The sequence below is a fragment of the Xiphias gladius genome, chromosome 18, assembly GCF_016859285.1.
Source record: "Xiphias gladius isolate SHS-SW01 ecotype Sanya breed wild chromosome 18, ASM1685928v1, whole genome shotgun sequence".
Lineage (NCBI taxonomy): Eukaryota > Metazoa > Chordata > Actinopteri > Istiophoriformes > Xiphiidae > Xiphias > Xiphias gladius.
The window spans coordinates 2,487,213-2,724,712 of record NC_053417.1 but is presented as its reverse complement, the minus strand read 5'-3'; the positions used below and the strand labels follow the sequence as shown (position 1 = coordinate 2,724,712).

At 40.1% G+C, this 237,500-nt stretch overlaps 13 protein-coding genes, 2 non-coding genes and 1 pseudogene across 25 annotated transcripts in view; 9 read left to right on the top strand and 7 right to left on the bottom strand.

Moving 5' to 3' along the window:
* Nucleotides 1–14,521, top strand: part of ap4b1 (adaptor related protein complex 4 subunit beta 1) — a 28,806-nt gene extending 14,285 nt beyond the window's left edge. Inside the window, exons 9-15 of one of the 2 annotated variants that reach the window (XM_040152354.1) lie at nucleotides 368–451; nucleotides 655–758; nucleotides 7,182–7,389; nucleotides 7,472–7,786; nucleotides 11,804–11,956; nucleotides 13,861–14,372; nucleotides 14,413–14,521. In XM_040152354.1, coding sequence (XP_040008288.1) covers nucleotides 368–451; nucleotides 655–758; nucleotides 7,182–7,389; nucleotides 7,472–7,786; nucleotides 11,804–11,956; nucleotides 13,861–14,363 — 1,367 coding nt within the window. In that variant the 3' untranslated portion in view covers nucleotides 14,364–14,372; nucleotides 14,413–14,521. The other variant, XM_040152353.1, reaches the window with a different exon arrangement.
* Nucleotides 14,522–15,354: 833 nt separating this feature from the next.
* Nucleotides 15,355–21,061, top strand: LOC120803652 (alpha-1,3-mannosyl-glycoprotein 4-beta-N-acetylglucosaminyltransferase C-like). The gene is made up of 5 exons (XM_040152355.1): nucleotides 15,355–15,459; nucleotides 17,062–17,157; nucleotides 17,616–17,769; nucleotides 18,929–19,183; nucleotides 19,291–21,061. The coding sequence occupies exons 2-5, from the start codon at nucleotides 17,065–17,067 to the stop codon at nucleotides 20,193–20,195; spliced, it is 1,407 nt and encodes a 468-aa protein (XP_040008289.1). The 5' UTR covers nucleotides 15,355–15,459; nucleotides 17,062–17,064; the 3' UTR covers nucleotides 20,196–21,061.
* A 359-nt stretch (nucleotides 21,062–21,420) lies between these two features.
* On the bottom strand, nucleotides 21,421–25,584 carry cfap126 (cilia and flagella associated protein 126). 4 transcript variants are annotated; one of them, XM_040152860.1, is made up of 5 exons: nucleotides 25,483–25,584; nucleotides 24,489–24,551; nucleotides 24,220–24,294; nucleotides 23,923–24,135; nucleotides 21,421–21,878 (listed from the first exon to the last, which is right to left on the bottom strand). In XM_040152860.1, exons 1-5 carry the CDS (start codon nucleotides 25,546–25,548, stop codon nucleotides 21,498–21,500), a joined length of 798 nt encoding a protein of 265 aa, XP_040008794.1. In that variant the 5' UTR covers nucleotides 25,549–25,584; the 3' UTR covers nucleotides 21,421–21,497. The 4 variants fall into 4 exon arrangements, with proteins under 4 accessions (XP_040008794.1, XP_040008793.1, XP_040008792.1 ...); XM_040152859.1 differs by lacking the exon at nucleotides 25,483–25,584 and adding an exon at nucleotides 24,664–24,962 and having other exon boundaries at nucleotides 23,935–24,135; XM_040152858.1 differs by lacking the exon at nucleotides 25,483–25,584 and adding an exon at nucleotides 24,664–24,960.
* ccnq (cyclin Q) lies at nucleotides 25,094–36,027 on the top strand. 3 transcript variants are annotated; one of them, XM_040152862.1, is made up of 5 exons: nucleotides 25,094–25,313; nucleotides 26,623–26,806; nucleotides 28,995–29,127; nucleotides 29,575–29,793; nucleotides 33,897–36,027. In XM_040152862.1, exons 1-5 carry the CDS (start codon nucleotides 25,145–25,147, stop codon nucleotides 33,984–33,986), a joined length of 795 nt encoding a protein of 264 aa, XP_040008796.1. In that variant the 5' UTR covers nucleotides 25,094–25,144; the 3' UTR covers nucleotides 33,987–36,027. The 3 variants fall into 3 exon arrangements, with proteins under 3 accessions (XP_040008796.1, XP_040008798.1, XP_040008799.1); XM_040152864.1 differs by lacking the exon at nucleotides 25,094–25,313 and adding an exon at nucleotides 25,541–25,713; XM_040152865.1 differs by lacking the exon at nucleotides 25,094–25,313 and adding an exon at nucleotides 25,724–25,827.
* A 15,374-nt stretch (nucleotides 36,028–51,401) lies between these two features.
* On the top strand, nucleotides 51,402–95,115 carry atp2b3b (ATPase plasma membrane Ca2+ transporting 3b). Its single transcript, XM_040152513.1, has 25 exons — nucleotides 51,402–51,759; nucleotides 56,686–56,883; nucleotides 58,473–58,730; nucleotides 59,487–59,612; nucleotides 61,454–61,579; nucleotides 63,649–63,690; nucleotides 63,790–63,954; nucleotides 64,427–64,498; nucleotides 64,672–64,814; nucleotides 67,441–67,573; nucleotides 69,783–69,892; nucleotides 70,072–70,206; nucleotides 71,685–71,791; nucleotides 71,907–71,982; nucleotides 74,181–74,339; nucleotides 74,479–74,658; nucleotides 76,908–76,995; nucleotides 77,087–77,193; nucleotides 77,669–77,860; nucleotides 80,422–80,635; nucleotides 80,984–81,195; nucleotides 85,805–85,912; nucleotides 86,196–86,378; nucleotides 87,620–87,779; nucleotides 95,090–95,115. Exons 1-25 carry the CDS (start codon nucleotides 51,510–51,512, stop codon nucleotides 95,113–95,115), a joined length of 3,570 nt encoding a protein of 1,189 aa, XP_040008447.1. The 5' UTR covers nucleotides 51,402–51,509.
* A 7,518-nt stretch (nucleotides 95,116–102,633) lies between these two features.
* Nucleotides 102,634–108,407, bottom strand: crebzf (CREB/ATF bZIP transcription factor). Of its 3 annotated transcripts, XR_005709448.1 has the most exons (5): nucleotides 108,232–108,407; nucleotides 105,308–106,124; nucleotides 105,050–105,124; nucleotides 104,548–104,617; nucleotides 102,634–104,114 (listed from the first exon to the last, which is right to left on the bottom strand). XR_005709448.1 is itself a non-coding variant. In XM_040153848.1 (3 exons), exons 2-3 carry the CDS (start codon nucleotides 106,081–106,083, stop codon nucleotides 105,115–105,117), a joined length of 786 nt encoding a protein of 261 aa, XP_040009782.1. In that variant the 5' UTR covers nucleotides 106,084–106,124; nucleotides 108,232–108,407; the 3' UTR covers nucleotides 104,133–105,114. The 3 variants fall into 3 exon arrangements, 1 of the variants encoding a protein (XP_040009782.1); XR_005709447.1 differs by lacking the exon at nucleotides 102,634–104,114 and having other exon boundaries at nucleotides 104,137–104,617; XM_040153848.1 differs by lacking the exon at nucleotides 102,634–104,114 and having other exon boundaries at nucleotides 104,133–105,124.
* A 926-nt stretch (nucleotides 108,408–109,333) lies between these two features.
* Nucleotides 109,334–111,794, bottom strand: las1l (LAS1 like ribosome biogenesis factor). The gene has a single exon (XM_040153929.1). The coding sequence runs from the start codon at nucleotides 111,540–111,542 to the stop codon at nucleotides 109,809–109,811; it is 1,734 nt and encodes a 577-aa protein (XP_040009863.1). The 5' UTR covers nucleotides 111,543–111,794; the 3' UTR covers nucleotides 109,334–109,808.
* Nucleotides 111,795–114,118: 2,324 nt separating this feature from the next.
* Nucleotides 114,119–117,796, top strand: haus7 (HAUS augmin-like complex, subunit 7). Its single transcript, XM_040154022.1, has 9 exons — nucleotides 114,119–114,251; nucleotides 115,359–115,474; nucleotides 115,578–115,648; nucleotides 115,851–115,912; nucleotides 116,034–116,224; nucleotides 116,423–116,525; nucleotides 116,675–116,887; nucleotides 117,011–117,122; nucleotides 117,218–117,796. The coding sequence occupies exons 1-9, from the start codon at nucleotides 114,195–114,197 to the stop codon at nucleotides 117,277–117,279; spliced, it is 987 nt and encodes a 328-aa protein (XP_040009956.1). The 5' UTR covers nucleotides 114,119–114,194; the 3' UTR covers nucleotides 117,280–117,796.
* A 433-nt stretch (nucleotides 117,797–118,229) lies between these two features.
* On the bottom strand, nucleotides 118,230–119,092 carry mrpl49 (mitochondrial ribosomal protein L49; the record flags this gene model as incomplete). Its single annotated transcript, XM_040154023.1, has 1 exon — nucleotides 118,230–119,092. A coding segment is annotated over one exon (576 nt), but the record flags the coding sequence as incomplete, so codon positions are not given.
* A 787-nt stretch (nucleotides 119,093–119,879) lies between these two features.
* si:dkey-93l1.9 (uncharacterized protein LOC562339 homolog) lies at nucleotides 119,880–124,279 on the top strand. The gene is made up of 4 exons (XM_040153075.1): nucleotides 119,880–120,240; nucleotides 121,683–121,917; nucleotides 122,879–123,014; nucleotides 123,100–124,279. Exons 1-4 carry the CDS (start codon nucleotides 120,187–120,189, stop codon nucleotides 123,179–123,181), a joined length of 507 nt encoding a protein of 168 aa, XP_040009009.1. The 5' UTR covers nucleotides 119,880–120,186; the 3' UTR covers nucleotides 123,182–124,279.
* A 159-nt stretch (nucleotides 124,280–124,438) lies between these two features.
* emd (emerin (Emery-Dreifuss muscular dystrophy)) lies at nucleotides 124,439–144,783 on the bottom strand. 2 transcript variants are annotated; one of them, XM_040153074.1, is made up of 7 exons: nucleotides 144,320–144,783; nucleotides 143,502–143,580; nucleotides 142,778–142,873; nucleotides 127,392–127,426; nucleotides 127,266–127,291; nucleotides 125,313–125,372; nucleotides 124,439–125,225 (listed from the first exon to the last, which is right to left on the bottom strand). In XM_040153074.1, the coding sequence occupies exons 2-7, from the start codon at nucleotides 143,578–143,580 to the stop codon at nucleotides 125,033–125,035; spliced, it is 489 nt and encodes a 162-aa protein (XP_040009008.1). In that variant the 5' UTR covers nucleotides 144,320–144,783; the 3' UTR covers nucleotides 124,439–125,032. The 2 variants fall into 2 exon arrangements, with proteins under 2 accessions (XP_040009008.1, XP_040009007.1); XM_040153073.1 differs by lacking the exons at nucleotides 124,439–125,225; nucleotides 125,313–125,372; nucleotides 127,266–127,291; nucleotides 127,392–127,426 and adding exons at nucleotides 127,436–128,583; nucleotides 131,201–131,376; nucleotides 133,032–133,298.
* Nucleotides 144,784–146,061: 1,278 nt separating this feature from the next.
* Nucleotides 146,062–199,154, bottom strand: flna (filamin A, alpha (actin binding protein 280)). 2 transcript variants are annotated; one of them, XM_040153354.1, is made up of 48 exons: nucleotides 198,802–199,154; nucleotides 191,070–191,567; nucleotides 177,267–177,518; nucleotides 175,562–175,659; nucleotides 172,645–172,792; nucleotides 172,159–172,277; nucleotides 171,975–172,052; nucleotides 171,374–171,536; nucleotides 171,009–171,209; nucleotides 169,397–169,534; nucleotides 168,131–168,257; nucleotides 167,910–168,046; nucleotides 167,539–167,735; nucleotides 167,259–167,372; nucleotides 166,938–167,081; nucleotides 166,705–166,828; nucleotides 165,779–165,939; nucleotides 165,550–165,640; nucleotides 165,074–165,243; nucleotides 163,842–163,959; nucleotides 163,483–163,595; nucleotides 163,116–163,265; nucleotides 162,642–162,960; nucleotides 161,960–162,133; nucleotides 161,698–161,860; nucleotides 161,430–161,590; nucleotides 160,902–161,069; nucleotides 160,670–160,793; nucleotides 160,382–160,538; nucleotides 160,099–160,288; nucleotides 158,811–158,834; nucleotides 158,022–158,269; nucleotides 155,018–155,117; nucleotides 154,767–154,907; nucleotides 154,494–154,622; nucleotides 154,163–154,336; nucleotides 153,455–153,616; nucleotides 153,133–153,336; nucleotides 152,874–153,026; nucleotides 152,663–152,785; nucleotides 151,838–152,104; nucleotides 151,551–151,688; nucleotides 151,177–151,292; nucleotides 149,709–149,841; nucleotides 149,388–149,564; nucleotides 149,054–149,272; nucleotides 148,753–148,950; nucleotides 146,062–147,828 (listed from the first exon to the last, which is right to left on the bottom strand). In XM_040153354.1, exons 2-48 carry the CDS (start codon nucleotides 191,437–191,439, stop codon nucleotides 147,644–147,646), a joined length of 7,560 nt encoding a protein of 2,519 aa, XP_040009288.1. In that variant the 5' UTR covers nucleotides 191,440–191,567; nucleotides 198,802–199,154; the 3' UTR covers nucleotides 146,062–147,643. The 2 variants fall into 2 exon arrangements, with proteins under 2 accessions (XP_040009288.1, XP_040009287.1); XM_040153353.1 differs by lacking the exon at nucleotides 198,802–199,154 and adding an exon at nucleotides 155,855–155,929 and having other exon boundaries at nucleotides 147,644–147,828; nucleotides 191,070–191,439.
* Nucleotides 199,155–218,371: 19,217 nt separating this feature from the next.
* On the bottom strand, nucleotides 218,372–221,009 carry LOC120804399 (annotated as a pseudogene).
* Nucleotides 221,010–222,091: 1,082 nt separating this feature from the next.
* Nucleotides 222,092–225,962, top strand: rpl10 (ribosomal protein L10). The gene is made up of 7 exons (XM_040153853.1): nucleotides 222,092–222,131; nucleotides 222,255–222,286; nucleotides 223,467–223,525; nucleotides 224,154–224,261; nucleotides 224,710–224,848; nucleotides 225,159–225,321; nucleotides 225,764–225,962. Exons 2-7 carry the CDS (start codon nucleotides 222,264–222,266, stop codon nucleotides 225,917–225,919), a joined length of 648 nt encoding a protein of 215 aa, XP_040009787.1. The 5' UTR covers nucleotides 222,092–222,131; nucleotides 222,255–222,263; the 3' UTR covers nucleotides 225,920–225,962.
* On the top strand, nucleotides 223,751–223,883 carry LOC120804584. Its single transcript, XR_005709461.1, has one exon. It is a non-coding gene; the product is annotated as a small nucleolar RNA SNORA70 (small nucleolar RNA).
* On the top strand, nucleotides 225,479–225,611 carry LOC120804586. Its single transcript, XR_005709462.1, has one exon. It is a non-coding gene; the product is annotated as a small nucleolar RNA SNORA70 (small nucleolar RNA).
* Nucleotides 225,963–237,500: the final 11,538 nt, after the last annotated feature.

The window sequence follows — 237,500 nt, the reverse complement described above, 5'->3', positions numbered from 1 at the left end:
CCTTTCAAACACCATTTCTCTATAATGTAAAGGTCAACTTTGTCCTCACCACACTCGTTGAACAGTAACTAGAGGATGATGAGAAGAACATTCTGCACCCTTAGTTTAGACTCAAAGTCTGGTATTTTCAGTGGAGTCTTTTTTTAAAGGATTCTGAAAACATAGGAGTTTGAAGGCAGGATGTGAATATATATTGCAATTAGAGTGCTGAAGAAAGAAATTCAATTTTTAAAATCTCATCACCCAGTGTTGTGGGCATTAGATTTCCTGTGGTTAAAATCCTACCGGCTATTTTGGTATCTCTGTATTTGATCAGCCTCACTTATATGCTGTGTTATCCTGTGTTATCCTGTCTGCACGGGTGCAGGTCGTATTGGACGGAGCTACAGCGACAGATGTCTAGAGATCCTTACTGAACTGCTCGGGCTCAAACAAGAGCACATCACTTCTGGTAAAACTCATTTCCCCCTGCCCATACATATTGCACACAAACTGTAGTCTGTCAGTATGCAGCTGTGTTTTTTGAGGTGGCTGTCACACAAAAGAGCCACTTTTTCATTCTGTCACAGTTGTGACCCCTATTCTGCCTCCACAACAACTCTCTCTCTCTTCCTCTCTCTTTCTCTCTCTCCCCCTTCCACTACCACTCATCAGCCGTGGTGCAGACAATGCGTGATCTGGTCTGGGTGTGTCCTCAGTGTAGCGACACAGTGTGTTTGGCTGTCGAGGGCTGTGAGGAGACGCTGCAGGATAACCAGGTCAGACACACCCTGCAAACATTCAGACAGATGACACAAACTGTGACTCTGTCTGGGGCAGAATCCGTCACATCTGTGCCTGAAAAATAGGCACAAAGGCAGCAGTTAATCTGGTCCCCGGGTACTTTTGCACCATTGTAGTTTTTGCATCTATAAAACGCTGTGCACTGCATTGTGGGATTGTTGCCAGAAAGCAGCATACATACCAAGGATACTGCTTTTTACATTCCATTGCAGGGATATTTGAGGCTCTACATTATATCGAGCATAAAATTAAATAAATTGATGGACAGAAAATATGGTGCACTATATAGTAAACATGGAGTGTATTCTGACACAGCCTAATAAATAATACTTAAGGATGTTTTTTTTCATACTTTAACTTTGATTGTTGCTTATTTACTAGTCATGAATATTTAATGTTATGAAGAAATACTAAAGATGTGGAACCAATTTTTCAGTGGTTTTAACATGTAAGCAGCTATTAATGTTGCACAACAATGCATCATATTTAAGTTAAACACAAAAGCTTTATCAGGAAGGTAACTAGTAACTATAACTTTCAAATAGATTAAGTAAAATAGATAGTATTTACCTGTGAAATGTAATGGAGTAGAAGTACAGTATAAAGTAGTATAAATTGGAAATTTAAGTACAAGTACTTAAACATTGTACTTACATTGAGTGTACAGTGGTTTAAGAGGGCTTTCTTTCAACAGGACAGTTCAGGGTTAAAAATGCCTGCATCAACAGGCATCCACCCTGCTGAAATGTTCTTTTTCATACTTGATCTGTTGAGCAGAAACAGAAAAATGTGTAAATGAGAGATGCCTTATTGTGAATTTGGCTATATTAAAATACTGTATATGTGAGAACAGAGAAGAGGAGAGAAGCAAACAGATAAAGGGTGGTCCAGCTGCATACTAGGTTTTGACCTAGTCTGGTTGAGAAGGATTTGGACATGTTCCTATCCCATTTCACCTTTTTGTTTTAATATCAGCATTTTTTACTCAGTATGTTTGCATGCATACTATAACATGATTACTGTACATAAACAGTAATCACTTCATTCTAAAGCTTTCTACCACATCAGATCCACAATGATACTCATCTCCACGAATATTATACACTATACTATAGGGTATATTATATAAACCATTAACAATAACAGCAGTGGAAGAAGTACTAAAAATTTTTATTTCAGTAACAGTTGCAGTACCACGATATAGAAATACTCTGTCACAAGTACTCTGTAAAACTTAAATTTTATTCAAGTAAAAATACATAAGTATTAGCATCAATATATGCTTTAAGTAAAAGTAAAAGTACTCATTATGCAGAATGGGCCATTTCAGTGGCCAGTGGATGGGGAGCTGAAGAATGGAGCTGGGGATCTCAGGGGAACACCCCAGGACCAGGACAGAGGCGGAGCAGGAGATCTCAGGCAGACGGCCTGGGTTGCTGAAGAACAGGAGAGCTGAGAATCCCGTTCGGTTGACCTGGATACCGGGCAGGCAGGTGGAGCCGCTCATGTGGGTGGCGTGGACACAGTCAGAGGCTCCGGTGGGCGGAGACAAAGGCAACGACAAAGGCAGGCACACTCTGGAAAGTGTTGGCGAGGGCATGGACGAAGACTGAACAGCTCCGGAGGTTGAGCAGAAGGCCGACGGCGAAGACAGGATCTCTGGAGGCAGAGCAGAATGGTGACTTAGGTGCCTCCAGCCTCATCGCATCTTCCAGAGATGATGCGATGTGGCTGGAGGTCTGGAAATGTGGCTGGCACCTGAAGATTCAGCTGCATGTTAGTGCAGGGCACAGAACAGGCAGACCACTGGAGGGCAAAGCCAGAGGCGGTCAGATGGAGATCTGGCTGGGCGTCGGTAAAATATGGCTGACTGATGATCTGGGAGGTCTGGCACTGTGTCAGCAGGGACTGTTGACTGGAGATCAGGAACTGGTGTGAACCAGGCTGCTGACTGGGAACCACATGAAGGTGTCGGCTGGACTTCCGACTGGGAACCAGAAGCAGGCTTGACCTCAGCTGGCACAGGAACAGGCTTGATGGTAGCTGGCTCAAGAACAAGCCTGGGGAACAGACGAGGTGTTGGCTGGGATGGCTGACTCCCAGGAACAGACTCAGGAGGAGGAGCAGGAACAGACTTGATGTTTTCCCTGTTACAGGAACAGATTGAACATCGGCTTGAACCCTCAACGCAGGCACAGACAAGAAGTCGGCTGGCACCCCAACGCAGGAACAGACAAGACGTTGGCCTAGGCAGTCAAATCAGTAACAGACTCAGTAACACACGAGACACCCTCTGGGACCCTCGACGAAGGAACCGACAGAACGTCGGCAGGGACGGCCACTCAGGTTTCGGCTGGGGGTCCGTCTGGGCATCTATCAAGCTGCTGGGCAGCGGAAGCTCTGGGTCACTGGGCAGCTGAGGCTCGGGGGCACTGGGCAGCTTTGGGGATCAATGTCACCAAGACAAACGCCTTCTTCTAGGGGCTGTAGCAGACAGGAGGCTGGCTTAAAGGAGGCTAGTATGCTAGAGGTTAACTATCTGGGAGACTGGCTGGTGGCTAGCAGACTTAGAATCAGGGGTGTATAGAAAGTTCTGAAGCCAGTCAGTTAGGGAATTCCTTAACCCTGGCTTTTTTCCCTACATTCTAACCTAAGAGTAACTTCTTTGTACACTCTACTGCAGGCTCTCTACCACTCCCCAACCAGAAGGGAATATGACAGTTCATGAAGTTCATCATTAAGGAAAGCATTTACTGGGTCCATAGTGGCCAGATCATACTCTTACGATTAGCAGAGGAAGACCCAAATGCGGACACACAGACAGGTTGATGCAATGAAGTTGCTTTAATAAATGAACAAAAACTGGCTAACAGGTGGACAGGTGAACAAACAGTAAGGCAGGATGACAGGCTAGCAGAATGATACAGGAGACAGGAATCCAAAAACAGGTCATCCAAACAGTGTGAGCAAGAACAAAGTTAAATAAACAGGAAGACTAAGGAACAGGAACAGGAACTAAAGCAGATGGACTATATGTATGTAGTGTGTGGCTGGACCGCCCTTTATCTGTTTGCTTCTCTCCTACTGTCTGTGCTCACATATACAGTATTTTAATACAGCCAAATTCACAATAAAGCTGTTCTCATTTACATGTTTTTCTGTTTCTGTTGTCAGACGACGGAACAAGAATGAAATAGTGACTGAAATGCAGCTGATTAAGACTACACGTTAAACAGAAGTCCCTTCCAAGCCATTTCATTTTATAACCGCGATAATGTCCAACAAAATCACCATATAAATAAATTAAAGACAACAGCTGTGCTGTGTTTCGGCTATATTTACTTGTAAAGTGATCACTCAGAGAAAACGTTGAAAGCTCAATCACGTCTGTGCAGCTGCCCTGCGGTCCATTGAATGAGATGCATAGAGAAGTGTGTCTGCGCAAGGACAGTCCGACCTTGCACTCGCGGGGCAATGCCGGTAACTCTCTTCGACGGAAAGTAGGTAAAGATTGTCCAAAAAGTTGATAGATTTGGCGCTAGGTGCTTTTTTGAAGAAAAGTCGCTAAAAGGGTGTGAGAAGTTGTTGAATCTAGTGACAAAGGGTCTAAGTTGGCAACAGTGCCTGTAAATGCCCTCCTGAAGACACAATTGAAACAGTTTGCGCCAATTCATTTTAAAAGAGCAATGACCAGTAGTGGAATGTCAGCACTTAGTCACATGGCATTTGGCTGACCAGTGGTGTAACTTTATCACTCACTCAGTCAGTTATGGACATTCAGGTTTATAGGGCTGGCCTCATTGTTGCAGTCCAGCCAAAAACACAAAGACAGCAATTAAAACCACAATGGACACATTGCCTTAAGAAAGTAATTTCAAAGTAAAACAGGAAATAATGACGCAGAGTCTGTGCAAGAAGTCTCAAAGAGGCGCAGATTATGACATAGAACTAATTTTAATGACTTTTTATACTGAAGGGTAAGTTTCTCCCCAAGAATCAAAAGTCTTATCTCATGTTAACCTATAGGATGAGATAAGGGCGGTCCAGCCACATCATAATTTATTTTATAACAATATTTTGTATTTATTAATCTGAATATGTAAAGTAACTAAAGTTATCAAATAAATGTACCAGAGTAAAAAGTGCAATATTCCAGTGAACTAAAAATCATATATTCTTTCCACCACCATCAGCCGTCTCTTTGTTTGTATATGAATAAACTATTTTGCATTTGGTTTAACTGCATGACCTCTCTGATGGGCTTTCAAAAACAAAAGGGAAGAGAAGAGAAACCAGACTAAGGTGTGTAAATTTACATATCTAATCCAATCTAATCTTTTAGTCCTGTTATGCTTTCTCTAAATTTGACATAAACTGAGCAAAGGTAACTCAGTTATGATGTTGAGCATTGTCTTAATCTGGTTGTAATGTTATTTTATAATGTTATATCTGTACAAACGAATAGTCTCCACCACTTTCTTGCTTCTCTTTCTCTGTTGTTGTTCTGCCTACCTACAGTACCTCAATATCAGAATACTGTAAAAGTCCTGAATTGAAAATGTTGCTTTAAAAGTATTATCAGCAAAAGGTACTGCATTGTCAAAAGTTAAAGTAGTCATTATACAGCATAATGACTTCTGTCAGTGTTATATTACCATGTGCTATGTTTTATTGGATTATTATTGCTTTATCTAAATGTCGTAGCTAATCAAGGTGGAATTTTCTGGATTTTCTAAGGTTCAGATTCAGGTTTCTTTATTGATTGGAGACCACGGTTGCATGGCATGGAAGAACACATACAATACAATAAATACTAAACAGTGGCACTCAGCAGGAATAAATTTTTAAAAAATTAGTAACTTGGCTTATCCAACTGTAATGACAAAAGTAATTTAAACATAGATGGAAAATTTAAATTATTATTTAAGGTACTTTTCCCCATTATTCATTAGGCTTGCATTCTTACATAGAAGTAACGTGATACTCGACTCCCATATATTATAAACTCATGTTTTGTATGTAAAACTTTAATCTGCAAAGGCGCTAGTAATTATAGCTGTTGCAGAGTAAAAATATTGAAAAGGATCTGAAACCTGCTCTATGGGCTCTAAATAGGATTTTGAGTTTGTAAAACAATGTTCAGAAAAAGTCTTAGTTCAACTTCCCTGCTGATATAATTTATACACACCTTTTATTTGAAAGATTCTCAAAATCTTACTTACTCTTATTAGAGCCCATACCCCTACCCCACACCTTTCTGACATCAGAACTGGTGGGGGCACATCCAATTATTTTCGTAAATTTCTGAAACTGACAATTTAACAGGTACACTTTATGCCGTGATTGGCCAGTTGTGTGGAGCCGAGAAAATAGGCGGAGTTTGAACTTCTCCCTCCAGCTCTCTTTTTTCATTCATCATCATATAACTATTTCGGTCTCTTTTTGTATGTACAACTGAGTGCCATGCCCTTGCGGAAAGACTCTCTGAGAACTTGCACCATTATCCCTACTTACACAATATATATGATGGGTTGATTTTTTTGTCCTGCCTTCAAGAGAGGCCGTTTGGGAAAACTATACCAAAGCTTCGCCTTCAGACAAAGTTAGTTGTAAAAACCCATTCAAATCAAGTATATCCAAGACTTTACTCACTGACTTTATTCTCTGGGTAGAAAGTCACCCGGAAACGACACCTGGAACCACTGACGCCACCCATGATGGACCTCCTGCAGATCAATTGTGCTGTCAGTTCAAATGCAGTTCACTTCCACTGTTTTTGTTCTGTTAAAATAACGGGTTGCAGTTGACAGTAAATATACAACTGATCCCAGGCGTCATTGGTTACTCCTCAGGAGGAATTTGTTGCTTCTAAAAGAGAGTGAATGGTAACTGGTGCCTCTGCGCAGCTCACCATAATCCGTGTGTTTCTGCCCTTATTAGCACATTGAGTTTGTTGGCCTAATGTATCTCATGTATCTCGTGAGTTTACAAGTATTTATGCCTCTGCGCTGGCTTTTCTCATTGATTGTATCCTTGAGGACTAATATGTTAATGTATATGTTATATAATATGTTGAATGCATTTCTTTTGTCATAAAAAGTTATTAGAGCGGGTTTTGGGAAAAATTCTAAACCAACAGAGTTTACATCCATGTTTTCTTTCTAGCAGTCTTCTTTCGATGCCGATCAAAATGATAACAATAATAATGATATTAATATTGAGCATGACTGCATTTCACATCACTTGCATCACAACACTCACTACTAGTGGTCAAAAACTCCACACAGAACCTTTAATCCTTGGCAGAAGTCTGATCAGCCAGATTAACTCACAAAATTTCAGTGGCTGTTCAGGGCTCTTAAATTTAGTCTTATCCTCTGCTCCTCATCCTCCATTAGGGCAGACAGGCCTTGCTGTGGTTGCTGGGTGTGTATGGGGAGCGAGTCTCCAGCGCCCCTTACACATTGGAGGTGTTCATTGATGGAGTGAGGAGCGAGGCCTCTCTGGCAGTCAAGATGGAGTTGCTGACAGCCACCATGAGGCTGTTTTTGTGCCGGCCTGCTGAGACACAGGACATGCTTGGAAGACTGCTGCACTATTGCATAGGTAGGGGTGTGTGTGCATGTGTGTGTAACAGAGAGAGGAAGGGAGAAAGAAATGTCATTGTTAACACTCTCGTGTTTTCCAGAGGAGGAGACTGACATGTGTGTACGTGACCAGGCACTTCTCTACTACCGCCTGTTGCATTGTGGGATAGAAGAGACAAGAAAGGTCCTCCATGGTCGGAGGTCAGACCCTTCCCTAGGTGTTCTGATTGGTCGCCCTGTGGAGTCCATCAGCCAGTGGGCATGCAGCTTTAACACTCTAGAGCCTCTCAGGCAGGGCACCATAGAGACAGAGTCAGCCAGCAGAGGAAGCCCTGAACATATGACCTTTGACCCCAAGCCAAACACTGATCTCTCAGAAACACTGAACTGTAGCCACGAGGAGAGGGTTACTTCAGGTGAGCGAAGACTTTAGTAGTGTATCTAATACAGTGAGAAATGAGAAAATGTTTTTGTAGTATTTCTGTACATTTCTCTCAAACTTTATCTTATTACGGTGAGACTCTCTCAGCCCTACAAACCTTCACCTAGCAAGGACTGTGTCAACGCGGTGACTTACTAATGACTGACTGTGAGAAACATTTTGAAAGATTTTTTCTTTTTCTGTTTCTATGTGCTTATGGAAAGCTAAAGTCCTCTTCCGAGGTCTTCAAAATTTAGACTGAATGCCCCTGCTATTGAAGAGACTGATGATGTGAAATAAGACTGATAGACAACACAGCCAATCAGATTCTGATTTACAGTTAGAGGGAGTATCCTTTTACTTGGTTGGCTCATCACTACACCTTTGCATGGGACATTCAGTCTTTCGAGCATCTTGGTGGAGTTACTGCATTATGAAAACCCAGTTGAAGTTAGCTTGCTGTCTCGCATCCTCCACTTTTCGTTGCTAGCTAGCTAGCGGTAAATATGGCAGATGGCCAGCAGATGTTGTGTTGGATTCATGAACAAGAAGTCATGAACAAGAAAGATGTAGCTAATAAAGCACAGCTCTATTATTTATTACTATAAGGATGAAGCCTGATTTTAGCCCTGAATTGGTCTTTTGCCTAATACACTTCATTGGACAAAAACCACAGAGGGTTCCATGCTAATGCTGAGGATAAATGTCGCAGGTTCTGGCTGTGCTGAAAGGCAGATTAAGATGTGTAATGTGGGTTAGCAGAACGTACAAGATTATTAAAAAAACTCACAGTGTCTGGCCATCTTAATGCTGGTTTCTGTTGCAGTAGATGAATCTACTGATATCATTAACTTAGCACAACTTCCTCATCTTCAGCTATGTTTTGACGAATATGATGATGATTATGTTGCTCAACCGGCCAAATTTGAATTGATTTTTTTTTACTTTCAGCATTTTATGGCATTCTTGCTCATTCAGATGTATGTTAGTGAATTCTGCAAAACAAGGTGTTGGGTATGCAATTCTGTGTGCTAGATTGGGTGAGATAAATCAAAATATTGTGACAGAGAAGGTATAATTTGATGCCATCTGTGGTGCACCAAACAAAAGGAGGGTAAAGGTAAGGAGGGGACACTTGCTCAACCTTGCAAAGACCACACAGCATTATTCTCGATAATATTCTTACACCGATAACGGACAAATTCAAAGACCAGGATAAGCATGTGTTTCTCTCCCTTTGGAACCCATAGCTGAGCCATGGCATCAGCCAGTCATAACAGGCTCTGCTAGTTATCTTAACATTGTTTTTCAAGAAACACCACCAGGCAGACAAGGCTTTCAACACTGGCATTTGTATCCATAAAAAAAAAACATGCTCTTGGATTTAAAAGCCAAGGATCTCTGTATGATCGTGTCATTAATTTCTTTATCAGAAGAATAGAAGATTGGATTTGTTTGCAAGTAAACAACACTAGTGAGTTTATAATATATAATTTGTTAATATCGATGTTGGCTGTTTTAATGAAATTAGTGTGTTATTGTTTAGGCATGTTGGTCCAGCTGTAAGCTGTAATGTTCTGAGTCGTTTTATTGTCTTAGTTGGCTGTCACTGATGGTGTTTTCATTTTACCCTCTGCTATCTGTGTTTTGAGTGTCCTTTGATAGCGTGATGGTTGGTTTTCTAAACATAATGCTTGGCTGTGAATAATATAGCCTATATCTCATAGTTAGTGGCCACATTATTATTTACAGCTGTACAGTTTAATGCAATCCAATACATCTTTTCTGCCATAAAATCTACTTTTATAACGCCAATAATGATCAGGTTTTTTGACACTGTCTTAGAGGTGTTAATTCAATTACTGTATAAGTTTAGGCATTGAGGTCATACAGTAGCTAGTGATGGTTTTGTACTGTACTGCATTATAGTGAGAGGTGTTTCAAATATCACCCTCCCCCCAAGTATGTAAATGGAAAGGACAAAAAAACTGAAACTCCACTAAACCACCATCTTTAAGGATGACCTCAGTAATAAACATGTAATAGAACTTACACATTCCCAATAATGTCAACAAAAACTGAACACTATAAACTTCTTTAAGTAATCCTTGTTAAGGAGTATGTGGGAGAACAATTTAATTCAATAGCAATAGATTAACAGGTACAATGGGGTCCAAAAGACCACTATCCTATTCACTTGAATGGGAAAGCGGTCTCACACTTTTTGACCCTATAGCATTTTTAATAGAGTGGCCACTGAGTGTATATATGTCACAAATAACCTGTAATGTTGCTGTAATATTTATACAGTGGTTTAGTTGCATGATTTTTAGATTTTGAAGGAGATGTTCACTGACAGCCCAAGTCTTAAAACGTACAGTCCACTCCTGATCTTCATAGTGTTTGAACAGTTGTTTGAATAACATTTCTCAGTGTCAGTTGTTGTGCCATGCAGTCTGGTTTTAGTGGCTCACGGAAAAAGAACATGACTAATATACCTGCAGGAGAATATTATAGGTTGTTAAACAGTGAATTCTACAGTTTCACTGCCTTCTTAACAAGCAACTGGTATTTCTGGCTTTCATCATTTGATTTTTTTTGGCCTGCATTTTCTCTGCCACAACGAAAGTCCTCGCCTAATGTCAGTTCTAATGAGTATCCAACCAGCAAGAAAAGGCTTGCGGCTATAGAACCAATAAAGCTTTGTGCTCGAGCCAAAATTATAGTGGCATTTCCATAATTGTAATCATTGAGTATTTTGATTGATGTTATCCTGTTTTGATATGCAGTAGGTACTGACCCTTTGCCAGATATACAGAAAATTGCCTTCAGAAGGTTCTGCACACTTTAATGTTACAGATGTATTTTAAAATGGTTAAATCTTACTTTTTTGGCATTGATTCCTACGCACAATAACCCATAATGACAGAGAAAAAACATGCTTTTAGAGTAAGTACTAAGTAAGTAAGTATTCAGAGCCTATACTATGGAACTCCAAACCAAGCTCAAATGCATCCTGTTTGCTTTGATTATCCTTGAGATATCTGTAGAACCTGATTGGTATTTTCAAGTAGCAAATTCAGTGTAGTGGACATGATTTAGAAAGACCCACATCTGAGTATGTTCCCACAATTCACAGTGCATGTCAGACCAAAGAAAAAAGCCATGAAATTCAAGAAAAGACCTCTGTGATCAAATTGCGTCAATGTATAGATTTGGGAAAGATGTATGATATGGAAAAAATGTATGAATGTGTTTTTTCACACAATTGAGACCGCCCATTGTACAAGGTTTTTGGATATTCTATATTATGTGAGATTGCATGTACGTCCTTATCTGTGTATCCCGGGAGTTTTCCTCTCCTGCTTAGTGTAACCTAGGTAACACAGGTAAGAAAATGATTATCTTTGTTAAATACATATCACACCACTTTTTGAAGTCAGTTAATAGACCATGTCCACAACTCTAGCTTGATGCTATTGTACTCTCTTGCTCTTAGAAAACATAAATTTATGATTAAGGAAAAACACTACCTTTGAGAAAATGTGGAGGTCTTTTAGAGTTTTTAGAGGGGGGGACAAAACTGTAGAAGCCTTATCAGATTATATGAACTATATTTGTGGATGTCATGATTTATGTCTGCTTTCTTATCTGATTGCTTATATTTATATATTTTTTCTTATCTCTCACTTTTTTACCTTTTTTTTTGTACAAGTGAACTTTTTTTGAAAATTCAATAAATACATTAGTTTAAAAAGAACCTAAAACACTACTACTGCAGTTCACTCGTCACCACTGTGGTACTACTGAAAAATGTCACTGAGGGTCACAGATATTTTCAGGCCACTTTAAAGAGGTCCAAATGGATCAAGCTTACATACTAAGTTGTGTTATTTTGGTCAAAGACTGAGAATGTTTTGATTATCCAAGATTAGGGTCCATTTCTGGGAACGCACTGACATTTTTAATCATAAATCTCTTCTTCTTCTGTGTCCTCCCATGTCCTCTCCAGGCTCAGACAGTGCCATTCATCGTGCAGACTCCTCAGCTGATGTCCTGGCTTCCAGTGTCACAGTCCCCCTCAGTTTGTCCTTCTCCCCAGCTCTCAGCCCAGAGGAGTTTGAGTGCCTGTGGCTGCAGCGACAGGCTTTGCATGCTGAGCAAGGTAATTAAACGAAAGCAGTGTATAGTGTAAACAATCACCATGCATCTCAGAGATTCTTTTAAGATGAAAGCTTTCTCATCTTGGGCCAGGATTTGTGGTTGGCTGGAGAAGACAGGCCTCTGTGGAATGTAATTAAGTACATTTATTTAACAACTAAATATAACTACATCCTTAGGTTCTTGTACTTTGCTTGAGTATTTTCTGTTAATGCCACTTTATACTCCTATTTCATTTCAGAGGTAAATATTATAGTTTTTACTCCACTTCAGTGATCTGACAGTTTTTAGTTACTAAAACTTGGGAAAACGAATTCCCAAGTTTATCGAGGTCTGTTACAGGACAATGTCAGGGTGACTGTCCACCAGCCGAAGCTTAGTAGAAGTTGGGTGATGCAGCAGGACAACGACCCTAAACACTGAAGTAATTCTACTACAGAATGACTTCAAACAAAGAAAATCCAGCTTGTGGAGTGGCCCAGTCATTGCCCAGACCTTAACCCAACAGAGATGCTATGGAATGAGCTCAGAGAACCGTTCACACCAGACAGCCTAAGAATATGGCTGAGCTGAAGTAGTTCTCTTAGGCAGAACGGTCCGAACTTCCTCCTGAACATTGCGCAGGTCTGATCTGCAGCTACTGGAAGAACTTGTTTGAGGTTATTGCTGCCAAAAGAGGTTCAACCAGTTATTAAATCCGAGGGTTCACTCAGTTTTTGCACCAGCACTGTGAATGTTTAATGGATGTGTTCACTGAAGACACGAAAGATTATATTTGTTTGTGTGTTATTAGCTACAAAGTACATTGTCTTTGTCTAAACTTGTGAATTAGATCAACATCAGATCACAGCTCATGAACAATTAACACAGAAAACTAGGTAATTCCAAAGGGTCCACTTCCTCTTCCCACTCTAGAACAACACGCATGCCAATGGGATATACACCCAAGAATACTTTAAGTGATTCTCCAGATATTTTCTTAAAATTCTTGGTATTGGTTTGCCTTTACATTTCCAAAGTTTCTCTGGCATGTATGGCTAATCATTATAAATATTATTTTCAATAATGGAGTAATGAAAAAAATGAACAAGATTTTTCTAAAAAAAATTAACAGCAATTTGTAGAACAACAAGTAGAAAAAAACGGTTTCTCACTGTTGACTGGATATTTGAGTTCATTCTTTTTCCCATCTCTCTTTGACAGAGTTTGTGGTAGCTCATCTACCAACCAGTATATTCCTGTACAGTTAATTGTATTATTCAGTTCGGTTCAGTATTTGTGTTATTCTCCACAATTTCTTCCAAGAAATATTAGCATAATTTTACATATCTGAAAAAGTCATGTTCCTCCAAATTGTACTAAGTTAATATCTAAGAGTCCACAAATGTAACTGCTTTATAACATTAAACCAGACAAGTAAGGTAGACAAAAGGGGCCCAATGATCACAAAAAGATAGTGCTTATTTCTGATCACCAGTCATTGTTTGTACATACATTTGCATACTTTCTCCATCTCTTTGCATTTTGCGTCATATCCACTGACACAGTAACTAAACTTCTGTAGCTTTTAAGCTTTAGCTTACCAAGGCTGCTCATGCTCAGACCCAACTAGCTGGGCCATCTTGTGAGCGTATTACTCAGCATCAAAGTGAGGAGTCAGTGTTAGCAGTGTTAGCTAGCTCCTCTTAGCTTGAGCTACCACACAGAAAGTGTCCGTACTCTCCAAGCGCCATACATTTCAAAGGATCAGGGATAAATGTGTCTCATCTAGTGAAAAAGATAAAATTGATATTCCCCATTTTTGTAGGCCCCTCTTTCCTGAAGTAGTGCCCCAGTGGACATTCCCAGTGTTTCTTGACTTTTAAAAGTTTCAGGTAATGTCTTTGCCCTTTGTTTTGTTGTGGCTAGGTCCTGAGAAAATGAAAGAGGAGGAGGATTACGTGTGCATGGAAGAACGTGTCAAATGTCCTGCGATACCTCACTGTTCCCCACAAAGCCTTCAGGCTGCGATGCAGCTGGTCAATATCCAGACACTGGCCTTCACGCCGCCGCACACACTCCCCTGGAGGGTCTACCTGTACACACACACCCACCATGCACGCTCTGCTGACACACCCCACAGCACGCTCATACTGGGGGAGCTGCTGTACACTGGAGAGGCAAATCAGAAAGCGGGAGTAAAGAAAGGCACGGGTGACAGAGAAGCGGTGGTGGAGGGCAGAGAAGACAAGCAAATGACAGAGGAAGCCACAGCTGATGGCCTGAGTGGAGGAGAGATGATGAGAAAAGACAGAGAAGAGGAGGGAGTAAAAGTGACTCTTAAACAGCAACCAAGAGATGAAAAAGTTCTGAAGGGGTTTCTCTCCATCCTTATCACTGTACTGCACACACTCTCCTCAGAGAGAGCTTAAATATACGTTACACAAACACACACACACACACACACACACACACACACACACACACACACACACACACAGACACACACACATCATTGCTCTTGCTTTACATCCTTCCAAAGATGCTCAATGACAACAGTCATTCCTTAATCATAAATGTAAAACAGCGTCCATACACAGTGTATGCATGCAGAAGGCTTGTAGGTGAGCAGTAACACCACTTCCTCTTCTCTTGTCAGCTTGCACATTTTAAGTTGTATCAGCTGAACTGAATTCATGTGAGAGTGGAGTCTTTAAAGGTGTAAAACGTCAGTTAACAAGGGAGAATTTAGTGGAGAGAGAACTTCATCTGAAGGCCATTAATCTCCTTAGTTTGTTGGTTTTTTCACAGTCAAACCATAATAAGTAGATTAAAAAATAGTTCAGGTTAAGTCATGTTTGGCCTGATGGGGGCACTATGGTGGACGAGTCTCACTGCACCAAAATCAGTCTTTCCTTCTGGGACTGAGAGATAATGTTTATCTACAAACACATGATGGAATTAGAAAGGGACCTCTCCTTACTCACTCATTCACAGCTTTCGGAGGAGGACCGGGACCTGAAACTGATATTGTTTCTATACTGGTGGGTACTGGTTTTTCTGTACGTTTGAGGCTATCATGATAATAGTTAGCTGAAAGTAAATGCACACACAAACGCATGAACTGATTTAAAATATTAAAACATCTGCACTGCATTTTTATGGATTTGTCTATTTTAATGAGTAAGTAAGTCTGTGTTGGGCTACTGAGTTTCTTCACTATGAATAAAATGACGCGGTTGGATATCTGCCAAAAGTGACGACACACCTGGTTCATATAAAGCTACAACAGCCACCAGGAGACTTGAACTAACGCCCTGACAGCATGCGGCGTCGGGGGAGAAGCAGCGGGATTGAAACGAAGATGATGTGCTAACGCCGTGTCTTATATGTCGTACTAGAAACGGACTAGTCTTTTCTTTCTCACCGTTGACGTCCTCTTAAATTTTCCTTGCCTTATAAGTGGAAAATTAAGGAGTGTAATCCACTGACAGCCACCGTGCTGCCGCAGCGAACTTGCGGAGGGAGGTGAGTAGACATCCTCGACATGATTTTAATTTTCATTTTATAGATATGACTCGCACCAGCTACCTGTGCACAGTACCTTTAGATAGCTTCTTTGCTTTTTTAAAATTTTGCCGTTCATTTGAGGAAGGCGTGCGCACTATCGGTATTGGTTTATTGTAATTTAAATTAAAGCTACTTTATCACTCCGCTTTGATACTTTTCGCTAGCAAGGCTGCGTATCCGTAGCGTTAGACTTGTATAATAAACGGTTAGTTAGCAGTAGTTAATTTAAACGACGTAAGTGAAGTGTCGGAACCGTGCTCCACAAAATAACTAAGTTTAACGTTAGTGTTACACTCCATAATTCTTTTAATGTTACTTTAAATAGTCTTTTCATATAGGGACTCTAGTTCGCATCAATAGCTAACCAACAGTGAGTTGATAACTTTGTATAACCGTATCTTCCACGACAATAGCTATAGTAACGTCCTTCATATTTACATTCGGTAATCTGTAGACTACGCATTCAAAACGATACCATGGGCCTAGCTACCGTTTTAATGTGGTTTACTATGGATGTATTTCTTTCTTTAAGAAAAACATCTCGCAGTAGCCAACCCCTCCAGAAAACACAAATACACCTGTGCTGTCAATCAGGTTTGGGCAGTGCAATTTAACTGACGTAAATACCCGTATGGTTACGCGCGGTAAACATTCTTTTAATTTCGAAGTTGGAATAGAGGACAATATACTGAGTTAATTTTAAATGATGAGGCCTTATCTGTAATTAGTCCCAGCAATGGAGGCTTAGTATACTTGTTGACTAAACAAAGGCAGTGTACTTTGAAAATGTTATGAAGCCTGTCCAGCCCTTAAACCGAGGAGTAGTAGTCAGACGGGACATTAAACTATCCGGCGCTCATCTTAACACGACTCCTGGACTATATTGAAATCCTTACTTGTCAGTGCATGTAATCAGAGCGGAGGGGAGTACACTGTGTTGGCTAAATATAAATCTAAAGGTGAGCCTCCATTCAGTTCCTTTTTATACAGAATTCACACGGTACTTCTCAGGGTACTCTCCCCTGTCTCTTTCAGTCTAAACTCCTCGTTTGTTGTCTGTTTAAGATTATTCTGGCGAGAGAGCCATAAGAGCAGCTAGACATGAAGAAAGAAAAGTAAAGTGCACAATAGCAATGGAAACGAGTTGAAATATTGGTTAACACAAGTCTGCATAATGGCAGATGTGTACTTTTGTCAGAGATTTACTTTGATGACAGTAATTTCCTAGTTACCCAATTCCGTGTTTTTAAATCAGTAACATAATAATGTGCATATTAAGTTTAGCTATAAGCCTGTAAACCTAGAAAATAATTGTAAATGTATACTTAGACTCTAAGCAGCAGAGAGAGCTGCTTGTTTATGCCAAATTAGGCCTTTCAATACACACAGTCCGTCTAACCTGTCACTGTGTCTTAGCTCTCCGAAACACTCATTAACTATTAGCTGAATTATTTACTGTTGTGCTGACTAAGTTACACAGCAGTATAATGGATGGGGTATCCACTCTGTGTGTGTGCGTGTGCGCGTGCGTGCGTGTGTGCGTGCGTGGGTATATGATAGGAAATGCGACGTCATTCAAGGAAGAAGAATGTTTTGGCAGTGCTCCTTCTCATTGGGGGATTGTACTTCATTAGCCATTCAGACTTCCTCATTGCTGTATGTAAACACACACACACACACACACACACACACACACACACACACACAGAGACTTGTTCCACTATCCCTGTGGTGACACTCATTGATATAATGCATTTCCTATCCTGTTACCATAACATAAACCTAATTCTAATCCTAACCCTAAAACCAAGTCAGGTTAAAATCCCCATAGGGATGTAAGAACAAGTCAAGAGGATGGGCGGCAAGGATAGTATGTCAGGCAAAGAGATGCTACATTTATATTTTTGCTGCTGTCAGGAAACAAAGTGTACATCCAATTCAATCTAAGTTGAAAGTGAGGTTTTACAAGAAAAGATCACTTGAACTGTGTTTGCACTGCTCTTGCTTTAAAAAATGCAAAACATCCAGGGTTGTGGATTGACGGCAAAGCGACACTCATAAAACATTTTTATGTACACATATACTGACAATGAACGTGTGTATTTGTTTTCCAGGGCCTGACAAGGTCACATCAAAGTGTACATCTAAATGAATTATCTTGGCAAGCAGAGAGGTTGGTTAGTAAGGAGTCCTGGGTTGAACAGGGAGATTACCTCCCTCTCAATGTGTCCTATCAGCTGCTTGCTGGAGCACCATCGACTCAACAGAGTGAGTGACACACTGTCTTTTTTGCTATATTAAGGTGAAAGCTGAATTGAAGTGATGGTTAACTTAACACACGACACCATTTATTTCTATGCTGATGTCTCGTCCTTTTTTTTTTAACTGAAAAATTGCATAGCCCACCTACACACTGGGTCATATTTGCGGTACATTACATGTATTTTATTTTTTTTATTTTTTGACTTGTTATCCCTTTTCTTAATCTTTATTGTACACTGGCCTTTAGCACAGCCTCAAGAGTATTTCACCCAGCATTACGCTCCACATAACAAATCAAATCTTAGGTTAGTGAGTCACACTTTAGATTTTGTCTTTGGACAAAAAATAATTTTTAAACTTTACTTTTTTGTCAAAAAGGACCACCTGATGGCATTTTCAGAGAGTTTAATAGGTTGATCACCTTTCACTTGTCTGTGTCCCACTGTCAAGCTTCTGAGCAAGAATTGACAGTATTCCCCTTTTTGCCGCCAACTTTTTCTGAGTCTTCTGCGCTGTTGCTGACGGTGACGTCTGAAGTTGCTGTGGAGTTGGATGTAAAAGGAGAGGATTTCAAACAGTTTAAAAAAAAAAAAAAAAAAAGTTTAGACTCTTTTGTAAAACAAAATCTCAACCTTGCAGTTATATCCATGCTGTGTGATTATCTGTCTGATAAACTTCATCCAAAGGACTAGTCAGTATTGTAAATTACATTTTTGTCCTTGTTAACTGAACTGGCTGGGTGCCCCTGTAGTTTAGGGATTAAGACGCCATCCATGGGCCGTAACGTGTTTTCAGATGGTCATAGGTCAGGTTAGAAATTGGTGTCACCTGTCAGAGAGCCCAGTAGATGTATGATGTCACAACCTTATGGGCCTAAAGATAGGTCAAAACAACATTTAATATTAGGCTTGGCTTCCATAGTAATATTGATAACAGATGCTTTTATTTCAAGGAATTTAAAGTCATTTAATCTTCATAGGAACAGGAGCTAGATGTCACAAAGATTTTAAGTGCATTCTTCCCAAACAAACAAGTGTAATTGGTGCTACAGAAGAAATGCTTAGAATTGCAATTTTTTATACTTTATAATGTTGATACATATTGGAGGCTTTTGAATGATATAAAATCCCCTTACACTTCATGTTTCTGTCCTGACACGTTTCAGGGTATTTATCTGTTGGATTATCATCGGTAAAGAGGAAGAAGGGCAGCTATCTAATTCCCACCCTTCAGTCCCTCTTCTCCCAGTCGTCTCCTGAAGAGAGCTCCTCCATGGTGGTGATAGTGCTGCTAGCAGATTTCGATGTGACCTGGAGGGTCACTACAGTGAGGGAGATCAAAACTGCATTTGCCTCACAGCTGGAACAAGGCCATCTGGTAGTCCTCCATGTTCCTCAGTATTGGTATCCTCCTGTTACAGGTACAGTGCACGTGTTATCTTATTAGTGAACAAATTAATTCACATCCATGTCATGACCGTTTTGTTGACGCTGTGATACTGATGAAGTCTCTCTGATTCTCCTGCAGGTCTAAAGAGGAACTACAATGATGCTCCAGAAAGGGTATCATTTCGCTCCAAGCAGAACTTGGATTACTCCTTCCTCATCCACTACAGTGCTGGTCTTGGCCAGTACTACCTCCAGTTGGAGGATGATATCTCTTCTGCCAAAAACTTCCTTACCACCATCAAGAAACACGTTGAGGAGCAAGAGGCAAAGAAGACTACTTGGGCAATGCTGGAGTTTTCAGCCCTTGGCTACATCGGGAAACTCTACAAATCAGTCCACCTTCCTCTCCTGGCCCGCTTCCTCTTCCTCTTCTACCAGGAAATGCCCTGCGATTGGTTGATGTCTCACTTTCGAGTGCTTCTGACTCAGAAAGAGCCAATCCTATTTAAACCCTCACTGTTCCAGCACATGGGCACTTTTTCCTCATTCCAAGGGACATACAACAAGCTAAAGGACAAGGACTTTGAGGAGGGGTTCTACACTAATCCTGCAGCTGAAGTTTACTCTGATATGTCCACATACCAGAAGCACTTCCCAAAACTGGCCTGGGATGCTGGGGAAGGATTTTTCTGGGGACGCTCCCCAGAAGAACGAAATTACCTGACTGTGGTGTTCACGGACCCTACAGTGATAACAAGTATATTTGTAGAAACAGGTTCAGGGGGTAAAGACCTCCTGCAGGCAGCTCAGGTGGAGATAGGCCACGACATAGTTACCATCGAGAAAGGGGAGAAAAGTTGTAAAGAGTTCCAGTCAGTGGGGACGTTAGAGAATGGGAAGTTCGAGATGCAGGAGATTGACAAAAATTATAGCTCTGCCTCTTCCTGTCTGAGGATACAAGTCACAGCTACGCAGAAAGATTGGGTGATCATTAAGAAAATCAGGATCACAACAAAGCTGAATACACCTACACCCCAAGCATAGGTGTGAATTCTTCCTGTCAGATTAATAATGTATTATTATCTGCTACAGATCTGCTATCTGAACATTTTACTTTCGTGCCTTGTTAAACAGTTTCATTGATGAAACAAGTCAGTGCTTAATGCAACTGTGTAAAGCTACTGTAGGTATGAAAAAAATGTTTGAACAAGCTCTGTGATGTCTCTTCAACTTAATGAAGACATTTGCAATGTTAAAGCTCATATCTGCAAAAAGAAAGCAGTTCCATGTGTTTATATATTTTAATACATTAAAGTAAATACATTATGACTCAGTCTGACTTTGACATGTGCATGTTAAAGCTGCCTATTTTTATTGTCTATTGTTTGTAAATGTTGAGATGGGAGGAGGGAGCAACTCACTGAAATTCATGTGGTTTTATAATGAGTCATGGGGACAGGGACATTGTGTGTTGCAGGCAAATGTGCTGTGGTTTTATTTCTCAAACTATGGAAGACAGGGTGAGATTGTAAGACACATTGGCCTTTTAATCAAAACACAGCAAAGTTTTCGTAGAAGTTGAGAGGATACCTAATCAAACTACTGCCTGACAAAAGCATGTTCTAACGGTCAACTCTTGTTTCCACAGAGGAGAGAACAACATCTCATTCTTATGCAATGTTTAATCACACTGGAACTCTTATTGTTATGCTGGTCAGCTCACAGAGAAGTAAGACATTTTAGAGGGACAACTGATAAAATAGTAACCAGAACAGAAGTATAAGCCACATAGAAAGAGGGAGGGAGGAGATAGGTCGATATAGGCAGTGTCAAAATGGATTTGGGATGGGGGTGAGGTAGTTGCTTCTGTCAGTAATCATAATGAGTCATACATCCATCAAAAAATATTTTAAAAGAAGCTTTATATATATATATGTGTATATATATATAATTTTTATTTATATATATATATATATATAATTTATATATATATATATATAATTTATATGTATATATAAAATTATATATATATATATATATATATATATATATATATATATATATATATATAAAATTATATATATATATATATATATATAATTTTATATATATATATATATATATATATATATATAATTTTATATATATATAAAATTATATATATATATATATATAAATAATTTTATATATATATATATATATAATTTTATATATATATAAATAAAAATTATATATATGTATATATATATATATAATCAGCCGTGCTAAAATAAGTCAAACATGTAGAGTTAAAATACATTTATTTTTGTAGGTATTGTCTTCATCCACCAGAGAATTAAATAAAATTCACTGGTCTTCCTGTACATCTCTGTGTCTCTGCTGGGAGAATGATGGTGCTTCCTGGCTGGCTGCTTTCTCTGATACATTACTCACTGGTCTCCCCTTGCCGGCTTTGGACCTGCTGTTGGTTCCCTCTTCAGCATCAGGCCTCAAAGCTGGCTTCTCTTCAGCCGCAGAGTGCTGGCTCAATGGCCTGTCTTTCCCAGTAGCCTGAGTAGCTTGTTTGTCTTCAGCGGACTGATCCACTGAACCAGCCTCAGCTGCTTGCGAGTCCTGGTTTTGGCTGGCAGTTGACTCGCATCCAGTGATGGGGCAGTTCTGAGATGCTGGTCGGGACTCAGCTGTGGTGAATGAGACAGCACGGTCCTGCTGTACATCCCCACTAATCTGAAAGGAATGAGAACAGAGATAGAACCAATTATAAAGAGAGATTATGTAACTTTTAAAAGAATAAATAAAACATTTTTCCTTTTACAAACGAAAGGCTGAATTCATAAGTTATAACACATACCCTTACTTGTTTTGATACAGTTTTGGTGCTGCAGTCTTTCTTGGTGTTGTATGACTGGTAGCTTTTTGTGGCTAATGTTAGCTAACTTAAGCAAACTTCTTACATTACCTATTATATCTGTTGATTTCATGACTCTTTTCTTCTTGTGCTGCTGTTACAATTTGTTAGCACTTACCATTACACTGTATTTGTCACAGTATAATGCTGTTCAGAAAAAGTTAGGTCTCATTGTAAAGACCCTGAAAAGATAGCTTCAAATCTTATGCATTTCTCTAACATTAAATATTCATGACTCAAGTTTTTCTGCTACAGTCTTACTTGGTTTGGTATAACCAGTTGCTAATGGTGACTAATATATTAGCAAACATCAGGTAGATATTTCTGTGTAACTGATATTACAGAGCTAGGTTTCCTGATTTTATTATTTTCTTTGCTTGTGCTACTGTGACCCTACTTTTTTAGATGAATAATTCAGTAAAGGGCATGTTTACTTCTTTTTTAACTTTTGTGATAAAAGCATTGAAATGTTAAATCTGTTACATATTAAAACATAGCATACAGCACTACTACTAAGATCATAACATCAGCAAACTGACAAAGTAAGTTTCACAGCATCTTAAGTTTGCTAACATTGGCTAACATTAGCCACCAAAAGCTATTGGTCATACCAGTAGCTTGTGAAGCTATAGCCCCTTAGAAATTGCTTAGAAATGCAACTTTTCACAGACAAAAAAGAAAAAGTTATCAGTTGTGTCAAACCTTGATTTGTTTAGACAAAAATTTAATGGCTGGCCGCAACCACAGATTATCAGGACAGGAAGAGTTGGTGGCTGACTGCTCAGACTAGCATCGCCACAATTCAGTTTTTTAATGGGATGCGTGAGCGCTCTCTTTTGTCAAGGTTAAAGGTTTAGGATGCACTGGATGTATTTACTAATTTCTTGGGGACATTCACTGTCAAAGGTCAGTGAGGGCTTTTACTCTTAATCATTTCCCTCCATGCATAAGGAATGCATTTTGTATGAATACAAAAAATACTGAGACAACTCAGGAACAAAAAAGCTGAGACTGATTTAGATCACCTGAAGTTGGTAAATTCTATAGTCTCCTATTTTGTTTTCAGGATTGTAGCATTAGTAGAATCTATAACCAGCATGCAGTAACCTGCAATAATAACCTGCAATAGAAATACAAAAAATCCTTGAGCTTATTTGCGTTTTGCTTCTCCTCCAGTCCTCAAAAAAAAAAAAAAAATTTGGCAAATTAAAAGGTCCACGAACTGTATGTTATAGTCTTATGCAGTAAGGATTGCATTCATTCAGGTCGGAGCTACACAATTGTTTATTTAGAGAAAACACTACATTTGAAATGCTTTTCGATGGGCATCACATACTCAGTAAATCTCTTACATGGGATGTGATGTCTCATCGAATCAAAGGTTTGGCAGTATCCGATCTCCTGTAAAATGTGAAACATCCAAAAATCTATTGTGTTTTTAAAGTTCCATATACAAATCACACTTGCATAAAATGGTATTTATCTTTATCCTACACTCTCCAACTACCCCAACCTCAGATCAGATGTTTGAGTGGTCTCTCTCATTTGAGGGTTGTCACAGCCAAGACTCAGATCAAAGGTCACATGTGTCAAGCTTTACCTGGACACTGAAAAAAATTGAAAAGAAAATCTAGGTCTGCCAAAATATTACACAGCTCAGTTCACTATAATGACCACAACACTGTTGAATGAGCCACTGTGTGAAAAAAGTATGGGCCTTTTAAATAAATCCTATGAAAAGATAAGGCAAGACCAAAGAAGGTTGGAGGACTTCATGGAGAAGCTTTCTGTATATCCTCAAGAAAATACTGGACATGAATCATGCATGCATGTGTTTGTGTTCGTTTCCTCCTGTTAACAGACCTTGGTTCTAACCTGTTTGCCTACATCCTGCAGCTTATCTGAGTTTTTGCTGCAGCTGTGTGGCTGAGACATTCCAGTGCGCTGTGGGTCAAAGCCCCAGGACTTCAGCCTGTTGAGACCCTCCACAGAGCGGCCTGTAGGGTTGATGCGGTAGGCTGGGATTCGAGCAGGTAGATCCCAGGTCCCTTTGAAGTCTGGCCATGCACTGCCACTCTGTAGCATGTGGAGTCACAGATTTACAAGGACAGAAAGGCCATTTTTAATAAATAGAGACATCGAGGTTTGATATGCTCTCACCTTAACCACTCCTGGGAGCAGATGTCCTCTATCATTGGCAATGAAGGTGGTGTGACCCTCCTGTGCAGTGGGTCTCTGCACACACGCGCACGCACACACACACACACACACACACACACACACACACACACACACACACAGTGAGCTTGACTCATGTCACTCGTCAAATTTTCAGATGACAACGCTACTCTTGAAACTACCAGGCAATGTGAAATACAACTAGCATGATACAAGGGATCAGGACTGCTGATGTAACGTTAACCAGCTACCTCTTTGAACTGCTTATTCTCACACCAGTTCTGCAGCCTCTGCGACTTGAAGGCACTGTCATACTAGGGTTGGAAAGTATAAACAAAGTTTTATCAGAGTGTATGAGCAAAACAGAAGAGCAAAAATGTTTGATAATCCCCATTTTATAACCCAGAGCGCAAATATTTATATGACCTGATTTGCTGAGAAATTGGAAGACATTTCTGCAACCTGTAGAGCCTCCGCGTCCGTTTTGGTTGACTCGTTGCATAGCAACACAATCAAACTGACCATTACTTTCCCTCCAGAGAAATAGCAACACTGAGGCAGAGACCTTTTATACACAGTCTATGGTAACGAGTCGCAGGGAAAGTAACCACTGCAAGTTGGGAATAACAGTTTAATAGGCCTGAAATGCCACAACTGATAAATGAGTTTGACGACTGTGTTTGTAGATACATAATGCTCAAATGCCAATTTGAACCGTGTCTTTTTATTGATTATTAACGATCGATAGCTTTTATTACCGTGCATTTGCTCCGTGCCCCGTGTCCTCCTAGTGGCCTCCAAGACTTTTACTTTGGAAGATGTAACCGGACGTTTTTGTGGTAGGTTAATTTGATAAGAAGCGACTTTACTGAGGAAAGCATGTCGTGTTCAAATATCGTGTGTTGGAATGCTTTCATTTTCTTACACACTGCTTCCGTTTAAATGTGCTTTAGACTCTTCTTCAAACGTATTGAAAAACGACATTTATTTTGGAACCGGAAAACCACGGATTTTTCTTCCGGTAACTAACGTCCCTCGCACCCATGGATGTATGCTAGGAACAAAATGGACTGAAGGTAGTTAGGATGTCTAGCTAACTTAAGCATTTCTCCACCTTTGTGTTCCATTTGCTTTTTAAATTAGGAACATACATCAGCTTTGCCGCGGCATAACTTTGCAGTCCCGGGTGGGTGAGTTTACACTGAGTTCCAATTGAACTCTCAGGTTGATAGCTTTATCACTCACTAGTCTTCTTCTTGTCGACCCTCGTAGCCAGTCTTTCTTTGTACTAGACGACGTTTGATACTCCATCTGGTGGTCCGTGAGCCATGGAGGGTCCGTCCTCACTTTTAGCTGCCACCCATGACGGACCGCTGTGGCTGGCGGGCAGGATCGAATCCGGCGCAGTTGCAGAGTCTGACTCGGCCCGTGATATGAAAATACACTTTCGCGTCTGTCGCTTCATTATGGAGACAGGTAACCCACAGGGGTCTGGGTGTGTCAACAGTTCATCTCCACTGGATAAGTAGTGGTCAATGGAAACCCATTTCTGTATTATGCTGTGTTATGCATTATTAAAATATAATCATGGTAAAATTCTATAATAACTAAGTCAAAATGGTAAAGTCCAGTGTCTTATCATAGCTAGACTATAGTTAATCATTTAAAAAATTTGACTTAGTAAGTAAAATTTTTGACTTATTATATCAGTTTTGACTTAACAGGTCAGATGGAATTTGTATCTCATAATTTTGACTTCTTAAGTGTATTTTTATTTTTATCATGTCTTATTTCTTAAAGATTTTTCCATGTCCAGGTGGAAATGGGCTTCTACAGTAGTGAAATACAGGGCATGCTGCTAGAAATTCCAAATGCTAATCAGCCCTTACCCTAAAATGTTCCCCTCTGTGTTGTATAGAGAGAATACAGAATTTGCCACTTTAATTTGTGCTTGCTTTTCTTAATTGTTTAGTTCCGTTGTTAAATTCACCACACATCTGATCCACCACGAGGCACTTATTCAGTTTCTAGCTTTTGTTTCTACACTGCTGATTGGTAACTTCTGTCTGTTTTTAGTGAAAAAAGATTGTGATGATATTGAGGAAGTTAGAAATTTTGATGTTTCATATTAGCCTGGGTCCAGAACTCTGAATTGCTGCCTAGATTTTTTTCACTGATTCAAATGGTGACTGAAATGAATAATGAAGTGAAATGAAATGGCAATTGGGTGTGAATAACAGGCCACAGTCAAACTTACTAGATAAATATATCTACAATATATGCGTATGTGTGAATGAATCTATCAAAGATGTTGAATCACCAAATTGGATTTTGAGTGTACCCTTAATTAAAGAGATGGCTACTGCTCTCTCCTTTCTTGCTCAGGAGTGAAGTTGGGTATGCGCTCAGTGCCTGTGGCCACAGCATGTGTGTTATACCACCGTTTCTTTGAACGTGTCAGCGTGTGTGCTTATGAACCCTACCTGGTGGCCATGAGCTGTATGTACCTGGCCGGCAAAGTGGAGGAGCAACACATCAGGACCCGTGACATCATCAACGTAAGCCACAGGTAATTATGCTTCGTTAACATAGGGTACTGCCTGTTTTGGCAATAGGCAATGGACAAAATTGTCATTTTTGCCCATCACTCTGGACTCACAATGTAAAAGTGAAAACATGATTTTAGAAATATTTGCAAATTTATTAAAAATCATAAACTGAAATTTCTCATTTACATAAGTAATTTGAACCTTAATTCAGTACTTTCTAGAAGCCCCTTTGGCAGCAATTGCAGCTTCGAGTCCTCGGTTAGTCCCTACAAGCTTTGTACACCTGGATTTGGGCCGTTTTTCCCGTTCTCAGTGTGAACTGTGGGGCTTTATATACACAGGTGTGTGCCTTTCTAAACTATGTCCTATCAGTTCAGTCCTCCAGTCAAGTTCTAGACACATTTAAAGGACTATTAAAGTAAACAGGGTACACCTGACCACAGTTTGGCATGCCACAGCAAAGGGTCTGAATACTTTTGTAAATGAGAGATTTCAGTGTTTGATTTTTTAATAAATTTGCAAAAAATTCTAAAAAGGTCAATTTGATACATTTACGATTAAATCAACAACATAATAAAGCGTGCAAAAAGTGAAGGGGCCTGAATACTTTCTTAAGCCACTGTACATTGCATCTCCCCACTAATCATATATTATTCAATTCTCAAGAGTAAAATGGATTTTATGCTTTAGTTACAAATGCACCGTGTGAAGAATGTTTGTCTGTACTGTAGACTGTACTGTATAATACAAAATACATGAACAGATCCATTTACATTGGCAAACAACAATTATTTCCATTATTGATTAATTTAAGATTATTTTCTGAATTGTTCTATTACTTGTTGTTGGTCAGTAAAATGTCAAAATATAATAAAAGACATCCATCACAATTACCCAAGCCCAAATTGACATATTTGATTTCCTTGTGTCAAACAAGCAATCCAAAACAAATATATTCAGTTTGCTACCATAGACTAAGAAAAGCAGCATATATACATATTTGAATTTTTTGCAATTTTGCTTAAAAAAAACAATGTAAACAAAAAATTATTAATATTAATGTCGTGTTACAATTGGAATTTCGTATTAGTTTTCCAAAGGTCAACGATGACATCATTACCAAACCCGGAATATGTCTTTGAACAATGAGGCAGCTTGTTTTGGGATTTGAAAAAGTTAGGGAACAGTCTTACTTACATGGTTTTCATCAGCAGGTGAAGATTGATCAGTTTATACAGAGGTGCAAGTTCAAACTGTTCATTATTCTGAGCGCTTTTAGGATTTCTCGTTCCTGTAGGCTTAAAAGTTGAGCTTGAAAGTTCATTCTTGTCCTTCGAGACAGGAGTTGACCGAACAATCTCCCCTCAAGATCCTCTCAATCACTTGTTCTGTAGCTATTGACTGCACCACACAGTCTTCATCAGCAGAAAGTGTTTGAAAGTTACCAGGAACATAACTTATCTTTACTCTACAGCCGTAATGATTAGTCAATTCTTAGATTGGCAGAACAAAAATCTGCAAAATTTTGATAATCAATTAACTTTTTAAATCATTTCTTGAGCTGGAAAGCAAGACATTTTCTGTCTCCAGCTTCTCCAAAGTGAGACGTTTCTGCTTTTCAGTTTAAATCATTGTGAGTTGAGTATCTTTGGGTTTTGGACTATCGGGTAGACAAAACAAGACATTTAAAGACGTTATCTTTGACTCTGGGAGCTTGCAATAGTGATATTTTTCAAAAATTTCGGCCATTTCATAATCAGCAGAATAATTGGCAGATTAACTGATAATTAAAAAATAATATTAAGTTGCAGTCGTACTGTTCACCTTTTAGTACAACTAGGCAATTTTTGCATGTATTTGATACATAACACATGAAAAGTATCATATCTGTCATCCAGTGTGTCAATAGTTTACAATAGTTTATTTAGCTGGTAATAAGTCAAATTGGGCCAATAAATGGTCGACGGTGTAAGTTTTCAGATATGACCTGAAAATAAAGTAAAATTGAGTTCACTTTAATTGAAGTGGCTCAGAATACTTAGAATTATGAATCAAGTATTTTACTGCAGGACATTTTGAAAGGAACAAAACTTTCTCTTTTTTTTTTTTTGCCCTTCACTCTTTGTTTGCCATGTTACGTCTTTTCGAAGTGGTCACCTTGAATGCTCTCTGACTCCGCCTCTCTCCCAATCCGTTCCTCCCTTGCAGGTACTTCAACAGTGGCAGCGCTCCTCTAGAATGTGACAAGGAGTTCTGGGACCTGAGGGATAGTGTGGTGCAGTGTGAGCTCCTCATCCTCCGACAGCTCAACTTTCACGTCTCCTTTGAACACCCTCACAAGGTAGGTGTGCGCATGTGTTTGTGTACATGTGCGTATTCCTGTCCCCCCTACTTAGTGTTGAGCCTTCTTGTCTGTCCCTGTTACTGTCTGATGTTGTCAAGGTTGTCCCAATGTGTTTGTGTACCGTCGCTGTACAGTCTTGATTGAAGAGGTGTTTTCAAATATTAGTTGAAATTACTGCACCACTCTCCCTGGCTGATCTGATCCCCTTTTGCTTTTCCAATTTGTTTATTTTGCTTGGTCCTTGCATTCAGTGATCCAGAAATTGTAAGTATTTAGTGCAATTGACAGAAAAGTCCATCAAAATGACTTTTTACTCACCCATGATTGGCGGATCACCATTGCATACATTATTACTTTACTACTAAAAGAGACAAATTGAATTGCTGTTTGACTCAAAGTTAGAATGTATAATGTACAGGATTATAGGTTATCTTTTCTTTTCAGTATTTACTCCACTACCTGTTGTCTGTGAAGTCACTGGTGAACCGCCACGCTTGGTGTCGAACCCCTGTTGCCGAGACTTCCTGGGCATTGCTTAGAGATTGTTACCATGGAGCCATGTGCATCTACCACACACCCCAACACATCGCCATAGCAATGCTGTACCTGGCTATAAACAGCTACGGAGTGGAGCTGCCTGTCGGGGAGAAAGAGTGGTGGCAGGTTTGTGATTGCTGCAAGGTGTTCATAATTACTAACTGAAGAGAGAGGACTAATCAAAAACACGTGTGTGCATGTGAGCAAGCAAGAGAAAGAGGCTATATATGTGAGTTTTTAATTTGACTATAAGATAAAGTTAAAAGTTATGGCAAAGATGTTAGCAAACAGTTGCCTGTTTAAACAGCCAACAGACACAAGGCAACATTAGCATTCATTTTGATATTTGTCTATGGCCCCCTGATGAATGTAATTCCAATATTCACTCAGTTGAAATGTCATTTGATGAGTAAACACGGAAAGCAGTTGAACTGTTAGTTGAAGCGTTAGAGATGAAAGCAGTTAGTCAGTCCTTTAAAGAGCATTGAAACAACAGTTACATTGTAAAGAAAAGCAATTTTATATTCATTTGGAGCTGAAGTGCTAGAAATGGTTCAAGAGTGTGCACTGTACAGGAATTAGTCCAACAGTCAGTTAACAGTACAAATGAATTTAAGTGCCAGTTAATTTGTACAGGCTGAAAGTATTCAGACTGAGTAAAAGGTGAAAGCAATTGAATTATCAGTTGAAGTGTAGCACTGAAATGTCAGTTGAACTGTAATCATTAAAAGCCGTTGAACATGCAGGGGAAGTTGAAGTGCCAGAGATAGTAGATAGTGTACATACCATAAATAGTCTAAGTGTCAGTTTGACAAAAGTAGCAACATAGTTAACATTTCAGTTGAAGTAGTTGAATCACTTTACACTGTAGGCTGCTGCCATCCATCTGGTATAATCTCATCATGCAGCTAAACAGAGTGTGTTATAGCTTAAAATACGGGAAATGATTTGCAGTATTAACCACCGTTAACGTAGCAAATTTTGCTCACTAGTCTCATTAATGATGTAATCAAACTTTGAAGCCGATGTTGCTCCAGTATTATTTCTCTTTATTGTTCTATCTGTTTTCTGCTGGTGTAGAGGTATATTAAACAGTGGACTCAGCCATCAGTAAAATCAGATTTTGTATCAATGCCCTTGCTGTGGTGCCTGTGGTTGCCATAGTTACATGGCAAGCCACCGGAGCAAGTTGAAAGAGCTGAACCTTCATTACTCCAAGTGCAGCAGCAAAAAGCTGTGCACTTTCATGAGAGCAGCCTCTGCCCTTTGTCTCCTTGCCGCTGACACCCTAAACAATGGAGGAGGCAGCGGCTCACCGTCTGAAGTCACATTTATGAACAAGGTACTTCACTTTTATTCTACAAAAACATATTTATAATATTTTAACAATAGTTGCAAGAGAAAAAACAAAGTTAATTTTTGATCAAGTCTGTTTTTGTAAGGCCAAATTTTCCTCATTAATGCTGTCATCAAACAGTCTTAATTAGGATGCATCGTAGTTGGCAGAAATTAAACTATATCTCACATGGGTTTGATCATGGCTTTTTAAATGTACTTACATTATTATATACATCGTTTATTTATTTATTTTATTCTTTTACTCCCTCTGATTAAACCAAAACCAAAAAAATTACTTACCCTACTTTCAACATGCCCATCTATTTAATTCACATCAACAGCTGAGGTTGTTTAAAGTCTGTGCTGGTTGGCCAATTGTTGCTTTGTAGCTTCTCTCATTCCTGTGGGCAGAGACGACCAGGCCACAACAACTGACTAGCACCATCAACTCAGTAACAACAGTACTGACTACAGGTTGTTGAAGTCCAAGTGAGTCAGATCAGATATAAATCTTTCCTTTCAATGGGTTAATTAACAAGTAAACATAGCCAGCATAGAAGTTAGGGTTTCTTCTGATACAACAAGTGACTTATAAGTGGGACTACAATGACCATACATTTTCAAGGAGGGGCAGAGGGGAGGGGTTTAATGAACCTTCTCTAATCGATATTTTTATGATATCAATCGATCAGATGGCTTTGTATAATGTTAAAGGTGTTGCTCGTATTGTTGAACCCACAGAGAATTAACGCCTGACTCTACCGTTCCACTCAGATCTGCGCAGATGGTCGGAGTCTTTGAGCTCATTGTTTTGGTTGTAAGGCCCACAACTTTACTTTTTTGGTTCACTGCCACCGCTGTCATCAGTGAGGTTTTTGGCAGGAGCAGGCAGTGGTTTTCAGCAAAGAGCGCTGATAAACCCACTGTACACTAACTGCTCGGCACCACAACAGTAGACAAAGTTAGAGACTAGCTGGTGAATATAGTGGTGCATTTAGCAGCTAAAGGTCCAAGTATTGTGCTCTTTAGCAGAGCTAAGGATGAATATGGGACTTAGATTCTTGAGGTGCAAGGTCTCCAAAGAAATGCTAATGTTGCTCAGTGTCTACTGGACATGTAATTAGGCAACTGTGTGCTAATAAGTTAGCTATGTCAACTTAAAAAAGTGATGATATAGAGAGACAAAGTGAAACCAGAACTCCCAGGTTCTGTTCCAGAAGTAAGAAAACCTCATTCAAAATTCCACTGACATTGGCAATCTATACTAATAACTAAAAATCCAGCCTTGGAACAGAGCTTTTCTCAACAGTATGTTGTATGGCTTGCTTCTCATATGTTTAGATAAGGATGGACGTTTTTTGATTATTGTTCTATATGTAATATTTCAGTTTTTTAGCTGCCTTTAAATGGAAATGGTGTTTAATGAATACGATTTCCCATGAGCCCTAGACTTTCGTGGGCTAATTGTCATGGCTCGACAAAAAAGAGGGAGTTCATGAGCAAGTCGAAGGCTGTAATAACAGCAGGACAGAGAGGACTGAATGCTGTAGAAGCTTTAAGACAGAGAACAGAGTTAAGCACTACAAAATTGGAAAAAAAATTACATTACAAGAGAGCGTTGGTGAGTTTTATGGATAAGTATGAAACCAGGTTATGATGATTTAGGTACCCACATTGCCATGCTTGTAAACTATAATGGGAGTTGTAGGTTTTTCTGTGCTCACAAAGTAATTATAGTTTACCTTTTGTTAAAATCACAAAGGCTTCAATTTGTAATAGAAACTACTGTAGTAGTGGATTGTGATTTGTCTTAGAATATGGAAAGTAAACCCCAGGAACACGCTTAATGTTTTCAAAGAGACGAATAAACGATACTGAATGAAAAGTTGCATAGAGTTATAGAAGCAAGTGGAAAAGAGGCTAGCAAGGACACGATGTTGAAAGTCTGTCTCACTATGTCAGTGTTGTGTTTACAGCTTGTTTGTGTTGCCTGCAGGTGGCCGAAAAGAAATCAGCTAATGCAGATATTAACATTCTCAAAGGCTTCAGGGGTTGACCTTTTTCTTTATGCCTACGTGTGCAGAAGAGTGTCAATATTGAAGCCTAAAGGGTCTGTTGACATATTTTCTCACTTACCCCTACAGGTATCTAGCCACGCAGATAGTTTTGATTTTATTTACCCCAGTTTTTAGGTATGAATTTCAGCCTCTGTAATATTTATAAAAACACATAAGTAGTGTATCTTTCCAGAAACAATGTCTCCGTCACCCTGGATAATCGACAGACATGGCTGTAACAGTTCTCACTCTATGATGAAGAGTGTGCCATTTTTTGAGTACTGTCTCATATATAGTGTAATTTAAAGCATGTGCATGATTCAGTTTGATCCATAAAGGTACTTTTACGGTATGATGGACACAGACAGATGTTGTGGCCTTGCCCAGATGTTCCCTGGTTTTTAGGGTCATGCCAATGGCAACCCTGCAGCTTTGTACCATTGTGCATTTAACCAAAGTGACATCACCACCTGACCATCTAGCTCCAGCTGGTCTTCAAGACAGAAGTGCCGCTTGTAAGTGTTAAGTATTAATTGAAGGGTGGCAGCAATTATAGTTTTCCTCTGTCAAACTATTTGACAAATGAGGTCTCTTTTGTTATAGCTTTGATTTTATAAGTCACTAAATCAAAATGCAAATGGAAAAAAGATGGTATTTGTCATGGTTTTCTGCTTCAGTCCTCAAGGCAATAAAATCTAGGTCGTTTGAAATGGTGCGTGGACATTTGATGTTCAATGTTTATTGAGGCCAGGTGTGGAGCTGAAGTGTGTGTGTGTGTGTGTGTGTGTGTGTGTGTGTGTGTGTGTGTGTGTGTGTGTGTGTGTGTGTGTGTAGGTGCTGCACGAGGATGTGAACAAAGCAGACATTGACGCTGTGATCTCAGACCTTCTTCAACTCTACGACATGGAGGCCAAGTGTATCTAAAGGACAAGCCCACAAGAAATGTACATAAGAGACAAATGAGAGTTGTTGTGTCCCTGTGTGTGTGTGTGTGTGTGTCAGTGTGTCAGTGTGTCTCTGTATGTGTTTACTTAAGTTTCTTCTGTCGCAGCATGAAGATGAGTGCCTGCGCGTGTGTTATTCTGTGCACGTAAGTGTTGGGGTCCAGGTGCGTTTGTGTACATGTACCCCTCTGTCTCTCTGTGTGTGTGTGTGTGTGTGTGTGTGTGTGTCTGTGTCTGTGTCTGTGTCTGTGTCTGAGAGAGAGAGAGAAGAACATTTTGTATTGCCCCAGTTAGTCTGTGAGCTGTGACAAAAACACACCTGCACTACTGATTCCTGCCACCTTGGGGAGACATTTCTTGCTTTCTGGTCTCTGATCTTTCAGCCCTGCAGAATACTAATGTGCTCTGGAATATATCATCAGCACGGGTTTCTCAAAAACATCTCAGCCCTCAGCACCAGTTAGCTCTTCACATTCCACATGTTTTAACTACAAATACCACTGTATGGATTTGATTATCTAAAGTTTATCATCTATTTGGTATAAATAATTCACCAATAATTCCAACAAATCAGTGAAAATTAATGTGAATAGTGACATCAATTAGATATCTTTTATTAAATGGCATTATCGTTATACCTTTGTGCATTCGGATAAAACTAGACAAAAATAAACACGTAGTTGAGGTTAAGTTTTGAATGTCTGATTAGAATTCAGAGCACTTTGCTGCATAAATCTACATACTAACAAGGAAAACTGGATTTTCTGTACGAGATACCAATACATGTCCTTTTAAGATACGTATTGTAACTCATCTTATGTGTAAAAAGTATATTCAAATGTGAATGCATTAATTGGCTTAAGGACCTCTTCATCATAAGTGTCATATATCATGTTGATTATGGTGGGATATTTGGCAACTAAAGTGCCCATTGGTTATTACATCTTTTATTGTGTGTTTTTGCAGTACTGCCATTTCCAGAGATCTTTTAGTGTAAAGACAGCTTGTATTTTTTGGCAGAGTACCAACCAGATGAAAAATATGTGGGCATTTGATTTGCTGTATGTTTTAGACTAATCTTTCTGCTGTTAAAAGTACATAGTTTGAATTTGGACTGTGTATTGTTCAAAATGAACTTTGCAGACCCTGCCCTATTCTGTTTCAAGAATCCTTCTGGTGATAATTTATAGGCCTATGTTATTACTGTCTGTAAATCGCATGAAGTGACCAAAACCAACAGTGACATTACCAAAAACCCCAACCATCGCCTGAGCCTCTGAGAGCAGTGCTCACCAATATCCTTTAATAATTCTTACCCTCTCACTCCTAAGATTTATCACAAAGTACGGTATAAGACTTGCTTGGAGTAATGATATATTATTGAAGAGATAGTAAATGCAGAATGTGAATTATTAATGCCAGGTTTGCATTTTAACAATATAAGTGGTTAATTAGAAAATACATTAAGTCACATAAGACCAATCCAAACATCCCAGACCAGACATAAACTGTAAGGAGGGTAGAGGAGGACTATATGATTTTTCAAGAGAATATCCTGTGCATTGTGTTTTCCGTATTGATGATTATGATCTACCGCTGTGTCTTAAGTTATATTTACTTGGTATATATTTCCTACTGGATGTAAATGAAAGCAATGAGATGAAAAGGAGGGTTTATTTTTGTTAACCCACTAAAACCATTAGCCAGTAGTCTTTCAAGTTGATATAAAAAAAAAATTAACATTCGCATTAAAGGGAAAATCCAAGGACTTTGAAAAGATGTAGGGATTTTTCATGGACGTCCTGAAAAATAATCCCACAGATGATCCTTCAATACAAGAACTTTCTTTGTACATGTGGACAAACTCCATACCATTATTAGATTTTTATTTATAGAGTATATTTTGTTGCTTATGCTGCTTTTTTGCTTATGTAATGTGAAGTATATGTACATATACATTTATGTATATGTTTTTTTCTCGATCAATTTTTATGTCTGCCATAGATACTAAATTGAATAAATAGACTTCTCAAAAAACACATTGTTGGTTGTGGTCTTTTATTTAGATTTATTTACAATAAGAAAAATATAGAATATCTTCAGCCTTATCCTTTCAGACTGAGGTTCACTTATAGATAAACTGTAGATCAAATTAGCCCATCTTTGAATATGCCAGTTTGAAACAGTGTGGCAGCCCAGGGCTGAAAGCTCAGATAGACTACAGTTAGCCGCAACTCTGTAATGTCATTGGCCTAAGTGTAGGGTGACTTGAGGACACCTTGTTCTGATTTTTTTAGTAGTGAGAATGTTTCTGGGGCAATGTAAAGAAACAAAGTTGTAACACTGCCAGCTGTGTGAGCTGTGAAGACTCAGCCATCATTATTGTTTATCATCAAAAAATGTTTGACTCTGTAAGGTCTGTCTGCTAAGATATTGTGAATACTGTAAAAGGTTGCTTTACTTTCCTTCTCTTTGCTATACAAAGCTTCTCACTTGATATTTTCTGAAGAGCAGTGTTTTGGCTTACCGACCTATTTGTATATATATCTTGTAAAATCAGGTCTGCCTGTCTTAAGTGTGTGTGTGTCCAGGATAAAGGAGTCAGTCACATGATAAATACTGACATATCTCTCTGTCTCTATCTGTCTTTTCCTTTCTCCTGTCTTGCTCTCCTCGTGCATGCTGCCTCTTCAAGGGACAACAGATACTGCGTGCATCCCAACAGCATCACATGTTATACAATATTCTTCTTCCTGACACATTCTCCTCCCTTCTCATCTGTCACTCTCCTCCAACTCCAATGTTTTTTTCCTCCCTCGTAGCTGCTGGGGAAAAATCTTTCTCTTAGCTGCTCCTCATTTTCTCCATTCCTGTCATCTTCTCTCCAGCTTTTTTCTTTCTCTCCATCTTTTGCCCTCCATCTTCCTGTCTCCCATTCTCACCCTCTCCCTAATTCCTTGTCCTCCTTCCACTTCTTTCCTCCTCACCCTCTGTCCTCTTCCCTGTGTCTCCCACATCTTTCCTTTCCCCTCCTCTGTGTCTCCTCCCTTCTCCTTCCTCTTTTCCCTTTCTCTCCTCCTCCTTCTATCTCCTTAATGTTATATTAATAATAGAGAGGGGGTGCGTGTTCTGCCAGACTCCATGAATTAACCATCAGATGGGAAGGAGTACTGAGGGAAGGAGTCAGAGAAGTAGGGAAAAAGAGAGTGACATGGATGGATGAGAGATGGAGGAGTTAAGGAGAGGAGAATGTAAGGGGTGGAGGGAGGTGAGGAGGAGAAAGAGGAGGTGGAGAGGGAAAATGGCAAGTGAGAGAGGAGCTTATCTTTGTATCTCATTTCAACACTCTCCAGTCTGTTCTGATCGCCTCTCTACTGCACTGTATGCTTCTGATCTGCTTACGAATCACTTCAGCCTTTACTGTGGGCCTGAGGGGAAGTCAGAAGGTCGTACACATGACCAGCTGTGTGTGTATGTCTCAGTGGACATGTGTGTTTACATCGAAATGACAGTTCTGGATGTTAATGTTGTATCAGGCCTGCAGTCTATGAGCTGAGTGCCCTTGAACTTATAAAAGCTCTGCAGCCTTCAGCCTCAGACCTATTAGACATCAACCAAGCACTCCTAAACACTCTAAATACCTAATGCATAGACAATAGATTTAAGAGAGCAAGTTTGCGTGCGTGTGTGTGTGTGTGTGTGTGTGTGTGCGCGCTCTTAGTCTGAAGGGTGCAGCAAAAAAAGCAGTCTGCATGATTCATCATCCATAATGTAAACAGTGAGATGAAAAGATGGATGGGTCAGCAGACAGACAAAGCCATCAAACGATCAGTCAAAAGTCTATCAAGACCTTTCAAGGTGCATCCTTGCTGACCAGTAACATTAATACAAAGATTGACTGATGGAGTTGATGTTAGAAGTGTTAAAGCCCCTGAAAACTTGGTTTCAAAGTATTTCTTTCTGACAACAGATATTCCATAAGTAAACTCCAAAAGATTCAGACAAAAAAAACTTTAGTTATTATTTATTAAGAGTTTAAGAATCAACAAGACTGAGAGTCCACAGCCATTTTAGCATCTCTGTGAGGCTGTACTTAGGCACAGCAGTGCTTTGAGCTAAATGCTAACGTCAGCATGCTAATAAACTCATGTTTAGCTGGTATAATATTTACCATGTTCAACCAACTTAGTTTAGAGTGTTTGCATGCCAAGATTAGCTAATTAGCAGTAAACACAAGTACAGCTGAGGCTGATTGGAATGTCATTAGTTTTGCAGGAATTTGGTCATAAACCAAAGAATTTGACAGATTAAAATTTTGACCTGATGATGGTGCTAGACTAAAAGAGATCAAAGTGATTACAATTCATCTTGAGGAACATGAACGTCTGTTTCAACTGTAATGATAATCCATCAAATAGTAGAGATATTTCAGTCAAAACTACAAATGTCAACCTTATGGAGGAACCAAAGGAAAAGTCAGGGGATCACTAAGGTCAGTATAATCCACCATCTGGACATCATCACTGTCTTTACAAAACTTCATGGCAATCCATCCAATAGTTGTTGAGATACAGTATTTCAATCTGTACTAAAGTAGTGGACTGACATTACCATCCCTAGAGCCATGCATCTTGCGTGCTTCAAAACGCAGTCCTGATGAAGTAGGGCTGTGTGGGTGTGGTTTGATCAGATTTTATTGACAGTAGCCTGACAACATGAGCAAACGCCCCCACAAATGTCATCACATTTTTATTCAAATCTTGCTAAACTTTGACGGACATATGAGACATCACCTTTTTCTGACTGAGCCCAAACAGAGGAAAAAAAAGCATATTTCAGAAATTTCTAATGTGAAATAAGAAAAATTCTCTTTTTACTTTGCCAAAATTTGGCAAACCCATCACTCACAGGAAGAGGCAATTGAGAAAATATGTTTTTAGGGCCTTTATTGTCCCTAGGAAATATAGATTGCTAACTAAATTTGTGGTATTTAAGGAAAGTGAAAGTAAAAAGTCTGGGTTTTTGCAGCCTGGACATGCTAATTTTGGGTACTAGAAAGTTCTGGGAAAGAAATGTGTTGGCTAATGCAGACCAGCTGGAAGTGTGCATACTTAGTTCAAACAGGTTAATACGCTTGAATCTAACCCCAGCCAACAGTGATGTCATGGTGCACTGACCTGGAGTACATTGCTACATCACTGCAGCAAGGTGAGAAAAAACGAGATTTGCAGCAGCTGTTAAGTTGCACTTTAACTTTAAAGCTGCTGTAAATAACTGAAAGCATGTGGTAGTAGTCTGGAGTCTCGTACAGTAGCACGAGAGACCTGCTGGGTCATTGTATCAAAATCAACTTTTGCCGTCTCTACATCACCCAGCACTGCTCTCCACCGTGAGCACTGCACTGACGGCTGCTTGAGTGAGTTTAATAGTGATGTCATGTAGGGTGTTGGTAGTGGGATTGGCACTGTGAAAAAAGCTTCTCTCTGACCGGCTTCTTCAGACAATATTGTGTACAGTGAGATCCACCTCCTTTTCCAGGTATTTTAAATTGTTTTGGTATGAATGTATCATGGCTGAGATGAAAGTAAAGCAGTGGTTTGGCTGATGTATAAATGAAGTTTGTAAGTTATCTACATTATATCCTGTATGTCCTACACACAACCACCTTGAAAAAAAAAACCCTTGGCCTCAGGGCCAAACAGGTCTCAGTGCAGTTCCGTAGTTCAATGTTTGATAGGCTACATATATCTAATGTGAAAGCCTTTACAATGCAAGAAATCACAGAATGGTGTTTAATTCCAAACAATATCTACTATCTACTACATGTGTCATATACTCATAATAAAGAAAAATGAATCTGCTGAAAACTCTGCAGGCCAATTAAACAAAAGTGATATAATGTTTTTTTTTCTTTTGGGAGAGACGGGTCAGTATAGGCTTACGGGCTCTTGATGGAGGAGGGTGAAGGAGTCTGTTCTTTGGATAGTCTTCAAAATAAGAAAAATCTGCCTTGCTGAGATCTTTAAAGTTTCTTACAATTGAAAAAAATACATTATTAGAAATCCTCCATCTTATCTACTTTTAAATGTATTGAATTGACGTGTAAAATGGCTTCATACAGTATGAACAGGTACATATAGCCTGTCTGGGAAAGAAGATATTTTAATGTAGAATGAGGCCTGTTTCTTTGCTACCTGGAGTTATATTGCTGACAATATCAGATCTGAGGTATATGCACTATATATTGTAGCTGTAGGTGTGCTTACAGTGGTAACGATCATCATTCTCCCTGGAATTTGTATCTGATCTACTGCCTACCTACTACTTTTGGACTTTATCTGATCGCCTTGTTCACCACCTGCATTTAAATGCCATCTCTGAGTAAACTGATGATCCAGAAAGACTCATCTTTAGTTCCTGGTGGACAGTATGGACTATTTATAGGGCAGAAGGTGTTCGTGTTGTATTCAGGGTCTGGTTATTATTTCTACGGATGTCAGGTCTTATCAATATCTAACTACACAATGTTTCTGTGACTTTTTTTCCACTCTAGATGTGTCGCTCCAAGAATGGCCATGTTTGTCTGTTGGTTGATTAGTTAGTCTACCACTTTGGTCGTGAAATATATTCCCAACAACTGTTGGATGGATTGCTACGAGAGTTTGTACAGAAATTCTCAGTGCCCAGAGAATCAGTCCCAAGGACTTTGAATCACCTGACTTTTCCTCTAGTATCACCAGCAGGTCATAGTTTCAACTTATCCCATGAAATATCTCAACAGATGGACCAGCACAAAATTTGGCACAGACATTCATGGTTCCCAGACAATGTACCCTACTAGCATTGGTGATCCTGCGATTGTTTTCGGCTAATACCACCAAAGACCATGATGTTGACATTTTGGCTTTAACTGAAATATCTAAACAACTACTGGATGGATTGACATGACAATGAACCATAGTAACAGTTATAATGATGTGGCATTATCAGGTCAACATTTTAATTTGTTCATATGACCAGCTACCAAAAAAACTAATGACATTCCCCGCCTCAGCTGTTCTTTGTGTTCAGTTTGTTTGAGATTCTGCTCCATGTTGACATCATTGCATCACATTATTTCTGCGGATTTTTCAGATGTACTTTCATGCTGCCAATCTCCCGTTCTACCACATCCCAAAGGTGTTCTACTGGATCCAGATCTGGTGACTGGGGAGGCCACTGAAGTACAATGAACTCATTGTCATGTTCATGAAGCCAGTTTGAGATGACTTGTGCTTTGTGACATGGTGCATTATCATGCTGGAAGTAGCCATTAGAAGATGGTAAACTGTGGTTTTAAGGGATGCACATGGTCAGCAACAATACTCAGACAGGCTGTGGCATTCAAACCACTATTGACTGGGATTAAGGGACCAAAAGTGTGTCATGAAAACATTACACCACCACCAGCAGCCTGGACTGCTGACACAAGGCAGGTTGGGTCCATGGATTCATTCTGTTGACGCCAAATTCCGACCCTACCATCTGCGTACCTCAGCAGAAATCCAGATTCATTGGAACAGGGTACTGTTTTCCAGTCTTCAAGTATCCAGTTTTGGTGAACCTGTGCCCACTGCAGCCTAGATTTCTGTCACTGCTGACAGGAGTGGAACCTGACATGATCTTCTACTGTTTTGGTTCATCCGCCTCAAGGTTTGACGCGTTGTTCATTCTGAGAAGATTTTCTGCTCATCATAGTTGTAAAAAGGGGTCATCTGAGTTACTGTAGCCTTCCTGTTAGCTCCAATCAGTCTGTCCATTCTCCTCTGATCTCTCTCATCAACAAGGTGTTTCCTTCCACCGGATTGCCACTCACTAGATGTTTTTGTTTTTCACACCATTCTGAGTTAACTCTAGAAACTGTTGTGCATGAAAATCCCATGAAATCAGCCGTTTCAGAAATACTCAAACCAGCCCGTCAGACACCAACAATCATGCGACAGTCAATGTCACTGAGATCACATTTTCTCTTCATTCTGATGTTTAATGTGAAAATTAACTGAAGTTCTTGACCTTTATCTACAAGATTTTATGCACTGGACTGCTTCCACAATGATTGGCTGATTGGATAATTGCAAGAATAAGCAGTGTACAGGTGTTCTTAAATGCTCAGTGAGCGCATATAATGTGAAAAAAGGACTAGGGACTAAAACAGCTTTTTTTTTTTTTTTTTGCTAATATTGATTGATTTTAAATTGATGTTTTGCTGTCCTGGGTGATTTTAAGATAGGTGTGTGAAAGCAGTTTGTGTTAGCCCGGTTCAAAATGCCAGTCAAGAGTGTTTTAAGCAGCCCCAATTTCCCTCCATCCAGTACTAATAGTATTTATACAGTATGAATTGGCCACTAATAGGGCAAAACTCCTATTCTTAGAAGATTTCATTTATCTCAAGATGAAGTGTTTGAAAGGAGAAGGAGGACAATTTTGTGTGTATTTGTGGAAATAGTAAAACAGATGTGCTCATCTGCAAAGAAAGTATGTCTAATTTTTTGTATGTGCCTCTTGGAGATTGTGTGGAACAGTTAAAGATAAGAGGAGGGAAAGATAAAATCAGCAACAAAGCTTTTCATCGAGACGTGCGTGCGCACGTGTGTGTGTGTGTGTGTGTGTGTGTGTGTGTGTGTGTGTGTGTGTGTGTGTGTGTGTGTGTGTGTGCCTGCATGGATGGACAAGTCTGTAGTCCATCTCCCTGCAGTGTAGAGGATATCTATTAATAAGTTCATCTGATTCATCTATAAATAAATTTCTCCTCACGCCTTACAATGGCTCACTGCATAACAAGCTTTGACTGTAGCCAGTTGGGTATAGCCATGTGTAAGGATGGCGGGATGGGAGTGTGGAGGGCTGGTGTGTGTATATGTGTGTGTGTGTGTGTTGGCAGGGGGCTGCATTGAACATAGGACTCTTTGCTCTTCAGCACTACGTTGTGCTAGCTTTTAGCACAGAGCAGAAGAAAAAGCTTCTGCAGCTTCTAACCGCATGGGTCAACTCTGGGTTTATACCCCCTTTCCCATGAGCTGTGGACCAACCAAGGGCTTCCCAAAGTGGGGACCCAATCCTCCAGTGCGCTTTCAGAGGGCTCCGCTGTATCCCTAGCTATAGACTAATAATTAAAGTGTTTTTGCACTTCACTTCATAGAATTCACTTGTAAACTAAAGATTGAGTCCAGCAAGTTTGAGGTTCCATCTGTGACAGTCTTTGACTCTTCAGTGGCTATCACCCCTCATACAAAGCAACCATTTCTCATCATGTCAATAGAACTGCTGTTGCTTCTTCCAGAAATGTAAAATGCATCTCCTCCTGCGCCCCAGAACACCTTTCCCATAGCCAGACCGTGAATGTTTAGAACAGGAAATGGAAACGCTTTCATTAACTGGATACAGGTTGAATGGCTAATGTGTTCATTGATCAAGAATAGGAGCAAAACAAACATTGATATAAATCCTGTAGAGACACTTACCAGAAGTGAGTATGAAGGTATAAAGTGGTGGAAACTAGGCTAACTAAGTACATTAAATCATGTACTGTACCAAAGTAAAATTTTGAGGGTACCTCTACCTTACTTGAGTATTTTTCATTTTATGCTGTTTTATATTTATTCTCCACTACATTTCTGAGTTAAATATTGTATGTTTTAATCCACTTCATTTATATGACAGATATAGTTATTATTTAGTTTTAAGATTAACATTTTACATAAAAAAATATATATAATAGTCTTATTAGATAAAGTACATTGCCAAAGATTAAACCAGTGGCTCCAAACCTTTTTGAGTTGTGACCCCTTATTGAAAAAGGGCCTCTTTTCACATTTCAGGTGTCTATGAGTCATTAGCACTTCAACCAAAGAGATACATCCCCTCTAGATGTTTCATTTAAATAACTATACTACCACCAAAGAGGTCAAATTATCCAATATTTTAAAATAAAAAGGTATACAAATTTGTGTAACAGTTTTTTTTTGTTTTTTTTCCCCACGAATTATCTCACACCTCCATAGATTTCTGTTGTGACCCTTTGGAGAGGGCCTTACCTAGCCTAAAAGGTTTGAAACCACTGGACTAAGCTACCAAACTTTATATAAAGTAATTAAAAGCAGCTCCACCTTGACCTTCACCTGCTGCTCACACACTGACAATACAATCATATAATATATAATAATTATATTAGGTACAGGGGCCATTATATTGCATAACCAGTTTTTTAACTTTATGTATATGTTGCTATTAACACATCTGTACTTTTGCTTAAAAAGGATTTTGAATGAGGAACTTTTACTTGTTATGTATTTTTCCATTGTTGTCCATGTATGAAAGTAAATGACCTGAGTTTTTCCACCATTTCCATTAGGATGACTCATTTTAATTAGAGGTCCTCCTTGTAAAGTCTTTTATTACCGACCTACTGAACCCCATATGCATTTGTTTCAAGACTTTCCCCATGCATTTTTCTTTCATTCTATATGTAAATTCCAATATGGGTAGCATTTGTCCAATTTTTTTTAAGCATCATCAAAATGTGAGCTACAGGTTTTCTTCTCTTCACAGTTGTCCCTCGGCGCAGTCAAGAAACTTTAAATCCTGTTTACTGTCCATTTTTTTTGGATACTGTGTAAAACTGTGTTTCCATCGTATCTTCTTTTCATATATTCTTTTATGCTTGACAAAATAATACTGCTCTCTTAGAGGAGGTGTTGCAGTGCTTAACCTATTCAATTTTGAATCGTTCTCCTGCCCACACAGCCCTGTAGGGCTTAGAAGTCAATGTGTCAGTCATTTGAAAATATAACCTTTTCAGGCAAGTTACAGTGTACTTCATGCATTAGTGCCACAAGTGCCAAACAATAGTTTTTTTTCAAGTATTTTTTCCATACGGCATAAAGTTGCATTTTACTGTATGTTGGAATGGGTATGGAAATGGGAAAAAATTGGCTCCATAATGGCCTAGGCCTTTTGAATTGATTTTCTTTAAATGTAAAACAAACGGCACCGTTGAGATTCAAATGTGTATTTGTCATGATTTGGATTTTGTTGTGTGAAATCTGTGTTTCTAACGTTTTTGAGTGTGCCATAACAGTTGATGTTTATGACCTTAATATGACAAAACATGATTTCGCACACTTTGGGCATGTTAACTCTGAAATTAGGGACACCATTAAGGTTGAATAAAATGATTCCATATTGGGGACATGGGCTATACATACTTGGAAATGCCTGCGAAAGGCTAAAAACGAGCTGAATGTTTCACAAGCAAGTCATGTTTGGGATCCTCTGCATGTCGGTGTGAATATTTTTAAAGATGTGGCTCTTAATGTCAACTGATAACAAAAAACAATAAAAAATTCTATGTCTGCGGTGTGTGTGGTGTCGTCATCACGCAGCCGAGAAAGCGGGGGGTGACGTATGGAGCGGCCCTCCACCACCCCTCCCTCGCCTGATTCCTCTCGCGGATGCTGCGACCGACCTCCTGTGCGCGCGGGCTCTCGCAGCGGCTCAACCCCTCCTCCTCCTCCAAAGATGTCGCAGGAGCTTCTCCTCTCTCCTCGGCGTTTCTTTTCTTTCTTCTTTTCTTTTTTTTCCAGTGCCCTTAACAGTTAACCGAATTCGGTCAAATTAGCAGCTCTCACCACCGCGAGCAGCTAGACCTCGTCCAGGCGCACGGTCCGCCCCCCTCCCCACAACTGAGGTGTTTAAACCCTCAACCCGGCGCATCCTCTCTCTCTCTCTCTCTCTCTCTCTCTCTCTCTCTCTCTCTCTCTAGCTCCCGCTCTCTGTCTCTCTCTCTCTCTCTCTCTCTCTCTCTCTCTCTCTCCCCCAACAGCCGCAGAACTCCGCCGACCGACCGTCAGGTGATCGCGCGGAGCGGAATATTCATCAGCACCGTCGTCGTCTTTCATCCCTTCACTCCTGCGGACTCCAGGCAACCGGAGCTGCCGCAGCCCCGCTCCCCGTGGTATCCTCTCATCTGGTTTGGGACATTCTCCGGTTCACGCACACGCAGATTAACGGGGATTCTGCCTCCCCGCCCGCGCGCTGATGCTGATGTCCTTGAGCTCGGCCTGCACGGTGAGTCGGTGAGTCCGTGCGTGCCCGCGTGCGTGACTGTTATTTACCCCGGGCGCTCGAGCGCCGTTTTTACCAGGGAAGATATGTTGCTCGCGCTGAGATTCATTAATCGCATGAAGGGAGGTTTTGAACGGACTTGCAGAATGTAAAACAGGCCTAATGTGGCATTCCTCATCACAGGCCTTACCATGCTGTAATAATAGCCTATACAGCAGGGCATACCATAATACCCTGGCAAACAGCGTTATGACATTATGAGGGAGTATGTGTGTATGCGTGTGCGCGCGTATACACGAGAATGTGCCTGTGCGCGCGTGTGATGATACATATCCATCCGTCCGTCCACCCATCCCTTCGCGTCCTGTGTCAGTGGATGAAGGGCTGCAATCCAACATTTTCACCGAGCAGCATGCGCCTTTCTTCCGCTCGCCCCTTGGTTTTCCCGGGCCCTAGTACGTACCAGGCAACGGGCTATTGTGTATCAATTGCGCTGTTTGTCGCACCTGCAGCGGTGAGCTGGAGATGATCTCTGGCCGGAGGGACCTTCACGAACTCGACCGGCACAGGGTGGGAATGAGTTTGGGCCGGCGGTGGCCAGGCCGGTAACCTTGCGGAGGGACATAGGGTAGGCATGTGGCGCACCACTGGCTACACTGTCTCTCCTTGCATTTTGAGTAGGCCTACAGTGTATTCTCTCAGCTTTGATCAGAACCTACTCTTGTTGCCGTATGTGTGTGTTGCGGACGAGCAGAGGGATGAAGCTTAGGCACGTCTGAAGGTGACCAGGAAAGGTCGTTTTTTTTTTGTAGGAAACACTGTTGCATCGGGCCATTCCTGCACAGAAGTGCAGAGTCCTCCTGGCAACTGCCAGCTGAATTAAGCGTGTTTGCCTGTGTGTGTGTGTGTGTGTGTGTGTGTGTGTGTGTGTAGCTTTGGGTGGAGTTGGGTAGCGGCATATGTGGGAGGGACATGGGACACTATGAGTGTGAGAGAGTGTGTGTCTAGACGTGTGTCAGATGTAAGAGAAATAGATGCACATCAGAGTTGACATTGACCGAGCTTAATTGGGACTCTGTCAAACTTTTCACCATCATCATTCTCCTCATCATCATCCAGTTGCTTTAATGTGCTCTACAGTAATGCAGATGTCTGTGCCCTGTTGGTGGCCCACCTTTAATGGCTCCAGCTACCGACTGTGTCGAATTCTAATTGTGCTATTCCTACTGGGCATTACACAAGGGTGAGACTGGCACTGAGCCAGTAACGGTAGGCAGCAGCCCAGATACAAGGGCCCCGCCAGAGGTGACCCTTCAGTTTGCCTGTCGGAAAGTAGGACTGCAGCTGCACAGGTGGACTGCAGTCTAGCCATTGTAGTCGGGGAGATGAAATACTGTCAAGTGCAGTCACAGACATTTGCAGAGAAACACACGCACACACACACAAACACACACACACACACACACACGCTTAATTCAGCTGAACACATTCTCCTAGCATTACAATTATGAGCACCCTTGAGTGTACATGTTTGTTTTGTCACGTGCTCAGGATTGTGCATATGTAGCCTGGGTTGCCCCATCCAGCGCGCACACACACACACACACACACACACACTTCCATCTTTGTGAGGAACCGTCAAATGCCTAACCCCAACAATTACCCTAACTATAACATGAACCCAATTCTGACCTGAACCCTAAAACCAAGTCTTAACAATCAAACAGCCCTTTGAAGGTGTGAGGACCGGCCAAAATGTCCCCACTTTCCCAAAATGTCCTCTCTCCCGAGGTCTAAAAGTTAAACTGGTCTGCACAAAGATAGAAGAACAAGTAACGAAACACACACATTCATAAAACCATACGCAGCCCTGCTGGCGTGGAATCAAATCCTGTGCAGACATTCTTTCCTGTGTCTTCCCCACTCTGTACCCTTCTCAAAATTGCTCCAACCCTTTGAGGGATGATGTGCAGAGAAGTAGGGCTAACATTTCAGGATAAATGGGCAGGCTGCTGAGAATGGTGGTGACCTTTTGTCTGACTCTTTTCATGTTCAAACACATTTTCAGCCAGGACAGCCCCCTCTGACCCTCTCTTACTCTCTAGTTTTGAAAGTACCATGGTGTATGATACATCTTTGTGTGTGTGATGACAGATAAGTGATGTCTCTGGGCATGAGTGTTAGTGTCTTTGTATGTTTACCTTAAAATTGTGATGCTTGAATCCTATGGCTAAAGCGGATTGTGTATGTGTGTGTGCCTGTGCGTGTATGTAAGAGTTAGATGTGCGTAACAAATTGAGTTACAAAGTGTTTTATTTTCATTGTATGTAATGCAGGCTCATATGTGCACATATATGTACACATGTGTACTGTACACATCAAAGCACTGCAACAAACAGAAAGACATGGTCGGAGTTAGTTGCAATATTTGGAAGGCTGGACAGAAGAGCTTTTTCTTGTGTGAGCATTATAAAATCAGACGGAATCTGTGAGTAAGAGACCGGGCTGGGAAGAAAATGCGCGACTGGCTGAGTAAATAAATGATTGCAGTAGCAGGAAGCAGATAGACAGGGGGAACAACAAAATGAGGGAGTCAGGAGAGGGGGAAAAGAGGAAGGTAAAATAAAAACAAGCAGTGAGATGCTCCAATGCAAGACAAGGCATGCAAAGAAAAAAACAGACAGTAAACCCATATAGATAGATAGACAGATACAGGTACATAGATGGAAGAGCAGGCATATGAGAAAAGATGGAGAGCGAGAGGAAGCTTCAAAGGCAGAGCAGGGTGACTCAGTCATAAACTAACACTCTTAGTCAGGATAGAGGCATGGCAGGGCAGAGAGGAAAAAGGGAGGGAGAAGATGCAAGAGGCAGAGGGAGCTGAGGGAGAGTGAAGAGGAGGGAAGAGAAAAGGAATTAATGATGAGCTCAAGTTCTGTGTATATGCTCATCCTTATGTAAAATACCCTGATAGGGAAATCAGAATATGTTGTGTCATGTGTGATGCTGAGAATATCTAGTTACAGCTGGCGTTAATTGCTCATGTGGGATGAAGCTTCGTCTCAGCCAGTGTTGCTGAAGAGAGCAAGTTGCTGTTTTACAAGGCGGGTACTGAGCACTATCTGTGTCAGATTTATTTTAATTCAATCAGTTCCAGAGATGGGTTGAAATGTTAATTCAGTGATTAGGAAATTGTTTTTCCGTGGATTCAACAAGAGCAGCTTAGTTCAGGAAACTTCTCTCTTTCAGGTCTCACAAGCTTCTTATTAGACTGAACAAATTGAACGTGAACCTTCAAGGCATGTGGATGTGTCCAGGCATGGTGTGGTTTTTGAGTGGATGCACTGGATGTACCTGGTTTGAAGTAACATTGTCTGAGTTAACCTAAAGGAACAGGGTGGTAACAGGCCGTGTGTGTAGCTAAGCCTGATATATCTTTTTCCTCTCTGCCATAGAGTGCCATTGTGGTCCAAAACTATTAAAATCACATCAGTTAGCCACACTGAGGCACTGGGTGACATGTTCCTTCATTGCCATGAAAACACGCACTAGTTTATTTCAATTCAGTCCCTCATTACCTGTGCCGCTGCTCCAAATACTCACTGGAGAACCAAATGTGTATAAGTTCGCAGCTGAAAATAGTCCTCTGCAAAGGCACTATTTATTCCTGTTTCAGTAAAAGTTGTTAAGAACTACAGTGCCCAGCTTTTTAGGAAAATTACTGAGCCTTTTTTAAAAATGAAATTATACATTTGTGAGGTGTATTTATAGATTTATGTCTTCACAAGGAACTAATGGGATGAGGACTGAGAGCCACAGATAGGGTATGGAAGTCTATTGAGAGATGTACCACCACATTGTTGGTTTTGGTCTTCATTGGGCTTCTTGACAAGAACAATATAGAATAACGCCATCACTGCTCTCATCTGTGCTGTTTGCAGATGGAAGAGGCAGCTGTTTTTAGTTAAAATGCTAGAAAAAAAAAAGAAGCCATCTACCCAGACAGACAAAGTTAATGGCCAGTTGGTGATCATAGCCGAGCATTTAGCAGTTAAAGAGCCAGATATTTTTTACAGGAATTGGTAGAGTGAATATTGGACTTACCTTTGTCACGTGGCCAAAAACAAAACTCCAAATGAATGCTAATGTTGCTGAGTGTCAGCTGGATGTGTAAATAAGCTACTGTTTGCTAACATGATAGCTATACCCACTTAAGGTAATGATTTGTGAACATTGTGTTTACAGCTTGGTGTGCTGCCTCCAAGTGGCCAAAAATCACTTAATAAAGGTTGAAACAAAACATGAGGTGAGACAAGGGTGTTTACATAAATAAATATGGCTAAGATGTTTGCTAACATGTTTGGTAATGATTTGTGAATGTTGTGTTTACAGCGTGTTGTGCTGCCTCCAAAGTGGCTAAAAAATCATTTAATACAGGTTTAAACATCACATTACATGAGACAAGGGTGTTTACATAATTAAATATTAGGGAAAATCCAAGCAGAGGTTTAAGTGTGCTAACAGGGCTATGATTATACCAATTATGATATTCCATTTATCAATGTCAAATGTATCATGTGTGTACCAGTTTTCTAACTTATAACTGTACTTCAAGTCATACTTTGGTATTTATTTCGGTAAAGACTGATGAATTAATGGTAGATTTTTAGCCACTGCATCAAATGTACAAGTTTCACACCAGTTTCAGCACACTTTGTCTCTGCCTCTGAAATGATTTGATGTAATGATATTGAGTGAGATCAATAAAACACAGTGGTAATGTGTTATCTCTTCCTTGCACTCTCTTAGGTCCTGGTGGCGCAGAAGTAGCTCCCTCTGAACTGGATCCACTTACTGTGTGTGATTTACGGGCCGCCTCTGCCTCAGTCTCGCTCACCCCTCTCTCCATCCATCCATCATCTCTCTATCCCTGTCTGTAAGTCCATCAACCCTTCTGTCTGTCCATGGACTGGCCGTGACCCTGGAGGGAGGGGGACAGAAACGAAGAAAGAGTGGAGTTGCAGAGGAGACGAAGGAAAAGAAAGCTGGATTCATTCAGACGTCACGCTTCTGAAGTGCCCCTGCTAGCTGTCCTTCATCCCCCTCACCCTCCTCCTCCTCCTGTTATGGAGAATTAAAGGAGCAGTGGGAGGCTGGGCCAAGATAGTGAGGAGACAAAAATAAACAACCAACACCCCGTCATTGCCCTTTAATAAAATTAAAGAAGGGTTTAGGCTTATCATTATAATTACATGTTTTCAAGTAAGATATAAAGGCAGAACTGAGATTCTAACTGTTGAGCACATGAACACCCCTCCACCAACCAAACGAAAGTGGAACTGATTTTTTGGACTGACTACAGGGAGAAAGGAGGACAAAAACAGAAAAAACCCTTACTGACATGTCAACAACAGCGACGATGGGTGAAATGGCAAACAGCGCAGTGGAGTTTTATCCCAAAGGGACTCGAGGCGGGGGTGGAGGAGGAGGGAGGCCAGATGGCAGCCATGCAGGGGGAGACTTTGGGGTCACGGTGAAGGAGCTCAGGGAGCTGATGGAGCTCCGAGGGGCCGATGCCCTGCAGAAGATCCAGGACAGCTACGGAGACACAGAGGGGCTCTGCCAGAGACTACAGTCCAACACCACTGATGGTGAGCAGGCATGGATGGATGAATGGTTGAATGGGTTAAAAAGTAGATGGAAGGATGGATGGAAGGATAGAGCATGAATAATGGAGGAGTAGATGGCTAGATGAATGAATGGGTGAGAGCACAGATGTATAAATAGACTGATGGAGGAATGGATGGTTGGATGAGTAGATACATGAATGGGTGAATAGATATCTGGCTTCCTGGATGGATGGATTTGTAGAGTGGATGAATGGAGATGGGTTAACAGGGAGATGGATTGGTACACTGCAATTAGCTGGATGAAGGAGTGTAGGGATGGATGACATTTTTTTGTCTAGGCTGGAGTGTTGCACCACACATGCACCACACAGTGTTTCACCACACATGCAACACTTCTGCACGTGTCGTGTTTAGGGCTGCCAACTATTTTATCGATAAATCTATCGACTATTTTACCAATTAGTTGATTAATCTAAATGAGTAATTTTCCTTTCAAAAAAACCTTTTTCTGGCAGTTCGTCATCCAGAATAGTGCCTCTGTGCTTTCTGTGGTATGTTGTTGTAACTTTGCACAGTGTACAAACCACCTTTCTGTTTTGTGATAATTTTATGTCATCCCATACTGTTGAAGCCTTTGGTCTTCGTAAACTTTTGGACTGAACTGAGTTTGACTCTGCTGCAGCCGCCATTTTCTAAAACTGTAGTGTTAACTGGTGCGGACCAATGACTGGAGCCAAAAATTGACTGATATCATGATGCAGCAACTATGTAGTGATATTGGAGAAAAACATTAATTATAATGAATTGAATCATACGAAACATTTTTTAAAAAGATGCGTTGGTTTAAGCTATCAATGTCGACGCATTTTCAGGGTTGACGACATCAATTAGGGAGACTAATCGTGGCAGCCCTAGCGGTGTTGCTGCAGACTGTGTCCAAATTGTGATTTCTATGTCATCTGGCTGAAAGAAAAGAAAAGAAATTACATGTCATTCTATAACAAAATCAAATTTTGTTTCAACACTAACACAGTGACAAAATGTTTTGATCACAAAAACTGAGCAAGCCCACAGTAATTTATTTTATGAATGCATTATTGATACACAAGTAGTCTGAATTTTAAAAAAGGAAAGACTTCACTGCAGTGCAACCCAACTCCAACAGAAGGATACAGAATGAAATGGAAGCCTTTCCATCAAACAGTAAAAACACAATTTATCACGGAGTGTAATCCTGAGTATAGAAGGCAGTTTTTGGTGGAGTTGGGGAACATGGGAGGATGAATTGATTAATGATGAGATGAGTAGAATACAGTGGATGAATGGATGGAAAGCTGACAGAGTAAATCAATAAATGGATGAATGTAGTAAAAAATGTGCAAGGATTGACTAGAATCTCCAATGGCACAACTGCAATTGTTACAGATGCAGTGTCTGTAATTGTGTGTTCAGGCATAAGACTGCAACTATTTTCACTCTTATCTCTCTCTATATATTATTTTCACTATAGATCAATCCAGATTATCTATAGTTAATTTAAAATGATGAGAAACAAAGAAAAGCAAAAAATTCTCAAATTATAAAGCTTGAACCAGCAAATGTTTGGCCTTTTTGCCTGAAAAAAGAATGATTAATTATTAATTAATTATCAAGATAGTTGGCGATTTGATAATTGAGTAATTCCTTATTTGATTAATTGTTCCAGCTCCAAATCATTTAGTCTATTTTAATGATAAATAAAGAATAATAACAAGTTGAAATGAAATGATTGACAAAAAATGAATAAGCGAAATTTGATAATAATAATTAATCAATAGTTTAATCCAAAGTGAAACTAATCAGTTGTTGCATTCGTAATAAAAAAACATTTCTGTTAAAACTGACCAGAGCCCAAAGTGTGTCTTGAAATTGCATATTGAATGTTTGGTATTTTTACTTAATACTTAAATGAGAACTTGTTATTTGATCAATTGATTAATGAACTAATTGCTTCCGCAATAGTTTAAAATAAAAATAATAATAACAATAATAAAAAAAATTGAATGAAATTTAATTTCATGAAATTGAACAAATACCTTTCACTTGCAAACATAAGCACTCTCTCTCTCTCTAATTCCTAATTCTGACTGTCACACATAACTTATGCTGGTCCTCAAAAAGATAGAAGTACAAGTACACACACACAAACACACACAAAATAACAAGTTAATATGACTATGCCAGTCAAAGATTTGTAGTTTTTGTTTTTTGTTTTTAGTGTGACTACTAAGGGTAGAATACTCAGGGTTTCTGTGTCCTTATTGTGTGTGCGTGCAATCACACACTTGTTCTAACTGGGGTGTGGTACCAAATTACGCCCACTCCTTCAACTAGTTTGTAACCTAGCAACACAACAGCAGATTCAAGTTGGCCGGGAAAGTCAGCAAGAGCGAGAGGAAGATGACTGAGAACTGTGAAATGGAGATGGTGAGGAACAGAGAGGGGTGAATGGAGAAAAAGGAGTGTGTGTGTTCAAGTGAAAGCAAAGTCTGAGGTGTATTTGTGAAAGAGAGAGAGAAAAAGAACGAAAAATGGAGAAAAAGTGAGAGAGTTGTTGGGTGTTGAGTTACAGTAAGTCTGTGTTGAGTGTTGCTAATTTGATACGGTGTGCTGGTCAGTGCAGCAGGTCCCAACAAACCCAGCAAACGCGCGCGCACACACACACACACACACACACACACACACACACACACACACACACACACACACACACAAACACACACAAAATAACAAGTTAATATGACTATGCCAGTCAAAGATTTGTAGTTTTTGTTTTTTGTTTTTAGTGTGACTACTAAGGGTAGAATACTCAGGGTTTCTGTGTCCTTATTGTGTGTGCGTGCAATCACACACTTGTTCTAACTGGGGTGTGGTACCAAATTACGCCCACTCCTTCAACTAGTTTGTAACCTAGCAACACAACAGCAGATTCAAGTTGGCCGGGAAAGTCAGCAAGAGCGAGAGGAAGATGACTGAGAACTGTGAAATGGAGATGGTGAGGAACAGAGAGGGGTGAATGGAGAAAAAGGAGTGTGTGTGTTCAAGTGAAAGCAAAGTCTGAGGTGTATTTGTGAAAGAGAGAGAGAAAAAGAACGAAAAATGGAGAAAAAGTGAGAGAGTTGTTGGGTGTTGAGTTACAGTAAGTCTGTGTTGAGTGTTGCTAATTTGATACGGTGTGCTGGTCAGTGCAGCAGGTCCCAACAAACCCAGCAAACGCGCGCGCACACACACACACACACACACACACACACACACGCACACATACACACACACAAAGAGAGAGACTCATGTATCAGCAGTTGTCCCTACAAAGCAAAGTTGGCAAACAACACACAAAAACACACCAACAATGCTGTCCTCCACACACTTGGAGAGACTTCTTTTGCACTTTGCTGACTTTCACAAATTACATATGGAGTCTTCTAGCGTGACAAACCAGCCAAAGTGCAAACGCAGAGGAGGAAAGATGTTTCCCACCTTGTAGAACTCCTAATGTCATTAGACAAAACACTGCTCAAACTTGTGACTGATCATTCAGAGCTCACAGCTCAGGATATTTTCTGCTGCAGATATGAGGCGTTTGACAGCACTACAAAAGCTGCTGCCTCTGCTTGGTGTGATTGCAATGAAACTGATCACAGAGGAGGAACAAGAATTGGCAGGTCAGATAGGACAATGTGTATGGGTATATATAGAAATGCATATTTTCCAACAGGTACTACACAAATATAGCATACAACACATACACACACACACACAATGCATATGCATGTACCACATGCATATGCATCATGATGCAGTTGATGTTGAACATCATCTGTAATATGATACAAAGAGCACAGTGGTGGTTAAACCAATACAGAATGGGATCTCTCTCTCTCTGTCTCACACACACATAGACACACAAACACACATATGGATACCCCAGCACTGCAGTATGAGACCATTATATCCACAGTGAAGAGAGAGAAAGGAGGAGGAGGAGAAATGATGAGAAAGAGAAAGAGGGAGCGAGAGAAAGAGTGTGTGTGTGATGATGGGGGGGTTGAGGGGTGAGGAGGGAAAGCAAGAACAGCTTGCCGCATTGTCAAGGACACATCAAGGGGAGATTGAGAGAGGGAGAAAAAGAGAGGAGAGAGGCCTGAGAAGCTGTGGAAGAGGAAGAAGAGGATGGGAAGAAGGGAGGGATAGATGAGTGGATGAGAAAGAATAGGAGGGAGTGAGGGATGGACCAATGAAAGGTGGATACTGCTCACTATGATTACTCAGCTTAAGGTCACCTGTTTTCTCTCTCCCCCTGTCTCTCTCTGCCTTGCCTTGGCCTGAACCCTGTTGAGCGGCATATTGCTACACAACTCTTTGGCAACACTTGGAGCTACATATGACTCCATGCAGCAAGCACATTGGACCAGGATGTCTCACACACACACACACACACACACACACACACACACACACACACACACAAACGGCTAGTCACCAATCTTGGCCGACCCTAGCATACAAATTGCCGTTCCCCCTCCCTGACAGCCAATGAAAAAAAAAAAAAAAAAGGGCTCTGCTTCAAAACTATTACAGTGGAAGAATGACATCACCTGTTGCTGGGCAGACACCTGTTAGAGACAGGAAGCCCTGGACCTGCTGTTCTGGTCACCATGGAAACTGAATCACAAAGGGGTGAGGTTGAAGGGGAGAGGAGGGTGAGGATGGAGATTTTTCAGCAAGGCTGGAGAGGAGAGAAATAAGGTTTTGAGGCAGAAAAGTAAATTAAGTGCTATAATTCATAGATTTGACTTTGTTATATGTGTTATGTTTTTATTTTTTTACATAAAGAAATTTGCTAACATGTCAACCTTTATTGTCACCCCTTTTTTCCTCACCATCTCAACCTTCCTCTCCATCTCTCAGGTCTCAGTGGGGAGCCAGCAGACCTAGAGCGTCGGTGCCAAACGTTCGGCCAAAACTTCATCCCCCCGAAGAAACCCAAGACTTTCCTGGAGCTTGTGTGGGAGGCTTTACAGGACGTCACACTCATCATCTTGGAGGCCGCCGCCATCATCTCACTCGGACTCTCTTTCTACCAGCCTCCCGGAAAGGAAAGTGAAGGTGAGGACGGGGTGGAGGGGAGTGGGGTGGGTGTTTTAGGGGCTAGGCTGGGTGTGAAAAACAGTGGAGATGAGAGAAAAAAGAGGGGAGAGACAGAGAGGTGAGGAAGAATACGAGTGATCATCAGTGTACAGTATCGTCCTATCACCAGTATCCTGGTTAAAGAGGAGAGCAGGAGTGAGACATAGAGGAAGCTAAGGTTTTAGGAAGAAAAACAAGGAAAACATTTAGGAGCTTGAAAAAGAACTTTGGCTCTTCATACAACAGGGTGAGAGCTAAATAAAAAGTAGAATGATGAAACAGAGTATTAAAACGAGCCTACGCAAATTTTGCTCAGCATTGCGGGCCGGAGTGCCACTTACATGATGATGTAGTGTATCAGTAACACAAATTGAGAAGAGTCATAAATTAACAAAAAAATTAGCTCAATGCCCACTTACTGAACTGTTAACCACAAACTATGAAATCTGCCCAAATCCAATCTGCTGATGATTTGCCATTAAAAAAAGCCAGTAAATGGACCTTGAGCTAAGACAATTTGGTCAAACTGTCATTTGCAAGTTAAAAAATCATCATGTGCATGTGATGCAGCTGAGCTGACATTTTGCTCTTATGCTGAATTCGCACTTAAATATCTGCCTCTGGCCAGTATCTGGCTCAGGTGTATTCAAATTATTGACTGTCACAGACTGACTGTTTACAAAGTTACAAATATAAAAGTATTTCCATCAAAGAAATGTATGATTCTCATTTCAGAGAGTAGACGTTTTTGTAGATGGTGTTAATTACTCAAGATACATATACCTTGTTCGTATTCATTGTTTGGGTAAATCAGAAGATCTGCTCTGTAACAATCTAATATTCTCTACTGGTTTCATGGTTAAAAGATGAAAATGCACAAAATAAAAGGATACTAATAGATCAGACAAGAGCTGCTGAGACGAAAAGTGAAAGGGGCTTCCAAATTGTTGCCATTAGCTTTTCTGGCTCTGTTTACCTCAGTGAGAGGTCATGATAGGGAGGAAGTAGGCTCAGCACACTGAAAGAGGAAATAAGGGGCACTGTAGCTCTGTCTGAAACCACATAGTGCACTCTAATGTAATGTAAACTATCCTCACATTAATTTCATTAGGGAGAGTGGCGCAACATAACTATTTGTAATCATGGACGGTATGTCGTGAAGCTTTTTTTAAAAATTGATAACAGTAGTAAATTATATGATGATAAACACAAACTCTAGTCAAAGACAGCCACTGTAAGTAACAGTCACTGCCGTCAACCACATTGTTTTCGGTCATACCTATTTGTATTAGAAAGAATCGGGATGTTTTGATATCTCACCTGTCAATTTTGGTGTTGGATGGCTTTACATTTCGATCACAGTTTGTTTTGTTTTCTTTAATTTTGCTTTCCATCTTACATTTGATAACCTATGGGAGAGATAGTGAGCCTGTCCAACTACCCATACCACCAATCAGCTGGTACTTCAGGCAGATTCAATACTATTTGATTCAGTTGTGATATCATGTCTCTAGCTGTGTACTCCACAAAATATCTAACTAACCTTCCCTCTGTTCCCCTCTCTCCAGCATGTGGGAATGTGTCAGGGGGTGGAGAAGATGAAGGTGAGGGTGACACTGGCTGGATAGAGGGTGCGGCCATCCTGCTGTCTGTTGTGTGTGTCGTCCTTGTGACGGCGTTTAATGACTGGTCCAAAGAAAAGCAGTTCCGGGGTCTACAGAGTCGGATCGAGCAAGAACAGAAGTTCACTGTCGTGCGGAAAGGAAATGTCATCCAGATCCCTGTGGCTGACATGGTGGTGGGGGACATGGCTCAGGTCAAATATGGTAAGGAGACCACTGCAAATGCTTATTATATCAAAGAGGAGCATCTTACAAATATTTTTACTATTGATTAATCCATTTTTTTTTCTAACTGAATGATTAATTGTACACCCTGTAGAAAAAAAAGCAATATAACAATGCCCATCACAAGCATAAATGATGTATTGAAATTCCTTTTTTTCTTACAGTGAAAATCTCAAAGAAACCAAATCTTCACATTTGACTCTACTAACTCTAATACCAATAATCATGAGTAGTAAGTTTGCATAAGTATTTCAACAAATAAAGCTCTAACAACGTGAAGTTTCTTTAAGAGAACTGAGTGTCTTTGAAAGCGCAGTTCATTTGAGTACTCTTTTCAGTATTGACTAAAAATGGGAAAACTTGGGTAAGCATATATGTGTTGGACAAAATGATGGTGTAATTAGTGAAGTTTAGAGGTGTTGATAGGTGAATTTTCTGAAATTTGGACAGAGCCAGGCTAGCTGTTTCCCCCTCCATCCAGCCTTTATGCTAAGCTAAGCTAATCGCCTCCTGGCTGTATGTCACTTCATATTTAGCATACGCTTGAGTTGCATTTATCTTCTTATCTCACACTTGGCTGCTTTTCTCTGGAACACAAAGTGGTATTTATTACCTCAAATGTCCTCAAGATACATAAATCTCCTTGTTAGGCACCCATACATGGACATGTCCCAAACCAAAAGGACATAAACTACAAGGTGAATCAAACACTGATCTGTGCACGTCTGTGTTTAGGGGACCTGCTGCCAGCTGATGGTATCTTGATTCAAGGCAATGATCTGAAGATAGATGAGAGCTCTCTTACAGGAGAGTCTGACCACGTACGCAAGTCTGTGGATAAGGACCCAATGCTGCTCTCAGGTTTGTTTTTCCAAACTTGAATTTTGTCTCTGCCACAAAGCTGGTAATACTTTGAGGATATCATGCAGCTATCGTGGTATTTCTGTCTGTCTGTCCGTGTGTAGACACATTTCTGTGAACACAATAACTCAAGACTAAAATATTCTCAAAACATCACATGTAGACCTCTGGTCAACCCTGTAAATATTATCTGATTAGATGCTGGATCAACTTTCTTTTGGAGGAAAAACAGCAGAAAATCCTGACTAAAAATGACTACTACATAAATACTACTTCTTGAAGTTGAAGTTCTGTTTTTGTTGGGCCAGAGTGGTCTTGGTTCAAATCAATTTTTAGGTTGCATTTTGTCCAATTCCAGTATGTAAAAGGGGTGGATAAAGTAACAGTATATAATGCTTACCTCCAACATCACAAACTACATTACTGTATCTTATATACATTTTATTATTTGGTGTTAATGCTAATACTAACAAATTAATGCAATACATACTGCATTTTAATCCATAACTTTATCAGCATAACAACAGCTTTACAAATATTTGCATATAAGACAACTGTTTTAACACATTAATGCCCTAAGAGTTCATATTAATGCTGGCCATGTGTATAAATGCACATGGGCATGACTGGCACCAAGCCATAACGCATAGAGATAAGATTTACATGCTGATTAAGACAGATTACTCTGTATCCTTCATAACACAACATTTTTGTAATGTAAATTGTACCTTTTGAAATAATCTCTTTTTGAATTTGTAATGTGATGTGTGTCTTGCTCTGTGGTTGAAAGCCTGTATGCGCTGAGCACCATGTGGTGCAGGACACTTGAAGCAATAGAAAAATACAGCCACTTGTCAGTTTATTAGGAACACCTAGCCAAAACCAATACATTCAAATACAACTGTTCTGCAAAAAAATCCTCCTTCATGAAGGTTATAATGATTGGTTTGTGTTAAAACTGTTAAGGAGGTGTTGGGTCAACTCTGTGATCTTTTCTGAGGCTGCAATATGTGGTGTTGTTGAACTATATTGCATTATATAAAGAGGTATGTCTGTTTTTAATATTTCTAAAACCTTTGCCATGGTTCTGTCTTGAGCTGTACTGAATTGTAAAAGAACAAGGGCTGTTTTATCTTGGTTAAGTGAAAAGTTGCTCAGATGTTACTGTTAAATGCCCATAGACTGTGGAAAGATAAGCCCAGTATTGTGTAATAGGTATTCAGATTAAGAACAAACTCTTTATATTAAGAACCAAAAACTAGCTTAAGTAGGTGGTGCCCAAACTAGCAGCATCGTAACCTTGGGTGTTGTATCCCACAATATTTAGTGGGCTAGTGTATTCATTGTTCAAACTATTTAAATTTGAAACGTATTTAAAACTTTAACATGTACTTTTTATTAACAGTGGATCACGTAAAAGTGGATCAACTACTGTATATATAATGTTAAAGCTCCTAGTGACAAATCCACAGATATTTGTCACCAGACTCAGCAGTTGACCATAGCTTTATGGAGTGTTTTAGCGTCTTTCATTATTTTTGTACACTCCAAAGGCAGAGTCAGGCACTATTTTTTTTAGGTTTGTTTACTCGTCTGCCTGTGTGATGATGTTTTTTGTTGAGCTGAGCTCTCCACTTGTTAAGTGACGAGAGTATCTCAGGCCATCTATCATAGGTTGTTCATTAAGAAAACATTGAGAAAGAATCTTATAATGAACCTTACAAAAATGTGCAAGATCATAAGTTGTTGTTTGATATCTGTGACCATTTAGGTGTGCACCTTTGCAAATAATACTTGTTTTCTTATTTGAATCTAAACCAGTATTCTGTTTGGCTGTTAAGGTACCCATGTGATGGAGGGCTCGGGAAGGATGCTGGTGACAGCTGTAGGTGTAAACTCACAGACAGGCATCATCTTCACCTTACTGGGTGCTGGAGAGATGGAGGAAGATGGGAAGGAGAAGAAAGGTAAGTGAAAGAGTGGAACCGGCAGAGAGACTAAATTTACAGAAATGGTGTTTTGGACTATGATGAGTAAAAGATAGCAATATTTCTGGTGAAGATACACCATAGCTTTTTAGTGACTTTAACAGCTCATATAGCAAGATGAATGGACTTATCACTATTATTGATACATCAGAAGCACAAATGGCTTTGTTCTTAAAACATTCAAACCAGTAGAAGAAGTAAACGGATGCTAACAACACCCAGGAAAGAAGACAAGCTCTTTCATACATTGCCACCATCTCCATGGATGAATACTTGAAACTGCTCTCGAGTCAGTTAACATGTACTCACACACATGGATGCATTACTGAAAGGGCACAGGCCCAGTGACTCAAAGGGTCATGGGCCTCCATTTGAAGTTAATATTTCTTTTTGGAAAGGAAAACGAATGCAAAGCGATGCAGGAAGACTACAAAGAGTCTCAAAATGACCATGTTTTGTGTCTCTTTCCGCTTGCTTTTACTGTATGTCGGAGTGTTGGGGGGTTTCACATGTCTGTGCCCAGGGCTCCATTGTCACGTTAACCGCCCCTGCTCACACACTACACCATGCTTGTGTGTATTTGTGTGTATAGTTGGGTGCCTAACTGATTTCAGATAAGAGCTGCAACAGGAAACACACCAGTTTAACCTCATAGATAATTTAGCCCACATCCTCTCCATCCCTCTCTCCACTCCCCGTTTCCCTCTTTCCCCCTCACTGTCACACATTCTCATGACCCCTCTCTCTGCTTATCCATCCATTCCTCTCACTTGGTCCCTTTTTTACCCCACTCCTGTGCCCTCTCTCACTTTCCTGTCTCTGCCATTGCTCTCCCCTGTTTCTCCCTCCCTCCCTCAATCGGAGAGAGAGAGAGGCTGCAGATTGAATCAATTATTGAAAGGGCAGGGGAGCGCGAGGGAGCTGGAGAGATTCAGGGAAGAGTGTTGGTTGGTCAATGCATAAAGCATTAGTCTATGCTCAAATTTGTTTTGGAAGGGCCCTGCAGTCAGACAACAACAGAGGCTACACATGCTTTCAGAAGCACTTAAGGTTGATATCATTACCAGTGCACTCACCCATGCCTCTACCATGGCAGCTCTCACTTCTGCATGGGAATGTCTGTAGTATTGTTGGCATATTAAAAAGAGAAAACATTTGTGGCATCCTGGCAATGCAAAAATGCACAGAGACAAGTTAGCTGATGATGTTTCTTTTATGAAATAAATACTGTTATTGCTCGCTGACCTCATTCTTTTTCCAAATGTTAGTTGAGCACTAGGATATATTGCACTCAGTGCAGCCTCTGTGGGCTGGATCATTCAGACAGTCATTTACTGGAGTTAATACATTATTCATAAGACTTCCACAAATGCCATAACTTGTTAGTTTTTCCTCATGCGACGTGGGTTGGCTATGGGGCTGTTGACTTTTCTCTTTGATCTGTCTTTCATTTTGAAATTGAGTTTATATTTATTTTTTTTATTCTATATCATCATCTACAAACATTCTACTAGTACAATCGTGCGTACAAACCCGTTCGCTACTTGAGTTTTTTATTCTTCCCTTTTTGCTCTCTTTTGTTATCCCCTTTTGCCAAATCCTCTCATGTGCCCCAAAAACCTTCCTTCCTCACACATTCCCCAACCAGAGGACAGTACTCAGTTACTCCTCTCTACAGATGCCAGTTACAGCACAGTCACCAATGGTATGTGAGCATAAAGTTGTCTGCCCTGCTCCTTTCCTCAGCCAATGAATGGACCCCAGTATAAAGTGCAGTAAAGTGACAGTGACCTATGATGGACTATATATAAAATATGTCTCTCGCTGTCTTCACCCACTGAGTGTATGAAGATGTGTGTACCTTTATGATTCTTCCCTTTGGTTTTGTTTCTTTGTGGTTTTCCATTTCTGGAAGTGTCTCTTTGGCTGTCCCAAGATCAGAAATATGAACTGTACATGGACACGTGAACGATACTTTTTCATAACTCTTTGTCTTCCTAATACCTTATCTTCATGTCTACCTCTGTCTAACTTACCTTTCCTTTCAGGAAAACAACCTGATGGGGCTGTGGAGAACAATCAGAACAAAGGTAAAAGCTTATGGCGTGTGTGTTTCCTCATCTTCAGGTGAGGTGCTGAATAGAATGTACAGTATATGTTTTGTGTGTGTGTGTGTGTGTGTGTTTCAGCCAAGAAGCAGGATGGGGGTGTTGCCATGGAGATGCAACCCCTGAAGAGTGCAGAGGGAGGGGAGGTAGAAGACAGGGAGAAGAAGAAGACCAATGTTCCAAAGAAAGAGAAGAGTGTGTTGCAGGGCAAACTCACCAAACTGGCTGTTCAGATTGGTAAAGCAGGTAAAGAAATGTCATACCTAAACAGGGCAGGTTTCACACTCTTTTAGCGTTAGTTTAGGAGCTTTCCACACTCAAAATGAACATATAGAGTAGATTCTGTAGCCTTCAGTCCCACAGAGCTTTTGTGGCAATGACGCGCAGCAAAGTTCTTTCTGAATACAAGAAATTAATTGTGGGAGTTGTGTGAAACTTTGCACATAAGGTGTGACGACTCATCCTTGATTTGTGTTTTATTACTGCTCAATACTAGACAGCCGTGTAGAAGGTGATATTCTCAAGTTCTACAGTATAAACTGTTATCACACAGGTAAAGGAGTGAAATGAATAATGACATAATGAAGTGTTGTTCTTCATTCACTGGGCATGCATTACTGCAGACTTAAAATAAAAACAGAGCTATCCAATGAAGTCAGAACAAGCTGATTAAGTGACACTCAGTGATAAATTGTCCCATCTTTGATTCTCCCCACAGGTTTGGTGATGTCAGCCATCACCGTCATCATTCTGGTGCTGTACTTTGTCATCAACACATTTGTCGTTGAAGGTCTGTGTGTATACTACTTCCCAACAAACACATATAATTTCAATTCCTGGCAAGTTTAACTCATGTCAGTCTTTTCCCGTTGTGTTAAATGTTTACCACTCTACTGAGTATGGCTCCCTCTTTAATGTAGACTGTTTTTTTGGCCCTAATATGTCATGTGGTGTGTGTTGCAGGTCATGCTTGGTTGACAGAATGTACTCCAGTCTACATCCAGTATTTTGTCAAGTTCTTCATAATTGGAGTCACTGTGCTGGTGGTGGCTGTCCCAGAGGGCTTACCTCTCGCTGTCACAATTTCTCTGGCTTACTCTGTTAAGGTAGACCCATTACTCCAGTTGAAGGAATACTTACAAATTGGAAATATAGGAGTTATTGGTTTTTAGTAACCAGTGTAACACTGTGCACAGAGACCACATGTGGAACAGCCAGGTGAAGGAGTGAATACTGGAGAAGGGGGTATTTAATAATCAGACTTGAGTAATATAGACTTTTAAGCACAAAATCAGAAGGATGTGAGAAAATAGCATTCAGACATGGATCTGTTGAACGTATATTCCAGTTGAGGGCGTAATTTCCACTGGGCACTGGGAGGGGAGCATAAAAAGGCCTCCTTATCCTACTCCTTTGCGAGTTTTTCAGGGAAAAAAAGAGTTAGATGAGAAAATTTAAACTATTCATACTCATACCTGTCCGTTAAATATGGCGCTACAACCAGCTTAGCTTAGTATAAAGACTGGAACTGGGGAAACAGCTTGCCTGGTTCTGTCCAAAGGTAAATATATTATACAAAATCAAATAGGAAATACAGGTATAGAAAACAAAATCTATGATAGAAACTGAACTAAATAAATAGGACCAGAATGTCGGAGTGTACCTTCATGATTTTCAATTCACTTAAAAAAGTAGGAAGAAAAAATGACAAAGATGTCATTAAACAAATGATGATGAAGTTTTACTATACTTTGAAAAACTTGTCCCGTTGCCGTATAATAGAAAAAGTTCTTTCCATTTTAAAGAATAAATAAATAATGTCAATTCAATCACCAAACATCAGTCATATTTTTGGTTTTAGCCACTGTCTAGTAATAGCTTTCCTGCCAGTAGCACTTAGTATTCAGAATAGGTATCTGACATTAGAGGCAACATTTACTGAGGGCAGGGCACTCTAAATGTGATTTTAAACAGGGCTAGTGAATTAATAATCCAGCAGTTTTCATAGGATTAAAAGAAAAAATATTTTTGACCAAAATTATGGGAGGTTCAATAGCTAATTTTATCATAGTGTATTTCCTAGATGCATACAAAAAGTATATAAAATTATTATTTATTATATAAATTTTTGTTTAATTTTTATAGGTTTTGAGAACCCCAACTTCGTTGTGTGTCTCCCAGTTATGAAATCAAACCTGTGACCTTGATTTCAGTGTTTTTTCTACAATCGTAAACTGCACCACTGTGTGTGTCATAGGTCACTGGAGGATTTTCTGACTAAGAAATTTAAGTCTGTCGCTGCTAGTATCTTTAAAGGCAACCTAGTATGACCACGCTTGTGGATAGCCACTTTAGTTAATCAGTCTTAAGGTCATTCAGTCAACATCAGAAACTGGAAAGGGATGTATGCATCCTTATTCCAGTTGTTTTTATGGTCAGAACTACAAAGCCTATTTAAATGTAACACAAGCAAAAGCAAGTTTATTTGTAAAGCAAGTTTAGCACACAAAGGCAATTTAGAAGGTTTTATGTAGAAATTGCAGTCCTCTACCTGATTACTTGAGATCAGATCATACACTATGAGAAAGGTGGTCAAGGTTGGAGCAAGTCTAATGTCCTCTGGAAGTTTTTTGCAGTTCTCGACCTGATTACTTGAGAGGCTGAGATGGTTAGGATTTTAAAAGACAAATGTGTTTTGTCCCTAACCCATTGAAAATATACAGACAAGCAGCAGTGCTTTATTTTCTGACACTCTGGAAGCCAGTTCAGGGACCAGAGAACTGGTGTGACATGTTCAGTTGTTTTTTTGTTTTTTTTTGTTTTTTGTTAGCAGCAGCTTCCTGAATAAGTTGGAGTTGTCTGAGAGTCTTTTTGGGGAGACGCGAGGAAATACCATTACAGTAATCTGACCTGCTGGAAATGAATATTTAACACTAATGTTAATTGGTGTTATTGTTTTGTATAATGTGTCCTGATGGAAGCATATATTGTTAAATAACATGTATTATTAAATAGAAGAGGTCCAAGAATTGAGCCTTGGGGAATACCAACTGAGACAAAATACTTCCTATCCCGAAGCTATGACTTGAACCACCTTAGCCCTGTGCCTGAGAGTCCTGCCCAGATTTCCAGTCTATTCAGTAGTATTTTATGGTCAACTGTGTCAAAAGGCAGCACTTAGATCTAATAGAACTAGAACTGAAATCTTGTGTGAATCAGTTTCTAAACAAATATTCAGATTCTTAATCAGAGTGTGCAGCTAATTTCAGCAAAGGTACCATATAAGGTAGTGTATAAATCCATTTTGCAAATCACACAAGTCTTCAATGAAAACAGTAACTAATTAAGGACATTATTTGCATCAGTGTGTTATGTATCACTAAAGAATTTTCCTTATATACAGTATGCACTGTATGTAATGAGCCTGCTGCACCATGCAGCCTACATTACTTACCATTTTTTTCCCCACACCAAGTCTTTAGTTATATGCACTGCAATTTTCCCTTCAAAAATACCCCGAATAAAAAAAAAATATCATATCTGCCTGTGAATTTTCATTTAAGTGAACAGGTACTGAATTTTCCCTTCATCTCTCTCTCCTTCTTTCTTCATTTTTCTGTGCTTCTATCCTTCTATCCCCTCCCCCTCTATCCATCATCATTCACTCCAATCCCCTCCCTTTCTTCCACCCCTTGCACATCCCTCTGCTCTCCTTCACTATCTCATATGTAGAAAATGATGAAGGACAACAACCTTGTACGCCACCTGGATGCATGTGAGACCATGGGCAATGCCACAGCCATCTGCTCTGACAAGACTGGCACCCTCACCACAAACCGCATGACTGTGGTGCAGACTTACATAGGTGAGCGAAAAGCGAAAAAGAAAAAATAAATCAAATAAAATCAAATAAAATCACAAATTATAATACAATAAAATTCCTAAAACATCTTTATTGATCATCCTCAATGCATTGGAAGGGTCATAAGGTGAATCAGCACTCATGTTGCCCTATTTTTAGATCAGTGGTTCCCAAGTGGGTGCCATTGCACCATATTGCTCCTTAAAAATAGGGAAGGGGTGCCGCAAGATTTGTTAATTTCCTTTTTTTATTGTAAATTTTTAATACAATTCACTGCACAAAACAATACAATATACATTAACAACACTACATTTTTATATAAGGTTTTCAAACAAAATGGGAGCGATAAGCAATAAACATCAAAATGCAGCCTTAAGTGTTATCCAGCTGAACAAAGTAGCTGGCCAAAAAAAACAATAATCATATTGTACACTGAAAGCTACTTGGCTTACAAGTTTTGTTGGCGAGGGAAAGCTAGATGTCCCAGACTTGAATGCCTCAATTGCATGTAAACTCTATAAAATGTGGTAGATGCGCCAAGTAAGCTCAAGAGATATTTTGAGACAAACCATCCCTCTTTAGCAAAGATCTGGAATGCCTTAAGGAAATGAGAATAGACAAATTGTCTTACTTAACACTAATGATAGTTCATACAGTTCTGGTTGAAATTATTGTCACCACCGAAGTATAAAATTTAAAATATCTTCAGAAATAAATGCAAATTATCCAATTTTGGATAATCATAATATTTAATAAAATATACAAAGTCACTGAACAACAACAACAAAAAAATGCTTTTATAGTGAAATAAAAACTAAAGACATAAAATGTACACTTGACAAAATTATTGACACCCTTTTGATGAATTTAAATTAGTTCCTCAAACAAAACAAAAAACAAGTAAGACTTACTTGTGCTTAATATTTAGTGCTCACATGACCCAAATTAACCAATGAATGACGGTTTTACTGCATAAAAAGGGGCTGATTACTTCCAGTTTCCTTTCACAATGGCGAAGACAAGAGAGCTGTCTGAGAGCTTCAGAAATGCTACTATCAAAAAACATAACAATTCCAAAGGCTGCAAAGCAATCACCAAAGATTTTGAACACCCTGTTTCAACAATTTATAACATTATCAAGAACTTTCACAGTCATAAAGCTGTTGGGATGCTTCCAGGACATGGTGCTAAGAAGTAACTCAATGAGAAAAGTCTCCAAAGGTTGATGTGGATTGTGGAAAAAACACCACGCAAGACATCTAAAGAGCCTCAGGCCTACGTTGATTTATCTGGAGTGGTGTTTTCAGCCTGTACCATACGCTGCACACTAAACCAAGTTAGGCTCCATGGGCGCAGGCCACGGAGGACACCAATGTTGAAAGAATGGCACCAAAAGGCAAGACTACTGTTTGCAAAAACTTTCATAGATAAGTCACAGTCATTCTGGGATAATGTTCTATGGACGGATGAAACCAAAGTAGAGCTCTTTTGGAATGCAGTGCATCACTTTGTTTATAGGCGATGAAATGAAGCCCAAGGAAAAGAACACCCTACAGTAAAACATGGTGGAGGTTCTGTCATGCTGTGGGGCTGCTTTGCTTCCTCTGATACTGGAGGCATTGAATGTAACAAAGGAATGATGATATCATAAGATTACCGAGGCATTTTAGAGCAAAATATGTTGCCCAGTGTCAGAAAACTAGGTTGAGGCAAAGGCCTTGAGTCTTTCAGGAGGACAACGGTCCAAAGCATCAGCACAAAAGAGTGGTTGAAAAGGAAAAGATGGACTTTTTTAAACTGGCCAGCAATGAGTCCTGACCTAAATCCCATTGAAAACCTTTGGAGTGAGCTGAAATCTGCCATTGCAAAAATGACTCCTGCAAACTTAAGAGAGCTTGAACGCATAGCAATGGAAGAGTAGCAGCAACTACCAGCAGACGGGTGCAAGAAGCTTCTAAATGGCTATGAGAAATGTTTAGAGGCTGTCACTGTTGCCAAAGATTCTGCAACCAAATATTAGTGAAGGGTGCCAATAATTGTGTCTGGGGTACATTTTGTTTTGCCCCAAAATTTATGATTAAATTAATCATTCCCTGTTCATAATATCAGATATACAATGGCTGTAACAGCAGCATATGGAGATAGAATGTACTGTAGGTTGTATGTACAGATTATAACTCATATGTATTAAAGTTAGATTGTTGTTGCCCAGGTGATTTGCAGCACCGTGTGATCCCGGACCCTGGACAGATCAGCCCCCGGACACTGGACCTATTAGTCAATGCTATTGCCATCAACAGCGCCTACACCTCCAAGATCTTAGTGAGTCATGCACAGACAGAGACGGCATTGTTTTGCAAAAAGGCATTTTCTGGCTTTATTTATTTATTTTTCCTCTTACCTCATCCATCTCTTGTCTCCTTTTCCATCTTCCTCCCTGACCCTCTTACTGCCCTCTTTAATCTACTACCCCAACTTGCTTCAATCGTACTCTCCATCAGCCCCCTGATGTGGAGGGGGGTCTGGCCAAGCAGGTGGGCAACAAGACGGAGTGTGGCCTGCTGGGATTTGTATTAGACCTACAGCAGGACTATGCACCTGTAAGAGAGCAGATCCCTGAGGAGAGACTGTACAAGGTAGGGAACCATGCACCGCATCCACCCTCACAAGTTATAGTGTATTTATATTGCTACAAAACTTACCTACTGCAGCCTTAGCAGAGGGCTTTATCAAAGTTTATTTGAACTTTAATTTTCTCCATGATTCTTTTATTTATATACAGTGGGGTCCATGTGTCTGAGACCTGGGGTCAGGACCCCATGTGGGTTCACCTCATATGCAGACATGGTCGCAGGAGGATTCCAAGAATATATGAAAATATATTGATATTTCTTTGATATACATCCTGCATAAGTATTTCCAAACAAATGAATAAATAAAGGCAAAAAGCAATAAAATTGTACAGCAGAACTCTACATATTTTGGCAGTATGCTTTACTATACAGGGACATTTGATATCACAGTTTGAAGCTCAAATTGTAGCTTGGCACACTCGTGGTACCCTGAGGTAGGTCAGAATACACAATTGCAGTCTGTTGATGTAGCAGGTCTAACTCTGCATTGTTTTGTATAGTGGACAAGGTTCACACTTACTAGGATATCTTTCAGCAATGTATTCCAAGGCATCACAGATGGCAGCAGCAAAACTTTCCTGAAATTGTAGAGAAAAAACAGAATTCACAAGGTCTCTCTCTATCATAAATGCTCTCTGTACCCTCCCAGAGAAAGAGACCACTATATGCACAAACATCACTAAAAAGACTGGAGGCTACAGCCGTTCTACAGGTTAAAAATGCATTCTTTCATAAATATAGCCATTCAGAAATTCTGTACCTGCAATTGAAGAAAAAGACGAGATTTACAGAGCATGAATGCTCTCCACCCCTGTGTAATACAATGAACGAAGTCACTGCATGCATTACATCCACAGTAGCCAATTTAAGAAAAACACCTGAAGTGTCAGTTGTACCAGAACAGTCTGCTTAACCCACATAGGATCTAACTGGATTTTATAAGAAGTGTCTGAGCCCCAACCCCTTAAAAAACAAAAAGACAAAAAACACAACAAATGACAGCTACAATAAAATCATAGATTCCTTTGCTGCACTACAGCTTTGTGCTGTATTGTAACAAGTAGATCAGCATCAGCATTCTAAAGGGTCTTTAGTAAAGATTAATGCTTAAACACTTGCAAAACAAAATGTTTCCTTTTGCCTAAAAAAAGTTTTTTACGTTATTATACACAGTGATACATGTTTCAGTCATTATCTGTTTTTAGCAAGGTTGAAGAATGCACCCCATGATCTTAACAGGTCTCAACACACTGAGACTCTAATCACTTATTACTGGCTACAACCACTTTTCAATTTATAAGGGTGTAACTGCTTCACAATGATCCTGTATCCTGACCTGCCAACAACATCGTTTATTACATGGATGCAGGTGTAAACCCTCAGGTACAACATCCAGCTCAGAGCAGTGTTTCTAGTCAGGGATATGTCAGTCTACCTCTAATTTTACTCTTCTGAATCGTACATCTCTCTCCCTCTCTCAGGTGTATACATTCAACTCAGTGCGTAAATCCATGAGTACAGTGATCAAGCTGCCTGACGGTTCCTTCCGCCTCTACAGCAAAGGAGCTTCTGAAATTATGCTAAAGAAGTGAGTGACAGGGGAGGATGAGGGAGGTTGTCCTGATGACATTAGATCATGTGAACAAATAGAGGCAAACATTTTTTTACTGCGTCACTATTTTCTGTCCTTTATCTCTCTCCAGGTGTTCCTACATCCTAGATGCCAGTGGAGAATCGCGCAGTTTCCGACCACGTGACAGAGATGAGATGGTCAAACAGGTGAGAATTGATTATTTAAAGCTCCTATGTGCAGAACAGTATCTTCAGTATTTTATTCTAGAATTAATTTTGTTGATCATCCTGGTGGACCAGAGGTTTAAGAGGCGGACCATTTCATCACAACATTCCCTGAGCCAGGGACCTTTGTTGCATGTCACCCCATATTGCTCTAGTGCTCATTTCCTGTCAGCTGTCTGCAGTAACTGTCTAATAAAAGCAATAAGGACCCTCAAAAAAATACTTAAAGGAGTAGTTTGACATTTTGGAAAATATACTTACTCTTTCTTGCTGAGAGTTAGATGAGATGATTGATACTGTTCAAATGTCTGTGTTATGGTTAGCTTAAACTTGAACTTTGAACCTGCAATAACCAATTTTCTTTTAGAAGAAACAACTTGTAGTAACAAATTGTGAACATGAAACTGACGTATCATCACCTTATTAGTTGATATGGAGAACTTGTTGCTTACTTCCACATCCAGCAGTTACAATGCAACATGATTATTCATTTGTAGTGTTTGTGTCCATGAATGCCCAGTAGTCAATCTTAACTCTGTTTTTGGTCTCTACCAACTCCTGAGAAGAATATCTGGCTCTTCAGTTGCTAAATGCTCCACTATGTCCACCAGCTAGTCTCTGAATGTGTCTGCCGTTTACTGCTGAGCAGGTCATGTACAGTGGCTTTCTAGAGCTTTCTCACTGAAAACATCCACCTGCTGTGGCTGACAACGACACAGAGCAGTGACAGTGGACCAGAATAGTAAAGTTGTGCTACAGACAGATTCAGCTGACATTTCTCTAGGCTCATTGCTACGCGCGACCACTTTCACATTTTCACATTGTTTTCTCATTGTCATTCCATACAATTTTTTAAATTTTTTTTTGGTAGGTGTACCTTTGTACTTTGGACAGAGCCAGGCTAGCTGTTTCCCCCCTGCTTCCAGTCTTTATGTTAAGCTAAGCTGACCTGCTGACAGCTCCAGCTAAATGCAATATTTAGCTTCAGTCCTCTCATCTCATGTTCAGCAAGAGAGAAAATGAGTATATTTCACAAAATAAGAAAAAAAAATCCTTTAAAAAGTGTTTTATACTACTGTTGCAATGGCTGCAGAAAATGAGATCATCTCATTTGGTTAAGTCCGTGTGTTGCTTTCTATTTAGTGCTTTCTTATCTGGGTACAAGTGCCTCCTGTCTCATGTAATAATCCTTCATTGAGACTTATAGATTGATGATTACAATCATATCTGAGATAAGCCAGATTCCTCAAAGATTAATACAAGACAAACTCTGATCTTCTTTTAAGATGGTGTGTAATAAGATGCTGTAGACGAAGTTATTACATCCTGAAACTGTCATGATAACCACAACATTCACCCAGGGTGCTGCCACAAAGATCTTCTGTACAGCTAGGCTCCGCTAAGTTAGCTGTCTCGGTTACCTTCTGAAAGCAGCTGAAACTTTGCAAGACACTTGCTTCACTGACTCGGTCTGCTTATACTATACCTTAAATATCCATCAGCAAAAATATCTTTCACACATTATAGATAAGCAACCACAGTTGCATTCACACTTAACTCCATAATGAATGATGAACAGAATGCGAAAACTATGGCGTAAGCATTGGCAGACTTATATACAGTATATAGTCTGCCAATGCCAATAAACATTCCAAATCTGTTATACTTAAAACTGCTTCGCTAAATCCGTCTAGTTGTAACTAAAATATTTAGCAGTAAAACACATGTATTTGTTCAACATACAGTACATTAGCCTGTGAAGGCTGGGTGAGCATTGTTTCACTGACTGACAGGCTGACTGACCTAAATTTGGCTCATGGTGAACACAGCTTGTGCCGTGAGAAAATTAACTCTCCTCCTTACACAATTTTGTTCCAGCTCAGTTGTTCAGTTTGGTCTGTGGCAGCTTTATGTCACCTCTTCTTTACATCACATTGTCTTCCCTCTGCTGTCTGCAGCAGGCTGGGGGTCTTTTCCCTACATCTGTCTCACTGTATTCCCTCAGAAGTTACTCAGACATAAAATTCAAAATTTATACAGGCAATTCAAGCCAATTTTATGCATCAGGTGTTGTATCAGACATTTGTACAGCATGTTAAACAGTCTGGTGTGATGGAGAAATTGGTGCAATTTCGTGGACCTGTTTTCTGACCACAGCTGTAATAATGACTGATTAATAGGTGATTGAGCCAATGGCATGTGAGGGGTTGAGGACCATCTGCATCGCGTACCGTGACCTTCCATCTAATCCTGAGCCAGACTGGGACAACGAGGCAGAAATAGTGACGGAGTTGACCTGCATCACTGTGGTTGGGATAGAGGACCCTGTGCGGCCTGAGGTAGGGTACTGTGGAGTGTGTCTCTTTAGTTTTAGTTTCATCTAGTATTGTGAGTTTGTGTGATCCATAATATGACTCTAATCTGTATTTAAAGAGTAACTGGCATTATATTTTAAATAAATCCCCCTGTCCCTCTAAGGTGCCTGAGGCCATCCGTAAGTGTCAGCGTGCAGGCATCACGGTGCGAATGGTGACTGGTGATAACATTAACACAGCCAGGGCCATTGCTGCTAAATGTGGCATCATCCACCCTGGGGATGACTTTATCTGTCTAGAGGGCAAAGACTTCAACCGACGAATCAGGAACGAGAAAGGAGAGGTGAGTTGGGGTCTCAAGCAGGTTAAGTTCAGGGTAACCTTACATAGCAATTAAAAAAAAAGTTTTCTATCACTGTACTAAATTAAAATGAACAAAAAATGGATGTTAATACCTACAGTATATGGTGGGTAGAGCCCAACTGATAATCTAACTGATATAACTGCATCGATCTAGCCTCTGATTTCTACTGTCAGATGTTTACAGTTAAATTTAATTAGTGCGTACTGGTAAATGCTGATACGCTAATACTCAAACCTATTTTTTTTTCATACCAATACACGAACACTAACTGGGCTAGAGTTACTCGGTTGTGCTATTTATTGTGTCATACACGTACAAGTGCCTAGCCCATGTAAAGTTATAAGACACCAAAAATCATGTCTGAGAACTGTTTCACCCCTGCGAGAATAAAACTTCTTACACATAAAATTACTTTGCAAACAAAGAACTTTCTCTCCTGTCAGAAGCTCTACAAATAGAATCTGACGAAGGATGATAAAAAACCTTTTGTGGCAGTTTTTGTGTAATCCTCCTCCTTCTTTTAAAAGAACTCATCAGAAATGAAAGACATTCAAAAGTGCAGCCATTAAATCAATATAATGAATAAAACAAATCAGTCACTCCTAAATGGCATTACAGGGAGGCCATTAAACCAGTTTGTTTCTATAGCTTACGGTAGTGTAACTGAACGCAACTGACTTCTGGTTCAATTTTGCTTCACATTAGGCTCTATAATATAGTTGTCACATGTTTTAGAAATGTTATTGATTAGGGTTGCAACTAATGATTATTAACGTCCTTAACCCGTCAATTATTATTATGAATCTATGAAATGTCAAAATATTGGGATGAAATGCCTATTACAATTTCCCAGAGCCCCAGGTGACATCTTAAAATTAAGAAGATATTCAATTTACAAAGATATATGACAAAGAAAAGCTGTAAATCCCTTCATTTTCTCCTCTCATTAAACAATTTTTTAATAATCTAAATAGTTGTAGATTATTTTTCTGTTGATCAACAAATCGATTAAAAGACTAAACATTTCAGCTCTATTCATAATTTATGTTTGTACCAAACATACCATCTCTCCTTATACATCAGAAGCAATATGCACTAAACATCATGAGTACTGCACTGCAGTACTGAAAGTAGTAATCAGATTTGAGTAAAAGTACCAGTTGCTACAATGTAAAGACACTACATTAAGTGTAAAAGTCCTGCTGTCACAGATTGCTGGTATCAGCACAGGCAGGGAGGACCCAAATGCTGACTCACAGGCAGATTCAGCGAAGACACTTTAATAGTGAAAAACAGGCTTGTTGGCAGATGGATGAACAAACAGGCAGATGGGCTGACGAGCAGGCAGGCGAGCAAGCAGGAACAGGCAACAGGTAACAAATGCAGGAGGCAGGTACTCAGGAAAAAACACTGGGACATAAACGGGAACATAAGCAGATGATCCGACAAGGAACAAAGGACAGGAAACTGGAATATGTAGTCCAAGGTTGATTAGTGAATCAACCATGGTGGGGAGAGCTCAAGTGACTGTAGGGGCTGATGATGAGTGGACACAGGGAACCGTGAGCATAGGCTGGAGACAAGGGCCGAGGGGAACGGAGGATCAGACTGTGACCCTGCATTGGAAGTTTTAGTTAAGGAAAAGTACAGATGTACAACTAAATGTATTGAGCAAAGTATTCATTTAGCAAAAAAATGTCCCCAGTGACTGATGTATAATTACATGTCATTACTGTATTAATGTATTAATGAATGAGTAGCATAGATGTAGAATACGTCTGAACTGTAAAGTAAAGTACTCTCAGAGTTATGACTGACATTTGGAGGTTCCCATCCTAGATCCCCTGTAGTTAGTGCACACAATTAAGGCCAACGTATGTGCAGGCATTGCTTTCATCTAACCCATTTAACTTGCTGAATGGGCTGGATAGCTGCTTATTAGTGCTGTGGTTCTGCACTTTTCTGTGAAGTGTGAGTTAAAATTGAAATTTAAATGTTGTGTGTAAATTATCATTATGTGAGAGTGCAGTGTGGTTAAATTAATTGCAAGAGAGCACTATATAAGAGCCAATTTCGAAGTGTGTCTTTGATCCTGTTCCCTCCGTCACACCTGTGTGCTCTGGATCAACAGTGACATCTAGTGAAACAAGGGAATGGGTAATAGGTTCTCTCTTGTTTATTCATCATCACACACTCTTTCTCCCTTTTTCTCTCCATCTGACCGACAGATTGAACAGGAACGCATTGACAAAATCTGGCCCAAACTCCGTGTGTTGGCACGATCCTCGCCGACAGACAAACACACACTGGTTAAAGGTGAGTCTCAGGTTTACTAACTTAAACACACATGCATACACATTCATTCACATGCACCTGGAGCTTATTTTTCGTTCCTATTTTTGCCCAGGCATCATTGACAGCAGCATTGTAGAACAGAGGCAGGTTGTCGCAGTGACAGGAGATGGAACTAATGACGGACCAGCTTTGAAGAAGGCTGATGTGGGCTTTGCGATGGTAACCTGACATATTATTCACCATTAAAGTGTATTTGGTGAAAAAAGCCCTGCTGTAGCTACTCATTCATGTGTTGTAGTCTATAGATTCATTTAGGGGAACAAATGCTCCCTTATGCACAACCTAAAAGATTCTCTCTTATCCCACTATATTTTCAACAAATTTACAAAATGTATTAATAATTTAAGATAACTAATATTTTTAAGTATATTTCAGGAGGAATTTGAATCCTCTTTTAAGTAATAAATGCTTAATAAATATATTAAATATCTATGAATATAATGCATTTGATTTGGAACAAATCTCTTTTTTTATATTGGCCACAGCTCTTACTCACGCCAAGTGGTAGCACTTGGAGGCAGGACAACACAATATTGAGAATGTAGCAATCCAAAATAATTTGGATGCTTGAACGCTTGCATGAATCATGTCAGGAATCTCTGTCTCCTCCTCACTCTGTTTCAATCTCCGTCAGGGTATCGCGGGGACAGACGTGGCTAAAGAGGCGTCTGACATCATCTTGACAGATGACAACTTCAGCAGCATTGTCAAGGCGGTGATGTGGGGACGAAATGTCTACGATAGCATTTCCAAGTTCCTGCAGTTCCAGCTCACGGTCAATGTAGTGGCTGTCATTGTGGCCTTCACTGGGGCGTGCATCACTCAGGTAGACAGATCTATTAATAAACATACATGCCGACACGTGCATTCCTACGCACACACATATAACAGACACACAGACATTATTTCTGTAATCATCATCCACACTTTATTTGCTAAGACAAAGCAACTGCTAAAATCCTTTTTATGCATTTCTACACCAAGCTAATGTTAGCAGAGACATTTTGTTTTGAGTAAACAAGAATTCATCTATTAATTAAGAGAATAATCAGCAGATCAGGTGACAATGAAACTTATTGCCCGTATCAAAGTATTAATATTATTATCACCATCATTATATTACAGTTACTGTATTGTATTACCATATACAATGGTTCCAATCTGAATTTTTTGGTATTGCGAAGATAACTTGAGCTTAAACCAAACTCTGTTACCATGGTAATTTATGCTGCAGAGCAAACCTGTAAGGAGCAGCTTCTGATCAGGCTCTGGGAAAGAACTAAATCCTCTTTGACCAGCTAAGGAAAAAAACCTGTCAGAGTTCCAGCAAACAACAAAAATACTGCACTTACATTAAATTGACAAATGTCACATTCAAGAACAAAAATGCACAAAGTTAAATATTTTTTCTCCATGATTAACTATAATAAAAACATTTACTGTTTGCATCACTGCCACCAAATTTGGTGCTGCCAGCCCACATTAAGGAAATGTTGTGTGGCTCTTAAAAACCTTGAAGGTGGAATTTATTAACACAGATACTTAACACAAAGACCTTCAACAAAATCACTTATAATTGAAAAAAGAAAAAATAACCCAGCAGCTTAAACCTACAGCCTCACAGAAAATTGCCACCTAGTTTCTGTCAGAATTCACTTCCTATTTACTATCTAGTGCACTATATTTACTGTCCCCCATTTTATTTGAGCATCTGAATTCTAAGTTTGAAATTTATTAGGGCCTAAGAACCGACTGATGTAAGAACCCTACTGAAACTGCTTTGTTGCTATGTATTATTATTATTATTAGGATACATTAATCGCATTTTTTAGTGGCTAAAGATGCTCAAAAACTCACGAGACTTTGCACATGCATCAGATGTGGTGAAAATGTATATGTTTTATGGGTCTTGCATAGCAAGTGCTTGATAGTGCCCCCTACAAAATTTCAACGGCGTATGTTCCACCCACATGTACAAAATTTGATAGGCACATGAAATATCCCAAGACTTTAAAAGAAGTCTCTTCAAGCCATATCCTAACCCCAACAGTAAGTAAGCCATTTTGAATTTCCTGTGCAATTTTGTCACAGATTTTGCCATTTACAGGCGTTGTGCTTTAACAAACCCCTCATAGAGGATTAATCAGATCAGAATCAAATTTGGTCAGTCTAATGTAGGGACCTTTGCACAGCTAAATTGCGAAGCCTTTCAGTTTTTATTGATGGGCGTGGCAAATTTCAATGTCTCACCATAAAACAGGAAGTTTTTGTAACTCAAATATACCTTGTCCAACCTGCCCCAAACTTCACGTTTGATTAGAGTCCCAGTCTGAAGACATCTACATGCCAATATTTAGCCATAGTCATGGCGCCATCTACTGGCAACATGAAATGACATGTGTTATACTTTCATGTACTCTTCCTAGCAGGTTGACCAGGTCCTTTTCGCATTAGATCACAAAAGCTTTAAGACTTTGATGATGCTATATTGTGAAGCTTGTCAAGTCTAAGGTCAAAAGACAGGGGCTCAAGCCCCTTTTAGGGTCTATCTTTGCACATCCCTGCCTGATGCGTGATAGAAATGTGCAATTGGTGGACACAGTAAGTTATGTTTAACTCACTGGGTTTGTATCCGACGGTCATGCAAATTCAGAGCCGTGTCATACAACCCGCATTAACAGTGTGTATGCCACTCCCCCCGCGGGCTCAAATTGCGAGGGCCCCTTCAACGCTGCTTGCATCTTGAATTTACTATGTAGTGGCCTACATGCGGTACCACTGTAGAACGAGAAAAGTGGTGTCCATAGGCATGCACATTACTTTCTGCTAACAATCCTGCAGAGCAATGCGTTTCATTTTAAAGATATGAAAGTAACTGTTGTCCTTCATGATACAAATGAAGATTATTGTGCTACATTCCATTCATATTGCTTAAACCATATTTACGAGCAGCTGAGTTGGAAAAGCAGTTGACTTCAGCCTCTGATTTGTAATTCCAAATCTGAGATATGGGAATTTCTGACAGTGATGATACCTCCCACTTTGGAAACTTAAAAATTTTTTTTTATTATTTGTGTTTTCAGGTTGAAAAAAAACTGATCACTTTTAACAGATCATAACCTTGTGGAACTGAATTAAAACTACACAATTCAAACAAACTTATGTTCCATGAATTATATAACCTGACTGATAAATTAACAGATTAACTGGAACACTGGACTCAAATAACTCGTTGAGACACAGAAAAGCTATTTATGTCGGGAATCAGGGTCTTGTGAAATGGGAGGGAAGTAGCCTTTTCACGTCGCCAGTATCGGGGTTAGGGAAGTCAGACTCATCTGAACATGGTTCGTGACACAGGCCCTCCGGCTGCAAATCTCTCTGCAGGACTCTCCTCTGAAGGCAGTGCAGATGCTGTGGGTGAATCTGATCATGGACACGTTTGCTTCTCTGGCCCTGGCCACCGAGCCCCCCACTGAGGCACTGTTGCTACGGAAACCCTACGGCCGGAACAACCCACTCATCTCACTGACCATGATGAAGAACATCCTGGGCCATGGAGTGTACCAGCTGGTTATCATCTTTACCCTACTGTTCATAGGTGCGCGCACACACACACACACACACACACACACACACACACACACACACACATGCAGGGACAACTAGGCATGAAATTTTATCTCATTGAAATAGCCTGAAATAGCTGGCTTTGCTTTATAGATTTATTGTGGAATTAGGATGTTCAGGTCTTATTTCATCATGTTTTTAACCAAAAAACCAAGAAAAGAAAAAAATGGTGCTACAGTTTTAGCCGTCGCAGTTACAGTGTTAAGAAGTTTATTTGTCCTGCAGCAGATCAAACACTCTTCCTAACGATCAACACTTCAGATTGTTTTTCCTTATCTTACATCTGTCACCCTCTCTTCCTCTTTTCCTCACCCTCCAGGTGAGCGCATGTTCAACATTGACAGTGGCCGCAACGCACCACTCCACTCCCCTCCTTCTGAGCACTACACCATCATATTCAACACCTTCGTACTCATGCAGCTGTTCAACGAGATCAACGCTCGCAAGATCCACGGAGAGAGAAATGTCTTTGATGGCATATTTGGCAATCCCATCTTCTGTTCCATTGTTCTGGGGACATTTGCTGTGCAGGTAAGGTTAACCCTTTAATGACAATTAATGGTTTTCTCTACTGCCTGGTGGAGATCATCTTGGGTTGTTGTTGTTTTCCTTTTTTTAGATTAGTTTTTGGCATTTTGCCTTACTTCTATAGTTATAGTAGAGATACAGATAGGAAATGTAGGGAAGGACTGGGAGAAAAGGATGACATATAGCAAAGATCCCTGACTGGAATCAAAGCCTGGACAGTTTGGTTATGTTTTACAGCGTGCCATAACCACTTGAATAAAATAAATAAATGTGTTTTACTTAACTGAAACTGACTGAGCATCTCTAACACTCAGTGGAAGTATGTTAGGCCCAATAACCATTCCAGATTTTTTTCAGGTGATGACTAAATGGCTCTCAGCATATGGTATGTTAATAGTGTTTTTATCTGAATGATGTAAATGCATACCCCTGAAAATGCCGACTTTGTAGTAATTTTTTTTTTTAAATATGCTCTTCCAATCAGTTGAGATATCCATTATTGGTAAGGGTACTGTTATACTGCTTACATTTTTTTTCTTTGACCCAAACTGAATACTGCAATGGTATACAAACTTTTCTAATTTTATGTTGTACGTATGATAAATCTAATTTTTAGATTATTATCAGATTATTACCCCCACCAAGGAGGTTATGTTCTCACCCATGTTTGTTTGTCTGTCAGCAGGACAAAAAGTACTGAACCAATTTGCATCGAATTTGGTAGAGGGAATGGGCCACGGAAAAACCCATTAAATTTTGGTGCAGATCTGGGTGAAGGGGCAGATCCAGGAATTTTTTTATCACTATCACATTGCAGGATAGGACATTTTTCATCAATATTTGGCCTTGGCGGAAGTATGTGCTCTGCTGAGAGCCATTCTAGTTGTTATTTCAATTATTTATTCCACTCTATATTGGCACTTTATTAGGTACAGCTGAAAAACGAATGCAATGCAATACAACAGCTCATCCATAGATTCTATCGTTACAAAGATAAAAATGTTCTGTTTTGATCCACACTCTCAGAAAGGTATTAATTTAACTATATGTTCATTGTTGAGGTTGTAGTTTAACGGTTCAACAAAGTAACATTTAAGCATAACAACAGTTGTGGACATTGACAAACTTCCGTCTGATCACTGTGGGTGCAGCCTCTGCCCAAAGCCCAGGAAATACTAGAATATGTTTTTCAAATATGTTTGAATACAAGTCAGCAATGGTTTGTAGAAAACCACAAAAAGTAGCAGGGGAGAAGTTGTGCTATTGCACCAAAACACAAATAAAAACTAAACTGCATATTACATAACTTTTTGTTATTTTTATATGACAATTAGTTCATTTTTTCCATTTATAGATCTTTAAAAAATGTTTAATGTGTAGGTTATATGTAAAAAGTTTTGGTTCTCACGTTTTTACAAGGGCCCGTGAAGTTCAAATCACAGCGACAAATGGGAAAACAACAATAAATAGGGAATCACAACGGCAAATAGGAAAACATAACTAAACACAACAAATTACAAAACACAACGGTAAAACAATAACCACAAAAAAACAACAACATTAACTTCTACCGGTAAAGGTAGGTGCCTGCTATCATCAAGGATCCTCGCTGATTGGATGGGCGCACTGTCTGTCTTTTTAACAGGAAGGAAAGGGTGCCTTTACATGTAAACATGAGCACTACCGACAATTCAACCTTTGCGATTATCAGAGATTATTTTGATGCAGGGCATACATATGAGATGATACTTGATTTGCTGTCAACCTTTCACAACATCACAATTCATTGTTGTGTTTTGTTATTTGCGCTTTTGTTGTGTGAGTTGTTATGTTTTCCTCTTTGCCATTGTGCTTTTCTGATTTGCTTGTGATTCCCTATTTGTTATTGGGACTTCCTATATGCCTTTGTGTTTTTTGATTTGTTGTTGTGTTTTCCTATTTGTTGTTATTTGCACTTCACTGACACCACGGTTTTACACGTTGCAGTCGTCCATGAAAAGAGACATTCAATTAAAAATATCTTTTATCTATTTTAATAGAGACAAATCTATGCAGATTGTTGAAACTGCAAGGTCAGTTTTCTCCTTGTAAATGCCCAAACAAACTAAAAAATTAAAAACAAAAGCAATTGCACTTTACTAGTTGGGACCATTAGACCATTAAAGGGGTAAGTATTTTAGTTTAAAAACATTAAAAAATGAACTAAGATTATCAACAGAATGTGAAGAAATAACCGTTTTGACGTTATATCAAAGACATCTATGTATTGTTTAACAGAGATATCTACTGTAGTTAGCATGCTAACCAGCTAGCCCGTCCCTTCTCCTAAATACACTTTGTACTTCAAGAGGCAATAGTGAGTCCAGTCTGCCCTCAGTCCAACATGAGAGGATGAAGAATTAGTAGCTGCTAGTTGTTGCGAGAGACTGAAAAGGCTGGTAAAAACTTTAAGTTCCTGACAGCCCACCCGCCCACCGATGCGGCGGGACAATGGGATTGGTCCAGGTATGCCCGATAGCCAGTCTGACTACAGCACAGGGGGAGGGGAGGGGGCAGGACGGACCAAAAAGTACATTTCCCTATTTCTTACATAGGGGTGGACACCCCACATTTCTGGTAATATGCGGCCCCTTATTTGTTTGGAGTATGAATTCGACAGTTGGCCAGTTCTTACACATTGTCCTTTTAAAGGGTTGAAGGTCAAAGGTAGGTTGCAAAGCTGCAGATATCTGAGATGTAAAGGGCTGAAAGAAGACATAGAGAGGAGGAAATTGATTGTGACCTGGTTCTGGTGACTGTATTGTATTTCTAAAGCATTACAAGTTTGAATGTCTTCTACAGATGGGTGCTGTGTTTTGGTGATGTCCTGAGCTGTCGTCTTCACTTTCTTAGTCTGTATAAGTATAAAAAATGAATGTGATCATTTTCAGGGATTGACAGCTGGTTAATTGTCTCATTAACTTTCAATCTGTAACCCTCTCCTGCCTGGTAATGCAAGTCCAGATTTAAGATTCCAAACTTTACCAAGCACAGGAGGGCTGTTTGTTCAACTGACTTAAAGTGAATTCATTTCACTGAGCAGGGAACTATGTGTACCCCAAAACGCAGACAAGCAAACAATGAAAGAGTGAGAGATGGTGAGAGAAGAAGAGGGATATTTTCCAAAGCTCTTCAGCACTCGGTGGTACTCTGGGGAGGAAAAAGAGAAGAAAGAGAGCTGGAGGGGGATGGCAGTGATTTGGAATGTGAGAGAGACAAAGAGCCAGTTCAGAGGAATTTGGAAATGAAGAGATGAGAGAGAGCTGAAGACTGGAGGCAGCTTGAGAGAGGTGAAAGAGAGGGGGAGATTCGTAAGAAACATCGATCCTTCCTCCATGCAGAAAGATATTATTGCTGTATGTGATACACTGTATGGTATTCCCAGTGGGATTTATGACTGTGCAGTTTGGTGACAAGATGATAGTGTCACTTTGATAAGCCTTGTTCCTGGTGTAAATGGTCATGTGGCTTTTTAAAATGCTGTCCCTACATCCACTGAGGCATGTAGACCTATAGGAACATGGTGTTACTGTGGTCCACGTTTAAAGACACAGTTTGGAAATAAACTGCAAGGTTGTGTTTATCATGTTGGAACAATTACTAATGGATGCTAGTTCTATAAATTCCCTTAACTTGTGTTTCACACGGTGACATAAGCTAGAATGGAATGATTGCTATGACTGATGTGGCTGAGGCCATGTGTTCCCAGCTTAGAACATCTCTGAATTCACTTTAAGGCATTACAGTAGCGCCACAGTGTTAAACACAATTTTTGCTGTGTTTCCTGGTAAATAGATTCAATTGGTATGAAAAATGTTCTTGAAACTGATCCTAAGCTTTGACTTGTGTCTAAAAAGTTTCTGTAAAAACATAGGACTTAGAAGCTTTATAAAGAAGCTGAAAGTAATTTTGATCAAACCTAAATGTAATTCTTTGCACTCCTACAAGATTGTTGGGCACACAATAGACAGCTCAGAATCAAAATCAACGCAGCAGAACCAAGGATGTCGTCTTTTTTACTCCCAATTCTTCTTCCTTATCAAAACCTGGTGCCTACATTACCCACAATGTAACATGGCCACTGACAGTTCATTGGAGATTCTAATGTAGCCTGGAGCCTCTGTCCTCAAGCAGCATGTATCTCCCTTTAAAACTGAGTCATTTTTATACTGCATTTTCGTACGTGTGAAATAAATGAGATACACGTTCATTAGTGAGCTTTAGAGGTGCTGGTAGGGGAATTTCGGAAACTAGTCGTTTCCTCCTGTTTCCAGTCTTAATGCTAAGCTACACTAACTGCATCCTCACTCCAGCTTCATTTTTAACGGATAGACATGAGAGTGGTGTCTATCTTCTCATCTTACTCTCAACCTGAAAGTGAATAAGTATATTTCCTACCTTTTAAAGAATTGGGGAGAAGAAACCAAATCTTAACACTTAGGAACGTTTATGAATGACATTTATAGACTGTGGTTGGTGGAGCAGACATAGATGGTGCAGTGCTCTGTTGTCCCTTGACACTGTGTTTGCATGCGTGACAGTAATTACAACCCTGCCTGTTTTTCTGCTGCAGATCGTGATCGTGCAGTGGGGAGGGAAGCCCTTCAGCTGCGCCCCTCTCAACGTGGAGCAGTGGCTCTGGTGTCTTTTCGTGGGGGTTGGAGAGCTTCTCTGGGGGCAGGTAAGCAGCTCTTCAGCCTGCTGAGTCAAACTGAGCAAGTGTAGGCTGGCAGGCCAGGTTTACCCAGAGTTTCCCCTGATGTGAAGCTAAGGAAACATTTTCACGCTGACTTAGATAACACTTGTGCACTATTCTATTCCATGCTAAAAGTTACAGTTGAGACAATCTTTTTTTTATCTGATCCACTGTATGATGGTTAGGAAAGCTCACAGCTGGTCAGTATAACACCATACAAGTGTCTTCTTGTCAAACGACAATGTAACAATGTAACTGTGGCCTCCAGGTGATCGCCACAGTGCCGACAGAGCGGCTTCCATGCCTGAAGGAGGCGGGGCTGGGCCTGGAGCCGGGGGAGGAGGAAGGGGAGGAGCTGGCAGAGGATGAGGAGGAGATTGACTGCGCTGAGAGAGAGCTGCGCCGTGGACAGATCCTCTGGTTCAGAGGCCTCAACCGCATCCAGACCCAGGTACTGTTTGAACGGACCTCCAAAACAAACCTTAACCAACTTTTCCACAGGAATACACAACTAAAGATATCCAGACACATCAACACCTCAACCAGAAGCTCCACGTGGTCATGACAAACAAGCAGTTTGTTTAAGATGAATTACAGAAATGGGGAATATGCAAAATGATTCATGAAAAGAGGATACATGAAAGCCAAAGACAATATTACTGTGTGTATCTCAAAGAACATAGGAACCTGAGTATGAATGCCTAATATATGCATTTTTTCAAACCTAATGCTTTATGATAAAATGCAAATTATTTGGGGGGGGGTATTTTTCCTGACTTGTGTAGTAACATTGCCTAAATAAACTGCCAGTATCATGGCCTTGACAAACTAACATTAAAGGAGAGACTTTTGGAAAGAAAGAAAGAACTCTTTTAACAGATATACTGCATTATTGACTCATTTGACAGATATACAATTTTAGTTAAGTTTAAACACTGTATCTGAATTGTTCTTACTCTTCAAAAGTCAGTCTCTCTCATCTTGTCTGTGCTGTTCTTCTGAATTGTGCCAAACATAATGACTCCAGTTCTTTTCTCTCCCACACAGCTAACTGTTCTGTTCTGTTTTCTCTAACTTGGAAGTGGTATTTTAGATGCTCATAAACATCACCAGACAGGATAAATGCTGTGAGTGTGTGTGTGTTTCGCTGCAGCAGCCCTTGTGTGTATGAGTGTTTACACATTGTGTGCGGGCTATGCAAAGTAGACAGGCTGTTGACTTGCTTGATTACTTAAAGTGATCGATTCTCGCACTGCTTTGTGCGAGAATGGAGAGTAAGGCAGCAAAGCGGCATCAACATGAACAGCAATCTTCACCAAACAGCTTCCTAAGCAGTGTTAGAGAGCCAGTCCAGACTCTCTGCTTAAGTGCCTGTCAGTTTTTCGCCAAGAGCGTTTCGCCTGTGTGCGCCGAGAACAGATACACATGCAAGCACACACACAACCTCATGTGCACATACAGTCATCATTTATAAACTTGTCAGTATTATTCAGAAAGCAGTTGTGATGCGTATCACTGATGCGCATTTGCCATCAAAGGGAATCAAAAGGTGTTTCGGTTATTTCTGCTGTGACAGGAACTACTTTAAAGGAACGACAACACACACACGCGCGCGCGCGCGCGAACACGCACGCACCCAGACCGGCCTTTCCTGCCCTCACTGAGTGCTGCTGTTTTGTCTCTGTCCTGCAGATGGAGGTAGTGAGCACGTTCAAGCGAAGCGGTTCGTTTCAGGGAGCGGTGAGACGGCGCTCCTCTGTGCTCAGTCAGCTCCACGACGTAAACACTATCTCTACCCCCTCTCACGTAGCTCTCTCCACCGCAACAGCCAATACCAGCCCAGCTCCTGGGAGTGAGTCCGCCGAACGCATGTACACACATATACACACACACACACACAAACACTCACACACACACACACACACACACACACACACATTTAGCTGCATACACACTTGCAGTCTCCTTCTCTCTCACACACACCTATTCAAACAAACATACACTCTGCTGCACGGCACGTGGACCGCAGTATTTTACTCTCTATGGTTGTGTCCCCTCCGGCTCGCTCGCTGCTCATGTGTGTGCAATGTCTCCTCTCTTCTTTTCTCTTATTCTCCCCTTTAAACAGCACCCAGTCCTCACCGGCTGTATAGTTCTGGTCTGGTCTGGTCTGGTCCAAATCCAGTCCCGGTCCCAGTCCAGAATCTGTTTTGTTGTTGAGTGTTGGTCAGTGCAGGAGGCGACTTGCTGTTCTCTCTCTGTCTGAGGTGTCCAGACAGAGACAGCATTGTTTATTAAGAAAGAAAGTGACTCAGGTTTAAAGAACACAAAGAAGAAATGTAAGCAGTGAAATAGTTTGATATACTCTGAGAAGTCAAGGACGCATCCTAAAGTTCAGAGAGCAAATGGCAGCTCCTCCTGCACCATGTGTTATTTCCTGTCTGTGAATGAGGTCAAGCGTGGTTACTGTGGTTGACCCCAGCTGTAAACGTCTCTAATCTAGGGGAGTGGTGTCATTTCTTTTGTCTAAAAACCACAAGAATATAGCATTGCTGTAGCAATTCTGTGACTCCTATTATACTGTTGTAGACAATGCTGTGATTATATTTCACTGCCATAGAATTAATACTCATTACTAAATGGCTTTCATATGGCTTCTGCAATTCTCTAAACTGTAAACCTTCGAGTATAAAAGCCCCATAACACACTGCTGTTTCGAAGACTTCAGTCAAAAAAAGCTTCCTTCTTCTATTGCTCTTGCTTTCTTTCTCTTTCTTCTGCTCCTCTCACTTTTGTTCGGTGCTGCAATTGTTGTCAACTGGTTATTTCTGTAACAGTATTTCCAGCTCCGACGTCACAAGTTTGGCCCCCTTGATGTCCCTAAAAAGTCCTGCTTTTTCTCTCTGTGCAGTCTGTTTTTTCCTCTCTCTCCATCACAGTTTTCTCCACTTTCTTCTATATTTACGAGATATTACAGGTTCCCTGTTTGCAGAAATATTCTTGGAAATGTGTTCTAATTGTTCTTCATAAGTAGAGTTGTTGTTTTGTAGAGGTATTTAGATTTACCAGATCTAAATACAGGCTCTTGTGTAGCTTACTGATAAGGTTTCTTTAGTAGGTTTCTCTTCATTTTTTTTCTATTTTTTTTCATTTTTTGTCCTTTACCTCATCCCTTTTTGTCATCCTCCCATCTCCTTACTAGAGTAGTGTCCACCCCTCATGTTTCTCTTGATTTCTTTGTATGTCAGTTCTGCGCGTGCCTGTTTGCAAGTGTGTTTACGTGTGTGTATTTGCTGACATATCCGAGAGCCGTAGTTTGACTTCTGTGTGTTTCTCTGTCAGTGTGTGAGTGTGTACACCTGTGCTTGTGTATGAGTGTGTGCGCGCATGCATGCATGTGGTTGTGCTTGTCTCTTCATTTGATTGTCTTCATCTGTCTTCTCAGTTGCTTCTCCTTACCTTCCTTGCTCCTTTCCGTCCACCCTTCCCTCCTTCCATTCCACGCTGCCTTCCTCTCCACGTTGCGCCATCACCTCTAGGTGTAGATACAGAGACGCCCAAGACGGTGCTGCTGACACCTCACTGTTGTGATCATTTTGTACAGACACTAGGGGTTACCTGGGTGTTATTTAAGTACTCTGGAAACACATCCTTCTCTCCATCACTTTATAATATGTAATAAAATTTATTACATCATTATTCAGAGCTGGACATTGCTGCAAGATTGGCTGCCTTTTGAAAGCACCAGTAACATAACAAAGGTGTGGAAGGAGGATGTATAGTCAAAGCATGAAACTACTGTTCATCTCCCACCACTGCTAGTTCATTGCTTGCTTTTTCAATTCTTTTTCTTTAATTTGAAGAGCTTCTTTGGTCCAAATCTGTTACACAACAGTGGTATGACACATACTTGCATTTTGAAGTCATCTTCTTGTCGTTCAGTTCCCGATGAGGAACCTAATGCATTTGGACAAACAAATGGGACAAGGAGGGAATGTGAAGGAGCAAGTATTAAGTTTGAGTTTAATGTGACCAAGGTTTGCGTCTCTCAATCACTTCCTGTTGTATGGAGGAAGCCCGTGTTCTAATAAAATATACAATTGTTCCTGTTTGCTTTAGCTTTCAGGATGAGGTTTACACAAAAAACAGAATTCAGATATTTCTAGACACTGAAAAGTGTACCAAACTTGATTGGACTTGGATTCTATGGTTTTCTTATAGTCGACAAATCCCATGAACAGACCAGAACCAACACTGGATGCATCTTATTGACAAGTATTGTGTGTATCCAAATCCTGATATATCTTATTCCTGTGTGTCACAGAGCACCCTAGTTGTCCAAAAACTATTAATAAGGCTAGAAGCCTTTAGCCTTGATAGCATTTATGTGAGGCAGAACTTAGACAAAGCAGTGCTTTGAGCTAAATGCTAATTTCAACATGCTAACAAGCTCACAGTGACAGTGCTAAAATGGTGATAGCTAGCAGGTTTAATGTTTACCATGTTCACCATCTTAGTTGTTGACTGTTAGCAAGCAAACATTTGCTAAGTAGCACTAGATGCGAAGTACAGCAGAGGCTGATGGGAATGTCATTAGTTGTGCAGGTATCTAGTCACACTAGAAAAAGATGAAAAGTCACCAAAGTTATTAAAATTCATTCAATGGAGAACATGTATATCTGTAACAAATTTCATGCCAATCCATCCAATAATTGTTGAGATACAGTTTTTCAATTGGTCCAAAGTGGTGGACCAACTGATTGACACTGACATCCACTGAACCATGCCGTAACTCATTAATGCACCAAATCCTGGACTAAACACTGTTCTCAACAACTGCACAATTTCCTCCTGTTTGAATAAAATTTGCAAAATGTACAGTGACCAACTGTTTTAGGAAATTATTAACCCTTTTTTAACATTTATCGCCCATTTTTAAAGGTTTACGTCCTCAGTTGGAACCTAGGAACTTGGGGAAGACTGCTACAGCGAAAGTAGGGAAGTCAGAAAGAATTGAGAGAAGGACTAATGCATCGTTGGTTTTGGTCTTTATATGGGATTTGGTGACCATACTGTAACAAATACAGAATATCTCCAGCCTTAACTTTTAACTACGTTCCTACGATTGCCTAAAGTCTGATGATATTGTCTGATGTGGGAATCCTCTAGCAGCAAAAACACACTACAAATGATTGCCTATGTGTTATAAAGACAGACTTGCCTCTCTCCGTGCACTGCTGCTTGTCCACAGTTAGCTTCAGGGTCATTATTTTACTCCACTACCCAGAGTTCTTTGCAAAGAGAACCCAGCCCTCATATTTGGCTCTGTGCCCTGTTGCAGTATGATGTGCGTAAATTCTGACGTTGACACCATCACCTCCCTGACTTTTATACTTCTACAGCCAAATCTATCATCACTGGGAAAGAAAAGACTCCAGGGATATCTGAAAGAAACATCTAAAATATTAAACAGGAGTATTAAATTGATATAATTAGATTTCTCAGTATCATGCATTCCTCTGCCTGAGCTGTACTGGACCTTAGTGATCCTTCTGGCTCTTTAGAGCTGATCTATGGATCCAGTTTGTTTTCATTTCAGATTGGGCTTGTTTCATCTACCTGCAATTACAGTAAAGTTGAGAAAAGAGATGAATATGAGTTTACTTTGGTCAGGAAAGATAAAGGGCAATAGAACGTGTAGGCCATATCTCCAACCCATCCTCAGCTCCTCAAGTCTTTGCTTAAGTTCCTTCATATTCAAAAAGAAAATTTCAGGCTCTGCCCTCAGTTTTGGCTCCTTAAATGGGATGTGAATAGGGGACATGAAGAGCGTATGCATTGAATTGAGGAAGGGCTGCTGAGTTGTTGCTATGCATTAGAGCTCATTCATCACATATCAAAGGGTGGGTGCTGCTCAGAGTTGGGACACTCGGTGAGAAATGGGAGCCATTAACCAGTCGTCTACCTCAAAGCTTCTCCCTGTATTTACGTTGCAGTTTCTTCTCATCAGCAGTTGTTTTGCTCACAGCAGTCTCTCTACCTTCCAGCGCCTATTTCCTTCTTGTACTTTAACCGTCATCGTTTTTCCATCAAGCACTGCTGAAAGAGCCGACAGGGAAAGAGGGAAAGAGAAAGAAAGTGGGTGAGAGAAATAAGTAACACAGCAGTGCCCTGACCTCCTGGCCTCTCTGGTCACACTGTGGGCGTTATATACTCGAAAGTTTACTTTTTCAATGGAGACAAAATGAAAACAAACCAAGCGCTGACGAAGTGAGAAAGTAACGTTCTGAAACCTTCTCAGTCTGCATGTGGTGTTTTTCTGCTGTCTGACAGGCTCTTTGGAAAAACAGATAAGCACTGAACCTACTGCTTGACTGTCTGTCTGTTTGTATGTCTGTCTGTCTGTCTGTCTGTCAGTCAGTCTATCATATATGCCAGAGTCATATATAGAGACACCTCCTAGTTTGGCCGACTGCAGCACTGATCTCCATTCAGATGCCTGACCATCCACATCTCATAATCGCAGTTTGGACTCCAGTCGGTGTTGCAGTCCACATAAACCTTCTTCTCTGTTGATCTCATCTGGCCAAACTGTCTCTATGTAGGGCTCTGCCTGCCTGTGCCTGTCAGTATATTTGCATTTAACTGTGTCTTTCATTTGAGCTCATGCTGCTTCTTTTCCTCTGTTTGGGCTTGGGGGAAGGGTGCATGGACCAACTGCCATGGCAAAAGAATGTGTTTACGCACACATACACCACACACTGCATAATGCACCTTGAAGTACACTCATAGACCTCATTCTGATGTGTGTGTGTATGAGAGAGAGTGAGACGAAAAGGGAGCGTAAGCTTAAGATCTGATTCAGCATGACCTGGCTGCCTCTCTATGTGTGACAGGGCTGACGCCTGAGGTTTTCGCTCCAGCCTTTGAACCAATCAGCTTCTGTTTCTAGCAATCTAACCAATCACATACTGCTCTAACCTGCTGATTCTCTGTGATGTTACCTTTTATGTTTTGCAAGACTTGTTTTTTTTTTAAATATCCTGCAGCAACTTCATCAGCAGCATCATCGTTTCAATCACTCTGCTCTCCTCTGTCTCTCCCTGTTGCATGGCCGCAGTACATTTTGCACATGTGTGTGTGTCTGTGTGTGCTTGTGTGCCAGTGTGCATTGAAATGCGGACTGACTGACTCACTGTCTGACTGTCAATGTGTTTGCGTGTACGGAGCAGCTCTCTTTAACAAACAGCACCTATGATTGACAACAGTCCAATGCATGCAGACATCAACCTTCAAGCTGCACGATGTGGAAACAATTCAACTGTTGGTTCACTCAATTACACTGCTGCTGCATGCATGTTTGTGTGTGGTTGTGTGTGGGCACTGATATAGGTTCTTGCCAAATTCTTATTTTATTGTACATTAAACTAACACACTCACCATTCCTGCTTCTTATTCATTTGTGCCTAACAACAACGCTCATCTGATTGTATGCATGCATGTGACCCAGTATGCTGAGGTATGAGTGTTTTTCCCACACATAATATATCAACACACACACACACACACACACACACACACACACACACACACACACACACACACACACACACACATGCCACGTGTGTATGATGTGAAGTGTCTGTAGCTTCTGTGGTCTTTGTGATGGTGGCCTCTGAATGCTCCCGTCTTGTGAGGTCCGATTGGTGTGTGAGAACTGACAAAAACGTCATTAGCCAACTCATTTTAAAATTCTTTTTTTTTTTTTTTTTTCACTTTTACAGGGTCAGGTGGACTCTCTGTTGAAACTCAATTAGACAAGAAATTTGTGTTCCCAAATTTACAATAAGATGATTACAAAGTTTGAGAAGTGACTTTGATAACGTGAAATGGAATCATGCACTCTGTACAAAATAAGTGCAGTGGCAAGGTGAGGTTGCCCTTAAATTTGGTGATAGTTCCGAACTCATGCCAAGTGGTTGTCCTGTCTGAAAAAAGTCTTTATGCTTGTATCACATAATTCTTATGCTGAGGAGTACACTATTTATGTTATTTGTGTTTCAGGACTTTCCCTCTTCGGTAGTTAGATTTGGAAGTTACTTAAAGAAATAGTTTGACTTTTTGATTAATACACTTATTTTTATTTTTATTTTTGTTAATTAGCTTAGCTTTAGCGTAAAGACTGGAAGTTGAGGGAAACAGCTAGGAAAATCTTCATAATGTTAGACTCGGTTGTTCACATGAAAAATTACAGAAATATTTGTATAACAAAGGAAACCCTGCTTTCTCTCACTTCCGCACAGCTGGCCAATCATGGTGTAAAGTGGGTGTGAATGTCAGATTGTTGGTTTTGGAAATTTACAGATGTCGCACACAGGCCCCCCCAATCTGATGTTGAATAGTTGTAGAGCGAGGGTGTTTCCATAGCTAATCCACCAATCAACATGCAGTTCTGGTGGAGTATACCGGTGCCTTATAGCTCACTAAGTATCACATTATATCTCTAGCGATACAATGGAAGTTACTCCTAGCCAAGAAATAGTCCATCACATCAACATCTATCAAAGCTAAACTTCTCATTTTTACCCTTCGATTTTTGTACAAATTAGATAAATGAGATAACTTTTTAAGTACTGACCTTTAGAGGTGCTGGTAGGCAGATTTTTTTACTTTCAGACAGAGTCAGGGTAGCTGTTTCCCCGTTTCCAGTCTGTATGCTAAGCTAAGCTAATTGGTTTTTGGCTGTAGCTATATATTTAGCACACTATCATGAGAGTGCTATCAATCTTCTCATCTGACTCAGTAAAAAAAACAAACGTATTTCCAAACTTTCATAATATTCCATTAATTTGTGTTCCAAAAGACTGTTGCACCTTGGCCCCATGCAATTTGGTTAAATCTAGCCAATAAGAACATTTTCAGCTCTCAGAGAAGCTCTCAGTAAAGTAAATTGTTTTTACAAAATAAACTGAAACGCCTTATTCTGTGTAAATTGACTGTAGCCGCCTGGCCCTGAGTGTCCGTCTGTCTGTCACTCTGTTTGTTTGCTGGAGGACTAGAGTCTGTCTTGGGTTTCCCTTGTCTCTTTTTTCCCCTTTCTTATGTCTGACTTGTCCTCTCTCTTTCCTGTGGTCTCTCTCTTGTCTTCCTTCCTTTCGGCAGATGCGAGTGGTGAAAGCATTCCGTAGTTCACTGTATGAGGGCCGGGAGAAGCCAGAATCCCGCAACTCCATCCACAACTTCATGGCCCACCCGGAGTTCCTCATCAACGACCTCATCCATAACATTCCGCTGATCGACGACACTGACGTGGACGACGAATCAGAGCTCAGCAGATACCAGCACCTGCACCCGGCCCTCCGCAAGCCACCACCCCCTCCCACCCAGCCCCAGCCCCCGGCCCGCACCCGCCCGACCCGCCCCTATCGCCAGTATAGCCTCCCAGTGACCCCATGCAACCGAAACAACAACAACAACAGCAGCAGCAGCAGCAGCAGCTCCACGGTCACCCATGGCAACAGCAACAGCACCAGTGCAGTTACTCCCAGCCACCGGAGCCCCTATCACCACCACCACCACCAAGACCACCATAACCATCATGGCAGGGACAGGCTGGTGAAACCCTCCGCCCCTCACCTGGCCCATCTCTACTGCGTGGAGACCTCCTTATAACTGAGCTGAACGTGGGTCAGGGGGGGAGAGGAGAAGGGGAACGGAATCTTGGGTAGGGGGAGGAAAGGGAAGCGGAAGAGAGGGCTGAGGACACACACTACATTTTCATCTGATCTCCCTTACAATAAGCTAATAAGAGGGAGTGAAGGACAAGGGAGGCACAGGAGGGAGTGGACAATGGCTGGAAACTTCTTCTCTCAACTCCCTGAAAACATTGCGACTTTCCCTCCCTTTGCCCTTGCTCCGGCCCTAGTAGTCTGACCCCGTGAAATAACAACTGCCTGCCCCTCTCCATTCTTGAACCTACCGCCCTGTCCGTCACCCTCCCTGAAGAACCCGCCCACCTCACCCTGCCTGACCTCATGCACACTTGTCACACATACGCACAGGTCTGCTCTTGCTGGCATTGTCCTGAGTGATGGTGGGTTGGGGAGAGAGGGGGGGGCGGACATCCAAAAGATTGACATCCCTCAATGCTTCAGCAGAACAGGGCCATGTGGCTATGGGGGCTGACTCACTCTGTTTCTACTGGTGTTCATCATTAGTGTTTTTTTAATGTTATCATAACCCACCTACCTACCTGCCATGGCACCATTGTCACCACCGCCATCATTTACGTGGCTAGAATCTACAGCCACTTTAAAATCACTCGTTTGCTTGCGATATAAGTAAAAAGCTTTGTTAAAGCTTTAACCAGACTGCATTCATTTCCATTCTCTGATTCATTTATTTCTCAGCATAATGGTGCTCATTCATTTCTTTCTTTTATATTGGTTTATTTATTTTCTCCCTCTCTAAAATTTTTACATGGAACTTTTTTTTAAGTTATTTTCTTTCATTCCTCGCTCTCTTTCAGTGTGTGTATGTGTATTGTCTTGTCTCTTCTGAAAAAAACTAACAAAAACATAAAAACAGAAATGGCAAACAAAGATCCTGTTCATTTAAATTTAACATTTAAATGTTCATCTAATAGTAAATAGAATGGCTGCAAAAAACAACAAAAAGAGGGGGGAAATATATATATATATATATATATATATATATATATATTTGTATAGGTATATATGATTTGAATGTTTGGGAAGTGACAACACAGAATTCTTCATTTTCTCCACTGTTCTTTCTCCAGCCCAACTTGCCCAGTCCTTGAATGCCACCCCATGAGTCCACATGACCTGTTATCTGTAATACTGTCCATCCTGCTATGAGATGATACAGTGTATGCGATCTCACATTGATTTTAATGTATACATGTATACATACAGTAGCCCCATACAGCAGTAACTTAATTTACAGCCTCCTACCATGTTGATGAAATGATGAGTAAGTATGGGTAACATCTATGGAGATCATCTGGGGCGAGCCCATGGGTGACGTCCTCTTCCGGTCTCTTCATTTCTTTTTTGTGTTCCATCATCTTCTCTCTTGCTGTTCCTCAGTCCATTTTATTCTTCCTGATGCTCACTTTGTCTTGTCCCTTCTGGTCCTTCGTCGGTGGGTATGTGTGTGTGCATCAGCTTTTCCTGAAAAAAAGCTGAATGCTTGTGAAGCATTAACCCTTTAAATGCCATCAAACACACAATGCACAGGCGATGGCCCTTTAAGACTAACATGCACTCACTTCAAACCCGCTCCTGCTCATGTGCCATTGGGTCGACTTCATCATGTACCAGTGCCCTCTCCATGAGTACTGTGGACAAAGAGATTGTTTGATCTATCTGTCCTTTTTACAGACAAGAAAAAAAAATCACTGTTTGATGCTGGAAAAGCAACCAACCACTCAAGTGATCTGGCCCATGTCTAGTGTCAGTGTTCAGTTTTAGCTTTAGGGCCAAAGCCCACTCAGCTCTATCAGGTATGACCAATGAGAGCTTATGTGTCATGTCTGTGTGTCCAGTACTGTGCATTCCCCATCATCATGATGTACAATAATTTGATTGGGATACCTAAAAACATGTTGGAAAATATGCTTATTCTCTTTTTTGCTGAGAGTTAGATGAAAAGATTGACACAATTCTCAGGTCTTTATGCTAAATATGAGGCTACAGCAAGCAGTAGGTTATTTTAGCGGAGCATAAAGACTGGAAATGGGGAAACAGTTAGCCTGGCTCTCTCAAAAGTAAAATAAAGAAAAAAAAAATCCTTCCTACCAGTACTTTAAGCTCACTCATTAACATATTACAGCTTGTTGGTTTAATCTGTACAACAGTGTATCTGTAGGTGTGAATTCCATTTCCTCAATAAAAGGCCATAGAAGTTATCAAAAAGGTCAGAATTTTTATTTATTTTTTTAATTTACAAAAGTCTTAATTAACTTCTCCTGGCTGTCAGGAGATATTATACACTTCCAAAATAAAAGTAGGATTGTTATGACAGTGCATTGTGCTGCAGGAACCTGTTCAGTCCTGTTGTGGAGTTTCAGTCAGCACCATCAGACCGGTTCCTAACAAGTGTTAATTTTAGAAAAAACTTAAGATAATTAATTTTTTTAATCAGTTAATCCATCCATCCATTTTATACTGTTTTTCCAGGTCCAGGTCACAGTCATTAAATTAATTTCATGATTAGGAATTATTGTTACAAACAGCTGGGAAGTCTGCTGGTCAATAGGACATTGAAACAGGTATTCAGTTGCATTCTATTTGGTATTGAAAAGATCTTAAAAAGTTATAACTAACTTTGTCCATCCTTCAGATACCTTGCAAAAACAAAGTTGAAATGTTTTTCTTTATGGTTATGTGCCAGGCAATTTCTTGGCTCACTAATTTCCTGGAGTCTTTTTATTATAGTCCGGTGTATAACCCCCCTGTAAAACCATGTTTTTACATTTTGGCTTTTTTGTGGATTGAACAAATGAGAAATAACCTGTTAATCAATGAGCCTTAGAGGTGCTGTTGGAATGATTTTGTTACTATTGGACAGAGCCAGGCTAGTTGTTCCCAGTCTTTATGCTAAGCTAAGCTAACTGGCTGCTGGCTTCAGCTTCACACTGGAAAGACAAAAATGAGAGTGGTATTACTCTTCTCATCTAACCCTTGGCAAGAAAGTTGGTAAGCGTATTTCCCAGAATGTTGAGCTAAAGCTTTAAGACATGTGTTGAAGCTGCCCAAAGTAAAAGGGCATAACACACTGCGTGAGCACACCCCAACAAAGAAGAAGAAGAAGAAGAAAATAATCACAGAAAACACTTGGATAGCCACCCATGTGACGACGGGTGCAGCGCTCGTGACATCACATTCCACCAACACCTCGCCGAACTCCACATCAACATTCCATGTAACATACATTCCAGACAACTGCATCACATTCCAGACTGGGTGTGAGAGTGCCCTCCTGTATCCCATGTTGCACTAGGTGTGGGTGAACCGCTGACTTCATGTTGCCTCAGAGCATGACTGCAATGCAATGCAACCCTGGACCCCCCCCCCCCCCAACATACCTGAGTTACCCACTGTTCCCACCACCAGAGAAAGTTGAGGGCAGACAATATGCAACAGACTGCCATTATCAACACCTGCTCCCAGCTGTAGGATTAGAAATACTGTATAACAGGGATGATAACACAGTGAGAGAACATGTCTTTCCTGCTAGTTCTGTTTCAGGATGTGTGCAGGGCTCTCTGGGAACACCCTTTCCTGTACAGAACTCTGTTTTGAATGCTCATCATCATCGTCACCACCCTGGCCTGACCTGTCAGAGCAGGCGGGTGGTGATATTGTATTGGTCTGTCTGTTTTGAAGCATGCATTTGGTATCATTAATGTCACTCTTTATGTGTTGGTAAATCATTTAGGCTACTGTCATTACTGTGTGTTATGATCTCTCCACATCTGCTCTCTCTCTTTCTCACACACACACACACATGCGCTACACATCCCGTTCAAGTCTAACCTATTCTATTTCAGCACCTCTTAGCACAGCTCTCTCAATGCTTTCTACGGTATACAAAAACACACAGACACGCATACATACATCAAATAACAGGGGGATAATCTACAGTGGTGTAAATTTGATTGTCCAGTTCCAGCCATCTCTGTCCATCGTCCAGCAGCGTTACATCATGATATTGTGAGACAGTTACAAAGAAGGCAAAACACAATGTGAAAAAGAATATATTTATCAAAATTATAAATTGTACAACTGCACCACAACTGTACAGATCGCCCAAATGTGCACATGTGCATCATTGATTTACAGGTACTATGTTCCTGTTGCACCTATCTTTTTTTATTTGATGTTTATTTCTTTTAATCCTATTGCTTTTTGTAAAGAGAGGAACAACAAAATGGAAGCGCTTGTATATTATTATTATTATTATTATTGTTACTATTATTGATTTTCTCCACCGGTGCTCCCACTGATGGAAAAAGACAGTTGCACATTCTCCTGAGCATATTCTCAGGGCTGTGTTTTCTGTCCATTGAACAGCCCCTGAAGTGTGCAGAGGTGTGGAGATGCTTATAGTCTCTTAAGACCAGAGACACCACTCTGTAAATAGGGAACAGGAGATACAAATGTACCTCATTATGATCTAAAGGACTGGACAAAGTGGGGACCCAGGGAGGATGGAGAACTGGAGGGTGATGCAGAGCTAGAGACTGCAGAAGTGCAATGCATCCATGCATTGTGTAGGCTGCTCTTTTAGATCTGCTACAAGTATATACTGCCATGTTACAATGGGAAGAAATTAAGGTTTTACATTATTCATTATACATACTGTTGTAAATATTGTGTGTGGAATGGTCCCCTTCTTGCACAATGCAGTGCTGTTCTGCAGACAGAAAATGCAGCCTTAACTGTGCTGAAGTGAAAAAAGACCAAAAAAAAGTTTAAAAAAAACAAAAAACAAACAAACAAACAAACAAACAAAAAAAACAACATAAAGACTATTGAATATATTAAAGAGTTACCTGCCTGTTATTTAAGCGAATAAATATCTATATATGAGAAAGAACACACCTGTATACTGTAGACTAAATCTGTATGGAAATCTAAGAGAATTTAATGGGAATTAAGTCCAACACTTTTTGTCTGTATGAAAGAAAAAATACATCAAAGTATTCTACAATAATAACTTTGACAAAGTCTGTGTGGTCCTGTGTTGTTTGTTCACGATGATGCAAGACTGTACTTAAATTTAAACCTGTGAAAAAGGGGAAACTTTGCCTGTTGTTTTGATAGAGATGTAATTTTTATTCTCACCGAAATGCCTAATGGGTAACAATATTAATATTAATATTAATTTAACCTGACAATATCAAGACCACTGGAGAATGTACAGTATCCGTGCAGATGTGAGTTTGTTCATCCATGAAAATGACATATTCTCTGATGAAAATCACTCTCCCTAAAATAACCCTCTGAAGCCCAAACCAATGCACAAAACATTGTGTGATGAAGGTGCAGGACCAAATGCACAGGTGTAAACTATGAAAACCACTTCCAGGCTGGTTTGAAAATATGGAGCAAAATTCCCACCCACGCTACTTTGCTGCCCAAAAATACCCAGCAAAGTTAACACCTATGTGTTTCCCACATGCATTAAGAGTTGCCATTGGTAAATGCTATTGCTCTTTTGAAAGTCTGAACAGAAACAGATTTTGAAGTGACATAATTTTTTTTCCCCCATTGATTTTTGGATCTGTTTTGAAACAAAATATAAAATTGATTTTTCCAGTATTTATAAAAATGGGAAACACTCTGGGGGATTATTCCACCCAGTCTATTTTTTGTATCTGTAAAAACACATGTTTTTTTTTCTTTAGAATGTAGAAACATTTTTTTGCCTCTTTTTTCTTTTGAGGCATAAAGGCTTTAAATCTAAAAAGAAATGTTTACAAAGCATTTCCCTAGTCACTCCTTCATTTGTTCATTTGAACAACTAGACGTATCATTAACGTATAGTTCCACCAGTGTTTTTCCTGATAGGACAAGTCGAGACATCTGCTGTTAAAACATCTATCACACTTTTGCATCTCAATACAAGTCTTGTCCAGGCTTCTGGTCATTCATCCTCTTACCTCAAACTGTGATGACCAGGCTGTATCGAAACATCTACGAGAGATGATTTCAATACATTTGTGACAGCTGACATGACATATCTTCCTATCTTCCTGTTTCCAATTATCATTAAATGGACTTGGTGTTGGTTAGGGAGGTGTACAGCACCAATTTTAAAAGGTATACATTCATTTTGGTCAATAAACAAGAGTTGGTAACTGGATAAACCTGACATATCAGTTATTTTTCGGTCTAACAGGATCTTTGATGAGATGACCTCTGTCACTTTCACTCAGAGACATCTTCCAGTAGGTGGCCTCTCTGCCCAGATTATGCCAAGGAACTGTGACTTTAACAGTTATCTGAACATTATATCCATTTTTATGGTTAAAGGACACTGGCATTAGGAATCCAGGTATGCCCAGGTAAATTTCCCAGTAAATCATGACAGTTTGACAGTGAGACAGCAGGGACCAACCAGGACCCGGAATTGACCCCCCCCCGAACGCAGACTTGCCATAGCGTAAAGTAGCTATGCTACGCTAGCTACTAGAGGTATACTGAATGTATCCATATGCTGCCTTTGCTTTTTAATGTTTTTAACAGGGAGCCTACCCGGCTTTATAGGAACAGTGTGACTCCTTACTTTCAGTCTTCTGTCTCGATTGCCAGGTGATGTGGTGGTTCATGTTTACTTTGTATACTCTTCTCTCTGAAATTGCTTTTTCGTTTTTTCGAAACTGGACATTTCCTCAGGAAATACAGTTTGGTCGCCATTTTAGCTCCGACTAACGGACCAAAGGGGCGGGGCTTATCTACGGGTCAATTCCAGCCACCGTTCGATTAATGAGTTACACCTGTCCTATGACAGTTTAAAATGTCACCGTACAGAGTCAGGAACTGGCACCACAATGGATTCACTCATTACTTGTGTTTGTCAGGTCAAAAATATCTGTAATGAGAAATGTCTGCTGATTTCTATGTACTTAATCATTTCAAGCAACAAAGTCCAAAAAGTTAGTTTATTAGATCCATACACCGCGGAGCCAGAGTATGACGACCGCAATGGGCACTGAGCGGTCTGCAGCCCCACACGCAGCAGGGTCTCATGTGCTGGGTTGAGACACATTCCTCACACAACCATCATTTCAATTTTCTGCTACTTGTGACACTGGGCCCCCTCTGTTGGTTCCGACAAGAAGGCACATTCGTCCCTCATGGGACCATTCATGAAATATGGTCCCAGGAGTGTGAACTTCAAAGTCCCATCACAGCAAGATTTGCACTGTGCAAATCACTGTAGTACAATTTTGTCAGACATCAAATTCTGCAGTATTGTATTTAAACCATTAAAAATGGGTCAAGAACGCTCGACTCCCACAGCTTAAAATGCACACTGAAACTCAGCATTTATTTCAAAATTGTTGCTGCAATTTGTATGCTAGAGGCTAGTTCTCGTCCGAGGTGTCATACCAATGTAAATGCCAGTGCAGCTAAATTTATAATCTGGACTTATCTGCTGCACACATCAAAACTAAAACTTTCCATGAAAATAAACATCCAGAACAGGATGAATACTGACCCAGCACTTGTGAGGTGGAAGGCAGGTTTTCATGTGAACTGATGTCAGCACAATAGCTACTCAGCAGTTTACTTTATATTCAGTGGTTTTAAGTAACACAATGGAATAACACCTGAATGAGTCTCCATTTTCCAGTTGTACCGTTGTTTAGAGATTTTAGCCCATGTACATCAAGTCAAACACCTATTACAGTGTGGCTGTCAATTCCCCAAAACTGTTTAAAAAACATTTTTCTAGTAACAAGTCATCTTTTATTTGAGTGCTGTATAAAATTCAACTTGCAGAGACTCTAAAACCCACGGAATCTAAGAGACATGAGACAGCCATCTAACAGCACTGCTTCCATAGTTTTTGTGAGGGGAATCTTTCCATGGTGGGATGGTTAGTCACACTAAACCACCCTTCCACGCTTTGCTGTGAATGGCCACAAGCAGTCAAGCTATGCTGACTGTGAATTTTCCTGTTGCACCCCAAAGCAAAGCAAAGCCATCTGCCATAACAGCCAGTCGCCTGCAGCCCTTCATCTGACTGCTTACTGTGGCCGTTTCTGCTTGTACTACTACTCCATGCAATATTTAAAACTGACCAGATTATATCCATATCATGTTGATAAGACCTGTTTTCACTGAAAGTCTGAAGAGTAGGTAGAAATGAAGCCTAATTTTTAGAAACTGAGCTTTCTCTCATTACTGACATAGCAACACAGCTGGAACACACACACAAAAAAAAGTGTGTTTAATACATTGGGTGAAAAATAATTGATTTGAAGTAAATGGGCTAAAACACGGGCAACATGATTAATCTCTGTGGGCCATCTCATATTGTGTGCTTTGTACTTCCATCAAATGAGGTCTTGGTCATTTGTTTTGACAACCTTTACCAGACTTGACCCAAATGTTCAGGAAAAGTAAGACCTTTATCAGCAGAGAGCTTGCTGTTTAGAAAGAGAAAAAGATATGCATTAATATCACCAGTACAGAACAAGACACAGTAGATATTTGTAACTCAAACTTAATGAAAATATTATTTATTTGTCCAACATTTCTCAAAGATCCTTTACTTCACACAATATGTATTCAAAGTTATATACACATTTACATTTTGTTACACTTGATCAAAATGGGCAATTTCATCACTTAAAGCGGATCATTTAGGATGTATTTTTGAATCTATTGCAATATATAACCATATACAAGACATCATTCTGAGACTATTAAGCCTCTGGTAGCATTGCTCCAAGTAATGGAGCAGCTATAGTCAGCCCCGCAAAGATGCTGCATGAGCTACACTGACAAGACCTACAGCTACAAGATGTTGTGGAGTTTTGGTAAAATGTAATCACTTATACCATTTGTTACCGATACTACCTTAAAAAAATTAGCAGGCCACGTTGGCAGCAGCTTGTCCAGCTTCTTCGCCTTCCACCAGCAGAATCCACTTTAGCATAAAGAAAAATAGGTGGCGCTAAATAACAGCATTCGTTTGCACAGTGGTGCAGGTTCACAAAGAGATCAATTCTTACCAAAAAAAGTATAAACATAAACATAATTATCTTTTTTCCATGAATTGTTGTGTTCCAATTTGTGCTCCAATTTGACAGCTGATTCAAAATCACTCTTTGTGGACCTTCACCTTCATCTTAACATCTTAGCATTCAGGATACTTTGATTTAACTCTTAGTTACTTGCTAACTTAAATCCAATAGTTTCCTATAAAGACAAACCATAAAGAAAAGAAATTATAAAAAGTACTCAAAATCCACTAGCTGGGAACAAGAACTGTATAAAAACAGAATTACTAAGGTCGCTGCTGAACGCTTCAAGCCTGTGAAAAACAACAACAAAGAGTCTTTTCTTGTCTGATCCTTACCATGGAGTCAAGCAGGTAAAGGTGTTCAGAAAGCCACTCATCCCGTATGGTGGATCAACCATTACCTAGAAGAAACTGTCAACAAGGTTTAGCAGTAACGTGTACTCAATCCATCATCACACAAAAACACATGCACATTCAGCAGTTTTCATGTCATCTTAACTAACTCAAGTGTTCATCCACCCTCAAGTTCAGTACACTGAGCCATATCAAGTTCAGTCTCAATATCTGAAAACATTGATAAGTACTTGACCCTACATTGTAAGCGATGTGCTTGCACTCTCTGCACACTTAGTGCAAAACTCCACTGAGACGTGATTCTTGTCCACATGCAGACACACGCCACCAGATGTCTCTTTCTCCTCCACTTTCACACGCTTCCTGGGTAAGGCATAGTCGTGGTCATTTGAGTCAGGCCCCTGGAAAAGTGAGGAAGATAATTTCATCCCATTCACACCGCTAAGCCTGGACAAGAGCTGGGCTAACATGCTCTCATTGGCCAGCACAGCTCTCAGGTACCTGGTCTCATCTTCCAATTCTTCAACTCTCTTGGTCAGCTGAGCATTTTCTTGTTTGAGGATGCCGTTTTCTGTTGACAGGATGCCAACTTTCTTCTCCAGGCTGTTGACATATTCTTTCTTCTTGAGACGGTTCAATCTGGCAGCAATAGCATTTTTGTTGATCATCTGGCTTGACTGGTTTTGTCTGTTCTTCATCTTCAAGTCAGATGACATTCTCTCTGGAGATGAGGCTGTTGAAACTTCAATCCCAGAATCTTGATCCTTGGCACAGTGCACACCAAGATCAGCAAACTCCATATCAAAGAATGGGGAGGCAATGTTTCTTTCAAGTGTCCATTTTAAGTCTTCAGTTCTAAACAGGTCATCTATCTCTATTCCACCAATGTCAATATCGTCAGCTGGGAACCCACCAGGAGGACTTGGGAGATCCTCTACTATTTCCACTGCATCCATCACTTCAACCTCAAGAGACTCCGTGTTGTTGATAGTGCGGCCTCTTCTTCTGGTGATCATCGTGGCTTGACAATGGCACCGCAAGATATCTTATTCCTCACCTGTGGAGATCAGAAGAAAATATACCGTTAGCTTGTAATCCTGCAGCAATTAATTGATACATTTATCAAGGAAATGTGTCATTTTAGTAGTAACTTTCATCAGGGTAGGAAAATAATGGCTGAATTGACCCCCCCCCAACATTTAATGGACTAAATGATTGGTATGTTATCAACACTTAAGATTTTTACAATTACGTTGGCTCTGTCAAACGGTTTCATACAGTTAGGTCCATAAGTATTTGGACAGTGACAATTTTCATAATTTTGCCTCTTTACACCAACACAATGGATTTGAAACGAAACCATCAAGAGTTGATTGAAGTGTAGACTTCCAGCTTTAATTCAGTGGGTTTAACAATAATATTACATTAACCGTTTAGGAGTTATAACGATTTTTATACATAGTTCCTCCTTTTAAGAGGCTCAAAAGTAATTGGGCAACTGACGACTGATCAGTTTCATGGCCAGGTGTGACCTGTTCCCTCATTATTTCTTAAAAAAATTTAGTAGATAAAAGGTCTGGAGTTGATTCCAAGTATTGAATTTGCATTTGGTAGCTGTTCATTGGAGCTCTCAATACGTGGTCCTAGGAGGCTTTGATCCAAATGAAAGAGGCCATCATTAGGCTGAAAAAACAAAACAAACCTATCAGACAGATGGTAGAAACATTAGGAGAGGCCAAATCAACAATTCGGTACATTCTCAAAAAAAGAAGGAATGCACTGGCGAGCTCAGCAACACCAAAACGCCTGGAAGACCACGGAAGACAACTAAAGTGAATGATCGCAGAATTCTCTCCTTAGCGTAGAAAAACCATTCACAGCTTCTAGCCAGGTCGAGAACACTCTCGAGGAGGAAGGCATATCATTGTGTAAGTCTTGTCAGAGTATGGAGAAGGAGAAAAACAGTTTATGATCCAAAGGATACCACGTCATCTTCCAAACATGGTGGAGGCAGTGTTATGTCATGGGCATGTATGGCTGCCAATGGAACTGGGTCAACGCTGTTTGACAATGTGACTTCTGATAGAAGCAGCAGGATGAATTCTGCAAAACTGATTGGATGGTGCTGCACAGTACAGATGGATAATGACGAAAAACATACTGAGAAAGCAACCCAAGAGCTTCTCAAGGCAAAGAAATGGAATGTTTTTCAATTGCAAAAATCAGTCACCTGACCTCATCCCAACTGAGTATGCTCTTCACTTCCTGAAAACAAAACTGTGGGCAGAAAGACCCACAAACAAGCAGCAACTGAAGGCAGATGGTATATGCAATTTTGTTGTTAAACCCCTTGACTTAAAGTAAAAGTAAAGAAGTAAAGTCTACAATTCAATCACATCTTGATGGCTAGAGAGGCACAATTACGAAAATTGTGTCACTGTCCAAATATTTATGGACCCAACTATGTAGTTGGGAACTTATTAGTTGGGCACAGCTAAATATTCAGACAAAAGTGTTCTCAGTGCACCAAATGTGCAACACTGAGGAAATACTGGTTCATTTAGACCGTGTCTTCTACTATCTAACATAGTTTGCTCCTGACAGCCTCCATTTTCTAACAGACGCAGAAACAACTGAGGTGTGGGTTGGTGAAACGTATTAACAACGTAACGGACGTATTGCTCATGCTAGGCCAAGCAGCATTAGCACGAGCCCTATACGATGCTTTCTAGCGAATGCGCTATAATTCAGTCTGTCACACATATTCCTTGCTGTTCATGTTTTTTCACTGTTACTATATTTCGCAGTTCATTAGCCGATCGACTGAGAATGAAGAATGATATTTGTAACATTAAGCGTCTCAACATTAGCGTTAGCTTGCTAACAAGGCCTTGATTGTCCTAGCAGCACACTTACTCTTGCACCCAACTAATGTCAACTGAATGTGGCTAACATGAACTTCAATAAAGTTATCCAGCTGGACGTCCTGCTGCATTAAAACAAAACGTCAACATCTACGACTGTGTAACCAGCCATTGTCAATTTTCGTTAGCGGGAGCTAAGCCAGCTAAAGTTAACTACAGCCATGAGGTATTAACGTTAACCAACAGTGCTCATGCATGACGCAGTATCTTTTAACTGCTCCTCTGCAACGAACAACTTACCGTGATATTTGGAATATAAATTCAATAAACTACAGGGATTGAGTCCCTCGATGAAACGTTGCCGGCTACACAACGCTTTCGCAATCGTTCATAGCGTGAAATTAAAAAAGGACATAACGCGGTCTAACGACTCAAGCCGAGACCAACATTGACCTGCGCAGACGCTTCCGAACAAGTTTTTCAAAATAAACGTCCTATTGAACTTCGCTCAGTGTCTAAGAACTCTTTCAGTAGGTGCAGTCATACAACCTCATACCTTAGAAATGCCCAGAAAGCTAAATCAACTCCTCTCTGACAGACTCAAAAGAAATAACAAATAATAAGCTTCAGAAAATTGTCAGGTCACAATATACATGTGCGAACAATCTCTCCTGTTAAATTGTGCTATATGTTCGCATTTTATAATTTGTACTGTCATTTAACTACTTTGTATTAATGCTGCTGTATGTTTGCTGTCACCCATTTAGAGATATACTGATATATTAACAGAAAGGTGGCACTTTTTTTTTTTTTTTTTTACCATTCACAAGAACTCTTTAATTGTGAATCCATTATATTACAGGTTATGTAAGCAGAAACTTGTTTTTTGAATGCAGTGCTGCTTTCAGTCTGAATGCAGACACAGTTTGCCTGCTCATTCTGCAATTAGTCGTTCTCACATTAAACATTATTACCATGTTTTATTGAAAAGGTTTTATTGAACACAAGTTCGCAAAATAAGATGTATTTCACAAAATCACCTTGGGCTTACAACAATATCCCTTTTCCAGGGGTTTCTAATGAAAGATATCTACTCCAAAACCCTTTTTATGGACTGACAACTGTATTAACAGAGCAAGCTAACTTTCATGGCAGGTGTGAGAGAGAAAAAAAAAATCTCACTGTACACAATAGTGAATTAATCATATTCCAATTCTATCTCACATACTTCCCTTACCACGTGCAGTGTACGATCTTCATAGATGTCTTAAATGTCTGCACTAGTTCTACTTTTGTCTTCGCCACATATTGAAAATATTGTCGATACAGTATACGACATGAAGGCTTTCATAAATGCTTTACATTAGGGGTTGCAAATAACAGTTATTTTCAATAGCAATTAATATGCTGATTTTTTTTTTTTTATAAGGTGATGAAACTTTCTTGCCTACAAAAAGTTAGACACTTGGGTTTTGGACTGTTGGTCAGATAGAAAAGTATCTGAATATTTCACCTTGAGTTCTGGGAACTTATAATGGGTATTTTTGCTGTTAATTGAGAAATATTTGCACTAAATTGTAATAATAATCTTTTGTTCCAATCCAAAATTATAGAACAGACAAACGTAGCAAATCCTCACATTTAGGAAGGTCGAACCAGTGAAAGTTTGGCGTTCTTGCCTTACAAATGATTCAAATTAAGGACTTTTGTGTGGATTAAATAAATCACTTAATCAACTGCTTTACTTGTTTGTTTTATGTTTAAGTTTACATAGTTTGACCAATGTTTTTCTTTTTTCCAAGTGTCAAAAACAATAGAAAGCAAAAGTTCATCAACGCAGCTAAAGGCCGGTATTTCACACTGGATTACAACATGACCTAAAAAAGTTGCAGTCCAGATTTCAGCTTGTTGACATCACTGTGGTTCCAAAGAAGTCCATCCGCTGTTCTCAATGGTGCAAAGACTCCTGGGATGCTGTGTGTCGTGTTGCCATCCAACTCCACTGGCTGGTCAAAGACAGTCATTGTTGAGTAGTTTTCCATCATGAGGCATGAAGGGTCATCTGACTGTCCAGGAACTTTTCCAAGAGGATAGTTCTTCCACAACACTTTATCAGCACACACCTGCCACGGAGAACCTCTGAGCAACTTTGCTTTTTCAGCCTGGACATCTGCCCATTTGTACTCCTGGGAGGACTCGCTCCTCTCTGAGTCAGCCCTGGAACGCCAAGGATGGCCGTGGTGCCGTGAATGCTGCAGCTTCTCATGCAAACTCTCCAGTGTGTATATGGGCTGTTGTTTCTGCTCCGGAGAAGGATCAAATTCTGAGTGCGCGGTCTGTGTGTAGATGGAGCAGAGCTGGAACAGCCTCTGTCTGGTTTCCAGAGGGAGAGGATGCTCCATGTCATCCAGGATTAACTGTAGCAAGTGAGGCGTGCTGATACAGGGAGCATCCAGGCATGCTGAGAGCAGCTGCTGCCACCTCAGCTGGATGCGGTTTACAAAAATCCTGTCCTTCATTCTGGCCTTTTTCTGTCCCTTTGTTTCAAAATGGTATTCAAATTTGTTGCAGTTACAGATGATGACTTCCGAAATCCAAGCAGAAAGGTAGAAAGCCCTGTGATTATTCTGCTCTTTGGCGAACAGCTTCAATTCAACAAAGAGCTTCTCCAGGAGGAGATGAACAAAGGCTGGTGAGTTGAGCATCTTCAGGAGGGGCAGCCAAAAACGCAGAAAGGTTTGAGGGAGTCTGGGTTCAGTGGGACTGGGACTAACACTGGCAGAAGTGTCACAGCCTAATGTTTCCAGTTGTTCAACAGTAGGAACCAGAAATCCATCTTCCAACAACACGTCGATCAGCAAACCACTTGAATCCAAAGCAAACTGCTTGATCTCTCCTAGTAACCAGCTCATATCTGCAAAGGGGGCTGGCCACAAGCTCTTCTCTTTGTCTTCAGAATGCCCCCCAAAAGCCTGGTACTGCTCCTTTTCAAAAGAAATCATCAGTTCCCGAGCATTCTTGTAGGCTTCCATTTCCTTTTGCCTTGCAATGAGCTCGTCCTCTTGGCGTTTTAGGTCAATCTCCTCATCCTCTCCATCCGACTGTGATTCCCAGTCCTCATTAGGCCCTCCTCCCAACTGCCTGGACCAGTACTCGTGCTGGAGCCACTCCAGAACCACTTTACATCCTTTCCTACACCATTTCAAGGTAGGGAGCTTCCGGTGTGTGAAATCATGCCTCAGGTCTACAACCCACTCTGGGATGTTCAGGTTCCCAGCCAGCCGCCTCAGTGGTTGGGCTGTTCTGCCCTGCTGTCGCTCAGTGATCAAGTTGACAAACCTCACCAGGGCCGCTCCATAGAGCAAGACCAGATCTTCCCCGTCCAGCTTGCCTGACCGGTCCAGCACCTGGCACCTCACCAGGTCCGCTGTGCACTCCACTGCCACAGGACAGCTGTTGGCATACCTGCATTTCCAAGCCGATATCCTCTGCAGTGCGTGCCTTTGTAAGGCGGAATCCTTGGAGTAAAGATACTCCAGAACCTGATCCCACTCAGCTTTGTTGACCCATGCTACCACATGGCGTTTTTTCTCTGAACTCCTTTTCTTCATGCTAATGGTGAAAGAGGCGCACGGTAGACTTACACCTTAAATTCATAGAAATAGCTGTCTTCTGACAGCCACCCTCTTAAATATCACACAAAAATAGGTTTATATCGCAGAATCAGCAAGAACCGAAAGCTACAATCTATTCAGTTAAAGATAGTATTGCATCCCGGAAATTACGTTTCTTCTTCTTCTTCGCGTTTTAATGCGGTTGGAAAACAACGCAACGGTGCATTACCCCCCACAACTGGAATGGAGTGTGGATCGGGAATGTGAATAGGCCATGGGCTACATGTAAAGTAGTTAATTCTAATAACAAACACAATTTCAAAAATAAAATAAATACAAAAATTTCTTTCTATCACCTTCGTTCTCCTAAGATTGAAACAAGAACAGATGTACTTATCTTCGGAACTTCTTTGTGAAAGCTTGTGTAAATCAAAATTGAACTTGATTTCTCTCAGGTTCAGTATCAGTTCCCTCCTCTCACCATCATATTTCCGACAGTAAACGTGTTCTAACGATTCTTCTCCTTCACAAGATTGGCACCTCCCATTTTAAATAATGTACTGTTTAATCCTGAATGACCAGACCACAGCCTGGATATTACTGTCTCCTCTCCCCTGATCCACCCTGTGCTTCTCATCATACCTACTTTCCTTTAAATTTTGAACCACCATCCTCCTGTTCTCTCTTCTCCCTCCTGCTTTTGTTTTCCTTTCTTTCATCTTATGCTTAATTATGGGATTCATATCTGTTTTACCAAAGTATACTGTCATTTCAATCTGTTTCTTTTTTGTGGCTTCCTTTGCTAATTAATTTCTTTTGATTCACATGTACTCTTGTCATTTGAATTCTGTTAGTGTTTGTTGAATTTCTCTCAAAACATCTGGTCGGCCATCTGAATGGCTATTAAATGACTGTCGAATGAATGAGCTGGCTAATGATGAAGTGGAATCAGAGCATACAAAGGTCTCACATCTTTGACCAGTTGCAACAGTGGTGGTTATTTTCTATATAGGTCTTTCCTGTTATTGGATGTAAAATATACTCATTATCTTTGTTCTTCTTGTCAAGCAATGTGAAGTCTACATCAGGATCAGGAAGTACCCAAGGATGTATTGTTGAGAGCGCTACTGTTGGACTAATGTTTATTAGAGATATTTCTAGGTCTGTTGATGTCTGTGTAACTGTCCATCCAAAGCTTTTTGTTTCCCTCCTCTCCTTTTCCCATCAAGGTTTTTATTGTGTAGGATGATCTTGATTATGTCCTTGTAAATTAACCTAGTAATTCAAAGATGTCTGTATTATCTTTCATTCACTCTGGCATTTCTCCCACCTAAACTTCTAATGCTGATGTTGGCGTTGTACTGATCTAATTAATCCTGTACACACGTTCCTCACTGCAGTTCTTTCTGACCCCCATTCACTTCCAACTGAACATCTCATTACATTCAATACCTTTTTAGAATTGTCAATAACTCTCTGGATATTTACAACCCATGTAATTCTTATTACGTGTTTTATTAAGCATTTCAGTCTCTCCAGATCTTGAATGTAGAATTTTAATGACTGCTATTTTTTTTGGTTATATCTACTGAGAATGGTAAAACAAAAGAAAAATAATTCAATATAAACTTTTCTTATGGCTTTGGTAGGTTTTTTTAGCACATTAAGCTTTAGATAAAATGTATTGTTTGACACAGTCGGATCAAAAGAATTTGGCTTTCTGCTTGTAAATTTTGATTTATGAAAATGCATTTTTAGTAAAGTGACAAAAAAGTTATTGAAGTAAAACTAGGAGCAAAAATTCCTGTCACATTCAGCAAATCCAAACAATACACGTTTTCCATAGCAGGCCTATATGTAAATGTAAATTGAGGATCAGCAGTAAGTCGTGACAATATAGTCCACACCTGTTTCGTATGCGAGCAAGACCAAAATAAATGTAGAATTCCTGTGAGCTCTGCAAAAAGTACAGCATGCATGTCTTTCTTAAGTGTCTGTTTTTTTTTAAGCAACTGCTAGCCACTGTCGGTTAAGAAAACAAGATCATTATTTCAGTCAAAATTTTGATCAGTAAGATAAAACTTATGAAGCATTTTAAAGTATAAAGCTTTGACTTTGTTAGTAAACTTATGGGGCAATAGCCGAACCTTTTCCCGACAAATGACTCCAAAAAACTGGACCGATATGATAAGACAGGAGGTGTAGCCTACTTACTGTATGATGCTTTGCGTTAAAAGTGGACGGATTGCATTATTTTTATTCTCAGTAATTTTAATAACAAGTGTGTTTGTATGGCAATTTTCAAAACAATAGTTACAAAGTACTTTACAGAAGAATGGAACACTGAAAGACAAAAACAAACGTCGGATAAAAACACTGAAAGGGACATAAGATTAAAACACTAAAATGAACATAAAAACACACTAAAGTAAAGGCAGGATAATAATTAGTACCATCAACACAAGACCTTAAAGCAATCTTCACAAACACCCCTAGAAATTCTGTTTTGAAGCATGTCTTCACTTGCTCTGTCTACAGGACAGGACTGATAATAAGAATTACTCCAGCTGGTGGCGCCAGTGCTCCGCCCGGGTGCAATTCGCCCAGAAACGAAGAAGGAGAAGAAGAAGTCGGCGATTTGTTTGGGAAATGGCGGGTGCTATGAAAGAAAAACAACTTGTGCGACTTGTTTATGCGGCATTGCAGGTGAGAGAAGTTAAAGTGACGGCAAAATAATTTTGAATGACATTAAACAGTGCGGCTTTTCGAAAGTTTGGAAATACCGTGGCTTATTCTCATGATTACCGCTACATTTGTTTGGTCTGCTAGCCACAGTCGGCTCATTTAACACTGCATACGTGATTCATTTACAAAGCATTCCCTACGAAAACCTTAGAGGTTATATATTCAACCTGTTATGCAGCAGTGGCCTAACAACGCCAAGGTGTTTTTGAGATCCTATGGGTAGCTACTGTCCGTCCAGCACGATAAAACGCTGAACGTACCTTTAAATCCAACATTTCCACAGACCGTGCCGGTCCTCCTCTCAGGGTAGTGGGCAGCAGAGTCTCTGGGAAAATGTTATGTTTATTTTGTCGGTTTTTTTGTTTTCGCTTTTTGAATCTTGCCTATTATCCCGTAACAGAAAACTGCACCCCTCTTTCAACGAGACACTCTCACCGTAACCATATGAAATCAATTATTGTAGATGATGTATTTCAAGTAGCCAGTGAAAAGAACTTTGGACCGTAACATTAATATACTCGATTACAACAAGACCAGAGATACAGTATCCGTTTCCAACTACCCTGCAATCCCATCCAACATTATTTAAAAAATAAATGAATAAATAAGACAAGACTTTGATAAATATTCTTCATTTTGAGGACGTGGTGGTAAACAGCCCTACACTTTTGTTAGGGTTGGCGTTTTCTCCAGATATGTTTTGTTGTATTATTTTGTGTTTATTTTTGCCGTTTGGGTTTTATGATGTCCAAAAACAATATTGCGATTTAAATATTTCTGTATGATTTTGGCAAAATGTCATTCAGTAAAGCACTTTTCACACACAATTCATAACTTAAATCATCAATACATCTAAAACATTCAGCACTCTACCTTAAAACCTTAATGACTCTTAATACATAAATGGAATAAGGTAATGTCTGAACTGCTGCACCTTTTATTTTTTCACAAGAATCCCTGGGATATTATTGTTCTTACTGTTTGTTACTATATATTTTTGCAATAAAAAGATTGAGGTGGAGTAATGTATACAATTGAATATTCGGTCTCTGCTTTGTCTTTGTTGAGGCTGTGTCTTGTCCCTTGGTGGAAGGTCTGTACCTACAGGAAGCAGACAGCATGCTGCAGCTGCTGTGTGCTCCCTCTCAGCACCGCACCGACATACTGGCATGGATCTGCAGCAGGTAGAATAAACTACATAGAACATCACCCCCGTTCTCATCTAACAAAAATATTTTCCAGGTATAAATAAACAAACACCTCTGCCCTTGACTTTTCACTTTACAGTATCTACCCAAATTTTGCCACTTCCAAGGCGATGTCAATGAGATCCAAAGACCCAGATGTTTTGACTAAAGGTAACTTCGCTGTTTTTCAAAGGGCAATTTTCCTACCCAGTACACAGACTTGCATGTCTTTTGATAGAAACCGTGTGGAAGAAAGGAAAATAATCTGAGTGAGGATCCACGTGCACAGAATAGTTTATATTTATAGTTCTGTTTTTTTCCTTCACACTAAAATAACCTCTTATACTCCTGTGATCTGTTTTTGTTTGAACAGAAATGGCTGTGCTTGGGCAAGAGCTGATGCTGTGCAAAACAGGTGACCTGGACCTGATCAGGGTGAGAGGTTAAATAAAACTAAATTGAATGTAATCCGTTTACAGATATAGATGTTCATTGTCACATAAATACAAAGACAAATGTCTGATTTTGTCTGTCATTTGTCAAACCATTTATCCAGGGTGATGCAAGTCCTCACCGGCAGCTTCAGTTCCTGGAGCAGCTTTTAACTCTAGTCCCCAGCTGCAAGCAGTCTGCCGAGCACAGAGTGGATGAAGAGATGCTACTGAGCGAGCTCTACGCTGCTGAGAATCTGCCTCACCTCACACAAATGCTCAAACCCACATTTGACCCCTGGCCGGCACACATCAAGTATACATGCTGTCTTTGATTATCCTGTTAAACACATTATATCTGCTGCATGTTGTCATTCTCTCTTTTAAATGTACTTCCAATAAGACAGCGATTTGTAGATGTTTCATGGCTCTTCGCGTATTGCATTGTTTCATCCTGTAGTCTTTATACTTGTCTCCTCTCTAAACTCTCTTGCTACTTTTCCCTACCTCACAGGGCTTTACTCAAAGGCACCAAGTCAACTTATAAGCCAAGTAGAGAGGAGTATGCCGCCCTTCTACAATTGACTCAGTCAGCACTGGAGCAGCTACAGTCAGAGGTATGTGTTGATGTGGCCGGTGATGCCTGCAGTATTATAGAGCTTTCAAGAGAAACAGAATGTCCTTGCAAAGTTACCACCACATTATCATCATGGTCATCATTAGTACCTGAATGTCATGGTAGTAACGAGTGCGATGTTCTCCTCAGTGTGAATTCCTGAACAATGAGGCTCAGAGCCCTGGCGTCTTCTCACCAAGCTCACTGCGTGTGGTGGCGTGTGACCTTCAGCAGTTGATGGCTACTTTCAGCCATGTTTACGAAACAGACTTGAGAGCGTACTGCAGCAGAGACCCCCCCAGCTTCAGCACAGGGACCGATGTCTTTAAGAGAGCACACCAACTACTGCTGTCCTGCAACACGGTACTCTCACATTTATAGGAAATGGGTGCAGACATACATGTGCAAAAACCTGTCTTAACACATGCCTGACCTGTGGAAACAAGTCATACTGACACTGTTACTTTTGCGTGTCTTGTTTTTCAGGAGTTGGAAATGCTAAATGAAGTATCAGAAGCTTCTGTGTCCATGAATGAGGAAGTAAACTGGCTACAAACACAGCCCCGCTACTGGAGGAGAGGAGAGAAGCACACGTTACGTAAGTGAATATTCTTTTACGTGCACACTCACAGACAGGTTGTTGCATGTTGTTAATAGATTTGTTTTCTGCATCTCCTGTTCTTTTTCCCCCAGCGGACCAACTGGCAGAACTTACCAGGCGAAGTAGAGAGTTTCTCTCCCTGCTTCATTCTTGATGGCAAAGACTTCAAACTGTCAGGGTGAACGTTGATCGACCGCTGAAGTTAGCAAAGCACACAGAATAATGTGGTAATAATCCGAGGAAAGTCTAATCTGTACTTGGGTTAAAATTTTAAACATCAGACAGAATTGTGACCAAAAATGACTATATTGTTTGATTTCACTAATGTTAACCATTGAGAGCCACCGTTGCTCAGACACACTTTAGCAGAACTCATGTTTCTGTATCTGCATCATAGTGAAAACTAACAGTGTTTGATGTAGTCCCTGTTTATTATTTTAAGTTCAGTATGATAGGGATTTGGGCAGGTTTTGTGTAATCATTCACATAATACTGGCAATACTATGTAATTAGCATGCACTGCTCTTCAGCAGTGAGCAGAAGGGATGGTCTCAGTAGTTGTAAAATCAGAATTTAACATTCATCCTTTTTCACCCTAAAATGTATATTCCTTTGCAGAATTCAATATAAATGTGCATGTTGTATTACTGAATAAATTGAAATACTGTGAACTTCAACTGTCATTCTGACATGCTTGATATTATCTGGTGTCATTTTATAGTTCTTTTTGTGATTATTTTTTAAGGCTCTAAAGATTAGTTGATGGACAGAAAACTGTCACCAATTCTGACAAGTGATCAGTTGTTTTAGTTTAGCCAGAAAAAAGGCTAAACATACACTGGCTCAGGTTTTGCCCATGTAAGAATTTGTTGCTTGTTTGCTGTTTTATATCATTTTAAAATGGATAAAACATGGAATATAATTACATCACAAAATTGATTAACTGAAAAGCCAAACCATCTCAGAGATGAAAAACTCAAAAGGACTGTGCGCTGTTGAAAACAAACAAACATTGAATAAAAAGGTGAAACTAAGTGAGTGTCGTGTACACATCTTTCCCTGCTGCTCTGACTGATTCACTGGAGTAATAACAGGAGAGTGGGCTGCGCTTTGATATTTAATGTTGCATTCATTACAGACAAGTATGTACACAGTTCAACACCATATGATCCCATAGCTTCAACAGCTCTCTGGTGTGAAAGGGTTCATTACAGCGGCAGTAATCAAAAGCTGTCCCTCCACATGGACTGAAACAGGTTTAAAAGTACTGTAGGACAGTGGGTCCAGCGGATGCTGAGTCGTCCTCTCCATCTCCACATGAACAGCTCTCTGGCCCCGGAGCACGATGCTGTGACAGTCCTGGAAAGCCAGCGTCGACTCAGCGCCCCCAGTTAGAAGCCTTTGCTGGCCAACCATTCCTTCAGCTCCTTATCGAAGTGACCTTTGACTTTCAGGGTCATGGTGACCTCATTGACCTGCGTGGGCAGCTCTCTCCCCGTCACCTCCTCCAGATACTGCTTCACGTCCTTCTCCAAAGCCCAAATGTCCCCCTCCACTTTTCGAACGAGCGTTGTCCTGCGGCTACCGTGGGTCAGGTCGGTATAAACCGGGATGTTGTGCATGCGGGAGCGGCGGATCATGTACGGCAGTGGCGGTGGTGAATCCGCCGGAGGGGTCCAGCCAGACGGGGTGGGACCGGCGTGTTTAGGCGGAGCGGGGACTCGCGACGGTGGGATGAGCCGCTCTACGAAATTGTATTCCTCCGTGGACTCTAATATCACCGTCTTCTTCTTTTCTGGAGCAGCGTTACAAACGAACCTGAGCCCGACAGCGGCGACAGGAGGTCCCGGTGTCCGGCCGTCCAGACTGAAGGCCCCACGCAGCGCCCTGCGGAGTACGATAGACCGGAGAGTGAAGCAGGCCGCCATGTTGTGTTGTGTAGTAATGTAAAGCCCGTGGCCCGGAAGTAGTCAAGAACTTCCTGCAGCATTAGGCAATTCCATTTTATTCATTTAAAAAAAAAAAAAAAAAGATTTAAAAATTCTATTTGTTTATTTTTATGTATTTATTTAAAGGTGTAGGGATATATATTTTTTTAAAATATATTATCTTACTATGAGACTAAAAGAAAGCAGCTTATGGTTCTTATTAAACTCAGGTGCTTGTAATGAACAGAGGTGTTATTCCGCAAAGAATGCACCCAAAGATATATGGTTGTCTATATGTGAAAAACGACCCCTTATATGGAAACGGCATGACAATTTGAAAAACCGTCCTTGGGTGCTGTGTAGTCTTGTCTTTTTCTACCTCTTTTTCTACAGATAAGTCGTTAAATAGGGAGAGTCAATCATGTCCAGAGTGAAACGTCCGTACGAGGAGAGTCACCTGAGGAGTGACGGAGGTCTCAGTCAATAAGAAGATGACCAATGACCATTTATCCTAATATCTGCTGGACCAGGGAGAGAATAGTCACTCAGACTTCGTGAACTGATGTGAATGCCGTATGCTTGTCAGGGATGCATAGTCTGGTCCAGAGCTCTGTGAGCAACCTTAATCTTTAAGACACGGCTGTATTTTAATAAATAGACGTGAATTTAACTTTTTGCGTCCTGCATATTTCACTAAACGAATGCGCGAGTCCTGATGTTTTGAAGGATGGACTCAACAACTGTCACAGGGTAGAAATTGAATCAAATAAGAATAAAAAAATATATAAAACAACAATTGTCATTATACTAAACTTAGAAACCTCTTGGCACAATATTTTAGTATAATATCAATGCCAAAATACATGAGGCACAGTCTCAGGATATGCAGAGCAAAAGGAAGGAGTGAAGTGAGAAGTTGTGCTCTAACTAAAGTACTAGAGACACAGAGTGGGAGGGGCATTTACAGTGTCCCTGTAACTGGAGGAGCTGCCTGACTTGTTAGTCCTGTCCACTCCCTCAACTTCTTCCGTGGCTTGTGCAGGAGTGGACTTCACCGACTAAATCTCATTTGTCCCATCGGCAGCAGAAGGACAGTTTCCCGAGAGCTGCGTGGAGTTATCAAAGAGAGGAGAATGGACCGACTGACTGGACTGGACACACCTCTGAATAAACTGGACAACATAGAGGCAAGTAACAGACTAACAAGCCCGCTCCCTTTGTTCTTCTATTCTGTTCTGTTCTTGAATGCAGACAGGTTTATTGTTGTTCACCCAATTGCTTGTCATGTGTTCCTACTGTACATAGCCCTAATTGTTTCACTTGTTCACTTTTAATGGATAGAGACAACTCAAAACTGTATATCACATCATTATCTTAATATTAAGCAGATTGTAAAACTGGCACATACAGGACAAGTCATGTAAAAAAGTGAATGTAAACGTCAGATGCAATTCTGCAGTTTTCCTTGTGGATTACTAAAGTACTCTATCACACCTCTCAAAGTTGGTGGAGACCATTGGTAATAGATGGATGTCGTTTACATCCTTTCCTTTGGCTTGGAGTTATCAAACTTACTGGGCATACAGTACAAAATAAAGGTCTACTTTATAAAAATAATAAATAAAAAATGTAATATATTCAGTATACTGTATAACGCAGTAGGTGAAGATGTGGTTTATGTTTTTTCCTATTATCAAAAGTCGGTGAAAATCACAGGTCAACTTTGGCCCTTGGCACCCACATTGGGTTCCACTGGTGCCTGAAGCATTGTTTGTTTGTTTTTTTGTTGTCGTCTTGTGACACCTTAAAACAAAGCAGTGTCTTCTAATGAGTCTCTAGAGTCTCTAGAACGTCAGCAGTGACAGAACTCCATGTGAAATCCGTATTTTGTTTTTTTTCATAGTTGTCAGCTGTGCACAGTGATGAATAACAGCTTTGTGACTCAGAGGGAGTTGCACCCAGGTGTGACGTCTCATGGGCAAAGCCCGGAGAAAATGCCTTTGCCTGTGATGTTACAAAACAGTGACTTTCTCTCAGTGGTGCAGTGGGAGATAAAGGTAGGGACATTGTGACCAGAATGATCTCTCGACCCAGAACAACAGTTCACCTGTCCTCTGGTTTCAGTGTCTGACACCACCTCAAGTACCTCCTGCTCATGAACAGAGTCAGTTTCAGTTCAGTCTCCCTGCACATGCACTTATAAGTTTGTGTGACATATTGTAAGGTTTCTAGATTGTAGGACTGTAGGAAGAGAACAGCATGTTGTGTCTTGTTGCCTTTCCCTCCAGCCCAGGTGAGTCATCACCTGTCGCTCTGCCACTCCCACTTCTCCTCTTACAGCCACACCTGAGTACATACAGTAGTAACAGAATATATATAATACCTCTCTGTGTTTGTAATAAACCACTGTGACGCATGGACACAGACACATACAGAGACAGTCAGACCTGTGAAAGAGAACAAAAGAATAACACTGTTAGGAGAAACCCAAATCATTTCTATCCTTTACTGCCAGAGCTGGATCTGTATGCACGCCACAGTGGCTGTAATATAGCACCTGTGTGACTTTGTTCTTCAGCAGGACCTGAAACTTGACTTTCTCCCCAACCTGTCCTCTCTACACTCGCAGGCACAGATAGCCCCCACTGGAAAAGGGCATCGCCCCATTAACATAAATCACTATGCCAGTAAGAAGACTGCGGCTCAGAGCATGCTGGACATTGCCTTGCTGATGGCCAACTCATCCCAGCTGAAAACTGTTCTCTATGTGGGGCCTCGGTACCGTTTCTACATCCCCCTCATTGTCCTGCTGTCTCTGTCCATCACGTTACAGGTCATCGTGGGGCTGCTGCTCGTCTTTATTGGCAAGTGACCCAGAATTTTTTCATCCTCATCTTTCTTGCACTTCAAGTACACCCTTTTTATCGTAGAATCTTTAAGTTTGGAAGGTGCAAAGAATCAAAGCAGGCATAAGAGGCTTAGCGATTTTGATGAATGAAGAGAAGATAGCCCAACTTGAAAACAAACTCCAGCCTGCCTGACAAAGGCTGAAGAGAAAATCAGTGCTTTGGTTTTTCTCTGTTTGTTCTCCTAGCGACAACCAGTTTGTACCAGTGCATTCAAAGCTGTCAGATGATATCAGAAGTCCAGATTCCTTGCACTTTGGCTAAAATGTAAATCAGTGAAATAAATAGTTTGGTTCATTGTTAAAGGAATAATTTGACATTCTTGAAAATGTACTTATTTGCTTTTTTTTGCCCAGAGTTAGATGAAAAGATTGATACCACTATAAGGGAGCCAGGTAGCTTAGCTTGGCATTAAGACTGGAAACAGGGAAACAGGTAGCCAGGATTTGTCCAAAATTAACAAAATCCACCTTTAAAGTTCACTAATTAACACATTGTTTTTAATTTGCAAAAAATCAGAGTGTAAAAACAAGAACTTAGGGTTTTATAGGAAGTTGTACCCACTATTAACGTGTTAATAGTTAATGAGCTAATTAGCTCTAGAGATAATTGGAGGTGGATTTTGTTACTCTCAGACAGATCCAGCCTGTTCTTTGTTTCCTGCCTTTATACTAAGTTAAGCTAAGAAGCTGCTAGCTGTAGCTTTATATTTACCGTACAGGCAAGAGAGTGGCATCAATCTTGTCATCTAACTTTGCAAGAAAGCAAGTATATTCCCTAAAATATCAAATTGTTCCTTTAAGGCCTTACTACAGTTTACTTTACCCATACTTCAAATATTGTGAATGTTGCCCCCCCCGCTCATCATCCTCTTACATAACTAATTTTGTTTTTCCGTTGTGCAATTCTGCGCCACTAGTGAAGTACGATCTGAACGACATGAGGAAACATGCCAAGTTGAACAGGATGAACAATGTAGCTACAGTCTTTGTCTTCTTCACAGTCCTCATCAACATCTTCATCACAGCGCTCGGCTTTGAGGGACATTTTGCCACGTAGGTCATTACAGAACACAAACTTACATACAGCAGGCTCTCTTACTATTGTAAACTTGTGTGACTTTGATCTTTCTATTCCCAGGTCATCGGCATCACATTTGTCAATACCAGGGCCTCAGCTCCCTCTTCTGCCCACTGACCTTAATATGACTGGTGGCAATTAGACCAGTCTTTGGACCACATAAGACATCTGGCATAAGACATTGCATTATGTCAAAGCCTTGAAATCTAAAGGGTTGTGGTGGGACTGCGGCCTTTTTGTGACTTCTGTATGAGCTCCCTGGTCAAATCATGACTTGTTTGGGCATAGATTCACCATCAACCACATCCTCAACTCAGGATCACAGCTGTTAAATTCAACTCCACCAAAGACTGACAATGAAGAACCTCAGTTTGAATACATTACCACTGGCTCATCTTCCTTTGAATCAAGATGCCAACAGAGAAATACTGCCCCACACTGCAGTGGGCTGACCCTGACCTTTGCAGTGTTGGGTTAATCTGTTAGCAAATGCAAAAAATCTTCTCATTTATTGCCATACTATTTAAAGCTTCTATCTTGTCAATATAACAGTGCATTATATTGTTTCTGTACAAATGTTAAATTGGTAGAATTAAGCTGGTTTATAGTTTTGTTACTTAATTAATTACATTAGTGGAGAATGTCACAGTGCTGTATGTTTGGAAACATGTCTCTTATTCTGTCAATACTTGACTCTTACTTTTACCTCATGAACATTTTTGCATCCAATAGGGTTTCTCTCATCTCCAGTGTCATGTTTTTACATTTTACAGTTATGTTCTATTATAGTCTCTAAGGAGCTGGACACCTGATTTCATCTATTTATTTTTATTAATACATATAGAAAACTGTCTGGTTCTTGATTGGACATGATGTGAAAGGCAGCTTGGACATATGAAAGACAACCTCAGTTCACAAGTGTGTTGTGCTACATGACATCATAATGTCTATCTTGCAAATAAGAACAAATCACATAGTAGAGAAAAGCTGCATAAAAGAAATCACATTGCAAATACACAATACTCTGCATGGATAGAAAAAAATGGTATATTTTATGCAAGAAAGCAAAACTCAAGGAGAGGAATACCATTATTATTTTTCTTACCATCAACAAATGCCATGAAAAGATCACAACCTTGACCAAACTAAACATTTTAGTCTGTGTCAGTACTTTCTGACTTTCCTCTTCTGTCTATGGCTCTCAGCCCCATGCCCACAGGCTCCTACTGAAGATTGAATTCTTTACTGACTCAAAAATATAGTTTTTTTTAATTTCTGAAAAAGAATCAGTCATTTTAAAAAATACCTGGGCACTGTAGATTGTAGTTTTCAGTAAATATTACCCAGTGCTTTTGTTGGGGACTATTTTCAGTGGCTGATTAAATGACATTTGGTGCAGTTTTTTTTTTTTTTTTTTTAAATGTCTCCACTCTACAGCTGTGGCTGGAGGCATGGATGGATGAATGGATGGGTTGTCCGTCCATCCATCCATCCCATTCAAGTTAAAGGAATTCTCAGGAATTCCTTGAGGGAATTTCTTCAAATTTGGTACAAATTTTCACTTGGGACTCAACAATGAACTGATTACATGTTGGTGGTGAAAGGTCACTGCGACACCACAAAACAAGTTTTTGGCCATAACTCAAGAATTCATAAGCTAAAATGACACAATTTTACTCAAATGTCTAATAGGATAAAATGACATTTTATATCATAAAGGTCACAGAACATCTTCACTGTGACATCAATGAGAATGTGACTGTATTTCCTGCAACTTGGCTGTTTGGCCAAGGCTTATTTTCTTGTGGTCATTTCATGGGATTTGGATACAGTAAGAAATTTAGACTACAGCTAGCCTTTAAAAGTTCATGAAATGTGGTCAAAATGTGTATTGGAATAAGAAAAACAGAAAAAAAGTCCTCTTCACTTAAACATTAATGGAGAAGTAATGCCTAATGAAAAAAAAACCCTGACATCCTAACAACAAATCAGATCATTGACTCCCAAAAGGATTTTCTTCATTAATTATCACACGGCAGTAGGCGTAGTAGAAGAGAGCTGCTAACACAGCTAACAGCAGCAACAACCGAATCATCTTCCACATGCAGCCTCCAGACTTTGTGACCGGCTCATTGGATCGTACTGCACTGTGATTGGTTATTCTGTTAGTCATCTGGATGGGGGGCCTGAAGCACAGGAGGAAAGAGTAGATTTAGACCAGGTGATGAAGTCATTAGATCACACAGACCAATAATTTATGCTACCATACTCACTCTGTATCTTGGTCTGATTCGTCATCCGGGTCTGGCTCAGTGTTGCCTCTTCGTTTCAGCCTGGATGGAGGAACACTGTACTTAAATTTCAATTTAGAAATGTAGTCAAAGATATTTACACAAATTAACCCACACTACTGTCAAGTAATTGAGCAGCTTACTCAAGCACTGTACAATATTAAGGTACTTGTATTTTATTTAAATATTATCATTTTATGCTGATGTATACTTTTTGCGTTGTTACTAGTTTGCAGAAAGTTAAACATTTGCAAGTGCAGTAAGAATATTCTAACCTGTTTTCAAAGCAAATCAACTTGTTCCAATTATTTTCTAAAATCAAGTTTTTCAATCCATTATAGCGGTTTGGCTCTAGGGATGGCGAAGTTAGTTGGCTGGCCCACCAGGTTTGTCCACAGAAATATTTCAACAACTATTGGACAGGGTTTCATGAAAATTAGTTCAGACATTCATAGTCCCCTCAGTCCCATCAAACTCAGCTGTATTTTGTGTTTAGTGCTAAACAGAAAAAGTTAGCATGCTAAATCACTAAACTAAGATGGTAAACATGGTAGGAAATATGTTAAACCTCAGCATGTTACCATTATCATTGTGAGTATGTTAGCATGCTGCTGATGTTAGCATTTAGTGTAAAGCACTGACGTGTTTAAGTACAGCTTCACAGACTGGCAAGCATAGCTGTAGACTCTCACTGGCGTATCTACTAATCTTGTTGCAAATCAACACCATGGATGAATTTTTTTTTTTGCGAGGTATTTACGAAGACTACAGTCGTAAATAAACCCAGCTACAGATAATCTGATTTGCATAAAGTGCAACTAAATAAAACCTGAAGCTGCACTGTTTTGACATGGAAATAATGAAGCACAAAACTGAAGATTTTTGCTGCTGAACTTAAGAGTACTCGTAGAAGAGAAGACACTTGGGAACGAGTGTGTATTATCCAGCACTGGACTGAAGCTGCTGCGAGCCATTAAAAGTGAGGAAAAACGAGGGGGACCAGTAGGAGACAGAAAGGTAACGCAGGTTGTTATATTTCTGCTCTTTTTTCTTGTGTTGTGGTGCTGAAGTGAGAGCTGCTGTAAAGTAACTTTATAATGCATCTTTTAATTTATGTTTCTCTCTCTCTCTCTCACTCACTGTCTGTCTTTCTCTGCTATATACTCTCTGCCTCAGTGTGTTTCTGATAGAAAAGTGCTGCACATTTTACACCTGCTTTTCTCAGATAATACATTTCAGTCAGTTTCCTCTGCTGCAGTGGTCAGTCTGCAGTGATAAATTGGGGGCAGCAGATATTTGTATTAATTTATTAATCTTCATTCTCTCCTTCCATATTTTTACACTTTTAAACAAAAACATCTTAAAATACATATTTCACGACATATTGCATTTACCTGTTTAAGGCCGTCTTGTTTCAGACTACAGACACCTATTTTTTTTTAGAACATTTTTAAATAAGCTGATTTGAATAAAGAACAGCTAGAAATATTCCTCTATTCTATCTGATGATACGTCTGTACTTTTACTTAAGATTTTGAATGCAGGACTTTTACTTGTAATGGAATGTGTTTATACCATGACATTGCTACTTTTACATAACTAAATTATAAGTAAAATGAATTCTTCCACATAATATATATTCCCATATACAGGAAATTAACTATATGACAAACAGAACATCTGGGGCCAGATTGTACTCCACCACAGGAGCACTGGTTGTTTCCTGGGTCTGTGTGTGCACTGCACTGAATTGGAACTTGGAGGTGACAGGGTTCATGCACAAAGCAACTTAGGGTGCGAGATGGATGGGTGGGTTACTAGGAGCCTGATAACAAATCTTTCCCCCCTCACAGTTTCATCAGGGCTTTATCTTGTATCAACACAGTTTAAATGCCTTGTGCTTTTTCCGTGTGTATGTGTTGAAATTGTACTCACATGTCTGCAAAACCCTCATGTCGAACCTGTGAAAATGAAAGGAGAATAGATTGTGAGATTATTTACAGTCACAGAGCACAGGAGTTTGGTTCAAATAGAAAGGAAAAGGAAACAATCAGGATTTACCGGGCTGTGGTATGTGATGTAGGTAATTTCCTCCTCTGTAAAGATAAAAAACAAGACAGAGCACATGTCGGACCTCATTGAAATAAACACGTGTTGACACTTCTGTACATAAGTTTATGATAATTCGATGATAATAGAAATTAAGAGGTCAGAGAGAATGAACACCAGATGGCACGTTTGACAAGGAAAGCTCCTTGTGCTGAAGTTTGCCTGTAATTATAATTTCTTTAATTTACAACATTGTTATGTAAGATCTGTTCTTAAAGTCACATATGATGAGGAAAAAATACTCAAAGTCCGGATGCTTATGATAATATGGTGATTCTGGGCTAAAAATCTTGACTATTTCCTTATTGCTGAATCCAATTGCTAAGTATAATTTGATTAGGTCATCCACTGCAGGCTTAGCAGCGGCGTCTGTAGTGTGATGAGATTGATCCAACCTTGCGAAGTGAAGCAAAAAGACAAATGTTCAGTTTTTTTCTCGTTAATTTATAACTTTATAATCTCAGGGAATATCCGAGTTTCTTCCTTGTGAATGTACGACTTTAATCTTGGAAATTCAGAGTTTTTTCTCTGAGCATGATCCCTCTCCCCTAGCTCTGTAATTTTTTTTTAACCCACAATGGACCTAATACACTACTGTAAAGTATTCAAGTAGACATTACTCATATTTCTTTCCATCGACCACTTCATAGAGCATCAAACTTTGTCACACTCATTTGTCATGTATTAAGAAATACTAATAATCATTCATAGTCATTATTATTGCTGCTTCAAAAATGACCTTTAATTGATTCAGTGTAGCTACAAAGATACAATGCACACATGAAAAGCAAAATTAAGTTGTGCAATAATTTTAGGAGGGCAAAATTAGATCTGTTGGCTCCATGACCTCAGTATTTGCCCCGAAATGCATGTGCTCACCCAAAAGGCCTAGCAATTCATATTATTGAAATCCATGCTCACTGTAACACGGTGCATGCAATATGTCAAGCTGTGAAAATATCTGGCCAAGCTTTAATTTCTTTATAATGTGGCTTCTGTAGTTTCTCCATGATCAACACTCCTGTCCAGGCTAATTGGAGCCCTGCACTTTGGGCAGGCTTCGCTTGTCAGTAGGACTGAAATACATTCCTGGCATCAATGAAGCTTCGGCAGCACAGCACCAGTGGTGGACCTTCCATTTCAGCTGTAATGACATTAACACAACAAAGATGAAAAATTTCTTTCAAACTGACGAAAGATCCTACACTCTACTGTGTACTTCTCCTAAATCCTTTGTGGCTCCACATATCAGTGTTTCATCTGTATTCTTTTAACATTGTGTGCTAAATTTCTTGAACAAAATTTGAGTGTTTTTGCTTTAGCTTGAAGTATTTGAATAAGTACTACATATAATAGTAGAAGGAGTTGAAGTACTTGAGGTAGTGTGAAATGTAGTAGTAGTAGAAAGCGATGAGGTACTTGAAAGTAAATCGATATAGAGTGCAAGTATTTTAAAAAGTATTTGATGTATCTGAAGTAGTAATTGAGGCAGAATTTAAATAAATTGAAGCAGTAGATAAAGTAGCTGAAGCAGAAGTTGAAGTACTTTGGCAGAAACTATAGAAGATAAAGCAGTATTTGTACAAGCTGAATCAGTAATTGAAGTATTTCAGGCAGTAGGTAAAGTCACTGAAGCAGTAACTGTAGACTAGTAATTTGAATATTTAAACTTAAACTTAGCTTAAACCTATTGATGTCTCATAATAATCAACTCAAGTCAAAGTTTTTAACAGCCAAAAATAAAAAAAATATGTCTCAAAGGGCTGTACATCAACTATGAACAACATAGCAAAATACAAAAATATCAAAACTGAGATAAATTACATATAAGACAATATAAACAAAATACCACACACAAAACTCCTGTACATTTACACGTGGAAACAGATGAGAAAGTACATTAACAAAAATGTGCAACATATAGCGCATGTACGCAACCATGAGCACATAAACTAAAAACAAAATGGACAACCATAGTGCAGAACCCAGGGCAGGCTAAATAAGGTTGAAGTGATGATGTGAATAAATGTGCTTTGAGTTTGCTTTTGATCGAGTCAACCAAGATGGCTTCTCTAATTTGGATAGGAAGAAGATTCCAGAGAAGAGGGGCTTGGGAAAAGAAAGCCCTCTCACCTACTGATGTTTATTTATTTTAGAAATATTCAGGAGACCGGCATTTTGTGATCGTAGAGCCCTAATAGGTATATGAGGAATGACTAGAGGTGAAAGTAGGATGGTGCAAATCCGTGTAATATTTTATAAGTTAAAATAAGAATCTTAAAGTCAGATCTAACATGTACAAGATGCCAATGTAATGAAAAAAAGAATGGGGGGTAATATGATAAAATTTTCTACTTGTGGTTAATGTCATAGCAGCAGTGTTTTATACAAGTTGTAATTTGCTTATAGTTGATTTAGGTAAGTCACAGAAAAAGGGTTTTACAATAGTGAAGTCAAAAAGAGAAATGTATGAACAAACGATTTAGCATCAGTGATGGAAAGAGCGGGACGGATCTTGGCAATATTTTGTAAATTGAAATATGCAGTCTTTGTAATATCGCTGAGGTGTTTTTCAAAAAAGAGATTTGGATTGAATAGGGAGGAAGTTCGTTATCCACTGTTTCATTTCTAAGAGGCATTTTTCAACTTTTTTCCCACCTCCTGATGATAGTCATTAGGCTTAATGGAGATGTAAAGCTGAGTATCACCTGCACAGGAGTGGAAACAGTTTGTAATTATTGATAGTTATTGGTACCAAGAGGCAACCTGGAAATAGAGAAAAGAATAGGTCTGAGCACAGATCCTTGTGGCACGCCATAATTGACCTCAGCGTGGTCTGATGCAGTTATTATGTAGAACAAAGCGACTGCCAAGGGAAAATCACTGTGATAATTATAAAAGTGGTTAGATGAGACATAGCTTAGCGTTTTCATAATTTTATCTATATGTATGTTGAAAATTGTGCTATCAGTGACAGTTTAAACATGCAGTAGTAAATGTGTGAAAAAGCTGAAATCAGTGCAGACTGACTGCATATACTTATCTGAAAACAGGTCCTAAACTGAAGCAAAAGAGAGAAACTTACAGATTTTGAGTTGCATTGCTTCAAAAATGGCATGGGCAGATCGAGCAGAAAACTCTCAACCTTTTTATACTAGGTATGTGCACGTCTCTTTGAAATTGTGGGGGTTTTAACAGAAGAGACGACAGTTAAATTGTGTCAAATTGCTGAGCTAATGAGTGTGTATGGGAGAGCTAAACCCATTATAATCTGAACGCTGCATGACACTTAAACTGGGATTTATCAAAAATGATAAAAGATATCAATAAGTTAAACTAAGGGATAAGTTGGAGCTAACCCTTACATCAAAGTAAGTCTATCAAATTGTCTGTTTAGCAATTGATAACCTGTCTCACTAGCTTTCAAAGCCTGAATGATCCTGTAGGCTAAATGCTGAATCGCTCTGATATCAGATAAAGACTGTGTTTTGTGTGTAGATTGCATTTAGTTAATTTACTGTCTTCATATTTTATATTATATTTTGTAGCTGAGCAGGCTGGAGTTGAGGAAGCAGTGTAGTACAAAGGATTCTGGATGTCCAAGTACTTCAAAATAACGTCTGTGAACAGGGAATTCACTATCTCCAAAATAAACTCCTGCAATTAATGTGGTTCTTTCAAGTTGTATTGTAAACTGAAGAAAAAAATGTGCTAAGAGGTTATAAATTCATAGGGCAGAATCAGCTTTAAGTTGTACTTACACTGACATATGAGACACTGGAAAGTGGCCTTCAAGGTCTCCACCTCCTGCCTGGTGAACCTGTCTTGCATTTGCCCGCTTTCCTCATCTCTGCTGCCAAAGTAGGGAGAGCCTCAGCCACCTGGATAAACTCCTCAATGGCCCCTTGGACCCCCCTCAGGTTAGTTTGGCTTGACCCTAAAAAAGGCAAACATGTGTATGGTCAACTGTCCTGTTGTGCTCTGTCTCATTTGTCTTGAGTCCTGCACAGTGGAATGGTGCATGTCAGGGGAATGCAAATAGTGGGAGAATAGGGTTTGTCATTTGGCCTGACGACAGTTCTAGAGGAATGTTAATGAGGTCAAATTGACAGGTTTCATCCTCTGGGGATCAGGAATGTAAATATCAAATTTCATGACAATTGGCCCAGCATATTCTTGCCAGTGGGGCAAAAATTACTCTAGTGAAAGTTATATACCACACTCTCTATAAGCAAAAGGATTAACTTAATTTGGGGTGGGTGGAGGGGATAATATTGCATTAACCATTTAGCAATTACAGCCATTCTTATACATGGTCCTTCATTTTCAGATGCTCAAAAGTAATTGGACAAGCAAACATAATTACAAGGATTATTTTTAATAGAGAAGTCCTTTGCAGTCAATGATGGCCTGGAACCCATGGACATCACCAAATGCTGAGTTTCATCCCTTGAGATGCTTTGCCAGGACTTTACTGCAGCTGCCTTCAGTTGCTGCTTGTTTGTGGGTCTTTCTGCCTTCAGTTTTGTCTTCTGGAAGTGAAAAGCATGCTCTATTGGGTTGAGGTCAGGTGACAGACTTGGCAATTGAAGAATATTTCGTTTAGCTTGGTTTGCTTTTGCAGTATGTTTTGGGTCATTATCCATTTGTACTGTGAAGCAACATCCAATCAGTTTTGCAGCATTTGGTTGCATCTGAGCAGAGAGTATAGAACTATACACTTCAGAATTCATCCTGCTACTTCTATCAGCAGTCACGTCATCAATAAACAGCAGTGACCCAGCTCCTTTGGCAGCCATACATTGCCATTCAATAACACTGGCTCCACCATGTTTAACAGATGATGTTCTACGCTTTGGACCATGACCCATTCCTTTCCTTCTCTAGACTTTTCTCTTCCCATCATTCTGGTACAAGTTAATCATGGTGTCATCTATCCAAAGAATCTTGTTCCACGACTGAGCAGGCTTTTTTAGAGGTTTTCTGGCAAAGTCTAATCTGGCCTTTCTGTTCTTAAGTGTTACCAGTGTTTTGCACCTTGTGGTAAACCCACTATTTACATTCATGAAGATGTCTCTTGATTGTATATTTTGACAATGATATGCCTTCCTCCTCGAGAGTGTTCTTGACCTGGCTAAATGTTGTGAGGGGGTTTTTCTACACCAAGGGGAGAATTCTGGAATCATCCACTTAAGTTGTCTCCTGTGGTTTTCCAGGCCCTTGGTTTTGCTGAGCTCACCAGTGTATTTCTTCTTTTTAAAAATGTACTAAATTGTTGATTTGGCCACTCCTAAAGTTTCTACCATCTGTCTGATAGGTTTGTTTTGTTTTTTCAGCCTGATGATGGCCTCTTTCAATAGCATTGACACCTCTTTGGACCACATATTGAGAGTTCCCATGAACAGCTACAGAATGCAAATCTAACACATGGAAAATACCAAATAATTTTTAGCCACTGAAAATGAGGGACTATGTATAAAAATGGCTGTAATTCCTAAACCGTTAAGGTAATATTTTGAATTAAAGCTAATTCACTGTCCAAATACATATGTACCTAACTGTATATATTACTGTCACCAAATTTTGTTTTACCTTGAGTACTTTCTTGGAGGTGGAGATGGAAGAGGGCGAGACTGTGTGCTCTGAGGGGGAAAACGGAATCTGAAACCACTGCCTGAGTATACAGTATGTATGAACCACCTGCTGTGGGTACTGGCACAGCTGAAACTGGTACCCAGTTTTGACCCTCAACAAGATATGTTACCTCAGTGGTGAGTTCAACATGGAGAAAGTAGTCCTGGGGTGGAAAAACTACACCACCACTTTCTTTCTCCATAAGCCAGATGGTCCGGGGTGGATCTGTTAAATGTAACAATGAAATAAAATATTAAAATACTGTTAACATGAAGTTATATTATAGACTTTGTGCTTTGCATCAAAGCAATGATAAACATGATAAACAATGATAAAGACTACAGTCTACACCTGCTCTACATGAAAAAGTGCCCTGAGATAACCGGTTATCATTTGGCGCTATATAAATAAAATTGAATCGAATTCAAATTGAATGTAAACAAAAAATACCTTTTTAAATTTTAAAAAAGGAGAGAGAGAGGAGTTAAATTCAAAACTGATTCTAAGTTTTGATATAAGCACAAAGTGGTTGATAGATGACTTACTGATGTCTTTAGATAGTTGGACAACGCTTCACCTTAGCTGCATTTTTTTTTTTCTTTTTTGCATAATGTACTGCAGTTTTGAGTTCTGGCTTTCTTTAGTAAATTGATAAGGATTACATACTGTATATTTTGCTATCAAAACCAACTGCTTTTGTTGGCCTAACATTAAAGGTTACAACTACAGGGCCAAAGCTGAACCCAGCCACAGAAAATAAATGTTAGCAGCAAACTGGCCACATACTGGTAGCTATGTTTTTTATGTGTTGTAACAATCAATTAACAGAAACCGAATAAGTATATAAAGAAAATAACTAATACTGTACCTGAAACATCTGCAACATATAGGCCACGGTCATATCAATGACTCAAACTGTGCAAGTCTTCTGCCTCCTTGTCAGGGCACATAGTTTTCTATCCATTGCTGTTTTACAAGCACCAAAAAAGACAAGCATTACCCAAGGCTTATATTGCCTTGGGTGGGATGGTGCACGCCTACACTATCTGCTGGTTGTGTTGAAGTATTGCAGGACATACCTGACATAATTAATGTCATAATAGTAGTTTTTATTTTATTCAGATAACATCCAAATGGTTATAAATATGAATAAATAGTTAAAGTATCTAGCTTTGGCAATTACTCAAGTAGCCTGAGGGTGAAATAAAAATGGACCCAAAAACAATAACAATTAATAGGCATGTATCATAGAATCTACATTTATGTAATTTGATAAATGAGTATATTCTCTTTCACTAAAAATGAAAACCAGATACTAAACAACATTTATTGATACATGGGAAATCAATTCATATCTAAAATCACATTTCTGATTGGCCACATCTTGCCATAATGTATTTTGTGTTGACAATAAAATAAGCTATAAATCACAGTTTCAGGATCTTATAAATAAAATAAATACATTCAAATTTAATCATGTGAATTGGGGGCAGGATGGATGCAAGAATGCATGGATGAATGGAGATGCCTGTTCAGGATCTATGTACAAAGTAGTCAAATGAATTCCGTTTTGCAATGAGACCAGAAAATGGAACAAGACCCGTGCACTGTTCTTTTTTCGCACAGCTCCAGTGGTGTGGAGCACAGAGCTAGAGACTCAGGTCAAGTAGGCTATCGCTGGGAAGCCCTGGGGCAGAGAATTGCAATTACTCTGGCTCCAAGTTGTACAAGTTACTGGTCAGGAGTTTTGAAAATGAAAAAGCCAGATGCCAGACTCCTCATCTCGTTTTTGCACAGCTCTCCAATACCAGGTGTATAGTGCTGGGACTTCACAACAAACAAAGTGAAAGAATTAGAACCAAATATTAAAAAAAGGGGGAAAATAAGGAAAAACCTAACAAAAATTAACATACATATGAACGCACACAAGAGTATTACTTAATCTGGTATAATACTTAAGAGTCTGCATATAAAAGTTTTGGTTATTTTTTCATTACAGGTTTTTAAATGTGACAGTCCTTTAAGATAAATACTGTATGCTCAGATCTGTTTGTTTAAATGCAGTATAAGATTGTAATTTTAGTTTCATTTTATGAATGTAAAATTTGGCTAAAATAATGAGAAAAATTAACGACATATTGTTCATTGCTAGAGAAATTAGGATTGTTGAATAAATACTAAAACAAATCATGTTCTTTAGCTAAAATTTCCTTACCAAAATATATTTTAAGATCCAACTGAAATCAACCCAAAACACTGTCATCTTGTACACACTAGCATTTCTACCATATAATTACAAAAATAGCATTTGGGTTCTATATTAGGAAAAATATTTAGAAAAAAAACAAGCAAGTTACAGGGTATGGGCCTGATATTGGAGAGACCATTTTCTGTTACTACCAGCTGTATGGAGGGGGTGCAAATTCAACAGTTTGGATGCCAATCTTCTAAATATTAAAGGAGAAGAAGAATATCGGAAGTTTGGCGATGTATCTGGTGCAAACACCTGCCCATGATAATGGTAAACTGGCAATTGTTTGTCTTTCTGACAATTTCTATGAAACATGAGTTTCCCTACTTTGGAGCGAAATTATGAAATGGAGTTATGAAGCAAAACGGAAGTTCATATCCAAAATCTCGTTAACTCTGGCATCCATAGGTGTTCAGAAGGGGGTCTCTGTTGCCAACATAAAAAAAAATTGTCAGAGGTATGGACTGGTGAAAAAAAAACGGGGAAGACTACAACCCATCAACTTGGATTTGCTGTGGAAGGTGGCATGCAAGAGGTGATCACTGTTTTTACACCACTTTATAGAATCATTAATTATGGTTGTTCTACCACCCAGATAACAACATCCAGAGGCTCTACTCCTCATATCTGGTGACTTTAACCATACAGCACTAGCTTACACACTACCCACCTTCACCCAGTATGTTAAGTGCCACACCAAGGAAAAACCAGACGGACAACATCACAGCCCTGTACAAAAAAGCACTAGTCGACTATCTACTGAGGAGAATAAGATCCCTTGATGTACAGGGAGCAGCACTGAAGTCCTTTTATGACTCAGTGGTTGCGCCAGCCAACTTTAACACGGTTGTCTGCTGGGGAGGTTGCATTGCTATCACAGACAAAAAATAGACTAATTAAACTGATCAGCTAGTCTGGATCTGTCCTCGGGTGCTCCCTGGACACCTTAGAGATGGTGAGTGAGATGAGGATGCTGGTAAAACTCCAGGCCATCTTGGACAACTCCTCCAACCCCTTGTATGAGTACCTGTGTGCCCTGAGCAGCTCCCTAAGCAACAGGCTGCTCCACCCATGCTGCTCTAAGGCGTAATTCTGCAGATCGTTTGTTCCTGCAGGAATCAGACTCTATAATAGCATCCCAGCCCTGCACATAGTGATCTCAGCCTGATCATTACTATTGGCAGGAGGAGTGGTATTTACTTAATAATCTTGCACTACTGCTTGCGAGTGCCCTTTTAGTTCAGTCTTTTGCATCGCATGTGTCACTTTGTAGCGGTTACATGTCAGGGCCTCTCATTTTAGCCATTTATTTATTTGGCTTTTGTTTGTTTACATTGTCTTATATAGACGTAATTTTATTTATTTCTATATTGATATGGATATTAGCACTGTGTAGGTGGTAATTTTATGCCTTGTATGTTGGTGAATACTGTTTGTGACTTGCTGCTGTAACACCTAAATTTCCCCACATTGGATGAAGGAAGTTTCATCTCATCTCATCTCATCTCCCTCAAATGACCCTGTCCTGATTAGGGGACCAACTGCAGGAGGAGTCAGGCCTTGGCTACATTCACTAACGGCACACCAGAATGCTGTATTCAATAATACTAGGGAACTATTTCCCACCACACCAGCTTCAATTAAATATGCTATAAGTCATGACTTTCAGGTAGCTAATTTTAAATATTGTATTGTGTTTTTTTTTTTTTTTTTTTACAGTTATACACTGGTATATATATATATATATATATCTACTTGCACACAAGTAATAGTACTAATAGATGTCTTGGATAACATGAAGGAATGAATGAATTTAAGTGATGGTTCTTGGGGGGGGGGGGAAATCATAAAGCTGTTCTCAGTGGCAGACAGTAATCTATGGTATTTATAATAATTAGGGTTGTAACCCCAAAGGGGTAGAACTCTTCTGTATTTGTGCCAGTTTATTGTTATTATTATTTGTCTTCTGCCATGGCTCAAATTGCCGTGAGCTGGTATGAGCAAAACCCATGAAACTTGGCTCAATAACTGGAAATTATGTGCAAATGCTTCCCAAGAAATATGACTGCAATCTACAAAAAAGCTCTACAAAAAATACTCTATTAAAGTCCACTATGATTGATTTCCTTTCTAATTTGCATAAATGAAAACAAGTAATATGAATAGAACTTTTTGGATTTTGACTATCAGCGCCATGTTTGGTATAAAGCCTTGGGGGACTGAGATACACATTTATAATAGAAATGAGCAAGATCAATCTAAAACAAAATATCTTCACACAGGGTGTGGCTTAGTGAATATTAGCCATAACTCATTAATGATTTCTCCAACATCAAGAACATCATAAATCTTGGTACATGTCTTCAGTCCATGAATGTGAATAGGTTTACCAAAGTATTTTGAGCCCAACCTATAGGGGGCGCCACAAATAGCATCTGAAAACCTGGGGTACAGAATTTCACCAAAATGGGTGTGCATGCTCTGGGGGCAAGTATTAACCAAAATTGAAAGTGCCATATTAATTGGTGCAAGTGGGCCTGGACTACGACATATTTGCACATAACAAGATGCTTTTGATCCCTCCATATTAAACTCACTGGAGACATCCTGCGCTATCTCCTGAACACACACATGGAGGTTCGTTCTCAACCGATGAAGACAGGACAAATGGTGGAACTTTGAGTGTGCAATTATTGAAATGCTGCATACTCTGTAATGATGAAACAGGTATGTGCTTGGTCTCACTCCTTCTTTAAACAGAAATTAACTAGCTGAAGTGACTTTGCTCAGTTTTGTCAAACCTGACACCAGCTCATTGCTGCTCACAGATTTAATTTTAGGAAATTAAGCTGCTTCCTTCTGTTGAGAGCAAAAAGGGTTAGAACCTGCAAATTGCTGGTCGTCATTGTTGTTAATATTTTTTTTAGGGTGTCCGGAACCTGAGTCCAACCCCATATAGTGGTGACTACTACAGAAAGAAACTTCATGCAGGCCAAAATTAAAAATTTGTTATGTTTGGGGTGACCCATGTTGAGGCCATTGATGGTTAAATGGGAAAATTGGTTGGCCATTCCACCATGCCAATCAAAAATAAACTCACCATCTACGAGGAGGTTTATAGGTGTGTATAAGTAGTGTCTTGTACATATTGTTTTGCTGTGTTATTGAATTATTGATATCAAATCTTGTTATATGAAATGTATTTGTAACAGATTTCTAAGAAATAGCCTGTGGAACAATTTTATCTAGGCTACATCATCCTCCTAATAGGTATTATTCTTTTACGATTTAAGCATCATTGCACCTTAAAGTTTAATCAAGATCAGTGAGAAATATTTCGAAAACCTGCTTAACTTACTGTATAGATGTAAAAGAATGTTGAATGTTTCTACTTGAATCTTCAATTATTAGGACAGTTGGGGTGTGATGAACGAAATCAATGCTTTGTTATTCTTAAAGGCAAGCAGTACTTAATCACTGCTTATGGAATCAACTTTGGATAGACTGTGGGACCGAGTTTCACCTGAGCCTTTTCATGCAGGAGAAACTGGCTGGCTACAGATACAGCACAGCACAGACCAGCCATCATTTATTCAGATGCCATCCACATTGGTAGGTTTTTTTCTTCTTCTTCTTTTATTCTTATATCATAATGTACAATATGCCAGCTCTGATAATTTATTGTTGGGTAGAGTTGGCACGACGCTTTTTCTCCCCTCATGTTAAATATACTCTTAAACAACAGTTGGTTTTGATTAGGTGGTACCTTTAGCCAAAAGCCATGTGTTATTTGCCGCAATTTCACATATACGAGTTGCTTTGCAACCAATACAGAGCTGGCTGACCATGACAACTTGGTGTCTTGAGATAAATTCACAAATGAAAAACTATGGGCAGCAACTGAAAAGAACACAAAGATCCACCTTCTAAAAAACGCCGAGTTCAATTGCTTTTTAAGCACACTGGGTTTGTACACAAGCAGTTGTGTAATAACTAGGATGATTTTCAGTGAGCTTGCCATTATTGCAAAATACCCCCTGAAACATAAGAAAGGGTGGAAAAAACTGATTACAAGATTCTGTACTGTAACTGAGTAATTCATCTATATACTTAAACTTTTTGATTTTATTCAAAACTAGACTGGCACTCAGTAGAGCGCATACCTCTGCCAAGACAAAAAAAATGCCCTCACTCATAAAATTAAGGAAAGTGATTAAAAACTCCTAGATCCACCCCTTTAACTGGATCCACATAAAAATTTAATGGGTTCTTCGCTGGCCCATGCCCCATCCCAAGTTTAGTGCAAAGCGATTCAGTTTTCAGTTCTATAGAGATTCCATAAAAAGAAAGTCAACCTTTCTATTTTGTAAAAAGATGAAAAAGCACAATGTTTTCTTTTTCAAGAAACTCATTCTAATGACATGGATGAAAAATTCTGGTCAATCCAGTGGGGAGACTGCTATACTTTTGAACAATTTCCTTGGGAAAATTTAAACCACTAACAAGGACACTTTTGGTCACTGGATAACTTGTGTCTTTGAAATAAATAACTTTCTGATCCTGGGAAATATATATAAGTATAACAACCTTAACCAAAACAAAACTATGATTACTGATATAACAAATTCTATAAAGGAACTACATCAGTGGTATCCTATGGAAAATTTTATATTTGGAGGTGATATGGAGATTTTAATATGGTGATGGATGAATGTCTTGATAGAACGCCGTCAAAATACCAGGGACACCGTTACAATCCTGTATTGCTTTATTTTTTGTAGTGTTTTTAAACTGAAAGACACATGGTGCACTGAAAATCCTGGTACCCGATTTTTCACATGGTTTAAACCTGATGGTTCAATCAAATCCAGAATAGCTTTTTGGTTAGTGTCTACAATTTCTCTAGCACCTCTAACAGATCACTGTAATGTTAAACTTATTCTTAAACCCACAAACATATGTCTAAGGATAAAAGGGACTTGAAATTTAACTCAAACCTCTTAAATAGCGAACCCTTTTGTCAAGAAATTATAGCAATGATCTATGATATAATAATATAATTGAAGATTCAAATTTTACAATTTATAGAGAGAGAATTTTGGGAGTATTAAAATATGAGGTATGTTTCCATATGTAATAGTAAATTATTAAGCATGGTTAGTTAAAAAAAAAAATTTGGAAATCATTAAAGAAATAAACTGTATTTGTAATAAAACAAACAAAAACTTACTCTCCAATCCTTGCTAGACAACATCTACATTATAAAAGCCAATGGAGCATATATAATATCAAGGGTAAAGTGGATAGAAGAGCGTGAAAGGAGTTCAGCATATTTTTGTAGATTGGAAAAAAAGAGACAAGAGTGGAACACTATAAAGGCACTGCTGATCGACAAACAGGAATGCATGGACCCTGATGAGACCTATCTTAGACCTATAACCCTGCTTAGTAGTGACTATAAAATTTTAACTCATATTTTTGCCAACAGACTGACTGTGTGTATCACACAAATAATCTCAGACACACAGTCAGGTTTTATAAAAGAACGATCAATTCATAACAATATACAACTTAAGATTGATTTACTGGATTACAATCATTTAATTGAAGATGAAGGTTTTATGTTAATATTAATATAATTATAATATATAATATTAATATTATTAATAGCAAAGTCTTATTACCAAAAGCTACATCTCCAAGATTCTCCATTAATAAGGGAATTAAACAAGGTTGTCCCATTTCTCCCTTGCTTTTTAATCGCAGCAGCAGAAATGCTCTCCATTCCCGGAAAAAATGTATTTGAAAAACTGATAGTGTTAGGCAAATATTTGGCAATCAGCCTATTAGCAGATGACACAACCATATTCTGTAACCAAATTCCAAAAATCTTCAAAACATTTGATTGCTTTTCTAGGCTTAAAATTTAGACCTTAAAAAATTCATAATTCCGCTCTGACGACAATTCATAATATCTCTGTTAAATCAACCATTAAACACCTAGGCATACACATCACAAGATGATAAAACACTACATAATCTCAACATTTAGAGTAATCTAAATTACTGTCTAGATCCTGTCTAAATTTTTGGTCTCAAAGAGTCATCGTTACTATTGTAAAGTTGAACTCTACCTGGTGACTTAGTGCTCTCTGATAGGAGCCCTGTAGCTGCCAATAGATATTAATCCGTTATGCATCCAGGGTTAGAACCCAACAGTACTATTAAAAAAAATGGCTAGGATCCTTCTTAAGAAATGAAAAAAGCTTATGGTTACATATTCCAAGCCATTTTGTATGACTAGGAGGCATTAACCTTGTTCTTAGATGTAATTATGACCGATAAAAGCTCCCTGTTAAATTATCCGCATTTCATTTACAGGTGCTACTATATTGGAAAATGATCCACAAGTCCCCATAACACCCCATTGTGGAAATGATGTCTTATAAATCAAAGTAATGTAAACCCGCACCTTCCTAAACTTTTGGTGAATGGACATTATTCTCACTAATCTAAAACTGCCCAACACCACAATCTGATTCCAATTTTGATAAAAATGGATATAATTCCTATGTCAAGCAATTATATCCATTTCATCAAACAGAAACTCAATCTTACAATATTTTTCCAAAGATGAAGTTAGAAATTAAGTAGAAATTTTAAAATTTCCAATTGCACCAAAAGCAAAGAAAGTCCACTTTAAGCTTCTTAATGGAATATATCCCACTGGAGAATTTTTAAGATTTTGTGATGAACACATTGAAACAGCAGAACATTTATTTTATGAATGTAAATTTGCTAGTGCCTTTTTGGAAGATTTGGATTACTGGTTATTTGCTAAATTTGAAAATTTCCCTGAACTAAAGAAAGAAAATGTGATTTTTGGTATGTATGTGAGAGATAGAACGCATGATTTAGCAATTAACAAAATTATTAATCATGGAAAATTCTTTTTACATAAGAATAGTTTCCGGAAAAACACAACCCAATTTTTCCACATATTTCACAGGGAGCTGTGTCATTGCTGGAATTAATGAAGAAGAATGCTTTGATACTCTGTAACTTAGTAGAGGAAAGGTTCTATAATAATAATAATAATAATAATAATAATAATAATAATAATTGTACATGTTGGATAATGGAACAAGCTGCCTCTTTGGCACACTGAATTGCATTGCATGTCTTCATTCATTGTGCCAAAAACACCAGCAAAGCGTTAGCAGCATTTAGGCAGTATCGGCTTTTGAGGAACGAGCTCTTGCATGTCAACATACATTTACATTATCACAAGTAAGACAATGAAAATTAGGCAATACCCCCTAAACTGGCATTTTTCATTTTACAGGGGGAACAACTGCAGATGGTTTATACTTCATGTGAGGACCCACTTAAATAAAGGACATTTATAGACGCACAAATGAACAATCAGCTATCAGACTGAAGAGCATCCTACCTTCCTCTCTGTAGTAGGTCTTATCAGAGGAGGCTTTCACAGGAGCGTTCTCCATGGCCTGTTCAAGCTTCTTCTCATACAGCTTTCGAGTAGAGTCTATGTTCACACAAATACATTAACAGTACTTCAATATCTTATACATAGTAAACAAATAATATGCAAAATATGACTTGTCTGCATCATTTAAGTGTTGGCAGGAATTTGGAGAAATCGATACATTTCACAAAATGGAGTTTCATCATGTGAAATGTTAAAATGAATAACTTAAAATTAATTGTTAATATGAAACTAGGGTTAGGGGTTTTATTGTATTGTATCATCTTATTAAGGTGTAATGCCTTCTAAAACAAAGGATAAAACAGATTTACTCAGAATATTGAATAAAAATACAAGACACTGGAGCAAATGGAAGCCTGAGTAAAGACAAATGACAAGAACTGGCAGAGTAAATTAAAAACATGAAGAACACTACTTAGAAAATATTAACTGCAAGATGGGCTAAATGGCTGTGCACTGAAATCATTGAAGCATATTGATCTATTTATTTCTTTACTTTTTCTTTCTCTCTATTACAACTGTTTTATTTTATGATTACAGTTCTCACTTTTAGACCTACATCTGTTTAAGCATGATCAAGTGGTTAACCACCAATGAGCCCATTTAAGATTGGTAATGACAATGGCAAACTGTCGAAAAAAGCTGTCTGTGTGTGTGCTTTTCTTACCTACTATGGGTCCATGTTTAATGCCGTATTCAGCAAGCAACTTGCTGATCTCCTCAACACTTCTCTCACTCAAAGACATCTGCAGGCAGGCAGGCAGACAGATCGACAGACAGATATTCAGATAGATAGATAGATAGATAGATAGCTATTCAGATAGATAGACATTCAGATAGCTATTCAGATAGATAGACAGACATTCAGATAGCTATTCAGATAGATAGATAGACATTCAGATAGATATTCAGACAGACATTCAGATAGATATTCAGACAGACATTCAGATAGATAGACAGACAGACATTCAGATAGATATTCAGATAGATAGACAGACAGACATTCAGATAGATATTCAGATAGATAGACAGACAGACATTCAGATAGATATTCAGATAGATAGACAGACAGACATTCAGATAGATATTCAGAAAAATAGACAGACAGACATTCAGATAGATATTCAGAAAAATAGACAGACAGACAGACAGACAGACAGACATAACAGGGAGGAAATTCGTGAAGTATAGGCAACTGCCCGCCAAACTAATCCAGCAGGAAAACCTCAAAGAAAAAAGCTCTGCTCAAACTGCAGTGACCAGTGGATAGTAAAGTAAAAGTAATTTGACGCTAAACCCCATATTCAAATGTGACAACACTTTATGGTTTTAGATTCATAATCCCGTGTTAAAACTTGACCCATGGCAGGGAAGAGTAACTAAATAAAACAGATTTCGCGGCTTTTTTTAATCTCGCGCGAGCCATTTAAGAAAGAAAATGGTAGATTTGCCTGTTTAAAGTTGAAAGGAAATGATTTCACTTACCTTTCAAAAGAGATAAAAGAGTTATGTGCTTGAAAATGTGGCTAAACGCAGGGCGAGATTGAGCAGACTGTAGCAGCAAAGTAGGCGTAACTTCTGGACGACGTAGATTGGCACACCTACGGATTATACTGCCGGACAACTTCTGGGTCAAAACGAGGCTTTGCTGTTAGCACAGCTGCCCAACGAAGAGGGTCATTGCTTATTTATACCGAATACATAAGGAAATGTCCGGCCTCAGCAGAAGAATATATACTATAGTGTTCAATGTAACACCGTCAGCCATTTTTCACAGAAGATAATTTGGTAGGTGACAGAGGGAAAAGCAAATCCAGTGAACGATGGCTGAATTCCGTGTAGCCGCTTCAGTTTCTGGGGCCCGGCGTCGTGCGTGTGTGCTCGCGGTCGTCGTTAGTGTTGTCAGTAAACACCTGCGCTGTTCCTGCGCTGACAAGTCAAAGCGTCTGGTGTGAATTCATCTGAGATCGCTCAGGGTTTACGACAGATATTGTGTTACATGATATCAATGCAAAGGATAAACATGAAACGGCAGATACACCGGACATAGCCCCGCAACTCCGTATGGGAATACACAATAGAAACTTTGTAAATAAATATCAATTGGAAATGAATAAGGTTCTTTAATAACATTTTTAAAGTTACAGACGTATATTTTAAAAATTAAACATTTATTCTACAAACCAAAGAACTATAGAAATGACTTTTTTGAATCCTGTGAATCTTGTTATATTGTTACAGAAGCAATTAAACATTTACTTTCTGAATGTATTTATGTGAAACTTTTTTGCTGCGTGGGACTAAGATTAATTTTATTGAAACAAACACACAAACAAACAAAACACCAGTTCAAGTCCTATCCTTTGTCCCGTTTTTAATTGATCTATTTATTTTATATTATTTATAGTTATGTATTCTTGTTTTTTCTCATATTATCCTTTAAAGTTTTGCGTGAGCGTGTTCAAATCAAATAAAGCTTGATAAAGTATGACTCGTCTGCTACTACTTCTAAAATGAATAATGATAAAATTTCCCATCCACTGACAACTTATTTGAAATCTACTCTTCTGAAAAATGTATTTGATACTACATATAGTCTCCTCCTGAGGCTGTTCCAGCAGCATTTAGTCTTGGCACGAGTCTCTTGGCTACATCAAGTTGGTCTTAATTAGGCTGTAATTAAAAACAATGGCTCCAGAAGTGAGGCAGGCCTGATGTTCAAAGCTCTACCTAAACAATGCTATGAAATGATTGTGGCTTTCCATAAGATTCCCTCTCCTGCAGCGGCCTCTGGAGGTAGAAACTGAGTCAGGCCTAATAAGGAGTTGAAATTTTCCAGGAAGGGCGTTGGCTGCAGACTCCAGTAACCTACACATTTTCCACTCACTGGAAACTTCTTCGGACGTACACTAACATCACATTTCCATGCTTACTGTGCTTCATCCAAGTTACTGGTGAGAGCAATAGTCTTCATTTCACAGATAACAGTATTGTGACTGAAAGTCTAGCGATTTAAGAGTTTTTATAAAGCTTACTATAAAGTCAGTACAGAGAAACACAGATACACTGAGTCCCTGTTAGCATATAAAGGAATTTTGATTATATTTATGTTTCACCTGTTTGGTACCTGTCAGGATTTAGGACAGTAGAACCTTAATGTATCCATTCATTCAGTGTGAACAGAACATCATTTTTCTCAAACTTTAAAGACACAAAACACACAGCCATTAGATTGACAGAAAAATACTTAGACAACTTTATTGTGTATCAAAATACTGTCTTACAAACACTTTTAAAGCCTTTTATTTAGGACAAGATCCATTTTTTTGTTCTGAAATATAGATTTTGCACAAAGCGAGCTGGAAGGATGAAGGGAGGGTGTGGGTGGTGGCTGAAAGGGGTGAGATACAAACACTGAGCAGATAAAGCAATATCTGTTCTCTTTTGTTTTTGGTCATCGTGTTTTCAGGACATGACAAACCACATCATCATCTTTAGCCCTTCTGTCCAGCACAACTTTAGAAACTTCCCTTTTTAAACCTTTTAATTTATCTGACAAAAGTTCCATAATCAAAGGTGAACCACCAGAAACACCACATGTCATGTTGATGTTATTCTGAATCAGAGGCTTTCTGTATTTGACGAGTTTTACAACCTAATGAACATGCAGAGCACATGTTGGTATCACACGCATTAAAACACACAGAAAGCGTTGCTTCCCAGCAGTGGTGTTGAGAGAGCATGTGTGAGACAAACCACGAGTAAGCTACTGTGAAATGTGTCTTTCTCCTCTTTGTTCACTTTTGTTGCCCTATCTTTAATTTTTTGAATTATTTCCCTACTCTAATCCGTTTTACAGTTTGAAGAACAGCAGTGTCTAAAACTGGATCACTCTAGCAGCAGGTAAAAAAACTGGGTTAGTCAAAGACCATCATGAATACCACATGCTGGAGTGGAATGGGCCAGTGCTGAGCATTTACTGGGCACCAACACTACAAAGACTACTACTGTATTAGTAACAGACAAGCTGCTCATCTGACTTTTATACGGACAATTAAAGGTCTTAAAACAAAGTGTGTCAGTGTGTAAAAGAGCTCTTTTACACATTCTTACAAATAAACCCACAGGTCAGGAAGGCACATTACTTCTGACACTCTTTGTTCACATAAAAGCTAACATAAAAGTGAATCAATTATTTTTGTATATAAGAGTAGCTCCTCCAGTGTAAACTGTAACCTTCCATCCTGGGCTCCACTGGGCCAAAATCTACTGCTGCTACACTATGCTAAGCTATCCTATCCTCTTACACTAGTTCAGACAAATCTGCTAATGTCCACTTAATGTCCATGATGGAAAATGTAAAATAGCCTAAGGCACAATTGACTTACAATTGACTAGCTTACAGTAATGAAAAAGGTGCATCTTTCTCCTCCCTAAATTTATTGAATGATGTGATTAACAGAAGAATTCAACAAGAAATTGAGTGAATGACCATAAAGAGAGGAATATTCAGTGTCTATGCATTCATCTTTGGGAGATTCTGAACTGGGTTACAGTGAAGTTGTTGGTTTTAAAATAGTCACTTGTGGAAAAACACAGAAATCTGGGTAGTGAGGGTAATCACTGATGTGAGAGTTAGTTTTTTGTTTCTAATTGGTTAAATTGTTTTAAAATAAGAAGCAAAAATCCAGAAATCTTAATTCATAAAATGAGAAGGGCTCTGAGCTGTAAACAACGATTAGTCAGATCCTAGATAGAATTTCAGTTGTTTTAAACAGTGGTATAAGTGTCTGATTGTAGGGCTGGATTTTAGACAGTGATGTGGTAGGGGCTGCCAGGGATGTGTTCGTCTCCCCACTTGACCACCAGGATGTATTCTCCCTTCTCTTTGAGCTGGTAGCTGACATTGTACAGGCGGTTGCCCAAATGTTTCACTAGGATCTCCTCACAGGGGACCTTGGGACCGTCCACACCAACTAGGAGCATGTTACGACCTGTGGATGGAGACAGAACAGATGAGAATTTACATCAATATATTATTATTAGCTAAGTGTACGACATAAATTACTGAGACCACTGAGACAATTATACTGTACAGTTATATTGAATTATATTTGTGCCTCAATTCTTAGCAAGCAATAGTACAGTTTGATCGCAGAAACTAATAATTTTTACAATGACAAGACTGATATTTTGTAGAGAAATTTTCACACAATGAGTAATTTGATATGCTAACTAACTAACTAATAAGCTAAATGCCAACAAGCTAGTCAGCATAGCACATGCTAGTACTTGTCAGTCACATCAGTTTGCCCCTATTTTCCCTATACTCTGCAGTTTACTCTCCCCTGGAATTTTATTCTCTGGCTCAGGAGTTTCATCGAAAAGGGGGAAAAAGCTTACCAAGCTAATGTGCTGTCAGTTAGCAAACCCATTAGCTTTAAGGTCATTTGAACCACTGACTACTGTCTCATAACCTTCTGCAAACCATTCCTCTGTTATGGACCTGTTTATACTAAGACTACGGAAGACTAAGTAAAAGTGAATGGTGCAATGCAGCTAATAAGCGACGTCGGCTTCCTCCATTTTGGACTCTCTGGTCCCTCAAAGGGCAGCGCTATCAAGTTGGTCTATTGCACAAATTTGTGGTTCAAGGTTGAGGAAAAGTTTCACAGATTTATTTCGCCCTGCTAATCCACCACATGAATTTATTCTGCTGCAAAATTTTGCTGTTTGAAATGCAGGTGTTATTTTGAGTGAGTGTGAAGGCAAACCTTAGACCACCTTGTGTTCAAAAAAATCTTATTCTACACTCTAAATGTCCAATTGAGTACTTAGGATTGAGACACTAATATTATTCCATACACTTAAAGTGTCCCTGATATATACAAATAGTCTTTGGTCACAATCATACACACCTGCTTTGCTGCAGTCAACACTGAAGCTATTCTTCTGACCAATGAAACCCTTGGTCAGGCCCAGGCCCTTGGCCACCACCTTGCTGGCGTCTGACTGGGTGGGAGCACCCTGTTGAGAACAGCTGATGGCACGGGTCACGGGGTCAACCATGACAGAAGATGTTTCGTGCATACTGTGGCTAGACACAAGCTTGGAACCTGGAAGATGAAGAAGAGAATGTAAGTTAATCTTGGCAGTAATTATATTAAGTTTGTTTTTTTTCTGTTGGGTTTTTTTGCCATTTTTTAAAATCTTCCTCACCGGTGATCTTGGCCTTGAAGGGGCTTCCTACGATGTGGTAAGGGCCGCCATATTTGATGGAGATGAGATAGTTGCCAGGGGCCATTGGGGTGTATGTGACCCTGTATCCTTCAGGGCACTCCACACAGTCCATCTTCACCTTGGAGGGCCCGTCGATGGTCACAGCTAAAGCGCCAGGGCCTGCGTTACTGGTGTTCACCACAAATTCACAAGCAGTTCCTTGACAAAAAAGACAGAATGGGGAGGATTGAGGATATGATGGAGATAAATGTAAGCTTTAGTAGGACAGGGAAGGAGACTGTTAAGCTGAAAAACAAGAGCAACAGTGTGTTACCGGTGGTGCCTCCCTCCAGTCCTGGTCCATAGGCAGACACCATCCCAGGGTCTCCAGCCTGGCCTGTCTCTCCAACTCGGATCTTAAATGGACTACCAGGGATATGACTTCCGTTGAACTTCACATCAATTAGATAGAGACCGTTCTCTCTAGGGATGAACCGAACTGCGTACTTGTCTAGACACACAGAAAGAAGGTGAAAGGTAAGGTACATGAAATGCGTTCTCATATCCAGCCACACAATCAAAATTGTCCGCAAAATGTGACATCATTTCAGTCAGAAGATGTGTAGATAAGTTTGGATGCCATTACTGTGGTTACCTTGGTCAATCTCAGTGACGCAACACTCCTCCAGAGCTCCAGATGGGCTGTGGACCTTTGCATCTATCACACCCTTTGCCCCATTAAGGCTGACAGCAAATGATGCTGGATGGTTCACCTTCAAACCCGACTCCTGCTTGACAACACATACTAACACACTCAACACTGTATCACCATTATTTAACACCAACCAAATAACTATCCAACCTCCCCCTACCCCGACAACCGTCAAACTGTTAGTCAATACCGTCTACATAACAGCATAATCACCACAGTATCATATTCAGATAACTTGTGCTACTATTTACCTTACCTTTGAGGTCGCTAACAAGGCTAAAGAGGAGGGCTGTGCAGTGAAAAGACAGACGAAGCAGGTACTTGTGTAAGTTAAACAGAAACGGAAGAGAACACAAAGAAAAATTGAAATATTTTTTGTGAAAATGAACCAATGTACAAGTTCGACAGTTTATCTGTTAGTATATTTGTGTGGCCATGTGTGAGCACATCTGTGCTTGTGTGAGGGTGGGTCTGCATGCAGGTGAAGATACATATCAATGTGTGAAAGTCAGTGATGTATGGAAGCCCATTTATGACGGAAAACAGAAAAACAATTGATGAATGTTATTCAGGATAAAAATAAGGATGCTCATGGTAAGTCCACATTATGAGAAAGCCAAACTTTTGATTATGAGATAATAATCATCATTTCAAATTTAGTATCCCATAATATTTACTTAGTAGCTGTAGTTTGACTTACCATGAGTATGTGTATTTTTATCCTGCATAACTTTTCACCTATTTTCTTCTTTTTCTGTCAGAAATGGACTCCAATAGTATTGTATGTACTTGTGAGTGGCAACAGAGACAGAGGGGAAAAACAGCCCATGTCAGACCTCTTTAACCCTTTAGCGCCCCGAATCACTTTTAGAGGTGGGAGGCTGTTGACAGCCTTTAGAATGAGGCACGAGAAACACACACAGTCCTCTAGTATCCCAGAAGCCCTTGCACAGCCCAACAATGCAGCAGCAGCTGCTGATCCTAAGCCTGTGCCTCTGAACTCCCATCTTACACAAGTCTAATCATGTTGGCTTGCTAAAATATTTCACTACTTTGCTATATATTTAACTTAAAAAAAAACTATTACACTTAACTTGTAAAATAGTTAAATATGAGTGTCATCTGCCATTGTTATCAACTTCACACCATCAAAGTCCTCATAAGCTGAAAATATTTATTGTGTAAAACCACAAAAATTGAACTTTAAAACTGTCATTAAAAGGTAGAACTTCTTACAGGTCTCTTGTACTAGATTGTATCGTACAAGGGTTCATAATATTCTGTTCACACCTTAACTCTTTCAATCTGACAGAGCAAATAAAGTCACACTACGAGCTGCTGCTGCATTGTGGGCAGTGTACTGTGGCCTGGTGTGTGTGCACACGGATGTGTGTGTGTCTCAGAGCCTCACCTGAAGACTGGCAACAGTGAGGCGACGGGCATCGTCTGAGGGTGAGGCCACGGGGACGATGAACGGGCTATCAGGGATGTGCTCATCATTGAAACGAATGGACACCTCATAGTCTCCTACAGGGGAATGGATTTCATGTTAGAAAGTTACTACAACAGTGACACAAATCCAAAAACTGACAGGCCTCCACAGCACACATATATAGATTAGATTTCTTCATAAAAAAATATAACATTTATGACAAAAAAGGACAAAAGTACAAATATATGGAGTGGAAAATTAAAAAAAACAAAAAAAAAAACATCTTTATACAGCCAGAAAATTTCCATTTGCTGCACATATCATCCATTCATCTCCTTTGTCTCTTCTCTCACCAGGCTCCTGCACGATATAGGACACTCCGCTGGAGCCATCCTTGCGATCCTCAAAGGCAATTTCAGCCTTGCTTGGCCCCTCTACAGCAATACTGAGACCTCCGGCTCCAGCCTCCCTCGTCCAGATACTGAACTCAGCTACGCACAACACAGGGGCCAAAACAAAGTCAGGTGCGCTGTGTAAAAAACATATCACAACAAAAACACACACACACACACACACACACACACACACACACACACACACACACACACACACACACACACACACACACACACACACTAACCTGGTACTCCAGCCTCTGCTCTCTCCAATCCTGGCCCTCCAGCACGAACCTTATGAGCTCCGCCCTCTCCCAGGGGGCCGACGGTAAACTGGAACGGGCTGCCTGGCACATGCATTCCGTTGTATTTAACACACACGGTGTGCACACCCGTCTCGGTGGGGACAAAACGAATGCAGTAGGTGTTGTTTTCTCCCTCCATAATGTCAGCCTTGTGAACCTGGCCAGATGGGCTGGTCACCTGAGCAGTCATGTCCGCTATACTGATCTCTGAAGACACAGATGTTTGAATCATTGAAACCATTGAGTGAGACATGGTAACAAAATCCACCAACCAGCACCTCTAAAGCTGTTTACTGTAGTAGCACAAGTGGAAAAGATTCATGAAGACAGTGAACTGACTCAGTAATGTCAGTTACAAAGCAATATCCCACTAAAGTTTGCTTATCATTACCTAAAGTTAGCCAGCATAAGCTGATAGTCATACCAGACCAAGTATGACTGTAGCAGCATAAAACCTGAAAGCAGTGACCGGAGATAGTGTGTTTGCTTATGAATTAAACTTTTCATTTTGTGAGAAAGAAGAATGTGTTTTTTTTTTTTTTTTTGGTTACACACAGTCTCACTTTAAGGTCACGAATTGAACAATGAAAAATGGAGAAAAGAAGTCGCTTCAATTCAGCAACACCACGGTTGCTGTTGTAACAGTGGAAAAGTCATTTCTGTGACAGTTACACATCTAACAAGGTAAGGTCTCTTAATGTGTACTTTGATTTCCACCATGAACATGAGAGATGTAATGTAATGCCAGTTCCTTCTTTTAATCACCTGGGATCTTGAGGCTGAGGTCGCACTGGCTGCCTACGTTGGCGACTGATGCTGCTCTCCTCTTCCTGGTGATGCTCTCCTTCATCCTGCCCTCCCCTGTTACCTTCACTGTGAACGCGCTCCCTTTGCAAACACACAATGAATGATCAGTTTAGTTATTCAGAACAAAACTGCTCTGCTCTGTAATCCCTGGCTGTTTTAAGGTAAGCACCTGGCACATGCTGGTCCGCAAACTTGATGTTGATGATGTAATTGCCAGGTTCAGTGGGGCAGTAGGTAACTTTACAGGTGCCGTCCTCCTGGTCTTCAGTGTTGATGTCCACTTTACTGGGTCCTTCAATGGACAGGCTCAGACCACCGTAGCCTATATTGAAAGTTTAAATAAGTTTAAATAAATATAAAAATCTAGATGACTTAAAATTAAATATTAAAATATCACATGTAGAAATATTTTTTTATCAAGCATGTACCTGCATCACGAGTGTCGATAATGAACTCAGCAGGCTCAAAGGTCCTGGCCTCACTCAGGCCCTGGCCACTCACACGCACACGGCTGGCATCACCGATCTCTGATTGGTTGATCATAACAGCAATGGGGCTGCTAGGAATATGGCGACCATTCTTCTTGATGTTCACCAGGTGCTCTCCAATCTCCTTAGGAACAAATGAGATGCCTGGGACAGACACATGCATAAAAACATGAGGGGAGGGTTAAAACAAAGAATAAAAAGATAGCAGCTGAGACTTTTCTTTTAGACGTTTTCTACTTGCTTACGTCAGACACACACTCACCGACATGTCCATTACGCAGCATCTTCAGCAAGCAGGGCTCCTCACGGCCCGAGGGTGTGGTGAGGGAGGCGGTCAGCTGACTGAGGTCAAGCTCTCCAATGTCCAGTGGGATATCTGCAGCTGAGCCCACCTTCAGATGGGACATCCTCATGGAGTCATCACCTGGAGACATAGCAGTGACAGGCCAGTATTGCACACGCGGATGAAAAACACAATATGAGCAGAGATGCTGAGATAGGGCAGTGGTTCCTAAACTTTTTCTGTGATGGTCCCCTGACGCATAGTCAACTGCATTATCATCATTTTAGCCTCACTGCCAGAGTTTCTATACACAAAAGACAACCCACTCCTGCAATGCTGACAGTAAATACACAAGCAAGATACTTCATCTTTTCTTAACTCAGGTGTTGCTTGGTGAGCACGCTCGTTTATCGTTTTACTTTCTGAATAAGTCTTAGTAACCTGAATTTTAACCGGCTAGCATTAGAGCACTCCAATGTTCCCAAATGAATCCGATTCAAAAACTTTTTCCAAGGCAGACATTTTGACTTGTCATAATAGGAAAAGCACTGGAGCAACTGGTTAGATTAATGAGGGCGCTGTTCCAGCAAATATTGCAATGCAATGAAATGCAGCAGTTAATAACAATAGTTACACCTTTGTTTGACAAGTCAAGACAATAGATGATTTGAGAATAGATAATATTACCAGTAATCCTAGCACAGAAGGGGCTGCCAGGGATGTGCTTGTCATTGTATTTGACAAGGATGCTGTAGTCTCCCGGCAGGACGGGCAGGTAGGACACAGTGCATGTCCCATCCTGGTTGTCCAGACAGCTGATGTCTGCTTTGGATGGACCCTCGATGGCCAGAGACAGACCACCTACAAAGACATGATATGTACATAGTGTTTTGCATGATTACGGTGAGTTATGAGTAAAGTGTAAAATGAATAAAAGGGATGGTAGAATAAATGTTAGAAGAAATATGTATGTATCTCCATGGATTCTACAAATGCCTGCCGTATGACTACTACATACCCTCTCCAGCATCTTTAGTGTTAACAGTGAAGACAGCGGGCTTGTTGACAGTCCCATGGATGAGGCCAGGGCCATAGGCACTGACATTGCCACTGTTCATGTAGTCCACATAGAACTGTAAGGGACTTCCTGTGAATGAGAAAGAGGAAGAAGAGGGAGAGATTGAGAGAACATAGACTTTTGATGCGATTTTCTACCAACATAATTGTCATGCAACTTAGAGCTTATAAATGTCTCTTGTATTTCTGCAAAAACGTCAGAGGTGAGCTGTACCAGGGATGTGGATGCCATCATATTTGATGTCCATCTCGTGCAGACCGGCCTCGGTGGGAGCGTACTTGACAGTAACAGTGCCGTCCTTGTTGTCTGTGATGTCAGGCTTGGCCACCTTGCCTGATGGCATTCGGACCTCACCTTCAGCAGAAGACAGAAACATACCGTGAGATGCTTGCAACATGGAAATCATCATGTAAGACAGGTCCAATCTGTCTGTGGTCATTGTAATGCAGTCTTGTGTATGTTACCTGTGATCTCTCCCTTCTGGATGGTGAATGGGATGACCAGGTCAAATGGTCTCAGCCCTGCCACATCCAGACCATTCATTCCCATTGGTCTGTCTGTTGCCTGGGAGACAGATATCAGAGGTCAGATACACTGTCTGTGAAGAGGTTGTGGTAATGTATTTAACCAATGCAGGACAGAGGGATAAAAGCATCAGAACACCAATAATGGGATGTGACAATCATGATATGAAATAATTGACAATGGAGATGACAATGGTGATCATGGTCAGGATGATGACACCGACACAAACTGCGAGAGAGAATGAGATGAAGACAAAAACACTGGCAGGTCGGGGGGAGAATGAGGACGCACAGTTAGCCATTTTGTAAAATGTGGATCAGCTGACTTGCCCACATTGATGATTCTCAAAATGGCTGCTTTTGTCTCCTAAGCAAGTAGACATGGAGCACTGCTGAACAGATGGGCTGCACAATGATTTAGGGAAAATATCTAATTACCAAATTAAAAAGGGAAATATTTCCTATTTTGCTGAATAGAAACTTTGTGCACATGTTTTGGAACTGCAACTTAATGTGCTCTTTTTAATATTGTGCAGCTCTGTTGCATTGTCCATGTGTTTGCGGAATCCTGTTTCTGAGATGGATGGAGTGAAATAAGAAAAAAAAGCCCCCTCAGAGATGAAACACCTGCAATGAGAGGCAGCAGACAGTGATGCAGGATGATTGGGGGAGGGGCACGTACGATGATGTAGATGAGAGAAAGGGGGAATACAGGAAGGTGAACAAAAATTTAGTTGACAAGGATGAGAGAGGCTGGAGACAGAGGTTTTTAGGTACCCAGGGCTGTTGAGCGTAGTACTGGGGCATTTGGCTCTGCTGCATGAGCTGGTCTGATGGAGCTCCTTCCAGCGCCTGACAGGGGTAGGAGGTGGTGAGGGGGTAGGCAGGGGTGGTGTAGGGGATGGAGAGGGTAAAAAGGATGGAAGGGATTGGAGGGGAATAAAACAGTAGTCAGAGTGATTTAGAAATGTCTGGTGCCTCCAGGACCCAATCACGAAGCTTCTGTAGAGAGAAACAGTGCCAGGGATCTTTGGTCCATGTAAAATCTCTCACACACTTTTACACCAAACACAAACAGAACTAAGAGTGTGTTGGATGCTCTGTTTGTTGTCCTAGTCTATCCAAGTTGTCCTGCCTGTCAAAAATCCTGGCATTGCTGGTCAATACAAAGTTGAAGGCATTCCTTGAAAAGCACTGCATTCACTGCATAGATCAATCTGATTTTAAAGTAAATCATAGCAATATCTCAGCTGTTACTGCAGTCTTGAATGATGTAATTACTGCTAAGTTGGGTTTACACAATAAAAAACACTGTACCCCCCATATTTACACATATTCCAAAAACCTTTGAAACAGTAGATCATTCTTTACTCTTGCAAATATTATCTGCCGACCTGGGAGGGGATTCCTGTAACTGCCTATTCAGACTGACGGTGGTGTGTGAAGGTATGAAAGGTTAAATCTGAATTCCTGCCGGTTACTAATGGTGTACTGCAGGGTTTCATTTTGGGAACTGGCCTGTTCACTAGAGCTGTAAACATGATACTTGAATTTGATTCAGACTCGCAAATAAGGACTTGCGATTTGACTTAGACTAATTTGCTCCGAGACTTTACTTATTGTTAGACTTGAGAACAACACGCTAAGGAAACTTGATTTAGTGGCCCATAATACTGACAAATATTGTGTTGTGCAAAATTTCACCTTTTTGATCACTATCAATAATAAATTAATAATTAATATCTTAAGGGGGTGCTCGCAATATCTCCATAAACTAATAAGCAACACACTTGCATCTGCATCTACATCTCCTGGCAACAAAAAAAAAAAATGGAGGAAAACTCAGACAAATTACATTAATATTATACTAACATTCTGCTGCACAGATTTCTTATGTATATACTAGTGTGTATATAAAAAAAAATATTTGTTTCTTATAAAATATTGATTATAATAATTGTTATTATGTGGTATTGCCTGACTGTACTAATGAGAAAAAAAACATATTTTTCATGCTGCCACCCTTGTTTTGAACAAAAACCAGAGGGTATGGTGAGAGGAAACGTTTCTGTATAGAAGCTTCCACAGCTTAGGGTCTATGATATTAGCTGCTGGACTTGCCCTCAAAGACGAGACTTTCCTTAGATTTGATCCAAAGAACTTGAAAAATGCCCTTCTGTTTACCAATTATATATATATTAGATCTCTGCTGTGTCTGAGTCTAAAATTCATCTTTATGCAGATGATATGGTTTTATACAGTGTTGCTGATTCTGTCCACAGAGCCACTGAGAAATAACTACATTATAATTACTACAGTTCAAAATGTACATATACTCATTCAAATTAGTACTTCATGAAAATAAAACAAATTTCATGCTATTCCCTGGAATAGGAGACAAAGATTACAATAATATGTATACCTCCACTCTCTCTGGGCTTAATACTGAGAAGATCCCAGAATACAAATATCTATATACCTGCCTTGGTTAGTTTTATATTTAAATATAACATGGAAAGCCCTGAGTTATAGAGGAGGATTGTTGAGGATTGACTCCACTCTGAGCCCCCTAGATTCCATTTACCACTCTGCCCATAGGTTTGTTACTAGTGATAACTATAACACTAACCATTGCATTTTATATAATGAATTCCCCTTTGCTTTTGCCAGCAGCAGTCTCATGGAATAGTCTGAAATCACCTAAGAATAAAAACACCTGTGCCTCTCTGTAGCTTCAAGACCATTCTTTATTGTTCTCTGCCTGTGATTGCCTAGTCTAAGCCTGCACCTTGTTTATTAACAGTTTTTCTATTTTATTCATTTACTCCGTCTGTTGTATGTTTCTGGTGTTCCACTTAACTGTCGACAGGGTGTTGCAGTAAAGAGCATATTTGCTTAGCCAACCTGTCCTGTATATATAAAAGTTAAAATGCACATCACTCACCGTGACTTGGAAGGGACTGTTAGGGATGTGCTCCCCTCCAAAACGGACGCAGATGACATACTCGCCAGGCTGCGGCGCTGTGTAGAAGATGTCGAATGTGCCGTCTTCATTTTCAACAACGTCCACGTCAAGCTCTGCCCCCTCGGGTGTGCACACACTGCATGTCACCTTGCCTTTCCCAGCAGCCTTGGCATCCACTGTGATGACTGTCTGCTCGCCAATCTGGATAGTTGGGCCAACACCGGCGCCTTGAGAATTGAGAAGAAAACGTCAGTGGTGAGATGTATTTTTTTGTGATTTTTTTTTTTTATCGTATGGAGACACAAACAGGCACACACTCCCTTTCACACACACAACATTCAGCATGCACATTCCACAACCATGAGACCAGGTTAAAGTTGGATGAGATCAAGTCATGTTATGCATTTCCATCTAATGTACATTGTTACCATTGACTCATATGTTATTATCATACAGTTTCCATGTAGAACTGAAGGCTAGATTGCCAAAGTGCCATTCCACCATGCCATCCTACCTACTCTGTTAGTCCATTAGTTTGTCCAATAAAAATGTCAGAGGGAAACGGAGAAAAACAGTTATGAGAGAGGAATGGTACACCAGATGGGAGGATAAAAAAGAGAAAAACAGAGAAGAAGTAGTACAAAAAGCGAGACAAAGAGATGGGATATGAAAACTGAAAACTGGCATAACTATCCTCCATGCTGACAGAAAAGAAAGAAAAAAGGTAGAGTAGTTCCTTCACATTACAAAGTCGTTCAGTAGGCTTACCTAAACCGTGACCGCCGATTGAGACTGATAATAGGAACGGTGAGAAGCAGGGGAGCGAGAAAAAAAAAAAGTGACAAATAAAAGACAGTCAGGTGGGGGTGGGGGTGGTGGGAGGCAATAACTGTGCTCCAAACACTTGGATGAAAACAAACGGTGATGGTGGAGTGTGAAGCAGGTAGGGGGGAGTGGTGTGTATGTGTGTGTGTACAGCGGGGACATGGGTGAAGGGTAGTGTAACTGAGGAGCACAGCGTGAGGAAAACAACATACCAATGCATGAAAAATAATGAGATATGAGCAGCAGGTATGCTGAGAGATTAAATCTCATTTTTCACAACTGAAAAAAAAAAAAAAAAAAAAAAAAAAATCAGGGAATGATTCTGTTTATTTTAAAAGGAATAGTTTGACATTTTAGGAAATATACATATTCACTTTCTTGTTGCAAGTTAGCCGAAAAGATCAATACAGTTTATGTCTGTATGCTAAATATGAAGCTCCGGCCAGCAGCTGCTTGGCTTAGCATAAAGACTGGAAGTGGAAACGAGGGGAAACAGGACGCTCTGTCCAAATGTAGAACCTTTAAAACTCTCTAATACATCTTATTAGTTTAATCAGTACAAAAATCGAAGTGTAAAAAACAAGTGGTGGTTTTTGTACGGATTAAATTAATAACATACTGTATAATGGCTAGCCATTTCCTTTTGCTTCCAGTCATTATACTAAGCTAAACTAATCATCAATCTTCAAGTAACTATGTGTAAGAAAGTGAGTAAGCTATTCCTTTAAAAATCACAAATGAGTAAAAATGGAAGAAACCTAAATAAAACAAAACCGTGTAATGATATCTTGTTTTGTCATTTACTTTGAGAGATAACTGGAAGGTCATTTGTGTTTTCTATTACTAAATAGGAACCATCTTCTGAGCTGTCCTTGTTGCAAGAGGACCTCATTTCCTGTAAAATGTGGTGAACAGCAGCAGGAGGCAACAACATTTAGACAAGTGAGGACATAAAATCCTAGTCAAAATCAGATCTGCCTCTCAAAAATCTGGGTGTATTGTGTATAAAGGTATAATTCATTATTATGTAGACTGACTATTATTTCTAAAGTATAAAGAGGACAAAGGCAAAATTTACCAACGATTTGAGTCAGACTAATTATATGAAGGTCAAAGTATCGCTAACCTATTCGCAGTAAAGATAAAATGTATGAGTAAGACTTGTGTGTAAATTTAAACAAGCCCACTATATGAAAATAAATCTTCAGTGCTCTAACTGTCCTGTATGTACCTGTGACAGTGCACTTGCTGGCATCTCCGGTGGGCAGGGCCCTGATACGGTAGGGTGAATATGGGATTTCGTCCCCTCCGTACTTAATGAGGATGGTGTATCTGCCAGTCATGTCTGGCACATAGGACACCAGGTAGGTCCCGTCATGGTTGTCACGGATGTTGGCCTTCTTAGGTTTTCCCTCTGGGTCCTGTGGGGGCAAGGGGGGGAGAGTTACCAAAGTTTGAGAGCAGTTACCAAAATAATTTTCATTTTTTTATATGCATAACTTGTAAGCACTCACAGTGATCTGCACTGCCAGCAGTCCCTCGCCTGCGTCTTTGGCATCAATGGTGAACTCGACGGGCAGAGAGGCTGGTACCCCGGTGGTGTTGAGGCCGGGTCCGCTGGCACGCACCTTACTGGCGTCGTGGGTGGGCAGCACCTTCACCTTGTACGGGCTGACAGAGGGATCAAGAGGAGAGACTGGTTGAACACAAACAAAAACTGAAGAGGAATAAATATATTCAGATGTGTGAAAATCTTGATCGTACATAGAAGCAGTGTGTGTTGAAGTGCTTTTGTGTGGTACCTGCGCGGGATCTCTTCGTCAGCATATAAAACATTAATAGAATAGGGTCCCTCTCTTGTGGGAACATAGTTGACTGTATGAGTCTGGTCACCGTTATCCGCCACTTCCACAGGCTCCACTACACCTAAACACACATACACACACATACACACACACACAAACAGAAACAGTGTGACTATAACAACACACAAGCTGTAATCACAAGTAGAGATACATTAGAACATACTCTTACCTTTTGGTCCTTGTACGCGGACCTGCAATGGGGCCACTCCAGCTTTGGAGGCGTCCACTGTGAATGCCTGAGGAATGTTGGCTCTAACATTGTTTCCCAAGCCTGGACCCTGGCATTTCACCTTGGTACTGTCCACTGTGTCACTGACTGGCACAGAGAATGGGCTACCTACAAAACATCAGAAAAGTATTTTAAGGGGCCATAGCAGTTTAGCAAGCTGAAATGATTTTAAAAACTTAATTTTTTTGGAAAACCCTTCACTTTTTCTTGTCTTACTCTCTCATCGTGCTTGTGACTTCTGTCTAAAAAATCTGAACTCCCTTAGAGATAATCCTAACAGAAGTGTATTCACAGTATTCCTGTCTGCTCAGCAAAAGGAAACATGCCTTTAAATTTGTGATAGAATATAGCTCACTTGGGTTTAGAATCTTAATAAATACTATATAGAATACATTAAGCATTATAACAATGATATGGAAATGTTTTTTGACACCAATTTTTTTTTTTACAGCTGTAACAGTTCAGTACCTGTGATGGGCTGTCCTCCGTAGGTGATGTTGAGGTTGTATGTGCCAGGCTCGTATGGGATGTACTCCACACTGCAGCTGCCATCCTTGTTATCAGTGCAGGACATTTTGGCCTCTGAAGGACCCTCCATTGCTAGACCAAGACCACCAGTGCCTGCTCCCCTGCAGAGGGAAAATGATGGACATTAAAAATATGAGAAGGAAGAACTTCAGTGACATTTCCATTTTCCATCTTGAACTGTTCCAAGTGAATGTTTGGTCTCACTTACCGGGTTTCCACTGTGAATTTGTTGGGCTTGTTGGTGGTGCCGCCTTTCAGGCCAGGACCATGCACGCGAACACGAGCTGGATCACAGCCTTCAGTGACACCAACACGGAATGGACTCTTAGGCACTGGAGAGCCATCATAGCAAACCTCCACATTGTGTGGGCCTGAAACATACACACCATACAAGGAGTGTCAAAACTATGTATCAGAGAATCCAATAAAAAACATACAAAGTATGCACACATTGTTACATATAAACTCACCCTCCTCATAGGGAGTGTACTCTACGCTGTAGGTTCCATCTCCAAGGTCCGTGATCAGGGCGTCCGTGCGGCTCCCAGAAGGGTTGCTGATGAGGGTTTTGATGTGGTCGCCTCCAGTCTGCGTGAGAGCACGAGCATCCACAGTGAAGTCTGTGGTCGCCTCACGGAAAACACCTAAAAACACAGGAGAGGGAACATAAAGCATGCAGGTTTAGGCTTAGATTACATTTAGGAATTCACCAACCTGTTACCTCTGATACAAAGTACCAATCTGAAACCAGTGCTCTATTTTTTTTAAAACCAAATTTAAAATCTCTACACCACCTCATGTGGTGCTCATCTGAATTATTTTTATGTAGGGCAACATGAGGTCAGGGATTGCTGTGGGGCAGCAGTCTGATTTGGCTGAATAAATGTAAGCGATGGCAGAAACACTATTTGATAATGACAAGGTCAATGTCAAAGAAACTGGGAAATAGGATGAAAAAAAAAAACAAAACAAAAAATAACAAAAATTAATTTACAGCATAATAACTATGCAGGATATAAACAATGAAAATGCATTATCTTTACCTCAGAACATTGAAAAATAAATATATAAATGATAGTGACCAAGCACGAAATAAAATGCACATAAAACCACATGTTAAGTATCTCAATCTTCTGCAGCAGGTTATCTTACCTTTGCCCTCCACTCCTGGTCCAAACACACGGACTCCACTCGCGTCCACCGCAGGCTCGACGTTGAGTCGAGCAGGGAAGTTGGGCACATCCTGGCCACCGTAGCGGATGGTGAGAGTGTACGAGCCAGGGTAGAGAGGGATGTAGGTGATGGTGTAGGTCCCGTCTCCATTGTCCTGGATGTGAACCTCAGCCTCAGTGCCGCTGTCTGAGATAATCTCGATGGTGAGCTCAGCTGGGCCGGCGTTGGTACAGTCCACAATGAACTCCCCTGTCTCCCCAACCTTGGCCCGCTCCAAGCCTGGGCCAGAGCAGCGTACCTGAGAGGATAGGTGAGAAGGGACAGAGACAAATGAATAAGTGACTAAAAGTGTGTTAGCAGCAGAATTACTTTAGTTTAATTTTCCTGTTATGGATATTTTTCATGGACACTGCAGATGTGTAACAGTACCATCTCTCAGTAACTATGGCTAACCTTGGAGGGGTCTGTTGCAGGGTAAGCTGTGGGGGTGAAGGGTGATCCAGGAATTGGAGCTCCATCATAGGTCAGTTCAACCTGGTATGGCCCTGCCTCCCGGGGGATAAACTTCACCTGACTGGTCTCTGGGCTCAGCCCTTGCTCAACCTGGAACAAGAAATATGAGCAGGATTTTACTAATTAGAAAAACTTAACATTAACAGCATGTGTGCATCATACATTAGAGATGCAAGATTCTGCTCGACGTTAATAACTTAAGTACATAAAAAAATAAGGCAATTCTGAGAGGACAACATATGGTCTTATCTTGGACATTGACACTAAGCTTCTGGAGACTTTTCATAAGAATAAACATGTACCATACCTTGCTGGCCACTGGCTTCCCTGATGGTCCGGTCACCTTGGCGACAACCTTGCCCTGACCACCAGCACCCTTTGATTTGACAGTCACTTCCTGGTCTTTGCCTACAGTCATCTCTACAGTGACACAGAGCAAAAAGAGTGCTGTAGATCTGAAAAAACACCAACACTCCTGGTCCAGGTGGAAAAAGACTTTTCTAGATAATATAACCATTATATGGTTAACAGGTGTTTCATATGAGCAACCACGAAAAGAAAAAAAAAAAGATGAAAAGACATGACAAAAATATTAATGGCTAAAATTTCTGATTTACCAACTCACAAGTGTGAGATAGTAGGTTAAATTATTCACTTGGTACTTACTGTCTCCGAGGCCTGTGACGTTGATCTTGCTGATGTCTACTGTGGGTGCCACAGCAACATTGAAGGGGCTCTTGGGAATGTGATCTCCACCGTAGGTCACAGCAACTCCCAGAGGACCCTGGGGTAGGAAGGGGAGCAGTGACATAGATGTGATCATTCAAATTTTTAAGTAGGAAAGGGTAGACAGAATGCCTTGACTAATAGCATAAGATGAAGCATATAATATAATATAATATAATATAATATAATATAATATAATATAATATAATATAATATAATATAATATAATATAATATAATATAATATAATATAATATAATATAATATAATATAATATAATATAATATAAAACAAAAATAACACCTGGCAAATCTAGCCTGTTTCTAATTGAACAAAGCAGTTCTGAAATTTCTGAAGATCCAATTTCCAGATGTAACGAACTAGGATAACTGTATTCAAAACACTTTCATACTTTTTTTTTTTTAACCAGAATTTAGCTAACTATTCTGAGACTTTTTGTCCGTCCATACCAAAAACATGTGTCCATGACTGAATCCAGTTAAAGGAATAGTTTGACATTTTAGAAAATGTGCTTATTCACTTTCTTGGCAAGAGCTGGATTTGAAGATCAATACTACTCGGTCTCTTCATTAACTATGGAGCTAGAGCCAGGAGTGATTATCTTATCTTAGCATAGAGACTAGCTAGCTAAGTAAAAAACAAACAAACAAACAAAAAAATAAACAAAAAAAAACAGGCATACTGACATCTCTTAGGCTCAGTAATTAACACGTTTTCATTTGTTTAAACTGTACACAAACAAAAATGAAAAAAGGAAAAGTGGCCAACAACTTTTTGCAGCACGTAATCCCCCCCAAAAAACAAATAAAATCACTATTTATCTTTCTTTTTTTTTTTTTTTTTTTTTTACATTTATGTTTGTGTTCAAGTCAGTGCTGGTAGGTGGAATTTGTTACCTTCGGAGAGAGCAATGCTAGCTGTTTCCAGTTTTTATGCTAAGCTAACTCTGTTCTCTAGCTCGAGCTTCCTACATATCAATTTTCTAATCTAACTCTCGGCTATAAAGCAAATACATTTTTTCCCAACAATGTCAAACTTTTCCTGGAATATGTGTAGAGAGACATGGAATAGACTGTACAACGCAGAGAGTAGCTGGAGAGACTGGATGTTCATCAAAATTGTTCGTATATGTGAGGCCTTCTCCCATCTTACCTGCTGCACAGGTGTGTATTTCACTGTGTGTGTGTTGTCATGGTTGTTGATGAGTTCAAAGTCCTTGACAGCTTCTCCTTTGGTTGGGCCACTGAAGTTGCAGTCCAGGTTTGCCTTTCCAGCTCCTTTAGTACTCACAGTGAAATGAGTGGGCTTGTTTAATTCAACACCTGAGAGGGGGAAAGAGAATTATTCTCAGTTAATGTGAGTCTGGACTAAAATTTAGTAATAATTCACAACATTTCATATTCATTTCTGTTTCTCAAACTCAAAAATTCTGGCTTGTAGGATATAAGTCAGATTTATTTCAGCTTTGTTTCATTTAGGTTTGATTGAAGTAAACAAAAAAATTAGGTAGCTGGTATGAGCTTTGATCATTTTCTGTCACGGTTTAACAGAAAATGGGAAAAAGAAGTTGCAGATTTATATATATAGAGATAAATTTAAATATTTTTCCCACTGAACAGGTTTCTTACCAGTGCGACTGAGTCCTGGTCCCTCTGCCTTGACTTTGCTGGCATCATGAGAAGGATCAACTTTGACCCTAATGGGCGTCATTGGAATAGCCTGAACAACAAACATAAGCAATACTGTATTCAAACACACGTTTTTAACACACAGAATACACTCTTCAATCCTCGATCCTACACATGCACATTCTGTTCTCATTCATAATTCAAAGAATGATGAATGATTCAAACTAACCTGGTCAGCAAACAGGACCATAATGGTGTAGCTGCCTGCTCCAGGAGGAGTGTATTTGACAGTGAATGTGTCGTTGTCATTCCTAATAATGTCAAAGTCTATGTCTGCCTCTGCGGGCCCCACCACTCCAGGGGCGCACTTGATTCCTATGCTGATGTCACCTAAAGACAAGAGACAAAAATCATCATAGCACACTCAACAGTTCAATTAATGAGTTATGGGGAGAAAAAAATAAACAACCTACAAAGATAAAAATGTAGTCTGCTTCATTAATCAATTTTTTGGCCAGTGGAACCAGTTAAAACACAACAGTGACATATTAACATCCTTATAAAGTTGTCAAGGCATTATTATTAGCAAACAGTTGCCTAATCACACATTCACAAGACACAAAGCAACATTAGCATTCTTCTGGAGTGGTGTTTCTGGCCATCGGGTGGATGAGTACTCACTCTACAGTCACTCTATTTCCAGCTCTGTTTTGATCTCCACTAACTCCTCAGGGAAACATCTGAGTCATTAGCTGCTGCATACTCCACTTTCTGCTCTAGCTAGTCACTAACTTTGTCTGTGTACAAAGTTAGTGACAGTGGGGTTATCAGAGCTTTTTTACTGAAAACAGCTGCCTGGCATCTGCCTGGATCAATGACAGTTGAATTTGCCGCCTGGAAAACCAAAACAATGAGCTGAAAGGCACTAAAATGTTCTATAAAGCAGAAATGCAGAGTTGTGTATTAATTATCTGTGGTTTGCAACTACGAGTGACCCCTTTCAAATTACACATAGTAATTTGATCTTTTGTTTATGTACAAATATTCATTATTGCAGCTTTAAATACACTGCAGATCTCCTGTCAAAAATTACTCATATGGTTTATAAAACATCAGTTATTAAGGATGCAACCTTTTTTTTTTTTTTAGCTTTACCTTGACCAGCCTCTGAGCAGTCTACAGTGAAGTATGTTGGCTCGAAGGCCTTGAGGCCAGTCTTGGCTACCCCAGGTCCTGACACCTTCACCTTGTTTGGATGACAACCTGCTCCGATATTCATCTGTGGTCAAAAAAACAACAGCTAAAGAGACTTTTCTGTGATAAAATGCCCTTTGTGTAAATGCTAGGAAAAGTAAGCTGTCTCTAAATGTGTGTCTCTGTGTACTCACCCTGAATGGGCTGTCAGGTATGTTGACGCCTCCCCAGGAGACCATGACAGTGTGTTTTACAGGTTTACGTGGGGTGTAGGTACAGGTGTATGTGCCATTGCCATTATCCTTAACACTGACATCCACAGGAGTGCCTTCACCATCCTGTGCAGGTGTGGAAAACCAAATAGTTAAATAAGACACAACTAATGAAATGCTAAAGTGGAATAGATTTACAGTATGAAGGTGTATAAAACAAACACAGATGGGCTGAAACAGGTGCAGATCATCCTACACATGCAGTAAATTTCTGGTCATATGCTGACACACACATAGCCCTACCTGAGCCACAATCTTCAGAGGAGCTTTTCCTCCTTGCTTTGCATCAACTGTGAACTCAGTGGGCTTTCCAACAGCCAAACCACTGCTTTGAAGGCCTGGACCATATGCCTTAACCTGGAATAAACACATTCATGGTGCTTTAGGAATATAGTTCTGGATTTGAAGAGCTGCGCCAAAAATTATTTAAACATTAAAATAAATAACTAATTTCATTTTTTAATTTTATGTGTGTTTTGCAGCTGTACATTATAAGTGCGCATGTCCCTGGGTGTGTGCATACCTTGTCAGGGTAGAAGTCTTTGCCTGGTGGGTTGACAATTTCAGCCATGAAGGGAGAATGCTGGATGTCTTCGTTGTTGCAGAGTACATGCACAGCATACTCTCCAGGCTCTGTGGGCCAGTAGCGCACATCACAGGAGCCATCGCCTTTGTCGTCACATTCAATCTTAGCCTGAGATGGACCTTCAACAGAGAAACCTGAACAACGGGGGGGGGGGGGGGATAAATAAATAAAATAAAATAAAACACATCTGAGAAGAGCCGTCAGTGTGTAAATGAAGATAAAACTTTGCATACTTACCACAAACACATACTTTCAGGATTGTGCGTGGACTGTGTGTGTTACCTCTGTCGTCTCTCTTGCCTACTTACCCAGTGTACCAACATTGTCTCCAACAGCCTCCACCACAAAGTCAGCAGATTTGCCAACAACGCCACCGTCCAGTCCTGGACCCCAGGCCCTCACCTTCTGCTGGCCGGCCTCAGCGCCAATCTTGACCTCAATGGGACTAAACAGAGCAGAGACTGATCAGTCACAATGACAACTTACTGCAGCTCATGTGTAGTATTTGTTTTTACGTTAGTGTGTGTACCTGCGGGGGATGTGCTGTCCTCCCCAGGTGATGGTGATGGTATATGTTCCGGGTGTGGTGGGGTAATACTCAAATCCGTACACACCATCTCCAAGATCTTTCCTTTTACATGGCTCCTCAAGACCCTCTGTAAACACAGTGCTGCACATCAGTATCACAGGGTATGATAACTAACATAGCTTACAAAAGTTTGAGGTTTACACCTACATAAATTGATTCTTTGGGCACTTGGGGCAATGTAACAAACTTTAAACATCACTTATATTGTAGTTAGTGTTTTTTGAGCGTTTTTCCTCATCTGAGGGTCTATGGACACAGGATGTCATATGTGTACAGATTATGCAAATTTGTGAATTGTGTATTAAACAAAATTACTTGACCTGACCATAAAGCTGATATGGCCAGTTTTGCGAAGTTAGTGATTTTTCAGCTGGGCTTGGTGAATTTTAAATCCCCTTTAGTGTCTTTTTTTTCCCCAAAAAAGAGCCTAGGGACAAATCTAGCAACTTTTTAGGCAGACCTTAGCTACTCTACCTTGAGGAGAGTCATCAGTTGATGAGATGACAGCTGTTTAAATAATTATAATAATAACAAGTAATGACTGTTGAGTCTAACAAGACTAAGAGTCTACTGCCATGCTAGGTGCTCTATGAATCTATACTTATCGGCATAGCAGTACTTTGAGCTAAATGCAAACTAATGCTAACATGCTCACAATGACAATGCTCACGCGCATATAATCAGGTATAACGTTTACCAATGTATACCATGGCGTTGGCCATCTTAGTTTAATGTGTTAGCTGGCTAACATTTGCTAATTAGCATTAAACACCACAAGCTAACTTTGTCTGCAGTTTGCTGTTGCTGGGAACAAGGCTGATGAGAATGGTGACAACTAACAGTAAAGTAAACCAATCCAGAGCAAGAAGCTGAAAGATGCTACAACGCTCTGTAGAAACCTGAGAGGAACTGCACAATCAGGCGATAATTCTCTGTGGGTTTGTCACTACAAGAAACTCCTTTCACATAACAAAAAGTAACTTGAGCCATTGTTAAATATTGATTAGTGTAGCATTAATAGGACAGTATTAAATCTAGTATAATTTTTTCATGTCTGAGGATTGTTAATCTATGGTTCAAAAGGGTTTACAATCTACTTGCAATACATGAGACCTTGCCTAAAGTTATGTTACAATAAGATTACCATTAGTTGATAAATGAATGGGCAACAGTAAAAACAAGACTGGTGTTTGCAGTGTAACTCACTGGGGCCCTTGATGGAGACCTTGAGCTCCCCAGTGCCAGCTCCTTTGGTGTAAACCTTAAAGTCTGCAGTCTCCTTCACCCTTAGGCCCTTTGGCTGCAGACCACGACCCTTAGCTCTGCAGAGGCTGGGGTTACATGCTGTGGAGAGACACACACAATGAAAGAATGAGAGAGAAACAGACACAGAGACAGCCCTCAGTATTCTGACTCCAACATTATAACCACTATAGAGTTCAGTGGTGGTTTCAGTGAGGAGAAAAGGAATGAGGTGCGGGGTGCATGATATGAAACCAAAACATTTTCCATCCAAATGGTACATTCATCACAATTAAGGGTTGCTGGAAAACTTTCAGTGCTTTTCAATTGTCCTTTCTTCTACCCCGCACACCCCTCTGTGCCTCTTATCCATCTATCTTATCCTGCAGAGTGAAATCATAAACCACAGTATAGGAAGTGAGCCTTTATCCCCACACAGGAAGTGGAGTATCCTTCATATCTCCTAATTAAACGTGTATAAAATAGGAGCTGCTGACTCACAGTTGGACACCCTGCAGGAAGCAAAGGAAACCCCACAGGAACAGAGGCTATTGAAAGGGGCAAAAGATATTTTCCAGGGAGTGGACTATTTGGTACTCTAAGAAAAGGGATACAAAAGGTTATTTTATTATATTAAACCCTATTTTGATGGCAGAACCACTATAAGTAATGATAATTCATTAAAAATAGAGAATGATTTGTATTAATAAGACGGTTTATCTGCCAGGTTAAGCTGAAAATGTAATCAACTCAAAATGTGTTCTTATTAATGGTGTGTTTATGATATATGAAGCATTTTTTAAATGATTTATCAACCATTAATAAAGCCATTAGTTGTAACTTATAGGTGTGAGCATATGTTGGTGTATTTCTTAGTCGAGTATTTCCTCATGGATATGCTGCAATCTCCTAAGAAGGAGACAAAGTACTGGGGATGCTTGAGTAATTTTGAGTTTAGAGCTTTACAGGCAGATAATTCACACAACACGCATATAAAGCCAGTCAACACAGGGACATTAGTCGCAAGTCAAGACATGCAATTCCACAAAAACAAATATACAGAGCAAAGGATAACTCAGTCAAATATCTACACAGACACACAGCTGACCCACTCATTCATGCAATTACACAAACACGCACACAGTGGGTACCCAAGAGAGATCCCAGGAAACAGGAAATGACAGCAGAAGGAAGAGGCCATTCCAGAGAGAGGACAGTTACCACCAGGCCTCTATCAAAGAGAATAAGGGAAGGAGGGAGGGGAAGAGAGAGAACATAGCATCCAGTACAGTGGCAGGAAGAGACAGCAAAGCATTAGACACAACTAAAGAAAAAGAGTGAGCAAATATTTAAGGTTTTAAAAATGTCTCTTGTTGCCTTTAAGATTTACAGAGGACTTTGCTATAGCTGACAGTCATTGAGGCTGAGATTTTGGTTACTTAGGTGATTTACAAGGAAAAACATTTAGTAGTAACATAAAATAAACACATCTGTATACAGGATGAATTATAAACAAGGTTTCTCAGTGACTCTGTAATAGGACTAGTACTGCTAAAGAATCAAATCTATAACTTACCCTCTCCCACATTGACGGTGAAGGGACTCTTGCTGATCTGACCACCAGCAAATGTGACATATATGGTGTGCTGGCCCTCCTGGGTGGGTTTGTAGGTGCAGCGGTAGCTACTGTTGCCCTTGTCCTCGATGTTGTAAGTCACTGTATTCTTCTTGCCAGCAGGGTCCATGATCATCACCTCCACCTCGCCAACACCAGCACCTGACAGATACGGGAAGGTGATGAGTTGATACAAGAACAGACAAAGTGCGTATAATATGAGTAAGAGGACATGACGAAAACACACCCATTCAGACAGCTTCAGTTTCTAACCTGATGATAGTGGAAAAAAAATCAAACCTTTGTCACATTGTCCGTGTTATTACCTGCTGTGTAGACATCAAAGTAGGTGGACTTGTTTGCAATGTTTCCTGAGGGCTCGAGGCCTGGTCCCTGGGCCGTGGCCTTGCTGGAGTCTCCCTGAGCCATGCCGATCTCCACCTCAAAGGGACTCTTAGAGATGTGCTGCCCTGCAAACAGCACTGTCACCTACAAAGCAAAAATGAGAGCGTGAAAATTGTGCCTCGAACCCCCAGGTCCCACTTACAGGGTATACAGGGTATATGCAGGTCTTGAAAAGTCTCAAAAAGCATTGAATTCAGTTTCTTCAAAAAAGGCCTTAGAAAACCTTTAATTTACAAAGTCTTAAATGTTTACTCTTGCCTGCTGTAGGCAGTAATATTAGTTATAAAATGTTTGTTGTTGTAGGCTTTTGGGAGATGTTAAACACCTGTAAACCAAAAATGGGAATTGTTGTGACAGAAGATTGTTATTTATAATTTATTAATCCATCCGTACATTTTATGTCAATTATTCAGGTGCAGATATCATCACTTTAATTTAGTAAGGCCCACATGGTCCCTTAGAGAGTTATATCAAAGTCATGTAAGATCAGTCTTATGCAATAAAAATAAACTCTTAGCTTACCTTGTGCATGCCTGTGACTTTAGGGATGTAGAAGACAGAGTAGGTGCGGTTCTTATCATTGTTGGCTGTCACTTTAGCCTGAGGAAATTTTGAAAAAATTAACAAAAAAAATAGTATGCCATGATGACCATAAAAAGACAGTATCTCCTTAGTGCCAAACACCCTAAAATTACCAGTGTCTCACCTCCTCTCTGTGTCCTGCAGGGTCTTCCACATAAACCAGCACCTCTCCCATTCCTGCACTGATAGTCTCAACAGTGAACACAGCTTTCTTCATCACAACATTACCTACAGGCTCAATACCTGCAGAGAGGAGAGGTGGCAGGAGAGTTAAGACAGTACATTTAAAAATGTCCTGTGCATATATTCATATAGGATCCTGGACTGACACAGAAAAGGCTGTGGATACCTACTTAATGCATGCCAGTTAACATCAATGTCAAATTCAAGGTAGTATCCAGAAGAATCTACAGAAAATGGATGAAGCTAAATACCTTCTTAGTGCCAGAGTCCAAACTCTTGGACTAACTCACAGTTTTTGGGTCCATGGCTGTAAACATGTAAATCGTCCCTGCTCTAAACTGATCCAGATGCTCAACTAAATGCAACTGCGTTTGTTTCCTTGTTGAAGTCTATTTGCAGATGTGTGTGTGTGTGTGTGTGCGTGTACCTGGTCCATAGGCGCGAGCCTTCTTGGGGTTGAGTTTGGGTCGCAGAGGAGCACCAGGCTTCAGTTTAGCCTTAGGGAACTGGGACAGGTAGGTCATGACTGAATGTTCGTCAACATTGGGGTCAACGATCTCTTCAGGGGTTATCACCTTAGAGACAAAGACAAGAAAAATGGTTTCTAAATGAAAGAGCAGCTTTTTCCTGGTTAGCATATTTTCTAATGAAAGAGAAGAGAAGCTACAGCTGTACAGCCTGAAGCAGTGCGTGATTACTTGCAATGGAGCCCATTACCCACAAAAATTAACTGAGTTGTGTTGTGATTTAGAGATCATACCAAATACCAACCTCAGCCTTGGCTTAGAAAGTACCTGTGGCAAACTCTCACGCAAACCAGCCGGCACCCACTCATACAGACATGCTCATTGTCTGATTTTACTACTCACAGAGACAGCAGGGAAAAGGACAAAGCCAGTTACTTAGCAGAAGCAGAGCTGATGGCGGAAACAGCAGCGACCACAAAGCCAACTGTCAGCACGCTATGCTGTGCCAACTGCCAGCACTGTGCCAATCATGCCAACACAACACTGTCAGACATTCACCAGAGCAACCCAACCCAAAAATTAGCACAGTAAAACTAAATTTGGTGAATTCTATTTAAAATGTCCCTATCAAATGTTGAACTTTTCATTCTGGACAAGATGTGGATAAGATGTTTTAGTTAAGGTTGTGTTGATTCTATACATGGTATCAAAGTAAACATCCCACCAAACCCAGAACTGTTGCAGAATGATAATTAGGATAAGGGTAAGTCGGGTGGTATTCTGTATTTTTCATATTGTAAACATACAAATAAAAATGATCAAAATGAAATACTTTCCAGAGCACCAAACCTGCAGCTAAAAGTAGTCCCCAACAAATGCACTATTTCCTCCGCTTTGAATAATATTTGCTAAAAGCTAGGGATGTCCCGATCAAGTCTTTTTTGGCCCTGATCCAAATCAGAGAGCACTGATTTTGGGTGTCTGCCAATACTGAGTTTGATATGATACTTATGTTTACGTAACCGTTGATTATATATGAATCTGACACATCTTATTTATTATGAGTTACTTAATCGAAATGCTGAATGTCCTAGTTCAGAAATATGACCTTTTTAAGCCTAAATTATTATTTGTGATATTAAGGAAAATTTAAGTGGGAGAATGGATTTGTCGGAACTTCAGAAGAATGCAGTCCACTTGCAGCGGCAGTGATGTTACAGAGTAGAGGTTCTTCCCTCACAAACAATCTTTGGCTGAGTACAGACACCAGTTTGCAAAGAAAACACAAACCTGATAACTGCCAAGTTTAATTTTGGCATGCCATCACAGAATTAACAATAGTTAGCGACAGCTGATATAACCTACCGCTGGTGAGAAGCTGCAAACTGTATGTTTTGTACACTGATCTTTGCTGATAATTGGCATTGCATATTATAAAAATTGATGTATTTTTCCAACCTCAGTGTCATTCTAATTTTTTTATGCCATGAAATCTGCACTGTAGAGCCCAGTAGTGTTAAAGGAAAGCAACGCAAGCAGGCGAAGGTGACAAAACACAGTGGAATGCAGTAAAGAAGGATTCTGATCGGCTTTATTTTAGCCGATATGATCCGTTAAAATATTACTGGATCAAAAAATTATTTATTAAATCTACATAATGGAGAGAGAATTTTAGGGGAATGTGGTCAAAATGGATTAGGTATATCATCTCACGGCGACCAGACCTGCCTTAACTGAAACGGCCATCTCCACTGTACTACTAAGGAGACTATTATAGCGAGCAGATTTTTGTGGCTAAATGAGCGTGTGAGACATTGTTTTTTTTTTTCAAATGTTCAGTTACTTAAAGTAAAATGAAAGGGAGAGCAAAAGGGGGAAGATAAGCTTTATTTGGACAAGGCTTAATCCAATAATTTGAGTCATGTTTATATTATTATGTATTTATGTAAATTTGATTATTTTAGTGTTCAGGACATCTACTAAAAGCGACAGTGCCGTTTTAGGAAATTACTGAGTGTTTTTCAAAAACAATATGTTTGTGACCCTTATTAAAGATTTACACCTTCAGTGTGAACCAGTGGGCTTGGGGCTGAGTGCAACAGACAGGGTACAGAAGTCAGATAGTATTGGGAGATGGACTAAAACATTGTGGGTTTTGGTCTTTTCATGAGATTTGTGGATGATTTATCCCACTATATCTTATTTTAAACATATAATAGGGTATAGGTTTATCCTTGTCAAGTCAGGTAAAACTGAAGGTAAACCAACTTAAGATAACACAAGGTTAGTACAAACAGCTGGCCCAAGTATAAAACATTAGAATGAAGTAGGTTAAAGTGATCCTATGTAGCTTTTCCTACAGAGTGACAACTGTGGTAACAAACAAGCAGTTACATGATAGTGGTAAATGCTTAAAATGTGGTATAAGGGTGAAGGCATGCTAAACATGGTGCAAAGCGAAGTTCAGCCCTATTCATTTTGTGTGAGACACAAGTAACTTATTTCCGACAGCACTGTGAGATAATAGGAGACGCAGGACTAGCCAAAGTCCTTGTTCAGTGCAAAGCCATGTTTGGTGAGGGCAATGTTGTACAATTTATTCACTTCCAGTGTGTCTTCACCATTATCGGTAGCATAAATAAATAAGAATGATAAAGTCAGCAAAACTGATTCAGTAATCTCAGTTACACAACTATATGTATCTCAAGTTTGTTAACATTAGCCAACATTAACCATTAGTACACCATAAGGCTTTGGTCATAAAAGACTAAGTAAGGCTGTAACAGCATTCCCCTGTGTATTGCTTATGAATTAAACTTTTCATTTGTATTTATTTCAAAATAGCTTCTTTGTCCACTGTAATGGTATTTATTTTACCTGTGGGATGCCCAGCCAGTCGTCAGCTTGCTGCATGGCCTCACGGGCGTTATCCACTGGTTTGGTCTGATCCCACTGGTCCCAGTCAGGACACAGACCTGCAGGAAAGAAAGGAGGCGAGTTGGATTTACTACAGAAAGCAGTAGGGCATTAATTAGTCATTTAATGTATTTAGGTAGAACTATGTCATGACAATATACAGAGATTTATAATGATAAAAGGCAATTCTATTGTGTAAATTTAAAACTAAAAAATTGTATTTAAAGCTCACAAAAAACTGTTTTTGTAAGATTACCATTAGTACTATAACAACATTACCAGTACTACCATACAATAAACGTTTTGCAAATGTCAGCTAAGGCAAATCATGAAGCAAATCAATGATAAAAATCACAGTATAATAATATTCTGCATACGTTACATTTTGTCTTGCTAAGTGAATGCATATGAGGGAGCATTAAGAACATAGTTGCAACACTTTATTGTTACTAAAAGTCAGTATGTGAAGTGTCTTTGGAATAAAATAATGAAACAGTATTTTTGTTGGATTAAGGGGCATTTAGTAAACATGAACTTCACTACACAAAGAAACAGAGCTTCTCGTGTTACAGCCATTCTGTCTAATTATGGCCAACATTTGGACTCCAAAGTTACAGCCTTGATGACATCCAGCTGATAAAAGGGAGAATGCAAAACATGCCTAATCTATATTTGAAGGCATTTCTGTAGTAGTAATTAGGTGAGGGGCCATATAACTGTCTCTGTGGCTCCTTAAGATGTCTGCCCTTGAATTTCTCCATTGGATGTTATGATATTCCTTCATTATTACACAAATGTATCCTGGCAATGTGTCTGTGTCAGCAGTTATTTCTTTATTTGTTCGTAATTGACTCAAGTCTGTGGGTAGTTATTTTTGGACAATGTAGGGAAATGTTTTGCTGGAGGATGTAAAAGCTTTGGTTGAATCCTTATCTCTGGCTCGAAGTTGTTGGTGATCCACAGGTATGCCAAACATCCTGAGTATGTAAACATAAACCTCCTGTATGCCTCATTTTCCTTCACCTACATCCCTCCTTCCCTCCCTCCCCATGTCTCCGCTTCTCATGCCCTGATCCCCCTCTCTTCCCACTTTGCTAATTTAACAGAACTGTAATGGGAAGGTTCAGTACTCCGCCTCCTCTCCAAACTGATCAGCTCATCATCACCCCTACCCTCAGTTTTTTATCTCGCACTGATGAGAATTACGCATTTATGCTGTCCCTGACCTGACCTCAGATCTGCAGCTGTCAGCTGCCTAAGAATTGCCTCAAAGAGCAGCTAGCGTGGCTGTACACTCAGTTTAGTTTATATTCTAACTTTCCCACTCACATTTAAGATGCAAAAGAATTTAAATACTGTATAAAACTGAGATATTCAAAAATTATCACTTCAAAGAGCTATGGGTAAGTGTTTCAGAATACCCTGACAGAGCTCTTATCCTCCAGAGATAAAGGTGTGTAGCAAATAGAACTGGCTGGTGTTAACTTCTGTCCCTGGCTGTGGATGACACACAAGCTCACCACACGCACCCACACATTCTAGTTCTTCACCTCCACTGACCCCCGAAAAACGCAAAACCATGTCCCCACCCTCCGCACATACACACAAATCCTTCTGCAAGACAGAAGATCATAAACGATGTTCCCAAACACACACTTTCCCTCACCTGGAGCACAGCTGTCAACCAGGGCACCCAGGGCCCGGCCGGTTTGCCAATCTCTGTTGAAGTTGGTGATTGGAAGCTCGGGCAGTTTGTTCTGGATCCATCCCAGCAGCCTCTGCTTGGGTGTCTTCTGCTTGCCGTCATCCGCCTCCTCCTCCTCGTCCCACATGGGCATTGAGATGGAGTAGTGCAGGATCAAGGTCCAGATCAGACCCAGGATCAGCTTCAGGTTCCCATCCACGATGGCCTTAGAGTCTGGAGTCCAGAGGAAGATAGATGGGGCATATATGAAGTCATATTACCATGCTGAAACATTCATACAAACCTGAAAAACTGCCATCCAAATCATAGAGGACAGACACATACTTGTTATTTGGAAGTATAATTTGAAAATTTGCAAAGATGATTTATAGATGCAGCCGTCCTTCAAAATATAGTCAGGTCTAAATGACAACAAAGAAGGTAGAGAGGAGAAAAAAAAAATGCATAGGAAACAGTTGACCAGTTGTTTGATCTTTGACCCACTACTTAACCCTCAGTGTTTCAGAAGTGATAATCTGTAATGATCTGTGCTTCTAATTTTAATTTTGTTTTTTTATTTTTGTACAGATTTCAATCTGGCTTCAGACCACTGAAACTCATTAAAGGTATAGTCAGCAATTCTAATCCAATACACTTTTTCTCAAATTCAGTAAATATCTCCTCATGGTCCACTAGCTGTCCGTTCCGTGTGTGTGTGCTGAAAAAAAATTTGGTGTTCCTACACAGCCCTGGCTCTGTAGATGGGAAACAAACTGAGTGGCTCAGTTTGGGCCACACAACACTATTCCAGCCAATAAGCAACAGGGGGTGTTTATGCTTGTGCATGGGACAAGGGAAAGAAGAAAAATGGAGATGGGGGAAGGGGGCAGTGGGAGAAAGAGACGGTAAATCTGGCATATGTCAACGTGCTGAACTCCACAAAATAATCACATTGTCAAGAAGGAGAGAAGAGGAGGAGAAGGCCAGAAGAACAAAAACTGAAAAAGAAGTGTTATGATCAGGCAAGGGCGAAGAGCCGCGTTAACATCGGTGAGGCTTTCCAACTGTGAAGAGACCTCAGAGAGTTGAAAGGCATGAAGCCAATAGGTCAGGATGTTTTGTCCCATTTGCTAATGTTTGTGATAGCTAATCCCGACTGGTTAGTTAGGAAGCAGGTGTCACATTTGCTTGCCCCTTGTAAAGCTAAATTACTTGCCCTTGGACATCCAGCTTACTTTCTAGTGCAGAATATAGTGTTGAAGCAATGTTAGCCATAGTAGCAGGAGCGTTGTGAGTGTCGCTGTCTGCAGCTGGTGTGCTGGCTCTGGGAAACCATCTTGTTCTCTCCACGTTAGCTTTGCAGAAGCAACTGTAGTGACAGTTTGCTAAGCCATAACCTAGCAAATGTTAGTTACAATACTTGCTGTCTTGTTTTCTCTATATCATGGTCTCTTAGTCACAGACATGGGTGAAAACAGAACCTCCTTCGTGGAGGTTATAACTAATTCGACTAACTTGTTTGATGACGTTATATTAAAATGTTTGTTTTACTTCAGCCATGAGAAAAAGTATCCACTCCCACACCGTATAAGATGCTGGTCAGCTAGCCCAATTGTTAGTGTCGTTGCCTCAGCAATGCGTGTCCATGAATTTGGGGGTGGTGCTTCTGAAGGAGCTCTGAGGGAGGGTTGTATTCAAATATTAATCTTTCTCCAGAATCACTTATTCCTCCTTTCAACACCATTCATCTAAACATTAATTCAGGTAAAACATCAGTTGTGGTGCTGCTTGATCTTATCGCGGCCTTTGATACTGTTGGGAATGGAAATACGGGTTGGATTACCTGGTCCAGTCCTCAGTTGGTTTAGATGATATCTCAAATGAAAGACCTATTTAGCCACTGGTGATCATAAATCTGAGAGGGTCTGTGTGATATGTGGAGGGTTCAATTCTTGGGCCATTAAAACTCAACCTGTACATGCTCCCACTAGCCCAAATCATGCACAAAAAAAAAATGCCTATCATAACTACGCAGATGACACCATGATTTCCTTAGCTCTCTCTCCTAATGAATATTTTCCCACTGATTCACTATGCCAATAGAATTCAATTTACTATATTTAAATAAAAGGAAAAAAAGAATATTGCCTTGTTTTTAGTGTCTCTATTTTATTATCACACCTTCTATTAAGGAAACTTTAAAATGTGTCTTTCTCCATCTGAGACATAATCTAGGTAATCAGTAGAGGGAGACAAATTTTGACAGTATCACGATAAGTGTAGAGGGAAATTTCCAGATGAATCATATTGCAAGAGTTATAAATATTCACATGGGAACATCTGAGCAAAACTATTTACAGCTTTATTACAAAATGTAATACATGCATGTTCTACCTGTTTTTAGTCCAACCACCAACCTCTGCAAAAATGTTGATATTTTCTAGATTACCATGACCTGTTGTTGGAAATGTTTTGGATAATTCACACACTTAAACAGATTTAAACTTTTTAACTTACACACCAGTCCATATTGCAACAGGATGACAACAGCATGTCTAGTGACATGTTTGGTTCTTCTAAATTGCATCTGAGGCATTTGTCTGTGTTCAGACAGAACCACACGCACCGCCGCAAGCAGAGGAGAAAGCAATGCCACCAGAAGCGAGCCTGGGCATGAGGAAGATAACCACACAGACACAGACACAGACACACACACACACACACACACACATTGCACAAGAAGCAGCTGATCAGGAGGGATGATTGCTTAGGTCTAGCCTTGAGGAAAGGGTGGAGCAGTGTGTTTGTGTGTCTCCTTGCAGATGGTGATAAGAACATAGTTAAGGAGGAAAAATGGGGTTAAAGTTCGGGCCCTCTGTAAGGATTTTAGACTAGGTTCTGATGGCTATCAAGGGTGTAGACCCTAAACGGGGCCCAATAGGTTTCAGACTCTCTGTATTGTGTCTGAAAAGTTTGGGGTCTGTTAATAGAGACATGCGTGTGAAGCCCACTTCTGATAGCAGCTGTGTCCAGTTAGCAGTTTCTCTATGATTCCAAACTTTTCAAGACTCCGATAAGGGCTGCAGAAAGCATGAAAACAGAGAATAACCCTAAAAAAACAACACGAAAATCAGGAGAGCTTTAGGCTATTCTAATTTCAGAGCTACTCACATCTTTCTCAACTTAATGTGTTTTCTTATTGTTGTCTAGACTGGAATAATTGTTGGGAGCACAGCAGCTCAACCTCAACAATGAGGTCTCAAATTTTTTATTTCTTAGATATTTTTGCATAGGAGTGCTGGGGCTGCGGTTGGAGGCTGGGGCTACTGAAAAGGCTGAATATTTAACACCTGCAGTAGGAGGGCCTGAAAGCTGTTTGGCCAAGAGCTGCAGCAAGGGTTTGAAGATGGGGTCAGAAGGGATGGGGTTCTAAATCAAAAGGGGGGGGGGTGGTATTTGATGCATGATGAAGATGCAGGGGCAAAGCAGCAACACAGTTTGGAAATGAAGGCTGTTAAGCAAATCTAATGCACAGAAATACATACACACCTTACATCAGATAACTTTAAATTAGAGGAGTTCTTTGCATACATGCAGAAGTACATCTGGGACATCTCCCAGTCTATCTCAGTTGTCTGTCCGTCTGAATTTGCTTTCAAACAGAGAGATGTGCTCGCAAACTGTCAACCCCGCTATACATGACATGTCAGCTGCCCCCAGTGGAAAACTACACTCCGCCTAGTGATAAAAGAGAGTGGGGTCAGACAAAAAGCCTTTTTGGATGACCCATCACCATGGGAACTTAGAGAGCCGGATCGTTATAGCAACAGAGTGGCAACTCAGTCTGCTCAGGAATGATAGGAAAGAAAAAAAAGAGGCAAACCAAGAAGCAGAAGAGATGTAAGAGACAGGAAAGAGTAAGGAAAGAGTGATTGTAAAGGAGAGACAGAAAGCAGCGGAGAGGGGAGAAAAGAGAGAAATGTTGCCTGAAGAGATAAAATTGACTGACAGCTATAAATTGTCATTTGTACGGATAGGAGAGAGTGAATGGTGCATGCGTGTGTACCACAGGTTGGTGCTTGCAGCAAGAATGTGGATCATCTAAAGCATGGGTGTGTCACATAGCAGCCTGACAGCCACCACAGCATAATCAGGACAGGACCACAACATCACCAGAACAAGTTCAGAAAAAGCCACAGTGATCAACTAAGGATTACTTTAAATATTGATTTTTACAGTTAACTGAATAGTCATTTGTGTATAAAAACTCAAAAACAGTGGAAAAACTGCCATCACAATTTTTTCTTTTTCGTTCATTTTCATGTCCAGTACAGAGCATTGTTTCAGGTTTGGACAGCAGACAAGCCTGTCATCCTCCTCCAAGTTTTGTTAGGACGTAAATTCGCTCACACTGTCTGATAATGTGTGGTTATGTGTTGTTCTTTGATTCATGCCCCTCACACACAAAGCCACTAAACATGCAAGGAATCTGCCAGCATTCCCGGCAGACCACAGCGCACCAAGCCTGATGGAGCCCATATACGGACACAGACTGCTGCAGACTCCCCCTCTGCTGACTCATGCCCCCACCCCCCCACACTTTGTACTAGTGTGTGTGTGTGTTTGTGTGTGTGTGTGTTGTGAGAGAGCGAGAGACACAGAGTGTGGAGGCTACCGTATGGAGAGTGTGTGTGTCTATTGATGCTCCTCTTGCCCCCAAAACTCCCATGACTCATCTGTTTGGCTCGTTGCTGTCCCCCCCCGTGCTATGACATCATCCCAACCTCTGACCCACAGCCTGACCTGATCCCAGCCACTCGAGGAGGGAGAGGGAGGAGGGATATGAAAAAGCACAGAGAGGAGCAACAACAGGGGGGAACGGTTCTGCACAATATTCAGGTTGTACTGCAACATCTGGAGCAGATTATTCCTGAGATCTTGTAAGGCGAAGGACAAAACAGCACAGCAGGTCTGGATAGTCCTGAGGTCTCTCTCCGACCTTTCAATCACTTATAGCATGTTTGTATTTTTTCATACATGATATATAATAATAAAATATAAAAAAGAATCACAGGACTGTCAGGAGAATGAACGAATCTTTCTGCAAATAAAGCATGGTTATGTCATTCAGTTGTCAATTCACGTATGCGCAGTCATTAGGGCCCACTCATGCCAGAAGGTGACCCAGCTAAATTCAATCACGTCTTCGAAAAATACAGGGTTGCCGTAGTTTGGTGATGTGGTAACTACTCGCAGGGCTCATAGGTGAACTACTGTAGCTTTTGAGCTGACGGCTAACACCCTAGCCAGCCAGAAAAGCGCTAGCACTAGTTAGTCACACTATTGTTATTGAAGAGTTTAGCTCGTGGAGCAAATGAGTTTGCTAGCATCCCTCTCCCTCACTAGACGTTATAAAGCTTGGTCTCTAAGTTTACACGGTTTATTTAAAAAGATGTATTTGTGCCATGGACTCCTCTCTAATAACTGTCTAACAAACCATTCCGTCATCATTCTTTTTTGGAGTGGTTTAGGCTCCAACAGAGGAGGTTTAATAAAACTGAATAGTGCGACACAGCCAATAATCTACAAAAGTTTCTGCCATTTTGGGCTGTCCTGCTCTCTACCCCATCAAAAGGTCAGCATCAAGATGTCTTACTACTGGTCAACGGCGTGAATTTGTGCGTCAGTTCGCCAAAGTTAAACATGACAAGGAAAGTTCACTCAGATTTAGTTCACACTCATGAACCAGTCCAGTCATTGCAGTGACTACACTGAAATTGATTTCACTGCATGATTTTGCTGTTTAAATGCCTGTGTGACTGGGTCTTTACTGTATGTGCTCTAGAACTTGACTGATAAAATCGCCCAGGAAGATACATTAGTTATTGCAAATATATTTGTATCCGTGTATATGTTGGCCATTGAATAACAAGAAACTTGCAGTGCATAAATGGAAATATATGTATGAAACACTTTAGAAACATTAGATGGCAGCAATGGTGTCAAAATTCACACATCAGTTGGGCTATATGTATTCAATGTGCAACTGTATTGATGACTGGTTTTAAAACAATGGCAAGTATAATTTAAAATGTCATGAAGTTTGTACATTTTTATTTCAGTAATTGGAATAAATTAAATTACACTGAATCAAATTACAGTAATTTACCTGTAAATTAAATTACATGTAATGTAATGAAATGAAATTACATTACATACCCACCATTATCATTTTAACAATACTCTCCACACAACATTTGCCTTTAGTCTGTATTGTAAATAATGAGCGAGTGGGACTATATCATGTCGGGCATACTGAACAAATTTACTTGGCATTTACCTGGCAGACTTCTCAGACATTAAGATAGTCAAAGTGTGCTAGGTCTAGCTGTATACTGGTGCCCACACAGACACACACATGCACAGAACAAGTCATGTCTGGAAAAAGGGGGAGAGGTTGGAGTGACCAAAAACCAGTCAGACAGAACACAGTGAGGAAATGTCACACATTCCACAATGCCCTTATCTCTCAAACACACACACCCACACATGTTTCATATAGTAGCCAGTACAGTGTCTGCCTTAGCATTATGTTCCAATAATACAAAATAAAGATGAACTATAGGTCATGAAACTTAAGTAAAACCCAAATATGAAAAAGCAGACTCCTAAAAACTTCTCAAAAGCATTTGCTTTACAACTGTGACAAGAATTCATCTTATAGCCTAAAACATCTAAAAGATGAAAATCTTAACTGGAGCTCTCTCTTCTTTCCCTCGCTCCTCCCTCCCACTTCTAACACCATGCAACAAGCCACACTGGAGCTACTATACTTCCTCCTCTTCCTTTCTACTCCTTCCAGCCACCCCCCCCCTCCCTCCCTCTCTCTCTCCCTCCCTCTCTCCCTCCCTCTCTCCCTCTGCTGGAAAAAAAAAAGTTCCTCCTGGTTTTTTAGCCTTAAAAGGGCAGAAGCAAACGGGATCTTGGCAGCCCTCCCATTCCCTGGGCTCTGGTTACAGACAGAGGGAGGAGGGAGGACAGGACAGGAGAAGGCAAGGGAAGGGAGGCAGAGGGGGTGGAAGAAAGAAAAGAGAAAAAAGGCAGGGAAAAGTGCTGTGTGGGACAATTTTAAAGCTTGCACTGACAACAGCACCCGCTAAGCATGGGCTGAGATATGTTCATTTGAGTGAGGACACCAGATAGGCTGAGAGAAAATGAAGTTTAAAGGGGATAGGCAAGGGGAAAAAAATTAAAAACATGAGGAGAACAGGGAGCAGGGAATGGGGACAGGCATAGAGGCTGAGGAGGTGAGAAGAGGACACAGACACCACATAAAATGATGAATGAGGAGGTTTAATAAATACCATGCAGCTTTAATCAACTGTTTCCTGGAAACATCTGAGAACTACGATCAACCATAAGAGCAGAGTCTTGGTTTCCAAGTAATTAATAGTTCTTGGCCTGGCAAAAATGATTCAGGTCTGGAAAAGTAGATCCCCTCCAGACGCGTTTCTGGCGCAGGAACCCAGGCTTTGTCTGTTTGTAGGTAAAATTTTGTAACATAATAACAGTATGCAACGCACACAGCAAAACTCAAACAACAGTCTTCATCCAGGGCAGTTTTCTTGGTTGAATATTGAACATTTTATATATTAGAAAAATGTTATTACAGTACACGACAGTGCCATTGTAGTTTATATGCCATCGGTAAACTTATTTATATATCTCACTTAACAACTGCAGATTTGTGTGAGTAAGTTAAAGAATATGTTGCTTTATGTCTGCTTGTTCATGAAGCATGAGTTGCTGGGGCATGTTTCCAACTCTGATGTAATGCATTAGCCTGAATACCACTCTGTTGAATGCGAATGCGCACTCTGCTAATCCTCAGTATCCACTTGACCAGTCCCCTTTTCGCCTGTGCAGACAGGAAGCTATGCTAATGATAATGAGCTGACAGGAAGTGATCCATTTTGACCTAACAGGGTGGCTAAACTCTCCGTTATCTCACTCTCTGGCCAACATTCCTCTCCACCATACACCACCACAGTCACTCTCTCACTTCCATCTTGTTTCTGAAAATGAAAGATTACATTTGATGCTGTTTGACATCCCACACAAGCAGGCTCTCAGTGAACAAACTATTTAGATTTCCCAATGGGTCTAAAGTGCAGTCTCATTATCTAGTAACTGGTGATGCAGTTTTAGGAACCTTGGGGTCTGCTTTAGCATTATTGCTGTAATTACTCAAGGACATTTAGTTTAAACCTGCATTAACTCATGTTTTGGCCACTTAGGGGAAGCAGAAAAAGCACCAATACATAAGTTTATATGGCAGGCTTGTTAGCAAACAGTGGCTTATTTACATATCCTGCAGAAAAATAGCAACACCAGCATACATTTGGAGTCATGTTTGTAATGACCTGATGAATGCTAGTTATTGACAATTCTACATGGGTTTGTCAATAGGAGTGACACTTTTTGCATTGCACACAGTCACTTGATCCAAATATTGATTGCAACAGCTTCCTTGGAGCTGGGATCTGTATGGTATTTGATTCACTGGAGCATTCAAAAACAGACAGTCCCATCAGCTTATTTTATCTAGTAAGAAACTACTTAATTAAGAAGTTTAATAATTTTTTAGGTATATGTACTTACAATATACATTACAACTAGAGACTGATTAATCAGTGGATATTAGCTTATTGCAGATATATCCCTATCATTGTATACATCAGCTAGAACAAGAACTTGTGGTACTAAAATGCCAAAGATGTGTTTAAGGTCATTTGCTGTTGCATAGTTTGTGCTGAACAAGCAACGCATTGAAGTGTGGAAGGACTTAGCATTTGCCTTTAGAGTCTGATAGATAGATCTGTGTGTTAGAATGTGCCCGTTCAACTTTTTGTACGAAAACATATACAATTGAACATAATGTCCATGTGGAGACGGTACCATCCAGAGACAGAAGTCAGACACACTCATCTTGTTAGGTATCCTCATGTGCCCTGTCTAGCTGTCCAAATCTAACAAACCAAGGTAAGTCAATGCAGGTAGACGCAGTCATAGTGAATCAGAGTCATCTCCACCCACACAGACTCCTATCACCCCACCCAACACACTATTACAATTGTAGCCTGCAGGTAATTGCTAAAATGCTGGCAAACTTTAGGAACATTTTTCTGTGAGACAGATATTACTGAGTTAGTTTGCAAACTTTATTCCTCTTTTTTGCTTGAGCTACTGGGCTACTTTATAGAATGTCATATAAACATGGTGTGTTGACCTTTTTTACTGCAGCAGTGGGGCACAGTGTATAGAAATGAGCAAGGGTTTGTTTTATTGCTTAGGAATTCCATTTTTTCAGTTGTTGAAAATTATATTATTTCTTCTGTAAAAAGTTACAGTCTGACTTTAAACCTACTTAGATGAGCCCACGTCTCATTCAAAGTGCTAGTTTTTTAACAGCACAAGGATAACTTTTGCTAAACAGTTAGTACGTTTATCTCCCTCTTTTATCAGTAATACAGAACACATTTTATTATTAGGTAACAGTGTAACAGGAGCAGCCTGGTTGTTGCCACACAGGCGTCTGTCTCAACCTGCAAGTCTCTGCTCCCAAGCGAAGACAGGGTAGCAGCCAGGTACAAAGTTACTCCAGAGCTTATAGTTTATTTCACATCCTGCCTGTGTGGATGACGGGAAGAGTTTGGCACAGTCGCTGCCATCTTACTGTTTCGACAAACTCCTCAAGCTCAGTAAAGAACAGATAAAGAGGTGTTTTGATGGGTTTTAAAATCTGGGCTGGGTTGCTGATGGACTGAAGTAAAGATGCTGCAGACAAGAAGCTGACAAAGAATGAACGTTTACATACACAAAGAGCACATCAGCTAATTCATAAAACAGTCACCATGTCTCACTCTCTCACACACACACACACACACACACACACACACACACACACACACACACACACACACACACACACACACACACACACAAAAATGGATGATGGTTGAGCTTGTTGAAACGTGGGTATGATGAACAAAGCAGTCTCTCTACATGCACAACAGGAACATCCTCAAAGAACTGAAGATTTAAAGATAAATGGATAAATAGATCAATGTAAAAACTTCCTAATCGCAGAGAACTAAATATCCAGATCCATGCAAATCACATGGAGAGTTTGTCATTTAGTAACTTGACAGTATGAGACATAATGGCCTGTTTAAATCAGTGCTACACTCAGTGTCCCTCCCCTTGTTCACTCCACTGGCTGCTAGATGGCAGCCTTTTCACTCTTTAACTGTGCTCCTGGCTGAATACATGTGAGTTCTCCTCTGGATTTATCAGTAGTCATGTGTCTGCTGCCAGTGCCAGATCACGTGGGGTTTGTCCGAACTACAGAAAGAGAGATTACCTGTTGGATTGAAACTTCATTAGAGCGAACACTAAACTGCAGCCTGTGCTGGGAATGGGAAGATATACTGCAGGGTAGAGCTGAGAACTGCTGAGATTCTCTAAGTTCATAGGCTTCTGAAAGAGCCAACATGGTAACAAGAGTGGATCCATTTCAAGTAACAACCCTCATTTCAGTGATACTTATGACACATGTCAGGGTACTGAAATTAAAGCTGGTGGAGCAGACCAAAGATAATGATAAACAAGAGTTTGGCAGGGTTAGTATTAAGTGGCAGCCCTGTTAAAGAAGCTTTGTAGTCCATCTTAGGGCTGAAACTGTTAGTTGACTAATCGATTGATCAAATTACAGGAAATTAATCTCCAACTATTTTGATATTCGAATAATCATTTAAAACAGTAGTTTGACATTTAATACATTTGTGAAACTTGTTTATTTGCTTTGTTCCCAAAAAGATTGATACAACTGCCAGGAGACGGTTATCTTAGCTTAGCATAAAGAATTGGAACGGGGGGAAACAGAAAATACATCTACCAGCACCTCAAAAGCTCACTAATTTACATTTTATATCTCATTTACATAGTCTCTACAAAAACTGAAGTGTAAAAAAGATCAGGTTGTGGTTTTCCCTGGGGGGTATGTGGTGGACTATTTCTTGGCCTGGTGCAGTAACGTCCAGGAAGTCACCGTACGTGGCACATAAAACTACCATTTGTCAATTTTACACTTTGGATATTGAATGGATTAAACAAACAAGATAAAAAAATGTTAATTAATGAGCTTTAGTGGTTTTGCTAAGTTGATTTTTTTAACCTTTGGACAGAGCCATGCTAGCAGTTTCCCCCTGTTTCTTGTCTTTATGCTAAGCTAAGCTAACAAGAAGCTGGCTCCAGCTTCATATTTACTGTCCAAACATGAGTGGCATTGATTTTTTTCTCTCTCTGCAAGAAAGCAAATAAGCCTGTTTCCACAAATGCTTATCTGAGTATTACCAAACATTTTCTAGTTCCTGTCTCTCAAATATGAGGATTTTTTGCTTTATCGTCTTCTATATTATGGTAAAGTGAATAACTTTGGGTTTTGAACTGTTGATTGGGAAAAAAAAAAAAGTAATTTGAAGATGTCACCTCGAGCTCTAGAACTTTTTGACTGGCTACTTTTTACTCTTTCCAAAGACTTTTATAATATAAATGACATTACTGATTAATGGTAGTTATTTGCACCCTTTGTCCTGTTTTACACTCCACCATGGTGGCCTTGATCGCTTTTTGGGCAGAGAAATAACTGGTTTGTCTTGAGTAACTCATGATGATGACAGTGTTACAGTGTTGCGTATCATTACTTGTCCATCTTTAGCACGCAAGCTAAAGATAAGTAAAAGGAGAAATGAAAGGGGTGTGGACAGCAAGATCCAGCACAAAAACACTGAAAAGTCATTGATTAGGAAAATGACTGAAAATGTAGAAAATGTTGTAAAATAAAGTTTGAAATACAAGTAAACTGGTGAAAGAAAACAGAGACAGCAAGAGCTTTGGAGCAAAGAAATAAAGAAAGACCATATGCACCATGCTGAGCAGTGATGGCAGTTTGGTAATTTGTGGTGAGGGTTGCTGGCTGGGTGTGTCCACTTTCTGCAATGAAAGGAGGAAGTAAAAGAGGAGAGCATGCTCCTCTCTCATCTTCAGATTAAATGACTCAGAAGGAGCAGCTAAGATGAGGGTGAGTCAGCTGGAGGCACAGACATACAGGCAGAGCTGAGTAGGATGGCTCACTGGTGCCTGGTACTGCGCCCTGAATACCAGCAGTGCATTGTTTCATTAAACACAGCAATCAGCTAGCATCAAGATCAGAGAAATGCCGGGAAAGGGGAATGAACCTCCAAGTGTAGAAAAGAAATCATTTCTGAGGCGAACTGCATTTTTAAATTGCGACTCTTATAGCTCTTGCATTTGAATAAATAAGGTATCTTGTGTCACCAACCACAACCTTGATTAACACTCTACTGATGATGTGATCTGTCCACAGCAGCCCCACCCTTTTCCTCTATGCTAAGATGAAGTTTGGGGTACTCTTGTATTTCACCTGGTGTTCAAACAAGGCCATCACCTCACCTGTTGGCTGCAGCAGGAAGCAGTAACGTGTGTGGAAACCATGAAGTGAGCCAGACATTCCCCCAGGGATGACAAGGACTCACTCATGTCTGATTCACACACAGTCAGTCACAAAGCTCTTCCTTTCTTTCCAACCAGACTTTCTGTTAATAAAGGTTTTGTCTCAGAGAAAAATAGTGTCGTTGTCTGTCTTTACTCCAAGTATGGGGAGGGTCAAACATGTGATATGATTAGTCAATCTCAACTATGGATTGAATTAACAGTGAGATTAAATGTGGGATCAAGTCAATCAAGGACCCTTGAGTTTCTTTTAGAGCCACTCATCACTGCATAGGGAGAGATGTTACAAAGCACAACAGAAGAAGACTATATTTTCCTAGTCATAGCTCAGCAGAAAATTAATTTAATTCTCCTGCAGTCAGATACACAACTGCAAAATCATCGGTGTTGTGAGCAGGCAAGCAGCTGCATGTAGGCAAAGCCCATTAAACCCAGTTTTATGTCACCAAGCCTGAGCCAAGTCCTGTCTAATGCTGGGGAGATCCAGCCCCAGCCCACTGCACAACATGAGCACAGACAATAGCCCTGTGTCTGTCTGTGTGAGTGTGTGTGTGTACAGGATCAGCTCTCCTATCCTGCTAGGCCTGAATTACATCCCGGCCCACAAAGTTTGGCTCGGACCGTTCCAGCCCGGCTCAGGCGGCAGGGGAACAGAGGAAACCTGGGGCCCCTCTGCACAGTCAGACCCCCTCCTCCAAAACAACCCGCCTCAAATCTGGACAGCCAGAGACAAAAGCATTGCACCCCTGGACACCAGGGAAACGCCTGCTTTCTTACTGAAAACACAATGTTACCAAGACTTGCAACTGTTCTGTAGACTTATTTGACATTCCTTCATAAGAGTAAACTGCAAACTCTTTAAAAGGGTACCGTTTTTTTTCTACTGGGCCAAAACATGCTCAACTTTATTCTGTCACAGACCCTGCAGGCCTGCACACATGCGCTGTTCTTTAAAGTATGACCATCCATATGACACTTTAGTCCAGTTTAGCTAATACGCAGCACCACCCAAGTTCATTTCTTCAAGGCAACCAAACATGCACGCACAAACAACAGAGAAGAGAGGAGGGACCACCTGGGTGAAGCTGGAGATGTGTTAGAGGACAGTTGCCAATCAAAAGCGCACATACTGGCACCCATTCATTAAACTCAGCATTGTTTTTGCAGTGTGCAGAGACGTGTCTGACCCACCTATTGACACCAGCTTGATGTTCTCCTTGTCCAGGAACTCCAGAGCCACCGACACGTTCTCCAGCTGCATCTGGCGGAAGGTGGGCCTCTGGTTGTACTTTCTGAACATCTTCTTCTGAGACAGGACCTCCAGGAGCCCGATGAGCCGCAGCCCGTCGCTGAGGTCCGTCTGCAAGTTGCCGATCCTCTTGTTGACGCATTTCAGGTGCTCGTTACACCAGCGGGTAAAGGTGTTCTGCTGGATCTTCTTCCACGGCGCATCCTCGGCCAGGTCCTTCTCCGTAGCGGGCATTTCTGCGTCCTTGTCCGTGGAGAGAGCGTTAGGAGCGGGCGCGGCGCTCTGGTGGAGCCGGGGGTGGGAACCACTCATTTTTATGGTCTCGGCTGTCTCTCGGTTCGCTGGCTTTTTTTCTGGGTGGAGTCTGCTCGACTTTGCGTGGCCGCTCCCTCTCTCTCTCTCTCTCTCTCTCTCTCTCTCTTTCTCTCTTTGTAGCTCGTCTGTTTGAGAGAAAAGGAAAAAGAAATACAGGAGTTAACACGAGAGAGTGACTTATGGCCTGCAGACAGAGTTTTCGCAATGAAAGGAGGCGGCTATGGCACCGGGAAGCAGAAAGGGAGCTCTTTTGAATGAAACTGATGACACAAGGTATATACTCGTCCACTGAGGCAGCTCCAGGGCAATGATACACTTTTCCACGTACAGGACCCCCAGTTTCAGAATAAACTGAAACCCGTTTAGCTGGACTGTGTCCCCTTGACTAAGACTGGCCAAAACTGTGGGGGAGAGACAACTTAGGGAAAAATAAAATCAACATATTTCTCCACACATTTTCTATTCAATAACATAAGTCTGGAATTTTCCAGATATCGGGCATTGGGCTAATGAGTTTAACTTCACTGTCATTGGAAACAGAAATATTAAATTGAGAAATTGGATCACAGTCTACTTCATGGCTGACCTCAATAGTTAGACTGTGTTTTAGGATTTCTCTATTTGTCGAATAGATATCCCTCGTCTGCCCTCATCCCAGCGTTTGTCACAGTAATGCTGTAGCTACGGGAGGAAAAGGAGGTGGTTTTCTGAGCTGGAGAGACCAAGTGATATGGTACCAGATGTACAGAATCAAAATCAGCTTCACTGGCCAAGTATGTGTACACATACAAGGAATCTGACTTTGGTTTTTCGTTGCTCTCAATGTGCTTACGCACAGTTCCAAGAACAATTTTACAGAGATGAAAGGCCCACGTTCAGGGTCCCTGTTAGTACATGAGCTCATCTGATGCTCATGTTCCTGGGTCCCAAGCGGCAGTGAAATCAAGATTTGAGATATCCAGAGGGATATGAGGATGAGTGAGCCCTCATAAATTCATATAGATATGTTTGCTTGTGTTTGCTGCCCTGCTTGAAGTCGTTTGTGTCTGCAAGCATGGACAGTGTGTGCTCATGTGTGCATATGTTTTCAGAGTGCATAGCCTACATTTCTGCTTTTGACCGGGCGCATGCGCTAGTGTGATGTCACTGTGCTGTGTGTGCGGCCTTATCTTTAAAGAGGTTACAGTGTGGACAGACCAGACACTGGATGTCTAGACACCAGCCTTACCCAGCTCCTCTGTTTGTCTTCACTGTACTGACCAAACAGCCAGATCAGATCACGCACCAAGTATGCGATATATGATGTACTAATGACAGTCGGAGTGCTTTAATGCAGAAGGCCCTTTCTTAAAATGTAACAAGGGCAATGTTGGACAGGTTCATTTGGAAATGTTCCCATTTTCACTAAAAGCTCTTTGAGGAGAGTTTCCTCATTTATGTTAAAAAAAAATCTCTCCTCAGGTTTTGCTCAATGAATTGGAGACACACTTAAATTGTTTTTTTCTGTTTTTTTCACGTCATATGCAGAGTCACAGTACAGAAAGGAGATAAAAATGGGATGAGGTGGCAAATATTATAATCCAGAAGTCTTGGAAATGTTTCCCCTGTCATTTTTGACAGAGGACTGAACACTGTAGAAGTTTTTAGACAGTGGAGATTACAGCTATGAAGCTGAGACAATGACTTTGGAAGAGTTTGTTGACTTTTATGGATATGGATGAGATCAAGTTAGGATGACATAAACACCAGTGCTGCCAGTCTTGTAGTTTTTTTTTTTTTTTAAATTGGGAGCTGTAGTTTTTTCTGTGCTCACTAAGTAATTTTTGTATAAAGTATAGTGAAATCTTGAAGGTTGCAATTTCTTACAGCAACTGCTGTAGTGGATGGAGATTTGTCTCAGAATATGGAAAGTAAGTCCCAGGAATACGCTTCATTTTTTCAGAAGGACGAATGAAAGAAATGCTGAATGAGAGATTGCACTGAGTTATAAGCTAATGGAACAGAGGCTTGCTCGGACATGACGTTATGAATTTGGCTCTCTATTGAGCTGCATTATGGGATTTGTAGGATCCAGCATTTTTGAAGCTTGACTCATACTAGGGACTAAAAATCAGGATATCTTAATCTCTGCTGCTTCAATTTTGACAATTCTTTTTTTAATCTTTTATTTGTAAGTCTCCCAAATTTGTTAAAGTGCAATCCTAAATCACGGGGGCGTCCCTTTAATATGACTAACTCTTTTGATAAAATTTGCAAATCTCAACCACACACACACAAGGTCATATCTTCCTATTCAGAGTAACAGAACAGCAGTTGCTGTAAAGACAGAGGGAGAGATGTGACTCTGCAGCTTTTTTTGACTAAATAAGGAGCTAAGTGCCAGAAGCCACAACGTGGCCAGCAGCCATCAAGAATGCTTTGCCTTTGTGTGTGTGTGTGTCTGTGTGTTTGTGTGTGTCTGGTCAAGGGAGAATCTGAAGAATGCCCCTCACCCCCATAACAACCCTGTAGTCCCAGGTCTTAATAACAGCCCAATAAAAAGGGCCATATTAATTTAACACACATACACACACAATATGGCACCAGCATGCTTTTGCATTCACTGGGCCATTTAAAACAACAGAACAATAGATTTAAACAGTTGAGGCAATTCAGCTCTGGTCTTTCTAGGTGCATGATTTGCTCCATTTCACAACTTTCATTACATATAAACTTGTCACAACAATTTACAGTCTTCGGCTCTAATTAAAATATAAACTATGGCGATGGTGGATATTGATTGTGGCAGAGCAGGAAAGCATGAAAGTTAACAGCATCAGAATTGATTGAAAAGGAGAAGTGAAACATATAAGACACAGATAGCAAACAGCTTTAACTAAATGGATACACTGAAACTGAAATGTTTTGAGGCCTCACCCATTGATTCTACTCATACTGAACTTTAGAAGGCACAATAAAGTGTTGCCTTGAAGTAGGTGAGAGCTAAGAAAACTGTTGAAATATTCACTGCATAGCAGCCTATTGTTTCAATGGAATTCACCAAATAAACAGGAGACAAAACACAGGGCGGGGACAGAGAGAGCTTACCAAGACACATTAAAATGTCTCAGAATCTGAAGACGGAACTGATCTCTCTGGTTTGTCATTTGCCTCCCTCTAGTGATTATCATTGGCACTACATTTTTCAGTTTTCTCTTCTTTAAATTGGCTCCTCTGCTACTTTCTCCCACCTCACTGTTTTGGAAATCCCACTCTTCTCATGTCCTCTTTGGACCTTTTCTTTTCTAAATCTATCCTCTTCTTTTTTGTCTCTCCTTCCATCTTCTATAATCTGGACTCATTCTGTACAAGGTTAAAACTTTCATTGGATTAATGAAATGCTTACGTTGAGTTTTATTTGCTAATCATCACTGACATGTTTCATGTATCTTTATCAAATAAGGGCTGATTTGTAGATGTTTGCATTTATTTGTGTTTAGGGGAGCTTCACATTGACTAATAAGGTTAATCTTAATTCATTGTGGGGCATCTCATGGGTCAGTGGTTAAGACACAAACCATCTAACCCAGTCGGGGACCTTTTATGAATGTAATACCAAAACTAAGAACTGTGTTGAAGTACAATTTTGTGGTACTTTAGTTAAGTATTTTCATTTAAACTTCTTCATACTCGTACTCTACAACATTTCAGTGGAAAATACTGTATTTCCTGTTGCACTACATTTGATTTATAGCTGTAGTTACTTTTCAGGTTTTATATGGAAAATATTAGTTGGAGAAATATATTAGTTGCTTATAAAATATGATGCAGTGCTTTACTGTTAAACTACACAGTAGTGTGTGCGGTACCTAAAACTGGCTGCACATAGACAAATTACCACATGAAATAATGATATCCAGTTATACAATATATTTTAACAGTGACAGAAATGTTTCTAGCTAATTCGTACTATTACTTTTGATACTTTAAGTGGCTCAGGTGGTAGAGTGGGTTGTCCACTCATTGCAGGGTTGGTGCTTTGATCCCCAGCTCGTCCTGTCTGCGTGCCTTGGGCAAAACACTAAACACTTAGTTGCCTCACTTGTAAGTCACATTGGATAAAAGTGACTGCCAAATGTATTAATGTAAATTTAGCTCATAATATTTCTGTACTTTTAATAAAATAACGTTTTGAATGCAGGATCTTTACTTGCAGATTATTTTTAGACTATGGTATTTCAACCACCAGGATCTGAATATTTCTTCCATAACTGATAAAAATACATCAAAGCACTTAAAGAAGATCCTGACTCCAAAGGCTAAATCCAAGGGTGAGCTGAGTAATAGCGTTAAATCCTGCACTGTTTTTTTACATTTCACTTACATGTTAGACTTTTAGCAAGAGCTGACAATGAGTGCAACAGCGGTATCAGCTTCATTTCCTTGATCAACAGAATTACATGAAACCCAAAGGGTGGAGTGCAAAGTTAAGGGTACTTTCAATATTTCTGTGTCAGTTGAGAGAGCCTGAGAGATAAAGAGCTTCTTTTAAATAGGGGAGAGCTTTTGATGCTATATGATAATCATATTACACATCAGATAAACTCCTGAATATGGATATTGATAGTGCTGAGGGCCAGTGGTTTATATATGATATTAAATTAGACACAGTTAGATTAGTTTAGATAGTTAACTATTGAGATGAATGTGATCTTAACAGCCTCTCCTACCAGTGATACTTGTATTATTACAGTACCAGCCTGTGATACCAACAGCCTCTCATCATCACTCACCACGCCCGATCAGCCACAAGTCGAGCAGAGCAGAACTCAGCAAAGGAAGTTCGATGTGGGCTGCACGCAACGCCGCCGACCACTTGACACTTGTGATGTGGAGAGAGCGAGTCAGGTGCACAGATTACACAAAAGTTAGGGCCTTCCCCCTAATTTCCTGCAGACTGTGTGTGCACTCGTGTGAGACCTTTGGTGCCAGTTGTTGGGTGAAAGTAGGCCAAGATGTACCAAAAAAGGACTGGTTTGGCCAACATGTTTACATCTCACTCTTACTATGCCAGCAACCTCTTCTTTTTCTTTTCATGGCACTCATCACCTCTTTCTAATCAAGGTACCTTGAACCAAGAAGCCGAAATAAGTCTCTCCCAAATTTTTGGCCAGACCTACAGACTCATTTGGTCTACAGTAAACAGCCATGGCCTATAATCTGACAACACATTTTTCTCAACTGTGTTTTAGATGAAGGCTGTACAGGAATGTCATGACGTCAGTGTGAAATCACCTGCCAGAAAAGGTTGTAAAACAACTGGTCACATTGACTTAGAGAATATATGAGGCACATTCCAGTCTTTCAATCTTATCACCAAAGACATTTAAAAGAGACGAGAAACATACAGGGGGACAAATTATGAGGAATGTGGTCGTAAATATCGTGTCACTTTCATCTGAGAAAGTTTGACTGGGGACAACCCTTTAGCAACCATGTTCATGACTGTAATAAAACTCATCTTATTAGATTTTCTTGATGCAATGATTGGTCAAGTCACATGAACACCAGTTATACCAGCGTCCCATTTAAGAATTGACAAATTAACCCTCCAACTAGATTAAACATAATTCTCGAAGTTGCTCTTAACCCTCTAATGCATGAATTATGTTTTTTGGGGGGGAAAAAATCATTATATTTTTTGGAAGACTGAAGTCTCCTAATTATGTAACAATCAAAAAAATGATTATGTTCACACACTCTACCTAGATATGGCAACAGTGTGCCATATGGGTATAAAAAACTAGGATGTCGATTTTTGTGAAGTTATTATTAAGTGAAAACAAGTAACATATGCATTACAAAAACATACATATTGTCCCTGGTGCCTTTATGAAATAGCTCAGTATTTTTCCAAATCTATTTTGCACGTTTGTCTTTATTTTCCTTTTGTCTCGCTCTGTGTGGAACCTCACAAAGCTGTTGCTTTGGGGGTGAAACAGAGATGGACGTCACATTTTCTGCACTCATTCTCATAAGAAATACATTATTTATTTTTCCACACCTGTCCACCCAGCAGTTCACTCTTGGTTTTAGAAATATCAAGTGCTATAAGGACCAAGAATGTAAGGTTTCTGTGTTTTGGCACCAGACTGGGGAAAGCAACAGAACTGCCTCTTAAACCTGATTGTTGCATCTGTTCTGCCCTCAAGCTAACTGGTATCACTATCAGCTGGAAAAGACCCGAGCCACTCAGGTCTTTTCTTCTGCCCTTTCAGACCAAAAATGCACCTGTGTGTGCATTATTGTCTACACGTTTTACAGCAAACACACTGACTATATATAGTTGCGTGCGTGTGTGTTCTTAAACATCAATTGCTGACAAACTGTTTTAATTTAAAGGAATTCAATAATCCCTTGCTCAGTGCCACCCCATAAATGCAACATCAAACCCACTTCCGCTCCTCATTGGATTCATCAGAACCATGTCGTATAGTACAGCGCGTGAAATATCTGTAAATGCGAGAATGGTCTCTGCTTCCCCTCTACACGCAGTAGAGAGTTAACAGTGAAAGCAAGTCAAAGCCCCTGTAATATGTTAACGCCCGAGGAGCTGCAATTGAAATAGACGCAACCGTCCTGAGCATGGACCAAGTGGCCCGCCTGCTCTTGTGAGGCCCGCTCTCGGCGGCGGAGGGCGCAAGTGGTCACCCCCCAGTAAAAAGCTCCAGTCCTGTCAGTGTCCGTGCATTACCTTATTTGGTGTGGAGCCCCCAGTTGTAGCACCGGAGAGATGCTTCAGTCCGACGGTGCCGCAACGATGCACTCGGAAGGGCGTGCTCCGCGCGTGATTGCCAGAGCAGACCTTATGAGTGCGAATGTGGCTAAGACCTCATCCAGGTTCACACGATCTGCCCCGACCTTCTGACGGACCGCCGCGGTGTCAAAATGTCGCACTACAGGCGATGCACCGACACGGAGCCTTGACGCGAGCGTGGAACGCGGCGCCGAGGCTTCAGAGTAGAAAAGTTAGTGGTGCGTGAGGCGTGGCGCACCGCGACGCAGCGGCAGCCCACCCGGTGAGAGCAGCGGGGGGGCCCCACCGGTGGCCGCTGTCTCCGCCAGCACCACTGGTCCCTGTCACTCCGCTCCCACCGGTCCAGATAGACTTACAGAGCGGTCCCCTCAAGCTCACGCCGGGCAGAGAGCTTCATGACCCCTTCTCACAGCAGCAGCCGGGGCTGTAGCTACACTGCCGCGACCTAGGCTACACGAAGGTTTTAGTCAAGAGAAACATCTGAAAGAAAATCTCCCACCGTGACAAGTCACGCAACATAACTCTCACTAACGGCGACGAGTCCACAGCGAGACAAAACTTACGTGTGTTGTAGCCTGGTGTTGATCTTGATGTGTGTGTCTCCGGTGTCTCTCTGGTCCGCTCAGTCAGTGCGCCCAGCTGCCTGCACTTACTTTGGTCACAGAGGGTGTGCTTGTGTGTGTGTGTGTGTGTATATGTGTGTGTGCTGCACCGAGGTCCCGGACCTCCCTCCCCACGAGCAGTCCCAGTGGGGGGAAATGGGTGTACTGGTGGCGTAAAGGAAAGAAAGAGATAGTCCCTCCGCTCTTTTGCGCTTTTCTACCTCTGTGTCTCCTCACTCCTTCTCTCTCTCCGTCCTCCACATTGAGAACCTTAATTGGTAAACGGGGAAAGCATCAGAGGTGCTGGGGGTGTTGCTCTCTCCTGTTTCTGCTCCGTGCCTTTTTTTTGTTTTTTTGAAAAAAAAAAAAAAAAAAAAAAGGTGACGTCATGACCGCGCCTTCGGGATGTTAAAAGTATGATGTCACCGGCCGGTCTAGTACACCTATCTCTCCGATCTTTTTATTTGAACCTGGAGGTGGGAGTGGATAGATTTTCTCAAAATCAGTCTCTCCGTGTGTGTGTGTGTGTGTGTGTGTGTGTGTGTGTATGTGTATGTGTGTGTGTGTGTGTGTGTGTGTGTTTGAGAGAGAGAGAGAGGGAGACATCCCCGCATCTCTGTCCTCTCTTTTCTGTTATCTGTTATTGTTCAGACAAAGTAGTGAACAACACGGAGAGCTGTGTTTCTGTCAAAACCTGCTCTGACTCAACATGGTGGTGGGAGGCGTGCGGGTGCGTGTGCGTTTGTACGCGTGTGTGTGCGTGTGTGTGTGTTTGTGTTTGAGTGCTCTCCAGCTGAGCACTGGCTCAGGAAACAAGAATGTTCGGCCTGTACTGTGCCCTCTACTTACAGTTCATCAGTCTGGTGGGAGGATGGAGGGAGGAGAGGAGGAGGAGAGGGGAGGCAGTGGGGGAAGAAGTGGTGGAAGTGGAGGGGTTGGGGAGATTAAAGTGGGAGTGGAAGAGAATAAAGAGAAATTGCAGTTTGAAGACGACTTTAGAAAAATGGTTTGAATGTCCCTGTAACTACTTTATAATACTTCGTAATGAACTTTTAATGTGTCTGTGATTATGGGTTTATAGAAACCTAATAACCTCAAAGGAACAGTTTGGAAAACAGCCTACGCTTTCTTGTCGAGAGTTAGATGAGACTCACTTACTCAATAGTAAAAATTAGAGGTGCTGTTAGGCAGATGTTTTAACTTTGGATCGAGCCTGTCTCGCCCTTTTTTGAGACTTTATGCTCAGCTAAGCTAATAACTTACTGGTTTTCGTTTCATATTAAGGTACAATTGTGGAGTGGTAGCGATCTTCATCTTACTCTCACCTAACTCTGGACAACAAAGCAAATAAGTTTATAAACCTGCCCTGTTTCAAAACAACAGTCAGTGAGGTTTTTTTTAAGCATGATTGTTCCAGACCTTAACCTTTCCTATTGTACCCATGACCACAAACGTCCCCTAACCTTAGAAAAGTAGTAATTGTTACCGAGATCTTGATGTCTCTCTAACCTTAGCTATGAACTTATTTGAAAGCAATTCATGATCTTTCCTTCTACCTAGCAAAATCATTTGTGTGCCTAAACCTAACCAAATCTTAACCCTACCACTGTCACATCATAAAACAGATTTTGTAACAGTAATTTGTAACAGTTTTGGAAAGCACAGACAAGGGATGTCCTCCTGCGGATATGAGTATCAGATCAGAAAATGTCACAGGGCCTCTGGAGATTAGAGTGGACATTTGCAAATGTAAGAATAGACTATTCCACTTAGATGGACAATGATATGGACCTTTTAGTCACGGTGACAAAATGTTCTAAAAGGCATGGACAACTTGGAAGACTTGTTGAACATGTTAATTAGCTAGCCTTGGGCCAGATTTATGCTCCAACTCAAGGGGTTGGGAAGTTCCACTGTAGATATGTGCGGTGCAGGTTTTCATTTATAGTTGAGTGTTGGATTTCTCCCGTTTATATCGGCATCGCAACATCAGACACATAGTATGGTCCCGCCATATTATGGTTTCATTGTATTCCCCAATGAAACTGTGTTGTGCTTGGTGTCACAGAGGAGGCTGCAGTATGGAAGAAAGACAGAAGACGGAGGAAGAAAGAGGAGGAAGCAGAGATGGAAGAGAGTGAGGGGAAGAGATGATGGATCTTTATGAAAACACTATAAAACCTGTAGTTTTCATCTTATCCCTTAAACTCAATTCATTTTTCTACAAAGAGGTGCGCTATAAAGGTCTATGTGTATGTGTGTGTGTGTGTGTGTGTGTGTGTGTGTGTGTGTGTGTGTGTGTGTGTGTGTGTGTTGTGCGTGAACCAGTTTCCAGTTTGTATTAATAAGGCCCAGATGTTTGCCATTGTGGTTGTGAGATCGCCCAGTCGGTCAGTGACATCATCTGTAGGCAGCTTGTTGAAATTACATCACCAGAGGCTTATTTGTTGGAGTAAACACACACAGAGAGACACATGCGCGCACACACACACACAAACACACACACACACACACACACACACACACACACACACACACACACACTCATACTCATTTTTATGTAATTGAGCGGAAGACAGATAAAACAGAGCAAATAAACATTATAATGTTGTGACCACTTCTGTGCATACCACTGTGCTCTGTAGTAGCCCCACAACATTCGCTACCATTCTTATGCAGATGACAGACAGATCTATATCCTGCTACAAACCAATGAAGATGGCAACTTACACCACCTGCTATCTTTTCTATCAGAAATTAAGTTTTGAATGTCCTAGAAATGATAATGAGTCAGAAATAACTGTATTTGGTACTCCAAAGTCCATCACTACTCTGCAGAAGAGTCTTGGTTCCCTCTCTGCAAATATAAAACCTGCAGCCGGAGTAACTAAATGCTAAGTAGAGGGGGCTAAAGATTTTTACCATTACTTACATCTGTACAAGTACATATAGGGTATAAATGAAGTACTCACTGGATACCTTTACCTGGGGAATAAGGGAAGAAGAGAAGTCGTTTGGGACTAAGAGTATAAGAACTTTGTGTATTATTATTATTATAATTATTATCATCATCATTATTATTATAGTTTACATGTTTTTAGCTAATGTATTATTTTTTAAAATTATTTTTATATTACTGTCATTGCTGGGGAGCAAAACATAAGGCTTCTCCTGGGAAGAAGGGTGTGCCTTTAAAGCTGTAACTATAAAGTAGTTCAATGTTTTATAAATTATGTTGATGTTTTTAAAATGGCTATTAAATACTGGACTGTAAAATGGAGTTTTCTGTTGTTCATCCTTCTTTTCTTTATAATGACAGTGTAGTTACATATGTTTAATTTTTTTATTTTATTTTTTTCAAATATTAACTGCCACACATAGACTGGTGCCTTTTCGAGACATAGCTCTTGTTAAAAGATATGTAGGCTCTTTGTCCCCGGTTTCTGGCTTGTAGTTAATCTATATTCATTGGGTAATTTAAAAAGTACCTGCAGTCTCATTTAGTTCTGGGTCCCATCTAAACGTAAATTTGTTACTGTCTTTTTCCCTGTACTTCTTCACTTGTACCTATAGGTACCCAGTAAGTATTTCCCTGGTTCCCTGTATGTACAAAATGTCTAAACTGTAAGTTACCACGTTTTTAAATTTAGAGCACTTATCATTTATGAATATATAATATACATTGTTGTTTCTTGGGAGAAAAACATTAGGTCTAGTCTGGGAAAGGTGTACATTTAAAGCTGTAGCTTATAGCTATAATTATGTTTTTAAAATCAAGATAAACTACTGAGGAACAGTGATGTAGTTTTAGGATCTAATGTAAAATCCATCTGATGATCAAAAATGTGTTTGCAGAGGTTTGTGTCTGATATGTTCCATATTAAGTTAAGTGATCCTTATATGACAAAGAGAGTAACTGTTTCAGATAAAGTAGTTAAAAATCAGGGAGTCAGGGCCCAGCTGACAGCCTCATAACAAAGCCTCTGTCTGTTAGTCAGTTAAAGAGCTAAAGTGGTAAATTGTTTAACTGGAAGTGATGAAGGAGACTGTCTAAAATGGTCCTTGTACACTCACTTTCTGCCCCTTGTACTCCTTCACGCACACACACACACACACACACACACACACACACACACACACACACACACACACACACACACACACACAAACACACACACACACACACACACAAAAACATGATTGAACTTAATTTAAATATACATGCTGATACTTACAAGCTGTGTATATGCACAAACATTATGTCACTGTCAACAGACACGAGGCCTGAGCTCTAAGATTAGACCTATAAACAGCACATGAAATCCAACTTCCAGGTAATTAAAAAAATACGTCTCTTTACTTGCATTCCTCACGCTCTCATCACCCCCATTAGAATCGAACTGAAAGGAGCTTACACATGCACATAAAAGTGGCTCCCATATGACAAAGTGGAGTAAATATGGAAAAACGTTACTCATTAAATGGAATGGAGTCCATATTTAGACATGTGAAATATGGAGTGACTTTTATGACCAGCTGAGGCAGACAAATCAGTTACACAGAAAAAAACACTTACAGAAAAGAGGGCTGAGGGATGGCCACAAAGTACGTGACTAAAATGATGTGACAGTAACTAATAACTCTCAAAGATCGGTACCACTTTCTAATAAGGCACCCTTTATACAAGCTTTATAAGCTGAAACCAAGCTATATAAGCTATATAAGTTAGTTTGTTTAGCCATGTTTAAACTATATGTCTTTGCTATGTTCATCACTGTATACAGCCCGGTCAGTGGCTAACACGAGCTTGGTGATGTTGGGTATCTCCATCGTTTGACACTAAGAGTGCTTTAATGACTGGCAAGGAGAGGCCTTGTGCTAGCACAGGTAGCATGCATCCCAGAGTCTGAAGCTAGCAGTATTAGCTTGGGTTGTGTTGGTGCAGGTTAGGAGTTGGTTGGCTCTGGTGGATCCAACTCAGTGAAGCACCAATTTTTGAGAGTCTTTCCCCCTGATGACCCTGTATATTTCCCTGCACTCATACACTAAGCTTGATATTGAAACCATTTCTCTTTTCTTTGGTAAAACAGGTAAAAGGACATGATTCATATGTGGAAAAGCTTCTGATACCAGAGAGGTTTCTAAGTAGTTTCTATTTGTTAAGCTATTGTTGTTATGATGGCTGGACTACGGCGGGGCCATGGCATTCAGATGAAACTGCCTATCAAGCCAGTTGGAGCAGCCACTGTAGTTTAGCCATAGCAGGTACATTATAGACATATGTTTAGATGAGAGAGTCAATAAGAATGTAAGGTCAGGGTTTGTCAGAGGCCTCATTAGATTTATCATGGTTCCCACTGGGGCCTAATGATAGGTCAAAATACCATTTAACATTAGTGGGTTTACCGGGCTTCACAGGAATGCTCACCTCACTTTTGGCACGTTCACCATGTGTATGTAATATGTATGAAATGTGGAATGTCAATATGAAAATGGGTCATTTTGAATACACCTAAATGAAGTGAACTCTTCCTCATCCGAACTGAAATGAGCATAACAATTGAATTGCGCACACCATACAAAATGGTCCAAAATGAAGTGTGCAAAGCTGAAATGAGGGTGAACAGTAGAATGTCTATGCACTCTTCAGCACAAGCAACAACTGAACAAGACATCACTGTCAAAACAGTACAAACCGCCACTTAAAACCTCCTGCTCCTGCACATACACTCCTTCAGCACACTCAATGTGTGCCATCAACTCTTACCACAAATATAGTAAACTATACTGTGAGGATTTGAAGTCATAAAACAGACTCAGGGCTGACTAGAGTAATCACACTGAGTCACCAAGCAGCAGACTCTGATGTCTGCCACAGTCTGAGTCACACATGCTGACGTCAGAACTTCAGGAATAATTAGATGTTTTCAAGTGTACTGTGTGTGTGTGTGTGTGTGTATGTTGAAGGATGTGTTTATGAGCACAATATGTGTGTGTGTGTGTGTGTGTGTGTGTGTGTGTGTGTGTGTGTGTGTGTGTGTGTGTGTGTGTGTGTGTGTGTGTGTGTGTGTGTGTGTGTGTGTGTGTGTGTGTGTGTGTGTGTGTGTGTGTGTGTGTGTGTGTGTGTGTGTGTGTTTTTGTGTCCTACATATATGTGTGCTGTATGTCATGGAAATTGTGTTAATATCTCTGCAGGGGTTTCCTTCTGGGAAAGCCCTGTGCATGTACTTTGAGTATGTGTGTGAGTATGTGAGAGTGTGTGTGTGTTTTGGTGAAAAGTGCGTACCTGTTTCTTTCCTGTGTATTCCCACACTATGCAGACTGAGAGGTAATCAGGCTAAATGTTATGTGGTAGTGTGTTGCTTTAACCAGTCTGGAGATGAAGTGTATTTGTAGGTATGTGTATGTGTCTGTGTGTCTGCATATGTGTCTTTATGCCAGCTATAGTCAAACCAGCTGGTTAGAGCTGACGGTACAGCAAAGTGACTAAACAGAAAACAGAAAACAGCTACATGACTTCACCTGGTCTAAACTACAGACACACACATCGTGTGTGAACTAAACGACGGTGTGTCGTTTAGTTGTAGTAGCCTTTTGCCATGTTGGTTTCGCTGCTCGCATGCAAAAGCACCTTCTGCCATGTTGGACATGCCCCACTATATCCTGGTGTCTGAGGGCGGCTTTTGCCTCTTTTACTGTTGCAGCTGGGGTCCATTTCTTCCCTGTTGCAAGGGTGGGAGCAATGCCTCTTACGATTGAGTCCCAAGAGTCTGTGAGTACCATGTCCGGCCTTGCTTTGGAACACTTGTATTCCTCCACCAGGCTGGAGATTGGCAGAGGGAGGGCTCTGTTCCCATAAATCCCTATGCTGCTGAGACACCTTGATAGTCCAAGCCACTCCCTCACTTTTGAGTTCAGCAGTCTCTCCAACCGTTTGGAGCGTTCCCCTTCGACCACCCATCGTGATGCTCTGATGATTAGCTCAATTGTCATGGTAAATGCCATGGGAGAGATGGTACAGCCTGCCATCATGCCTCTTTCGAGGTGCTGCCAGGTGGTATTGCTCTCCTGTGTTGTGACACAGAACTGGAGATCCTGAAAGTAGGCCTTGACCAGCTTTGTGATGACCTCTGGGACTTGGAAGAAGTTAAAGGGTGTCCACAGAATTGCATTAAGGGCACCGAACCAAAGGCATTAGCAAGATCTAGGAAAACCAAATGTAGGTATTTCTTTTCTTTCTTAGCATCTTGTATCTGGTGCCAGATGATGTTTGCGTGTTCCAGACATCCGGAGAAGCCACGAATCCCTGCTTTCTGCACTGGTGTCAACAAAGTTGTTGCTCTGCAAGAATGCTGAGAGTCATTGGGCTACAACACCAAAGAAAACTTTTCCTTCCACATTCAGAACACTGATCTGGTGGAACTGACTGATGGTTGAGGAGTTCTTTTATTTGGGAATTAGGATTCCTCCCGCCCTTCGCCATGCCTTATGTATGATTCCTTTTGCCCATGGCACTTTCATCAGCTTCCAGAGGTATTTCAGGACACCAGGAGTGTTCTTATACAGCCTGTATGGAACAACATTAGGCCCAGGGGCTGATGCTGTTCTTGCTCGCTTTACTGTGTTCTCCACCTTGTTCCATGTAGGGGGCCTTGCTCAGCTGGCTGGATTGGTGGCATGTCGTCTGGAATCTTGGATGGCTCATGCCTCTGGTTGTCAGAATAGGTCTTCCTCAGGTGCTCCACAAGTTCCCTTATGGGTATTTTACAGATCCCGCTCTTCTCCTTGACAAAGAGGCTTTTGACAAACTTGTAGGGGTTGGTTTAAAAGGCTGTTCTCGCCTGATCTTCCTTCTTGTGTTTCTTTCTCGGGCACTCTGTTCTTCGCAGCATTCAAATGCGCTGCTTTATTTCTGCCTGTAGTGCTTCAAGTCCTTTCCTTTCCACCTCTGTGGCCTTCCTCCAAAACTTTCTCAGGTGCCCTCTTTCTTTCACAATTCTTTCGATTTCCTGTTGTCTCCTGGACTTGAGCTGGACTGATGGATCCTTCTGTGCCTTCAGGTTCTTGACTTTTATCCCAAATCTCTCCACCCTATTGTCTCTCCCATTTTCTCCAGTTTTCTTTTGACACTTCCCTTCAATTCTTCCAGAAGAGGGATGAGGTCTGTGTTGATGGATTCCCATTCTTTCTTCTGGCAGGATTTTGGACACAAGATTTTAAGCTTTCGTTCTTCTATCTTACTCTCTACTGCTGGCCGTTACTGGGCGGGCTCTGGACTCGTTGGTGGATCAGTACTTGGTTGAGCTTTGCCTGGGGCACTGACACCCTGTGGACTGTGGTGGTTGTCCTGCCGCTGGGCTTCACTCGACTGATTTGACCTACCTCTCAAGAAGACCTCCCTCATGCACTTTTTCCTGCCCTGGTGGATCTTGAGACCCTTCTCTGATGTTATCTTTCTCCAGCCACAGATGCAGCTTTGTAGCTTGTGTCCTGCCAGTGCTGCTGCTCAGTCACCTGATTCATTGTCATTTCTCTTCCTGCATCTTTTGCAGTGTGGTCTCTCAGTGAGTGCCTCCAGTCTTGCAGGCTCAGTATTCTTCTTCTTGAGGTTTTCATAGCAATAGATGGGGGGATCCAAAAAACTGAATAGCGATGGATGCTGATGACATGGGTAGCTAGCCCCTGAGGAATGTCATGAAACCTTTTTAATCATGTTGTGTGTGCAGGGACAAAACGGGACCCCACTTTTAAAAACACTGTGCCACAGCGTTACTGGTGGTAAAATTAAATAAATCTATGGGGTACCTTTAAAATAATCCAAAAACTTTCTTTGGACTGTTCTATGAGAAGGGAAATGGAATCAACAAATTTGTTAGATTTGAAAGATACAAACAATTAGTTTTGGTGAGAAACGTTGAATGTAAACATAATTTTCTTTGTTTAAAAGGAAACTCACACAAACCATTCGTTTGTGGTACCTTGTAAGCCTGCACAGTCTGTGTATAATGTATCCATGACATAATAACAAAAATCATTATCTTGATTTTTGTTACTCGCAAAATGCTGATTTTCCATAGATTGACTGTGAATATACCTTATAGCAGATTTACAAGGTAAAAAACAAACAAACCCTTTATCCTGCGTTGGTAGGGTTTAAGTCCTCACAATAGATACAGTAGTTTGAGGTTGTTTGTCAAAGTAAACAAAACTTCTGATTATGTAAACCTTTTGGTGATGCCTGCAAACTCCTAAGTGGCAGACCCCACCCTTGTATGCTGTGTAGATTAAACAAACACTTTGAGTTAGGTTTAGTTTAGACAGGGTGGTGAGGAGTGAAGATGGACGGACTGAAGGGCATTTTATCTACTTCTAGTAACTCTGCTCCAAAGTCCAGAACTCTCTTTCTCTTTTCACTCCCTCTCTGGCCATATTAAGAAAATCACCCAGATTGGAGGAGAGCATGGCTGACAAATCGAAAGAGAGAGAAAAACCTGGATCTATTCCCAGATCTTCAGTTCCTGTTGGGTAATGAGTACATGGGGCTGAGGCAGGATGAGTGTATGTGTGTGTGTGTGTGTGTGTGTGTGTGTGTGTGTGTGTGTGTGTGTGTGTGTGTGTGTGTGTGTGTGTTCATATAATCAACACATGCACACTTTTGCATGTGAGTTACAGTAAGAGTAGAAAAGCTGTTTGTGAGGAGGCAGTCTATCAGTAAATGTTTTGTTTGTGGATGTGTGTGTGCATTCCAAGTGGATATTTAATTAGACAGGGGTGTTCAGCATCAAGACAACACATTCACAGTCTTTAAAAGGAGACCTGACTGAGCTAAATGAATCAGACTACAGGAATCTATCACTAGTAGCTACTGGCCATTTTGGCAAGAGATACACAAATACACATTAACACACACTCTACAATTACACATGCAACTCCTCCATCATCACTAAGACTGAAAAATGATGTAAATCCAGCTCTGAGGAGGGTGGTCTCTCTCCTTTTGAACCCCCTCTGAAGTTTTGTCTATATTCTGCTCTATGAAACCTCTTAATCCCCTCTAGCTATGTGTTAATATAGGTTGGGGACATTTAACAACCTGGGAATGCACATACACAAGTACATTTAAACACTCCAACACCCTTCTCCATCTACAAACACAGCCTTTTAAGGTAAGCTTTCCTTTCCCTTCTCTCTGCCTCCCTTCTTCTGCCTGTCTGTCTTTGCCTCCTCTCACTTACTCTGTTCCTGTCTCTTTCAGCCTGCCTGTGCACTCCTCACCCTCCACTGCCAATCGTCCACCACCATCACCATCACAATCACCACCACTCCCTCAATGTGTTTCTACCTTTCTTATTTTTTCTATTTCCTTGGCTCTTTCCCCAAGCAAGCAGGGCTGAATTCCCTCATGGCCAGGGTGCCTCACTAGGGTCTTTACTCTCTTGAACTCATCTAAACAGAGGAGGCTTGGGAACAGCAGTGAAAAGCCAAACAGCCTGAGTGAGGAAAAGAGCAAACAAACATAGGCTTGCAGAAATGCAGAGAGATGGACCTTGGATATCAGTGTTTTTGTCTTGAGTGAGGGTGCAAAATAGTGCTGTGGCTACATGACAGAGATGAAGAACCCCTAACTGTCGTAGTTTGGTGTCTTCTGCATTTGTGTGGTGTGTGGTATAGAAATGGAGAGATGAGCTCCAGTAGTTTTGTCCATATAAGGGGGGAGGAATGTGGGGAGAGAGCGGCTATGAATGACTGATCTCCCTCTCACACTCCCTCCCTCCATCTGCCTCCTCTTTCCTCTCCTGTACTAAATCGTGTAGATTTCTTTTGTTGCTTTCATGTTTGCACACAAAATGTTCATGAATGCAAATGTTTGTTAAGTGTTCATATACACAAATACACACAAACATACAAGGGGTCATACTTCTATAAACATGCACACACATGCATCTCTGGTCAGACAGAGTAGTGTTTCAGAGGCTCTCTCATCCCAATGACATCATCATGACCCCACTGGCTCACTGACTGGTCAGTTACGTGTGCATGACTGTGTGTGTTTAAGTGTATCTGTGTGTGTCTGTTTGGAAGACTCCTCTTGCTCATCCAGGTGACACAACGTGAATTAAATGCATTACATCACCACTGCAGAAAAACATAGGTACTATACACACACTCGTGAGCACATCACACAAGTGTGCTGTGTGAGTGTGTATTTCTGGGATCCTTTTGTCTCTCTGTCATCCGTTCTGGCTCGCTGCATGAACACACACTGAAACACATGATGAAACACATAATGAAATATAAGGTGGCAGTTGTCCTCTTCATTTGCATCTGGACTGGATTCACTGGAAACAGATGTTAAAGGAAACAAATAATGATGTCATGCCAGATGAATGGCATGACAGTCTTTTGTGCGACTGTGTGACTGTGTGTGCAACATACATCGATAACTGTGTGTGTGTGTGGGGGGGGGGGCTGAGAGCAGATATCATTTCTAGTTAGGGAACAAGAAGGCTGAGAGGAAAGGGAGGGAAATCTAAAAAAAAAAGGGTTTTTTTGCCATTTTCTGGTTGACCCTTGTGATGTGTCTCTTTGGCTCGACCCTTCAGCCCTATCCATCCTCATCTAATCATCCCCTCACATTGTTTTCCTCTCTGTTCCTTCTATGTCTCTTCAGTCATCTGTTTAGCCATGCTAGCAGCATAGCTCTTTAGCTCGATCGCAATGTCAGTCAGTTTGTTGGTCCACTTTGCCCCAGACTTAAGTTTGTCAACAACTATTGAATAGATAGATGCCATAAAATGATCCTGTTCCCAGGACTGAGTTGAACTAGCTGCTTGTAAATCCATTAGGCTACTAATTTTGAAGTTAAAGTCCTTCTTAAGTTCTTAGTAGCTTCTAGCTAATTTCAATCTAGTGATGAATGTCCTTGGTTTTGTCTGAAAACAGCCTATTAAAACACTATATCATATGTAAACAAGAAGTTACTGTAGCATTACAAGCTGTAATATAACCACCAAAAATAACATAATAATAATTTCAAGGAGGCCAAATGATATATCAGACTTAACTGTTAATCCTTTGTAAATGTGAGTATGACTTTGTTTTGTTAATTAATCCATTCATAGAGTTTTATGTTAAGAGAGAAGGGAAGCTGACCTAACCGACAGTATTTGATCATTTAGTATACATCATTAGAATAATGTTTTGTGATTTGAGCCATATTGTGTTTTTGTGAATTTTAATCTAAACTCTTTTCACTTGACATCATTATAAGACAGCATTTTGATCAAGTGTCAGAACAGATATGTTAACAATATTACCTCTTTTACTACTCAGCTTGAAGGGGTTACATATTAGCATGCTCATGTTGGCTCTGTCAATTAGCTAATTCAGTTAACTAACAGTATGAAATAATTACACCTGGCAGTTACTGGGAGTAAATATTTAGTGACAGTTAATCTCTATGTGTAAACTTGTTTGTGTTGCGCAACGTGTTTTAATTTAGTGATGTGTAAATCTCCACTTGGTAAACACATAGAGGCTAAGTTAAACTTAGCCTGAGCAGTCATTCAGATGACATCCAGACATTCATGCCTCATGAATTGTACCCATTAACTTTTTTCTTTAGCACCATCATCAGGTCAGAATTTCAGTTTGTCCAATACGTGTTTCGTTACTGACCAAATACCTGCTAAACTAATGACATTCCCATCAGCCTCAGCTGTACTTTGTGTTAATTGCTGCACTGACTGCTAATTGATAATGTTAGCATGCTCACACTAAACTAAGATGATGAAAATGGCAAATATTAAACCTGTTTAAAATCAGCATGTTAGCATGCTGACATTAGTATTTAAGTACAGTTTCAAAAGAACTGTATCAGGAACAAAGCAAAGAGAGACATTCAAAGTGTAAAAAATTAGGCTTTATAACTGTTTGTGTTAGAAACATATTTTAAAAATGAAAATGAAGAATATCTAAAGCACAGCTTGACGGTTTGATTTTAAATAAGTTAAAGACAACGGCTGTGCTGTGATTTCGGCTGTATTTACCTGGAAAATGATTACTCAGAGAGAAAGTTAGAAGCTCATTCACAATTGTGTCAGTTGTTGTGCAGTCGATTGAATGAGACGCATTGATAGGTGTGCCTGCGGAGAGAAAGCCCTGCGACCTCGCATTTGTGGGGCAATACTGGAAACTCACTTCCATGTAACGTAGCTAAGGTTTGTCCAAAAAGTCGCTAGATTTGTCATCTAGGAGCTTTTGTGAAGAAAAGTCTGTAAATCTAGTTTCTAAATGTAGCCCTAATTATATCATAGAAACTGTTTGCGCCAATTCATTTTGAAAGAGCAAAGCCAATGGGGAAACTCCAACAATCGGCTGGCTGACCAATGGTGTAGTGTCAGCACTCAGTCACGCGGCCTTCGGCTGACCAGTGGTGCAACTTTATCAGTCTTTCAGTCAGTCAGTCAGTCAGTCAGTCAGGCAGCCAGAGCGCTAATGGACCAAAGAGTTTGCTGAGGAGAGACACAAACAGAGAACAGGCAAAAAGTTACCTTAATAGAATTGCACTGTTTTTCACAATGTTGAAGATGAACAATTAGTACCGTATTTGGTGTGTTTCCTGTGTGGCTTTATATAACATATATCTATACACAATCTCTCTCTCTCTCTCTCTCTCTCTCTCTCTCACACACACACACACACACACACACACACACACACACACACACACACACATACACACACACATCAGGATTCAGCCAGCCTGATCGGAGGGCTGCTCCCACGTGAACTGCATGACATCATATGATCTCATTACTGAAGCAGTCGTGCCTGACACACAGACCTGCAGAGACACGACCTGCAGAGAGAGAGACAGACAGAAACAGAGACAGACAGTGAGACAGAGATACAAAGGTACAGCAGTATCACTTGATTTAATATACAGTACATAGCTATATATAATACACATTTTTTTACATTGTAATTGATTTAGTGTTTTTGTCTTTACTGTCATTTTACCCTCTGGAATCTATTTAATGTATTTTATTTTTTGTGCTATGCTAACGTTTGCTTTGGCTACACATTAGTGTACTTGTCATACCAATAAAAAAAATTTGAAATTGAGAGTTGGGGATTGACACATCTCAACAGAATTCAGGAGACATGGTTGGGTATTAAAACAATCTTCCTATCTATAGTTTACTTTGAACATTAAGTCTATGAGAAAGCATACCAAGGCATTTTTTCCCAGAAGTTTTCTTGTGGTTATTTCATGTTTACTGTTGTTGCATTCAACCTGGCGGGCCTCAGTGATGGTGGTTGATATGTGAGGCCACGATAGTGAAGTGACGTGCAGGAATATCAATGGATATGAGAAGAAAAAAACAGAACAAACGATAAAGAAGATTGTAAGGAAGAATGAGTCAGACCCACTTGTTTATTTTTTCCTCGGCCTCGGTCTCTGTAGCAACGCTTAATTGTCACTTCCCGGTGAACAATATGGGCACTGAATGCCCACGTGTGCAAAATCTGACACATGCTGCAGCTCTAACAGCCAGAGCTGTGACTTGTGAATTCTGTGTTTCTCCTGCTTTAAGTTATAGAACAAATCTCTTTTTAATTACTATGAATTGCATTCAAGATGCATAACATCATCCAGACCAGAGAGAGACACATAGAGACACACAGACACATCCTCATTTTCACACACATGCTGTCTCTCTGTGAGTCTGTTATTCTGAGCTGTTTGATTGAGAGTTCAGGTTTGGACTTGTGGCAGATATAAAGGAAAAGGCTAGCATTATTATATACTTTTGTTAATATTAACAAATTCTATGAAGGACCAAAACTGCTACCGTGTTAGTCTAAATACTTCCCGTCTTCCCCACCCGTTGGTTCCTAGTGTAGACATAAATCTTTAACAACGTGTCACAAATATAGTTACAGTTTTTAAGAAAGGCTCAGTAATTTCCTAAAACAGCTGACCACTGTAGTTTTTAACAAAACTTTCTTGTATTGGGAGGAAATAGTACATCTGTCAGGAACTATTTTCAGCAGTGGGATTAATCCACATTTCTAGTGAGTATTTGGGGCAGCAGGGTGGTGCATGTGGGACTGAACTTAAAGAAACTGTGTGTATTGATGGTAAAGAAGGAACATGTCACCCAGTGCAACAGTGTGGCTCACTGATGTGTTCTTAATAGTTTTCGGACAACAATGGAGTGCTGTGGCACAGAGGAATAAGACATTGGCTACAGGCTTACACACACACTACTTCCTAGAACGATCAGAGGTGTTTTGTATGGTAACTAGGAAGCTGGACTGTTTAGAGCGGAGAATTGTAAACAAGGACGTAACCTGGCCGGAACCTGTTGCAGAATTCCATACAGAGAATACTTTGCTGTAAGTGATGACATGAGGTTTTCCTCTGAATATAGTATATATTTTTTGGTATATGGAGACCATTCTTCTTGTATATTCCACGGTTTATATATCATCACCATTGTTATTATTATTATTATTATTATTATTATTATTATCATTATTATTATTATTAGCATGCTTATTATTGTTATTATTGTTGTTATTATTATTATTATGATTAACATGCTTATTATTTTCTGTTCCCTCGTTTTTTCTCTCACAATAAGATATACAGATATTGTAAGAATGCTATAATTATGAATAGCATTATTTGTAAGTTAGTTTAAATCTATATTATGCACTAAAAATATGGTATGTTTGCAATATGGTACAATATATATGCTCTATATATGTGTTAATTTACATGGTGGCATGTACAAAGTTTCTTGAGCCAACCTGCTCAGAGAAGGCTAGGTGGAGTTTGTCATGTAATGCATTATGAATACCACAGTATTTGGACTAGTTCTGAATTGATTTATTAAATAGCTCAATGACTGACAGCTTACTTGACACTATCTGAAATGACCATACTATTTTATAACCCAAACCATCTCTCCCTGCACTTTCATTCTGAGCTTTATTTTCACGCTGGTCTAAAGTTATTGTGCTCTCATTTTAATTTTTTGTCTCTTGTTATCCATTCTTCAGAATGAGAAAGGACACAAAATGTTGCTATAGCACTTGTAGTTTTGAAATGACCTCAACCCTCACATGTGAACTTGATCACACTTGATCACAGTTTTCAGCACACACAAAGGCGCTGCCTGAACATACTCGCACAAACAGCACTTTCATTTTCAGAGTAACACAAAGAGTGTTAGCCACCACACCCTCAAACATCAGTCACATTGGTCAGTGGGTAGTGTGGTGTTTGTGTGTGTGTGTGTGTGTGTGTGTGTGTGTGTGTGTGTGTGTGTGTGTGTGTGTGTGTGTGTGTGTGTGTGTGTGTGTGTAAGGGTGTGGTTGGCGTTATGAGAATTCAGGGTTAATAATATATTTCTCTATTGAGGTTGTCAGGGGGGCAGCATGAGTAAACCTCGGATAAGTCAATGTTTTGATAATAGGATCATTGTCATTATCAAGTATGTTTGTTCTGCTTAATCCTTCACAACGTTTTGTTCACATCTAGTGTCAGTGCATTTGCATACATATAAGGCATTTAGTTGATGTTCTTATCCAGGGAGATTACAATGAATAATTGGATGTATTAGCCTACAGGTGTCTTAGTTAAGATTACTTTTTGACGGGATACACATAGCTTGGCTGAGTATAAAAACAGGGGAAACAGCTAGCCTGTCTCTGCCCAGAGGTAAAAAGTCCATCTAGCAGCACCTTTGAAACCCACTCATTAACACATTATATATGTTTTCTGGAGTTTGCGGAATAACTCCAGAAAACCAATGAAACAGTACGTCACATAGCCCCCATAAGACCGCAATTGCTGCTTTACGCTTCGGTTTTTGCACAGATTTAACAACAAGATACAAGATGTAACTTGCTAATAAGTGAGCTTTAAAGGTGTGGAAGGAGGATGTTTTATACTTTTGGACAGAGCCAGGCTAGGTACTTGGTGTTTCCAGTGTTTATGCTAAGGTAAGCTAACCGCTTCTGGCTCTAGCTTCATATTTAGCGTACAGACATCAGGTGGTTAGATGAGTCTTCTCTTCTAACCACTCGATGTCTGTAAGGTTAGATGAGTCTTCTCATCTAAACTTCGGTAAGAAATCAAGTAAGTATTTCCCAAAGTGTTGAACACTTTTTAAATCACTGTCTCTGCTGTTCCTGCGTGTTAATAAAACAAGCAAACCCCGTTGCACACAGAAGAGCCTTATTTTGCAGCCAGTATCTAAATGGAAAATTTCATCCTGCTTTTAAGACTTGTCTGAAAAAGTAGTAGGCTATTTCTGTTGTGATGTGTGTGTTACTGCATGTGTGTGTGTGTGTGTGTGTGTGTGTGTGTGTGTGTGTGTGTGTGTGTGTGTGTGTGTGTGTGTGTGTGTGTGTGTGTGTGTGTGTGTCTGTGTGTCATTGGTCACCAGAAACATGCCGGCACATGCCGTAGGACCATTTTTGGTCCTTGCTCTCTTTCCATCGTCACACCATCATCCTTGCCCTTCAGTGAGGTTTAGCTCAGACACAGGAAAACTCTGGAGGAGATTCAGACAAAACAGAAGGACTAGACATGATAGAGAGGCGTCTCAGTGCTGATAGCTGACCTTCACATGAAGCTGTACAGAGTTCAGTGGCTTTCCTGTCTGAGATATCGGCTTTGTGTTAGAGTCACTCAGCAAGGAGTGGCAGTGTATTGCCACTTGCTAATGCAGGTTGGAGTGAACAGACTGTGTTTGCAAAAGGATGTAATTTGTTCATTTGTAGACTCCACTATTTTATTCATGCAGGTCCATTTCCAGCAGTCTATACCTGATGTTGATGGTGAATTCACAATTGACAAGTTAAAGTGTGAGAGCTTAAACAGCAGCTTTGTACAGAAACTACATTTAAAGAGGTGTGAGGACACAAAACATGATGTCTGGACTGAATAATCTCAACACATCCCCCAGGGGCTGTACGATGTTAAACAATCCTTTTTTATGTTGAGTGATGTTGGAGCAGCTCTCAAATTGAGCAGAGTCAGAACGAGGTTAGGATTCCTCACATTCCCTAGATAGAGAACAACATTTGTTCTGCATTAAGAAGAGTTTAGATATGAGCTCATTGTTTCTTTTTAAGAATTACCAAAGTAGGGCACAAAGGATCAGGGATTTTATATGGTACAATAGTGTCCCCTAATGGCCATTTTGTAGAGTGCATAGGATATCAAAGGGTTGCTACCAATAGAATGTGGATGAAGGACAAATAATGTAGGTCTTGTTCACAATAGAAGTTTTGACATAATGCAGGAAAAACACAATCAATAACATTAACAGCAGCAGTATTCAATTTAGGTGTACCAATTCCAGGGCTAAGGTGTTGTGCATGTTGGCTCAATAGAATGTCTTACTAGGATACTTGCAGTGGTGGAAGAAGTATTCAGATAAATTTTTTACATAAAAGTAGCAATAACACAGTATAGAAATACTTAACAAGTGTACATGTATCAGTTTAGCATTCAAATTTTTACTTAAGTAAAAAAACAGTCAGCAGTATTGTCAGCAAAATACCCGTATCAATTGTAAAAGTACTAATTATACAGAATGAGTGATATATTGTTATCATTATTTCAATAGTATGGATAGATTAACATGTAAACAGTATTTCCACGTTGCAGGAGGGCAATCTGGAGCTAATTTTAATTGTTTTATATACTGCTAGGTAGTTTAGTCTTTACCAATCCTTCATATTTTATAAACTGCTCGTGTGTTTTGTATGTAATGTATGGATGTAACATTTTAATCTGCAAATTAATAGTACCTATAGTTTTCAAATGTAGTCGAATAAAGAGGACAATATTTTTCTTTGCCATGTAGTGGAGTAGAAATGTAAAGTACCATAAAATGGAAATACTCAACTAAACTACCTCAAAATTTAACTTAAGAACAGGACTAGAGTAAATGTACTTAGTTTCCTTCCACCAACTGGAATGCAATGGATTATTAATCATCACAGGGTGTTTTGGGTCTAAGATCATCATATACCGTCACCTGGGCGACCCATTCGGGGATGATCAGTCCAAGTGTCCAAGTATCGTGCTACACCATGGAGCACTCCTCCACAGCCACCTCGACTCTTTTTCTACAGTTTCAATTATGTTCTTGGTGGCTCTTCTTTCCTGCAACCCTCTGACACCAAAGAGACTGTGAGTCCGATGTAGAGACTGCCCTGCAAAGCCCATGCACCACACCACAGTGGGTTCGCAGTGAGCCTTCCACCCATGCCTTCTACATTTCTCTACCAGTTTGAGATATCTGGCCTTCTTAGGCTCATGGGCCTCCTCTATCTGGTCTTCCCAGGGGACAGTGAGTTCCACTATAAACACTTGCTTAGAACAGTTAGATGCTAAGATCAAATCTGGCTTGAGTGTTGTCCTTGCAATGTGTTCGGGAAACTTCAGCTACTGTGCTATTCCAGCATTGCTCTTCCACCTTTGCACGGATTGCTCCCTGGATCAGCTGCTATCTCTCCCCAGGGCTTTGTCATAGCGAGGTCTTGAGTGGCTACCAATCCCAACTCGTTGGTCTGCCACAGAGTCAACCAGGATGTCCGTGTTTCAGCCTCGCCTCTGCTTGTTTGATTGTCTCCTGTGCCCACCACTTTCTCTCAGTTCTAACTGTGATGCCTGCGGAGGGGACTCTGGTGTTAGTTTAGTCTCTATAAAGTAGCACCTCTCTGACTCTGGTGACTTTAAATTCCGCTGTCAGGGCGATGAAAGGAAGCTGCAGCTTGTTAGTTGGCCCATAAAGGGCAATGCTGCTTAGGCTCTTTAGTAGGCCCAGCCCCCTGCGAAGGAACTGGCTGATGTTTCGCTTGAAGCCCTCCATGGTGGTCATTGAAACTTCATATATATCAGTAGTGGCCAAAGAAGTCTTGACAAGATGCCAATCCATGCCTTGAACTTCCCTGCAAATGCTGACTTATCCACTGTTGATAGCCATGCTTTCAGCTCCATATGAGTTGACTGGACCACTGGAGTTACTCTCAGGGTGCAGTCAAAGATCTTCTTCTCTTCACAGGCTTCTCAAACATCAGAGGAATTTGGACTCCTCTGAAAGAGAAGCAGTGCATGTCAGACACTCTTCCCTTCCTCAGGATGAAGGCCCTGGATTTGGCTGGCTTAAAGCTCATTCTCACCCATGTAATGAGCCTTTCCAGCCCTTTGGAGGAGCCATCGGCATCCTGGCACTCCTGATGTTGTGACATTCAGGTCGTCCATGAAGGCTCTGATTGGAGGTTGATGTGTGCCAGATCTGTACAGGGGGCCCCTACATTCCACTTCTGATGACTTGATGAGCATGTTCATGCATATTCAGGGAAAACAAGGACACTGATATTATGCAAACAGTGATGATGCCTTTCACTAGGCTACTGCATGTGGTGAATCTCAAACTGAAACTTTTGTAGTAGTCCAGTATGAGGTCTTTGATCTGCTCTGGAACATGGTACCTTGTCAGTGCTGTTGCCAGAGGTTTATGTGGAATGGATCTACAGGCATTGGCAAGGTCTACCTAAACAACTGCCAGGTCTTCTCTATTCTCCCGTCGCTTGCGTATCAACTGGGTAACCACTCCTGTGCACTGCGCTGTCACTGTATGCACTCCTCAGGAGGCACGCTGTCATGCAGTTAGCAAGAATCCTGAAAAAGTGTTCGCCTTCCACGCTGAGCAGGGAGATGGTCTGGACCTGTGTAATGTCGCTTGCATTCTACTACTTTGGTGGCCAGACACCTTCTGCATACCTCCACTGCTTCGCTACCTTCCCCCCCTACCATACTATCCTGATGAGTCTCCACAGTCTCTCCAGGAATCTCCGACAATGATTATAAACTCTGTATTGCATTCCACTTGACCTTGGAGCTGGTCTGTGCTGCTCTGAGTGTATTCCTGAGTTCTGCCAGGGTGGGCTCCTCGATGTTAAACAGGATGGAGGGTTCAGATGTTGTAATTAGTTCTTTGCCTTGGACCAGTTTTTCCTCCCTCCTACTGTTGCTGTAAGTGTCACCGAGATGTTGGTTAATGTCTTCTTCTGGGCATGCAAGGGTTCCGTTCCACATCTGCCCAAGCAGCTCTTTAGTGAATCCAATGGGATTCGCTCTATAAGGCAGTGCGCTTGTGGGCCCTCTCTCTGCCCCATCTCCTGTGCCACTCTTCGCGCTGCTGGATAGTTGAGCTTTGGTCTGAATTAGAGAATTCAGCTCTTTCCTGAGCAGGTTGATCCTGACCTCACAGCGATTCAGCATAGCTATGCTGTTGTTTTTGGCGTTTGGTTGATTAAAACCGCATGTCTCAGTGCCGATGTTGATAATCAGGGTGCACATTAACTGGAGTTGCTGATCTTCCCCCCCTGATGCTGCTTCAAGGGATGCATCAATGTTGGTGCCACTCAGTCTCCTTGTGTGCGGCAGGCCACAAAACCATGGCCATCATCCAGCCTTTCCTGGAAGTCAATGGCGTGACATGTCAAAAGGTCTGCCTTGAAAAGTACATGGAGAAAAAAATGTTACTTTGGCCGATAAGCCTTCTTCACAGGAGACAATTTGTCATGTCACAGTAAGAATGGCACAGGTGTAAATAATTAAAAGATGTTTGGCTGAATTCCATGTAGCTGCTTCAGCTTCAGGGTCCTGGTATTGTGCATGCTGGGTCAGTGTCACAATGTCAGGACTTAGTGGAACACTTGAATAGAATGGAACAATTGTTAATGTTATTAATAACACCCGTGTTTTTCCTACTGTGACAAGTCAAAATGTCTCCTTTGAAAAAGAACCATACCATAAAATACAATTAATTACAAGTAAAGGTCCTGGAGTCTGAATTTTACTGAAGTAAAGTTAGTATTTACTATAGAAGTATTATCATCAAAATGTTCTTAAAATTTCAAAAGGATTGGTACTCATTATCGAATGCTATTAGCTGAGGTTTATTCGGGCTGGAGTGATCTGGAACTGCATTCCAACACATTTGATTAATAAGTAAAGAAGTCTGATCGGCAGTGTCATACATAATAATGTAAAGCAGTGGTGTACTGGCCAGGGACAAATCCCTTTGGGCTGCCGCATTGGTGGGCTGGTGGACAGTCAAAAGATCCATAGTTTTTATTGGCTGTGACAGTCTCTCTACTGACCCTCTTTGCATGTCTGTCATTCAGGGTGCACATGAGAGCATGCGTGTCCAGGACTGGGATTATTTTATAAAAATGCAAAAGTAGTGCGCAGCAGTGTGCATATGAAGCCAACTCTGACTGAGAGAACTAGATCAATATTATTGATGCATTAACATTTAAACAGTAGCCTATTTCCATGTTGAGGCTGGTCAAAGTAAATCTAATTTTAACTGCCTTACACTGTTGGTTTAATCTAGAGGAATGCATCATATTTTATAAAATGACGAAATGTAGAATCTTCATCTAAAAAACAATTAACTATAACTATAGTTTTTAAATAAATGTACAGTATAATATTGCCATCTAAAATGTAGATGGGTAGAGATATTAAGTGGAGTAAAATATTAAATTTAGTATTTAGAAGAGAACCGTATCTCAAAACTGTACTTCCATACAGTTTGATTGTTCTTAGTCAACTCTCCATAATTGGAAGCTTTAAATGGGACAAGTTTATAGTAAAAGTAATAACATAAATTAATAATTACATGTGTGCTGTTCCTGTTGTCACACGTCAAAAAGTCTGTTGTGAAAAGGATTTTTTTTTTTTAAAACAAAACAATTATACTTATTTTCACAGGCCCTTTTCACTGAAGACGTTTCGACATGTCACTGCAGGATGTAAATGTTATTAATATAAACACTTAGACCTTAACTGGTTAAATACAGTTATATTTCACAATTTTTTTGCAGCTTGTCTTCACATGGAATCAAACAACAGGCCTACTTTTTGTAGTGTAAAGCAAATGTAAGAGTATACTTTTGGGTTAAGGTGGCTGTAACGTGGATTTTAAGGTAGATGGCGCCCTGTAGTCGCTGATCGTAGTATAAAACTACACTTCCCAGCATTCAGTTGAACCATGTAAACTGCGATCAAAATATTTTTTACAACGATATTTTTGAATGTTTTTTGTTTATTAACGCTTATATATCAAAACAAATGCATGCTTAAACAAAAATAATTCGTTAATGAATTTAAAATATATTTTCCCCAGACGACCCTCGTCCATATGACCAAGCGGAAGTCGCCCTATCTTCCTTTCCTCCATTAGGTGAGTGCGTGGTAGGAGCGCGTTTTCTTCAGCTCTCTATAAAATAGGCAGTTTTCAAGTGCTTCATCTGAAATCTTATCCCCGATTTAACAGAATAACACATTTATATTTGTTGATTTACAGATCGCAAATATGGGCCGCCGACCAGCCCGATGGTAAGTCCTGTGTTACATCGTTTGAGAACAGGGCCAGATCAGTCCAGGTCAGAGGAAAATGGCAGCGGCTCCAGCTCGCACCATGTGCACGGTGCTGGCATGCCGGCAGGCCTTCTGACAGACGGCCTGCTTATTGTCGCATGAAAACACAGCGCTCTTTCTATTAGCTACCAATGTTAAATGAGGTGAATGCTTGTCTTTATCCAGACTGTCATAAAGTCATGTCACTGATACAAAGCGCTAGCTTGAGGAGCAGCTAGCATAATGCTAGCGCTAGCACGCCATTCCCAGATGTAGCCACGCTTAACTTTTCTCTGCTAATGTTACACCTCATATCTTAATTATTCTGTGTGTCGTTCCTGGTTTTGGTTTAAAGTACGATACTTTAATATTGTAAAGGAGGATGACGGTCACCTTAAACATCAGGGAGTTATCTGTAACATTCGGGGGTTTCAAAATCTTTCAGGGTTCCTTTTGGTCTCAGAGACCTATCTGAAAAGCAGTGCTTCTACACTTTCCTCCATATTGTACTTAAGAATAAATGTCGAGCTCCTGCGCGATTACTGAACAGTGATATTAATGAGGCTGATATTGCTTTTTGTTTTTACTGTCAGCAGATCCCACATGAGGCCAAAACCAATGAACTAAGCCTACTAATGAGTATTCTGTGTAGTCAAAGCCTGATATCTTATTCTACTGTGCCATAGAGCTCCATTGTTGTCCACGCTATTAAACACGCATCAGTGAGACACTGTTGCACTGCTTGACATGTTCCTTCATTACCATGAACTAACGCACTGTGGTTTATTTTGACTCAGTCCCACAAACACAGTACTGCTGCCCCAAATACACACTAGCGCACCAAATGTAGATTAATCTGAACACCAAAAAATGCACTCTGTTCTTATATTTGAGTGATGTTTGTGTCCAGCTGCTGTAGGACATTACTGAGGCTTTTTAAAAATGCAACTATATTTGGGACCCTCTTACATTTGAGCAGGAACGGATTGGGTTTGGGCTACACACTAACATATTTTTGGTTTTGCTTTTTTTTAATGGGATTTGTTGACTGTAAGATAAAATCCTTATCAATCAGAAAGTATTACAGCGGCAGCAAAAGTGACTCAATGGCTTGTATGGGTAAATGATTCTATTTGACTCCTTTGTGTTTCTCCCACAGCTACCGTTACTGCAAGAACAAGCCCTACCCCAAGTCCCGCTTCTGCAGGGGTGTGCCTGGTAAGCTGTTTCTACTCTTTTCAACATCAGCGTTGTCCTGGAAAATGTAGGAAGCCAGATAATGGTCAGTGCAACAGTCAGTTTAGCAGCAAAGTTACGGAATATAATAGTAAGCTTTCAGAGTTTTTTCTGTTTGAAATTTCCGCTGCTTTTTTGGACCTTAGATTTAGTGCACAGTGCTGTTTTGACCTCAGAATAATTGACAATAATCTGCTATTGATAATGCTGCAGTTTATTAAGCCGACCAGTTCTGCTCCAGTGTGTTTCTGGTGTGCAAAGGCTGCAGACAGTGACTCTTTGGTTGTGTATGTCCTCAGCTGGGAGGTGCTGAGTGCTTTAAGGGACCACTGAGACAAAATAGTGTTGTTCATCTATTGAGTGATAATCCATAAACCACTGCCTCACTGGTATGAATGTCTGATTTAATTTATAATGTAATAGGCATTTAATAGTTAATCCTAAATCTCTCAAATGTATCTGGGATGGCATGATTTCAAAACTTGTACACAGGTAGTTTTCTGTATTATGTAATCAGTATGTTTTCTATTTTTTTAAAGGATTATGATTAGTGGTTAATTTTCTTCCTTGCTCTCCCCTGTCAATTCCCTCCTCTTTTCCGTGTTTGTAGATCCCAAGATCAGGATCTTTGACTTGGGCAGAAAGAAGGCTAAGGTAGATGAGTTCCCCCTGTGCGGCCACATGGTCTCCGATGAGTATGAGCAGCTGTCTTCAGAAGGTGAGTAGTCAAGGCGCCGGGTCCAAACATGTAGATGTTCATGTGACCTCTAACCGGTTGTTAAGGAGTTAGTTTGTTTATTTATTTATTTATTTATTTTATTTTATTTTACAACCCCCCACCCGGGAACTGAGTTCAGTCACGCTTTGTCCTAAATTAATTAAAAGCATTACCACTACAATGTTTTGGAGATTAGGTTGAAGAGTGGGTAAGAGAAATTCTGTAGTTGTAGTTGCAGCGTAGTGTAATACAGTGCTTAAGTGGTAAATTCAAATGAAAGATTATGCATCCACCTGTGAATATATTAATTCAAAAACTCATCAGATAATCAAATAATATAATAATTTTCCTTTTAAATGCTGTCCACTGAGGCACTGTGCTGACACAATGCTGACGTTGAGGCACTAATGTCAGCTTTGATTCTGATTCACCCACCCCCTCTGTGTAGCTCTGGAGGCTGCCCGTATCTGTGCTAACAAGTACATGGTGAAGACCTGCGGTAAGGATGGTTTCCACATCCGCATGCGCCTGCATCCCTTCCACGTCATCCGTATCAACAAAATGTTATCCTGTGCTGGAGCTGATAGGTGAGAATCTGCTGGCTGTATGTAGATGGTTGCTTTAGGTTCTGCTGGACACAATCAAACCAAATCATCATGGATAGGCTACTGAACCGTCAAAATAAAGGATGTGATGATCTAGAATTGCCGTGTCTGTGCTTACATAAGTTTCTCTATATTCTATTCCAAGAGGGATCTTTACAACTTGTTGTACTGGGCTGTTTAAATGACTGTAGTGTCTTGTATTCCTGTAGCTTTTTGAGCCAAATCTAGATGATTAGAATACCATCCTACGCATTCTTAACCTAGTACGTTTGTGCACTTGTCTACATCTCAGGCTCCAGACTGGAATGCGTGGTGCTTTTGGTAAACCCCAGGGCACCGTGGCCCGTGTGCACATTGGTCAGGTGATCATGTCTGTGCGTACCAAGGCGCAGAACAAGGAGCATGTGGTCGAGGCTCTGCGCAGAGCCAAGTTTAAGTTCCCTGGACGCCAGAAGGTAAAGGAGCACATCACCTGTAACAACACTCAAACCTTGGGTTTATATATTTTGGTCAGTTGTGTAAACAAATAGAAAATATTGTATCACGAAACACGTTCAAAGGGAACATATCAACTGAGTTACCATGCATCCCTAACATTTTCATAGCGCAGCTCTGCAGCTTATTAAGCCGACCAGTTCTGCTCCAGTGTGTTTCTGGTGTGCAAAGGTTGCAGACAGTGATTCTTTGGTTGTGTATGTCCTCAGCTGGGAGGTGCTGAGTGCTTTAAGGGACCACTGAGACAAAGTGCTTATCCAGGGCCTTTCACAGGCTTTTACTCTTACGATCATTCAGCCAGGGTTGTTTTTTTTTTTTTAAGTTGTTTTATTATTCAAGGTGTTTGGCCTGTAATTATGTTTTTGTATGCCTGAATTGACTTGTCATTGTTCTCACCTTCAGATTCACATCTCCAAGAAGTATGGCTTCACCAAGTTCAATGCCTGCGACTTTGATGACATGATGGCTGAGAAGCGTCTGATCCCAGATGGCTGTGGGGTGAAGTACATCCCCAGCAGAGGCCCTCTGTCCCGCTGGAAGGCCCTTCATGCTATGTAGGCATAGTAACAGACAACCAATAAAAGTGGGTTTGATTACAAAAGTGATGGCTTTGATTCTGACTTTAACAGGATTCCTGCTTTAGGCAACTTATTCAGACTTCATCTATGGTACAGGTAATGTTTAAACTTAAGTGGGAATTCATGTAAAGGGATGTCTTGCGAGCTGAACAGTTGGACTCTTTTTGTAGTACTTTTGCTGGTAGAGTACAGATAAGGGTTTAATCCCGAATTATTTCATACAATTACACAAACTCTGGACTTCTTAATGTCTTAACTATCAAACAGGGAAGATGGGGAAATTGAAAACCTTCACTTAAATGATGGCATGCTTTGTTACCTTAGTATCACATGAGTAATGCATGTCAGCATTTGTCAGGTGTGCGGTTTTAATGGAAGGTATTATCTCAGAAGAGGTTTATGCATCAAAGTAAGGAAGTAGATTTTAATTGGGGAAAACAACCATGGTGAAAACATCTGCAGTCAAATCAGTGCACAACATCAGAGCAGCAAACTACGGATGAGAGGAGTCTGCTTTTAACTATGCCATGTATTAAAAGACTAGAACCTGAACAGAGGTCAGATCATAGAATTCAGAAGCTTTAGTTCTTGCGTATTACGATATAATGGATACTGAAACAGAAATGGTTATAGTTGTTGGTATTTAACCCCTCAGACTATATCACGTTGTACAGTATGTTTTTACCACTGTTTCACAGGAATTTAGTCCTTTTCAAGTAATAAAAAAACTAAATTATTTAATTGAAAATAAATGTGTAGCAGAAAAAAAAATGTGTAGACAGACTTAATTTTGATGCACCTAAATAATTCCTAGTGCAGCCAGTTTAGAAGTCAAAGTATGTTGAATGGAGGTTGCCTGTATGTACCAATCTGGGAAAGGATACAAGAATGTCTCCAAGGCAGTGGATGAGGTACAATAAGGCTCATCTTAAAACTCTTCATGTGATTTACAAGTCATATGTATTTTTCTGATGACCTAAATAAGCAGGTTTAGTCAGTCTAACTTTAAAAAACATCCTTGGGTGTTTAATTCAGAGTTAAGAACTGAGAACCCCAGCTAATCTGCTTCATCAGGACTATGTGGGTGTGGTTTGATCAGATTTGGTTGATAGACTTCACTTCACTGCAATTCAAGTCCACAAGGGGTCTCAGGCAAACTCTGCGGACTTCCAGAGAATCTACTTGGGCCATTTAACCAGACTGCTCAGAAAGTTGTGTGGATGTGGTGATATAAAAAAAAAGGTTTAAGTAATTCAGGCCACCTAATTTGCATACTCTCTGAATTTTGTATGTAAGGCACTGCCATAAAAACCCAAAATAAAAAACTTAATTGTTACCAGGCAAGAATATTTAAGACTACTGAAAACTTAAGAATATTGCTAGCTTAGCTTTAAGCAGAATGAATGTGCAATATGTTAAATAAATTATTTATAAAGTTTAAAGTACACATCTATTTGTAACTACACTATCATTATTTTTATACTGTACATGATATTTGCTGTAAATTCGGTATCTTTTCTCTGAATTCTATTTCATGCTCTACCTTCAAATTTAATGTGTTGATTTCTGGCACATTTACCTAGTAACTGATATTATAGATGACATTTCCCTAAATTACTGTGTGTATAACTTCAATTAGGACGCTATGCATGACAACATCTTGAGGTACATTTCATGGACACTCTATCTGACTTTTGCTACCACTTGTAGCAAAGCTAAGCTTTCATTCTACCCTTCATGCTTTCACAATCAATATTTTTAGGCCTTAATGGTGATAACCACCTCTACCCCTACAAAAGTTGGTTATGTTTTGGTAGGAGTAACAAACAAGGGATTTTCACCCATGAATGGGTGCCTTCTTGTAATCCTAGCTTGTTTAGCTGAAAACACTGCATAGTGGGCTGGAGTAAAGTTATTAAGGCTACAGTGTGATGACTATACTAAGAGATATGATCCAAGAGAAAATCTGAACAGTGCAAAATAAATAACTTTAAACTTATTTGGAAGTATAAAGCATTACTTAGGGAGGCTCAGATCTACATGGCTCTAAAAGGGTTAACATGGGAAGTCAGTTTATTTTTTGATAATGTATGGATATTTTTAAAATTCTGTGGAAGATAAAATAATGTACCATAAATTAGACAAGGGAGAAAAATAATGGTATAAGCAAAGAAGACAAATGAGACAGAAAAATATGGTGTGGGGTCAATTTTCACATTAAGGATAAGCACAATCTTAATAGGGTTGGTGTTGAGGACAGAGGAAAACACATGCCAACTTCATGGTAAACAGTTAGTTACTTTCAAATAGTCTATTTAAGAATTACCTGATTTACTTTGCACAATAACAAATCATGATGTGACTTTCTGAAATACTAAACACACTTAATAACAGACGATGAAAACTAATTCAGAAGAAGGCAAAAGATAACTATATAATTAGTGGTAAAAGTGAATAAAAGGAGTACTGCAGCAACATGCTATAGCTGAATTAGTCCACTGTAGGTAGATAAAGCCAGACCCAAACTGGAGGACATCTGCCATGTCACTGTCATTTAACCTAAACAAACCTTTATTCTATTGAAATCTTAGTAACGACAAACAAAGGTGTGCACTTCATCCTGAAAATATCAAGGGAGGCTTTGGTGAATTTGTTAAAATAAGTCAACAACTTATCCTAAACACCAATATCTGTCCATGTTATGTCAGTGAACAGGGGGGATTTCAATCAGCTGCTGAGGTGACTGCGACATTTTGATGAGACATAAACAAGTCTGTGTTTGGCGGCAATTATATTGTAACTGTAAAACTCTAGGTTCGAGCATCAATTGGGGTGGTTGCTGTGGTAACAGCTTGGTTCCAGGTATGTCCGTCCATTGGTCCATCACTTTGGTTCAGACTTTAATATCTCCACAAATATTGGATGGACTGCCATGAAATTTTTCACAGACATTTATGTTTTTCTCCTTGCCACAGACCTTGCTACATACTGTATATTCAAGTGTCAGTTCTAATGATGATCCCCTGACTTTTTCTGTGGCACCACCAGCAGGTCACAGTTTTACTTATTCACTGAAATATCTCAACATTTATGTGATGGATTGGTGCTGAATTTCGTTCAGACATTCATGGCTCCATTAATATTATATTGACTTTGATGATCCCCTGATTTTTCTTTAAAGACCACCATGGAGTTGAAATTTTTGTTTTTTACTGAAATGTATCGACAACATTGGGATGAAATTTGATGCACACTTTCATGTTCCCCAGAGGGTGAATTATAAAACCTTGATCCCCTGACTTTTCATCTAGCACTATCACCACGTCAAAATTTTAATTTGTCCGGCTGTTTTATGTCCAAATACTTGTAAAACTATATTACCTGCATAAACTATTCCTATCAGCCTCAGCTGTACTTTGCGTTTAGCACTATTTTTCATGTTAGTATGCTAATACAATGGTTAATATATATCTGCTAAATGTCTACTTGCTAGCATTATCACGTTAGTATTTATCTCGTACCACTGATGTGCCTAAGTACAGCCTTACAAAGCTGCTAGCGTGGAAAGTTTTTTTTTTTTTTTTTTTTTTTACACACTGGTCAGTTAAGTAGTTTATTTAAAGTTAATTTTTGGTCTCAACTGCAAAGAAATTCACAATTCCAAAGATGTTAGCCATAGCTAGGGTTGACTAAAGCTGATTACAACCTAACTGAAAATAATATATTGTTGATCAATTATCATGAATTATTTTCATGGTCATCTTTATAACACCAGGTGACGTCTTGTTGGACATAGGCAGTTCACCTGTATCAGGTAAATTATGTAGATATAACCTACATTGAATAAAGCCTTTTTTTCGCTTACTGGCAACAGTTAGATTAGGACAGTGCATTGTTGGATGATAATGCAATTTTTTTATTAAGTGCACTGAATAATTAGTGGCCTTATTATTCAGTTACTAGGTTTAACAATAGGAGCTCTTCAGAGGACAAGGTGTGGTCTACTATGATGCTAAAGCGGTGTAGATGTACTGAACGTCTTCCATTCCCACTCCAGTTTAATTACATATTAATTTAACAATGGTTTTTTCAAAGAAATGCAAGATTTAATCATAATGGATCGTTAAATGAAACATTTCTTGCATTTCTTACAACTGTCACTCATAACATGTGACACTGGGTCATTTGAATAGCATTTACATGATGATCTAAACAGTGTTGGATTTTTTTACCTTTACATTGTGATATTAGCCATTTCCATCCCAACATGAAATGGGTAGAAACAGCCAGGGTGCAGATCTGCATCAAGAACTATGTTATGTCTTTCTTGGATTAACTTTTGTGGTATCTTGCTAACTAACAAACAAATACAAAAAGGGGGAAAAGAAGATAACCTGTATAGCAGAGGTAAGACAATGTTAGGACATTACAAAACTGAAGGGATTAAGAAAGATTATAAAACAGTAAAAACATTACACTGGAAATGACATACGGTATTCCAATGTAGGTACAAGCATCTAGTGACTGACCACAGCAGACAGGTAGTGAACATTCTATTGCTGTGGTTGGCAGGAGTTTTGTATGGTGCTGCAGTTTCTGGAGCTAAAAACATCCTGATATTATAGTAGTTGATGGAGCCTCTCAACTGGAGTGTGGCACAGGTGAGAGACGAGGAAAAATATTGATTTTTCCCCAGGTATCTAATCATTTGCTCTTCCTATGGTTCTGTATTTTGCTTTAAGCAAACTAGAGAAATTCAATTATTAATGGAATTGTTTTTGTATCTTTATTTGGAAGTGACCTGCTATTCATGTGGGCTGGAGCCAGAATTATAGAAATACTGCACCGTGAGCCTGAATTCACAAAAAGAAGTGACGACCTGGAGCATATTTTGACACATGAAAATAGCATCATTAGATTTGATTTGCATTAAATTAAACTTCCTCTGGCCACCCTCTGTCATAGAGAGGCGGAATAAGTGATATTGTTTAAAAATGGGGATAATGGCGTACATTTGCAGACAGTCTCTTCTGGAAGGCAGTCGTAGTGTTGCACTCATTTCTATACATGAAAAGTGACAGATATAGTTGTGTAGCAAATGAAAAAAGAGAGGTAGAGAGAAGTTCAAACCCTCCTTACTGTCTTACTTACACAAAACTGGCCAATCTCTTCTAGAGCAAAGTGACCAATTAGCAAAGGCAAGACAAATTTATTTGTATAGCACATTTCATACATAAGGCATTTAAAAGTACTTTACAAAAACGATTAGAAAAATGTTAGAAAAAGAGACATTTACAGAGACAGTGCAGAACATTCAGATGTTAGTATTATTACAATTACAAATTGCATGGCACACAATGAAAGTTTGGTACATTTATCCAAACCTCTTGCCTGAAAATTCAGAAGTGTGGTGTTTCACTAAACAACAGCTATCAGTTGGGTCTGATTGTAAAGTTTGGAGTCTTAACTATCCATGAGATTTGAAGGAAGGGAAAAGTTGTAGGGGTAGTGACTGCATTAACATTACTCTTGATGATCCCCCTCGATCCCTACTCATTTCATTGGCTCACCCCCTTTCACCCGGAAATGCAGACTAATAGCATATCAAATAGTATTCAAGGACTCCACACTCCTAAATCAAATGCATCTATCAGCCTAATGATTGGTTATGCGAGATGCAAGAGTGAAATCTCTGCAACTGCTGGATATGTCCAAAAATACCCAGTTCAATGCATTGCCCAATGTTCAGTCCTATTCCATTCACCAAGGCAGATTACAAATTGTCCAATTGGAATGATTTAGCTTCAAGAATGGAAGAGGGAGCTGATGACTGCTACGCCATAACCTATCAAATGAATCCAGGCGATTTCACAAAATACTATACATGAGCTAGGTTTTGCAAAAATGATCAATGAACAATGACTTCCTCCTGGACTAAACTTCACAATTCTGTTGCACATTACTTATGTGCAGAGGTAAATTATATTGGAATTTGACTACAGGAGACAAGTAACTTGGCCCAGACTAATTGTTCTTATCTGCCAGGAAACAATGTGTGCAAGCCCCAACGCTACACCCCTACTGTATCAGCCAAAGCTATGGTTTATACACAAACCTGGTTTGGGGTTATGTCAATAGGATCGGTTAAAGTGAAAATTCAAAACTGCTCTTCGCCCTTGCAGAACACATCAACACCCTTGCGAGACTGTTCTGTTTATCTACCCTGGGTAGCAGTACATGCATTGCAGAATGTTTCTCTATGTTTCCGAGGAGTAAGGAAAAGACAGGACAGTTACTTAGGACAGAGTAATTGTAAATCCGTAGTAAATGTCACCTTAAAACAGTCTTCTCTGTGGTGATTAAGCGTGCTAAGTGATAATGATTCACATGGTAGGTGCTACTTAGCATATCTCATTCCCTTGATTAGGAAGGTAGTGACTGCAGATATAGCTACATTAGACCCATCATTACATCAACACTGGAAAACAGTCTGCACGGCCAATCGAGTAGCCAGCATCTTTCTACCATGGTATGGCATGTATGTTACCCAACAGGAAATCTAATCCTTATCCAAGGTTGTACAGAAACACCTTAATGCTTTCAGCAGTGCAACACTAGCAGAGCATAATGATTTGCAGAAAGTTAAAAATGCAGCTTTACGAAACTGCATTGCCCTTGTTCTCCTGTTAGCATCTCAGGGAGACACATGCAAAGTCACTGGTACTGAATGTTGCTCCTTCATCTCAGATGCAGCAGCAGATGTTATGGCTATGGTGCATGACACTGCAGTAGGTATCAAAGAGCTAAACACCAATCGTGGGCTTAATTGGGGACATCTTTCATATGTATTTGGTTTTCGGGCATCCAACTTGGTTAAATTTTTGCAGTTACGGTGTTCCTGGTGCTTTTCCCGTGCTACTGCTGGATTTCTGGCTGTGCTGTAGCCGGCTTTGCTAATTTGCAGAGCAAACAATGTTGCAATTCAAGCACCGCAGCAGCAGGCAAAGCACAATGATTCTGAATAGGCATTTGGTAGTTTGAGGAATCTTGACAAGTGGGCTCCACCAGGTTGTAGCCCTGATGGAATGATAAATAAAGATGAGTATGTTAAAAAAAAAAAAGGGTAATTGGAAGACATGCAACAAGGGAGAGGGATAGGGATGCACATGTATGTTTTACACTTGTGAGCCAAGACATATATGTTTGACTCTATTTGTATGCTGCTATCTGTTTTCTTTTCTTTTCTTAAGTACTCATTCTGTTTAGTGATTGATATATTTTGCTAATAATAAAGTAACCTATCTTTCCTTAGTTATGATTGGTAGGAGATAATGGGATTACTAGATGTGTCATATATTTTTAATTATACTAGAATCAGTTTTTGTGATTCTATAGTTTTTCTACTTGTTTAATTTCTTAGCACTTATCTGATGATCATCTTTACATTTTTAGTCCTAAACGTAGTCATGATTTTACATACAACTTGTTTTTTACATTTTACTTTTATTTTTAGATCGTTTTAAGATGAGGAAAGTCCCTAATTGTCCTAAGGGTGTGAGGGTCAGAAGCTCCGAAGCAGTTGATAATTGAGTCGTATGATCCTGAAATCACATATGCATCTTTAGACGGCTTGCGATTTGCAGGTGATGAGTTTATGCGCTGAAGGGGGTTCAAATTTGATGGCTTGGTGCGTTTTTATCATAGCTGTCATTAATGTTTGATGTTACTTAGTACAAAATGTAAGTATTGACCCTATTTGGAAATGGTACAGGAGATGTATCTTCAACCATGTTATGATATAAGTATATACACCCTGTTGGAAAGGACATCTTCAGAATTGGTGTGCTATTACTCCAGTTAACGTGTTTAACATTTTACTGAGCCTCCCTTTGCTTTCAAAACAGCCTCAGTTCTTCATGGACTCCACAAGATGCTGGAAACAGTCCTTTGAGATTCTGCTCCATGTTGACATCATTGCATCGCATCATTTCTGCAGACTTTTCAGATGCACTTTCCTGCTTCAAATATCCTGTTCTACCACATCCCAAAGGTGTTCTACTGGATCCAGATCTGGTGACTGGGGAGGCTAGTGAAGTACAATGAACTCACTGTCATGTTCATGAAACCAGTTTGAGATAACTTCTTCTTTGTGACATGGTGCATTATCATGCTGGAAGTAGCCATTGGAAGATGGTAAATTGTGGCACTAAAGGGATGCACATGGTCAGCAACAATACTCAGATAGGCTGTGGCATTCAAACCACTATTGACTGGGATTAAGGGACCAAAAGTGTTTCAAGAAAACATTGCACCACCACCGGCAGCCTGGACTGCTGACACAAGGCAGGTTGGGTCCATGGATTCATGCTGTTGACGCCAAATTCTGACCCTACCATCTGCTTACCTCAGTAGAAATCCAGATTCATCAGACCAGGGTACTGTTTTCCAGTCTTCAAGTATCCAGTTGTAGTGAACCTGTGCCCACTGCAGCCTGGGATTACTGTTCTTTGCTGACAGGAGTGGAACCTGACATGATCTTCTACTGTTGTGGTTCATCCGCCTCAAGGTTTGACATGTTCATTCTGAGAGGATTTTCTGCTCATCACGGTTGTAAAGACTGACAATCATGCCACGGTCAAATTCACTTGGATCCCCATTTTTTTCCTTTGATGGTTGATGTGAACATTAACTGAAGCTCCTCCTATACTGACTAGATAATTACATGAATAAGCAGGTGTATAGGTGTGTGGCGTGTTTGAGTGTGAACAGTATATTAAAATAATCTTTAATCTCTATTAATTTTAATCTTTTTCAATTTTTCAATTTTTTTTCCTTTTTAAATTTTAATCTTTTTCAATTTATAATTCTTTTTGTTGATCCAATATACCTGACTTTGCATTTATTGTAATTTAGCTTCAATTCTAATTTCTCCGGAATTTGGTATGAGTCAACAAATGTACTAATGGTTATAAAATTGTATCATAGGCATACAATGTTATTCTTGATTCTAATATAACACAGCTCAAATATTAAAGCCTCTACTGAAAGCCTCTGTTACCAAAACTATATCATAACAAACACTGGTTATGAACAAGAATTCCTAAAAGTGTTCACCTAAAAAAAAAGAGTATATATATATATGTATAGTATATATTTCAGAAAATTGTCACCTACCAAAAATATGCTATGCTGATTGATCGTGTTTGTGTAGATTTTATAACTATAAGAACGACTTAGGGAGTTTTTACACCTATAGTTTGTTTGCTCGGGTCCAAATCAGTTGATGGATTTGTAAACTTGCATTGTTTTCCCCTTGTTTCAATTTCTTGTCACTCCCGGAAAAAAATCGAAGCAAACAAAATCGGATCACTACAAATCATGTGGGAACGTTCACTCCACTTATGTGTTTGTAGTGGCGGCAAGAAAGTATATACAAGGAGAAGGTCCTGTGTTCTGGACTAGTGCATGTTTCTGTGAGAGAAACATTTCTATGTAATTTAACATGGAGCAACGGCAGAGTTGTAATTGCTCATGACCATGGTAATTAACTGGGCATTATACCAGGCAAAAATATACCAGCAGAATGTGGAATGTACTTAAAGGAAATGTCATGAAAATGATATAGTACTTCAGACTTTGCAAGAAAGACATGCTGCCTTCAGATGACTGAGCAAAACAAGGGAGCTAATATTTAGCATGTACAATGAGATGCTAAGCTGGTAATTGGGTTGGGTCGAGGCCGGATCACGTTCCACCACAAACGGCTCCAAAACCACTCCAGAGTTCTTTTGGGAGTGGACCAAGACCACCTCTTTTTAACTGTCTCGGTGTGGTTGTTTTGGTCCACACCCTTGGTGCGATTACTGCGTTGACACCTGCTCAAGTGAATCGCACCAAGGGGAAAACGAACCAGAGTCCCATGTAACTGTACTAAAAAGTGCAGGTGTGAAAACACTCTTAATCCTGCACGTTTTGTGTTGTTATCGTAGTTGTAGCCTTATATATCTTATTCTTAGGACATCTGAATTATAGAAAATTTTTTATTTTAGAAAAGCATTCCTGATAAAATGTCATCCACACTGGTTATTTGATCACATTTCAAAGTGACGGTCGACTATATTTTTCTTGTATGGAAAAATTTGAATATCACCATTCTTACTCTTTCCAACATTGGATAATAGACTAACATTTGAACAAAACTGGCAAATGTTGAAATCTCTGAAGGGATGCAAACAGTGGAGCTTTAGAGAAGGCTGGAAATAAAAAGCGAACATATCATGTTAATTACTTACAACAATACACATAACACTGATCATGTACCCATACTTGGATATGTGGTATTAGTGAGTTATATAAATAACATATTCCATAGTTATTCTGATATGTATTGTATATGGTATCTGAACAAGTATGAATATACAGTATGTATATGATTGGTGTGTATTTAAAACACTGCTACAACTACATATTTTTGTAATTATTGACAGAAATAATGTCAATAATATCTGTGACAGTGGTGATGGTGAATGGGAGCAATGATGATAATGGTAATCAGGTAATCAGGGACTTCCTATGGGGAAATCCTGGTTGATATCAAACCATTATACTATGAACAATGCTACACAGAAGAGGGGTTGTAAGGCGGATGGGCCTGTGGGGTCCTGTCTGGAGGATGTGCAGCAGAAGAAAGAAGAAAGGAATTAAGTGAGGATGATTCATCATCTGAAGTTTCAACTGGCAAAAGTTAGCATCACGACAGAGACTATTTGAATTCATCCTTTACATGTTAACTGGAAAAATTTTCATATGCTCACTGGTCATAGATTTTGTTATAAAACTGTAATTGTTATATTGGAGAAATAGTTTGTGACATTTTCATCAAGTTAAAAGTGAAAGGCCACATACTGTAGTGCATAGCAGACAATATACTGGGCAACTTATATTTTCTCTCTACAACCACACTCCCACTTTTATTTTTATCTGTTGTTATACACCAATCAGCCACAACATTAAAACTGGTAACTGGTTTTGATGTTTTTAATGTTGGCTGATCGGTGTCAGTTAATGTGTCTGTGATATTTGTGTTATTTTGTTTCACTGTATGGAAACATTTTTGGTAGTTATTTGAATATTTATCACAAAGACCTAGCAGTTTTATTACACTTAAGATAATGTAGTCTCCACCTTTGGAATAACATTAAATGTAACCTGCATTGGTTTTATTAGTGACTAATTGGCTCTTTCAGTGAATGCAGTGAAGGAATTGTGAAATAAAGTTTTTGGAACCTAGCTGTCTCAAGCTTTTAATGGAAGATTTCAGTGAATTGAGTTGTCTTGAACTAACACAGTTAAAACACTTAGGTTAAAGAAGAGAATAATACTAAAATAGCAAGGTTAAACTATGTTGAAGTAAAGTTTGCCATTAAAAAAAAGTAATTTATACTTGCTTTCTTTGTTTTCTTGAATTGTTCTTTGATAGAATGAAATATATTCTTGACTTTATCCAAAAGTTCCTTCATTGCTTGTAAAGGTATGTTTTAATTAAAGTAGAAATAAAAATA

Bases quoted from the DNA above. Each gene is read 5' to 3' on its own strand.
- LOC120803652 (XM_040152355.1), top strand. From the start codon at position 17,065: ATGCGACGTCATTCAAGGAAGAAGAATGTTTTGGCAGTGCTCCTTCTC. The intron at 17,158-17,615 runs GTATGTAAACAC...TTTGTTTTCCAG, and splicing joins ATTCAGACTTCCTCATTGCT to GGCCTGACAAGGTCACATCA. The intron at 19,184-19,290 runs GTACAGTGCACG...ATTCTCCTGCAG, and splicing joins TTGGTATCCTCCTGTTACAG to GTCTAAAGAGGAACTACAAT.
- cfap126 (XM_040152858.1), bottom strand. From the start codon at position 24,762: ATGGTCAGTTTGATTGTGTTGCTATGCAACGAGTCAACCAAAACGGAC. The intron at 24,552-24,663 runs GTCATATAAATA...TTCCAACCCTAG, and splicing joins CCAATTTCTCAGCAAATCAG to TATGACAGTGCCTTCAAGTC. The intron at 24,295-24,488 runs GTAGCTGGTTAA...GCGTGTGTGCAG, and splicing joins AGAATAAGCAGTTCAAAGAG to AGACCCACTGCACAGGAGGG.
- ccnq (XM_040152862.1), top strand. From the start codon at position 25,145: ATGCTTTCATTTTCTTACACACTGCTTCCGTTTAAATGTGCTTTAGAC. The intron at 26,807-28,994 runs GTAATTATGCTT...CCTCCCTTGCAG, and splicing joins ATCATCAACGTAAGCCACAG to GTACTTCAACAGTGGCAGCG. The intron at 29,128-29,574 runs GTAGGTGTGCGC...TTTTCTTTTCAG, and splicing joins CCTTTGAACACCCTCACAAG to TATTTACTCCACTACCTGTT.
- atp2b3b (XM_040152513.1), top strand. From the start codon at position 51,510: ATGTCAACAACAGCGACGATGGGTGAAATGGCAAACAGCGCAGTGGAG. The intron at 64,815-67,440 runs GTAGACCCATTA...TCTCATATGTAG, and splicing joins CTCTGGCTTACTCTGTTAAG to AAAATGATGAAGGACAACAA. The intron at 70,207-71,684 runs GTAGGGAACCAT...TCCCTCTCTCAG, and splicing joins CTGAGGAGAGACTGTACAAG to GTGTATACATTCAACTCAGT.
- crebzf (XM_040153848.1), bottom strand. From the start codon at position 106,083: ATGATCACCAGAAGAAGAGGCCGCACTATCAACAACACGGAGTCTCTT.
- las1l (XM_040153929.1), bottom strand. From the start codon at position 111,542: ATGAAGAAAAGGAGTTCAGAGAAAAAACGCCATGTGGTAGCATGGGTC.
- haus7 (XM_040154022.1), top strand. From the start codon at position 114,195: ATGGCGGGTGCTATGAAAGAAAAACAACTTGTGCGACTTGTTTATGCG. The intron at 115,649-115,850 runs GTAACTTCGCTG...TTGTTTGAACAG, and splicing joins CCCAGATGTTTTGACTAAAG to AAATGGCTGTGCTTGGGCAA. The intron at 116,526-116,674 runs GTATGTGTTGAT...TGTTCTCCTCAG, and splicing joins TGGAGCAGCTACAGTCAGAG to TGTGAATTCCTGAACAATGA.
- si:dkey-93l1.9 (XM_040153075.1), top strand. From the start codon at position 120,187: ATGGACCGACTGACTGGACTGGACACACCTCTGAATAAACTGGACAAC. The intron at 121,918-122,878 runs GCAAGTGACCCA...CTGCGCCACTAG, and splicing joins GCTGCTGCTCGTCTTTATTG to TGAAGTACGATCTGAACGAC. The intron at 123,015-123,099 runs GTAGGTCATTAC...TTCTATTCCCAG, and splicing joins TTTGAGGGACATTTTGCCAC to GTCATCGGCATCACATTTGT.
- emd (XM_040153073.1), bottom strand. From the start codon at position 143,580: ATGTCTTTGAGTGAGAGAAGTGTTGAGGAGATCAGCAAGTTGCTTGCT. The intron at 133,299-142,777 runs GTAGGATGCTCT...TACATTTAACAG, and splicing joins GACCTACTACAGAGAGGAAG to ATCCACCCCGGACCATCTGG. The intron at 131,377-133,031 runs GTAAAACAAAAT...TGCCTTTTTTAG, and splicing joins CCTCCAAGAAAGTACTCAAG to GGTCAAGCCAAACTAACCTG.
- flna (XM_040153353.1), bottom strand. From the start codon at position 191,439: ATGAGTGGTTCCCACCCCCGGCTCCACCAGAGCGCCGCGCCCGCTCCT. The intron at 160,539-160,669 runs GTACCACACAAA...TCCCTCTGTCAG, and splicing joins GACGAAGAGATCCCGCGCAG to CCCGTACAAGGTGAAGGTGC. The intron at 158,270-158,810 runs GTAAGCCTACTG...TCAATTCTCAAG, and splicing joins AATCGGCGGTCACGGTTTAG to GCGCCGGTGTTGGCCCAACT.
- rpl10 (XM_040153853.1), top strand. From the start codon at position 222,264: ATGGGCCGCCGACCAGCCCGATG. The intron at 224,849-225,158 runs GTGAGAATCTGC...TCTACATCTCAG, and splicing joins TCCTGTGCTGGAGCTGATAG to GCTCCAGACTGGAATGCGTG. The intron at 225,322-225,763 runs GTAAAGGAGCAC...TCTCACCTTCAG, and splicing joins AGTTCCCTGGACGCCAGAAG to ATTCACATCTCCAAGAAGTA.